Raw genomic sequence first — 217,809 nt, 5'->3', positions numbered from 1 at the left:
GCTGGCGAGGCAGAGCGGCAGAGGTCCCCCCCCTCACCTCAGCACGGCCCCTCAGCTCGCCAAGGGTTATCTCAGGCCACGCAGGTGGCCAGAGACGATTCCCTGCGCTTCTCACGTCCTTATTCTCCCTCATCCTTCCCAGCAGTGCCCCCCTCGGAGCCTGCACATGGCTAATTAGTTAGCAAAAGGGGTTCCAGGCTACGGGAGATCTTTCCAAGCCCTTCATCCTGCAAAATCTACAGAGGGAGGTGTGTTTTTTTAGCCTCGTGCGAGACCGCTGTGCCTGCAGCAGCTGCTCTTTGCTGCTCCTTTATGCGGCGGTAGCATTTACCAGGGTTCCTGTAGGCCATAATTCGGTGGTCTCTGTAGGCCCCGGGCCTTAACTCTCCATGGAAGAGCTCCCCTGGATCAGACCCAACATTTGCCTTGTGCAGCCTCCTGCCTCAGGAGGCACAAAAAGGCAAAGGAAAGCAGCACAGCGATCACACAGGAATGTAGCAGCGTTGTGTCCCCCGGGCTCCAGAAGTCCTTGGCTGAAGGGCTTCCTCCAGAGCCACAAGTGCCCAACAGCCCTTTCTGCATTTTTTTTTTCCATGACTCTCTCTAATTGCTTTTGCAATAAACACAACTTTTGGCATCCACAGCGCCCTGGAGCAGTAAGTTCCAGAGCGTAACCACACACACTGTGTCAAAGCAACCTTCTTTTGGCTGGTCTAAACCTGTCGCCTCACAATTTTCTTCATGTTCCCGCAGCTCCTGTATGCAGAAGCGGTGAATAATTGACCCTTTTTAACTTTCTCAGTGACACTTTTAATTTCAAAGACTTCCATCATACCTAATACCCCTTTTTAAAGGTGTTATGTCCTATTTTAGTTCATTATTTTACTCCTTGCATCTCTTCTGGTACTGTTACTACTTTCATCACACCCTTTTTGACATAGGGAAGCCAGAACTCCACATGCCATTTGATATGTGAGCACACGTGTGTGTGCATATATATATATGAATATATATAAAAACTTACTCTGTGTACAAGACTTTTATATGTAAAGCTTCTCGGTAGAAGCACATGGGACGTCCTCTCTACCTGCGGTATCACAACCCTGCAGATGGGCTTCCATGTGCCCACTGGCCCAGTGGAGGAACCAAACAGCGGGGGACATCCTGGTCCGTCCTGTGACAAAGTGCTGACAACTAATACAGCAATTTTTCAGATAAATATGGAAAGTGTGCAGCCAGGTGTCCAGGTAGAATGAGGCTGGCTGAGCCCCATCAGGATCTGAGCATCAGACAGAAACCTAAATCCACTTCAGTACAGGTGGTGATCCAGCCTGTATCTCCAACACTAGCAGGGGAATGGGAGGACCCAGCCCCCAGCCCCTTTTCCAGTGAATGCTTGTGCTGTAGAGGAGGCTGGAAATCTCCATCATCAGGAGACCTGAAAAAACAAGGTAGACAAACATCTCCACAGAGATTTGAAAAACGATGTAGACAAACATCTCTCCAGAGTGATGCATGTCTGACTAATCCCCCTGAAGCAAGAAGACTGACCAATTGACCCTCTCAAGGTCTTTTCCTCCCCCAGCCTTAACGTGCCTGAGATTATCTCACAGATAAACAGATAAACCCTTGTTTTCTTAGAGCACATCTGTGGGGGACAGTTTGCAAAGAGCTTCTTCTACCATCCTTCCATCAACATTTCCCATTTCATAATGTCTCTGCACCTTTCTAAAATGATATAAACCAGAACAAACCCACATCTCTCAGAAGCTGGGTGATACCTCCTAACCCTCAGACGTATCCTTTGGCATTCGGGTCCCTTTTTGATTTTTACAGGATGGGAGAATAGAGAAAACAAAAAATCCTTATCAGAAAATAATAAATAATAAATCTGTCTTGGGATCTGGCACTGAAAACAACAGCGGGTTTGTTTTTGCAGTTGACAAGCATCCTGAACTCAAGTTATTGTATTGAAGTTTAAGTAGCTGCTTTCCAAAATGCAGTCTTTTAGTCCTCTTCCCTGCTTTCCTCTACAGTATTTTAAAGTGATGCTTTGCACAACAAAAAAAGTTGATCTACCCTTTTCCTTATAATGACACCTTTATTCTTACCATTAACCTGGAGCATCCGTAGCAAGGTTTGCTTTGTAAGCCTAACTAAGGGTGTTCCTTATTTATTACCTGCTGGCGAATTCAGTGTCAGAACTTTAAGAACAACACCAACAACATGTTGTGTGCTCTAATGATTATTTTTCTACTGACGAATCCTCCTAGCGCTCACACCTCATAACAATGAATGAATTAAAAGGGCAGTACTCAATTTCAGGCTTCAAAACACCTGTGGAGCAAATTCCATTTCATTAAATCACAACCTACTGATTTTAACAGGGCAGAACTAGCCCCTCCAGTGGTTAAACGCTCAGTAGACCCCAGCTCATCACAAGAGGACGCTAATTATCTGGGGAGAACGCTATTTGTGTGCAGCATCCACCTGGCCAGGAGCCCGGAGAGGTGGTACCAGTTACAGGCCCAAGATTAAATTTTTCTTACGCTGGTCCTGGGGCATTCCAGGCAATGTGGGAATGAGACTAGTGGCAAAATCTTTGGCCTCCTACCAGGGTGAGGAGTGCCCTGCCTGCCATCCACCGGCTCCTGTTCTGCCACCTAGTGGGATATCTCTGCACATCACAGGCACCTCAAGAAGCAGGGAGCCTTACATCTGGAGGGCAAACACAGACATCTAGTGGGGACAGGCTTGTTGAAGTCCTCCCAACGGGGCTGGCTAACCAAGGACACAATTCAGCATAGGCAGAGGTGTTATTTGGCATTAGAAAAAAAGCTGTTGGAATCTGGAGGGGGTTCTGGAGGTAGAAGACATGACCTAGGATGAAGATCCAGAAAAAACAGCTAAGATATGAGATGGAACTGTGATGTTAAATAGGATGAATTACATCCTCATTTTATTTATTTATTTATTTACATATATATATATATATATATATATATATTTTTTTTTTTTTTCGCAAAGCAGCTGAACCAGTCAGGTGTGCATTGATTCTGTTTTTGTGGATTAATTTATAGTTCTACTGCTCTGCTGTAAGTCCAACCAGTGAGCTTAGGGATCACTGCATGCAGATAGGGCAGAGTCTGACCACTGCAAACACAAGCACTTAAATCACAGCTCCCCTTTTCCTTCAGTTTGGCATGGAAGGAGGGAGCCCTTTCTCCCACATATCTCTAATCTGAGTCAAAGGACCATATAATTTTATATTCAAATAGGACTATAGTATGAAATTGTACCAGGATTAAAGCTTTGGGCACTGCAGAACCTGAATGCTTCTCCCTCTGTGCACGTAATTTCCACACACACCCATCTTGCCATGCAGGACAATGAGCACACTCCTCTCTGGCAATATCCCTTTTCCAAACCCTCTTGTCCATTCTAAATAGGGATATGAGGGAATTATTTTTATCCCAATTGTGTAACCATACTAAACAGGTGTAAATGACAGCACACAGCTCATCTAAGAGTCATTGGGCCACACAGAATAGGGCTAGAAAGGACCTGGGGGCAGGCTGTCTCTCTGTTGCAGGGCAGGATCGGGTTTTATCTGTCATTCATGATGGATCTGACATAATTCCTGATCTCACCTGAGGCAGTTTCTAGTCTAGCCTATCCTCAAAAGCCTGCAGGGACAGGAAAGGCTGTTGATAGTCCACTCATTGCTTCTCCACTGACAGTACTGGAACTGCCCGGTTCTCTGTCCTGTGCCTGCAATTGATCGTTTCTGCTCTGCGCTCAGGAACATAACACCAGAGGAGCCATACGGAGGCAAACCAAGGTGCCTCTAGTGCAGCATCTGCTCGGTGTCCTCTGGCATTTGCCAGCAGCAGACGTCTGGGGAAGAGCAGAGGGCCAGGGCCAGGATAATGCGGCACTTCCCCCAGCACACCCCCTCAGCTTCCCACAGCATGTGGCTCACAGCCTGTCTGAACCTCATGTTGCTTCTTTCTGTTTAAAAGCCCTCAGTGGATTTTCCTTTAGAAAATTCGCCTGACTGCTCATTGGCCCACTGGCCTTGATAAAGTGTCTTCCACCTATTCAGGCCATTTGTCCAACGTGTCAAAATCAGCCAAGATCCGAGACAGGAGCAAAACTGGGCTTTTCTACCATAGTTCTAGTCAAACGGACAGCAAGTCTAAAACACGGCTACAGCTTTGGGCAGTAGCCTTGCTTTAAAGTTCTTATCTTGGCAGTTTAAGTCCTGTTTTTACTAAAAAAGCACCAGCTGTGGTGCAGGCCAGCGTGACACCCTCACACATCCCCTCTGGAAGGGCTGTAGGTAAGCTGAAATAGTGCTTTTGATGGCATGGATAAAAAGGCTTTTTGTTTTTATCCAGGGACCTCTCTGTCTGCCTGAAGAAGTGCAGCTAGCCATCCTTAAGTGAAACAGAGCAGTGGGTGTAAAACCATGGAAGATGCAGAGGATTTTCAGTGACCCAGCCACAAGATGAAGAACTGCAAAAACTGTGAACATCAGGGTAATAAAATCTGCATTGCTTCTGAGTGCAGGTGGGATTGCTAAACAGAAGACCTTTCCAGCATTCTGAAAAGTGGTGCCTTTATCTATCTAATCCTTTATCTATGTAATCCATATTCCACTGTGAGTAGGTTGGACCAGACAAACTACACTGATAGTCAAAGCTCAACTCTTTCCAGTGCCTGTCTTGTGGTCTGGGATTCTGGCTTAGTACGCTGCCAAGGGAGCTCCAAGTTACAAATTTCGGTTTGAAATCCAGAAGTCCCCAATGATTGGCAGGGACTGAAAGGCTGGGCTGTATTGCATAACCTAAAAACGCGCAAAGAGTCAAACTGATAATGTGGTTTTCTGATAATGCGGTCAATTCCCAATGAATTGAAAGGTTTAGCACCTAGAGATGAAGTCTTCATTGCCCTGAAACTTCCTGAAAAGGGAATTTCAACAAGACCAGTTAGAGCTATTGTTTCCATCTGGGTGGGTGGGATGAGGGGCTACAAAGTCGCAGCTCCTAAATTCCAGCTGGGTGTGTGAAGACACAAGCTGATCACAGGCCAGGCCTCCCTCCAGTGCCGGCTCTCACTGCTGTGGGTCAGGCTGCCGGTGTCAGGCCTCCCTGGGGCTGGGGCTGTGGGGTCAGACCCTACATGCAAATCCTACGTGCAATCCCTACGTAAACAACTGTGGTGACTGCCTGGCTTGTCTTGTGTTGGTTGGTCTTCAATTCTATAGTTTTTCTCCACCAGGCTATACACATTTCAGGGCCCTCTCCCCACATCCAGTATCTGATGTAAAATATTATCACTTCTATGTGACTTTCAGAGCCTCCTTAAAGGTTAGAACACACTGCTCCACTGCACAGCTTCACCTCTCCTCCTCAGCCTCACTTCTCATTTATTCCCACACACTGCACCTCGCAAGATGCTCAGTTGTGGGCAGGATCTCCTCGCTTTCCATACCAGTCAAGGCAAGTCGCCATGATGGGCTGAAAGCGTACTGTTTGCTTAGAGAAAGAATAGCAAAGTATCAGCTGTCGTCTGCCATTTTAATCCAAGACACAAGTAATTAGTTGAGCACAACGATATCCAGATGCTAATATTTAGTGTAACTGAGTAGCACTGCAGTAATTCATGGCTAGCTGAGATGCATCTTCCATGCAGGAGGCTTCTTGCACAACTCTGTAGACACCTGCCTAGAAAATCCTGCTCAAACGATATTCAAAGGCTTATCTATAAAAACACAGGAATTTGTCAGCCCATGAGGATTTACATGTCTCCAGAGATGAGATGCACTGTCAGGAAAACCTGTCTTGTCATTTTAGATGTCAATCAGCATCTAAAATGCCCCCTGCTGCAGAGGGACCGCCTTTTTAGACAACTGCTTTGAAATGCATTATCCCTGGCTCAATGCATGAGGTGCCTACAGGGAAAGCAAGTGAGGAATGCTAAAGTTTTCTTCAAACAATGCTGTTTTCTGAAAAACTGTTTTTAATGCATTTTCTAATCTATTTCATCACAAAGGATCAGCATGGTAAATAATTATCTGTTTACATGGCATCACAGGAAAATTCTCAGCACTAGTATCTCTGTGCTTATTGCAAAGCTGCCATGGTTTTGGCTGGGATAGAGTTAATTTTCTTCTCAAAGGTTCATATAATGCAGTGTTTTGGGTTTTTGACGAAAATAATGGTGATAACACACAGATGTTTTAGCTGCTGCTGAGCAGTGCTTTCAGAGCCAAGGACTGTTCAGCTCCTTGTGCTGCCCTGCCTGCGGGGAGGTTGGGGTGCCCCAGGAGCTGGGAGGGGACACAGCCAGGACAGCTGGCCCAAACTGGCCAAAGGGATGTCCCATGCCATGTGGCAGCACACTCAGCAATAAGAGATGGGGGAAAGGAAGAAGGGAGGACGTTCGGGGTGATGGCATTTGTCTTTTCAAGAAACAGTTACACGTGATGAGCCCTGCTTGCCTGGAAGTGGCTGAACACCTGCCTGCCGATGGGAAGGGGTGAATCAACCCCTTGTTTTGTTTGGCTTGTGCGCACAGCTTTTGCTTCCCAGTAAACTGTCCTTATCCCAACCCATGGGCTCTCACGCTTTTACCTTCCTGATTCACTGCCCCTTCCCACTGTGGGAGGAGTGAGTGAGCGAGCGGCTGGGTGGTGCTGAGCTGCCCACCCGGGTTAGACCGCAGCAAAGCCTACAGCAATTTAAATATCACCAGGATTAGTCCCAGGATTTATTCACAGTTGTCTGCGTTTAAATCAGTTTTAGAAGCAACTCAAGTTAAAAGGACACAAAACCTTGTCAATGCTCCTAGTTTCATTTAAAGCTTTTAAAATTTGATGTTGATTTAGCTTAACTCCACATCAAATTGGTGTTCACACAGGAGCCTTGACCTATTTAACTGATGCATTTTAAACAAAATCTCCCATTTCATGGCTGCAAGTCTGAATGTAGAGCTGCAGGCAAAGCCACCCGGAGGTCCATTTGCTCTACCAGGAGTGCCAGAGGGTTTCTACCCTGACTCCAATAAACAGGCAGTCACCAAATTCGTACGAAGTTTCGATGCTACTATAGAAATATTCATTTTTTTCTAGAACGATCTCTTCAAAATGAAACCAAGCCGACACACACCTACAAAGTGGATGTTTTTAGCTGCATATTAAGCTGCGGAGAAGGAGCCAAATGTTCTCCCGTCACTCAGCCCACTGCTAAAGATGTAAGCTGCTCTTTTTCCACTGTGGCAAGGCTTGCAAAGAAAGGGAATAGTTCTTATCAGGCCAGCTGACACCGATTAAAAACACAAGTTTGGGGGCAGAAGCCCCCTCCTCAGGTCTGAAGTGGCCGTAGTAGTCTTGAAAGCAAAACATGGTGGAGAACGACCACTTATAAATTCAGATTATGTAAGCAGCTAGACCATCTAAAAAATAATAACAAAAAAAAATAAAAAGAAAAAAGAAAAGAAAGAAAAAATGAAAAAAAAAGAAAAGGCACTGATATATGGAGCAAAGGAAGGGATAGCAGGGGAGGAGGAGGAGGAGATATAAAGAGGAGCTCTTCTGACCCCCACAAAGAAAGCAATGAGTAATTTACTGCCTGAGGAGGGTGAGGGACAGGGAACTGCATCCTGTGAGGAGGACGACGGACAAAGAATTGTATCCTGTGCCCTGCTATTCTGTATATCAATTCTGTGATTCTGATATCTGTGTCACGTCTGGGACTGTTGGCAGCATTAGGTGTTTTAAGTCCCATGATGTCTTCTGAAGGTCTTTTGTCAATGTCCCCTAAGGATCAGGGCTCAAGGGAGGTCTACATTTATTTTGATGGAGATAAGGTGATGCATGGAGGTGTGCGCGAGGGTGGTAAAACAAAGCCTAGGGCAGCATTACTGCCCTTAGTATCCTGCCTTTCACCCCAGCCTGACTGCTGGGCCTAATCCTTGGAAGAAAAAAAAACATTTTTCTCTCTTTCCCCAGTCAGTCCATCAACAAGAAATGGCGTGTCTGTGTGCAAACCCATGTATCTGAGGGAAAAGTAGCGGTAGGAGGAGCCTAACAACCTCTCAACCATTATTTTATTTACTTATTATAATTTAATTATTATAATTTAGTTATTATAATTTAATTATTATGACCGTTTATTGTTATTTTCAAAACACAGCCGAGCCCCTTGGCGAAGGGTATCGCCCACAGGGGAAGGGGGGGGGAGCCACGAAATGGCGGCCGCGCGGGGGCGCGCGCGCGCGCGTGCGCGGCGGGGTACCGAGGGCGGGCGGGCGGGCGGGCGGAGGGGGGGGGGCGGGAGCGCGCATGCGGCGCGGTGACGCGCCGGGGCCGTGCCCGCTATATGAGCCCCGGCAGGCGCTGACTCGGCCCTTTCCGCCTCGCTGCCGGCCGCCCGCCGCCCGCCGCCGCCGCGCAGAGCACTCCGGCCGCTCCTGCCCTTCCCTCCGCCTCGCCCCCGCCGCCATGATCATCTACCGGGACTGCATCAGCCGTAAGGGGACGGGGGGGGGGGGGTGAGGGGGGAGAGGGTGAGGGGACGAGGACCGGGCCTGGGCCGGGCGCGGGGCCGCGCATGTCCGGGGGGGGGGGGGGGGGGGCACGGGCCCGAAATGGCGGCGGCTGACGGGCGCTGTGTGTGTGTGTGTGTGTCCCTCTCACCACAGAGGACGAGATGTTCTCGGACATCTACAAGATCCGCGAGGTGGCGAACGGCCTGTGCCTGGAAGTGGAGGGGAAGGTGAGTGGGCCCACGGCCTTCTTTTTTGGGGGGAGATGGGGTGGGGAGAAAAGGATGTTTTTTGGCTTTTTCTGGGGGGGCGGGGGCAGTTCGAGGGGTGCCTCAGAGGGGTTGGGGGGACCCAGAGGGACCATAGCCTGTAATAGGGCTGTGGTCAGGCCCCAGGAGGGGAGCCTGGCCCAGGGACACCCCGCTCGTGCTGCAGTCTGTTTCCTTGCCTCTAGCTGTGGCTCTGAAGTCATGCCCTGCTGTCAGGCCGTAGGTGTGTAAGAAGAGCAGGAGTGTCGAGGTTTTTCGCAGAGCCTTGAAGTTTTTTGATGTCTCTAAATCTAGATGGTCACCAGGACAGAGGGTCAAATTGATGACTCTCTAATTGGTGGCAATGCCTCTGCTGAAGGTCCTGAGGGAGAGGGAACAGAAGCCACGGTCATAACTGGTGTTGACATAGTAATAAACCACCATCTTCAGGAAACCAGCTTTACAAAAGAGTCGTACAAGAAGTACATCAAGGACTACATGAAAGCGTAAGTGCGGGTGGGCTTTTTCTCTGGGTGGAACTGCAGGGTTCCTAGGTCACAGATCTTAAAAGTAGTGTTGAGTTTTTTTCTTAGTAGATGTTAGTTCTGATGCAGGTGCCAAACTGGCTGCGAAATTCGGTGATGTCTTAATACTTGGCAAAACTGAAGCTCTAAAGAATCAATACTGGACTATCTAAGCTTATCTTGGCTGAGGTAGAAGACCAGATCACATGCTTTGGGTAGTATTTGTAACCTTGTTGTTTTCTTTGATTCCTCTGTGCCAAACATTTGTGTGGAGGGGGGTGGGGTGGTAAAGGAGAGCTTCCTGAACTAGACAACTTAAATGTCCAAAGCTGTGTGTAAAATGGAGCTGTTTGCTAGTTCAAAGTGTAGTTCCTATTGCTCAGACTTTGATGGGCTGGCATTAAAGGTGAAAATGCTTTTTCTGTGATACTGATGGATAATACTCCTGGTGTTCTAGAAATGACTTTTTTTTGTCTAGCACAAACCCACAAGTAAAATGAGTTTGTTGTGAGTGGCAAGCACTGTTCTTCTAATTCACTAGCAAAATGAAGTTAAAATTTTGTGGGTTGGTTTTCTGGAGGAGTGGTGGGAAACACAACAAGATCAAACAGTGACTGCTGGTAACTTTCTGCTATGATGGGATGCTGCATGATGAAGTCAATAGGCTAGAATGTGTTTTCAAAGCTTGCTTTTTTTTCCCCTCCCAGAATCAAAGCCAGACTTGAGGAACACAAGCCAGAGAGAGTAAAGCCTTTCATGACAGGGGCTGCAGAACAAATCAAACACATCCTCGCTAACTTCAAAAACTACCAGGTAACACAACTTGTGTTTCCTTACAGCAGTACTTTGGTAATACAAGCTGAGATTGGTTTATCTGCTCAACTAGCTTGTTGAGTTCTGAAGCTCCCTGTTTAGGGGACATCTCACTTGGACCCTCTCTGAGAGTGTTTGTGGTCCTGAGAGTCAGGGAGGAGAAATAGTTCGAAGACTTCTAGGTGTTTGGGGATCTTGCCTCAACTTTTGCAGTACTTGTGGTGATAACTACAAGCAAAGTTAACGACATGAGAACTGTGGAGTTAAAGATGTGGGAGGTGAATTACTCTGGCCCCTTTTCCCTACTTCAGTGTTCATGGCAGTGTGGTAATGCCATGTGGTACTAAAATGGTCAGCTTGCAGGAAACAAACCCCCTGCAGCTGGTCAGGGAGGCTTTTAAACTTAGCTTGGAGATGTTACAGCTGCTTTGCGTAATGGGCAGTGTCTCCTGGTGATAGCTCACTGAATGTCTCAGTAACGTGTTTCTCTGAAGTTCTTTGTAGGAGAGAACATGAATCCAGATGGCATGGTGGCTCTGCTGGATTTCCGTGAGGATGGTGTGACCCCATATATGATTTTCTTTAAGGACGGCTTAGAAATCGAGAAATGTGTAAGTGCCGATCTGAATCGGGTCAACGTGCCTAAATATGTCATTAGCTCTTCAGTCACTCAGCAGTATCTCTGCTAAAAGCTGAACAGTAACTTTAAAAACCTGAAGTTCACGCAAGTACAGTCAGATTGCTGCTTCGTGTTACGTAAAGTGGCCGAGACTTCCCTTGTATGCCACTGAATCATGCTGAAAGGGGGCATGGCTTCACTGCGGTGACTCACCGTGACGTAACTGCTGAGAAACGCAGGAAGAATTGCCTCGGTGAGCTGTGTGCGGTTGGTTATGTCTTCAGACTGTCAGTTTGAAAACAATGCCCCCTGAAATGGAGCGCTTCTATTTTGGATCCCTCTGCTGTGGGTGAACTCTGGAGCGCTGTACTTTTATTGTGTTTCACTCTTTTCCTTAATCTGCCCTTATTTTGTTATGCAAGAGCTGTGTTTAAACGTTGCCCTGAATTTGGGAACATGGTGACACCTGACTGAGTACTTAACCTTACTCAGTCTGGAGGCTCCAACTGTTTGTGCTCAGGCAGCACCTCTGGTCTGCTTTCTTGTTAGCTGTGTTTGAATGTGGTAGCAATGAAACTATTTAGATCCCATTGCTTGTATGTTTTGGCTTATTCTGGGCGTGTTATGATTGGTTGGGGACCAGCAGCACAGGATCAATCCCTGATCGCTTTGTCCAGTTATCCTGGACTTAGGAAGCCTGCTTATAGCCAGCCAAACTTACCTGTAAAGCCATTTACAGGCTTTCTGGTGTGCAAGTCGTGTAAAGATGCCACAACTTCTAGTGTGGCACGGTAGCCCGACTGTAGGAGCTTGTTATTGGCCAAAACAGCAGCTCCTATCGCTTCACTGAAGTGCGATGTGTCCTGGACCCTGGAAGCTCCTCTGAGCGGAAGCCTGTGCACCTTCCCTGTAGCTGGGCAGAGTTTTTGGGTGCACAATCAAGGCAACTCCATGTATTTCAAAGTGGGGGTTAAAGAATAGCAGGGCATCCCTACTGGGGGGGGAAATGTTCACAGCTTTTTGGTACGGCTCCTGTAAGAGCGCATACATCAGACCCAGAGCCTGTCCTAAACGAGTACTAACTTCAGAGGAAATCTGAAACTCGGTGCGTCAAGCAGACAGGATGGGAATGAGCATTCGGTCTGGCTTGATCCAACAGCTGATGCCAGCTGCTCCCTAAGATCATAAAAGCGCTCAGCATCCTCTGATAGACCATGAGCAATTTTCCTGTGGCTCTCTGGTTTGCACTGAGATGCAAAAATAACTTCCTTGTGCTTTCTGCCTGCCTGGCTGTGGCAGCTCAGATTGAATTGGGGAATACAAAAATAGGTTGCAGAAACTTACCGTGACTGTCGTGACCTTGAGCTAACGCCTGCTGCTCTTGTTGCAGTAACGAATCAAACAGTATGGTTTTGGATCACCTGTCTTCATAGCTGGCTGCTGTTTCTTCATCAGCACAACACCAGGAATCGGCGATGTCTAACAACTGGACTGATGTCATCTTGAGCTTTATTCACTTAATTTTGACCCTGATTTGGAGTGGAGGCATTGTTTTAAAAAAGAAAAACATCTGTCATGTAGGTTGTCTAAAATAAAACTCATTTAAACCCGTCCTAGGTGATGCCTCTTGGTCTAACGTGTTTCTTAGTGGCTTGCAGGAGAGGTTTCAGCAAGATCTTTGTCCGAGGACTTGGCGGTGTCAGGAATGCAGCCTGGTTTGCTACCACTGGGCTGTCTCCAGACAGACTTCGTGCAGTTGCTACCTGTGGCATTGGAGTGCAAGAGCAGGCTGAGGGGAATAAGGCAAAGCCTGAGAACTGCCATCGTAATGAAGTGGACCTTCTCTCCTCATCTTTTGTGAGTGCACAGAGACTTCCATCTCTGGGAGAGACACCAAAATTAATTGGAAGATTAAAAAAAAAAAGGATGGAATATGTGCTACTCAAGCTAAGCGCTGGCTGAGCTGCTTCATCAGACGAGGATGTTTGTCCTCAGAGGTAGTGTGACTTCGGGATTAAGGTAGGAGGATGGGTGGAGCAGGAGTCCAGCACCAGCACTCGGAGCCGCGGTGCCGGCTCCTCTCTCTGACAGGCAGCCAGGAGCACACTGAACAGACCTCACTGGAGTTGCAGGATTTGGGTGCGTGGCAGGGCTTGGGATTGAGCCGGGTGCTCACAGCTTGCTGTTCCTGCCGTGTTCCTCGCCGGGAAACGCATCCCTTTGACAGACCTGGAGCAAACACCCGTTGCTTCTCTGGTTCTTGTCGAGATGCGACAGCAACGGACTCCTTGCGCTTTCTGCCTGCCTGGCCTCGTGGCAGTCCGGATTGAAGAAGGGAGCACAAACGCCCTGAGGCAGCCTCACCAGGGCGAGCAGGTCTCCGCTGCTGCGGGCAGTGGGATAGCTCCTCCCCGGGGATGCTCTCCTGAGCTGCAAGTCTTGAAGTTACTACAGTGACAGCAGGGGTTTGGGAAGTGAAAGTGCCTGAAAGGGGAGAGCACGGCCTCCACCACTGCTGATAGGAGGCCCCAGGCCTCCCAGACACCCAAGGTGCCCAAAGTGCAAGCAGAGGGAGGTTTGTGCAGCAGTCAGATAAGGCAGCGGGCTGGGAGGAGCGAGATAGAGGCTGGAGGTGGGAGCAGAGTGCCCCCAAGCAGCTATCTCAGAGGTGTTTGAAACACACCCTGCTGTAGTCCTGTGGGAACTCGATTTAAACTCCATTTACATCCATAACTCCTGCCCGGAAAGGTCTCGGGACAGCTGTTTTTCTGGCTGAGGTACAACTCTGGGGTAATCCGAGCAGCATGAATTAAGGCTCCTCTGCCCTCACCCAGAGGGGAGGTATGCTCAAAATGTGGGATAAAAATAAAAACCAGTGAGCCAGCCCTTGGTCTCCTGGCAGAGGGCTTCATTTACCAGGTGAGGAAATGCAAGGGGCAAAGGTAAGATCACACCAGTGAAAAACTGAGTTCCTTAAAGGATAGGGGATTAAGCACTTGCTTGGTTTGAGACGTTTACTCCTCAGCAGAGTGACTTTGTGCAGCGCCAGGACCCGGCAGCTCTCGTCCTCCTGCTTGGCTGCTGAGGCTGCGAACCCCACGCGAGGTCTGGGGCAAATTACAGAGGCGCTGTGTTGAAAAGCGAGGTGTTTAAAACCCCGACGACAGCCCTGCTGCCGGGCTGAATGGCATACAGGAGCTCGTGCGCTGTCCTGTCTGCACTCCCATCCAATTGGAATACTTAATTGGTGTGAGCCCACATGCCGAACTCTTCGGTTACGCGCCTAACAATCTCACGCTCTTCTTTCTAGCACAGCCTCTGCTGAGAAGCCTCCCTTCAGCTGCTGTGTTTCGGTCAGAGCCTGTTGGAGGAGAGCATCAGCCCGTGGGACGCTGGATTTTGTTCTGTTTGTTGCTGGCAGGCTGGAGGGGAAGGGGTTTTGCTCTGCTGTGCTTCCAAAAAGGGCTTTGCTGTCTCAGGGAAAAGGGGCAAATCTTGATGCTGTGCAACATCAAGGCGGCCTGGTGCTAGAGAAGAGGTTAAATGACTCGGGGGAGTCATTTTAGGGCTCTTTATGGTGGCGTGGGAGTGCTGTGGCTGGTAACCGCATGTACAAGCATCAGCTCGGGCAGAAATCAACGGTGCACAAATTTTCTACACAGCTCGTTTGTCTCCCCTCCTGCCGTGCGGCTGCCTCCTCTCTATTCCAAGCAGCTGCTTTCTGGGGCTGAGGAGCTCCAGTGGTTTGGTAAGGCAAGGGTTTATACGGGTGCATCGGTGCAGCTTTGGGGTTGCTTCACTGGGACAAGTCCCCCGTCACAACAAACAACCCTGGTAGTTAAACAGACCAAACGGAAGGACAGCTCGGAAACAGCTGCGGCTTGTTTTAAACGTGCACTTATCAGGCTTGTATCTCGCATTCCTGGGGAAGGCGCTTTCTGCAGCTGGAGGGCTCTGCCATGGGAAGGGTTCAAACCCCAGGCGCGGGTTAAGTGGCTCTTTGCCCTGACAGCTCAGGTTTCAGCCCCGCACACCTTCACCAGCCAAGAGCCAGCTGGCAGCAGAGGGCTGACAGGTTATAAAAAGAAAAAAAAAAAAAAGCCAGCACCCTCCCTCCTTCCTTCTTAGTTTCCTACTTCTGTGCTTAACCACGTGGCGCGTCGGGGCTGGCGGAAGAAAATCCCACGCTGGGTGTGCCCAATGCTCTCCTCAGCTGTTGACCTCCGTGCCTATTCCTCCTCTTCTTCACAGCTGGGTTTCGATAGCTTGGGCCCAGCCCTCTCTGCAAATCCACTTTTTTGGTCATTTTTCCGCCCTTTTACTGCATCTCTCCGGCCTGCGTGCAGTGACGTGCTTGGGAAAAGCCCGTCTCCTGCAGGTCAGTGCCCGCGCTGTTAAAACCCGGGTGCTGCAGCAGCTGGGTCTTGCTCATGTGCCGCAACGTGCTTCCCTCCCTCGAGCAAATCGCCATCTCGGGCTGGCCTGCTGCAGTCCTGGCAGCGTTTTCAGCAGCAGCCACGTAGGGAGGATGCTTTTATTAAACAGCAGATCCGTCTGCATCACGCTGCCTCGGCTTCTTGCGCTGCTGCTGATTGCCTGGAGCGGGTGAGATGCCTCCCTCCGCTCCCATTGACCTCTCCAGCTCCGCACCCGCGGCCCCGGGATGCTCCTGCGATTGCAAAGCGAGATTTCATCCTCCGCCAGCTGGCAAATCAGTCTCTGCATCGCCCCGAGCCCACAGCGGTTAAACGCTGCCTTAATTCAGCTTGGGGAGAAACGTCTCAGCGGGAGGAGAAGAAAAACTAGCCAAGCCTGAAAGTCTTCGGCGTAAACAGCCCCAAGTCCATCGCTGGGAGCACAGACGTGCTGTTTTGTGATCCCTGCTCCGGTGGCTTCATTTTCCCTTGCTTTTTTCAGCTGTTGCTCTGACAAACCTCCTGGAAATTTGCTCCTGGGGGTTCACCACCTGCCTGCGCCCTGGGGCTGCTCCCTTTGGGTGGCTCCGTGCTGCCCCCTCTTGCCTCTCCTGTTCCCCATGCTGCGAACCAGAGCTTGGAGGAGGAAAGATGGGTGTCCGGTCCAGCAGGCAGCCAAAGGAGCTCTGATGTGGCTGAAAATAAATGGCCAAAAATGAGAAGAAAACGGGAAGAGGAAGGAAGGAGGAATACTCTTTTTTTTTGGGGGGGGGGGAGGATAGAGCGTGAGTGCGGCATCTCTGCTGCCTCAGCCTGCAGGTAGCAAACCCCAAATGCCCTCCCTGTGCCAGTGGCCAGCCAGAGCTGCTGGCTGGGGGTTATGGGGGCTGCAGCCCTTTCTGACAGCAGCATTAAGCACGTTTTTGGGGTGGCTGCTAACGCTGGCGGTCCTGGGAGCGTTATGCAGGAGCACAAAGGCGTTGTGCTGAGGATGCACGTAGCCGCTGCGTGTCAGCGGTGTGCTTCCAGCCATCAGACGGGAGCCATCGACTCGCTCAAATGGCGGAAAGGAGCCAAAATGCACAGCGCTGATGCTGGGAGGCCTTTTTGGACTACATATCGATTTTTCTACGGTACAGCGGTCAAGAAAGGGCTGGCTTGCCCGTGTCTTGCAGCTGCTGAAAGCTTTCAGCAAGCCTTCCTCCTGGAGGTGCTCGTGTCCCTGTGGAAATTTTAAGAATGAGTTTTAGGGATAAAACTATTAAGTGGAGCAAGAGTTCCGGTGGTGGTGCTCACATCTCACCCACTGCACAGCACGCGTGGGGTTAGCCGAAATGATGCCGAACGGCACCTGCAGTCACGGCACTGGCTTACGGGAGTCCTGGGTTTCCCATCCCAAGGTACTTGCAGGTTCCCTGCACCAAAATGCCATGCAGTCAAAGATTTTGGATGGTTTCGGTTAACGAGCGGAAAGGGGGAGCTTCCCCTCTGCCCAGCATGGCATGAACTAGCTCCTCGGTGGTAAGAGCTGAAGGTGGAAATGTTAGACCTACTTGGTCCAGACGAGAGCTGAGCCTTGAAGGTTTTCCATCCTGCTGCTGGCACGAGAAGCGGGGCGGGCTGGGCCCAGCCCCATCTTTTTGCAGAGCACAAGGAGCTGCACGGCCCCTCCAGGTGAGCCTGGAGAAAGGGCTCAGCTCCGACAGCGCGTTAGCAAGAAAAACAGTTTGCTCCGTGTCGATGGAGGCTGACTCACGGAGATGCCATCTCGGGGACGCGTGACCGTGGGTGGGCAGAGCTGACACAGGCAGGAGGGCGCCCGGCTTGGCCGTAGCAAACTCGGAGCAGCTGCTGAAGGCGCTGGTGGCTGACACAGAGCATGGCCAGCTTCTAGGGGGCATCCACCAGGATCAGAGCAGCAAGCCCGTAGCGACGTCCCTAGGTCCCTGTGTTCAAGCTCCCCACCCCTTTCTCTTCTTGTACTCTCCAGGCTCTCACTTTTTTGTCCCTTTCCAGCCCGTGAGCAGCAGGCTTTCAGATCTCGGGTAGCTCCATCTCTGTTCCCTTGCGTCTACCAACTGAGCACGTGCACCAGCAAAGCTGTTTTGGTGCAGGAACCCTTCACTGGTGGCAAGTCCTTGCCCTGAAGCTTTCAAACGAAAGGGTTGTTAGGCATTGGAATGGGCTGCCCAGGGAAGTGGTTGAGTAGCCATCCCTGGAGGTCTTTAAAAGATGTTTAGATGTAGAGCTTAGGGATGTTTGGTTTAGTGGAGGACTTGTTAGTGTTAGGTCAGAGGTTGGACTCGGTGATCTTGGAGGTCTCTTCCAACCTAGACAATTCTGTGATTCTGTGAAACGCCACGTTAGCTCCTGGGGAGAGGCGACTTGCTGAGCCAATGCCAGCGCTAAAGCAGGGGCTTTCCAACACCTTCCCACTCCGAAGCTGCTTTGCAGAGCGCAGCTGCTGCCGTTTCAGCATCACGATGCCTCACGTGTACGCTGTGCGTGCAGCCCCTGGGACTGCGCGGTGCCCACACCAGCACCCAGCACAGCAGGAGTCCCCAGCGTCTCCAAACCTCGAGAGCCGCCTCCTCGCGGCACATCGCACCGGGTGTAACATCCCTGATGGCTCAAAGACCTGCTCAACAGGGAGAAGTGATGTTAGGAGCGTGGATGCACTTTTAATTTAATTTAATGCCATTTAGGAGGTTAATGCTTCTGCTGGTTCCTACGGGAGCTGCTCGTGGACTGTTCCGACCACTCGCGCTGAAGAACACCCGTGCTAGCTGAGAGCTCGGCAGCAAGCAGAGGCAGCAGCACATGGGGAGACCAGCAGGGAAGCAGCACTCACCGCCGCTGTGAGCTCGTGCTTTAAATCAATCGAAGCGCGGGGGCCAGGCAAGCAGGCACGAACGCCTACGAGCCTTCTCCTCCTCTCTTTCAGCAGATGGCAATCCTGCTAACAGCACCGCGTCAGGTCTCCCTGCGGAACAAGTGGAGCAGAGCCGGGGATTTTGGCTCATTCTCACGTGCCGGCTCCGAATGAGGTTGCCCAAAATGCTAAATATTTATCGCGGCTTCACCCGAAGTGAGGCCAGTCCTCCCGTACCTCGAGCTGCCCCAGAAGGGGTGATTCGGGTCTCGTAGCAGTGCCTGCCCTGCTGCTTCTGTCTTTAGGGCATGCTGTGCTCCAGGACCCCATGGCTTGGGTGCAGGCTGGATGAGGAGCTGAAATCAGTCTGTTCACTGGGTATCTTTGCCTAGCTTATCCTGATGTAAGGTTTCCTAGCCATTTTTTTTTTTTAAATGGCATTTCTTCGTTGTCCCATTCCCCATTTTATTGGGAATTCTGGCACCATTCCAGAGAGGGCTGCAGGTCAGACAAGGCACCTTGGCTTTCCTCAATCTCCTCGTTGCTCGTTGGCTGAAAACCCCACTGCCCTATCCATGTTTTTAACAATGCCCATAAATATACATATGGTAAAAAAAACATAAACCCTATAAAAAAGTGTGCTCCGTTCGATTTCTGTTACAGCCGGCTTACCCGGTCCAAAGGCCCTCAGCAGATCAATAAAACACCCACTTCTGCTTACGTCTTCTGGCATTTGAGGCTGACTGATTATGTCCCTCTCAAGCTGGAGGCAAAATGTGAAGCAGTAAACTCACACAAAACCCCAAAACACATGCAGATCCAAAATACTTTCCTCCTAAGCTAATCCTACTAGCGGTCCCACTGGAGGTTAACCTTTTCCCTCTGAAATGGCAGGGTCGTTTTCGGTTCTGACACTGAATTACAACAGTACCAAAGCAGAACTGCACGGCATTCCTGGCATGGTTTTAGAAGCCCAGGTGAGGAGCCACACCAGAGAATCCCACCTCGGCTTTCTTAGCTGCTCTAACGGGGCACGAATGCAGCGGAGCAGCCCAGCTCAGGGGAAGCGAGTGTTCTCACCCCCCCGTGCTTGCAAACACGAGTCTGCAGAGGACTCGAGCAGCACGAGGAGGACAGCAGTGCATGCGGGCTCTGGCTATTCCCGGGGAGCACACGCCGTACCGTAGCAAGCCAAGAACGCTGACTTCCTGGGCTCCTTTCAGCGGCTTCAAATATCTTCCGCAGCAGTCAGCAGGCTGGGCCCTCCTGCTCGCAGCATCTGAGGAGACGGGAGAGTCACTGGCAGGATTTGCGAGAGCACTCCTGGGTCCGTGGGACACGATCAGCTGTTCAGAAAGCCTGGACAGAAGGCTGAGCGCCGGCAGGAAGCGTGTCTGCAGAGAGGGACTGACACGCACGACTCTGAAAAAAATGGTCTGAGCAAAACCACAATGTGCGACGTGCACAGAGAGAGGGGCGCTTGTTTTACAAAGCTCCTAGGGCATTCGATCCCCCTCCCAAGCTTTTATTCCTTCAAAGTGCACCAATAATGGTATCTTTGCTTTTAAAACAGGCCAATCATTTTATTACTGTGTGCAGAAGCGATGCACGCATCTGAAAGACCAGAGGGAATGTGTCAGCCACGCTATAAAATCTCACCTATTTCATTTACAGGTACACTAATGAGTTGTTTTCCATTCTGTTTTCTTTGCTCTGTTTTCTAACACACAAGCTTTCAGAACAAAATAAGTAGTCCTGTGCCATCTACCTCCCTGCTCCACCCCTAAAGGATGCTGACTACACAACCTCGCAATGTGCATTTTGGAAATGGGGGAATGGAGACGTGGATACGTTAAGAAATCTTCCCCAAAACACATGGAAACCCTGTGGCAAAGCCACCAATAAAAACATGTTTGTTTGTTTTTAAATTCATACCTACACTATCAAAATCATAACATGCTTTCAGTCAATAAGGCAGATCATTACTTGGTACAAATTAAAATAATGATTTTATTGGTGTGCTGAAGCATAAAACATAGATAAAATAATAATAATAATAAAAAAGATAAATCTATTCCTTGACGTACTTAGTAGACAGACATTTCTTTTTTTTCCCCAGTAACCACCCAGAAGGGATTGTCTTCTTTCCCACACCTGCATATCAAACTATCTTTCCTTTATTATTTTTTTTTTACTTGTTTATTTGCTCCCATGAAGTCTAAGGACTGTGATGAGCACCACGGCTGGGCTATTTTTCCCAATCCAAAAGGAGCACAGCGTCCGTGCCACCCAAACGTTACACAAAGCATCGAGCATCTTCGCAGCCTTCCAGACAAAGCCCTGACGGATCACAGCAGAAGCAAAGAGCATGAACTTGGCTCTACAGGAATGCAAAAAATACAAAGTTACAGGTTCCTCTAGGACATGTTTTCCTCCTGAGTTATTGAGGCTTAGAAAAACCACGAAGCTATCCAGAAAAAGCAAGATCTGAACTCAAAAGATTTCTAATAAAGATAAATCTAATACGAGTTTATTCTATAAATATTTTTTTTGTCGAAAGACAAACATTTATAGAAACTTACAAGAAATATTCCTCTGAAAAACAAATGAGGCTACGGAAAATTACAAAGTATTGGTTGTTTTAATTTAAATTTAGCCTTGCACAGTTGGGCTGTGCTCAGTTCTGTCTGTAAACCCACAACAGCTCCCTTGGTGCAGTCAATCTCCTCTGTAGTTCTCTTCTGCTTCGTAAGCAGTTTTGTTAATCACTCTTGTCTTCCACTTGGTAATGTCTGTATTCTGGCTTCAGCTCCCACGTGTTTTTGTGGGTCCCCTTCACGTTGTAGATGCCTATTTCTCGGAGAATTTCTTTCAAGTATATCTGAAAGGAAACAAAACCCAAGTTATAAACAGTTACAAACGAGTTATAAAGGCACCCGACTGCCACAGCTCCCACTTCACACATGACATCGCCTCATCTCCCAAATCCCATTTACTTCGTTAGCACGACCGACGAGGAAATAACCCGACAGACAGCAAAACCATGTTTCTTTACATGGTTGAGCAGCGCTGCCTTGATGAGGACCTCACTGAAAAGAAGGCTGGATAGCTGTCACCCCCCGGGGGGCAACACAGAGCGGAGCAGGAGGTGCTCGACCCCCAGGTGGGACAGCTACCCCCCCCGGCTGGCATCGTGCAGCCCCAACAGGGCACAAAAAGTCAGGAGAGGGATCGGGTAACGGGTACAAGCTGCACGAGGAGAGGCTTCATTTTGATATAAGACCGACATTTTTTACAGTGGGAACAGTCTGGGTACGTGGTGGGGTGCTCATCACTGGAGGTGATGGCTGTGATCCCACGGGCCGTGCCGTGATCCTAAAAACGGGCCGCTTGAAAAATCAAAAGGCTGAGATTTCCCCGAAGTGCCGCAAGCGTTAGCCGCGCAGTTGGTCTCCAAATCTGTGTGCTGTGCTGTTTCTTACCAAACGACAAAGGCGCGGGGGTGCTGGGATGCTCTCTGCTTCGGGAGCTCGCTGCCGCGACAGACGGCTCGCGGTGCAGATGGCGACCGTACGCGAGGAGCGCTCCCGGAGCCGGCTGCCAGAAGTCCCCAACGTTGCAGGTCCTTGGCTCTTCGCGCCTCCAGCTGCACTCCGCAAACGCTCACCTTCTGTTGTAGGATGACCTTCGCTGTGAAATTCCTTCGGCCTGCTTTAAGGTAGCCACCGTACCTTTTGGTATGCCGCAGAGATCTTCCTGCTGGGATTTCACGAGCCGGGCTAAAAGCTCTTGGCTTTTTGGTAGAGGAATCAGCTTACTTGCACTAGAATTTTCAGTATCTGCAAACCCTCTGTCTTCTTCTGATCCCATCAAAGCCCCAAGCTGTTGGGTTTCGTGCCGTTTTGCAAAGCTTGAAGCATTTTATTACTGCCTTGTTTTTAGAGGAGGGTCGAGTAGGTGCCAGAGGATTTCCGAATACACTCAAATATTAAGACTAGGAAGGGAAATTCAAATATTAAGGAAAATTATGGGGAAAAAAAATGCAGAGCTCTGATAACCAGTAGTATGAACTTTGACACCAGACAGCTCACAGCTACCACCCTCCTTTACTCCTTATATTAAACACCAGCAATTTGCTGCAGTTTTTTCAAGAGCCATTTGCCTGCTTGTTTGTTTAAATATTAATCAGTGCTGACTTCGACTGATTGCCATGGCAACCAGAGGCCACAGTTTAAGAATCTCCACGTTGAATTCATAATTGCTTTAGTCTGAGCAATTTAATCCTCCATGAGTGCTTATATTGAGCAGGAGTTACGGGAACCCTTCTGTTCTCTGTAGCTGCAGTTACACTAAGTGAAAATATCTACATACTCCAAGCTTTAACACAGCAAAGATTTGCTGATGACCCCAAAAAAGAATCGCCCAGTCTTTCTTCTTTACACTCTGCTCGTGTTTTGCCAAATGGAAAAAATGGGAAACGAGTAAAAATATGCTCGCAGTCATTAAAAATAAAAGTGTCTTTTGGAGAAAGCGATTGTTACTCTCACTCCTGTTACACACAGAAATTTACAAAGCCCAAAACATCCTGATCCCACTAACAATGATGCTTCGTTTAGACGGATGTAGCAAAATGATCCTTAAAAACCTGTCCCAGAGCACCGAGGGCTATTCAGAAGAGACCGCTTTGTCCAACAGGACGATATATATACCAGACGAGATGCACTTCTCGTTTCTTAGGGTCTTTTCTTCATCCAAAGCAGCCGTGAATGGAGACAAGGGTGTTCACTGCTGGGATGACTTCAGTCTTTGAGCGAGCAAAGCCCAGCAGGTGGCAGCAGGAGATCGATTTGTCTCTGTACACCTTCCCAAATGCAATCTGATGTAGAGATGCTGTCATTATTTGGCAGCCGGGTCACTAAAACAAATGCGCTCACTACAGCAGCAACGAGGGTGCAAGCATTTTTGTACGACAATGCTGCTGTTGTGCAACGCGTTTTTTAAGAGGTGATGAGAGCAGGTGAAACAGCTATTTATATCGGGTATGTGTTGATGTGTATGCTTGCATCTCCACTGCTTTGTTTGCAATCCCTGTGTGTGCATGTGAGGTAGCTTTTGGTGGTGCCACCGCCAGATACTTCAGTAGATGGCAGAGTGTGGGTGGAAGAAAGACACTCAGATTCAAGGCTAAACTCCACTCCTTACCGTGCGGACGGGTTCGTGAGAATAAAAAATAAATAAAAATGCACTTAGGCAGGTGAAGTAGAGCAAGATGCAGTTACTGTGCTGAGAGAGCTGATCTGCAGCTGGGAGCCAGGTCTCAAGGTGGGATGGGAGGAGCGCGGCGCGGTCCGTGGCGGCTGGCAGCTCGCTGCTGTTTGGTGGCAGTACCTTTGGGTGACACTGTGCACGATGCAGATCTTGCCTCTTACTACTTGCTTTCATGCCTCCAAACCACCCACCCAGTTAAAAGAGGGTTACTTTTAACTGGGTTTCAGACCCAGTTCCCCAGGCAATGCCACTTCTGGGTCAAACCTTCTGGACTTCCAAGAGTTTCAATTCAGCAGAAAACCAAAATGGAGGAAAATCAACCCGAACTGAAGAGCGAGATGAAAGGTCAGCTGCAAGTAAGGGCAGTTCAAACTGGGACAGTGCACTGCAGCAACCGAGTGTTTCAAACACAGTCCCATTTGCCTCCCCTGCTCTGGGTGGGGGAACTAGAAGTGGTTTTAGGGCAGGCAGCTGAGAACGTTGACCCAAAAAATCACTCTGCATGAACAGACAGCACAAAATTGTTGGAGCTTCCAGACAGCTACACATCGGGGATAATCCTGCTCTACTTGACCTTACTGGAGAGCAAGTGGTGTGCCCAGATGACATGATGGTTCCTCCCGTGAGATCCCTTCTTCCCCAGCCACCAGGACCCACCTGCATCTTCAGGCAGGCTCAGCCTGATGGTATAGCACCACGAGAAGCCATTCATCTCCACATTCCTCGTCAATGCCAAATACCACACTTTAGAATCTGGTGAGCACTAATCAGGGACCTGTAATTTCTTCTCACAGAAAGATTCTATGTATTTATATACACGTAATCATAATACAGAAGTTAATCTGTGGGTAATCTGTTTGCACGGTTAAGGCAGCCTCTGCTCTGTTACACATCCTCTGTTTTACATAAAAATTGAAACGCTGTTGTAGAATTATAAGAGCATTTTGAAAAGCTGAAGGAGGCATTAACTTCCAAGCTCAGAAAACCCTCCTGAAACTTTCAGCAAAAGAAAGCCTCAGACTTAGAATAGCTATTACTTAAAGCTGAAATGTAAGAAAAAACCGTAAGCAGTATACGCTATTTTGAAACAATACAGTTCCTATTAGATCACTGGCTCCATTTCTTATAAATATTTGATTGCTCACATAAAAAGCGTATTTTGTTCTCAGCCATTATGCCCAAATCTGGAATTACAGCAACATTTCCGGGGAGCGCTCTGTATTTTCATCTGGGTAGATGACAACAGATTCGTCCACTAATGCAAATTGTTACTTTTCATTAAAAAGAAAAACAAATAAAGCCAGGCTTCCCTAATATAACAGCAGTTTGCACTCAGAAACAACTCGCTTTGGGAGTTCATGATCTCAAAATAAAGATGGCAGCAACTTACATGCAATGTATTCTGCAGCAAGGATTCCACTTGCTGTTTGCACTTACCGTTGCATAATAAAAATACCCTTGTTTATTTGTTACTTCCCTAACAAAGACTTTGATTCCCTCGGACAAGTGTATTTTAAATATTATTAGCCAGTGACATAGGCACCTAGGACTTCATTTTAACCAGAGCCACCGAGACAGCAGCAGTAACATTTTTTTCTCACTTCTGAAAATGACCTCAACATTCAGAAACCAGAGGAGAAACTACATACACAGAAAATCTTAGACACTGCGACAGAAAATAAAGCAGTGAACACTCAGCGGAGATTAATTAACAGCCAACCTCCGTGCAGCACGGGGACAGCGTGCCTATTCAACCTGTTGGCATTTGCATTTTTTTTTAGGAGGCATAGCTGCTCTGTGAACAATAGGGTCACAGTGGGAGCCAGCAACGGATACTTTATTTTAAGTAAAAAAAAAAAAGTTTCACGCCAGAGGCTGAAGTTCCTCAGCATCAGGGAAACCTGCACACGGGGTGAAAACTGGCAGAGCAGCGGAAGACGACGGCCGGCATTTCAGCATTTTTAAATGGAAATGAATGCCATCAGCATCTCCCCACGGAAGTTTTTAAAGAGTCCAGTTAGGAAATTGTGACAGCTTAGTTTTGATTTTATCAGCATACTGGCTACCCAGTGAATGAAGAAAGGCATCAGGAAGATTTGCTTCATTTAGAGTATCCAGGCACGAGGACGCTGGAAGGACACTGACACCTACTGCAAAGATCCACCTGGGAGTTAACAGCAGATCCCTAATTTTCACACACATGATGAAACTGAGACTGCACAGGCCGCTCGGGGGAAAGGGTCTAACAGCTGGAACGATGTCAGGAACCCTCTGGTAAATAAGAACAGGGGGGCTGTCATTGAGACCTTGCCTATGCAGCTGGTGCACCATGCTGTGGGCATTCAGGAGCATCTAATGACAGCAGAGATATGTAGTCATGATTAGGAATTTATCATAAAATCATTTATCATGTAATAAAATTCATCTGAGGTATTGTGCAAACACAGAATACCCCACACGTCTAATCCTCGGCGAGATGACTAAAACAAAAGGTGGATCATCTTGCCCAACGTCTGGTGCTCAGTGAAGAAACCTGTGTCAGAAGCACAGTTCCTCCAGGCTGCTTTGAGTCGATGCAGCGACAGGTATGTTCCAGAGGTAAGTGCCTCACAGGGAGAAGAAAACTTTTGTTCTCCCATGGCTTAAATGGGAGTTGCGGAAGACTATTTCTAGCTGAAGTCATGTTCGGTGGGATAAATCTGCATCTACTTGCATTCAAAATTACCAACATAGTGACTGTCACACCTATCTCTTACAAAAAAGAATTCCTAACGTTTTCTTGCCACTGCCTTCGTATCTTCTTCCTATCCCTTCCGCCTTCTCAGCTTCCATGACGCCTTCTCTGCCACACAGATAAGGAGTTGACTCATTAGATAAATGAATGAAATGGAAAAAATGAATATATTATCCAACTAGTTTCTTCCAAGATACTACAGCACTGTGAACCTACACGTATTTGATTTGGGTAACATCTCTGTGCAGCTTCTTAACCAAACAGATTGTGCACCTTACACTACACAAATCCTCTGGTACAGATACACTTTCTCCTAAGCATGAAATGAGCAACACTGGTAAGCATCTCCATTTTCCCCCCTCTTTTTCAGAGCAATTAATTTTTGTATAATCCAGCTGTCACTGTTCCTTCTTCTGCCCTTAGCTCTAAAAACTTTTGAAATTGTTGCTCCATTTAGCAACATAATTAATTTCCCTTAAGTTTTCTGAAAACTGCAGCTGGGTTGTGGGTAGACATCAAAGTCAGCAGTGCAACACGTCAAAAGTACAAAAGATACCAACATCTTGGGAGAAAACAAGCAATACCAGCTGCTACAAATGCTGTTCAACAGAAGCCAGTGACCAATAAAACGAGGCCAGTTTCAAACTAAACACCATGAGCATGGGCAGGGGTTTGGAGCACTATGGTAGGTGAAGCTAAGGAAATGCAAATCACACGAAAAAAGTTTGGTAGTCCTACCAAATAACCCGTGCATGCGGAAAAAGAACACAGCTTCTGCAAACACTTCTAATTATTACTGTGCTAGAACTTTATCTCTTCTGTGTGCCTGTTTGCGATAAAGCCAGCAGACAGAAGGAGATAAAAGCATCAGCTATACAATTTCCTGACCTGTCATCCCATCTTCTCAAGAACTACAGCTGCGTTTGGCTGGCAAGCAACAATCACCCACTTCGTCTGCTGCTGTCTCCCTTCACTCCTGCCTAGTCTACAAGGAAAGCTCAAGGGGAGGGAAGAGAGGAAAGAACTGGAAAGTTTACGTTCATAAAGGAGCTGGCAAACACTGAAGAGTAACACACACATCATGTGAGTGCATGTGTTCATGCTTTTCCTGTTCACCAATCAAAACAAGTCTTTTAAAAAAATCCAAACAAAACCCAAATAACAGACCTTATAACCCCTCTACTCTAAGACTTCTTTTATTTGTAAAGGAAATTGAGTGCTTTTGGGGGTGTTGACATGCCTGATCTCCTAACATAAATTCCTAACACAAATAATGTTCACAGGAGACATCACAGCATTAGAGAATTTGGCTTCTTGTATTAAAGAGAACCTAAACAAGCAAGGGACAATTTAGGCTACTTTAACCACCTCTGCCAAGGAAAAGCATACTCACTGCAATGCTTGCTTGGTATCCTATACAGTTCTACAAGAGTCAACTTAAAACCTGGTGATTTCCATTTGTTGTAAAACACATTTTGAGATCTGTTTCAAATGCATACAGTATATGTTAAACTATTGGCTGGATATGGAAGTAAACATAATAATAACTACAGAAATGCTTCTATTAAAATACTACTTGTACGTACCACTGGCTGTTTGGTTATGTCCACCAGGTCTTTAATGTTGTAATACTGATGTTTCTCAAAGGCAGAAAAGAGCATGTCCAGTACTTGTTGTTTATCAGCTCGAGCCCGTTTTCCATCTTCTTTCTTTTTCTTTTCATATTCAATCTATCAATTAGACACAAAACATGTTTTAAAGACATTCATATGTAAAGCTGTATAATTCTTAGTGCTGAACATTAAGACATAAAAAACTCTATAACAAAACATTGTTCAATGACTCAGTGCTTTTCATCTAAAAAATTTTTCTTTTGAGCACTCAAATGTTCTTTTATGAACATAGACTAAGCATTTTGTCCTCAGTACAATAAGCCTTTCAGATATGTATCTCTGCTTTAACCAGTAAAAAAAACAACAACGGTAACAAAAAAATCAGAAACAGAGCCTGCAAGACGTGCCCAAACCTGAAGAGAGAATTAATATTAATACAGGAATCTGAACTGAGCTGGTATTTTCACTCTGTTGATGTCATAGGATAATAATAAACAACCTGCAAATTACCATGCTCAGGAAAATCCAGGGACCAACACAGCTGCACCCACGACCACAGCAATCACCTGCTCAAAGCACGCTCCAACGGCCCCTAGACATTGCCTCATCTGTTCCAGAAATGGCACCCGAGACAACCACTCCATCAGTGTAAAAACAATCTTCTCCAAGTAACAGCACACTTCTAGGAAATGGCTGGGAACTCTTCAGGAGAAGTCTGACTAACACGCACAAACTTACTGTTTGTTGTCCAAAAATAAAACTCTGAGCACGTACAGGCCCCTCATTGCCAATTATCATCTTATTTCAGGATGTATATTTAAAAAAATATTTAACTGTTTTAATCTATGCAAGATGACCATATATTTTTGCAGAAACTTTTATCCCTGCCAGTCTCCAAAAATACCTCCTGCATTTCACCAAGTTCATCATCAGAAGCAAGCTTTGCACAGACCAGCAGTCACCAAACCAACCCCGACCACCACTGATCACCAAGTGCAAAATTTACCCGTGCATCACCCCATCCACCCCCCGAGCACCCCTAATAACCCCCAAACTCCTTGGAAACGACAAACATGTCCCAGAACATAATATATTTGATGTCATCAGCAGGTGCTTGCAGACAAACTGCATGGGTGGATTCAAACCAGCGTGACACAGCAGAACAGATTCAGGCACTAGATAAAGCCCTGGCTGCCAGCAGGATAATTTTATACAATAGTCATCCTGCTTCTTATGTCTCCAACCTTATCCTCAAGGAAGACCCTCAGAGAAGAAGCCTAAAAATGAAAATTTAAAGTTCTACTGGATACTAGAAATCGTATTTTTGATGAGAGACATTAGTTTTATGGCACAATTTATTTTTTTCCTGTATTTCACAGCCAGCTAACTCCCTCCTGCTCTCCAAGAGATAATATCCCGTCTCTTGGTATCTGTCTCAAGAGGGTAAAGACTATCAGCACCTTTGCCCTTGCTCACGGGTCTCTGGCCAGCCAACTTTCCTTTCAAATTCTGGTACAGATTTCATCATTAAATCGAATGCAGAGCAACGGTTTCCAACCTGTAACCTGAAGGTTGTTCCTTCTGCTTAAAAGTTGGAGATGGGCTCGGGCATCCAAATACTTATCTGCTTTTCCAGTTACATGTCAGTGCTATGAAGGATACAGCATCTCTGCTCAAATCCAATTAATTTTCATCCACTGATACATTTTGGTGCAATTATTTAAAATATTCAGCCTCTTCATTAAAAAAAAAAAAAGGCATTCAAAACAGTAATAGTTTTGTAATGACAGTAAACTGCAGCATCAAGTAAAACAGCTTTGCGTAACATCATCTCGCTTGGCATGATCTGTAACAGAACTGCTACACCACAGAAACTGGAGTAGGAACATAAATCTAGGACATCAGTCTAGCTATAAATAACAGTTTGTCAAAACATTTGCTTCTTCTCAAAGTCCAGCAGACAAATCATTAGGGCCCTCTGCTGACCTTGGAAAGATTTTAATTATAAGCTTTGGAAACCATGTTGTGGATTCAATTTCTTTCTTCTGCTGGTGTAGTCTCACAACAGAGGGTAATGCCAAGTAGACCGCATCTAGCTGCAAATGCAGGAAGTAAAACTGCAGGGATGTTGAAATATATCTGAAAAAGTCTACTCAGTTTAGATGCTTTAAAACTACAAGCCCAAAAAACAGTCAGGATCCATTAATATAATAGAAAATAATTACACGACTTATAAAATGACAACGTTCTTGTGGCTGTAGGGCTGAATTCTTTACCAAGCAGCATGGCCATGGATGTACTCAGGGTTATCTGCCTTGCAGCTCCACCAGCAAAACAGAGGCCTGTTCCCTGCCGGGTATATTCACATGGTCGTACAGGCATCGGAGAGGCAGGGAAAAACTCATTCACCTAAAAGTTTACGTCTACATACTGGAAGGAGCCCAGCAGAGGGCCACCCAGGTGAGGAAGGGCCTGGAGCACCTCTCCTGTGAGCAGAGGCCGGGAGAGCTGGGACTGCTCAGCCTGGAGAAGAGGAGGCTCAGGGGGATCTCACCCAGGGCTGTGAATCCCCGCAGGCAGGGGGCAAAGAGGCCGCAGCCAGGCTCTTGTCAGGGGTGCCCAGCGCCAGGCCAGGGGCAGTGGGCACCAAGGGGCAGGCAGGAGGCTCCCTCTGAGCACCAGGCAGCACTTGTGTGCTGGGCGGGCGGCTGAGCACTGGCCCAGGCTGCCCAGAGAGGCTGTGGGGTCTCCTCCTGGGAGAGAGGCACAAGGCGCCTGGACGGGGTCCTGGGCACCCTGCGCTGGGGACAGGCCCCGGGTCTCTTCCTCCTCCCCCTTAATTTACACCTGGTTCAAGTCAGAATTTCCTAAGATACATGGTGATATATGATGTGTTTCTCCTGCCAGAGAAACCAGCGCTCCACAATGACCATCTATGAATTATGCAGCAACCACTGTCATGTCCTGACTCAATGCAGAAATGTAGGGACGTGCCACTAGAACATGTGTGAGTACTGAGGACAATAAAGCATGCAGACTTTAGGACATGCATTTTCAATTTATTTTAGTATGATAGTTGTCCCTTTGGTCTTGAAAAATACATGAATGTCACATCTCAGGCTACAGTCCAAAGTTTATACTTCAGGCTAGCACTGAAAAGGGGCTGTTTATGATCAGAATCCCATCACAATGTCTAGTCTGGGAGTCGTATCTCCACCTACAGCAACAATTTTGGTTTCTATTTTCTAGTAGCATTTTTATTTGAAATCTGTTTCTTTGCTATGTAAGCTGGAGAGAGCCAATGGAAAAACCCATTGTAACGTAAGTAATGAGATTGAAATTGCTTCTTAATGAGCAAGATCACCATGAAGTATGGCAGCATCGTCATTTTACATGGAATGAGACCAAGACAGAGAAAATACCTGGCAAGCACAAAGTTGCAGACAGTGCCATGTTATATTATGTTCTCAGAAGAAAATGAGTAGACAACAAACCCAAATATTACTGAAAATACACCAATCTAGCTGGGTACACCAAATATTTTTTGTCAAAAATTGGTCCAGATTCTTTCCCTTTGGTAGTTCACAGTCAAGCACAGGAACTGCTGTTCTGTAGGGTATATTGTATGTTTCTTTCCACATCCGAAGGAAAGAAAGAACTACACCTTCATGAGATCCTCTTCAAAAATCAAGACACTGACACTGTATTCTCCTGGAAGCAGACTTTTCTGAATAGTCTCTTCAGTCAACTGCAATGGGCTTTCCTGAGCCTGACTTTTCAATCTTCCTTGACTGAGGCATTCACATATTTTCCAGTTTTTCTGTGCAGTTGCTGATCAGGTCATGGCTGGTATCAGTAAACAACACTCTACTGAGCTGTCAACAGAGCACTATTACATTTGAGACACTGGCGTATGGGGACATAACAATGTTTTGAAGATACGTGCATGCTAACGTTTTACAGGAGGAAGAGAGAGATAATTCTGTGATTATCCAGCTTTAACTATTTGCCAGAAAAGACCTGATACTTCAAAGGTCAAGTTCAGAAGATGGTAGGAGAGATGAAGGCATTTCTATTTGCAGTGCCCGACTGAATTCTGGGTCCCTGCAAACACTTGAGGTCACTATTCAGTGTAAAGATCTCTGAATTTGTTTCTGAGGTTAGTAACTTCTTTCTGACTCCACAGTACAGCAGCTGATAGATGTGGTGTGAAAGATGCAGCCAGTTACAGGCTGCATGACTCTGCTGCAAGAGCAGCTGTTACATCTGTTCTTCCCAACCCTTCTGTGATTTTCTACCTGCCCCCCCAAATAAAACAAAACCAAAATGGGTAAGAAGAATAAAACCAGAAACGAATTGCAACCTCCTCAGGTAGGCAGGTCACGCTGAAGGGATGGAAGAAACCAATCTCATCCTCTTCTGGTTTCTGGTTTGTTTTTAAGGAGGAAGAACAAGAGCCAGGCACTGAGGTCATTTGTTCTGTACATGGCAGAGCTATGGGAATAACAGGTATGTTAGGGGGGCAAAGAGGAAAGCTACCGTGACTCTCAAGACTACCTATAAAAGCAATACAAAAAATCCACAGTGCTGTTCATACCACTCCAAATGAGAAAAAGGGAAAATGTGCTTAGCTAGCAACCAGCTACAACTCTCTCCATGTGGAGAAAAGAAATAATCCTTTAAAAATTGGTGCTTCCTACGCACGGGAAAAAAGTAACAATAAGGAAATTCTCAAAACTGTATTGGCTGATGTTAGGTCTCTGACAGGATTATCTCATAATTGGCTATTAAATCCTAATTATATGAATAAAAGTCTCAGGTAAAATAACACAAAGTGGTATTTCGAACTGAAGCACAATCTTTTTTTGCTAGTAAACTACTACTCAGCATTCTTCTTTCTCTATTATTTTAGTGGCTCAGAAAACCCTCCCCAGTAGGTAGGAGCTTCTATTTTACATCCTCTGGTTTATCTAAAGTAAATCAAAGAAAGTGTTTGCATTTCCTATGAGAACACAATGTGAATATTCTAAAATTCTTCATTTTTTTAATGTATAAAAACAACTCACACATAAAACTGATTGTCAACCCCCTCCTTGGCTGCAAACAAGTTATTTGCAACTGGTGTCTCAGTCGCCTGTGTTTTAATTAGCAACACTAGCGTTTACCTCCAGCTTCAGCAACAGCTCCCACTGTTGTCTAGAAACACTGAGTGCATTGTAAAGTGTGTTTTAAAAAAACATGGTATGTGTTGCTTGTTTTCTTCTTTTGTCTTGTATTCATGCTGCTCATAGCAAGTTACAATGCATCCTTTCATTTTTTTTTCCCTTTCTGTTTTCTGTGTAAACAAGATGTTTTATGCAGTAGGTTTAAAACACTTCTTGAGAGCCACATTACAGAATACATGTGCACCGTAAACTAATTATATTTATTTAGAACTGCGTAGATTTTAAATTTAAAGAGCATTAAAATATGGTTTGATTTCAAGGAAGGACCATTTTAGAACAAGCTGTCAAATGGAGAAGTTGCTAGCTTATCCCTGCAAGACTTCATAGAGAAATCAATTTCTCTTTGTTTACCTTCACAGTATGTTGCTAAGCTTGCTGAAAAGCTGCCAAAATTGCCTTCTTGAAGGTATCATTAATAGGGAAGCTTATGTATTACACTTCTTTGGTAGACAGATAACACACAGATGATAGAGAAGGCATGATAAGTGGGACTAAATATAAAGTTTCATCTGAAGATGTCTGAAAGAAGTTTTAAAAGGTCTTAAATTCTTTTCATTCTTTTTTTTAAACCAAGGAATTACCTGATAATCATTGAAACCAATTTTGTGTTGCTCTATTGACTGAATATCAGATTTCAGCTCTATGCAAGGCAACAGCAACCACACCATGCAAGGCTTTCTTGCTTCAGCTGCAAGAAGCATCATGCTCGCACGCTCTCACCCTGATGGGGGACTTCAATCACCTGGCTGTGAGCTGGGGAAGCCCCACAGCAGGCTGTGAGCAATCCAGGAGACTCCCAGAGTGCGTTGAGGATAAATTCCTGGTCCAGGTATGAGACAACCCAATCAGAAGAGAAGCGTTACTGGGCCTCGTGCTCACCACTGGGGATGAACTCATTAAAGAGGTTAAGACTGGAGGCAGTCTGGGCTGCAGTGAGCACGCCCTGCTTGAGTTTGTGATCTCAAGTAATACGGGCTTGGTGAAGAGCAAAGGCAGGATCCTGAACCTCTGAAGAGTGAACTTCCAGCTGTTTAAAGACCTAGTGGATGAGATCCCCTGGAACGCTGTCCTTAGGGACAAAGGAGCTGAGCAGAGCTGGCAGCTCTTTAAGGATGTTTTCTTTAGAGCACAGGATCTCTCCCTCCCCCTGTGTAAGAAAGCGGGCAGGGAGGGCAGGCAGCCGGGATGGCTGAGCCAGGACCTGCTGGTCAGACTGAGGCGCAAGAAGGAAATGCACAGGCAGGGGAAGCAGGGACACGTGGCCTGGGAAGAGCACAGGGATGCTGTCCGGGTGTGCAGGGTTGGGGGCAGGAAAGCCAAGGCACGGATGGAACTGAGCTTGGCGAGGTGGAGGGAGGGGATTGTGCCCCTCTGCTCTGCCCTCGTGAGGCCCCACCTGGAGTGCTGCGTCCAGGGCTGGGCCCAGCACAAGGAGGGTGTGGGGCTGTGAGAGCAGGGCCAGAGGAGGGCCATGAGGGTGGTCAGGGGGCTGGAGCACCTCTCCTGTGAAGAAAGGCTGAGAGAGCTGGGGATGTGCGGCCTGGAGAAGAGAAGGCTCCGGGGAGACCTCATGGCAGCTTTTCAATACTTAAAGGGGGCTTGTAAAAAAGACAAGTTTCCTGTTTTTCCTGTGAAAAGTCTTGTCCCAAACAGGTCTGTCATATAATTACAAGCAATGCACTAAGTTTAAGAAACTACCTTCTGTTGAAAACACCAGAAAGATGTAATGAAGAGGTTTAAAAAGTCCATGGACTTGTTCTCCCAGTCTTACATCCTTTGAGTCATCTAACCTGAACCTTAATAAAAGACTTAAAGAAAATAAAAATGTTGTAGGAAGTAGTCCTGCCTGGGTCTTCAGAGTCAAGGCAAGGCCAAGAATGATTCAAGTTTATGTCCGATTAGACTTCTCCCATCAGAACATCTTTAAGGCAAATAGGAAAACCAAGCACTGCCCAACCATGGATGTGGACATGGACAGCTATGTATCTGCTAAGAACGTTACAATTAGTTCACAAGAGCATTGTAACTTTTTAAGAGGCCTGGTTACATCCTGGTTATATTGCCTGAATTATCCACAAAACTTAAATTTCTGTAACAGTACCACCATAGCAGTTTGAAACTGGAATAGAGATTCAAAGATTGACTACACAAGTTACACTGTTGTATATATACCAGTGTGACTATTTTGATTAAATGTCATTCCCTTAGCCGAAATAGTATTATTGCTCTGATCATCTATGTATAGATCAGACTTTGTACAGCAACTACTATAAAACAGTCCCATGAGAGAAAAATGATTATTTTGGGTTCTGTAGATATGCTTTTCCGAATAATGCTTAAATATCACCCAGTATATTATCATTTGTTTTATGTAAATAAAATCTTAATAAAAAGTGTAAAAGTTTAAATGACTAACACACTGACTCATTTTTAGTATGACTTAACATTCCTCACATTCAACACTAACAGTGATTATACATGCATACATACAAATTACTCAAAGAGGATCTTTAAGAAAAAGGACATTATAGTTTGTATGTACATCAACTGATCTGGAACAGCAGCGTGGGTGTAATATTGACAAAGCTAATGATGCAAATAACACGTACTACGAAGGTATGAAACTGTGAAAAATTATCAGCTGCTATTCTTTCCTACTCATGTCAGTTCCTGCAGAGGACAAGAAAATAAAGATTCAAGCCTTTTGCCCACCTCCATGTGATATTTTATTTGGCTCAAAGGAGTGCTTCCACATCTTATAGCACAAAGCAAGAATTTTTTTTTATCCCCAAACTTTAAAATTACATTTTAAAAAAAAAAAGACTAGAGGGAGAAAGCAGTAAAGACATTAGAAAAGGTTTGGGTAAAGGCAGTCTGTCCTCCACCAGGTAACAAGAGAAGATAAGAATTGGCAGACCTTAACCCCAAAGGTGGTGTGGGTTTTGAAGGAGAAAGAAGATACCCAAAAGAAAAACTATGGGAGAAACCAGATAACATGGAAGATTTCCAAAGACTGTGTCCTGCTGTGAGCAAAGGGCTACAGAAAGCCTGGACTGCCAACAGCAGCACCATGATTCTGGAGTCCTGAGCCAGACACCTCCTGGCTAGAAGAAGGGAAAATATTCAAAGCTACTTACATTATATTGATGATTAGCCACGGGTTTGTAATTGGTGGTTACTGCTTTGTCCAGCTGCTGTGATAGCCTTACAGGTTTAGAAGATTCTTCTATCTGTAATCTTCAAAAGAAAAAAAAGAATAGAATTAATAAAAGCTTCAGACAAGCACATACTCAAAATGTTCCCCAAATCTGCAAGTATGAACCATCCCTTATTGAAGGTGAGCTGCAAACAAATAATAAGGCAAAATAAACGAACACTTCTGAAATTTTTCCTACTCCTTTTGCTTGAGGACACTGTGGATTATTAGGACACGAGATGTTACTGGAGATACTGAAAACCAAGCAATTGTGAAGGGAAGATACTGAAAGCTGTGTCTGAACACAGACTTCAAAAGCCTCATATTCACATGGAAACAAAGCCCTTGTATTTAAAAATTATCAAAACCAAAGCAAACAAACCCCAAATCAGCTTACTCGGCTGAGAACTGAAAAAGCTTTCAATTTACCTCTGCTGACACCCAGGCAACAGCAAAATCAGACTCCATGACCTTCTCTTAGATATTTTAATGTAAAAATAAAGATTTCTCTGACCTTTCTTTTGGCACTATAATATAGCATCAGAGCACAAATAACTATTTGAAAAGCACTTTTAAAAACAAGAAGACAGAGAAATCCACCCAGTTTCAAAACAACGTGCAATCAAGTCTCAATGAAACAGCTGACAAAAGGTGACCTTTAGTCCTGTTTGGGAAGGACTATAGGAAGCATAGAGGTTGAACATATTTTGTTAAGTTCATCTCTTTGTAACTTAAAGATTACTTATGATGGTTTTGAAAAAGAGCTCCATATACTTCAGGCTTTGCTGTCAAGAATTACTGTTTGAAATGAAGATGCAGGAAACCAAGGTTTAGAAAGGTGCAAGCTAATGCTCCTCCAGAGAATATATCTTCATGATGCATCCTGTTAATATTTAGAAAAAACTAAACTGTTACGATCAATGCAGTTATTTCATTTCCAAATTTTGTCTCATAGATAGATATATACCTGCTTCCTCTTGAATCTTTGCAAACTTGTCCTTTGTTCTATAGTTTTACTTAGCCTTAATAGACCATTGACTTGTACTCTAGATTTCTAAATCAGCAGAAGGTACATCAATGCCTTCTTCTGTCCAAATGTAGCATGTTTTCTTCTAAGCTTGAAGGAAAATCAATCTGAAGGTAAATGAGTGGGTTTACCACTGCTCTAGCAAATCAAGGTAGAAGTTTTTATCACAAGAGTTTATCATCTGGCCTTCAATCTAATTAAATGATTTTAAAGATTTTATTGACCTCATTGCCAAAGGTCTCCTGAACTCTTAACTTTCAGAAAGAAGCACAGACATTACAGGAAAGCTAAATGAATATTGTCCAAGTCTTTTTCTCCACATCCTCATCTCCTGATTTTCTTTTTCTTTGTGGTCTCAATAAATACATATGTTTTTTATTAGTAGTATTTATTATTATAAAAGCCTATATGATATGTATGTCTTTTTAAAAAATCTTCTCTTGCAGTTCATCTTTTTTCCTATTTTTGTGACACATGGAGTCTTTCTGTCCTCCCTCTCCCTCACTGTACCTTTCACCCCACTTCTCCCCTCTCCCTCTTTTCCTTCAGTGAAGGAAGCAGAGAGACATTTCCTGCTAAACCTTTTACAGATACTGCTTCTGTTCATGAGACAGCGGCTCCTGGAGAATTACACATCTAAACGTCCCATGACTCAAAGGAATAGGTGGTAATCCACCATTAAGCCTCCAAAATAACCTTCTCTAGACCTTCTAGTATCCTTCTTTTCCTCTAATACCTTTCATTTCTCTTCTGTTTTTCCTTCCTGCCCTTTTCCGGCTTTCCAGGGTAGCCTTTGAAACAGGGGAGGAGAGGGGCTGTGCTGCCGCATGTTCTCAGTGAGCGTCAGGATGGACACCTTGAGGACTAAGCCACAAACTTTATGTATCCATTTCTTACAAGATTTTCCATATTAGCGATTAGGAACACCTATATAACACTTTAAGTTTCTGGTAGGACATTAAGAAGGCCCAACAACCACCCGTCCCCTACTTTCCTTCACACCCCAGTGACACTCAATGGCTCACACAAAACCAAAGAGCAAGGCCGTGACTGCTGAAGGCCACAGCCTGGAAGCTTGTCTCTCCTTTTCCTTTTAGGCCACTGCACCACCCCCTTCTTCATCTGGACCAGAATTTTATATTTGTTTGGCGATGTTGTTCCAGAGTCCTTCTCATTACAATACATGTGAGAGACAAACAAGGTTCACAACAACACCAAAGTACATCAGAAAGTCTCCTTCATGCTCTCAGGGAACACTAGGCTTCAGAGGGTGGCACTTTTCCATGATTAAATCCCCCTTTCATACGGTTTTATATTCATTACTCTTAACAGGGTCAATGTACAATATCCGCCATTTCTTCAGGAAAGCAGCCAGAGAATATTAGCCCTTCCATAATGAAATGCCAAAGACTGAAAGTACGGACTGAACACGTTTTCTTAGAAGAAAATGTTTTATAATGGTAGTGTCAACCCCCCTCTAACTTCTTAATAAATTAGATATTTAAGCATGCAAACAATGGAGAGCTCTTTAGCCTAGAGCCTGTAATGAGAGCTTCACACCGCCGAATGCTAAAGGGCTCTTCCTGTTCTGGCATTTGAAAATTACAACACAGGAAATTTCATCACCCATTTCAGTGAAGCTTCCATAAATTAATTATTTTTTCTTCTTCTTTTTGCATAGAAGAACACCAGCAATTTATCTCTTAACATTTTTCACTTAGAAGGACTCGCTATGCAGGAAGCACATTTCAGTGATTTTATTTTAACCTGCAGACTGCTAATTTGCAAAACGTAGAAAACCAAAAGTGTTGAACTAATACATTCCTGTGAGGCCTCCATAGGCGTGATGGCAGTTAAGTTACACATAACATGTGCAGTTCCTCAGAACACAGTAGAGAAAGTAAAGGAAAACTTCTTGCCTTCTTAGGAAACAGGCTGCAACCCTACTGAGTTATAAAATGGTTATCTAAGTTTCTTTGTGAAATGACAGAAAAATTCAGAATGATCAACACGTACCAACTAACCAAGATATCATACATCTCATGTATGCATCTCAGTTGGAAATTTCAGAGATACCAGTGTTATTATTTCAAAATTTCTTCCGTTTGTGCCAATGGTTTTCAAATTTTGATCCACAGATCTCAATCCATCTTCATAAAACTGGCCAACACTACGGTGCTGACTTTTACATCCTGTTCCTACCTGATAAACTGCTGTGGTGAAAAGCAAGAGCACATCACATCCCTGGGATCACTTTTTAATGGCAGCAATTACAGCAGTTGCCACATGCCAGTATAGAATTCTAAATGGGAAGCACGGTGACTCACGAGGCAAACCTTTTTATTAATATGCATTTATTCTACCCATGCACGTTGCTCTTCGTCTCCCTAATGGCTGCCCTTCTCATTTCATTTCTGAAGTGTTCACCATCTCCTGGAGGATGACAGAGCCTCAGATTGCCTTCCTTCTGCCAGATTTCCGGGCTGAATATGGTCACAAATTACCAAATCGTTGACGTGTTGAAGCGCTGAAATTTGCTTAGTGCATTGCAGGGTAAAAACAAATACCCTGCAATCACTTTATCCAGACAATTTGTTGGTAGAGATGCTCTTTGTGGTGAAAATATGGTGTGGGGGCTTTCAAAACTATGACATCATTTTCCCATATTCAGAAAGTAGTATGTCTGGGTGAATATAATGGATTTTTTTTTCATTTGTATAGCTGTTGTTTGAAAAAAGTTAAGGAAACATATATATTTACATATTATAATAATTACACAAATTTATAACAGAAGCTGTGAATTACACATTACTTTTGCCTTTTAGACTGCTGTTTTAATATGTAACAAATAACATTACTTCAGAGTGCTCATTTCCTAAACCGCATTTAAAAAAGCAGCATTAAACCAAAAATATTACGAAGCATTTTAGCCAGGGTGTTCTCAGAGTGGATCTGCTGAATCTTAATTGAAACTGTTGGTAGGAATTAAAAAAAAAAATCAATAGACTTTCTGAGTCACTGGTGACACTGATTTAAAGGAGCAGGGGCTTTTTACCTACTACTCTTTATTATGATTTGCACGTGTGTGACAGTTAAAAGCCTTAGTTATGGAGCAGAACTACACACAACTCTCCGAGGATTTAAATTTTCCACATGGCTCTTGTTGCAATAGTTAATGCCAAAACTCATGCTAGTATCTGGCCTAAAAAAATAAAAAGAGAATGCAGATATTTTTTCTAAAACTGCCAATAAATTAACAATACAGCAGCCACCAGCTTGCACACTGTAGTTTTTCTCTTCCACCCCCACGATCAAATATAGCTCTTCTGCCCTGAAATACAGCAAGTAACCAGCATGGCATCAAATTTGCCACAGCCATTTCCCAGCAAAATATGTTTTATACTGCAACTCTGATTTGTCATTGTGACTAGAGTTGAATAAAGGGAAAAATATTCAAGCAGGCTGGAAATAATTGTATAGGACTTGTCAACATGCAGCAAACTCTCTGGGGAAGACAGATGAAGGCAATATTTACATTCGTATGAGGAGATGCTTATTGGCTTTTAAATGCACAAATCTTTTAGCATCAAGAAAATAAAACAAAGATAAGCCTTAAAATAAACCTTTAGAATAGATGATTTCCTCTGATTAATCTTCTGTCACAAAACAAATGTTTCAGAGATTAGAAATAGGTATTAATCAGAAACATTGCTAGCATTTGAATTCTTGACATTTCTAAAGAAATTATCGTGAGGATGGGACCAAAAAGTTTCTATACGTTTTTGTGCTTGGTTTTATTTGTACAGGGCACTAGCAAGGAAAGAGCCAACCTTAGTGCTGTAAAAAAGGAGAGGTTGGTCTGCTTCTCCCTCTGCAACATCACATGACAGAGACATGCTGTCATTTCACTTGAAAAGAGCACGGCCACTGCCCAAAGCTTTGGAGGAGTAAGGAACACAGATCTCTCCAGCTCTGCACAGTTTTGCACCTTTTTTTTTTCCTTTGAACCCTCACAGAAGCTCCCAACCCAGTACCAGAGGAGTGAAAGCCAAGGACTAATGCTCTTTCAGTCCCTTTCTTAGTAATTTTGTACTTGAACCAGACACAGGCAGCTGCATTACACGAGCTTCACAATACCTGAAAAAGGCAACCAAAGTTTTTTCTCTGCCTTCATACTTTGCTAAGCATCCCAAACATGATAGAGGTAGCTGTGTCCTGCAAAATCATGAAGAAAACAAGCTAAGAAGTTAAATATACGTGTAATGATATAGCTTCCCACAAGCTTCTCTTGTGTTTATGTGGACCACACCTTGCTTAGGTTCAGGTAGCACCTTTTCTGACTTTTCTTCCAAGTAGGTGTAAATTACACAACAAGAGAGTCGATGACAGACAAGAGACAAATATTCCTAAGAGATGCTGAAACTTCACAAAGTTTTTGTACTTCTGTGAGAATTAAGGCAACTCATCACCCTGTGGGGCGCATCCTACTAATATAACCCCATGGAAGCGCCCAACCACCTACAGCACAAGAAACCACCAGAATGACTTCATTTGTAAAAACGCACATGAGCTGATCAGAACGATGACAACCTGTTGCCACGCAAAGCCATCTGTCATATATTCTGAAAGATAACAACTAGCGAGATGCAAATTCAGCACATCTTGTCTCGTTGCAAGCAGAAAAATCCTATTGTCTCCTGTTAAATGGAAGCAGACGACTGCAGCCCGCTGCGTAGTTCCATCTATTCTTCTCTTTCAGACACAGCGCACACACCAAGTCAAGGCAACGTGAGCCCAGCTCCGGTTGTAAGGAACAGACAGAGACAAGGATGAGCTGAATGGAAGTGGCATTATGAAGTGCATTTGCCAGCATTAAGTACTGAAACATTTCAGATTATTAGCACAGTATATGATTTGTAACTAATTTTAAGTCCTGAAGTCTTGGCATTTCAAGAAGAGTGCTGCAATTATTTTATGTTCAGGAAACCTGTAAGGTTTTTCTGAAGTTGACATCTCCAGGCATGTATGTTGAAGCCTGAGCAATGAATCATTTGAAGATATTTTCAGGCCTAATATTGAGACAGGCACCACAGTCATCACTGAGACTCCAATTCTTCGTATCTTTCTCCAGCACAGAACACAAGATGATATGAATGACAATTTGGTAACAAGTAGCCATTTCTTTTGGGTTTTGGGTTTTGTTTGTTTTGATAAAATGGGAATAATTGATTAAAACCACTAACCTCCCATTTTTTCCTCTGAGTTTAGTATTGCAAAGGATTGAAAACCTTTTGGGCTGAGGTTGTGAAGATAAATAATGCAAAGATAAAGTAAGACAGCCTTTAGCATTCTAGGCATGATACAATGGAATAACTTTCCCTAGTGTTTGATGCTCAACTTTGAACACTTTAAGTGATGCCCGAATGCAACCAGCAGGAAAAAAAATGCCGGGGTCTGCTTGACAACATGGATATTTGAAATCGAGCTCAAGTATGTCTAATGTATTCTTCTGGAGGATACTGATGGGGCCAGGCCCTGGTGGTTGCTGGTCCATACTGGGGACGTGGTAGAGGCGTAGAGGCGTATGATCTGAGGCTAAGCTTAAGAAGGAATCATAACTCAGAGATATCTTTCATGCAGTATGACTGTTAATGAAGGTTGTAAGTGGCTGCTGTCTCCAGCCATTTTGTTTGTTGCTTCTCCCCTTCGCTTATTATCCCTCTTTGGGATTATAAGGACCCTTTTCAAATGCTCTCTCCATCCACATGCCTTCCCGATGACACTTCAGCCCCGTGAAACACTCTGCATCCTCCCTGCCCTCCCTGGAGGGCCTGGTTCAAGCCAGCGTGGACCTTGTGCCATGTGAAAAGCCCCTTCCACAGCTGTCACGCATGCTGTGCATCAACGGGAAGGCCTGTCGCAGTCAATCATACTTATTGCAAAGAAATGAACACTTTCTTATTATGATTCACATATGCTGGAAGGGCAGGGAAGTCTGCGGCTTGGTAATTGCTGTAAATGTCAAGATTTTGCAGTCCTCTCTATACTACAATCATCATAGTCAATCATTTAGTGCCCAGAAGGGAAACAAAACCTTTTTTATTGGTTCTTACCGTACTTTCAACATTTTCTTATTAATACACACACCACAAATGTCTCTGTCCAGTCTTCAGCCCAACACAAATCCCAACAGAAGTGAGAAAATCAAATTCAAGAACAAACAAAAGCAGAACCAGAGGGGGTGGTCTTCTCCGAGGCTTAAACCAGGGCACAGGTGCATCCACGCAAGCTCCATTACCTGCATACAAATTTGTTTGCAATTCATCTTAAATTCTAAGGAGGTAAAGCTGCAGGACACAATGCATTTCTGTAGCTGGGCTGTTACTTTTGTTGCTCGCTCCAGCAACAAAAAGGTCTAAAAACTAGGCTGAAGTAAAATCAGTGTGCTTTTGTGTTGCCCAGTGCACACAGGCAACCTCAAGCAGTGACGTGAGACGAGGCAGAAAACTGGCAGGGTGACAAGGTGTGCTGGGAAGAAGAAATTAGGCAACACGTCGGAAGAAATCAGAGTGAACGTGGGATTTGGGACATTAGATATTTCTGAATTCCTTTAGAAAGGATGACATACAATTTTAACTTCATACATATCCAAACACATAGATTTCATAGTCATTCCTATTAAAAAAAACACAAAACAAAACGATAACTATTCAACACCACTTCTTCCTCTTTTGTGCTATGAGAAAATGTAAAAGGTAAGCTGGAAAAGAAAATAAATGGCTGCATAGTTTTGGGGAGGGATCAACTTTCTGAAAATGCATAAATGAGCTTAAATGCATGCAAAATCATATTAAGGACAGTGCTTTTAAGAAAAAATGTAAGGAACAGTTTTATCCTCCCTGCTAAAATCTCATGGCTTTTTCTTGCTTCACAGCCAGATGTTGGCAAGTCCTGCCTTTTCCTAATATGGTTTATTCTAAATCCTAAACAAACAAAACCAACAAAACCACACAATCAACCAAGAAATAAGAGTATTTGAAGCAGCGCTGATGAAATTCAGACTGCTAAAAACAACAGCATGGGTGAAAGGGTTAAAAGACAAGTATTGTTCCCATTCCTGCACCATGATATATATTATACACCACGTACACCCTTCTGAAAATTATGCAGTGTGGAGTCCTATGCTTACCCAAACTTCAGAGATCACCAGACAGAGGCGTTGGCAGAGCACTCCAGCCCAGCCCAGCTGGGGAGAGCGAGCCTTCAGTTACAGTAAGTTTATAGGAAAGCCTGCAATTTGAGCAGCTCTATGCTCTTTTCCTCCATGGGAACGAAGGTGAATGGTGGGGGAGAGCTGCACGTATCAGTGCCTGCTCGATGACCACCAGCTGCATTACACTACCCTGCCCTTCCCGTAAGGGAGAGCTGCCCATCCGCCCCACCTACAGCAGGGGAAAGGCAGGGCTGAGTTCATTTTTAATCACCCCCAACCCACCCTTCTCCCACCATCAGCCTTTCCGCTGATGTGTTCTGCACCACAAACTCCCCTTCCCCCTCTGTCACCCCTCTCTCCTAGAGGAAACCTCTGAAGGCCACGAAAGGTGACCTGAGGGGCCCTGCCCTGGTAGCTGCACCAGGCCCTGTGCCTCAGGCCCATCCTCCCCTGGACTCCCCCCGACACGAAAAAACAACCTGTTTGAAAGTGTGTGTGCCTGTACTGGGAACATGCAGCTATAAATCACTTACTGTTTTAAGAAAAACTTCAACCTGAAGAGTTTTCTGGATATCATAAACCAATTGATTCCAGCATTAGACCTGGATGTCTGAGGAGATAAGAGGAAAGAACTGACTTCCTAATGTAAAAACCAAGACAAAATAGATCTATAAGAATGAAGTTACCTTCGGGTATTTATTTATTTTAAAGACAGAAATGGCCATTATATTCATGAAATGATAATCTAAATTTTTCTCTGGTGTACTGCTGACTGAAGAGTATCCAGTGATACTTCATGTTCATTATGTCAATTTTGCTATGCTACATCATTTTTAGAAAAACATCCTGTCATGATTCAATAAAAAACCAAAAATGATGAAGAATCACCATATGCTTGTGCCTTTTTATTGTGTTTTTTAAAGATAGTCTCCTTTCCCACTTCCATTTTCAAATATAGTTTCCTTTCCCGATCCCATTTTCCTCAGTCCCCAAATTTCTTCATAACAAAGGGTGTTTTTGTTAAACGCTACTCAGAGTTTAGAAGATGAAATTTGAATTCTTAACTATTAGTTATTTCTAAAATTAAAAAATTCCACAGCCTGAAAATCATTAATAGTTTTCTTGCCAAAACTAATCTGTTTTTGCCTGCTGCTCTGAAAACAATAGTAATAAGTAACAGGGACTTGCAAATCCAGTCAACAAAAAGCTACACATTTCTTGCCTGTGTGGTGGGATGGAGCTAATTTTCTTCATAGCAGCTTGTATGGTGCCATGGTTTAGATCTCTAACCGAAACAAAGCTGATAACACACCTGTGTTTCAGTCACTGCACTGCACCCAGGGTATCCCTGCTTCTCACCCTCTGGTGTGCAAGAGGTTGGGAGGGGACAAAGCAAGGCAGATGACCCTAACTAACCAGAAAGACATTCCAGGCCACACAACATCATGCTCAGCAATAAAAAAGGGAAAAGTGGGGTTTTAGGTAGGTTAGCCACCTTTTTCTCGGGAACTGGCTGGGCATCGGTCTCCTGGTAGGAGGTGGTGAGTTATCACTTTTGCCTTGTTTTGTGTTCTTTCTCTCTTCTTCCACTTATCATTTGGTTATTAGACATTTTCTATCTCATCCAACAAGTTTTCTTGCTTTTACTCTTCCTTTCCTCTTCCCCCATCCCACCAAGGGTGAGCGGCTCTCTGGTGCTTAGCTGCTACCAGGGTTAACCCTCAACCTGGTGCTTGCAGATCCAGAACTGCTTCTCATTTTGCTATGGGCAACAAGAAACAATAATTTTAGGAAGGAGTCTTTTAGACAGAAGAGCCATGTATACCAAATCCTCAAAAGCCTAAGACTAGAATTATTGGTAAATAGGTGGACGATTTACAAGCTCAGTCAACTTGCTCTGCAATTCTCTGATGAAATTGCTCAGATAGCTAAAGAAAAGCTATAATGAAAGAGACCGACTGTTGGCTAAGAGTCCCCAAATGAAAATAGATATATATAAAATCTACAGCATCTCTGCTACCTCTCCTCTTCCAGTGACAACTGGAACAGCGCTCCCCTTCGCTCAGCAATGTCTTCAGGGAGTTGCAGCTGCAAGCGCTCTGCCTCCAACTAGGCACTTCCATCCCTAAAATGCCACTTACCAGATACCTCATCACTCCCCCTGTAGCTCTCCAAACAGCCACAGCATCTGGCTCCATTGGGGATCTTCCAGTTAAAATTTACTGTAAACAATTTAACAGTTTGTGGCAAGCTGGGAAGCATTTGGATTACTTCCCTAGAAAACCTCACTGCCTCAAATACTTCAGGTTTTTCCCTGCCTCTTCCTTCCTTAGCCTGCAGACCTAAAAATGCCAGATAAGCGGATTGTCTTTTTGAGGACATCCACCTCCCTTCTGCTAAAATAGACTTGGAAACAACCAGCAAGGGGCTGCTGCAAAGGGCACTGAAATGAAACTGCTCCAAGAAAGTACTTCGTGTGCATATGTGTAAATGTGCCAATGACTACATAGTGCCGTTGGTAGCTTAGAAGGTAAGCCTGCACAGTTCATCTACTGTTCAATAGCTTAATCATATGCTCACTCTAAGCTGCTGAATTAACCCACCCAACGCTTTTCAGGAGGCAAAGATAACCAATTGTTGAACTCTGAAAACACACTTAAAAGCAAAATCAGCATTAGGATAAAAGACAAGGTGAGTATTCTCAGCAAGCCTAGGAATCCTCCGCTATAAACAACAGAGCAAACACACAAAGGGAGAGAAACCCATCCTTCTCCTTAGTCCATGTGAAAAAACAGTCTTACTTAACCTCTAATGGGAAAAACTTACCAGTTTCTGGTGCTAGCCACAAAAAAGAAATGAAGCACAGCAAACCAAAGAGCAGACTGAAAGATGCATCAGTTAAAGCAGAGGAGATTTTTTCTTAAATTTGATCATCATTCTTTCAGCCAACTGTATTTCCATTGCCAACTGTACAGCACTCTGCCACTGCGCTCTATTTGTTCAAATAGCTTAATTACATTTTACCTCCTCCTGTTTTGCAAGACAAGCTCTTCCCCAGCTCCCCCTCCCACTGCACTGCCCACCTCCACTTGAAAGCCGCTGCTGCGCCATTCCTCAGCTGTCCTTTGAGTGGGGACCGTGCTCCCACGAGCAGAGCAAGGGGGCACGTGGCCACGGCAAAGCCAGAGGCAGTGCGGCTGTGTGGATGGAGCACAGGGCACAGGAATAACGGGTAAGAGCTGCTGGGCTGCTTCGTGGCTGGGAGGCAATGGCAATGGGGAGAGGTGAGCTGTCATCATGAGCTCCTGCTCTCCAGGCTGTGTGAAGGAAGGTTTTACACCAGCCCTGAATCATTCAGCCCGACTCCGATCACCTTCCTGGAGGTCTGTTCTTTGAAATCCTGTTGCAGAGGGCAAATGTTAGCATCATTTTCTTAAAAACAAAAAAAAACAACAAAAAAACAACAACAAAAAAAAAAACCACTGTTTTTTGTGCATCATCTCTGAGGCTTATGGTGCTTTTCACAGCCACAGCTGTATCAACCCTAGCCCTGATACAAGATCTCACAAGTATTTTGAAAATACCTTCAGGATGTGGAAGCTCTGGCTCAAGACTTCAGCTTCAAGCTCTGCTGCAACTCTCAAAGTTATTTTAAAAAACCTTTCCAATACTTTTTTTTTTAAAAACACCCCGATGACCAGAAGGCACAACAAAGAAATGGCTAGGTTTTCTGGCAACTGAGCCCAGAACCATAAGATATAATTCTGAATTTCAATAATATAACTTTAAAACTAACTTTGCCTTTGTTTTGGAAAAAGAAAAAAAACACAACTTAAGCTTGGTAGCTCAGAATATTATCTTTTGAACACTCCCTAGAGAGCTTATTTGTTAAGAAATAAACTTAGCTCCATGCTCTAGTCAGCTCTGCTACACTAGTATTCTCCTCTTAGAGACTTTCAGAAGAGTGTCTGTTATTTGTGAATACACTGAAACTCACCCAGACTTTGTGAAGCTGTACCTATTCTGTTATTAAATAAAAAAAACCAACAGATTTGATTACAGATTCATCTGGCATGACAAATTCCAAAACCAGTTAATGGCTGAGGCACAAATGTTGTCTAGCTTCCCTAATAGGAAGCTGTATAATTAGGTTTGTCCCTAAGATCTGTGTGAAAGCAGACTCTATGCAAGCATAATTCAGTTGAGTAAGTCCTCCACAGGAAAAAAAAAAAAAAAGTCTTGAAAGAAGCTTCAGAACCGTTGTACTTTAAAGAGCGCTCTGCATAGTTTTTCCTAATTACACCTACAGCTACAGTTCAAAATATATTTGTATACAAAAAGAGATGCTTTGTGTAAGTTTCATTTGTTTGTCATAAAACTGTATGGAATCAAATCTAGCAATCAGTAATCCAATAATGAAATATAATAAGCTGTAACACTGTTATTTGTGAGAATAAGAATTCTTCAATTTTTAATTCAGAATGCAAATCCGTATCAAATGCCTGTGTAAAGCAGCATATCTTAGAAATGTTAATTGATGTGTAACTTCATAAAAAGTATCTTGGGATTAGAGATATTGAGACATTTAACACCAACTCAGGAGTATCCTGTATTAAACAACACAGTATATGTAGAAGTTACACGGCAGTAAATTTTATCAAAATGTTTTGTCAGCTCAAAATTATGTGAATTTCTGAGCATGTGCACTCTTTTCAGTGGCATACGTTATATATTTTTATGAACAATCATTATATATCACATATACATACCACTTTACAAAATGACAATTTTTATTTTCCCAACTCATTATGTCTCCTGTTACGTTCCTTTCTTTTGACACAATGCCATCAGCTTAAAGTACACGTTCCTCATGGATTAATTACTGGCTTTGCATGCAAATAAAGTGAAGAGCATCTCTAGGAGAACAGGGAAAGCAAACCACCTTTGGTGAAAGTTATGTTTGACAGCTTTGGAGCTGGTGGACAGCGTTTAAATTGCGTGGGAGATGAAATTTTAAATTCTAGCCCGAAGTCCAGAGCAGCTAAGGATGCTCTAGAGGAAAGAACTGGAAAACAGAATCACTTAAAAGAAAGAAACAGCTGTAACAAACATTTAATTCTGAAAATGCAGAGAATAGTCTAAAAACCCCAACAAGTTTCTTCCAAATAGACCTTTTCGTATCATGTTATTTCTGCAATATTTCTCAGAGTACTTGCTCTACTCCACCGCCATCCTTTAATTTTATTAACTACCCAAGATTCTGGAGGATTCTTACATCTTTCAGTGCTGAAGGGAATGGAAAATAAATTACCTATTTATTTATTTATTTATTTACTGCTTTCCCATCTGTATTGCTTACAACATCTGTATCTAGAGCTGCAAACACTGTGTTTGTGGTAAGTGGGGAGAAGAGAAAGCTGTCTAAGCTAGCCTGCTTCTTCAAGCTACATGGAGACTCAAGACTTCTTCGGCAGTTCGTCATTTCAGCCTAAGTAGTTCCTGCTTTAGAGGTCACAGGATCTGTCCGAGCTGAAGGAAACAGATGCTATACACTGTATTCCTTTCTGTACTTGCCTTAGCAGAAACAGAACACAAACAGCTTTTATGGTCTTGGAATAATTTTGGAAAATCCTCCATTGCAAAGGAAAGAGAAAACTTCATATTTTTACTATAGAAAAAACGCCAAACTTATGTGAAATACTGTTATAATTAATTTTAGATTTCTCTCCATAAACTAAGAAAATAATTTGCCATCACTTCCTCTCGAGTGCAAATTCTATTAATGGCTGCATGAAAATTAAATTTGAAAAAGTGACTGGCAATGCACAGCTTTAAACAGAAAAGAGTATGGAAAAATAGTAAGAAAATACCAAATTACAAAGAACACGGTCCTGTGGAGTTAAGCAACATGCCTTTACAATGAGTATTTTGGTATGCAACACCCAGCGCAACAAACAAAAGAAACACCTTAGTGCGATGAAACGCAAACAACCTGAAATGGGACTTTTCTCTCTTTGCACATGTTCTACGACAGACGGTACCAGAATGGTATTTGCTGCAAATGAGTTTAGATCAGTTCTCGAAACTGAACTCCATCGATGAACAGATTGCACCATCTGCTTCTACTAATATACATTAGAGAATGTGTATTTTCCATAGCTGCTTATTTACTCTCTAATCAGAAGTCTGCAAGATAAATAGGTAGAGCTTGGCTATGGAATAGCTGCAAAACATTATCATTTGTGGATGTCAAGGGTGTACACAAAAAGCAGTTAGGTTATGTGAAAGCTGTGCAATGAAGTAATGAGAGAAAATTAGGCAAAAAAAAAATAAATTAAGAAACACGCTGGGATACTACCAATTATTGCACTGATGAGAGAACTACAAGTGCAAAAAGCATAGATGTAATAAAGTTTTAACCAATAACGTGGAAAAAAAAAAAAGAGAGAAATCATTTCCCAACTGAAGCATAAGTAGAGCTGGCTGGAAATCTGAATTTTTATTACATGATTTTTGTGTTTTCAAGAAAAAAAAAATCTTGAATCAGGAGGTAAGCCAACATTTAAAGTTTTCATGGAACAGAAATCCTTCAAAATTTTGTTTTGGAAACCCAAACATGATGTTCCCAAAACAAAATATGCTTTCCCAGTATCCTCAGCAGCTGCCGACTGAAATTAATGCCATTCCTGTCATTTCACAAGTGTCATTTCCATGGCTTGCTGTGGTGACAAAAGCGATAAAAAGCAGGTTTGATTCCAGGCTGGTGCCTGCAAAGGCTTTCGCAGTGACTTGTCCCCAGCACGGTGACTTGTCCCCACTGCAGGAGCTGCGCAGGGATGCCAGAGCCCAGCGGTCCCAGGGCAGCTGGCCAGGTTATTTCAAAAACCTCGATGTCTGCTGCACAAACTGTCCTGCTGCAGAAAGCAGGCTGATGTGTTGGTTAAGTGCTCACCTGATACGCCAGAGCTTTGCAAAAATTAATCTGAGTTAAACATCTGAGAGGCCAGTGTGAGATTTCAACGTTATTATTCTGTGTGTTCTCAGTAGTGGGGATGATCGGCCAGTAAGATACTGCAATTAATGCAACAGTATTTCATTAGGAATGGCAATCTTCTCTTCTTTGTAAGGACAGTGAAGAAAAAAAAATCCACTTTTATGTCCCAATATAAATTCATAGAGGTATTGAAGAAGTTGTGGTGTAAGAGCAAACAAAGTAGACTAGGACTTTTCAGGGCTGGAGAAGAGACAAATGAGAGATGAAGACAGGATGGAAGTCTACAAAATCGTTTGTGCTGCTTAATACCAGAACCAGTGGACATTAGAACTGTAAGACAAGGAAACTCAAAGCAAACACAGGTAAGCAGTTCTTCACGCACCTTGTCAATAAACCACAGAACTCCCTGCTGCAGGATGGATGCTACAAGTGCATGTGGGTTCAAACAGATAAATTCCTGAAAGACAACTGTATACAGGGCTGGTAAACACTAGGACAACTCAGTGATCGTTGAGTTAAAGCGAGCACAAATCCACCTCGGTGCCTCCTTTGTAGCTCCAGCACAGCTCCACGAAGGTCAGTAAGAAACAGCTGGTGAGTTGGATGTGCTACGTGCTCACTCCAGCTACACGAAACTGACAGTCCAGAAAGAGGAAGCGTAAGATGATGTGATTTCTTCTCACTCACTTGCAATGACAGGCCTGAGAAATGTTAATTACTGGGCCAGTAATCAAATGTCATAAACAGCCACAGTAGACTAGAAAAAAAAAAAAAAAAAGAAATTTAATGTCATTTCAAATGTGTGGCAGATTTAATTAGCTGCTGCTCAGAGGTATCTCAACAGAAGCACTGGATCTGATACAGGGATACAAAGGCATATATTGTTGCAATCCTACGACTGAAAATAAGTCTAAGAGAGAGAAGAGAAGTTGAAAGGAAGACTCTATGAGCTAAGAAAGTATTACTCCGAAAGCGTGGCTTTTGACTTGGGAGTCTTAGAGGGAAGCAGAATCTCAGAAGACACAGATGGACAAAGGGAAAAAAAAAAAAAAAAGATGAATCTGGTTTTGCTTGAAGCTTGAAAATGCTTGTGCCACAGAGTTTCTGGTAAGACATGCAGAGGAACACCAGCGTTTCACTCTCCAAATCTGGTCTGGTCAGCTTCTTCATGCATCTATCTCCCCAGTCTGCTTTTTGCTGCATTTTTATGCAGCATAAAATCAACCATCTAAAACGCGATGCCTTTCCTGACCCCTGACCACAGACGTATGATACAGAGTATTAACAACCCCCACCGGGCCATGCCCTGAACAAGTGGATAGACAGAGATACTGCTCTAGAATAACAAGCAGGCTAAAGAGTTAAGCCAAAAACAAACAGAAGGATAAAAAAGTGAAATATTTTTTTTCCTGCTGGCCAATGAAACTGCAGAGGAATTAAATTACCCGCTCAAGGCGGACATCCATGTCAACACTGCATATTTACACTCTGATATGACAGAAAAGAACTAAAAGTTTGAGAATTACTACATTTAGGTAGGATAAAGCAACATGCTCGTAACCAGATCAATGCCTCAAGCAGGGAACCCTATGTATCTGCGCAGACACTCACGTGGCTTCTCATCAGTAATCTTCTAAAGACAGGAGCCTGATGAAGAATGAAAATGCAGACAGAAAATGCTGCAGAAGATGAGGAGTTCAAGAAGCGTATTTTTAAATAGCCAAGAAACAACGATACAAAAAAGGGTAATTTCTTCTAAAAGGAATAATGGCACAATATGGAGGAGAAAAGATAACCAACAAATAGAGAGAGGGGGCCAACAGGCAGCAATTGTAAGGTATTAATCCTCTGTACTTCACACAGGAGATTAGGGAGATCAGACAGAATTTTTGTGTTATACTAGGGGCTCTTAGGAGAAACACATCCATTTGGAGGTAGAGACACTGAAGATGCTACTGCCCTTTAATCTCCACCCAGAAGTCAAAATACAGCATGCTTGAGGCTTTTTTAATGAGGAACAGAAATGGTTGATGGAATCAAATATTTCTTTCTTGCAATCTTGTTTATTTAAAACAAAAAAACAAACAAACAAACAAAAAAACATATAGAGCTTCATTTTCCTTGGGGATCGGCTACTAGCTGCTTGTTTTGAGTCATTTACTTTGACAGTTTTTTCCAAAAGGCTCCTTTCTACTGCAGCCAGAAGCTATGCCTGAACAGGAGGGATTCTCTTGTCAGCTGGATTTTGTATAGCTAAAACCTGACTTCTCTTTCCCTTTTTTTTATTAATACTGCCATGAAGTGGAAATACCTCTCCATCATGCCAAACCTTCAAAAATTTTTTTATTTAACTTAGGAAACATTCTGAACAAAACCAAACACTATTTTTTTTTTTTTGAAGTAGGAAAGATGTCTATTCTCTGGATGAAACCCACTAATTTCTCCTAATAGAGGGCAATAAGGAAGCGTGTGCTAACTGTCTGCTCCCCAAGAGCTCGGATCAGATGACTGTTTTCAGCCTTAATTCCTCTCACTGGGGTCTTTCAGTTCGTCCTCAAAACCGAAAACAAAGCCAGGTTCAATTTGTTTGATTCAGACAGTAGCCAAGTCCAGGGCACTTGCTTGTGTTTGAAATGATCAATGAAGAGAAAAGACATTATCTGTCAAGCCAGTGTGAGAAGCTGGATTATCTGAAGAGTACTTGGGTGACAAAGCAATGCTCAGTCATTCAGTGTTGCAGAATGGGTGGCCTCAATCTTGCATTTTGTTTCAGGTGAAAAAAAAATAAATTAAACACAACAACCTTAAAGCAATATTTTCTTCACTTACATATTAGAGGCGGACCAGTAAGAAAAGCAGTTATGTATTGTATGACCACAAAATATAGCTAGCGTGTATGACTGTACTACCACTAAAGAGTTGGATTAAATACCTACTGCAGTCAATGGAAGTCTTCTTCCGTCATAACCACTTCATTGGTGCAGGATGTCACGACAGCAGTAAATTCAAAACATCGTTTAATCTTTGCCTTTAAATTTTGCCACATAAATGTCTTGCACGTGAGTCACTTTATATATAGGCGTACAAATACATCCAAAGGCCCATAGAAACATCCAAGCTGATGGCATAACAAGATTTTTCCCTTACTTCTAAAAAGAACATCGGTCTTTCTGAATTTTGTAAGAGCTCGTGTGTTTGCTTTCTAGCAATTTTCAGGTATTTCTACTAAGTATCACTTCTACTTTGCACTCCCCAGGCCTCCTAAAATCCAGGCCCGAACTCTGTGTTTATTATTTCATTAAAACGATTGCATATGCAAGGTTTGGACAAATATGTTTACAAATCATCTTCTCTGGATGATATACAGGACACCTGTACTTCACCCATTAGTTTCTGAATATGATTTACCCATAATCTATGCAACTCCAAATTACTTCATGCATAATTAGGCACTTCCACGTTTTCATTACTCATGTTTCTTTCTGTAATATTTACACAGCACCAATCATACAGCTGCCCTTATACAGATTGGAACATATCACTAATTACTGATGTTTAATTTGGTTGTATTCCTCTACAAGAGAGGATATTGTTTTCAAGGGCCTTGTTCCTCACAGCCCAGATGTTCAGGGACCATGAAGTCACTGAGGTGCATAAATTCATTTGAATTTACTGACCACAAGTAAAATATGCATGCCATTTTATTTCCTAACAGGTGTATCTTTATCTAAAACATAATTCGCTAAGGCTGCTAACACTTTACGTGTGATGCCTTACATACTGTTTTACATTTTTTTTGTTTACTTATATTTAAAAAATCTGTATTTTACCTCTTTGAAGTTTGAAATCTTTGTTGGAAAACAGTATCAATAGGTCAGTTCATAACTTACTGGCTTTCCTCTCATCAGTTTAGATGAATGACTGCACCCTGTTCAGGCCAGGCAGCTGCTTTTCAAGCAGCCCTCACAGATTTTGATTTCCTTCATCCATCGGAAGTCCCAGTACAGGCACAGAAGATAAAAATACAATTCTATTTATTTCCCCAGAACTGTATCCTATCTCCTCCATTTTGCCAGCTTCTATACTTTCACAAATTATATGCTTAGATAATTAAAGCATGTGAAACCTCTCAGCTGTACTATGAACATTTATAAATCTGAAGAGGTGTGCAATAGAAAACAACTTCGTAGGTTATAAGAACAAAGTAATGAAACCAAATAATTCCCATATTCCAATCTGTGTTCAGACAAATTTGATTATAAAGGCACAGGCTACACAGCAACTAATATACTTTACTGAATACATAAAAATATAGATCATTTTCCACGTGCATTGGCTCTCAGGCATGTTCAGAAACAACAATCAACACATGCACACAAAACATTTCCTAACCTAACTTACATACAGGTTAATGGAATAATAAAAAAAAAAAAACCTACTGTTATATAATAAACATCCTTTGCAGAGTACAAACTAATATCCAAGTGACATTCAGAGTTGTTTATTTAAAAAAAAAAAAGGATGTATCAATTGATAATTCATGGTGCCACACCATGGAACTTTAAGTCCTCAGGACAGAGAAGGAGGAAAAATATCTGTTCGTAACTAAATGGTTCAAACCTGAAAGAACTATTTGCCAGCGTTATCCTTGCTATGGTGCCATAAACTAATGCAGTTTGTGGGAAGCATCTTCCACCTACAATGGATACTGCATTGGATATTTATCTACTAATACAAAATAGAGCTAAAAATAGTTTTTAAAAAGCAAGAAAAAGTTTTAATAATCTACTACTTGGATTGGATGATTTAGGCATCAATTTATAAAACCTACACCATTACTCCTACTCCATTATGCAGCAATGAAACTGCTGTAGGTGTTTCTCTTCAAGTTACCCAGGGTATCTTCTCTGGTCTGTGTTACAGTAATAAAGTGAGTTTTATATTACTTTTGATTTATGGTAGAAAGGCATCCTGGCTTGTATCAGGAATAGTGCAGCCAGCAGGACCAGGGAGGTGATCGTCCCCCTGTACTCTGCTCTGGTGAGGCCGCACCTCGAGCACTGTGTTCAGTTTTGGGCCCCTCACTACAAGAAGGACATCGAGGCCCTGGAACTTGTCCAGAGAAGGGCTATGAAGCTGGTGAAGGGCCTGGAACACAAGTCCTGTGAGGAGCGGCTGAGGGAACTGGGGTTGTTTAGTCTGGGGAAGAGGAGGCTCAGGGGAGACCTCATTGCTCTTTATAGGTACCTGAAAGGAAGGTGTGGGGAGCTGGGGGTCGGCCTCTTCTCACAGGTAACCAGTGATAGGACTAGAGGGAATGGCCTCAAGTTGCGCCAGGGGAGGTTCAGGTTGGAAATGAGGAGACATTTCTTCTCAGAAAGAGCAGTCAGGCACTGGGACGGGTTGCCCAGGGAGGTGGTGGAGTCACCGTCCCTGGGGGTGTTCAAGGAGACGTCGGACCTGGTGCTTAGGGACATGGTTCAGTCGGTGACACTGGTGGTAGGGGGTGGTTGGACCAGATGATCTTGGAAGTCTTTTCCAACCTTAATGGTTCTATGACAGGGAAAAGGGGTTAGGTGTACATTTGACTTTTGCTACATGGGTAGAAATGAAAATGGGCACTTTAATTCTGCTACAGTTTAGCAAGAAGTACTTGTATGATTCAGTTTCATCAGATGTGTGAATATAAATTCCCTAGGGATATAATTAGCTATATTTTATCATAAATTTCATTCCCATAGACAGATGCTGCTACTGCATCACACTGATAACAACAAAGACCAACTGACACTGAAGACATCATCTGAAATGTGTTTTTCTAAGACATTAGGTACAGCAAGAGAATCATTAAATAGTGCTGAATAAAAGTACTGATGGTTTTTTCCCAGTTGGTTTACCATATCTACTTGAAGGGCAGTTTATTTTATAAATATAAGCAAATCAACCTTTTCCAGTTTCATGAAGTTATATCTATCTACAAAAAACACCTTTTGCTCCTGATACCAAAAATACCGTGTATGAGAATTCTCAGCTTGCTGTATCCGTACAGGCTTTTACAAGAGGCTACAAAAACATCCACTTGTTTTGAAAACCATGATTTTGATCTATTTACCTCTTGTCAACTAAAAGGTCATTTCTCCACTGCAGCTATTTCTCAATGCTCTAAGCAATCTGATCACAGATTCAGACTTTTAAGATGCCGTACTTATTCCCTGTGTTCTGAGAAAGAGCACCTACTTTTCAAGAACTTTGCTGAAAAGTCCTTTTTCCACAATGGACCACAAAATGCAACATTGCTGAATGATCTTGCTTTTTCTAAATAGCTCCCAAAGGCAACAACAGAAGCCAATGTCTGAGCTGAAATCAGAACTCAAAATAAATTATTTGAAATATAATTTGAGAATTAATCATTTGAGTTTTTCCATTTTAAAAAGTATTGCACAAACACAGACCCGACACGTATTTCTCTCTCAGATATTACCATATAACATCTCCAGGTATGTATCCACATACCAGTGTTGATTTCCATGTAGTCTGCTATTTTTATCGCACGTTTTTATACTCCCGCCTACACTCACATACACTGAAATGTCTCTTTCAAGATGACTTCTCAATTCAAAATATATTCCAGAAAGCTGGGATTTTCTTCCATTTTTCACATAAAGAAATCTAGCCGGGAATATTTTTTTTGTTCTCATTTCTCCTGTCTGTTTTCCAGCTGGAAAAAATGAACTACAATACAGATAACATTCAGCCTTATACCAGGTTTTGAACACAAGGCTTTCTCCTAACATTAGAAACAGAGCTATAGTTAACAGTGTCAGACAACTAGGATCCTTTCTTTTCCTTCTTTCAGACATGACACCAGAACTTTTAAAAATAAGCTTGGCATCCGGAATACGTCTCATTGCTTCTAGCCCCAACCATTTTTTATTTTTATTTTTTAATCAAAATGATTTCACATATTTTTTCACCTCCCTCAGCTCTTGAATTTGAAGCAGTCGCGTTGCTGTCATTGAGATGGTTTGAGGATTAAAAGGAGTCTGGACTTGTGAGAAGTTAAGCTCTTATATTGGCCTATTTCTTCCATTTAGATTCTTCATGTTAAAGCTGTTATCACATTTCTACCTTATTCTAACCTGAATTAAGGCAGTTCAACTGATTACGTAGGAGGATGGACGTCCCATTTGTCTCCACAGTCTGTAGATTCGAATCCTAACGCCAGAGCCTTAAGTTAGTCACAAAAATGAATCCTGTAAAATCCCCAACTTCTGTGTCTATTAATGGGAGCTCTGTACAAAGCCTCAGAATTGAACATAGTCCAAGAGCAGAAGGAGCAGAGGAAAGCTCTTGGGTGAGCCGTTTCTTTTCCTAATTCATTACTACTTCTTTTATCTTCCTCTTTGGCAAGGTCTCAGCCAGCACTCAAGCACATACACAATCTGAGGGAACAGCAGGACAGTAATTCAAATTTGTATTACATGTCGCAGGGTACAGTTCCTCCTGATTCTGCCACTAGTATTAAAACAGGGTTAGCTAGATACTTCTGCAAAAATACTGAAGTATTCAAAAACCTAACACAGATACGTAATTGGCATTAACTTTGGCTAGGACTGCACGAAAGAGACTGTTCACACTTCTCTCAGTTACTGTTCCAGGGTGTCTGGGACCTAAAAGATGGTGCTGTACCTGTTAATTTCTGGCAGGTCTTTTGGGGCTTGCGGCAGAAAGGATTCTGTGAGATGTCACAGAATGAAAGAATGGCTCTGGTTGGAAGGGACCCAGTTCCACCCCCCTGCCATGGGCAGGGACACCTCCCACCAGACCAGGTTGCCCAAAGCCCCATCCAGCCTGGCCTTGAGCACCTCCAGGGATGGGGCAGCCACAGCTTCTCTGGGCAGCCTGTGCCAGTGTCTCTCCACCCTCACAGTGAAGAATTTCCTCCTAACATATAATCTAAATCCCCCCTCATTTAGTTTAAAGCCATTCCTCCTCGTCCTATCACTCCACTCCCTGACCAAGAGTCCCTCCCCAGCTTTCCTGTAGGCCCCCTTCAGGCACTGGAAGGCTGCTGTAAGGTCTCCCCATAGCCTTCTCTTCTCCAGGCTGAACAACCCCAACTCCCTCAGCCTGTCTTCACAGGAGAGGTGCTACAGCCCTCTGACCATCCTCATGGCCCTCCTCTGGACTCGCTCAAATAGGTCCATGTCCTTCTTGTGCTGGGGACCCCAGAGCTGAACGCAGCACTCCAGGTGGGGTCTCACGAAAGCAGAGCAGAGGGGGAGAATCCCCTCCCTCACCCTGCTGGCCACATTTCCTTTGAGGCAGCCCAGGATACAGCTGGTTCCTGGGCTGCAAGCACACATTGCTGGCTCATGGTGAGCTTCTCATCAGCCAACATCCCCATGTCCTTCTCCTCAGGGCTGCTCTCAATCAATGTCTGCCAGGATGGCTGGACTAATACATTAATAAAGTTGGAAGTTTGTTACCTCTGGCATTAGTTATTTGTAAAATGAAATATGAATCATCAATAAAATACATTGTAGGAGTCAACCTGGATAAACTCACTTGCAACTCCATCCGAGTAAAGAAAGGGCTACCCAAAATTCCTATCAGCAAATCTTGATGTTGCTTGGCAACAGTAGGAGCATCTGGCACACCTAAAGGCTGAGTGAGATAACTGTGGAGGTTGACAAGGAAAGGAAAAGCGAGGGACAGAAGAAAAGAGACAGACAGGGAGCGCAAGGGAAAAATCTGTATGTGCTCCAAAACGCCCCAGTTTTAGTCCCTCTCCTGCACTGCCACCCACCTCTACCTTGCAAGGGTGCACACACGATGTGCTACATTGTTCAGAGACGGACCAGCTGAAAATGGCTTTAGATAGCTAAATTACAACACCTTAATAAAGAGAACACATCCCAGAGAGAAAAAAACGAAAGAATTTTGACAGAGCAGTTGACCACATGTGTATGTTTATACATACAGATAATGATATATAGGGATATCAACAGCATATGTAGTCAGTTGTGCAGAATCACTTTGGATGCAGAACATCAACAACGTTCAGGTATGTCGGAAACGTAGATGAAAATAAGCACATTTCTCTTTTTTTTTTTTTTTTTGCTATTTCCATTTAGCAGCTTTGCTTTACTATACTCTATTAGAAAATTTAATTTCACATACCAGCATGCAATCTGTGTTCCAATTTATACTATACCTTGCCTCCAAAGCTTGCTCACTCAGAAGTTTTCTTTTACTCAGAACTGTCAAATACTCTTGTGTCTTAACTCATTTAACGTATGAAGCTGACAGAAGAAACACTGAGAAACCACTAATTCTACAGAACTATAAAACCAGTTGTACCTTAAGACATCCAGATATAGAGTATAATAATGACCGTTGACCAAAAGAAATGGTCTGTCAGAAAAGATCATCTAGTCCTGCTTTCGTATAAATCGGATGCTCAGCTTTTGTAAAGGAAAAAATGTACAGATACAGGCATTTATTTTTACGAGATACATTAATGAACTGTTTTTACCTCCTTCTACTATTATGCACTGTGGGAAATGTTTGAAAAACATCTAATTCCCAGCAGGTACAGTGTACAACCCTGTATTTCTTCTGGCCCCTTCAGCATTTATGTGCAGCTGTGACATTGCTGTCCAAGGCATACAAGCAGTATGCTTCTTCTAGACACAATCTGACATACCCAATAAAACTTTAGTTATGTACTATCCAGAAACTGTTTTTTTCCTTAATAATTTGTCTACAAAGATCTCACTGGAAACATGCAAACGTGTACACTTTATAGACAAACAGCTGGATTACTGTTGCCACCACTGTCGATTAGGCCCGTATCCAAAATCTGGACGCTCTCAAAGTGCATGTCTTAGAGCAGCATATAATGATGCAGACGGCCTGCTGGCTGTTTTGAGCCAGTACAAACCCTAACACAACTGTGCTCAGCAGAAGTGGGAAAGGAGGGAGAATCAGTGCAGACAAATGATCATGCTCTCCACCTGCTGTGCTACAAGGAACTCCCCTCTCTGTGTACATGTTGTTGTGAGTCCCACTACACCTGGTAGATTTCCTTATGAAGGTCCTAGGAGAAAAACTGATACCGATTACAGGACTGTCGTAACTGGGTATTTAACCTACTAAGAAACGAAAGGAAAATAAAGGTATGCACTGTAAAGTGCCTGACCTGCAGGATAGGCTCTCCAGAAGTGCCTTTAGCACTGCAAAGCATCTAGCCAGGCTTTTGGAAATCTCTTGCTCGATGGAGACTGAGACGTGGAGCTGGCAGAAGATTGCTCAGCTCCAGCTTTGTGCCACGGGCAGCAGGAAAGGAAGGAGCTGAGCGACAGAAAGCCCACAGTGTTCTTACGCTTTCCTGGCAGGATACATGACTCAAGGCACTCAAGACGCAAGGGTAGCTCAGGAAAAACTTCCCATTCCGTCCCCAGCTATGGATAGAGCCCCACGATGGTTTCACATGGACGCTGTACTATATGGCAAACATACCTTTGGACAGATTTGCAGTAACTCTACCACTGCAGATACATACGTGTTCAGCTCCACTGATGGTACTGGCTTACTGTAGAGCATAAAATTTTCCGTGAAGCATCCCAGATACTGACCTGACAATGATTAAATCCCAGCCAAAACCACTAACTGCCAACAAAGGAGGCAACGGCTTGGCAGAAATACCACAGTCGTTCATAATAAGGAACTGTATGATTATTATCTACAAGGTTCACTAAAGAAATGTATTCCATTTAAAATAAAACAAAACACAAAGTGACTTGCAAACTTCAATATAGACTCATAACTAAAGAACAATTTCATGGTTTGCACATCACTAACATTGACATTTAAGTTACATTCTGTTGATAAAATACCATTTAAAAGAGAAACTATCTCGTTCTCTCACAGCCATGTTACTTTTGCAATGGTGACAGAATTAAAATAGCAGTATACATTTCCCTTAAGGCAATGAGCTGATGTGTCTGTATGTAAGTGAAGACGTGGAAAATAAAAAGCTTGAAAACCATCATTTTTATAGAATTGTTAAATTTTGCATAAAATGAACCTATGTAAGAAATATTTTAGGCATTGGTCCCTTCTAGTCATTTATGCTTCTTTCAAGCTGTGGTAAGTAACTTTCTGCAGAAGAGATTTTGTGAAAAACAACACTGAAAGTTATTTTCACTAGATTTTGAAAGGTAGATAATACAAACACTAGAGTTTAGAAGTTCCTTTTACAACATTAGCAACTTAAGCACAACGTGCTGGGCTCTGATACTTGCAGTTTCATTTTCTCTATCCAGCTAATCTGGGAATAAAAAAGTGAGCTGAAGAATTCTGGATTACTAAAATTCAAAGGATTTTACATTACAACTCTAAAAACAAAACAAAACAAGAAAACCCCACAAAACTTTCTATTCTTTTTCACTTTATGGTTTTCATTTGAATTCAGTTCCCAAGACATTTTTTAAAACATCCCAGACTTGGGCACCGGCAGGTGACTGCATAATATTCTCCCTCTGAAAATGTTTCTGGATCGTGTCTGCGTACTAACTGACGCAGAGTTTCAACATCATGTATGAGTATCTGAGGTACTCAGAGAATGAAAGATTCTCCCATAATAAGAAATGCTGTAATTAATTTCTGAAGCTGGGAGCTTTTCCACCCACAGAGCCTGTGAGGAGCACAGGAGATACCTCCGCTTGCTTCCCACGTGGCGCAGCTGGCCCTATGGGACTTGAGCAGCTTAGCTCCCGCTGGAATTTTGTCCATGTCTCAAGAAATTAAAACACTCTTGCTCACAGCGAACCCCAGTTTGCGAAGCACTGGAGCTCTACAGACACTCCTGCAAAAAAAGAACCAGAAACAGAGGATGGATGGTTTGTCATCTGTGAACTTGTTCTGAATGTGGCGATACCCAAGTAACAAGTGCTACTTGGAGGGTACGTGCACCCTGTCACCCTTCCGACAGTCGTTTCAACGTCTTTTTGCCAAAAAAAATCAGAAATCTTTGAATAAGACAGGAAATCAATACGTCACCAACAGGGCTTGCCACCTGGTGATTTTGCACAAGCGTAACTTTTCAGTACTCGGTGACATCACACAATTTTTGGAGCTCCTTGGCAGCAGGGTAGCTGTTGGATGATACCAGTCTACTGATCTTCCACAAATTGCAAATATCATCAGTAGTATGTGAACAAAGTTGCTTAAAAATAGAAGATGTACTGTGGTGCTGACATTCTACATATTGTGTAAATTTAAGCTCGTCAAGGCTGGTAGTTGCCAAAGCAGTTTTGCAGAACCCAGAACACCCGCGGTGCTCAGCATGACTGTAGCATCTGGCATGGTGGCTGGGGAGAGATCCGTGCGCTTCCCTGGGCTCTGCTCTGCAACACAGAAACCTAAGATTAACATCTGAACTCTGACACTGATGGAGAAATGGCCTTCGGTATACCAACGAGCTATCCCACCTTCCCTGACAGGGTCAACCATGATGGTAAACAAATAAAACAGGAGGTTAGCATGGCTAATAACACAGGGTAAGTCGTGACAGTTACACTTGTACTCCCTTTTAGAGGTGTTCACCCACTACAGTGTGACCTCCACGCTACAGATGGAAAAGAAGATGAAAAGAAGGCATCAGTGCTGCTTAAGCTCTGGGAACGATGTCCCTAAGTGGTGGCCCTCCTGCTAACCGAATACCTCCTTGAAATTTGGACAGCACCCTACTGGAAGAGACATCTTTCTAAGTATTGTAGGGCTGGTAGCAGGAAGGTAAAAAGACCTCCAGTGCTGCACAACCCCAAAGACTTTGGTTCCCAGAGAAGGACTCTTGTGTCACTGACATTTAGGCTTGCTGGAAATGCAAGTACCCAGAACTTGTGGTGCTGGGTGCTGGTACTTAATGCAGCTTTTTTCAGTCTGAAGAAATTGGCTACGGCTGGAGCCGGAACATATTACAGAGTGACTATTTTTAGCCTTGCCCCTTTCAGCAGATAACAAGGAAATGGATGCTTTTGGGCTAATTACCACAAAGGCAAACTAGATATGCTCTTAAATGCAATGCCTGTGCTAGCAGGGGAAAAGGAGCAGAGCAACCAGCAGAAGAGGAATATTGTTCCATGAAGCCTGTATTAAAGAAACAGGACAAGGAGAGCTCCTAAACTGCAACTACTGATTTCTTTCCCCAGAGAATAAGGAAAAATCCATGCAATATTTGCCATAAGCCCTTCTTAAATGCCCACCCCTAAACATCTCTATTGTTTTTGAAAATGACCTTCATGCCAGGCTCCTCTCAGCAACTTTCCTTTCCGAAAAGCACAGAAAACGTTCTGTAGGCCAGCTATGAAGAAGCATGACAGCATCCCAGCAGCATCTCATCACATGATTGCAATTCCAGAGAAATGCAGGTGTGCCTGTCACCTGGAACTGATAACAGTTAAAAGACACAAAGAAGACACATTTCATGCTGCACTGTTACAAAGCCGTTTTAAGGCAAAAGAGAAAGGAGAAGAGTAAGTTAACCAGCAAGGAAGCCCACTTTTTTCATCCTGTGTCTCCATGCATTTGCAAGAGGAAGGAAATGGAGATCCAACAATTATCTGTGCAAAATTTAAGAGAGTATCTGCCTTCCGTAAGTAATATGATTCATACGCTAGGCAGTGTATTGAACAAAAAAGTTACATGCTTTTTTCTTTCTTTTCCTAAAATAGCCCGTATACACCTGGCCAAGAGAAGCTGAAGTCAACAATGGGGCAAAAAAGATACGTTGACCTAGGTGAGTTTAAGAGAAACGTGATAAAATACCTGCTGTGTTACAAACAGTAGGTTATTCCTTCTTTATTAACGTTACTATAATGGCCAGAAGCAGCAACCAAAATTACAACTGTTTCATATCACTGCACAAAATAGCATGGCAATGTTAACAGACCTATTAAAATCCAATCTCCGAACAGCACTTGGAAGAACAGTAGAAGACGATACACAAAATGGAAGGGAAAAGAGGCAGAGAAAAGATCCTAAGATTACAATGCAATACGTAGTAAACCAACAAAATCAACTCTACCAACTCTGAAATGAGGAATAACTGTTCCTCAGCGCTGCTCAACTCATGTCACTTTAACCCTATTTTTCTTACTTGCTCCTCTTCCTTACTCTATTCCAAAAATCTGAAAAAAATGGACCAAGAAACTTAAGAATTTACTACTTTGCAGTCCAATTGTTCACAAGTAGAATGGTATTTGGTGAGTTACTTAAAACATCTTAGGGAACACCTTTTTGAACTGAGCTGAATTTTATTTCAAGACAAAGAAACTGATCTTCAGTGCTTGAAAATCGTGGTGACACTGACTCAAGAAGACGCAGCCTCAGCTGTGTGTAAAAACAGCCTCCCACTTCAAACAAACTGAACAGCATTTGCGCAGCACGTCAGCTGCTGCGGAAAACGCACGGGTTTCTTCATACATATTTATTTTGAAAGGGAATTCGTAGCCAACTGAGCATATCTACCAAAATATATACGAAGTGGCATGCTGGTCAAATTATTCATTTTCTTTTCCTAGTAGGGGGTATGTGGGAAAAAAAAAAAAGAAAAAACTGGCATAATGTTCATTTTCAGCAATATTCTAAACTGTCAGTCAACACTCTCAACAGTATTTCTGAGAAGACGAGCAAATAGTTCAACTCGTCTACACTAATTAAATTTCACTTGCTTGGCCTAGACCAACAAATGTCAGGACTTCTGGCAACCTGTGTAATATGGTTATAAAGAAATGTGACTTTTCAAAGGTGGAAGATGATAAATTATTCCAGAACAGCTTACAGCCCATTTTTCCTAAAAGCCCCCGATACGTGTTTATTCCAGGAGTTTTTTCTAAGGGCCTCCATCACATTCTCTGTAGAAGCCTTTCCACAGAAAAAGCAAGACGACATACAAAATTCTTGTAACCTTGTTATGAGCTGCCACGTTGGCAAATACCATTTTCACTAATAATAATTCAAGTTGTATTTTTAAGTTGCTTGAGAGAATCATGGAGATTACAACCTCACTGCAGTTTTAAATGTCAGATCTCGCCTTCCAAAATCTTTTTTCCGACTCCTTTTTTCAATCTAGCACACAGTTTGGGAAAGTTCAGTGATTCAGATTACATATACCTGATCCAGAGTCTCCAAAAAACCTGTGAAAGGCAATCAGCATTTGAGGAGAACATTGAGAATGAAACACGGACTGTGATTTTCTCCCAATTTTTGAGTGCCATGCACTGCTTTGGGGGAAGCACTATCAAACACCACATTCATCAAATGCTTGAGCAGCGCCTGAATGTGCCTTCAAAGCCTCCTCCGAGAACTGTAAGTCTGGTACCCAGCTACCACGTTGCGAACGATGTGAGCAATCCCAGGGAACTCGTTGTAGCTACTGATCTTGATAATATGTCAGGTTGAATCAGAGCTGTGCAGAAGTCGCTCCCCGAGTTGTTTTTCTCAACTTTCCTCAAAACGAAATGTAGTTGGAGCATCTAGGATACCGATGTGTTCAATTTATTTTTGAAAAATAAGTTTTCTGTGAGGAAAATGGAGAAACAGAAGAAAACAGAAATGGGAAGGGGAGACTGAGCAAGAATCTTGAAGGAAGTGGGCCAGCCGTGGTCAGAGGGAAGGGCAGGAGCGAGGTGAGGACCTGGGCAAGAATGGAAGCAGGTAGTATGGCACAGAGGATTTGAAATGGAGTGCATGCCAGTCCCCCATTTTCTCTTTCTCTTCATAGCAAAAACACCTCAGGACTATCAAAGCCTTATTTTCTTCTCCTCTCAAGTTAAACAGAGCCTGAGGGGATCCCGACTGCCTGGGGGCCTCCTCTCTCCCTGTGTCCAGTTCTTTGCAATGCAGACTAGCCTCTTGGGGGACCTCTCTCTATGGGAAATCATTAACGCCAAGGCAATGAAACGCCGGGACCGTGGAATGAAAGTAATGCAAATGAACATCTCTTAAGCTTAAGAGACAACATTAAGTGACAGACAACACCTCCTCATGGTGTAAAGCCGACTACAGTGAGATGGAGAAAATAATCTAGTTTGGGTGGGACCTGCTGGGTGGATCTGGAGGCTGCCTAGGGGAAGGCAGCCTGCCTAGGGTGATGTGTGGTGGGGCACAAAACAAAGAGTGTGTGCTGTACAAACAGCCATACGTGTAATCCCAGCTGTGAGATACACCCTCTGCTGCAACAGGTTACACACCATCATCTTCCAGTGTCCTAGAGGCCTAGGGCAAGCAGGGGAGTAGCAGCAAGGAGTAGCAGCTCAGAAGAGTCTCTTCTGTGAGCACCACACAGTAAATCTGCCTGCAGTTGGGAACAGAGTCTATTTTTTTCACCACATAGTCCAAATATTTTCAAGCGGGACCATGAGATCCACTACCACGAGACAGGTATCAGGACAGGTGCTTGGAAACCCCATATTATTCTCCAACGAGCTGCAACAGCATCACCAGCAGTAACTGTAAATGTGTAACTTACCATTAAGGCATTACAAAGAAGAGACACGCTGTTAATAAAAAAAATCTAAGAAATGCAGTAGCATGAAGCTTTACTAGTGCAGGACAGCAAGTGTTTCATCGCATTTGTTCCCCTTCTAGAGCCTGGAGTTCAGGGAAATGGAACAAATAAATCTGCCAACAACAAACTTGATAATAAATAACAAAACAGATAACACCAAGTGAAGGTCACGCGACTTTTGTTTAACCTTTCTGACAGGAGACACATCTGTGCCTTGTATTCAAATGGTTCTGAACGTAAGCTGTCTGCAGCCTTCCCATAATCAAATCAAAGGCTGCTCCTTGGGAAAAAACAACAATCATCTGCTAGGTTTGACAACGCTTTCACCCCTATGTACGTGTCGTCTAATTCTGTGCTTTCATTACCCGTCCTAAAACCCACGTATCACACTCATCTCCCACCTAACTGCTGGCAGGCCCGTCACAAGACCATCACTCCGTCCTCCCGTCAAAACTCTACAAAACAGGACAGAAACCAAATGGGAGGCAGCACGTCGTACCCATTAGCCTACTTCCTTGACCCAGATACAGAGGGTAAAAGAGAAGGGATCTGTATCTTTGTTCGATACCAAGGAAGCATCTAATTCCTTTTGGTCACTGCCAGCTCTTGGAAAACAAATGATTAGAGTTATTGGAGTGTGCAGCTTAACTTCATTTTCTAGGTCTTCAAAGTTTGAAGCAACTGCATTTATCATTTAATTTTATTTCTTTCCCAAATTCAATTTACTGTTGTAGCACTTGAAGCCTACACAACAGATTTGCTGTTTTCTCAATATTATCAATTCCACCTTTGGAGAGTCTCTCTCATGTAAAGCACAATAGTAAATAAAAAAGGGAATAAAAATGGTTTAATATAACACAATTCTATAATTTATGTGGTTTATCTTCAATGCTCTCACTTTTTTTTTTTCCCCAGTACAAATACACACTGCACCATGCTGAGGGTGGGAGAGAATAAAAAGGGAGCGAAAAGTTAGATTCTGCTACTGAAGTACCAGAAACAGTATTTGGACATAAACCAATTTCTTTTGAGGCTCTGACTGCTATATCTGCTAAATCTCATGCTGATTTCCACCAGATGAGATTTTTATTTTTTTCTTCTAACAACATGCAAAGTTAGAAACTAGGCATACACAGCCTGACAATTTTTCTACGGCAAAGAAAAAAAAAGGGTACAGTCAGTTTTCAGCTTCTCAGTGCTTCCAAAGACAAAACCTGCTTTCATGGTTTATATCTTTGTTGCTCCTGTAGGAGTTCTACACAAAAAAAAATCAGAGATCAGAAGGGGCATGCATGTGCACATGACAGAAAGTAGAATGCTGAAAAATTTGAAGTTTGGGTAGTGTGTCAGTTTGGTTTTGGCCTCCTGCTGTGGCCTTACCACGGAAGCTTTTCTGATGAGGAACAGAAGACTGTGTACAAAATGCAAAAAAGCACTTGGATCAAGCAACCTGTGATTAAAACAATTATGAAGCAAATACATTGCACAGAGTATATTCATATACATTTAGATTAGCTAGATTGAAATGAGTCCTTTTCTAGTAACATCACATTTGCTTCATACTCCATTTCACACTGATGACAAAAATCATGACAGCAATCAGAGAACACAGTCTGAAATGAAATAGCTCACTGCACATGAGCAAAGTTATGGCACTGATTTGCCAGCAGCTAGAACATAACGTCTCAGAATTGAATAAACACAATAAGGAAATACTGGAGCAGTTTAGATCGCAGAGGAAGTTAATAAAACATAAGATACTGTAAATGTGGTATATGATGCACAGAAAACAGATCAGGAATTGGGGAAAAACATCAAAATATCGTTTTGCTTTTTCTGCATTTATTTTGAAGGTTTTAAAGCTAAGTGTGTAACACTGACAATTGTCTTTCTGAAATTTCCTGCCTTGCATTTCTCTATATACAACCAACTAACAACGTAAGAGGATGATTTAATGAAAACTCACATGTTTAAAATATATATGTATTTAATATAGTGCATGATTGAATTCCAAATCTGATTTATTAATAGAGAGCATCACCAAGTTAATTATGCAAATGATATATGAATCACATGGTGACTTCTAGATGCATTGCATGAAATTTTCCAAAGTCACTAAGTGAAACTAAAATTTGCGACTTGTGATTTCCATGTCACTTCCATTACTTTTTCTAGCAAGTGTCCCAGTTTAGGTTGAGCCCTTCTCCCTAAAGTCTTTCCTATTCTGGGCATTTTAAATATCTTCTCAGAGGTACTCTTTGTCTAGCATGGCACAGTTTTAAGTGTTAAGTGGAATTCACTTTGGACAATCCACACAGATGCCTATACACCAGAAGCTGGTCCTAACCAGACAAATAAACCCTTAAGGCTTCAGTAAATTCTGTTTTGATCACATTTAAATACAGACATGCATTCATATGAGTGCTCTAATAAGAGTTTTGTACGCAACGAAACGCACAAGTCCACGTCACCCCACCAGACAACACCAGAGGGAGGTATAAGCCTCACACCAGCCTCCATTCCCTTACAGTAAATCCACCCAGTTCCAATCAGTTCCAAAACAGTTCCAATCCTGTGTAAATCCTATGTAAAACCCCTAAAATGCTGAAGTTGTCCATCCCTAGGAAGACAATAATAAAAGCATCAAAGTAAGATATTACAGATCCATTTCTAATAGAGCTGCCCTACCTTTTCAGTTTCATATAATTTTCACTAGCTGCAGGTCTGCATTCAGCACGTTGCACCACTATTCCTTCCAGGGAAAGTTTATCTAGTAGGAAAAAACAAAGCAAATCTGGACATTAAAATAAAATTCACCAACACAGTCAATATTTGAATTCTGTTTCAGCATTCTAATTCAGCATTTAGTAAATATAACGTAATTGTAAGTTCCCAAATCATATTCTAAAATCTCTGCTATTTTGACACTGAAGAAAAAAGCAGGAAAAACTTGATTGCACTGCAGGTATCCCCAACACATCTTTATTTTGCCATCAGATGTTTTACATATCAAGAACGAATCACAAAGATGAAATTTTAAATAAAAGGCTGGTAACTGGGTGGTCTTCCTTTCTTCAGATTCTTGCATTCAACTTACCTAGGAACAGTTTTCTAGAAATGTGCATTGAATACAGTCAGTGTCCAAGAAAAGAAAAAAAAAAACACAAAGAGAACCTAACCACCAAAATATCCAAAACTAATGGAATATAAAATGAGATTTAATTTCATTTTTACCTTCAGAAAAAAAATAGTAATTAATTTTCATATTATTATGATAAAAAACAAGTAATACATATGCTAACACTCGGGGAAAAAGAAATAAAATCCTGCTGTTCATAACACAGACGATCACCCACCAGGTTCTAGTTAATACTGTTCTCCCCACATTCACCTCTGTAACAGTCACTTTGTCATCCGATGTGAACACCTTTTTGCCTAAAGCAACAACGCCTACCAGAGCAGTACGATAGTACCAGCCGACTCTAAAAAAAAAGTCTAAAAGTCTAAAAACTAAAAGCAACCTTATGTAGAAAGGAAGAAAGAAGTGACCGTGGCAAAATATTTCTGGGGTCTGTATTTCTACTACGATGTTCTAGTGCATGGAAGGGGGTGGTGGTGTCAATTTTTACCATTTTTTTGGGGTATACCCAGTGCAACATGTATAAAATTTACACCTTTGGAATAGCCTTGCATAACAAGAAAAGATGAGTTTCTTAACATTAACGGTTTGATTAACTCTCACGATCTGAAATTTCCTTCCAAAAGACATTCTTGTCTTGCTGTCGGTGTAGGGTAGTACACTGTCACCGTCAGTTCCTGCTGACAATGTCACCGAAAGAACAGAAACACTTAGAAAAAGTGATGTCAAGCAACACAAGGCTCTTTTTGAGATGCCTGTAATTTTTTCCAATGCCTTATCGGATGAAATATTATTACATCTGGAAATCTAAGCCCGCTCCCTCTGAATAATGCAGACAGCAATTACTTCAACACCAAGTATTTAAAAAATGATTTAATTTAAAACTTCTTGCTTTGGCTTAGAAATTCACTAGATCCTTTAAAGGAAGAAGAATACCACACGTTTGCAGGTAGTTTTGAACATAAAGCAACATAGGAAAACATTTCTGTTTTTACTGATTTCTAAGGTTCATGATGAAGAGAAACAACCTGGCCAATTTGCCTGAACTCCTGTGCACTACAGACAATTAAATTTTATCTTCTTTCTTCTGTACAGAACCTAGCAACCTGTGTGTGACTAAAGTGCTACTAATATCAGTGCTTAATTTCTAATATGAATTTGTCTCCAGCTTCTGGCATTTGGTTCTTATTATGTCTTTCTATAGTATGCTAAAGAGCCTTTTAGTACCTGGTATTTTCTCCCTGGGAAAGTACTTTTACATTGTAATCAAGTCACTTCTCAATCGTCTTCTCAATAAATGAAGTAGTTAAAGCTCATGTATTATCTCACCATAAGGCACTTTATGCCATGCTTAAAGTTTCATGGTTCTTATCTGCACTTTGTTCAATCTTTCAATGACATTTTCAGAATATGGAAGGCAGAAAACGGATGTAATACTCCTGTACTTCTCCTACCTAAACTAGATATGGATATAAAATAACGGATACAGGACAAGAGGTTGCAATTGATCTCACCTCACCTTAGCCATCTTAAGGTTATTCAGCAGACCCTGAATTCAAGAGAGGGAGGGCGACTTTCGGAAAGCAATTGGCCCCATCTCTTTTAGGATTCAATGAACTGCCCTGTGTTGGTGGTTTCCCCCCCACGATCAATTGCTCTCTGAAAATCAAGCTCAGGGGCTCGATGGAGCTGACTGCCGATTATATCACTAATGCATCTATTTTGAGTCTTTCCAAGCCTAGCGTTTTATCTCCGTGCTCTGCATTCCCTGTTCCTAGGTATGTAATTGCCTCTGGCTTGGTTAAAATGCATTTTCTTTAAACAGATTCTGTGAATTAAGTGATCCAGGTCACACTATGACAGTCCTGCCGTAGTTATTCACTGTCTGACCAGCGTTTGTGTCAACCACGACACATCCTATAAGCAGTGATTTTCACTTACTGCTGTCCCCCTCGCTAATCCTGGAGGAAGCCCTTCAAACTACAACCCAAGTGACTTCCTACTGATAATTACTTTCTGATAACTGTCAGCTAGTTTTTAATCTTATTCCATGCTTGCTATTTTTTTAAACAAAAATCAGAATGTTATAAGATTTCAAATTACGTGCAATATGAAATGCTAAGCAGACTACAAACATGCTGTTACTTTATCAGACGGACTTGTCATCTCCCAAATAAATGAAACTAGAAATAAACTACTAGAAATTAAATACTTGACTTGAATACTTGAAACTAGAAATTAAACACTTGACTAGAAAAACCTTCGTGTAAAGCCATGCTAGTTGTTATATTTCTGTTCTCTTCTATCCACTCAACTCAATGACAATTTTTCCACTGGTTTGCATGGAACAAGGCCGACTAGCCCACACTCATCTAAGCCATGCAGGCCAGTTGTCTAAGCACTGACACACCACTGTCAATCGCTGCACAAAATTGTTGCTGAATTTTGAAGCCACACTCTTAAATCTGAAGAATTAGAATCTGTGGAACACATAGGTCCCCCACACCAACTATTCAGGAAGTAAAGTAACTGTTGTTTGAACCTACCCATTAAACATGCTTATCCTTAGTACTATCTCATGGTTTATGTCTTCAGCGATAACCTCTTTTAATTACCAATGGTCTGGACTTGGTTTTTAATGCTCCAGCTGCTTCCCAGTACAAGGCTGTCCACAGTGTCTGACAGCATGGCCTTCCAGCTAACCCAGCCTGTTGTCAAAACTTATCCCCTGTCCAGAAGCTGAGGTTTGTGTCCCACTTTCCCTGGACTCTCCTGGGGATTTGAAGACATCCAGAGAGGCTATCAGACTAAATCTGCAAAGATACATGCTAACTTCCAAATGCAAGAATGAAGTGGGGAAACACTATTTTTACTCCTTTCACAGCCTAACTAGCCTTAAATCACCAACTGGTGCGTGGTAACTTCAGAAACTGGTCTCCTCTCACCTGTTGCAAGGCCAGAGCTGCAATGAAAAGACATCCAAAGTGCTACATGTCTGCCTTGACACTTCCATATCACATTAACCTAGAACCCAAAGGATGAATAAGGCTTGAAAGTAGCAATTCCCCATTAAAAATACCTCATTTCCTCAGGTGTCTGACACCCTCAGAGACCTTACATGGGGGAGAGGTACAAATACAGAGTCAGTGCAGCTACAGGCAGGTTGCTCTACATAACCCTTAGCTGCAACATCAACTGCCAGATGCACTCACCCCTGTATTCCTACCTGAACACCCCTGTGCTAATACATAAAGGAATTTCAAAAGTTTACTATTTAGTGAAGTGACAGAGAAATGGGGGAGATGCTGATTCCAGCTTCAAATTCCACTGACGATCACCATCAAATAAACAGAAGGGAGTTAAAACCACAAGGAAAGTAGGCCCACACGAACCTGATGAGGTTCAACAAGGCCAAGTGCAAGGTGCTGCACCTGGGTTGGGGCAATCCCAGCCATGAGCACAGACTGGGAGAAGACCTCACTGAGAGCAGCCCTGAGGAGAAGGACTTGGGGTTCTGGTGGACAAAAAGCTCGACAGGAGCCAGCAGTGTGTGCCTGCAGCCCAGCAGGCCAACTGCGTCCTGGGCTGCACCACCAGAGGGGTGGGCAGCAGGGGAGGGAGGGGATTGTGCCCCTCTGCTCTGCCCTCGTGAGGCCCCACCTGGAGTGCTGCGTCCAGGGCTGGGCCCAGCACAAGGAGGGTGTGGGGCTGTGAGAGCAGGGCCAGAGGAGGGCCATGAGGGTGGTCAGGGGGCTGGAGCACCTCTCCTAGGAAGAAAGGCTGAGAGAGCTGGGGATGTGCGGCCTGGAGAAGAGAAGGCTCCAGGGAGACCTCGTGGTGGCCTTTCAATATTTCAAGGGGGCTTGTAAAAAAGATGCAGAGCATCTTTTTACTCAGGCAGATAATGTTAGGACAAGGGGGAATGGTTTTAAACTACAAGAAGGGAGATTTAGATCAGCTGTTAGGAGGAAATTCTTCACTGTGAGGGTGGTGAGGCACCGCCACAGGCTGCCCAGAGAAGCTGTGGATGCCCCATCCCTGGAGGTGTTCAAGGCCAGGCTGGATGGGGCTTTGGGCAACCTGGTCTGGTGGGAGGTGTCCCTGCCCATGGCAGGGGGTTGGAACTTCATGATCTTTAAGGTCCCTTCTAACCCCAGTTAGTCTACGGTTCCATGAAAACACTTAAGGAAATCTTAGTAAACAGGCACTGGAGAAATTTATTGGAACTGCAGAGAAGATGTTTTTATTTTATTTTATTTTTTGAGAGAAAGAAAGAGGCAAAGACAGATTGGCTTGGAGATTTTCATGTGTTAATTTTTCTGTCTGACTGCACCTAGCTCTAATTTTCAGCCCCTAGATCTTGTTAGACCTGTAATTGCTAAGTTGAACAGCTTGGAATAGAAGTTTTCTGCCCATCCAGGCACTTATACACTCTCAACCTCTATTAAGCCTAACAAGCCACATTTTCTCAAATCTTCCAATAGCCATATTTTTCAGCTTGTTAATTGGTCTGAGAAACTTCCATTTATTAATGTCTCTCCTGAGCTGTGGTCCTCACAGACAGACTTGATGGTGCATGGGACAGGATCCAGTTTGCTGACCCTTGCCCACAGCGATCTCACTTCAGTTTTTGGGGATGCATTGACTGTACACAGGCCAGAGCCTCTGCCTTACCCTTCCCACAAGCATACATACTGCAAGCTCCACCTACAGTGTATTCCTAGGCATAAAAACTCCTATTTGGCCATATTAAAATATCCTAACTGACTACCCAAATGATTCTGCATCAGTAAGCGTCTCCTTGTCTACTACATTCCCAGTCTATATCATCTCCAGACTTTATCGGTAGCTGTCTCCTGCTAGCTCACTGACTAAAATAGGACTGAGAACCAAACCACAGCAACACTTTAGAGATAATTCTCTGCTTAACATTTACCAGTTTGAAACCTGGCAGATAATTTTGGTATTTTATATAATTGTGTAATTCATATAATTTTTGTATTTTGACAAATGGGACCTACTCAGAGATTTAGCAGAAAAAAAGCACTACCTCCTTTGCTGAACAAATTGCAACAACAACAAAAAGGTACAGTCCATTTTCCCTCCACCCACATTGATCAGCATTATATTGCTCTCCCTTAATTTTCAACTAATTGACTTCCAAGTCAGATGTTCTACTGTTTTTCACAGTCACTTTTTGTTCCTGCATACCTGAGTTGTCCAATTTACCTTTCAAATACTGGCACAGCATTTGTTTCTTCAGTCCTGGAGAACTGCAGCGCTCAAAAATTGCTGAAAAATATCAACAGCAACTGCTGATAGAGTTTCCTAGACAGCTCCTTTAAAACTCTTGAATGCAAATTGTTCAGACTTCCTTGTTTGAAGTTCTTCAATTTTAATTAGTGTGTAGAGCTTGTCTTCAATAGCTGTTAAGCAACATCCTGGAGTTATTACTGGGATGAGAATGCCTATGCTACTGTTACTGTGAGACAGTAACTATTGAACGGTTTAATTATCCCACAACCTGGCCAATTTTCTGTGTTATGACATTAAATAACTAGCAAATTGCCTTGATAACCCAAACAGACTCTATTAGTATGGTTTCCTAACACACTTCAAAAATTCTCCACCTCTTTTAGCTGTAGATTTCTCCTCATATCCTTTTGTGCTGTAGTAAATAAAAATAGCTGTTTTCTGTAACCTGGGTCATCTTCACTGGTAACAGTCTCTCAGTGAAGCTGATGTTCAGATGCATGAGTAAGCTGAACCCTTGGTAAACCACTGACTTTTCTGTCGTGTGCTCCAGCACTGAATCCTCAGCTCCACTAGGTGCTACTTCCAGACCAGGAGGTTCAGGAGGAGGATGGAAGCTGAGGAGGAGCAAGGTGTTTTTTTTTTCCAAAAGCAAACACATAACACAAAATGAGGGGCAGACCCCTACCTCACTTCTCAGATTCGTTTTTCTGTGTAGATGACAGATAGCAGCGCTGCAATTTTCACTGTCTCTGGGATGGCTTACCTGAGAAGGAGCTGAACTAGTGCCGCTTGAATGGCCAACCCCAGCAACCAGGTGACACAGCAGCAATTTGTGAAGCAATAGTTATTTTGGGATCGCTAGCTACCCACGGCAGCAAGCATCATTCAGCTGTATGAGGCAGAAACAGAGGCAGCTCACTCATGGCATGGGACAGCATTCAGCAGCAAGTTGCTCCCTCCCAATCCATTTGGAAGCAGAAAGGACCAAGACACGCTGAGCACATCTCACTGCTCTCCTGGTGCACCACAAACACTCTGGGGTTAAAAGACTAGGGAAAATGTCTCTGAAGTTGTGAACCTTTACCAAAATGAACTTCTGGACAATATTTTAGGAGAAGGACAAACAGAGAAAAAAGGAAATTCAGTTTTTCTCAACAAATACCTTAAAATATACATGAAGCCACTCAAATACTTCCTACCTCACCAACCAAATGCACTGCAATAGTATATACCTCACCAAGAGCATACAAAGAATGAGGGCTGTTTGGAAAAGTACAGCACATTAAGCAGAAAGTTTTCACAAAGATGTGCCTCTTTCAAATTTCACGTTACAGATGCATGTGAAGTAAAGTTACATGGGTTTGTTGCAATGCAAGTTTTACGTCAACTCTACATTTTTCAAGCCTCAAAGGTTTGAATGTAAATATTCATGATCTCCACAGCATATTTGCCACATCAAATAGACTTTGAATATTTTATCGTATGAACCACTAAAGTGATTTTGCACGATCTTTCGAAGAATACGTACTTGCTCAGGAAAGTAGAAAATTTCAACTGCAAGTGTTAAAACATTCAGAAGATTATGTAAAATGTAGAGAGATTAGCTTGTCACCAAAAAAAGCCATATCCTTTAGAAACCCCAGCTCTCCTTGGAAATCCCTGCTTACTTCTGCCAGGACATCACTTGTTCAACTTCAAAGTATTTTAAGATCACCACGTAAGACAAAAACACCACAGAAATCATTTTCTTAGGGTTTAACAGCCACTAGCATGGTTCAACACTGTAGCTATACATGATTTAAGTACTTTAACTGAATTTTCCATCATTTGACATTAAACTAAATTTCAACAGAAGCCTCTTGTAATGGCAACAACAAAAAAAATTATTCTGTTCTCTCATTTTCTTGATTATTCACTTAATAACTGTGAAATAAGTTATATTTGGAAAAAAAAGTGTAAATGTTTAAAAATCAGAAGAAATTGGTTGAAATCTGACTAAAGTGATGCTAAACACCTCAATGGCATCAAAGAGTTAAAAATAAAACCATGACTAATTCCTGATAAATCAAATCTAATGAATAATATCTTCCTAATATATCACATACAGCAGCAGAAAAAAAAATAGTGTATCAGTGCTAGGGACACCCTGGCAAGTAGAATAGCGAGTAAAAAAAAAAAAAGTGCATTTATTTCTACTAGATTCAGTTACCAATTAATAAAATATTATAGTGATGACTCTACAGTATCAATAAACAGCCTTAGAGACAGTGGGAGCGGTATGAATAATATCTTTAGGAACAGAGCAGAAGAATTTAAGGTATAATCTGTCTCTCTGTTGTTAATTGTGCAAAGTAGGAGGCATCTACCTGAAAAAGTGAAAAATACATCTGGAAGAAGATGGGATCTCCTCCCCGCGTCCAGCCCGAGGTAGGTGCTCGCTCCTGCCCCTGCTTTGGATGCATGCGGCGCCTCCCGCCCGCTCCCCCGCCTCCCGGTCCCCAAGGAAATGCACACATAGATGAGTGCAGAGCTTTCCCTTCCCTGCCCGAAGCTGCGAATGCTTAAAGGGGAAACCTTTTCTAAAAGGCACCGAAGGCGAACCCCAGAGCACAGTTTCACAGAGGGAAGACAGCCATTTGGTTCGTGTGCTCTGCTGCTTCCCCCCCGTGCAGAAGTGTTGCTAAGCTATAGCGTTATGCGATGTTCGACGGGATCTGTAGGCACACTAACCCTTTGTTCCACAGTTGTTGCTACTGAGAAGGAAGGAATTGATGCTCGATAGCCTTGGTGACTTAAAAAAAAAAAAATCACCACTATAAACCTCTCTCCTCCCTGAAACAGTTTTTATCTATGGCATAGGGAAGGGAAGAAGCAAAACCTGATTAGGCTGCAATTCTTGTACGGGTGCAGATGCTCCCGTCAATGAAAATGGAAGCTTTCACCACAAACTTAAAACCAGTCAGACCAACACGTCTTCAATATCACTTCCAAAGTACGTGCTGTGAAAACATCCTGGTGCTGTGCACATGTCCTGTAAATGAGAAGTATGTGCACACACTCGACAAATGAGCCCCCCCGCCCTCCTACAAATGGGGATGCATTTAATTTCAGCCTTGTCCTGCTGTATCAATCAGGTGCCACAACCAGTACAAGGAAAACGTGAGAAGATTAAAATCCCTGAAACATAACTGAAGCTGTCCTGTTTAACACCATAAGCACTACACATGATTTGGCCAGCTGATACTATAAATACATTTCAAAGTACTAAAAACAAGGTGTCATTTAGAATATCATTATTCATTTCTGTGAGGAACCCTCAAAACTTCTGACACTTAAAGGTAAGAGAGAGACCAACGCTTTCTATGCCCTTCTTCCCTTACACAGTTAAATGCAAATTCCCCTTTACAGTCATATTCCTGCTATCTCCCTGCATACACAGCTGATACGCCACCTACTGCAAAAGCCAGCTGACAGACCAAGCAATGCTAGCAGCATTTCCATTCCAACATCGTGCCGGAGCTGAAGAAAGGTGCTTTTAAAAAAATCGTCTTTTCAAGCTGACAGGAACAAAGCAAGACTGCTGGCTTTTCGTCCTCGCTTCGATAATGGAGAGAAAATCAAACAGAAGAGCAAAGGAATCTGAAGAAAAACACTGCACCTCCGAAGGCTCGGAGCAAGACAAGGACTATAAAACGTCTCTGGTTACTCTGAACGTTGGTGGCTATCTATACATCACACAGAAACAAACACTAACCAAGTATCCAGACTCGTTTCTTGAAGGTATCATCAACGGCAAGATAATGTGCCCTTTTGATGCGGATGGACATTACTTCATAGACAGAGATGGACTCCTTTTCAGGCACATTCTGAACTTCCTACGAAATGGAGAACTTCTGCTACCGGAAGGGTTTCGAGAAAATCAACTTTTGGCACACGAAGCAGATTTTTTTCAGCTTAAGGTATTATCAGATGCAGTGAAATCGAAGTGGGAGAAGGAGCAGCTAGCGTCTAGAGAGACTACTTTCCTGGAAATAACTGACAGCCACGACCGTTCCCAGGGTCTTAGGATTTTTTGTAATGCTCCCGATTTCATAGCAAAAATTAAATCCCGGATCGTACTGGTGTCCAAAAGCAGGCTGGATGGCTTTCCAGAGGAGTTTTCTGTGTCTTCAAATATTATCCAATTCAAATACTTCATAAAGTCTGAAAATGGTACACGACTTGTGCTGAAGGAGGACAACACCTTTGTCTGCACCCTGGAGACTCTTAAGTTTGAGGCTATTATGATGGCTTTAAAATGTGGATTTAGACTGCTGACCAGCCTGGATTGCTCGAAAGGGTCTATTGTTCACAGCGATGCACTTCATTTTATCAAGTAATTGCAAAGGCAGAGGAAACGAGCATGCAGCCAGCAAACCTCCTGTAACTACAGCGTCCTGGCATCACAAATATCGTATCTAACTAGCCCTGTGCCACAGAGCTCGGCTGCTAATCAGTTAATGTGAGCTAATGGTATGTAAATCTCATAATGACATCCATCTCTGGCTTACTTAAAGCTGAATGAGAATTTTATGCCTGAATTTAATAAAAAAAATTATCTGCTAACCACTGTAAACACAGATTGAATGCTCTATGCTATTTGTAATATGTTTTCTTCATGCTGTCTTTCAGCCGGAGAGTCTGGCTGGATTTTTGTGTACTTGTATGACTACCACGCACACACCTAGCTGCTCTGCTAAGCAGTAGGGAGAGTATTTTCATATAACAGGCAGGCTTAAAATCTGTTTTGCTTATAACAAGTCTCAGACTGGATTTTAAATGGAATAAATTCTTCTGAACGTTCGTTAGTGTTTATGCGATTGTCCTGGATTTGCCAAAACATGAAATTGAAAGAGGGTTCAAAATTAATCAACTCGATTTTAAAGTTAAACTAATTATTTCAACTCACTTAAAATCAAATTTACAGCTGTGTTACTACATTAACAACAACTGCTAAAACATGTAAACCAACAAATAATGCTGGGGAGGGATTAGTTCTATTATGGGAAATGAGCTGAATCTGCAGAGAACGTTACATTTTCTGGTTAGATATATTTATCAGATGGCTAATAAAAATGTTTGGTATAAAGTTTCACATAACAGGCTTCCAATAATGACATCCTACAATGCTCAAGTTACTATTTTCTACTAATCATTGGTGTTCATAAAGACAGGCAATTAACAGAGCCCTTGCTTTGCACAATAGCTTTCTAAAAGCAGTTAGCAGTATTAGTTTTGAATAGACCACCTGCTGGCATTTAAGATGCATGAATATAAGTAATAGAATAAATATCTTCTTTCTCCTCATCTTCACAATTTATCAAATCTGCTAATTTATATTTTAAACAAGGTTTTAATAGCTTCGACGGAACAGCTCTAATTTAACGGCAAGCATTACAAACCAGTCACTCCACAAAAGCCGACTGAAAAATCAACACGCCACACAAAAAGAAGCTGCGCTAACTCAAAGTTTAAGCTTTGTCTATCACTGGACTCTACCATCATTCACAGCTCAAATGAAACCAAAATTCAAGTAAAATACCATTAAAGACAGAAAATCCAACCAACCAGTTTCTTAACTTTCCCAGAATATTAATTTTGTATAGAAAAAAGGAAATAAACATTAAGACCATCCAAGTAAAATGCACTACGGTCCAGAATAGAAGTGACAACTGAGGAAAACAGCTAACATTTGATAGGCTGAAAACAATTTTGTCTTGGCTTTTAGAGGGAACAAATCCATTTTCAGTAATAGCAACTGGGAATACAAACTCAATGTCCCTTTGTCCATCAATGTGAAACCCCAGTTCACTTGTAACATACAATGACTGTTGGTAACTGGGTCCCTTGCTGGAGATAAATTCACAGAGGGAGACCAGGCAGCAGTGACTGGAAAACAATCCACTATGATTTTATCAAGTGGGGAAGTCCAATCTCTCCAGAATACCCACAGAGTAGAAACTATAAACTTTTCTATCCTCTCTACATTGCAAACTTAAGGATCAGAAAATACGTACTTTTAAAAGGAACTTTCCCAAACCATTTAAAAATCACATCATAAATTTCAGGCATGCAAACTGAAGAAGAGTTTGCGTGTCCCAGAACTTCTCTGAGTTTGTCCACGTACATTAACCATCTACAGAAGATTTATAGGAAAATACAATACATACTCACCTCTTTTATACTCTTAGGCCCTTCAAGCTAGAACTCTATCACTGTGTACTTCATGATCCTCCCTCCTTCCCTTCCACACACCACAATAAATTGTTTTCAAAGTGGTGCCTTCAAAAATTCTCATTAACCACTAATCTTGTACCTAAAACAATCTCTAAGACTTCTGCAGAAAGTAAATGTGAAAGCTCACCTGAAAGAATTTCAAGTTCCTGCTGATCTCCTAGGACAAGAACTAGAAATATCATCACACAGAACGATGACATGAAAAGCCCTTTGTGGACTCATTTCTCTACATGAGAAAAAAAAAGTGACAAGACAATCTTAACAAGCTTCTTAACTAATCTCCAAGTTTTAAAGAAGCATGCTCTCACTGCTGTCAAATACACAGCCTGTATGAGCACAAAGTCTGGAGGAGGCTGTTGCTCCTCAGATGTCACATCATCCATTTTCACTTAAATGCTTTTGGTTATAACCTTCAGTTATAATTAATTTTTGACTGAGATTTAAATTGCCATTACAGTTGAAAAGAAAGAAAAAAAAAAGAGTAAAATCAATTTTGATTCCAAACAATTAATAAAAATCTTCTGTGGTTGCTTGCCTTTCAGTTGGGCTCTTAGGAACCGTTAGCACCATCGTATCAGAAAGCATTACCACTTGCTCACCGTAGCATGACTTCACCCATGAAAAAGCAGCAGAGAATTTGACAATTCTGCATTTGTTCTAGGAAACACTTTTGCAATATAAGCTATTCACAAGCTGGTAATCACAGGTAAAATTCAAAACACCTGAAATATCCTTCTAAGACGATTCTGTAGTTATTCTTACAAGATTTACTGGAAAGCTTTCATTTGCCAGACATTTGGTTCAGAGTACCTAATTCCATCTTAATTTACAAAAAAAAAGAGCATAAGAAAACTTTTTCTTTTATTTTTGAAGTGAGAAGTGTACATATCTACTCTTATGTAAAAAAAAAAAAAGGTACTGTTTTATTTTAGTTATTTAAAATTCAGTGATTTGTTACATTAAATACTTTTTTTTATTTCTGTGTAAATAACTCTGATGTCTATGGCACACGTAGTCATCTGCTGTAATACCGATTTCCATCTTGACTTCTTTTCCCGTTTTCATGGGCACCCATGCGTTTGTACAAGTGGCAGGATTTGGAATTTTTATGTGCTATCTCCGATCGAAGGCACCTCACTCAGCTGTTCGAAGCACACAGCAGAAACAGAAGGAAGATGAGGATAACAAAATCATTCCCTTCCCAGTTCGCATTGTAGCTGATATGAGATAATTCAATATATTTGTGTTTTTTTTCAATCAGATGCTTTGATCTAGCTACGAACTTGAATAATTTATCAAACCAGGATGGCAGTGTCTTGCTTTTATATATAAACAAAATGACCACATAAAGCTTCCATAATGTTTCCTCTACACCCCATAAATATTTAATATAACAAATACATCTTGCATATGTTCACTCAGGTGGGTGCTTGTGTTACAACACTGTAGGGTTGCCAGCAAAGGAAGCAAGTTGAACAGTATGGTTACCTTTTCTGCCTTGTCTTTACAGTTGTAAGTTGCATATTTACTACTGCTATGACAATGATAAAGGTGCAAAATCAAGTGCTTAAGTTAGGAATACTAACAGCTGTTTTAACAACATTACGTTGAATATGAAATACATGCAAGTACTTCTATTCCTCTTTCATTAAGAGCTGAATCACAATGACTTACCAGTATAACCCTGCAAGTATCATGTAGGAACCATAATTTTTATAATTTCTGTGAATTACCTTCAACTGCAGTGGTAGGAATAAAAAGTAACTTCCCCTTCCCCAAGGAGGGGCTTCAACCTGTTCTCACTCTAGAACACCTCCACTTGCCTCCCTGCCTGTTCTCCTGGGTGAGAAAAAGGGCCATCAAGTGGACAATTGAGAAAGGACAGGGAGCTGAAGGCAGGGGTGATCAACACACACTGCAGAAAAAACTTTCTGGCCCCGTGAATTCTCTGAATGACTGCCCATGGAAAAAAAAAATATATATACATTGATGTTAAATTGATCAAAACACACATTGTACTGCTTCCTCCCACACTTGCATGCCCATACTTTCCATTGTTGGAGGAGCAAGCAACAGCTGTTTTATCACACTTGGCAGTATGCTATCATAGTAATCACCTATTTGGTTTATTTCTACGTGAGGACAAAACCTCAGAGTGGCTCCACTAGGTCAGGCTAAGATCTCTCTTTGCCCAGTATTCCCAGTGATTGTGAACTCTGTTTCCATGCCTTTATAACTCTGGTCATGATTCCCATTTTTGACCCTCTGACCTTCCCCTCTCCTAGAAGGCAAGTAAGTAAAGACAGTAGCCAAAAGCAGGTGCCTAGGAAAAAATGCAGGAAGCAGAGAAACATATGTGATGCTCCCCTGAAGTATTCTGCCAGACTCCAACAGCTCACTGCCCAGAGACTTCTAGAGCCAGTCACTTCATCACAAGCCACTTCTAGAGTGGCTTGATGCCTTGAGAGGCTTGGCAGAGAGCCTTGATGCTGTGAAACACACAGGCTGTGCATCAAGGTCAGGTTACAGCTCTCATCTCCCTACTGTCAGTACCTGTTTGCCCTGTGACCAGTGTTTCACAGCATCCTAACTGCCTTACTGACCTTTTCCACATACTTGCGTCATATTTTTAACTGTATTCTTGCATTTGTACTTGTTACGACTGTGTGACAACTGGCCATCTTTTTTCTAACATAGATAATATTTATTTAAATCCTAAAAGGAAAAAAAAAAATCACAACCTCAATTGCAGCAATCAGTGACATTGTTATTTTCACCTCTTTCTTACAAGCATTGCAAGGTTTCCATTCAATAAGATGGAAGGACATTAAGAAACTCAGGTTCCCTCCCTGCCAGCATACAAGCAGAATAAGGACGTGCAAGAATTATTGCAATTTAATAATGGAAGTGCCTCATCCATTACTTTGTTTATTTAAGTAGAAGGGTCATGGTGTCCTGATTCAAATAATGAATGAGGAACAGGGATGGGAGAGGCAGGTTCATCTGGGTCTATGATAAAATAAACATCATTTTCTTAGGCAAGAATTAATTCATCTTTGATGAATAACTATTACCTAACCTCAGTCTTGTCTCCTGTCCTATAACACAGGGCACGAATTCATAGACTGACAGGAAAGTGACTACTAGTTAAAAAAAAAAAAAAGGTATCTTCATATGAAGAGAGAGGCTTGCAGAAGTGGTTAGGTTGAAACAAAAGCAATTGATAAGGTACAAGACATTTAAGATCAGAAAATATTACGGTTTTCGACTTCTTTTGAAATGGCCATTCTGTAAGCACCGTGCACTGGGGTATCACACAGAACACTGTCTCGAAACACTGCTTCTCTAAATCACCATTCACACAATAATATGTCAGAAAATAAGCAGCACGGCAAAGGCGGTAGGAGGAAGATGTATAACGGCACCTGAGGAACTCGGGTGAGCAAGCATTCTGAAAAAGAAAACACGCTTGCCTTTCTTTCTGAAAGAAATTGCATAATATCCTGCAGAACTAGACAGTTGACTTCTCCTCCTAAAAATGTGCGTAGTAGGAGTACCACACAGCTAAAAGCAACAGTCTACAAAAAAGCTGTTTCTATCTGCACTGGTAACAGCTTAACATCATTGCCATTATCATTTAACACCACATTTGTTCATTTTAAGCTTCAAAAAGGAGTACTGTTCTGCTGCTTCGGAAACAAAAACATTCATGAAACTGGTACAATAATTATAGCCGTAAACAACAGCCACTCGTTTAAAACATTATTACACGGTGACAGGCAAGTTCAGCATGTTAAGGTTTAAAAACCAAGCAATTAGAAGATGACTTAAAAATGAAGCCATTCTGAAGGTCTGTAAACCTGTGATAATGCTAGAAATAAGTACAGCATTGCCTTGGTTACTGGTGTTACATCTTTTGGGAATACAATAGGTTTATGGAGCATTCATGGAACCCACAATCTTTCTGGACGTTGAAAGGGGGCTCCTACAGTTCCATTCCAAGCATTATTTCAGTTACCTGAAAACCTAGATCCCTATGCTTTTCCAGGATACTTCCACTACCACCACCCTCTTGACACCGAAAGAAGAACCAGCATCCTCTTTAGGGAGGGTGGCACCTCACCAGCTGCAGGAGCTTTTGGAGATGAAGACCAAAGACCAAGGAGATGACAACGGGTTTTAAAATCCAAGGCTGCTTGCAAGGGAAAGCTGCAGCTCCAGGAAGATGAGGCTCCACGGGGGCTGCTAGAGCTTGCAGTGCTAGGCTGCCCGAGCAGCAAGGGCTGAGAGGAGGCAGTGAGACAGCTCATGATACCTGAGCACCAGGGCCGAGGAGGGTAGAAGGACTCTGTGAGAGTGACTGTCACCTCTGGGCCTTGGGTTGATGGAGAAGGCACAGGACAGCAGTGAGGTTGAACAATACAAATAACTAAGTCTAATTATCTTGAAATTACTACTATTAATAATTCTCTTTTGGCTTTTCGTGTGTCACATTTCAGAAGGACAATTTTCTTTTCTTTTTTTTTTTTCAGCTGCAGCAATAAGAGGAATGGAAAGATACATTTTTTTTTATTTAACAGAAAAATATCAAGCTATAAAGCTACTGCTGTAGCTCCACAGAAAGCTGCTTGTTAACTCAAAGAAGGTTCTTGATTTTGTACCACAGTGAACAGATGAATAAAAAACCCAACAGGTCAGAGGTGGGTACAGACTCTCTCAATTAGGAAGGAAAAATTAAGCAAACAAACTAGCAATGAACAGCCTAAGCATCAAAAAACGTAAACAGAGTAAGCAACTGTAACACCAAACCCAGTCATTTATTGCCTCTTTCCTACTTAAATAAAGCCTTTGGCAAGCATTAGGGATAAAGCAGTACATTTTCCTCAATCTGAACCTGGTAATCTCATAGGAAACAAATTAAAGGTCCTGCAAGCCAGGCAGGTAAGAATCAGCTAAACAGAGAAAAAGGCACTCTCAGGTTACCAGCTGACTTTATCTAAGGCCGGCAGCACTGCCAGATCCTGTGATATTTCCTACGCATTTTCTAAAATGAATAGCAAGTCATGTTCTTTCCCTACAGTGCAGAAATCTAACGTATAAACTGCTTTATGCCTTCTCATAGAACATTAAAAATCCACCTGGATAATACTCTTCTGCGGTGCACGGATGAGGGTTTTAGGGCTTGCCCACAGATTACGGTGCAGAAATTCCCAAGACAACCTGCATGTGGAAGACAATGTGCACAGCTACACACTGCTCCTGTTGGCAAGATGCTGGGGCTGGAAAAGCCTTATAGCTCTGGGAAAGCACCAAATGAGCTCTGCTAGACTGTTCCCAGACTCAGGCACGCAGAAAGCTGAGGTCCTACTGTGCTGCAGTCTCCTGTGCTCTCGCATCTGCTGCTCGCTAAGGTAGAGGTGAGTGACTGCACACAGCCTTAGAAGGGCTGCTCTTGGCTTTGCCTTCACCGCCTTTCCCCTCAGAAGTTACATCCGTGTTGAACCTGCTCATTAATTTAAGAGGTTAAGGCTACGAAGCTATGCAGAGTTTCTTCTTCCTCACTATAAAATGGCATAAGCACTTCGTGGTAAGTAGGGAGAGAAAAGAAAAGATTATTAAAGAAGCTTATCACAAGCCCGTTACTTAAAAATTCAGGCAGAGACTTGGGAGGAAAATGTGCTCATTTGACACCTAGATAAACTGGAAAAAAACAGGAAAAAAAAAAAAAAAGCAGAGCCTGGGAATCAGGCATACTGGGTCAGATCAGCATCTGGATCCCAGCACCGTGGCTGAAAGCAGATACCCGCCAAGAGGCCTGAGGACAGAGCAAATACATGATTCTCGCCCTAGACACACATCCAGCTACCAGGTATTTGGGGCTTGGGCTCTCTCAAACCAGACATCTTCTCAGCCTTACTGCCATTCAGTACCTCTGTGGTCTCCTCTAAAGCCCTGTAAGCCTTTAGCATACCTCATCTTCACGTACACATCCTCTGGCAGGCAATTCAATGGCTTAATTACATTCTGAGCGCAGAACCACCTCTTATTTGAAACTGCCTCCTGCTAGCTTTACAGCTGCTACACACCAGCCTTGTACTGGCCACAGCAGCAAGCATGAGATCTCTCTCTGCCCCTTTGATCCGCGACCACTCAAGGCTCTGGTTTAGTCCCGTAGCACTGCAAAAGGCTGAGGATGGAGCCCATCCGATGCGATCGTGCTGGTAGGTGGGTGAACTGCAATAAGCAGCAAAATCCCTCACAGAAGACAAAAAACAACTTGTGGAGTCATCATCTGCAACCCCAGACATGGTTGAAATTCCTGGGATTCCTTGAGAGTCACAAAGATCTTACGCGTGGGAGACGGAGGGATGTGGGCAACCTCTTTTCAGTGGTTTGTGGGGACAGGACAAGGGGCAATGGCCACAAGATGGAGCCCAGGAAGTTCCGCACCAACATGCGAAAGAACTTCACGGTGAGGGGGACGGAGCACTGGGACAGGCTGCCTGGGGAGGTTGTGGAGTCTCCTTCTCTGGAGATATTCAAGGCCCGTCTGGACGCCTACCTGGGCAGCCTGCTCTCGGGAACCTGCTGTGGCAGGGGGGTTGGACCCGGTGAGCTCTGGAGGTCCCTTCCAGCCCCTACAATTCTGTGATTCTGTTCTCAGGATAGAGACTGCATGGCAAAATTACGGGCCTGTACTGAAAGCTGTGAAGCACTTCACAGGATACATGACTTCTTTCTTTAGTTTCTTTTTTTAAAAAAATGGATTATATTTGAGACAAAACATAAATGCAATCAAAAGAAAGATGACTGCAAGCTAAATACATCAGGACTGCTCAGTCAAGCAAATATTAAAATATTCATACAGTATTCTAAAATAAATAGACATTAAGGGCAATATTTATGCAAGTTTCTTAAAAAAATTAGTTCCAATTAGTGTTGACCTACATTAAATTGTAGGTCCTTTTTTGCTGTTCTACCAGTGCACCCTCCTTAATTCTCCAGACTATCTATTATAACCAGGATGATAGCCTTTGACTACACATACCATAACGCTGGAATGGTTGCGTCTTTATCTGTTTTAACAGCAACAAATGGAACCTCATTACTGATTACAACTCCTGGAATACTACCAAGAAGTCCGTTATTTGAGTTTTGTTGCATTTATCTGCCAACAGAAAAGTTTAATTTCCAAGACAAAAAACGTTTCTGCAGCTTGAAAATGGCAGATTCTGTAATTATCTTCAACACTGAGATTTGCGCTAGTTTTCAAATTAAGAATTACTGCTCTACTCCTCCTGATGATCGTTTCTGTCCTTAGTTAAATTTTGCTCTTGAAGTACAATTAATATACATTAATTGCTCTGAAGTGGATGAAATCAAGTGTGCACTTTGCAGCTTCATGCAGTTGTGTCATACCGTAAGAACTCTGTGCCTTTAACAAAAACTTGCTGACTTCACTGCAATGCTGTTCAGCATTAAGCAAAGTGCTTACACTGAATTTTAAGTATACCAACGTATGTATAATCAATACCCGAAATTCTTTGTCGCGACACCGAAAAATGAAGCAAGTGCGATCTACAGACAGTTCAAGCATTACATACTTGTGTCTGCAGCCAAACGTGTACATTCACAGTGGGCAAAATGTTAATTCTAGGTTCATGCTCTACCGTCTGCAGTATCTCAGATAATTTATTCCTTCTACCCAAAATCAAATAAGAAATGGTCCCAGCGGTTCCTCTCCTCTCACTAGAAGGCTTTAGTATTACTCACCAGCAGGTACAGGGGAAGAGATGACTAACACCTTGTCCTAAAGCTTGTTAAGTACTGATGGCCGCTATTTGCTATCAACTCATGTCAAAGACTTTAAGAGAGGAAATTTATACAGAATAGGAGTGCAATTGGCTAGAAGCAGGTTCAGGACACGTAACGGTGGCTGATGCACACATCCTTGAAGAAAAATATGCATCTGTGGTCTGTGTACATAGCTGAAACAAACACACATCCCTATGAAAGAAATACTACGCTTTCAAAACGATGTTCTCAAAGCTTAGGCAACATTATAATATGAAATATATCATATTTATATGTATTATATCATAATACTAATCGCTGGCTGTGCAACTTTAAGTGAACATGCTTCCACGAGGACAGTGCATAAGCGCAATAAGAACACACTTCTTTACCATACCATTCTTAAAAGACAACACAGGCTCAGGGCAGCAGCTTCTGGGTATTTTTACTTTGGGGTGAGGGGAGGTAGGTCAGACTTTAAGTGGCGTAAACACTTGGTTTTCACAGCTTCTGTCACCACTGACAGCACTTATGGGTAGGTGCAAGAGAAGCCATAAGCAAACAGGAACTATATACACACGTTTGGATTTAAATTATTTGTTCAGAGAGCACATGCTGCTGCTTGGCATCACATAGGAAAAAGCAGAGCCAATTCTCATTTCTCGTTCCTTTAGCTGACACCTTATTTGCTCCTTCCTTTTACATTCAACAAAACCCAGCACTGGCTGGCACCCTGAGCAGTGTTATCACATGCACTAAGGATCTCTGTATGGAAAAAGTGATCTTAAATTATCAAACTGCATATGCAGAAGGAGCTCTTATTTTGTTTAGGTAAACTTGTTTCATGTTATATCTTAATTCCTGAATATTTTGACTGTAACCTTAGCATCATTCAAGGTATTATGGATATTGACAGTTTGCATGGGCTCAAAAACCAACAGGGATACTTCACGGAAGAAAAAATCCATGAAGGCCTGCCTATTAAATAGAAGAACCATTACCCCTGGCTCTGTATCTCTCTGACCTTCAAATCATTAAAGACTGGAAGAAGCACTCTGGGGAGGCATCGCTATGCTTTGCATTGTTCTTTTACCCTTCTCAAGACTTCCCGGCCACCACTGAGGACAGGATGCTGGGTATGTGAACTCTGGTTTGAACCAGTATCACATTGTCTCCCTCCATATGGTATGAAGTATTGTGGCAATGCTGGTCCAACGATAAATGTTATTACAAATACCATACATAATACTGGTGATTTATAACTTAGGAGAAATTCTGAAGGTAGTACCCTCCTAATGTAAAAATTTGTGGGAACAGTTTAAAGAGGTAAATCAGAGCATTTCTTCATGTTACTTTCTAACTACACATAAACTTCATCACAGTAATATCCAAAAGCATCCTCGTTACTCTAAAACGCTAAATAAATATAGAAAAGGCATCATCTTTGCCTCAAAAATACTTATCGTGGGCCAAGATGATCAGCAGTGAAATGGAGCCCTCAGTAAGCTGAATTACTTGAAAGGTAGTTTGGGAAAGGTCATCCAACTTTCATGATGCATTTGAGGAAAAAAGTAAATAAATTCTAAACAAATAATTGTAACTGATGGCTAAGGGTCTTCCTTTAAATGCCACAGTGTAACCAACTACCATCACTTTGAAGCTGAGTCCCCAATCAGCTTAATTCCACGAAATGGGCTTGGTGCTTCATCTTGGCAGTGTATTTAAACAGTGCCCAGCATACAGTAGCTCATTCTTCTGACTGAAGCAAAAGTACAAACAACTAAGCATGTGGTCACCTTCTACAATTTGGAGGAGACAGAAAGAGTGAAGAGAAGACAACTCAATCATTCAAAATGCAAAACCAAAGCAAAACAGAATTAAAAAAAAACACCAAAGCCAAGCAAAAACATGCACACATGCCTACAATGAAAAAACAGCAGAGAAATGCAATATAAATATTAAAATTCTGACTCATTTCAGAAGTTAAACTCTTAAGATCTGCTTAAAATGTGACATCCCACATCAGTGAGTCTCATTGTTCAAGTGGTATAAAAATACTAATCTCTAGAAAGTAGCCCTTCATCACCTTAAAGTCACATCACTATTACCATATAATCAGAGGGAATGGGTTTTAACAATGGGGAAAACTGCAAGCTAGAAACATACCTTGGATTCAGTAGGAGGATATAGATATAACATTTCTAAAACTAGTCATAAATCTTTTGACATGCTTAAGCCACTACAATAAAAAGCATCTCAATGTTAAAAAGAATTCCTTTAAAAAAAAAAAAAAAGATGAAGTATACACTTTTGGCATCAGCTGAAACTGAAATGCAGTTCAAATAAAAGTCAAATACATGAAAAAAAAAAAGAACACAGAAGAAACAGGCATCTCCATATTACAGTGTATGAAAAAATACATTCCAGAAGACATTTTGAAAGGCCACTAGCATTAGACTTATATTTAGGAACTGCTTTTAAGAAGGGCAGGAGTATAAGGCTCTTTCTAGTCCATCTACTGTCTCTGCCACGACTACTTACAAGTGCCAGTACTATTTAATCTGCATGCATCACGGGTAATCCTTCTGCTAACAAGCCTGAAATTTGTCTGTGTGTTTTACATTAGCTGTGTCTAGTTTCCCAGGATCACAGGCTCTTGCTTACCCTGGCACTTATTCGTGCTAGTACATTAGCGATATTTTTGAAACATCTTTCATAAAAGCAAAAAAGGGTATTTTTACGAAATGCTGCTTGACACTAAGATTCTGATACTGCCATGTAACACCAGGCAATTTCAGTAATGTAAGCCCAAAGGATTTAGCAGAAGAGAGGGGAGCAGCCTAGGATCACACAGCCCCAAGAGAGCTCTGCTTGAGTTTCTGGGGAATTGCACTTGCACCTACCTGTCTCATTCTAAGATACCTTATGGAGCTGTCTCCTTCCTCCTCGCCGTAAAGGAAGCCTGCTCAGACTAGTTTAGACCTGAAATGAAATCTTAACATTCCTAAGCCTGCCTGATATCTTATTTGATAGAAGCATGTTGACCATTTCATTAAAAAAAAAAAAATTTACTTCTTTGAACGGTGCAAAGAACCATTTTTACTAGAGCAACTGCAGTTTGGGAAGCACCCTTAGAAGTATTAACTGCATTTAAGACATTGTTAGACTGACTAACACGTGACTGGTAGGTGACACAAGTGAACTAAGAATTTTTCTTTGACTCTTGCCAAAGAATTTTTAAAGTTTTTTGCAAGCAGTAGAAAGTTTGAATAAAGTACAATACCAGAACACTATTTTTCTGAGCAATGAGCCCATGCAATTAAAATCAGGTAACAAAGATTTGGAAATTGGCTACAAACTTTCCAACCAAGAGGAAAGAAACCAAACTAATATGAGAGTCAATGAACATAAAAAATAGATGAGAAACACCAAATAAAAATCCATAATGACATTCTAAAGAACATTACATTTCTAATGCTCTCCTTCATAATTCTGTTTTTTCCATTAAAATAAAAAATATTAATAATTTAAGCTTCTGGTTACAGCATACAGTTTATTAAGTTGTTTGTCAATTTTATGACACTCTGCCCGAGAAATATAACACAAAGAACCATTTTTTTTAAGCTACCAATTTCTTGGAAAGTAAAACTGAAAAGCTGCAGTTATAAGTCATCACTTAAGTGTTTCAGAGAAAGTGTACACACTCACCAGCACTGCTGCTTTCAGATTTTTCGTCTGATTGGCCTTCTGGAAAAAAAAAAAACAAAAAAAAAAACACAAATGAACAAAAAGGGAAACAATGTTTCTTTGTTGACTATTTGAAATTACAACTAAAAACTGGGCTGCAAAGCAAAGGAGGATAAAAACCACACTTACTGGGTTTGATTAATGTTTATAAATGTGCTTTTTGAAGAAAAAATCACCACACAGAGCAACAAAAAGTCTCTATTACCCAAACTCATGACTTAACTGAGATAAACTCCATTACACCTCTGATTGAGCTCTGCACAAATTAAGTTATACAGTTATAGAAAATCAGTTGTAGGATTATGCTTCAGTAATAAACAATGGCCATTTATCTTACCAGTCTCTGTAGACAAATGAGTATCATTTTTGTATATTTAAAACAAAAACAAAGTTCTGCAAAAGAACATGCTTGTCACTAGACAAGTTTTCAACACGGACAACCTCCTCTCTAGCTTTTCTGCAGCTTTCTAGATCACACAAGGACTTATTTTTTTCAATCCTTTTACCTTCTCATCACTGGCCCTCAGATGGTACTACAGCCAGACTTGTCAGATAAATACATATATATATATATAAAATCAGAAACACATGCTGTTTCATAGAGAATATGAAAGTATGCGTTAAAGAAAATAAGACACATGTTGCCAAGTGGCTTGCCAAAAACTTATCGCTGAGGTGAACAGCAGAGTGAAAATCAGGAACAGGTTTCCGCATTAAATTTCAATCCAGCCTTTCAAGAGACAGCAGCCAATGGATGTATTTTGGTAAACCAAGTTCTAACACCTAGAAAGTCCTATAGATAAACTCCTACATAAATTTCCCAACCTCAAGTTCAACTGCTTCTCCTATTATTTGTTCTTTTTACACCTCTTGTAAGGTAGAGAACAAGAAGAACATTTTTACTTATCTGCAATACAGTTAAAAATGGTAAAATATACTTGTCTTTTGCTTCCAACTCAGCCGTGTCACAGCTATCATTATGGACAATTTACTCACAGGCAAGAACTTATTGCTATAATCCGGAGAGAAATTTTTGAGTTGTTAGTTTGATCATTTCTGCCATTTACAGAGTGGGTATTAACAGAACTTGAAAACATGAAATGTTTTACAAAACCTTTTTCATGCCACTGGTTCTTGCTGGCTTTCACGGCTGATGGCCCTATTTTCTCATTGAAAAGGCTGACAGCCAGGGGACTAATGCAAAAAGAAGGATCTGCGAGATGCTGCTTTTCTCTGCCTGAACAGTGGCTGTTGTTAAGTCCTAGCAGCTGAAGGCATGTCTCTTCGCACTCAGAAAACACCCCTATACGGCCTCTTCCCACCCATCTTAAAGCATTCACTAAGTGAGTTAAAAACCCTGGTAACTTTCCAGACATACATGCAGGACAGCCCGTTTGAAGAAAAGCATGTATTTTTTCATTGACTTACTTTTTTGAGTGTATTTGGCACATTTACAGCATAATGTTATTACCCACCCAGTAACTTGACCTCAATTTTAACTTAGTTATGGAAGCATTCACAACCTACCTAACAAGCAAAAAGAGCTTAATGAAAAACATGCAAACATACTGAGACGTAAACCCTGAACTGGGCTGAGACAGTTTTAAAATTCAGATACTGCTTCTGTTTCTTTTTAACTTTGTTTTAATGAAAGACTTGCCACCTAACCATAACTCCTGCATAAGAAAATTGTTAATTGCATCTCTGATTCAAATAACAATATACGTGTACCATGTCTACAGGAGTGAGCATGTCTGCCTGCATGCAGCAGGTGAATCTGCCTTTAACAGAGACAAAAAAAAAAAGAAAAAGAAAAATTCAACCTTACAAAAAATTGCTTTTTTCCCCTCATCATTAGACAATTTGTTTTTGTTGTGACTGGGTCATGGGTCTCAGCTTTAAAAATCTTCTGAGTATGATTCTATGAGTATGAATAGCACAAAGAAGTTAAAGGCAGCTGTACTATGTCTACTTAATATGTTATCAGTGCAGATTGCAGTTGCCCAGCCTCCTCTACAACATGCAAGATTCCCAGATAAATGTCAACAGGACTTGACTTTTTTTTTTTCCCTTGCCACAGGTACATCATTGAGACTGCAAAGAAACAAAGTAATGTAAAGTCACTGAAATAGGCAGAAAGCCAATTCTACTCTCATCGTGCTAAATCCATTCTAACATTCCATACACTCTGTGCATTACATCCTCAAAACAATCCTTTATGTTTGTACAGGAATTAACAGTCTATAGTTTTAGTAAAAAAAAATGAAAAGAAAATTAGCTTACCCCTGAAAACCAGCTGAACCCACTTTACATTAATTTGCTAATCCTCACAATGCTGGTAAGCAAATATCATTTCCATTTTTTTAGAGATGGAGAAGACAGATGCTCTAAGTGTCACCCTTGCTTTTTAATGGACAATATGTCACAATAATACCTACGAAATCTTGACCCGTCAAACTGCAGTCTGTAAATAGACTAGTTCAAGCCACATATTCTGTTTTTCTGATGATGGGTTGCTTCTTCTCTGTGATCCTCACAGATATTTTGAAATTTGCAAAAATGCCAGAGACCTGAAAGGCAGCGGCTGTTTGTATTTCTTTTGATCTTAGGGTTGCCAAGAGGTTTTCCTCTCTTGCTGTTATCTGAATACTCTCCAGCCAGTCCATAAAAGATTGAAGTACATAAATGAACGAGGAAGCATCAAGTAAGACCACAAAGCACTTTGGAGTCTGGAATATGTGTTAAGTGACAGCCCAAATAAATAGAGGCGATCGGAAAGTGCTGCTGAGGTACACAGGTATGTGCCAAAACTCCTGACCAGGCAGAACTAAGGCAGCAGATGAGGGCATTTATTCCCCAAATAACAGTTTGATGAAAAATGTGAAGAGTCAAACACGCATCTAATAAGATTGGAAGTAGTTATCGCAAGACGTCAAGATTCTGAGTACTATGGAAATAATTAAATGTAATTACAGCAGTAACTACTTTAATGAAGGAAAGAAACACCTTTCCAAGATTTTTATTAGCCGTTTCTCCCCTTAAAACGGCTAGATACGTCTGCTAGTTCAAAAATTCAAACTCTGAATAATCATTTCCACTGGAATACAATCACGCACTGTAAGCCACACAGTAGGCATGATTCACGTACCAGCCCAAAAAGGGGACTTTCACATTAGCAGTTGTGTTAAGACAAAACAAACAAGAGGAGAACATTGGAGGGCAGTGGGAATCCAGGAGCTGGTATACAGGCAGAGTCATCTGTATTATTGAACAGCATTACAAAAAAAAAAGTTGCACTTCATGAAATGAGATTCTGAAAGAAGAGAAGGAAAACGCAGAAAACTAGACAAGAATGTCATGTTAAGAGCCAGCGATCTTCCGTGAAGCATGAAACAGCAAAACAGTCCATGCACGAATGCTTCTCGGAAAGAACCAAAGGTCTGCCCGTCATTCTGTCACTTCACGGATTTCTCTAAACACATTTTACTCAAACAGCAGTGAGTGGGGGCAAGTACAAAGGAATTTAACATCACTAAAATAAGCATCAAGGCAATCCCACTTGTGAAGGGGGAGTTGCGAATACGTATTCAAAACTTCAATAAAATGAGTCATCTCACCCAACTTCACAGAAATACCTTACACTATTTTTTCCTGCGGCATAAAATCCTTCTATCCATCCATCAGTCCTTTACAGTAGGGACGTAATTGCCTGCCAAGGTCTGTGTTTTCCCATGTCACATTAGTAACACGTTTCCCCAAAAAACAACTCAGTATGAAACTTTTCTCATCGTCTGTAACGTAGCTGCATTTTTTATTGGTATTAAGAGTCAGCAAGCCTGAACTACCTGCTGACAGAAAAAATAAGCAAGAGGCAATTAAAGCAGTTAGGGGAATCAGTTTATAGTCACAATCAGAAAAGTTTGCTGTTAAATGTTTAACAAAAGCATGTTCTCGTTTCTTCAACCAAGACAGACACTGTCAAATTACACCACTTCCTCATGCCAGGGTGAGTGCCAGTAGGAAGCTCAGAAAAACACTTTTCATCCAACATATCCCATATCAAGTTCATGATCTGCCCCTAAATAGTTCTTAGCCATACACACGTGAAAAATTCATTTTGTTCGATACAGAACACTGAAATATATGCAAAATGCTCTCCTCCTTTCCTCCCGCCCAAAAAATTACAACTGTGATAGCTGATGACAAAGATAAGCTGAAATGACTAGAAGCACAAATAGCATTGTTGCATAGCAACTGTTGATGTACATATGGTGATGTTTATGGAACAGAATGTAGTTCATAGCTAATGCAAAAATAATACTGAAATCAGCCTAGACGGCAAGACCTAGACAGCGAGAGGCAACTGTGCTTCGGATCCCTCTGCAGTCACCACAGAAGCCACACTTCCCACTAGCTGTGCTAAACTGATCGTCAGGCACACCGCTGCAGGTCTCGGTGATTTGCTCGGCAATGAAGACTCCACGTCTCGCAGATGCAAACAGCACTGCAAAGGAGCTGGGGAGAGAAAATGAGGCTTCGTAAGATCAGCCAAGGATCATTTCTGGGAAACAGGCATCTGCTCCTAACCTGGACCAAAACAACTACAATGTAACTGTTCCTCGCAGCTGTCCGGGCAGCAGCTGAACGTGCTGTTTTGCAACCAGTATTTTTGAATGCATGCTGCTATTCCCTATAATTCACTAGAGCTGTTTCAAAATACACAAATAGCAAAAGAAAAGAAACGGGAGAAAAAAAAAAGAGTTAGTTTACACAGAAAGTGCGCTGTGTGTGAAAGCACAGACCAGATTTTCAGCAGTATCTGGGATGGGATCCACTTTATATTAGCTCAGATCTGGTACATGCAGTAGAAGACCAAGAAACTGCAATTCATTAGAGTTTGGACGTAACAAATGGCACCTCAGAAGAGCCTGTTTCCGTCCCTTAACTAATTGGGGACTGCCAAAGATGCAGAGATTTACAATGCAAGAGTGAAAGGATTTCTTCCAACTACAACAGGTATTACAACCAGTTGTGATTAAGACAAAATGAAAACCCCAGGAAACCCATTCAGCAATCTGGAGATCACACCATGCAGAAAATACTAAATTACTTGTTAAGTTTCATGTCTTTTGCTTGCTCTAAGTGGCCAGATAAGTCAACGTGAAGTGCTGAACTGGCCAGACGGGTAAACTCCCTGCAGCACCTTCTCTGATTACTGAAGATTTCAGAAGCAAACTTTGGCATCCCTCATTTGTTTTCAGAATCAGAAAAATCACAGAATATCCCAAGTTGGAAGGGACCCACAAGGATCATCGAGTCCAACCCCTGGCTCCAAACAGGATTACCCAAAATCAGGCTATATGTCTGAGAGCATTGTCTAAACACTTCTTGAAATCCAACAGGCTCGGTGCCGTGACCACTGCCCTGAGGAGCGTGTCCCAGTGCCTGACCACCCTCTGGGTGAAGATGGTCAATAGATAAGGATAGAAGATATAAAAGATCTTAGGGATTTTAATGTCCTCCAGAAAGATAAAATAAAATAATAATAATAATAATAATAATAATAATAATAAACCACTCCTTATAAAAGGAATCCAACTGTTATATGAATTTCCCCACATTTTAGGAGGGAATCTTTAGTTCAGTCCTCAAGAAAGGTATTGACTGAGAACAGAAGTGCACAAAGCACTTTTTTGTCCATATTTCACCCACATTATTCGTCAAATACATCCTTCCAGATACAACATCAGAAATGCCACCTGCAGTTCTATACCAGCTTAATCTTTGGACCATGGTTCAAGCTGGCATATCAGATCCATAATACAGTACACTTAGTAAAAGACAGAGCAGCAAGATCACTAATGCTTTCCACAAAAATATGCCAATTATAATTTGAAAACAAGCATTGGTCTATGAGAACAGGAATTAATGCATTTCAGTTACCTATGACTGCATCTTACTGTGGGTTGACTGATGTGTAAAGAGGTGTAAGCTTTTACTGAGTCTTTTTCCATGGCTGATACAACTTTAACAGTTCTTTTCCATGTGGACTTTCTGGCATCAAATAGTTTAGCAGCCTTTCTTTTGGGTAGTATATCCATACAGCTTTGTTCCACTCTTCAGACACCTGTTTTCACACTGCTGAAATTGGCCACGGAGCTCAAAACATATTGGAGATGCACATTCCAAGACAAGAGTGGCTGCAGGAACATGGTGTCTGTAAGCAACCAGGCTGGAATTTGGGATATATTTGTCACGTTCATTTTTACAAACAAAATCAAGAAAGAAAAGTACACTAATGTTTGTTTTTGATTGTAGTGCCAATACCAGCTTTAACACAACAGCAACACAGTTTAACAGTTTCCTGAAAACTCACTGACTGCATGCCATGCTTGCTAAACTCAAACAAAAACAACTTTGACAGGTTCTATGCTTATTCAGCGCTTTACTCCAAACGTTTCTCACTTCAATAAACTCCCTTTGCTCCTGATTAATATTATAACTTCTACTCTACTCACTAGATCAATGGTCCTTGAACGACATTTTCGAGTTGCTAAGAAATGCCAAACTTTTCATTGATCAGATAAAAATAGAACAGCTTCTAAGTACCTAAAGGTTTCAAGACACTGGCATTACAGACAGTAAAACAGAAATAAAGAGGCACCTTCTAGCTATCACAGTAATAACTTTCATTATAACTGATGCTAAATACTCCACATTCAAGTTAAGCTGCAGTCATTCAAGTTACCATGAGAGGTTTTGGAAGAAGTATTTTGTATTAAAAAGTGTCTTGGAAAACAAAATCCCACAAGATAGCAAACATGCAAAAATCTTGGAATGCAAATGCTAAACACCTGCAATAGCTCTCTTCTTTCAAGCGTTCTGAGGTCAGGGCACAGAGAAACAGCAAAAAAAACCCACGAAGTACAACCAAAATGCTTACAAGGTCCATGAAAACTTGTTTCCTATCTCTTTCCACATATATAATCTGCAGATCATAAAAAACAGTATTTATGTGTTGCATATTATGCACATGAAAATAAAATATTTTAAGTGAAAAAACAATGAAAAGATTAAATCAGTTTCAGAGAAAGGGATAGCAACTGGAAAGCGCCTGAGTTGTAGCATCAAGAGATATTTCCAGCCCAACTGTGACAGTTGAGCTACTGATACTTTCATATCAGCCATTAAATCTGTACAATAGATTTTAAAAAGGAGGTGGTCAAACTACTGAGTATTCTCTGTCCTGTGAGTTATGATTCTTCCCCCTCATTTATTTCATAAAACATCACACTGCCATCATAGCAATTACCTGCCAGCCTATGAACATGAAAACATCAGAAGCTGTAGAGTTTGCTGCCCCACAGAAGGCAGAAGCATTAAAAATTATTATATGTCTCCTGGAGAAACCAAACCCTAAGTACCTGAAACTGAGATACCTTCTGCAGACAGTAAGATAAGATCTGCAGACATCTTACTTTCCTTCACTCTCCAGCATCCAAAAACACGACTATGTAATTTCAGTAGAAAACCCTACAACACACGGGACTTGTATGCAAGGCAGTCTGCTGAGCATATTGCACACTGTAACACTACCACATACCTTAAATCTAACATGCAATTTAGGACATGTTATCATGAACATCCTAATCACTCATTCAGCTACTGAACTGTACTTCAGGCAGGCCAAACAACTGGAATCCAGTGAGAAAAATGGTAACCTTACTTCTGCAGTGTTTGGTAATATGACCTTGTAAGGTTTCATACACTTAAACCACAGTTATATTTTAAGAACATGTGGTGAACAGGTGTGTTTCTTACTAAAACGGACCTGATCAACCAGACAGAGGAAGAACCATCATTTTTATAAAACTAAATTCACAACAGAGATCAAGGGGAAAATGTATTATTTCACCTCAAAAGCACACGGGAACACAAAAACACTTTTTCCAGTGAAAACTCCAAAATGGAACGCGTAACATACTGCGCTCTGTGCTCTGTGTTCTGTTCAGCAGACCCACAGGTGAAATGTATGAGATAACACACAAAAACAACAGTGATACATATGCAATTACCACAAAACAAAGCCAAAGTTTATTCTGAGTCTTTTGGCCTCTTCAGCATCCAGTTTATTGAAATCACGTACGCTAGGATTGTAACAAATTCTAACTTACCTGCTGAACTTTCGGTGAACACTGTTAAGGTCTGTCCTCCCACACTTTGCAAAAGAAAAGGATGTTCCCTTGGTGCACTGACAGAAGCAGGTTTTCCTCCAATATCATTGATGCTTGCAAGTTCTTCATTCAAAGTAAATGACACCTAACAGTCACAATGACCACAGTGTTACTAAACAGACTCAATGACACAGCTCTAAGAGTTATGGGGGAACAGAAAGAGAGAAAAGACAAATAGCATAGAACATTTCTACTTCAAAAACATTTCAAAAAAAGAGTGGGGTAAGAATCTTAATTCATCAATCGCTTTTTGAAATGAAGTAGTCAAAGCTTTAACGTACTTAATAAAATTTACTCATCTTTTAAGTATATTATTTTCTCTTGCAGTCAGAGAATAATTTGATTTTATTTATTAGAATTGAAGGCATAATAGGTTTTCAGGCATCATTCAGTGATTTAAAAAGTTTCACACAGCCAGTTTAGTCCCCAAGAAAAGTGCTAAGGCACCACAAGCGTTATTAGCCTGGGAACTCCAAATACAGCTCCACTGCCATATTTACATAGCAATGCCCAATTACATGCCCAATAAAGGAACTCGCAGAACGCCTAGCTGCCAGACACAGCAAGAATCCTGAAGAGGGACTCATTGTTTGGTCCAGAGTTTCTTCCAGTGCAAAGTGACAGACCTACGCGTTCGTTTAAGTAATTCTAACTAACACTCCTTTTCTCATCTCCTGGACCACCCAAAAGTCAGACCGTATGTCTGAGAGTGTTGGCCAAATCCTTCTTGAACTCCAGCAGGCTCGGTGCTGTGACCGCTTGGACCCTGTTCCAACTGCCTGACCACCATAAAGAACCTTTTCCTAACATCCAACCTGAACCCCCCTTGAAAGGGAAGTCCCACAATAAACTTTTGGCCAGAGCTACAAACAGAATTCTCTACTCCTGACTCAGTGGTACAATGCTTTATCATAGATATAACAAAAAATATACGATATTAGAACCCAGAAAGCTCTAAACAATTGTTAGAATTCAAAAAATAACACATCCACAGCCTTTGGATGTGGCAGTTACTTACTTCTGTTCTTCCTTGATTTCTGCAAAAGAAAATATTTAATGTTTTAGTTTCCATAATCTACTTCCACAAGTTTAACTTCCCTGATAAAAATGCCAAAAGCAAATTCTGGTTTTGTTACTCATCTTGACTCCTGAACTGCTCATTTTTTTTTGGGTGCTGATGCCCAAGAATAAGTGGGAAAAGTCAGCAGGTGAGAACAGAAGTAGCAAAACAGCGTACAAATGAATTAAAGGAGATTCTCCAGTTAGATGTGCATATTTCTTGGGTTTAAGGAATCACATTATGGCATATTGCCACTCCCCCGTATAATTTCATGTATATATGTATTCATAATCACTATCAAAGCAAGTATTCTTCAGTCTACAGAGAAATATGCACATGGTGTTTGTGAGAAACGGGATTATGTAGTACAAAAGGTGCAACATTATCTATTTAACTGCAGGTAGCTTCTTCTATGTGCAATGTCAACAGTCTAAAAATTGCAACCAAGAAAGGTACAGCAAAGGCTTACTTGGAAATCCTTAGCTTCCCCACTTCACCTCTTCCTGACGCTTTATTCCATTGTTGTGACAAGTATTTGGGGACCTAAAACAAGATGACAGATTTCAGGAAAAGCAGATTTTAAAGTTCTACATAAATTATGTACATGCATGTACTTTAAATGCCTTCTCATTGACCACTTCAGAATACAGTACGATTTAAACATAGTAGGCAATATATTCCATTAGGGAGAGCAAAAAGAATCACAGAATGGCTTGGATTGGAAGGGACCTTAGTTCCAAGGCCCCCTGCCATGGGCAGGGACACCTCCCACCAGACCAGGTTGCCCAAAGCCCCATCCAGCCTGGCCTTGAACACCTCCAGGGATGGGGCATCCACAGCTTCTCTGGGCAACCTGTGCCAGGGCCTCACCACCCTCACAGTGAAGAATTTCCTCCTAACATCTAATCTAGATCGCCCCTCGTTTAGTTTAAAGCCATTCCCCCTCGTCCTATCACTATACTGCTTTATAGAGTCCCTCCCCAACAATGCAGCATAAAGATAAGGCCATTGTACAGTATGTTTGTCCCAAATGAGGGAAAAACTGTAATATCTTGAATCTCAAATACTATTATGCAATCAGAAAAAGCAAAAAAGCTCAGCGTCATATTCTTAGATTAAAGTCTCAGTAATTCTACCAGATAAAACTACACTTTTAAATATTCACTAGAAAGTCTCATCTCTTTGGGAAGAAACAACACCACCACAACTATGAGGACTATGAGAAGCCAGGCAACTCAGAGTCCAAAAGGTGCTGAAAAAGAGGAGGTTTAGAGTTTGGGAGCCACAGACATTCCTTAAATAACAAAGTTTTTGGTATCTGCAGCCTCAGGTGGCCTGGGCTCTTGACGGGCAGCAAGGTGCCCCAGGGCACAGGTACCGAACCAACAAGCTGAAAGCTGGCCTTCTCCTTTTCCTACTGCAGTGCTAGCTGAAATCATAGCCCGCCTCTCTGCTCCCTGGCCAAAAAAGACCACCTCACTACTGCAGGGTGAGCTAGGCTCCAAAACCCCACGCTTCCACGGCCAGCCTCGTGCCTCGCTGCAGCTGGTGTCCATACACCCACGCTCTTCGGACTCCCACACGCATCCCAGCAGGCAGGTCTCTGCGTCTGCAGCAGCATTTCATTTTTCTGGGGGTAACGATGCCAGGACAACGCGCCCAGCGCTCGGCAGCGTTACCCAGGTTCTTCTTACAGAGCAGACAAGCTTAAGGAAGATGAATAACACTTATTCTGTGAAATCAGAAGGTTAAGCGTTTGTGTCAATATCCTCCGCTATCTCTGTTTAGCAAAAAACTGAGCACTGGTTAGAGGAGCGCACATTTCCAGAGGACTTCAGAAGGTGCCACAGCCTCACCCCCGCAAGCAGCTCCCGACCCAGCCCCTGCATTCGGTGCCTTCAGCCCCTGGCCAGTTCAGCCCCAGGGGCACGAGGAGCTTCCCTGCCTTCTCACATCAAGAGATGGAATACAGACCCGACACAGCAAGGACAATCTCATACCCCACTATTTGCAGCTACCTGTAAGATGTTCAAGTGATATGGGAATTAGGGATTTTTTTTTCCTAAAGGAAACAGCTGAAAGCATCCTAACAAGAGTTACTACTTCCCATAAACCCTTCCTCCGTGCTCAGGATGTAGCAGTCACTGCAAGGACATATCTCAAAGACCCAAAATAGTGAATTGTTAAAGGAGAAATCCCTGTACTGTTCCAATACCACGTAACAAAAAAGCATTCCGACGCCAGAATTTAATACCTTTCTTCTTTACGTGCTCATGACACATCTGGACAAATTCACATTCTTTAATTTTGCAGTCCTGGCTTAGTTCACGTGATTGGTACCACAAAGCTCACGCAGTCCACAGTTACTGAAAACATCCGTGCCCACGTCGAAAAACATTGTGAGGTGCAGCCACTGAGAAAGAGAAATGTACCACATTCCGCCCTTGGTATCTTCTGTTTCAAGCAGCAAGTTGGCTCTTTGCAGTCTGATTTTTGTCTTGCATAGAATAAAGTAAGCAAAGTTTTACTTTACTGAGGAATAAAGTCTGTCCCAGGAACTTGCTGACAAACTGTAGCCTGCAAAGTTCCTAAAGTTCTGACTAATTTAATAATAACCTTGCATTTATCTTGCAATTTACCTTGCGTCCTTCCTTAAATCAAAACAAACAAACAAAACCCACAGAAAACATCTTCGTACTGGGGCTTAACACTTGCCTTTAGTCTCACAGCACCCCGATAACTGGGGAATAGCTAGAAAATCCTAATGCCCTCCAACTGCTCGGCCAAACTGAATGTCAATCCAGGCTAGCACTGGGTCAAACATGTCACAGATGTGTGACAAAGCAATGAATAGGCACAGCGTACTGATATATATATATATATATATATATATTTCATAGTTTTTGAAGTGGTAACTTTCTACAGCAGATTTCATGCCAAATCAGATCTCATTTTCTCTCTAAAGACAAGTGCCGTGACACGTGCTCTGGCTGACTCAATGGCAATATTATGATGTGCTCGCACCTAATCTCTATCTAATTTATACTGCCAGGTAATAAGGCAGACACACACATTATCAGTGGAAAAGGACAGAAGGATTCTGCTGCCATTAGAATCGCTGACTTGCCATATAATACGATCAGACAGGGAATTTATTCAGACTGGGAGGCTGCAGATCAATCACGCTCCTTTCAGCTGCATGGGAAATAGCCTCAAAGAGTGCAATTAATCATTACCTTCCTGCCAGCCTATCCGGATTCAATGGCTACACAGAGAAAAAGAAGAAAAGGGGTTAGGAAGGGCTGAGATCAAAGGACTGTTTCCATCTATTCGTGGTTACTTCAGTTAAAATGAGATGGTACTCTCAAAACCATCAAAATGGTCTCAGAAATCTCTAGCTCCATGCTAATGGTGTAAGCAACCACAGGAAAGGTGAGGAATGTCTTACACACTACAGAAGTCGTAATTGGCCAGTTTCTTTTAACTTTAGCATGATAAAGGTGGAACTTACTGAGAACAGGCAGCTTTCGGAATCTTTAAAATAATGTACACAAAATGTAAGAATGTACAAAATCTCAAAATAATGTAGAGAAAACAAGAGTGGCCGTTCTGTTTTATACGGAACAAAAAGAATTTTCAAAGAATCCTAAACAGGAGTTTGAAAAACACGGAGTCACAGAATGACTGACTTGGGGACAGGGCAACTGCCCTTCTGATGGATTACTTAACATCTTGTAGGCAAGTGGCCTTCATTCTGGGGTTCATAGATAAAAGCTCTCTTCTATCCAAAAAACATACAAGATAATAACAAAAAGAAATCTGACGTACTAAGTAACACCATTTCAAGACCTCTTACGGCTGCTGTTCTCTTCTTGCTGCTCACCTCACAGGAACACCAGGGCTCCAGCACACAAGGAGCCCTGCAGATGCTGTACGACAAAAGGGCCCCTCCTGGTCCACACATCTTCTCTCAGCTTATTCCCAACTGCTTGGCTACCTTTGGAACAAAACACACAAGCAGCCCCCACCTTTAATAAACTACTGCCCATGTTCTGCATTCGATGAAGTTAGCTCTCTTTATATATAGTAATCTGCATGCTGCTCTATGTACTTCAGAAATCAAGACTGATCTCGGGGTCTATGCTTCTGTTTTCTTTTGAGTATAAAAAAAGTAGTTAAAGCTATCATCCTTTAAAATATAAATTAATACAGCAGATTAAATTAAAACAAATAAAATAAAAACAACAACACACAAACACATCACACAGGGAGCAAGAAATCAACAACTCTAATGGCTAATACTAAATGTGCTTCGCTTTGCTACCAATGCATATCCAACAGTTCTTATGATGCTCTTAGCTTTCCCTAAAAACACAAAACAAAGTTATCTAAGTTGCTTTCTAGTTTTGTCCTAAAGCAGCCCACTGTGTTTCTTGTGTCTCCTCATACTGCTCGTGCTTCTAAAATACTCATCACCACATTTTTTTGTTGCCTGTTAAGTAGCCTCTCTGGAATACTTCCCATGCCAGCATAATACACGCTAAAGGGAAATTAAATAAGCTTTTTTTCTCCTCCTCCAGCAGAGCTGATTGCTCTGTCCCTGAAAGCAAGGCTAAAGTCAGCCTCGTTACCCACCTAGCGAGGACAGGAAGTACTGGTGCTACACACTGCCAAGACCTGGCACGTGTTGAAGAGCCCAGTAACAAGCCTGGTTGTCTCCAAGTTAAGGTCTGAAGGAATTTAAAGGATAAAATCCTGCAAACACCTTGCTTTGGTCTAGCAATGTTTGCAATTTTGTAATTATTTTTTTTAATTATCCACGATGACAGCCAAATTATAAATTCAGACCACGCGCACGAACAATCACATTAACATTACTTGGACGAGCCGTGTTTCAGCATTCCTTTTAGTCCAGTTTTCTCACCAAAGCAGGCAGCAGCCTGTGCTCTCAGAGCCGTGACAACTGCAAGCACTGATGTGCCTGAAAGCTCCTGCCTCGCTCCAGGAACCACCAAACCGTATCAGACTGAAGGTCAACCCAGTTCAGCATCCTCCCCAGACGTGGCCAACAGCAGGTGCTTAAGGAAGAGCAGAACGTGACAAGAACAGGAATTTTCCACAGCATGTGGGAATTAGAATGCTTTCTAATTTCTGTGATCTTTGACTCTGTGGTCTTGAAGTAGGGGAGCACCTTCATTTTTAGTATCTCAATACATTACTCTGGCACAAGTTTGTCTAATGGACTGTTGAGTTTCTGCGAAGATTTGACAATCACATCTTCCTACTGCAAAAAGCTCCAAAACTTAAATAAATATTGTGCAAAACAGTACCTGCTTTGTTTGTTCTGCATGCCCACCACATGAACTAATTTGTCACACCCCTCATTCTTGCTGTAGAACTGACTCTTACCTGTTCACCTTCTCCTATCCACCTGTAACATCGCTTATTACTTTACAGACATCCAAAAGACTTCACAACATCATAGAATAACCCAAGTTGGAAGGGACCAAAAGGATCATCGAGTCCAACTCCTGGCACCACACAGGACCACCCAAAAATCAGACCATGTGTGTGAGAGCGTTGTCCAAAAGCTTCTTGAACTCCTGTCCCAGTGCCCGACCACCCTCTGGGTGCAGAACCTTTCCCTAACCCCCAGCCTGACCCTCCCCTGTCCCAGCTCCGTGCCGTTCCCTCGGGTCCTGTCGCTGTCCCCAGGGAGCAGAGCTCAGCGCCTGCCCCTCCGCTCCCCTCGTGAGGGAGCTGCAGGCCGCCATGAGGCCTCCCCTCAGCCTGCTCTGCTCTGGGCTGAACAAACCAAGGGGCCTCAGCCGCTCCTTTGGGCACTGATAGCTTTATTGCCCTCCTTACACCGTGGCACCCAGCGCTGCACACAGTGCTGAAGGTGAGGCCGCACAGCGCAGAGCAGAGCGGGACAATCCCTTCCCTCCCCGGCTGGCGGTGCTGGGCCTGATGCACCCCAGGGTACGGTTGGCCCTCCTGGCTGCCAGGGCACGCTGCTGGCTCGTGTTCAGCTTGCTGTGACCACAACCCCCAGATCCCTTTCTGCGGGGCTGCTCTCCAGCCTCCCATCCCCCAATCTGTACACACAGCCAGGAAATCAATCACCTTCCTAGCACAAAAGGTAACAGCATATTTGGGAATTCCCTGCACAGACAGTGTTCTTCATTCCCCTGATCACTGCTCATGCTCTTCTCTGAGCTGTTTCTAGGCCAGCTACATCCTTTCCAAAATGGGGAGGATAAAACCACAGCTACACACAACATTTGGGATACAGGTAATATGATGGCATAATAATCTTTACGCCTTTTGTAATCATGCCCAGTGCTGACTCTGCTCATTTGACTGGCACTGATGTGCCATTCTCAGAGCTATCCACACCTTCTGTAAACCCAAGATCTCCCCTCTCAAAGGCATCAACCAGCAGAGACCCAATTACTTTCCAAGTATGATCAGGAGAGTTTCTCCTCTGTGCACGTCAGCTTACATTTATGATCTCCGATTTTCACCTGTCATTTTATCATCCTGTCCCTCAGTATCATCACATACTCCTGCAGGTTTCTGCTGCCACCTTTTATTTTTATTCTCCCAGAAAAGTTATTCCAAGCAGAGCACCAAGCAGTTTCCAGCAGTCTCCTGAAACCAGGCACTTGGGTGTCAGCATGAACTTCTTTACTGAAAGGATCGTTAGGTCTTTAAAAGACGTTTAGATTTAGAGCTTAGTGGTATGTTTTAGTGGAAGACTTGTTAGTGTTAGGTCAGAGGTTGGACTCGGTGATCTCGGATGTCTCTTCCAACCTAGATGATTCTGTGATGAAAGAGGAAGCTGGACGTAGAAACCTGCCAGCCCCAGACTGGCCCTGCTGCACTTCTGAAACCCCCCAGTGCTTTTTTAGAGGCACAACGAGCCACTTGGGTGCCTGAAGCACGCGTCACACCCCTCGGCACCCAGAACCGGTATTTGGGAACTGCCCTGTCCTCACGCATTCCTTCACGTGGACGTTCAGGGCCTGCTCCCTGTCCCCAAAGGAGCAGGCTGCTGTCTGTCCCCAGGAGGAAGAAAAGTATGGTTAGAAAGAAGGAAGCACAGGGCCAAGGCACCTTTTGCCCTGCCATCTGGGACAGAGACCGCTCGCTGCCCCTGCCCCAGCCCTAAGGCGAGGGGCCCGGGCACGCCGCTCTCCCTTTCCAACCGGGGGCTGAAGCAGCAGGGCCCCAACCTCTCCCCGAGCCTCGGGGCGCGGAGGAGCCGCCGCCACCCCTAAAATGGCACCGAGCGGCTCCCGGGCCCGTGCCCCGGGGTGGTGGCGGCCGCTCACCTTGACGAGCCACATGCCGGTGTTGTGCTTGGCCCCGCTCAGGTCCAGCTCGCCCTTCTCGCTCATGGCGCCGCGGCACGGCCGGGACGGACCCAGGCGGCTCCGGCTCCCGCTGCTCCCGCCCGGACCCGCAGCCCCAGCGCACCGACGGCGGCCCGCGGCGCCCAAACTGCTCCGGCCGCCGGCGGCGGAGACGGGGGGCGGAGGCTCCCAGGGCCCGCCCCGCCGCCCGGCCCCGGGGACGCCCAAAATGGCGGCCGGGGGGAGGGGAAATAGGGAATAAGCTAGGTGAAACGGCACAGGGAAAGCCCAAGTGCTCGAAACTGTTCATTAAAAAGTTACATCACACTGACCTCGTTTCATTCGGGCCCCTAAGATGGGTGTCAAGCTACAGCCAGAGTTTCAACACTGACTCCTACAACATTTTCCTAAGTGGCCTGTGGAAAGTGGTCTAGATGAATCACAGAACCACAGAGTGGTCAGGGAGCTCTAGGGGTCTCCTCCAGCAGGGCCCCCCAGCGCAGGGTGCCCAGGACCCCGTCCAGGCGCCTTGTGCCGCTCTCCCAGGAGGAGACCCCACAGCCTCTCTGGGCAGCCCGGGCCAGTGCTCAGCCGCCCGCCCAGCACACAAGTGCTGCCTGGTGCTCAGAGGGAGCCTCCTGCCTGCCCCTTGGTGCCCACTGCCCCTGGCCTGGCGCTGGGCACCCCTGAAAAGAGCCTGGCTGCAGCCTCTTTGCACCCTCCAGGTCTCTCCTGTAGTGGGGGGCCCAGAACTGGACCCAGCACTCCAGGTGTGGCCTCACCACTGCTGATCAGAGGGGAAGGATCTGCTGTCTTGACCTGCTGTTGGTGCTTTCCCTAATGCAGCCCAGTCTGAATTTTGCCATCTGTTTCCTCAGACACAACATTAGTTTCAATGCAAAGAAGAAGAAAATTGGTGACTAATGCACAGCACCACTCCTCAGCTGCTGGCCCCCAGATCCTCCTCCATGGCACTAACTGTCTCAGTGACAAATGGAAGGTTCAGATTTTAAATGAGGAGTTAATGAAAATTTGCCTTTCCTTCTTGTTCTCCCTTTAAATCCAGTTTCTGTGGAAGGAGGTCTGAAGAAGCGGCCTGATGAGAGCAGCCAAGGAGAAATCCCTGCCTTGCCACTTTGTGCTCCACCAGCTGAGCCACAGAGACCGCCAGGCTCTCACAGACATTTTCATTCCTGTTCTTTACACCTGGAGTCAGAGTGATGGTTCCTTGTGGAGCAACTTCTCCAACAAGTCACAAAACAGCTCCTCACACTGCCTTTTATTGCCCGTGCCACTTGCAAGCCACGCTCTTCGCCTGCAATTACCAGCCTTAGGGAGGGGATATGGCACTCACAAGAGCAACCCAGCCGTGACACTGCGCTACTGGCAATGTCACTTGGGCCAGAAAAATTCCTTCTGCCTCTCTGTCTGTTTTTTAAGTGGTGGTGGTGTGTGACCTGAGCACACCAATGGAGCTGAAACAGGAGGCAGGGAGACAACTTTGTCGCTAACTTGCTGCCTGTTCTAGAGGAAAATGGTATCGTTGAGCTCCTCGTTTGTGCCAGGCCCATCCCCAAGCTGTTTTACAGCAGGGCAGGGAGCAACATGTCAGCTGGGAAGTGCCCAGAGAGGATTTGGATGCAGTTGTGGGTGCAGTGTTTCGTGGACTTACACTGGAGAAGAGAGCAAGGGCGTGGCTGCCCCCATATCGCCTTGGCTATCCAGCCATGCCTCTGAGCCTCCCTTAGAGGGAGTGCCCCCAGGTCATCCTCAGAGCCCCCAGGAACAAACTGCCCTATCACCAGCACGGAGCATCAGCGGGGCATGATGCATCCAAAAATTCCATCTTTGGATTTCAGAAGATGCTCTCGAGATTTGTCTTAATGAAATCTGAGTTTTTAGTGGCAGCTGACTAACAGTATAGGCTTCATCCACCCTCCCAGATGAATTCCGCAGACACGTACAGTTCTAACATAAAACCAAGCCAACCCCAAATATATTAAACATAATCCTTATCAGAATATTTCCATGTTAGCTGTTGTTCTCTCAGGCATGCAAAAAGCATTGCCCTTCTTGGTTAGCTAGCTGCTTGCCAGCAATTCAAAAGACAGACTGCCCTATCTGAGATGTCACACTGAGCCTGCTTTCAAGCCACCTGAACACTGCCTTGCATAACGAGCCAGAGTTATGCTCGGCTTGGTGCTTGTGTAGTCTCAGACGTTGTATGGCCTTTACTGTTGTGCAACACACTTCAAGGAAGATGTGAACCCACACCGCAGAGAATTCGGACAGCAATAGGCATGACCAGAGGTCTAGAAAACAGGAGCTAAGAGACCAAATTGAATGACCTGAGGTTGCTGAGCACGCTGGCGACAAAGCAAAGGGATCTGTCTCAGTAAAGGGATAAAGTGAAACTGCAGAGTTGAAGGTAATAAAATGCTTTCCACGTCCACAGTGAACAGCAAAGAAAGAATGAGCTCCAAGTGCAACAGGGGAAGCTTAGTCTAGACGTTCAGAAAAGCTCCCAGTGCTGGGGAACGAGTCATACACTAGGGCACAAAGGGCCGTACAGAGGGGATCTAAGTCCAGCAGCTGTTCTCAGAGCAGAACCAGCCGCACAAAAGCCAGAAACGGTCAGTGCCCAAGACTCCATCCCCTCTTGGGGCAACCAGATCCAGTGCTTCATGGTCCTTAATGGAAGTAAGTGCCCTTTTTAGCAAGCCAAGCCGAATTCTCCACTTTCTTTCCAAGGGTGACCTGGAGAACCCATTTCCCTCTTCCCTTTTCCCCTGCACACATACACATGTGAAGGCTATAAGCATATTCCTTGTCCCCATCTCCCCCAGTGCCCTTATGCTGGGGAGTCCTATGGGGAAGAATTTGGTTTCACCGCCAGCTGGAGCTCCTGGTGCCCCTCTGCCTCCTGGACAGAGAAACTGGAAGTCATGGAAGGGAACATGCACAGCATTGCCATTACCTGTCTGGTTGGTTTTTGAGGTTTTTGTTATCCACTGCTGTTGTTTCATGTGGCACCAGTGATACTGCCAGGAGCAGTCTGAGGAGTATCAAGACAGAGTACAGAGCTCTGGGAGCAACTGTAAAGGGCTCAGGAGCGCAGGTAGTTTTTTCATCAGTCAAAAGGAAGGGGATTGAAAGGGCCATTAGAATCTGGCAAATCAACAAATGGTTGCAGGACTGGTGCCACAGGCAGGGGTTCGGCTACTTAGACCATGGGACTTGCTTTGAGAAACCTGGTTTGCTAGGGGCTGACAGGGTCCACCTGTCAGAGAAGGGGAAGAGCATCTTCCGTCATAGGCTTGCAGAGCTGGTGAAGAGGGCTTTAAACTAGAGTTGCTGTGGAAGGAGAACCTCAGTCCATCACACTTTTCCAAGCTCAAAGCCAGTATCAGTGATAGATGTCCAGAGCCTGGAGAAGGGTCATGGGTCAGCAGGAGAGCACCTGAAGCACAGCACAAAGCAAGGCCAGCTGCTCCAGCCAGTAAGTTCAAGACCAGGTTAGATGAGGCCCTGAGCAACCTGGTCTACTGGGTGGCCTCCTTGCTTATGGCAGGGGGGTTGGAACTAGATGATCTTTAAGGTCCCTTCCAACCTGAGCCATTCTATGGTTCTATGATTCTACGATAAGTCAGCTTTATCAGGGGCCCAACTTAAATGTCTCTACGGTAATGCATGTAGCATAGGGAATAAACAAGAGGAGTTAGAGATCTGCTTGGTAGAGCAACATGGGGACAAAGCCCTGGAGGGAAGAAGGGCCCAAGAAAGCTGGTTAATATTCAAGGAGCACCTCCTCCAAGCTCAGGAGCAATGCATCCCAACAAAGAGTGGCAAAAACGCCACATGGCCTGCATGGAGGCCTGCATGGATGAACAGAGAGCTCCTGGCCAAACTCAAGCAGAAAGTGGAAGCCTACAGAGGGTGGAAACAAAAACCTGGAAACTCTGCTAAGGCACATGAAAAATAAGAAAGTGATTGGTGACAGCCAACATAGCTTCACTAAGGGCAAATCGTGCCTTACAAATCTGGTGGCTTTCTATTATGGGGTTACAGCATTGGTGGATACAGGAAGAGCAACTGACTGCATCTACCTGGACTTGTTCAAGGCATTTGACACTGTCCCTCACAATATCCTTGTCTCTATATTGGAGAGACGTGGATTTGTTGGATGGACCACTTGGTGGGTAAGGAATTGGCTGGATGGTCGCACTCAAAGAGTTGTGGTCAATGGCTCAATGTCCAGGTGGAGATCAGTAATGAGTGGTGTTCCTCAGGGGCCAGTATTGGGACCGGCGCTGTTTAACATCTTTGTTGGTGACATGGACAGTGGGATCGAGTGCACCCTCAGCATGTATACCAATGACACCAAGCAACTGTGGTGTGATCAACACACTGGAGGGAAGGGATGGCATCCAGAGGGCAGGCTTGAGAGGTGGGCTTGCACGAACCTCATGTGCTCAACAAGGCCAAGTGCTAGGTCTTGCACCAGGGCTGGGGTAAACCCAAGCAGAAACAGTGGCTGGGCAGAGAATCGATTGAGAGCAGCCCTGAGGAGAAGGACCTGGGGGGTGTTGGTTGCCAAGAAGCTTGATGTGAGCTGGCCATGTGTGCTTGCAGCCCAAAAAGCCAACCATATGCTGGGCTGCACCAAAAGCAGTGTGGCCAGCAGGGTGAGGGAGGTGATTCTCCCCCTCTTCTCTGCTCTCATGAGACCCCACCTGAGTGCTGTGTTCAGCTCTGGGGCCTCCAGCACAAGAAGGACATGGACCTATTAGAGCAAGTCCAGAGGAGGGCCATGAAGATGATCAGACGGCTGGAGCACCTCTCCTATGAAGACAGGCTGAGGGAGTTGAGGTTGTTCAGCCTGGAGAAGGCTATGGGGAGACCTTATAGCAGCCTTCCAGTGCCTGAAGGGGGCCTACAGGAAAGGTGGGGAGGGACTCTTTGTCAGGGGGTGTTGGGTTAGGACGAGGGGGAATGGCTTTAAACTAAATGAGGGGAGATCTAGATTAGATGTTAGGAGGAAATTCTTCACTGTGAGGGTGGTGAGGCACTGGCACAGGCTGCCCAGAGAAGCTGTGGATGCCCCATCCCTGGAGGTGTTCGAGGCCAGGCTGGAGGGGGCTTTGGGCAACCTGGTCTGGTGGGAGGTGTCCCTGCCCATGGCAGGGGGCTGGAACTGGGTGATCTTTAAGGTCCCTTCCTACCCAAACCGTTCTGTGATTCTGTAATACCTACAGGCCAATCACCCTCCCGTGGACTGAAATGAGGCCAGCATAATGGTATTTTTTGTTTAATGAACAGTTTCGAGCACTTGGGCTTTCCCTGTGCCGTTTCACCTAGCTTATTCCCTATTTCCCCTCCCCCCGGCCGCCATTTTGGGCGTCCCCGGGGCCGGGCGGCGGGGCGGGCCCTGGGAGCCTCCGCCCCCCGTCTCCGCCGCCGGCGGCCGGAGCAGTTTGGGCGCCGCGGGCCGCCGTCGGTGCGCTGGGGCTGCGGGTCCGGGCGGGAGCAGCGGGAGCCGGAGCCGCCTGGGTCCGTCCCGGCCGTGCCGCGGCGCCATGAGCGAGAAGGGCGAGCTGGACCTGAGCGGGGCCAAGCACAACACCGGCATGTGGCTCGTCAAGGTGAGCGGGGGCTGCGGGAGGGCCCCGTGTTTGACGGCGGGGAGTTTGTAATAGCAGCCAGGGGAGGTTTGCTGCCTTCGTAGTTTTTTGTATGAACGTTACTGTGGTAAAGCCAAAGTGTGTGAAGGAGAAGAGGGGTTGGGGGAGGGAGAAAGAGCTAGCTTGTAGCTTGAAGGTTAGGGAGATGAGCGGCAATCCAGGTGCTCACCTGTCCATAAGCTCAGGGTTTTTGGTGCTTACCTACCTTTTCTCTCTCCAGGGCAGCTCCTTTCCAAGCTGGGAGAAAAGTTGCAAACACCAGGCTGTGCCCTGCAGTGTGTGGATGTCCTGTTTCTTAGCTTGGTGTGACCCGTTCTTGTAGGAAAGCTGTTGTTCTGTGCTACCTTTTCCAGACCTGTCAAAGCAAACATTCCCTATTAAGAGCAGCTCATGTGGCTATTTGTGGCTTTTCAATGTTATTTGAAAAGTTCTAGTGTAAATATATACACGTGAACAGGTTTTCTTCCCCATTTGGAAGGGATGTTGTTTATCAGTGTTATGCGGAAGTCTAGTACTTGTAAATTTTCCAGAGGTATTCGTGCATCAAGGTAAAGAGCAAAGCTTATCTTAAAACGTGTAAGTGAGCCATCAGGAGAATGCCAGAACGCCCATCTTCTTGCTTGCCTTAGCAAGGACTCAATGTCCAACACCAAGCAGTTATTCTTTGCTACCTATGAAATCCCAGCTGTACTAAAGGAAAGCTTAATTCATGGTAAGCTAGAGCTTTTGTTGAACCCCCCTCTGGCCTGGGTTTGGGACCTCACCGCTGCCCTTGCCGTGGCCTGAGCTCATGTTTGTGCTTGTGGCTGGCTTTTGATTTCTCCTTCTCAGATCCTGATCATAATGTCAGTACAGCAGGGCTGTACTGGTTAGGTTAGCCTTCAGTTCGGAGATGATAATGACAGTAATTCAGTTCACATCGCGTTATGTTTGACTGCCCGGAAGCTCAGAGAGTGGAGATCATCCTAAATCAAGTCTCGGCCTGATGCGTTGTGAGGATTCTGTCACCTGGATATTTCTGCAGGTGATAATTGTTCGGGTTTCTATTAGCTTTGGGGTTTTCATAAGCTTTGAGGAATATGATGGCAGATTATTAAAAGAGCTCTTTCTAGTACAGCAGGCACAGTTTGTAGTCTGCTTTGAGCTGTGCTCACCATTGGAAATAAATTCTCACCTTGCTGTGTTCCTGGAGATAGCTTAATTATCGCACTGCTTGCCAAGTTGCTGTCCAAAACCAAATCAGTGACGTGAAAAGGCATCACAAAACCTTTCTTCTCTCTTCCCTCCTCCAGTGGAAAACAAACTTAAGATGAGAGCAGTTTTCTGCTGCTGTGCCTTAAAGGGCAGTGAAAGTGTAGTGCGAGACAAGAAAGAGCAAACGCGGCTTTGGTGCTGGAGAAAGAGCAGCGTGTGTTTGGCCTCAGCTCCCTAAAGGAGGGCCCCTGGTACCATTCCGAGGGATCTGTATTACCTGCAAAGGGCTGGCAGGTGGCAAGTGGCACCTCGGAGAAACCCACAGCCTTCTTGAGAAGCACCTTGTAAACCTGCTTGTGACAACTAATTTTTATTTCCACTGCCATTCTTTTTATTTCTAAGATACTGAAAATGTTAACCCCCAGACGCTAAAGGACATACGAGGAAGGAATGAGACAAAGGCTGCTCTGAAAGTTTAATTTTGATTTGTATCTGCGATGTGTGTCATTCTCCAGCCTCCTACAGTGAGAGTTGTCATAATCTATCATGAAGAATGATCATCTGACACTTGTAAGATACACATCATCTTGTATCTCCAAATAACGATTAAGCAATTTATCATCATGACAGATCTCTTGAGGCAGGGATGTCAAAACTGGTCTGTTCCTGTATTTTACAAACAACAGAAAAGCCTTTTTTTTTCCCTGAACAGATCTAGCATCAGCTTTGCTGCATAGAACTTAGTTTATGGTACTGTTTTCTCTTCTTGTTAATATATTTTTTTTCTAACCTTTGACTAGGATGAGTAATTTTGTATTTTGTTTTAATCTTATTTCGCTATTTTGTATTTCAGTACACCTTTAGAGACAGCTTATTCCCTGCTGACTCTTGACTTCGTATCGATTTCTCCTTCAAACATGGGGCTGTATTTTTTTAATGTTTAATTGCATCTCGTTTGAGTCAGGTGATAATGGAGTGAATTGAACTTGAGACTAATAAGAAAGGAAATGAGACGTGGTTCCTCAATTAAAACCCAGCATGGATTGTCTTTCATCCTTAACTACTTTACAACAAGCTTTATATCTTTGTAGTTTTCCATTCGTTTGTACACAGAGAGCGAATCGTTTTATTAACTTGGCTTCTCAAGGTAGTTATTCCCCTTCTCCACCAGCTCCTTCTTTAGAAAATAAAGATAGAAGAAATCCAGTCTCCCCAGTCTCTAAAAGCGCTATTGCAGTGGTAGTTAGCTAGTGAAAATTTGGCTTTGTAAATCCTTTGGAGAAAACTTACAGGAGAAATTGGTGTTACCTACTTGCCTTGGTCATGTTTATAAATGCCTGGTTATCTCTTCCCATCCTCAGCCTTTCAGAGCCTTTTGGTGCAACTGGTAACATTTGAATTTGCTACGCCTCTTTTTGCGCCTTGTGGTCCGTACGTGGCTGTGTCTCGTGCTACCTGCAGGCTTGCCTTCTCTGCTCTTTTTACAGCTGCTGACTCCTGCAGGCAGATGGAGCCGACTGGCTTGGCTAGCTCGGACCGGTGTCATCAGAGCACACCAGGGTAGCAAAAGGCACGCACAGGAGCCATTTCACACCTGCTATTTTCTGACTTCCTCAGCCCAAAGCCCTCAACAGCAGCAAGGTGTGCCGTCCATGAGCAGCCTTGAGCATTGAGCTTGAACTAAAACTTCTTTGCTGCCACCTCGTGTTCCCAAGTAATGCTCTGTGCATCCGGAGCGTACAGCCTTGTTAGCATCCTGCTCCCAGTGCTCTGCCACCCACACTCAGGCTGCATCTTTTCGCTTTCGTAGATGTCAGCTCCTTAGCTTTGCTTCCAAGGCACTGCAGCATCGCCCGGTTCTGCCTCTTGCCTGGTTCTGCCTCTCTCCAGGTCTGCGCTGCTTTCAGCTCAGAGGCACCCATGAGCTTTCTGTATAACCCCTGGCAACCCCAGAGGTTCTTCTTTACATCGAGTCCCGTTCAAAGTCAGCTCTTTCAAAAGCTCTCCAAATAATGTCATTGTTCAGAAAGCAGTACCAACAGCGATTGAAGAAGCAAATGACAAAAGCAAGTGATTAGACTGTAATTAGACTATAGATGCCACTCTAGTTCTTAATCTTCCTAGCATCCTTACAGAACATGAGCTCAGAGGAAATTCTCCGTGCAGTGTGAAATTGGGATCCTTATGGTGGGGATGCATCCAAATGTTGCTAGTGATAATGAAGCTGGGAGCACCAAAGCTGTATGTCTGTGTGTTTCTGATCTGTCTGCACTCTCAGGGGCTCCACGGCTGTGTGCAGGGCAATGGGCAGTAGCAGTACTCGGTGTTGCCACTGTGTTTACCAGTGGTTTTGCCTCCGATAAGAAATAAGAGATGCTTTTGGGAGCCTGGAGCCTGAGTATCCACGTTCAAGTGCTAGGCCAGGTCTGATACGGAACTGTAATCTAGGCTTGTGTTATCTGACAGGCAGGGGCGTTAGGCTGATCTGCTCCTCTAGACAAAATAATTGCAGTCCTGTGAAGCTCAAGTGTTTCTTCAGGGTCTTATCAGCGTGACTGAGGGAAATGTTTTGTTTTTGGAAGGTAACAAGTAGCAGCGAGGAAGAAGACAACATTATAGGCCCAATGCCTGCCAAAGGACCAGTGGAGTCTGATGTGGCTAAAGAATTTGAACGCAGAGCTCAGAGAATGAAGGAAAAACTTACTTCAGCAGACAGCATAAGTTGTGGTTTTTCACTAGTAGTATTTTGTTGCGGGAGTGTATTTGTGTTTCTCTTTGCCTGCCTGTGTCTGCGTGAGCCCTGTCACTGTTGTGCTCATGATGCTAAGTGTTAAGGCAAAAAGAAGTTCCTGATTTCTGCTGGAAGCTGAAAGATTCAGACAGTAGGTTTTGCTTATCTGCTTGTGGTTCTTACACTCACTTTCTTGCCAAGCAAGTTCCCAGGGAATCATGGATGACAGAACTTCCACCGGAATTGAAAAGCTTTGGATTTGGCCCAAGAACATTCAAGAGAAGAGCTGATGACAAATCAGGCATTGGATCTATTTGGACAGATATTGTAGCAGACAGAGAAAAGCCAAGGTGAGCTTTTATTCATTTGTACATTTATTTGTATATATATAAAATATACGATCGCTTTATATGTCCAAATATATTCATGTGTATTTATATTCATATAAATATATATACATATATGTCTATACACATACTGCCCTCAAGTACATATGCAGATAGTTATTATATGTGTTCCTGGTACTCTGTGAAAACAAAGCTGAGCTATTCAAAGAAAAAAGTTCTTTTCATTTTTTTCTCTAACGAGTGACCAGAACTTAGTAATGGAGACTTAAAGATGGAGGAGAGGAAATAACTGTTTTAAGTGACATTGGTATTTATTTACTCCCTCACCCTTCTGCAGTAGTCAGTTATCATCAAATTTCCAATGCATATGTCCAATTTCTTCTTCATCAAGCTGAGCAAAAACTATCTTGTGGCCTCAGCACTTCAGATTTAAGTAAAATAAATATAGATTTATCTTTATTTCAGACATTCTGATAACCATAGTGTGTAATTTGCTTCTACTCATCAGGAAAGAGAAGAGGCAAAAAAGCCATTTAACAGTGTGATTGAGAGAACTGTTTTATTTTTGGAAGGTAACAGATAGTAGTGAGGAAGAAGACCACCTTATCGAAGGGTAGTGAAGAAAGTGTATTATCTGGAAGAGACAAGAGACTTGCTGAGCAGGTGACTTCCTACAATGTAAGTGTAACAGCAGCATGCTTCCTCGTAGTGCATTTCCTTCCAGTCTTCACTCTCTTCTTGTTCTCCGTGCTAGCACTGCTGCTTTCCATGGTGATGCCACTGTGGTCTTCCCTTTTTGGCCCCAAACCTACTGTTTAAGTCATTAGGACATTTGCCATTGACTTCAAGAAGAGTGGGATTGCATTTTTAAGCTGCTGCTGGAAACACTATGATAGACTGTGGTTTGTTGTGTAGTGTCTCAGTTTGTGTCTGTATATTCTTTAAATTACCCTTGCATCAGGACTTGTTTGCTGGAAGTAGATAACTTTGACTCAAATATTATCCCAAGTATCCCAAAGAAAAAAAAAAAAGTAAAGGTTGAGCTGTTAGGAAGACACATACAGTAATCTAAAAGGAGCTTCATGGGCTAAGCAGATCAATGCTGTCATCAACTACCTCACTTTAACAGCATTATTACATGAAGTTTTTCTCAATCTCTGCAGAAGCATGTAACTTTCACAGACAGATGTTGATAGTAAAAACTTGAATTCCATGTCAAATTCCCTCTGACTTCTCTGGCTGCCAACCCTGTATATGGAGCATTGCCTGCCTTACATCTGCTCTAACCTCTTCTTCCTGGGTTTTTATGGCCTGAAGCCTTATGGAAGGAAGTCAGGTTTCTTGAGAGTATAATTAGTTTGAGAACTGCAACCTTGGCTTATATTAAAAGCTTGGAGTTTATCTGTCACTTTTAATAATTTATTTGTAGTTCATCAAATCACATCCCTTGACTCTGAGGCTTACAAATCCAGAGCTATTAGCGTAGTTTAAATTTCTTCTGTATTTACTGCCTCTACTGTTGTTATGAAGATAGTAGAATAACTTATGTAAAGCTATGCATTTTGTACTGTACAAGTTTTTTTTGCTCTCCTTATTCCTTTTCTTTCTCCAATGACTGTAGTCAAGGACACTTTCCTAAAACAAAAGCTTTAATTCATGTAAGAGTTTGTCAGAGTTACTTAGCTAGTTCTGATGCCATATACACTCTCTAGCGCAATTCTGTCAGTGTTGATTCAGTTACACCGTGTGTTAGTATTGTCCACTTTCTGTTTTCCATGAGAATCCTTTCTTCTGTCATATATGAATTCTTACTGTGTGTGAGGAACTAAGGGTTTGCACAGAGGACAAAGGGAAGATGAACCTTCTGAACAAAGATGTCGTGTTCATGAGAAAACAGAGCTGCTCATTTTACACTCTCTCTGATGAGAAAATGGGTTTAACTGGCCTTTGGGCTGCTTTGTAGTGATTGTTTGGAGAGTCTGAGGACTTGACTACATAGGGATACATAAACACACTTTGAGCAAAGTAGGGGCCACGTAGTCTTGTGAGAGCACCGTAAAGGTTCAGGCTGGAAATGAGGAGACATTTCTTCTCAGAAAGAGCAGTCAGGCACTGGGACGGGTTGCCCAGGGAGGTGGTGGAGTCACCGTCCCTGGGGGTGTTCAAGGAGAGGTTGGACGTGGTGCTTAGGGACATGGCTTAGTGGGTGACACTGGTGGTAGCGGGTGGTTGGACCAGGTGATCTGGGAGGTCTCTTCCAACCATAATGTTTCTATGATTCTATGCTCTTTATCAAACACAACTGAAGTCCCCAGCTTTGCAAAACACGTGTTAGCTGAAGCCTGTGACTATGTCCTGAGGGCTTGTGGCAGGTGACTCAAACACCAAGAAGTTAAGAGTGTGAGGGTGAGAAGAGAAAGGTATCTAGCTTGTTCCTGCCCCTATCAGTGACCAGAACCAGATGGTTACGGAAAGTGTACAAGAAAATGCGCGTGAATTCTGGATGTTTGTCTTGAAACATTGCTTCTGTTTCTACTATTTATGGCAGAACATCTTGAATATCTCTTCTGTGTTGTTTTATAACTTACCTTCGCTGGATGTGGAGATTCAAGCACATTGTGGGTATTTTGAACGTCAGTCACAGTGAGTTATGGGTGTTGTACTAGGCATAGCCAAGACTAATTACCTGTGCTTTCTGCACTCTGCATGCTAAATTAACTATTCTGTTTTCCTGTTCCTAAGCTTTCTTCTTTTTTGGGAATTCTTAGACTTGCTAATTCCTGGCCAGTCTTTCCACTTGGAAAGGTTGCATTGTTAATATTTTGTAATATGTTCTTCCCTCCTCTTTCTTTCCATTTTTACAGGAGTCCAAGAGATCAGAATCTCTCCTGGACATGCATCAGAAAAAGCTGAGGAGCAAAGCGTCAGGAGAGAAGGCCGTTTGACCGAGAGCAGGATCTCAAAGTCAATCGATTTGATGAAGCACAAAAAAAGCCCTTATAAGAAAATCGCGGGATCTGAATAGTAAATTTGAGCACGGTAAAGGCAATATCTTTTGATAAGATAAAAGCGTGAAGCTTTTTGGAAGTCAGTTAAAATTTGAATGCTTAATTTTTTAAGTATTTTTCTGTAAATATTTGTATGCATGTGAAATACCCGGTGGGTGAGTGTAATTTGAAGACATGCAGCCAGCACAGCTCAGCTGGGGTTGTGTGGGCAGCTGCAGCATGGGCAGGCTGAGCACCACACAGCTAGCTCAGGCATCCTGGTTTGCAAAGAACGATCTCCATGCCCGCTTGTGGAAAGCCGACTGCCTTGAGAAATTAGTTCATGATCAGGTGTTGCTATATACTTAACTAATATCACAAGCACATGGAGTAGTTTTCACTTGTTCAGACAAATCATTAGCAGGAACGTTTGCACAAATGAGGGCTGCTTGTATTAAGATTTTATTGCTGTTAGGCTCTTCTTTTTCATTCTTGTTCCCTTGTCCAAATGCAGGACATGTCACCAGGCACTGCAGGTGGCCAAATCTCACCATCCAGCTGCGTTCCTGTTTGCTTGCTCCTGCTGCAGCCCCAGGTGGTCTCTGGCCCTCTGCGAGGATGTGCTGAGTGGAGGCTGCGGGCTCTTGCTCCAGAGGAGAGCTGCCAGGGGAGCCCCGACAGCAACTTTTTGGTTAGCGCGGTGCTCATCACGTTGCAGTCGCTGCCCCTCGCTCCCTGGGATGCACGGCTCTGATCAGCAAAGCCTTAATGTGAGTCAGGAACGTGTTTTCTCGCATCTGCTTAATCTTTTCTGTTCTTGCTGCTGTTGTGAAGCAGCCTCTCGAAGGCTTGATGAAATCTGCGTTGCGAGTTAGGGGAAAATTGGAATTGTGGAGAGTTCAAATGAAGCTTCTCATTGCCGTGTGTAAATTGAGCGAGCTTCTGAATTGTGTTAATACACAAACTAATCTCTTCTCACCAATGCCAAGCTGTTGCCTAGAACAGTCATTAAAATAAACGGCGACTCAGTAAATTACAAGCTCTATAAGCTTTTGTGTGAAGAGATGAGCTGTCCTCTACAATTTGGCCAAGCAGAAATGTTAGGGGTGACTTTTTCAAGACTCTCTTTAGAAAAAAAAACAGAATTTATTTCATGGAAGGCTCTCGCTGTAATTAGTATGTAATGTTTCTGGTAAGCAGCTCCCCACACCTGTTTAATGGGCTTCGGTGCTCCTCCGCCCTGCCAGCCTGCCCAGCGGCTGCTTGGCTTGAGGCACACCAAGACACACCAGTTTGTAGCAAGATGTCAGGAAGCTTTTCTCGGATGTGAAAAGCCTGTTAGCTGAGATGTTAAAGCATTTGCCTTTGTTTTGTGCCGGTGCAGACTTTTATTCACATATTACCACAAAAAAAAAAAATCTGTTTGAGAGTAAGGTTCACTCCTTCTGAGGTGTCAAATAGGTGTGGAAGGCAATTCGTGGTGAAGGCAGTGAAGAGAAGGCTAGCAGGTGGTGAGTAAATGCTGCAGTGGGTGTCTAAGGGGAATTTGAAAGAATATTATATGCTAATTAAAACAAACAAAAGAAAAAGAACAACTTCTGAGTCTGCCTTGTTACCAAGGAAAAATTAAAGGCAGAAAAGACATTTTAAGAAAACTCACTGTATTTTTTTTTTCATCTATCTTCAGGGCATATTCCGTACTGAGCTACCTTAATGCTTGATCCAGGAAAATTGTGATAGATTAGCAATACTCTTGCCTGAGAAAAATTTCTGCTTTCCTAATTCGAACACCTGTTTCTCGAGAGTTAATGTGTGTTAAATAAACCCAAAGCCTCATTTGGACCAACAGTCTAAGGCATTTCTCTCTCTCGCCGTTCTCTAGCTTTGTCGGGGTAGCACGGTGTACCTGCACAGCTAGAAAAGTGTGTGAATTTCAGCTAACATATGGAAAGCAGCTGGAAAAAGGACGTTATGTGGTGCCTCTCAGCCAGCAGCTTTAGGTTTTTCTCAGCTGCTTGTTAACAAAGACAGCGTCTCATTAGCTGAAGTCAGCAAGGAAGGAAAGTACCGGCCCCAGTTGACTCGTTCCTGAATGACACATCATCCCCGTGCTTCTGACTCTGTCCGCGGAATGGGAGGTGGGGACTGAGCAAAAATTCAGGCAAATGTGGCATTTCTGTTGTCTTTAATCCCGACGTGAAGACTGCGTATTGCCCATGCAGAGCTGGTCTTCCACAGCAGCAGCACTTCTGCATCCCCCTGCGGCACCAGCACTACAGCAGGTGAGAGCCCTTCCTCCATCAACCCGTCCTCCTTCCTCGTGGGTCTGTTTGTCTGTCGTCTTATACTGGTCTTCAAACCAGTAACAAATCCCATTGCTCTTGAAATTATACCGATTTTGAATCAGCGTGGCAAATTGAGCCTTTAAAAAAAAAAAAAGTCTTTGAGTGGGAACTTAAGGTCTCTAGGAGACAGCAGCTCAGACTGTTTATCACTTTGGCAGGAGCAGCTGCAGCTGTGACTTCTTCCAAACAAGCAATCCAAACATAAATATGCAAAAGCAATTCTCATAATCAGACTTTTTTTGAGAAAAAAGAAGATTCTTGCCCAGTTTTCCAGCTGTTTAATGTTGTCCTTGCTTGCTTCACTTCCCAGGATTTTTACCACTGTTGCTTGCATGTGTCCGCATGACCAGGAGCTCGATGACTTCCTGGCCTTGGGGCAAGTTACATATTCTCTTTGTCCTCCCTTGACTTCCTTTATGATGTACGGAACATTACGAAAGCCCCATGGGTAGATGGCCACCTCCCTTAGCCCAGGCAGCAGCCCCTTTCTTGGCAGGATGATCTCTGTGTCAGCTGTGCCGCTCTCTCAATGAAAAATTTGCAAAATTCACATTAGGAGATGCTGAAGACACAAATGTGTAATACCATAAGCTCTGCCATGAAATATTACTGGGAAGAGAAGGTTCTGGTCTTTCCTGTCCGTGTTGATTAAAGATCTATCCGAAGATTGCACTGTTAAAGCCACAGTGGCTGTGCACGTGTTCAGGCCACCAGATTTCAATCCCATTAGATGCGTATCTGCATGGCTTTCATTCCCACCACTGGTGACATAGTTTAATTAATGTTTTCCAGAGGCCGCTCCCTGGAAGAGGCAAATGGCCAAAAAGAGCTGGGAATACCAAAAGAGGTTGCCGCAGATCCTGGGAACCTGTGATTATATGCATGGATCTCAGTTTTCGTTGTAGAACGTGCTGTATTCCCTGTCCCCAGGGTGGCTGGGCACATCCAAACAGCAGCAGAGTGGTAGCCTTGAAAGCACTGCATTTATTTGCTAGTGGGGCTTACGCTTGGAAATTGAAGGGTTCTTCCTTTTTCCATAATACTTGGAAGAAATATATATACACACATATATTCATATATATATATATATTTATGTAAATGCTTCTGTAACCTACTCATTCTCTATTGGCAACAAAATGTGTGAGAGGGCATAATGCATCTCCCCCACTGGCTCTCGCTGGAGCTAACAAGGCTGTGGCAGCACATAAAGCCCAAGGTTGAGATTCTCCCTACTCCCGGCCTCGACCTGAAATGCCAGCCTCTGGGACCACACGCAGGCTGCCGTTGCTCCAGACCTGCAGCTATTTGCAATTCTAAACACAGCTGCCCAGCACTTTCTGCTTGAATATAATATAAAGTATAAGGTATGCACCGCATAACGTATCTGTATAAAATACCCGCACTACAGGCTGCTGGACGTGCAAGTCCCCAAGGCTCCCAGCCCTGCTGCAGGAGCTCATCCCTCTTCCCTGCTGGCCCACTGGCCCAGCGTGACATCGGCTGTGCCCACACAAACCCAACCAGAGCCCACACCACTGAAGGCAGCGAGAAACAGGTTTGAATGAGAACAAGACTGCAGTGGTCAAATGCAGGCAGGACTCAGGCAAGTTTACAGACCTCCCTCTTTTATCCCCGTTTCCCTCTTTTTTTCCCCAAACTCTTTCCCAACCCACCTCAATCCCTTCCTTTCGCCACCTTTAATCCATCCCCCATCATCTGGTACTGTCATGAACACTCCTTGAAAACACCCCGTAATAAGGCTTATGCAATCCCAAACATATTTTTCCCTCCGCATCCCATAAGGAGTCCCATGCCCATCATCACATCCTGAATATCTTTGGAGATAGTTTTGAGTCTACTCTTGATAACTTCTGGTCTCTTCTCAAAACAAACGAACAAACAACAACAGAAAAAGAAAAAAAAAATCCAAAACCAAACTCCAAATATGCCCCAAACCCATCCCCATCGTGGCTTTTTTAAAATCAGGATATACACATTCTTGGGACCACCATGAGATGCTGGATGTGTTCACAGCTGCAAGGCTGGATGCGATCCACCTGCGTCTGATGAAAGAGTTGTGTCTGTGAGGGCGCTGTCCTCACCGATGTAAAGTCATGGCAAGGGAGGGAATTTGGCCTTGATGCCTGGGACAAGCCACCTTTGTGCCCATCTCCAAGGAAGACTGACCCCAGCTCTGCTCTAGATGTCTCTGTGACGCAGCGCAGCGGAGCAGAGCTGAGGATGTGGGGGCAACAGGTCTGGAGCTCCCCCCGGGCACCCTGTGGGCACACTCAGAATATTTCCATGTTAGCTGTTGTTCTCTCAGGCATGCAAAAAGCATTGCCCTTCTTGGTTAGCTAGCTGCTTGCCAGCAATTCAAAAGACAGACTGCCCTATCTGAGATGTCACACTGAGCCTGCTTTCAAGCCACCTGAACAATGCCTTGCATAACGAGCCAGAGTTATGCTCGGCTTGGTGCTTGTGTAGTCTCAGACGTTATATGGCCTTTACTGTTGTGCAACACACTTCAAGGAAGATGTGAACCCACACCGCAGAGAATTCGGACAGCAATCGGCATGACCAGAGGTCTAGAAAACAGGAGCTAAGAGACCAAATTGAATGACCTGAGGTTGCTGAGCACGCTGGCGACAAAGCAAAGGGATCTGTCTCAGTAAAGGGATAAAGTGAAACTGCAGAGTTGAAGGTAATAAAATGCTTTCCACGTCCACAGTGAACAGCAAAGAAAGAATGAGCTCCAAGTGCAACAGGGGAAGCTTAGTCTAGACGTCCAGAAAAGCTCCCAGTGCTGGGGAACGAGTCATACACTAGGGCACAAAGGGCCGTACAGAGGGGATCTAAGTCCAGCAGCTGTTCTCAGAGCAGAACCAGCCGCACAAAAGCCGGAAACGGTCAGTGCCCGAGACTCCATCCCCTCTTGGGGCAACCAGATCCAGTAATGTCTCACCTCAAAAAAGGTGATTTTTTAGAGTCACCTATTGGTAACTTCTCTCGTGGCGGGTTTTCAAACACCTTGTCATCCACCTGTGGTGGTTTCATCCCTGTGAGGAGCGTCTGATTCACCAGAGGGCTGTGCTGCCATCCCGAGGGACCTCGACAGGCTGGAGAAAGGGGCTGACAGGAACCTCCTGAAGGCCAACACGGAGAAGTGCAGAGCCCTGCGCCTGGGGAGGAGCAGGGCTGGGGGCAGGCGACCTCCAGGCTCTGGGAATGACCCCCGAGTAGGTGAAAACCCACCCAAATTCCCCTCCAATCGCAAACGACCTGGAAGCACTTCAGAGACATGACACCACTATTTCAAAACCTTATTAAACCTAACAAAAGGGAAGCATAGAGCGCATACACACGGTACAGTACTAGTTACGGGTATTTCTATTACAGGCACGCCAAAGCACCCTGCTTACCACCGGACACCATGTCCCAGGGGTGAAGCCCAGGCCCCACACATTGCCACCTTCTGCGGCCACCAGGGCCAGCGCAGGCTGGGCCTGTTCTGGGCTCCGAGGGGCCCAAAAAAGATGCTTCGGGGCCTGCCAAAGGGGTTTGGGCCTTTCCTTTAACTTGGGGGAGCTGGGACTTTGGGGCAGGCTCCCCTCCTCCCACCAAAGACAACCCCATCAATGTTGAATGCCCCAAAGGCCCGCAAAAAAAAAACAAATTGAAAAGGCCAGTCCCCCACAAAACACCCAACCTCAAAAAGGCCGGTCCTCCTCTAAGAAGGATCCTAAGCCACCCCAACTCTCCAAAAAAGGGAACCCAAAAGACCCAAACCCCCAAATTCTGGCCCCCTAAAAAGACCCCCGAATAAGCCCAATGCCTCAAAAAGCCAGTCCCCCTAAAAAGACCTCCTTGAAATTGACAGCCCCCAAACGGTTGGCTCACCCCCCAAAAAAGAAAAAAAAAAAAACACAACTCAATGCCAATATGACAAGCCCCCCCCAAATTCCAACCCTCCACACCCCAAAAAATGCTGGTCCCTTATAAACTGTCCTAAAAAAACCCTTCAACCTCAAAAAGCCCCCTAAACCCCTAGAAAAAAATGCCAAAATGTCAGTCTTGAAAAAAATCCCTCCAAACCCCCAACCCCTAAAACACTGCCCCCCTCAAAAGACCTCTAAGAAAAAACGCTGTGCACCTGGGGCTCAACAGCAGAGGTCGCAGCAGGGATCTTCACCTTCAGGAGCACTTCAAGAGCTGAGAAAGAACCCCATCCCATTTGGCTTGGTCTAGAAAAGGCTGCACGTCATCCACTTCATCATGTGAGCATGCCAACGGTAGGGGAGCAGTTCTTCAAATTACACTAACCCACCGGGTATTTCACATGCAAAATGGGCCACACTTCCAAACAAGGTGCTAGGGCCTCATGAATAAAGTTGTGTGTTTTAAATAAGTAACACAACTCGGTTTAGCAGCCACACCTCTAAGAGCTAAAGAACTCTAAGCATGGAGGTACATTTTTAAAATATCAAATTTATTTCCTTTTCGATACCAAAGAGCCGTTCTGCTCTGCAAAGCAGCTGACAAAATAAGCTTTAGGTTGGTTAAAATTTCATATAGTATCTGCTTAAAAGAGAGAGATTTTCTGATGATAAGCCCTGCAAACAGGAGTTCAAGTTTCTCTTCATCTATACCAGCATTTTATAACAAAATCTGCAAATCTTGAGGCTTTGCTGCTTCTTCTGCTACCACTGTCTCTTCCTGCTAAAATACAGAAATGATTTGGTGTGTGTACAGCTTAATTAATTCTTTTTTACACTAAAAAAAAAATCTAGCAAGTTCACATTATTTCTTTTTCTTCCAAAGTTTTTTTTTTCTTTTAAAAACCAGCACTTTCCTTTATCAGTTTAGCTTTAGTACAGATGGTCCTCCATAGTAGAGTATTTACAGACAAGTAATACTAGTTAAACATCAGGATATTTATTCTGCGTACAAATATTTACAGAAAAATACTTAAAAAATTAAGCATTCAAATTTTAACTGACTTCCAAAAAGCTTCACGCTTTTATCTTATAAAAACATATTGCCTTTACTGTGCTCAAATTTACTATTCAGATCCCGCGATTTTCTTATAAGGGCCTTTTTTTGCGCTTCATCGAATCGATTGACTTTGAGATCCTGCTCTCGGTCAAACGGCCTTCTCTCCTGAGGTTTGGTCTTCTCTTCTGACGCTTTGCTCTTCATTTTTTTCTGATGCATGTCCAGGAGAGATTCTGATCTCTTGGACTCCTGTAAAAATGGGAAGAAAGAGGAAGGAAGAACATATTACAAAATGTTAACATTGCAACCTTTCCAAGTAGAAAGATTGACCAGGAATTACCAAGCCAAGGAATCCGCAAAAAAAGAAGAAAGCTTAGGAACAGGAGAACAGAATGGTCAATTTAGCATGCAGAGTGCAGAAAGCACAGGTAATTAGTCTTGGCTATGCCTAGTACAACACCCATAACTCACTGTGACTGATGTTCAGAATACCCACGATGTGCTTCAATCTCCACATCCAGTGAAGGTAAGTTACAAAACTAATGCAAAATGAGTAAGTAAGATGCTCTGTCAAGATTAGTAGAAACAGAGGCAATATTTCCCAAGATCTCAAAATCATAGAATGGTTGGGGTTGGAAGGGACCTTAAAGATCACCCAGTTCCAGCCCCCTGCCATGGGCAGGGACACCTCCCACCAGACCAGGTTGCCCAAAGCCCCATCCAGCCTGGCCTCGAACACCTCCAGGGATGGGGCAGCCACAGCTTCTCTGGGTAACCTGTGCCAGGGTCTCACCACCCTCACAGTGAAGAATTTCCTCCTAACATCTAATCTAGATCGCCCCTCGTTTAGTTTAAAGCCATTCCCCCTCGTCCTATCCCTACACTCCCTGACAAAGAGTCCCTCCCCACCTTTCCTGTAGGCCCCCTTCAGGCACTGGAAGGCTGCTATAAGGTCTCCCCATGGCCTCTTCTCCAGGCTGACCATCTTCATGGCCCTCCTCTGAACTTGTTCTAATAGGTCCATGTCCTTCTTGTGCTGGTGGCCCCAATTCAGGTGAGGTCTCACAAGAGCAGAGCTGGCTCATGTTGAGTTTCTCATCAAGCAACACCCCCAGGTCCTTCTCCTCAGGGCTGCTCTCAATCCATTCTCGGCCCAACCCCTATTTATCCTTTGCATTGCCCCGGCCAAGATGCAGGACCTTGCACTTGGCCTTGTTGAACACACGAGGTACAAAGCTTCCTCTCAAGCCTGCCCAGCTCCCTCTGGATGGCATCCCTTCCCTCCAGTGTGTTGACTGTACCACACAGCTTGGTGTCACTGGTAAACGTGCTGAGGGTGCACTTGATCCCACAGTCCGTGTCACCAACAAATATGTTAAATGGCGCCCATCCCAATACTGGCCCCCAAGGAACACCATTCATCACTGATCTCCATCTGGACATTGAGTCATTGACTGCAACTGCTTGAGCGTGACCATCCAGCCAATTCCTTACCCACCAAGTGGTCCATCCGTCAAATCCATGTCTCTCCTACTTTTTGAGACATGAGTATTGTGAGGAATAGCGTCAAATCTTTTGCACAAGTCCAGGTAGATGCTGTCAGTTGCTCTTCCCCTATCCACCAATGCTGTAACCCCGTAGTAAAAGGCCACCAGATTTATCAGACACAATCTGCCCTTAGTGAAGCCATGTTGGCTGTCACCAACCACCTCATTATTTTCCATGTGCCTTAGTAGAGTATCCAGGAGGATCTGCTCCATGATTTCGCCAGGCACAGAGGTGAGACTGACTGGCCTGTAGTTCCCTGGGTCCCTCCTTGTTCCCCTTTTTAAAAATGGGGGTTATGTTTCCCCTCATCCAGTCAGTGGGAACTTTACTGGACTGCCATGACTTCTGAAATATGATGGACGGTGGCTTAGCAACTACATCCGCCAGTTCTTTCAGGACATGTGGATGTATCTTATAACATTCCATGGAGTTATGGAACGTGACCTAAGGACCTTCAGGTTCCCCAGATGGTCTCGAACCTGCTCTTCTCCTACAGTGGGCAATTCTCCCAGTCCCTGCCTTTGCCTTCTGGGGCTTGGGCTACGTGGCTGGCATTTGTGTGTTTTATTCTGCGATGATATAGAACAAAACCCATAGCTTTACGTAAAAGTTATTCCCCTACCTTCATAATGATAGTAGAGACAGAAAATACAGAAGAAATTTAAGACAGTATGCTAATAGCTCTGGATTTGTAAGCCCGTAAGTCATGTAACTTAATGGTAAACGTGCTAATGACTTAAACAGTAGGTTTGGGGCCGAAAAGGGAAGACCATAGTGGCATCACCATGGAAAGCAGCAGTGCTAGCAAGAACAAGAAGAGAGTGAAGACTGGAAGGAAATGCACTACGAGGAAGCATGCTGCTGTTACACTTACATTGTAGGAAGTCACCTGCTCAGCAAGTCTCTTGTCTCTTCCAGATAATACAACTTCGTTATCCTTACTGGTTGACTTTTTTGTCTCTTCTCTTTCCTGATGTGTGGAAGTGAATGACTACAGTTATCACTACAGTTATTAGAACTTCCAAAGTAAAAAATAAAATAAATAAAATTTATATTTATTTTGTATTAAATCTGAAGGGCAGAAACCACCAGGTATTTTTTGCTGGATAACTGGAAATTTGATGACCTGATACAGAGTAATTGACTACTGCAGAAGGGAGAGGGAGCAAATGAATAACGACATTACTTCAATTGGTTATTTCCTATCCATCATTTTTAAGTCTCAATTAAGGAGTTTTAGCAAGTCATTAGAGGAAAAGCAAGAAAATATTTTTTTCTTTGAACAGCTCAGCTTTGTTTTCACAGAGTGCCAACAACACATATGATAACTGTCTGCATATATACTTGAGGGCAGTATATATGTGTATATATACAAAATGGTATATACAAACATAAATTCATATATGTGAATATAAATACGCACATCAATATATTTATACATAAAGTGATCATATATTTTATATATATATAAATACATGTACAAATGAATAAATGCTCACCTTGGCTTTTCTCTCTCTGTCAGCTGGAGTATCAGTCCAAATAGATCTATCACCTGATTTGTCATCAGCTCTTCTCTTGAATGTTCTTGGGCCAAATCCAAAGTTTTTCAGTTCCGGTGGAAGTTCTGTCATCCATGATTCCCTGGTAAGCTGCTTGGGTTCATCCTTTACAAAAGAAAGTAAGGGGGGAAAAAAAAAGAGTGAAAAAAAACCACAAGCAGATAAGCAAAACCTACTGTCTGAATCTTTCAGCTTCCAGCAGAAATCAGGAACTTCTTTTTGCCTTAACACTTAGCATCATGAGCACAACAGTGACAGGGCTCACGCAGACACAGGCAGGCAAAGAGAAACACAAATACACTCCCGCAACAAAATACTACTAGTGAAAAACCACAACTTACGCTGTCTGCTGAAGTAAGTTTTTCCTTCATTCTCTGAGCTCTGCGTTCAAATTCTTTAGCCACATCAGACTCCACTGGTCCTTTGGCAGGCATTGGGCCTATAATGTTGTCTTCTTCCTCGCTGCTACTTGTTACCTTCCAAAAACAAAACATTTCCCTCAGTCACGCTGATAAGACCCTGAAGAAACACTTGAGCTTCACAGGACTGCAATTATTTTGTCTAGAGGAGCAGATCAGCCTAACGCCCCTGCCTGTCAGATAACACAAGCCTAGATTACAGTTCCGTATCAGACCTGGCCTAGCACTTGAACGTGGATACTCAGGCTCCAGGCTCCCAAAAGCATCTCTTATTTCTTATCGGAGGCAAAACCACTGGTAAACACAGTGGCAACACCGAGTACTGCTACTGCCCATTGCCCTGCACACAGCCGTGGAGCCCCTGAGAGTGCAGACAGATCAGAAACACACAGACATACAGCTTTGGTGCTCCCAGCTTCATTATCACTAGCAACATTTGGATGCATCCCCACCATAAGGATCCCAATTTAACATTGCATGGAGAATTGTCCCCTGAGCTCATATTGTCCCGTGCCCCCACCAAGAAAAGAGTAAAGCCTTGAATTGTAGGTCAGTATTTTCATTCTAGCAGGTTGCGTTCCTTTTTAATGTTTTCAAAAATCTGAACTTTGCTAAGATGTTCACTTGTGAAAGACACGACACGACGCACCAAAGTAAAGAAAGGAAAAGCATCTGGAAGAACCACTCTGACTACCATTTAGGATGCCTGCATCTCTTGCATTCCCTGCATCATCCGTCTAACAGCAAAATCACAACACACCAGACCAGCCTGCTTCTTTTTTAGGCTTACTTAAGCTGCTGCATTCGATGCAGGCAAAAGTAAGTCAGACACCTGCTGGTCTAAAATTAAACTGTCATGCAGAAAAGCATGCCTAGCAGACTTCTTCGGGCTCCTACCTGTTTAATCATCACTAATACCTTATACTAAAACAAAAGACTCCTGTCTTCACAAACCTCATTGCAGAATTTGGAGGAAGCTGATGGTCCAGGGGAACATCTGTTATTCCCGGTGTCCTCTGAAGACTTCCTAAAGCCAGGTGGTAATGCAGGACCTATAATGGGCCTCAAGTGGGGAGGGAAAAAAAAAATATTTTTCAATTTGGAAAAAAAAAGCAAAGGAAGCAACATAGCCAACATGGACGGTACATTAAATGACATTTCCTTCCTTCCCAAGGCAAGCGTGCCTCCTGTGAGCACACCACAGAAGTAACTGAACTCGTAAGAACAGTCTCTCTCCATTTCCCAGGAGGACCTCTGCAGGTAGCCAGAATGCAAGAAAACTGGGAAAGTTGTGGCACATCGTCAAGGAAATCCCCTTCTTTTCTTCCCCAGCTTCCTTCACCAGATTCAACAGCAAGGAAAGGTGTGAGGCCAAACACACGCTGCTCTTTCTCCAGCACCAAAGCCGCGTTTGCTCTTTCTTGTCTCGCACTACACTTTCACTGCCCTTTAAGGCACAGCAGCAGAAAACTGCTCTCATCTTAAGTTTGTTTTCCACTGGAGGAGGGAAGAGAGAAGAAAGGTTTTGTGATGCCTTTTCACGTCACTGATTTGGCTTTGGACAGCAACTTGGCAAGCAGTGCGATAATTAAGCTATCTTCAGGAACACAGCAAGGTGAGAATTTATTTCCAATGGTGAGCACAGCTCAAAGCAGACTACAAACTGTGCCTGCTGTACTGGAAAGAGCTCTTTTAATAATCTGCCATCATATTCCTCAAAGCTTATGAAAACCCCAAAGCTAATAGAAACCCGAACAATTATCACCTGCAGAAATATCCAGGTGACAGAATCCTCACAATACTTCAGGCAGAGACTTGATTTAGGATGATCTCCACTCTCTGAGCTTTTGGGCAGTCAAACGTAACATGACGTGAGCTGAATTACTGTCATTATGGTCTCTGAACTCAAGGATAACCTAACCAGTGCAGCCCCACTGTAGCGATGTTATGATCAGGATCTGAGAAGGAGAAATCAAAAGCCAGCCACAAGCACGAACATGAGCTCAGGCCATGGCAAGGGCAGCGGTGAGGTTCCAAACCCAGGCCAGAGGGGGTTCAAGTTGAAGCACCACTGCCCCCAGCCGCTGGGAAGAAGAAACAGCTTCAATTTTCCTCTTGTCCTTTCTCTTTTCTTGTTAAGACCACGTTTTAGGTTCCCAATATTAAGAGACTGAAGTTAACCCCATAAAGGTATAGCCAGAATCATCCTTTAATTTTAGTCAGCAAGCACCTTTAACTTGCAGGCTAAGGGAGCTAAACCAGGCTATACCGAAAGATTTCTACCCAAACGTGTAAGAACACCAAAGTTGAGGGAAACTCTGCAACCTGTGAAAAAGAGCAGGTCTCAGGGACTCTGCCCTGTCTGTCACAGCGCAGGGGCTCTTCTGAGGCACAGCAAAATGGTTCCCATGCTCACCCCTCCCACGCTCGCCACTTCTGTGCTTCCTTCTCCACACGAGTAACCCTGCTGCTCAGGTCTTTGCTCAGCAGCACGAAGCTGGCACATCCCTGAGGGATCCCTGGGCATCCGGAGACCCTCGGGACAGGTGAGGTGGCTCTCATGAGATATATTTTCAAGCTGTTGGTGACTTTGGTACTTATCTGTGTGCATTCGGAAGAAAAGCTCTAACTGACCATGAATTAAGCTTTCCTTTAGTACAGCTGGGATTTCATAGATGCAAAGGACACTTTCTTGGTGTTAGACACCAAGTCCTTGCTAAGGCAAGCAAGGAGACGGGTGTTTTGGCATTCTCCTGATGGCTCACTTACTTTAAGATAAGCTTTGCTCTTTACCTTGATGCACGAATACTTCTGGAAAATTTACAAGTACTAGACTTCCTCATTACACTGATAAACAACAACATCTCTTCTAAAGGGAAAGAAAATCCGTTCATATATATATATTTTTTTTACAGTGGAGTGATTCAAGTAATTTTGAAAAGCCACAAAGTGCCAGTCAGGCTGCTCTTAAATTGGGAATGTTTGCTTTGACAGGTCTGGAAAAGGTAGCACAGAACAACAGCTTTTCTACAAGATCATGTATGTCACACCAAGCTAAGAAACAGGGTGACATTGCAAGGCACAGCCTGGCATTTGCAACTTTTCTGCTAGACTGGAAATGAGCTGCCCTGGAGAGAGAAAAGGCGGATAATGCAAACCCCTGAGCTTATGGGACAGGGGAGCACCTGGATTGCTGCTCATCTCTCTAACCTTCAAGCTACAAGCGATGCCTGTTTTTTTCCCCTCTTTTCCTTTGCACACTTTGACATAACACTTCACCCCTTCAGTATTCATGCAAGAAAGCAGGAAATATACCTTGGCTGATATTAAATCTACAAGCGTTTCTTTGTGGTGCTCTATTAGGGACTGCTTTATTTTTTAGTGACGTTTTATAACATTCGAAGAACACACGGGGCATATGAAATGTCAGGAAGAGAGCTGGTTCCTCCTGGAGCTGTGAAAGCACCCAATGAGCCCACTGAGCAGGACACCCCACAATTACAAGCGGTTTCCTCAGTTTCAGCGAGGCACAGTCAAAAAAGGTATGGAAAGGATACTTCCAAATAACCTCAGCCAAACACATTCAGGTTTTCTGAACTGCTGCTGAGCTCGGCAGAAAGGTATCCAAACTAACCCAAATCCCACCGCGAGAATTCCTTGCAGACAGCACACGCTGTACACAGCCTGACAGCACACTGAGCCACCTCCCTGGAACTGAGCACTCGTACCCGACGGGCACGGATGGACTGATTTCATCTGTCAGCTCCCGAGGGACAGCTCTGAGGAAGGTTAACAGGGAGCGAGGGCCTCTGCTGTGCCTCCTGTCAGCGAGCGCCTCCTTGGCAGCGCTGCTGTCACATCGCTTATCATTTCAAGTTACAGAAGGAAGGGCAGTGAGCGATGTACAACCAGGGGGCTGTGAGACACAGCGTGAATAGAAAACCCATAAGCAGGTGCCTTTCCTAAGTGTGTCATAACTACCTGCCATTAAACTGGGAGCATTCCTGCAGCCCCGCACTGCTTTACCCCGCACAGAGGTGAACTTTGGGGGGTTGGACCCGATGATCTCTTGAGGTCCCTTCCAAGCCCTACAATTCTGTGATTCCGTGAGCTGCCCTGCTCCCTCCCAGCCCAAGAAAGAAGTACAGACGTAGGCGTCCTTGTACCAGCAATTTGTTTTCCCTGCACTGATCCAAGACCTATGACAGAAAACAGAAGAAATCTGACGCTCAAAATACACATCTGACAGTTCACGTTTTCTTTTTCTCTCCGGCCTCCCAAACGGTACTGTCAGGGCCGTGCATTCTGTTTCAAGGGAACGCTGTTCTTGTTCTCACAATGTGGAGGAAGAAATTCTAATCACCTGAATCTGCAGTGTACAATTGAAACGTTCTGTAGCAGTGCCACAAAATATTTTATCTAAAATAATCGTGTTCCTGAATATAATTCCATTTTAATTACCTCTCTGGAGAATCATCCTCTTTTTTAAATCCGGGAGGAAGAGCAGGCCCGAAAAAGCCATCATCATCATCGTTCTCCTCCATTCTTTTTGGCTTTCTGCAAACACAAAGATTTCACTTACTAATTACCTTGACACGCACAGCAATTATCTACACTTTAAGATGGGAAAAAAAAGAAAACCAACAAAATGATTTCAGTCTTATGTACGAAATATCTCGCTGCTACCAAGGAAACAGTACAAAAGGATCCAAAATAATTTGAAGCAATTAAAAATTGGAGACCATAAGCTTCACTCCAAAAATGCTCTGACATTTAAGAAAAAAAAACAGCCAACATGAGGAGCGCTTTTGCAGTAGAAGGAAGTAAAGTATCATGGTAAAATACCATTTTCTAGTCACAAAGTAATTTTAAATTCAGCACACTTCTTTGTACATTTTTATACGCCGTCTGCATTGTGGCTGGTAGTTTTCCCAGTTCAGTTCTACTGAACTGAAAAGCTGCTGAGTAAGACAGCAAGAGGAAAGTGAGCAATATTTACTCTAACACTCTCAGACGGAATGATGTTCTTCAAGACCCTTACACAAGGTCTAAAACAAACACACAAGTTTTTAGCACAGCAATCATGAGTCATCGACCGCCCGAAATGAGAGCATGTGCAGACTCTTGTTATTTACTGAACAATTTTGATTCAAGTTGGCTTAACTGAATGTGTAAATTCATGCCTCTAAATAGTTCTTATGATTTTATGAGTAAGTGTGCTAGAAACAAGGCTAAGCTCAAGTACGACATACTTACATGCATTGTAAGCGGAGCCTGTCCTCAGCACAATTAAAACATTAAGGAATTTATTACTTTAATTGCAGAACGAAATTCATACACGAAAATACACAGACCAGATTGCTCTAAATATCCTAATTCCACCCTACCAAGTCACAGAGGTCGGCTGAGCATTCTTGACCCCGAAGAACACAGAGACCATGCCACCACGTTTTATGTAGGTACAGGGTTTACCTTTTTGTTTATGTAACACAGTTTCTCCCATTTTACACAGACACATTTCAGTCGCTATTTCTGCAACATTTTACGACGTAATAACACAAATAACCTAAGAACTGACTCACTTGGGCATTGAAGCTCCTTCTGGCTCCTCTTCGGAGTCTCCACGTGCATCTCTGGGTAGAGGAAGAGATTCTGAGTCGTCATCACTGTCAGGACTTTCTGAGCTACTGCTGCTTCTGTAGTCCGGAGGCAGCGCTGGTCCTGCAACTGAACACCCAGAGGTATGCACAATAGTTATTAAACATTTCAAACAAGTATTGCCTGTCTTGGTACTCCCAAAACACACATCTACCCAGAATTAAGTTTATTCAGTCACTGCTCTGTTTAGGATTTAGAGAAGATACCTAAACAAACGCATGAAAATTGTATTACTTCATTCTGCATCATGCAATGAACAACCCTCCCACATCACGTCAGTATCTTACTAACACCCTGCTGTGAGGTGTCTTCTGTACGTTGGTTATCTTCTGGAACAGGAGCAGAAAGGCCTGTTGTACTTAATGGGATTTACAGTGCATATGGTATAAACTGGTGTATTTCAAATAATTGATTATATTAATAAAGCAGTTGAAGCTGACTAGTAAAGAGGCCCATAACTTTTATACACACAGCACGGGAGACCACACATTACTGGAATTTAATTGCCCTCCTGCTCTAGGAATGCTCTAACAATTAGGGTTATTCTCACTCCAGTTTTAGTCATGCTAAACCAAGGAGTGAGAAAACAGCAGGCACACAGTTAAGGACTCAGCTGAACAAGGGCTGATTTAACATCGCGCAGCGCAGACACCATCCCTCCTTTTAATATTTTGAGCGTCAAGCCTGAGACTGACGGGACAAAAAGATGCCTGGTGGGGAAAAGGCATTGTTAGCTTTATGAACAGGGTTAGATGAAAAGATGAGGTGCGATAAAACCACATAAATGAAGGGTAACAGGAAATTACCCCTTCAGCTGAGGGTTTTTTTTTTTTTGATGGCACAAAATGGTACCTGATGCAGGCTGAGGTTCCATTGTTAGCTGACGAAGGCTGGGCGAAAACCGAGACCTTCGAGCGAGCTTTACAAAGCTTTTACATGTCTTTAGCAAGAGACACAGAACGAGGGCAGTTTACTAGATTATGAAGCATCCAGACAGATCTGCCACTTACTTTCTTCTCCGATTTAATGGGATGGACCTTAACCAGGACATACAAACCTATTTCAGTACCAAGAAGGAAAAGAATATGCCAAATAATAAAACACCCCACCCTATAAAAGTAAAGTAAGTTCAGGATAAGAGGGAACGAACACGAATAGTAAATAAACGGATATAAAGACTCAAAAAGTCTCTGATTACGGTCTGAGAATTTAAGGTGGAGGCTGGTCCCACTGATGTGCTGACCAGCATCAATGCTTCCTAGCTCAGTTCCTCCACACTATTCTTCTCTCTGTTATGCCAAGGAGCACGCCTGTGTGGGCTGTGCAATAAACCCGAGCAGGGAATTTAACAGGCATAAGAGTAACACTGCTAAAAGCAGCGCTCCCCTGGAAGAGCTGCTTGTTTGTGGAATTACAGCCCAAGTGGTTCAACTACGAAGAAAGTAAGGACAGAGACGGCTTCTGGAGGGAAACTGGCATTTAAAGCCTGGGGAGCGGGGAAGGAAGAGTCAGTTGGATGCGGTGAAAGGAATAAAGGAGAAAGGCTTGGGAGAACGGAGAAATGCAACCACAATGTAGGTCAGACTAAGCTGAGGGTCTCACAGCTGCTAGAAGCAGCCGTCCTCACATTGTCGGCCTCACCACAGACACGGCCAACCCCCTCCTCCTGCTTCCCTGCTCTCCCCCCCATTACTCGCAGCCATTCCCCAGCACCTCCCTGCTGCTGGTGCCAGCAGTGCCAGGTTCAGGCCAGCTTCGCAGAACCGCCACGAGGTGGGGGGCTGGAAGGGACCTCCGGAGCTCACCGGGTCCAACCCCCCTGCCACAGCAGGTTCCCGAGAGCAGGCTGCCCAGGTAGGCGTCCAGACGGGCCTTGAATATCTCCAGAGAAGGAGACTCCACAACCTCCCTGGGCAGCCTGTCCCAGTGCTCCGTCCCCCTCACCGTGAAGTTCTTTCGCATGTTGGTGCGGAACTTCCTGGGCTCCATCTTGTGCCCGTTGCCCCTTGTCCCGTCCCCACAAACCACTGAAAAGAGGTTGCCCACATCCCCCCGTCTCCCACACTCAAGATATCTGTAAGCGCCGATGAGCTTCCCTCCCAGTCTCCTCTTCCCACGGCCGAACGGACCGGTGGCCCTTTTGGTGGCGACACCCAACAAGGGCGCGCTGCGACAGCCTCCCTCCAAGCGGATACCCCCCGGGAGCCGCGGCAAGCCAGGAAGGCGCGCGGGTTAGGAGTTACAAACCCAAACAAAGAGCACTCAAATATATATACATATAGATATTTGGATTTATTTTCTTTAAGCTCCCTCGCCGGGTCCCAGGGGAACGGGCCCCCAGGCAGCCCTGCGGGGTCAGCGCGCGCCGGGACCGAGCGACCGAGCCCAGGCGCTGCCCAAACCCTCGCTGGGGTGAAGCCGCGGCCCTAACGATGTTAATTACTCGCTCGGCGCCCAGGTTAACGCATTAATAATTATCGCCCGTGTCGCCTATCGCCGCGCTGCCCGAAAGAAGGCAAACACGCGATTAACACCGACGCGAACAGGGATGCCAACGCAGCGCTACAGCACCGCGCAGTCAAGGCTCTTCCCCAGCCGGGCGGCGACACGACGCGGGGGCGTTTCGGTCGCGACGGGACGCGTCGCGACATAACCCGCCCCCCCCCGGCTCACCGCGGCCGCAGTCCTCCTCCGGGTCCGGCGGGGCGGCGGGCAGCTCGCGGGGCATGGCGGCCGCCGGGGGGCGGGGCCGGCGCGTGCGCGCCAAGCACGCCCCGCCCCCCCGCCACACGAGGCCACGCCCACCCAGGGGCGACCACGCCCACCCCGTGCCGACCGCGCCCGCTCTGTGTGTGACCGCGCCCCCCTCGCCCCTCCCCTCCCTCCCCTGTAAAAGCGGCGCGTGCTCCGCGCGCCGGAAGTGACGCGCGGAGCGGAAGTCGGCGGCGCGTGCGGCGGCAGGCGGCCGGGGAGGATGCAGGCGGGCGGCGGCGCCGCCGCTGCTGGCGGCGGAGGCGGCGGCTTCGGGCCCGGCCTGGCCGAGGTGGGCCCCTTCGGCTGGTACCCGCCGCCCCTCCGCCCGCCGCTCTTCTGCCCGCCGCCTCCCCCCTGGGAGCCCGGCTTCTGGCCGCCGCACGACGGCTACGCCCCGCCGCCGTGGTACCCGCCCGCCTACCGCGAGCCCCCGCGGGGCCCGCACGCTGGTGAGGGGCATTGAGGGCGGCGGGGGGAGGCCAGCGCCGCGTCCTCCCCTCGATCCCTCCCCCTTCCAGGCCCTCGGACGAGGTGCACGTGGGTTTTGCCGGCTGTGCCGGACACCCACCGCTCTGTTTCCCCTTCCTTTTTTTTAAGGTGGGAATGGAGGGTTTCCTCACGATTGGCAAGGAGAGCAAGCGCCCGCGTTTTGTAAGCGTTCTACGGGTGGAAACGGCAAGCAGAAGGTAAGGATGGGTAGGGGGTTGGGCTGTCTGGCCTCCTCCAGGGGTCGCTTCCGATCTTTGCTGTTGCGTGAGTCCGTGAAGGTGGCAGCCACGTGGGGCTTGTGTCCTCGTGGGGACCCTGTCCTTTCCTCTAATATGCCTGTAAGAGAGAAAATACACGATTATCAAAAGAAGTGTGATGAGCAGGTTGCAGGAGGCAATTCTCCATGTTTACCCAGCTCTCATGAGACCCCACCTGGAGTACTGCGTTCAGTTCCAGGGCACCCAGCACAAGAAGTCCATGGGTCTGCTGGAGTGAGCCCAGAGGAGGGTACGAGGTTGATCAAGAGGCTGAAGTATGTCCCTTTTGAAGGCAGGCTGCAGGATTTGGGCTTGTTCAGGGACCCTTTGTCTGGGAATGTAGTGACAGGGCAAGGGGAATGGCTTTAAGCTACATGAGGATAGGTTTTGATTTGATATTAGGAAGAATCTCTTCACTGTGAGGGTGGTGAGGCCCTGGCACAGGCTGCCCAGAGAAGCTGTGGCTGCCCCATCCCTGGAGGTGTTCAAGGCCAGGCCGGATGGGGCTTTGGGCAACCTGGTCTGGTGGGAGGTTGGGTGGGCCATGGCAGGGGGCTGGGACTGGGTGATCTTTAAGGCCCTTTCCAACCCAATTTCCTACCCTAAAACAGGTAGACTCCATAAAAACTTGTATTGTGGTGATGTCTGATGGTATACATTACATTAGTGGTCTGCTGTGTTTTCAGGGCCTGGCAGCCTGATCCCACTGCTGTGTATGGTGGGAGAGGGAAGGATCTCTGCTGTCCCCTGAGCTCTTCTTACCTGTTATGTGAGAACAGGCATGGGCTGACTGGATGGCTAGGAGACTTGGGCTGTACCCCCTCCTCCTTCCAGCTGCTGCTGAATCTGTGTCTGCCTGATGTGTTTGCAGAAACCTTAACTGATAGAAAGGTGGTAAAGGTGGTGGAAAGGACTGAGTGCAGTGTGTTTTGTTTGGAAGATGAGAGACTCGAACTTCATCTTTGTGTTGTTTTAGATGCTCTGATTCAATTTTTGAATGGTTACATGTGAAATACATATTTCCACTTTTAATTAAGAAAATAATTGTCGTGTTACTACTGTGCTGATACATCTTTTTCCTCCTAGAACAAAAAGAAAAAGGAGCCGATTTTCTCCCACTACTGTGATACCTGTGACCGTGGCTATAAAAACCAGGAGAAGTATGATGAACATGTTTCACAACATACACAGGTTGAGCTTGGCTTGTTTTCTTTACACTTTGATTTTTGGTTTAATGCCTAAGTAGATAGCTGCAGTCATGCTTTGAATGGGAGACTTAGCAAAGATTCCTGAGCTACAAAAAGTCCTGGTAGGAGACTTTTTCTGATCCCTGTCATGGGGGAGCTCTCAGTTGTGGCTTTGGTTTTGTTGCTAAAGTCACGTTCATGTCATTCTCATGAGTCGTTGCTAATTCACCTCAGCACTATGAATTACTTCAGTGACATCGGTGTAACACGTTAAAAACCTGTGTGAAAATGCTGTACAGGAAAAGCACTTTAAAAATGAACTCCTTTATTGCAGAGAAGTACCAAAATTAGAAATCGGACAGCCTTGCAAATCTTTCTCTTATTTTAACTTCATATTTTCTCCAGTTACCAGGCACGTTGGCTTCACTGGCTATTCAAAACCTGTATGGAAGTTACAAGTGTACTAACCCTGCTAACTGGTTTTAGTCGTGTCTGTTGGAATTGTGGCTTAAGCTCTGCGCAGCTAGCTGTGCAGTCATCTGGCACTGACTCTGACCTGTGCCTAAACGCTTGCTCTGATTTGCTTGTATAAAGTGCTGTATCTTCTGTTCACCCTCTTCCCTTTACCTTGCAGTGCACAGAAGAAGGCTGCAGTTTCAGTGCCCATGAGAAGTTGGTTCAGATTCACTGGAAGAACGTAGGTATCCCAGCTGGCCCTAAAACGTTAATCTGTCCACTCTTCCCATCTGTCCCTTCTCATCCTTCTGGGGCTTTGTCATTCGTCTGGAATGACGATGTAGCACCTCTGAGTTGAATCTGTTTTAGGAATCTTACCAATGAGAACGTTCAATATTTTGTTTCCTAATGGATTTGTTCTGTAATTGCTGTCTGTGACCTCAACACTACTGGAGACAAAAGCAGTGCGATGCTGATATAATTGACAACACGATGCTTTTTTCTTGTGTTCTTCCAGTCCCCCTTAAAAGACCTGTGAAATGTTTTCCGTAGGTACATGGACCTGGTGCTAAAAGAATAAAATTAGATAGTCCAGAAGAGATAGCTAAATGGAGAGAAGAAAGAAAAAAGTGAGTATCGTGACCCGTGAGCTTGTTTTACTGTACGTTCCCTGAGTGGTAGCTGGATGGCACCTGAGGGACGGTAAGCAGCTTTGTTTGATGCTGCTCAACTCCTGAGGTACCAACTACCCTGTGCCAGGATACTTGTGGCAGGATGGGGGCTGGCTGCATGCAGATTGGTCAGGTGGTTGTAACAGAAGGCTGCAGAGGAGGAGTCAGCTTTCCCAAAAGTTTGATTTGGGTGCCCCAGGTTAGGGGGATGACCCATTCCTTGTTGTTTCAGTAGATCCCATTTGGGAGTTCTCCTTTTGAAGAGATTCCTGCGTTGCTTGACACTTCTCTTATGGAAAAAACAGAATCCATGAATGATACCTCAAGCAGACTGACTCGCATTGTAGCTAGGGTATGAGGTAGAGTTCATGTGCACGTATTTCTCATTTATCCTTCTGTGATGTGAAGTGGTATGACTTATTTACCAGCACTAGAGTGTTTAAAAATTCACTGTACTTTCATAGACCTTATTCCAGTGACTTCTTCAGAGTAAAACAGATGAAAAAGTCTAATCCTCAGCAGGTGAAAGGTGATGTAGGTTTTCCTCACTTCTGTCCCTGACTTGGAATAGTCTTGTGAGTGAGCAGTACATGGGTTTGCTTCTGTGAGCAAGAGTCTTGTATGCAGAGTGGAAAGTGACATAAATCACGTTACAGGATTACTGGTGATCGGCTTTGGCATCGTACTGGTGGTCTCGTTAAATGAAAATAACCTGAGCTGTCTTTTCTCCTCTCTCAAATGAAGAGAATCGCTTGGTATCTGTTTATACCAGCTTGTTTTGATCTGGAAACATACTTAAAATGCCTTAGTTAACTGTACAAAGTTGCTTGTGGTCTGTGCAAGTGCAAGATGAGTTTTTGTTCCAAAGTTTCCTTTTTTCAAAATGTACTTTAAAAAAAAACAGAACAGGGATGGGCTTTTTTTTAGTGGCTTTTGTTCTAAATTTTTCTCTCCCCCCCCCCCCCCCACATGATCGTTAGTCTTTATTTCTTACAGTGTCCTTAGATTTGTCTCAGAGCTACTGTTACAAAACTAAGTATGGGCCTCAAGGGAAAAGTGAATACTTGCATGCAGGGTCTCTTCGTTTTCAACTTCCATTTCTCAACTTATCTACTTCTGGGTTTTGGGATGTTGTAGGAGAGTGGCTGGTTCTAAGATTGAAGTTCTGAAGTGGTGTTCAAGGTGTGTGAGTACATGCTGTACCGTGTACTAGGACAGTAGGGAAGCAGGAATTGAATGTACTCCCATGTTTTATGCCCTGTTTGCTTGGGGATTGGGTGCTGTGACTGAAGGCTGTGGCTAACTGCAGGGACGATGCTCTGCCTGGGAGTATTTCTGTTGACTTTGTGGAGACTCTTATGGCAGATACTGTTTTTTTTTATTACAGATGAGTATGATTTGGCTGTGGTACAAGGTTGCGAGCTCTGTTGTGTAGGACGGTAAAACAAATGGAAGCGAAGTGGTGTAGTCATGACCACCAAGGGAAAAGGCAGTGTGGGATGAGGGCCTTCTGAACCGCGGCCACTAGATGGAGCAGTGCGGCGGCTTAGTTCGGTACCTCCGCTGCTGTGCGGGCTTCTTGCTTAGCTGTAAGGGATGTGTGTAGAATGACTGCCTGGGTGGCTTGTGTTGCTCTTTGCACAGCGAGGAGGCCGTCCCAGCTTTCTCTTTAAAAAAGAAAAGGAAGCTTTTGTGAGGCATTAATTGGGTTTCCAGCAAAGCAGCAGCTTAGCGCTGAAGACCTGTTGTTGACTGGCAGTAAACGTTGCATTGTAAAGAAAAGGGGGACACCAGAGGGAGTCTGAACTAGTAGACAGCTTTGGGTTATGGTCAAAGGAGAAATGCTTTTTCTTTCGTTCTTAGCTCTGACCAGAGCTTCTAGAATCTTTTTAGGTCGTTAGTAGTCTGTTTCTATCTAGCTTGTGATGATTTAATGTGTTCCCATGTTGCATCCCTAACACTTCTGTCTTGCTTGTTCTTTCAGCTGTTATAAATTACCTAGAGTTGAGATTTTCTTTTTATTCAGCTGCTGGTGATGAGTGAGTATCCCTGCACTAAGTGTGCCAGGTCAGAATGCTGTTTTCCACTCTGTGTCTATAGGATGCCCTGGTTGCTGTTTCAGTCTTTGTGTCTCTACCTAAAAGTTTTTTTAAATGGCTTACGGCCTACTGGACTTGCTAAGGCGAGTGATATGAAGGCTTTTTAGTGGGTTTTGGCCTACTGAACCTGATAAGGCAAGCAATCTGAAGTTAAATGGGCAGGGCTAGAGATGAAATTGTACAGGATCGAAGGGTTTTTCTGTTTTGCAGACAACTGGTTGTGGAGTCTGACACTGGCTTTGGCGATTACAATTGCTTTTCTTGTTCTGATTTGCCCTGTCTGTTCTAACTGCTGGGAAATGTGCTGTCTTCAGCACTTTCAAATGCAAGCTTAGAAGGAATTACCAGCAGTGCATCTCCTTAATGTGTCAGAATGTGGCATTGCTGTCTTCCATTCTTTCCAAGTGAAATCTGAGTCCTGTAGGCCAGCTGTTTGCTCAAGAAGAGCTGGTTAGAAAGGTTATCAGGAAATACGACAAAGCTGCTCTGATGCTGAAGCAAATACCTAAACTTATTTCTTTTTTAGGTTCTAGTATAACACTGGATGACTTTATCTTACGTACTGTTTCTAAATTCTGCCTGCCCCCTTGCTTTTTATAATCTGCTGGGTTTTGGTCCAGTTAAGGAAATACAGCAGTCCAAGCCTGCAGTATGTCTGATAGGCTGAGCATGTGCTTAATGAACGAAGGCCAGTGCTGTCAGCCAAACCACTTTTTATTAATTTGTGATCCTCTAGCTGAATAATGATAGTTCTCGAATAGCTTGGCATCCTCCCTGGTGGTGCATTCGTAGTAGTGCAATACATAATAAGGAAAATGAATTTCCTAGGGTCTGATAAAGCTAAAGACAAAGCCAAGTGGATTGAATGTCTTGTTAGATTAAGGTGGATGGGATAAGGACTTGGAATTGCTGCTATGCACCAGTAATAAAACTGCCTCATGGTGAAATCACCCTAGAGATGCAGCGCCTGATAAAATGCCTGGGAGTCTTGGAAGGGGATTGTATCAGCTCCCTGTGGGCTGTGTTTGTCCCCTTTGAGCTATCAGCACCCCCTTTGCTGTTGGTTGTATGTATACAATTTGAGATGAGCTTAAGAAGTTACCGAGCCAATTTGGTCACAGCGCCGTTCCTGTGAAGATGATCGATTTGTGTAGATCTGAACTCAGAAATTCACTGCAAACTGCCACAGAAACAGCTCAGGTCTGTTTTCAGCTAGGCATTGGCAAAGCTTTTTTATCCCCAGTGCTTCCTAAGAGCTAGTTTACAGGGTTTATGTGGACAAGACGGACTATGCTGGACTACGAGTGCACTAGCCAATGTCATACATGATTAATTTACTGAAAAATCTATTTGCGAAGGCACACCGAGGTAGTTACACTTAATGTTACCATTCCCTTTCTCTGGAAGCTTAGAGTATCCTTTACCTGCATATCACTTTGTTGGTGCAGATGTAATCTTAGCCTTTGAGTTTTCTAGTGTTATCTTGACACCTTATGCTGAAAAACTTCCATGTGGTTATAGAAGCATCTTTGGGTGGAATCTGCAGCTGTTACGAAACGGGGCTGCTGCCTTGGGCAGTACCGACTTCTGTCAAAGCCGTGTCTGTCCATCACGGCCTGGTTTTAACTCCCTCTTTTACAAGAAGTCACCGGGATTTGTAAAGCCTTTGTGTTGACTGACGAGGCTTTTTGTATTAAAGCTGTGACAAGCTGTTTACAGGACCTGGGTGCTGGGTTACTTCTCTCGCAGCTAACATTTTAAGAACCGCATCTTACTGGGGCAGGAGGGCATACCTTCCGAGAAGGATATAAACCTGGCTCAGCTCTTCAGGTACTAACACGTGGCCCTAAATGTGGAGAGACTGAGCACGGGCCCTTCGTTCTACGTTGTTACGCATGTTCAGGAGCAGTCTTCCTAAATTTAGCTTTTCTGAGTAAGAATTCTCTATCAAAAAAATAAGCTTTCTGGTCTATCTTGAGTACTTTGTAGCTGTTCTTGTTGATTTTTTGTAAACTATGGGGCTGCACCATGGAGTTGTACCTCAAGACCATGGAGTTTGTGCTGTAGGCATCAGCCTCCACTTTAGGATGATGTGGATCTTGCTGCCTCCTTGGATAGACCTAGCTGCTGCTATATGCTTTATGTGTGCAAGCAAAGTAAAGATGTTGAGTAAAATGCTGTTGAACCTCTCAGGGGAAGTTGGAGAAGATAATCAGTACAGGTGCTATCAGATGTACTTTCTTCACATTTGAGCTTTCTACAGCTGTTAGCTCCTGTCTGTCAACTGAAGAGGCTTTCTGAGAGAAATTTGTCTGTCTTGGCACTGAATCGAACTGAAAGCGTTTACGGAGTTCTTTATGGTGGCTCAGTGGAGGGAGTGGTAACTCAGAGGAATGAGAGTGGGAGGCAGTTGTGTCTCAAACCACGTTTTGAGAGCGTGTCTGAATATGTTGTTAATCAGCATAACTACAGGAGCACTTGGAAGTCTTTTTTCTCCAGAATTAAGGGTCTTCCCTTATGTCCCTGTAAGTAAAAACATGCCTAAGACAAGCTTGGGGTTCTTCTGAGCATAGGTAACTCATTTAAATAGCTCTTTTCCTGTGGACCTTACTCCTGTGAAGGAAAGCATCTTAAGTTTTATCCTAAAACTGTGGAGAGCTGCCAAGCACAGGGGTCTTTGTGAACGTGAAACTCTCAAGATTAAATTCATTCCACACCTGCTGTTTGCTGGGAGCTTTATAGGGTGGATGAAGAAATGTAGCTAATGAGGAAGAACAGAAAAACATCATGTCCCTATGCTCACTTGAGCTGTGTGGTGGATTTTCTGGGAGAAATCCAATGAAAATAGACTTTGACAGCCCCTACTCAAATTCTCTTGAACGAGACAAGTTCTGTTTAGGTGTGTCTCAGAAAATACTTTTCATCTTTTTCTCCTGGTATGTGGTTGGAGCTGTCTTGCATCAGTGTGAAGCTTAATGTTCTTGCTATAAAATGGAGGAGATGCGTGTGATAAGATTAAATAATTAAAGATAGGAGTCCTTTTTGATAGCTACATTATAGTAAGTAGCTGTTTGAAAATGGAATAACATGGAGCTTAATAGACTTATCAAATATTGATCCTCTGTGGTGTTCTCCAGAGATGGGTGGGGGTGTTTCCTATTTCCTACCATTATCTCAGAGCGCGGGGATTTAGCTAACTGGTGTTTACAGAGCAGCCAGGGTAGCCAGTTAAGGCTTTGACAGCAAATTACAGGAGGCCTTGCATGTTAGAACCAGTGTGGCGTTCATCCGCGGGGAAGAATGGTGAGGGAGGTGGGGAGTGGGAAGAGAGGGGTGGTTTGTGAGATGGTTGTAACAGTAGGCTTGTTTTTTGTCTGCATGACTTAGCAATTTTTCTTGAAACTGGAAGAAAAAAGGGCAGTAATATTGGTGTAATAGAGGTCAGTATGCAAGCACCGTACTGAGGAAGCTTGTAGGTTTTTTCCTTATCTATCCTGTTAAGGGAATCGTGCACCCAGAAGCTGTCCTCGTAACCTTTTTTGCAAAAGAGTCGGGCAGTTGTTTTGCTAAAGGAGTGCTATACCCCAGGATCCTTCAAATACTCCAATTAAAGCACCATAAAATGAACTTGCCAGACTAAATCATGCCCTATTGTGTGCAGGGGCAGGTAGAGGGTCCAAAAGCATGACTGTAGTGTTTGTCCGTAGCTTGTTTGGTTAGGTAAATCTAATACTGCTAGTTTAGTGGACTCTTTTGGTATTGAAGTAATCAAGCGTAAATACTCAGGCTTCTTTTCCTTGCCGTGCCTTTGGAAGAAGGAAGCAGTCTGCTACCCTTCCATGAAACACCTTAACAATCTCTTATGCTTATAGCGGATGTTGGTTTGTTAAAGGGTGAACTGACCAACTACAGTGAACGTTTTCAGAACAAGTGATTTTTTTCCTCCTAGAAATTTTCCTACGTTAGCGAACATTGAGAAGAAGAAGGTGATGCAGATGGAGAAGGAAGAAAGGGGAGAAGTCCTGACTACCCCACAGTTTGGGTAAGCATTTCGAAACGGGCTGTTACTTCTGAACTCATTAAGAGGAAAGTAAGCTCTCTTACTGTGGTGTCCAAGTACTCAATGCTTTCACTGTTCACACCATCTAGCTGACTCTAGCAGGGTACAGGTCACTTGACAAATTGCAGATGTAATGTTCCTTTGTTTACAGTGCTTCACAGTCCACTTCAGTTAAATTAAACAATAATTGGTCTAGAAACCTGATGTTCTTGCTGAATTCTGCACTCCGGCTTGTTTGAGAAAAGCATGTTCTAGTGGCCATTTGTTAGATCACCCTAACCTTGGTCTCTGAAAAAGAAATAATGGGGATGGAACATAATGAAGCTGTGTGGTCTAATCCTCTTATGCCTGAAAATGGCCCAGGGAGACTTTAGGAGTGGATTTGGCTTCTTAACTCTCTACTTTCAGATGATAAATCAAACTTTAAATGAAGAGCAGAGGAAGAATCAATTGTTTTTATAGCTTAAGCAGTGCTTTTGTTGCTTTTTTCTTCTACCCTCCATCTTCATTATCTACCTGCTACCTTTTCTTACAGGCCCAGTCCTTGGTCCTCTTGGATTTTTGTTTCTCTTGTGCTGTGAATTACTTCTCACTTTATTTTTATTACTTCATTTTCTACTCTCCCCAGTGTCAGTGTTATATGGAAACAGCCAACTCCATTAGCTCTGTTTTAGGGCCTGTGGGAAGACTTTTAGATAATCTAGGAGTGGTGGATTGTTATATTACTTGTTTAAACTGGAATGACTGGGCCAGAAGGCAGGAGTGGACCTACTTCGAAGGGAGACTTGCTAAATTAAATTTGCTGCCATGTGGAAATGAAGCTGGAGCATGTTGACAAAAAGCTCCTTGAATACATCTCCTTGAATAAAGAAAATAAAGAAACCTTGCACCGTTTTTAATAAGGTGAACTAGTGCAGGATAGGGTTTGTGTGAGGCTAGTATGATTTGTTAAAAGATGATAATGCAAGTAACCTTGGTGCTGCATTTGCTTCAGATGTTTACCCACCCCCTCCAACCAGTTGCCTTATGATTCTGGAAGGAAAGGCTTATAAAAGACTGAAGTAGCATCTTTTTTCCTTCAAAAGATAAAAAGGTGCAGAAGTGCTTTGGACACGAGGGGCCAAAGCTACAAATGTGGAATTATGTTTGGAGATTCTTGTAAGCAGAGATGGGTTTTGCTTGTCAGAGTAATAAACTGTGGGGTGTCTACAGGTTTATTTGGTAACTCTTGTAGCTCTTCTAGTGAACTGTGAGTCAGATGCCATATGTAGTCTTAAATGTCAGTCAGAAGTTCCATGTTTATCTATTAGATGTGTCAGTACTTTTATAGCTGGAAAATTGTTAGGGAGGAAAAAAGTCCTAAAAAAACCCTACTGTTTGGTTGCTGTTTGCTTCCACTGAGTGACTTCTACCTCTGGTTGATTTTAGAAACTAGTTTGGTGTTTTTTCCCCTGAACTGCTAGCCCTGTCTGCTTCATCTACTGTCCAAAAACCTGTTGTTTCTGCTTGGTACATCAGCAGTAAAGATTCTGGAACTGGTGCTTATCTGGCAAACTTACTGATGCACGAGGCAAAAATAGAATAGAGCTTGTTCTCTGCAAGCTGTACTATTAAAGCAAATAGCTAAGGAAGATTTAGAAAGGATTAGATACTTAACACTTCTGCAGCACTTTCCATTTGTGGTTCTCTGAAGTGCTTTACAACTGCTAATTCTCAGCATCCCTGCGTGTGAGATTAGAGATGCAGAAGGACCACTTTGGCAGTCTGTGTGGTGTCTTGCAACAGCTAATTAATAGAGCGTGGCTCTTTCACCCCTTTGGACAGGCAGTGAAGAGCACATCTTGCAGTAGAGGAAGGCAGATGCCAAACTGGTGTTCGGTGGGATATTTGTGACCTTGGGGTTTCCTCCTGGGCGTTTGAGACCCCAGGGAAATCGAAGGCTTTTTAACCCTTGGCTAAGGATGGAATGTCTAATTGAGCCTATATTTGCTCAGTAGCATCCGTGTCATACATCCTGGACGTACAGCCCTGTTGTACAATTCAAGAATGCAGTTTGGTCTTAAATGGAGGTGAGTTATGGGAGATAACATTAGCCTCACGTTGTGGATGAGAGGCTGATGCACAGGAAGGTGGTGGCTTCTCTTGAATCACAGGAGAACTAAGGTGGGTGATGTTATCGGTGATGGCTGAGAAATCAGTGCTAGACAAATGAGAAATGACTGGAGAATAAAGTGTTTTGTCACAATATAAAGCGATTTTGAATGCTATGCCTGGTCCTGTTCTCTTCTCAAGAAGAGCTTATAATGGGAAGGGTATGGAAGAGTTAAGCATGAGTTACAAATGGAAAAACACTTCTGTGCAAACGGAGGTGGGTGGCTTAGAAGGGTTGTATGACAAAAGAAAAAAACTTGCATTGGTGTGAAGAGATAAATAGAATAGTTAGTGTTTCTTCTAACTCTGGGAAGAGCAGTTGTCAAGTGACCGTTTTATTCATCAGAGTGAAAAACCAAAGGAAGTTCTTTTTAACAAAACATTCACACCTTTCTGCAAGCCTTTGGGGAAACTGAAAGTTTTACGCAGCACCCCACAGCATGAGACGCAACTATTAGTGTCTGGTGAGCATCTCTGGCTGGAGAGGGTCCCTAAGCAGTGTATTCCTGAATGCTGGAAAAAGATAAATGTGACTGCACAGAAAACCAGATGTTCTGCTGGTTGCTTATCAATGACAAGGTGCCAGGTTAGAAAGGTACCTTTGGGGCTGTCCGTTAAGATAAACGGCTCAAGACCCAGGGAGAAGTGTCAGGAAGAAGCTCTTGACTGAGCATGGTGTTACACTGGTGACTAGGGCTAACTCTAAGGTCCTAGCTAACAGGATCTCAGCTATGCTGTTGGTGAGATTAAGGGAGAGGAGTACTGAGTCAAACGAACCGTGGGGCTCATTCAAGACTGTCAGATCTTCTATGTCTTTTGTGGTTGTAACGTGCTGATGACTATTTGTAGTCTGGTTTTTGCTTAATTAAGTTTGTTACTTGAAAAAACTATCTTCAGGAGGCTTACGTTTTCAGTTCTATATTTGCTTTTCTGATGTCTACACCTATTCTGTCTCTAGATTCTGATGAGTTTTAGGCTGTCCAGGTACCTTCCTATAAACGTGGTTTGAAGGGTAGCCTGGAAGATTAGTGGAACTAGCATGCTGTTCTCATTCTGTAGCTTAGGACTTGCTTTAAACCCCACTGTCTTGATGAAAGTTTTCTTTCCTTTCCTCTCAGAGGAAGAGATGAATGGCGTGTTAGTTGGAGGCAAGGGTTAGGCAGTCATTGCAATTGATTCTTCGCTGAGCTGTAACTGGAGAAATACTTCAGAAGTGGAAGCATGCTAACAGTAGATGCTTACCTTCTAATTCCATATATGCTCTGCCTGTTTTCAGTGACTTCATTGTTTAAGTGCAGTGAATGTTTATTGACTTTGTAATCTGAAATGAAAACAGTCTTCACATGGTAGAGGATCAAGGAGCTTGCTTAGCCCTTTGCCTTTGTTAAAAGATAAAATTCATCAACTTCAAACTCTTCACTAAGGTTCCAGCTTGGTCACATCCTGCCAGTGAGATGAGCTGTGACTGCGTGTGTGGTCTGTTACCGTGTGGTAGCTGAGCTGGAGGAAGTCCCTTGCATCGTGCTGTGCTGTTGTACCTTGAATGTGGGCCCGAGCTGTTTGGTGACTTCAGTTGACTTTATTCTTGCAGGTTGTCATTTCTGTGAACTTCCTTTCTCTCTTCCAGCAAAATGAAGGGGATGTGGAAAGCTCCGGAAGATGAGAGGCCTGGGCAGCAAGGAAGGCAGAGGAGGAAACAGAAACGCCAGTTCTGGAAGAAATTTAAGAAAAATGGTGGCGATGATAACGTACCATCACAGAGAAATCAAAACGAAGCTAATGGACCGGAAAACAGCACGTGTGAAAAAGAACATGAAAAGCAGCCTGTTTCGGAGGCTCAGCTGTGCATGAAGGACGTGGACCCTCTCAGTCTTCTGGCAAACAGTGATGTTGGTAAGATGAAAAACTTGAACTTCAGGAATCATTTCAGCAGTGCTATGTAATGTTCTGTGCAGCTAGCAGCTTCTAGGGGGACCTGGAGATTTAAGAAAAAATAAGACAAAACACACACAAACTTAGCCCTTGATGGAAAGAGGGCTAATTGGGCATGTTTATAATAAATTCTCTTAGTAGAAAACTAATGAAAGTAAATCTAATGAAAGGCTTTCCAGTATGCTTGGACAATAATAATACCACAGAGCTTGTTGTCATACTTATCTTCTCATTGTTATTAACAAAAAGTCCAGTTTTGTGGCTAAAATAGTTCTAGGGTCAGTAGGGTCAAAATTTTGTAACTTTGAATATAGGCCAACATCCCAGTGTCTAAAAGTTGCATTTAGAACTTCCTTTTATATGGACACTTGTGTACAGATGTATCCTGATTCAGGACATGGTCTTCTAAGAAAACTCACAGTGAACGTTGTGGAGTGGGTCTGTGTTTTATCTAAAGGAAATGGGGCAAATCTTGCAGTTCAGGGAGCTTCTGCCCTACTTTCCTGTTACAGGCCTAGTTGGTAAAGAACCTAAAATATGAAGTCATTTGAAGAAGGTGAAAAATTCTGACTTAGAAAAGCTGACACAATGTTTAAGATGCTGCCAGCATTAAGAACTTCTACATAAGTTTGCTTGCAAGCCAAGTTTATCATATTTTATAAACACAGGGAAAATCTAGCAAGTTATTCTTACGTGTTTTTTTCTTTGAGATGTTTGAAGCATCAGATTTCCTTTATCAAAAACATCTTAATTTGAAGAGGGGAGACAGGATGTAGGAGTGTCTTGAATATGAAAAATATCCATGCTGGATATTTATTTTGGCTTCACATCTTCAAATACATTACTAGCTTTAAATCAGTATTTAGCTATCAAATTGAAGAGGGTTTCTGGGCTCTTAAGGGAACACCTCAATTCTGTCTTCAACAAATACTTGACCATAATTTTATTCTATCTATAGCCTCCATAGATAAGGAATCCTTTTTGTGTTCAAAACACTTAGTATGGAAGGGCAGCAGAGGGAAAATAATTTGAGCCTTAAGGAATTGAGATTGTAGTAATTTTGGGAAGGAGACCATAGGGATTGGTATCAGTAGATAGAACAGTGTCGAAGACGATGTATGGAAGTGTTTGTACATTTGGTGGTGCTTGTCTTTCGTCTGAGCTAGATTTCTTAGGAAGACAAGTTTCTTTTTGCTGCGGTGTTCAGGGAAGATGAAGACTGACTGGGAGGCTAGCTACCTATGTTTTGGGGTGAGGAGGAGTCTCATGAGCCAGGCACAATGGTAGGGGAGAAACAATACCATCTGATTTGGTTTTGAATTAAGGTACTGAAAGTTTTGCCTGCTAGCCAGGGTTTTGGAAGCATCAAGCAGTGTGAAAGCAGAATCATTTTTAAAGACTATTATCCCTTTGTGTCCTTTAACACTGAGAACATGAAAACAATGCCTTTCCTTCTATGAGTTAAATCACTTAAATGACACTAAAATGTAAGCATTTTCCCCTTAATTTCAGTTTTTGCTAAGTTATCTACATCATTCTTGATATTTTCCATGTGTGTATATTTTCTAAAGTATTGCTGCTTAGGCTTTTTTCATGAGCATGTTTTGTTTTCCCTGTGCTGGCAGCAATATAAACACCACTGATTCAACTATTTATAATATAGTCAGCAATGATGTAGTGCTCTCAGAATATGGCAAGTAAGCTGGCTTATACTCTATTTTTAGCAATAAGGGTAGAATGCATCCCCTGGAAAGACTTCGGATGCTGAGTTTCTCCTCTGGAAAACATAATCTTCAATTAGTGGGAACAAGAGCTCAGCATCCCTATGCAATTTGTTTATTCCACTAATCTTGGCTAGTTGGGAAGCAAAGGGTGATTAAATGGAACTGCATTTCTCCCCAGCATCTGTTTTGCTTAATGATAGAAATTTGAATTATACCAAAGTACAGCTAGTAACTTTTGGTATAATAAGTAGAAAAGGAATGCGTTATTACATGTTATTAAAAGCAGTTGCATTTTTATACAGCTAAGTAGAATAAACATTTTCTCTTAATCATACCACTGAAGGCCATGATTTTGCTGTATGGAAACATTTTGTTGGAGTATTCAGACCTTTCAAACAGCAGCAGCCCTTTCTCTAGAGGCAGTGCCTTTTTGCATAATGCATTCGCTGAAGTTCTGTTCATTATCCAGTTCCTTCAAAGATAAAGAACTTGAATGATATGAAGAAAAGGACATTTTTCTCTTAATTTATAAACAGAAACAAGGTAAGATAAGCCTGTCAGGTCTAAAATTGTGGGGCAGCTATTGACCAGGAACAGTCAATTCTATTCAGTAGTTCATAATGCTTCCTCCAAGTGTGGTAGGTACTGTCAAATAGACAATGTATTGCAGTAAGTGTCTTCCTAATTTGCCAAAAAGCCAAGTTCGTCATTTTTAACAGCTTTTAAAAGCTGATTCTTACATATTCATAAACTGATTTTTACTTTCATGACTAGATAGCTTTTAAAGTGTAAAAAAGGCATCTGACCCCAGTGTGCACTTCCCAGTTTGAATGTGTTAGAAGTAGAGAGCAGCTATGAATCAACATAAATTGGAATAAATGTCAGAGCTTTACAATTGCTTAAATTTATGTGAGTGCAGTATGTTCTCTGTTAAGAAAATGCGCTGCATTTCCGTGAACTTCCAGTGTGTTTGGGAGTTGATGTGACTACTAAACTAATGAGAATCAGCCTCTCAAAAAAGAGTACTGAGGGAAAAGAGGCAGATAAGTAGTTTTAGATAAACACCTGTGTATTTAGCTAAAGTTGTTCTACCATACAACATGAGCTCCAATAAATCAAACTGACAACTGTTGATATATTAGAAGAAAATAGCCAAACACTTGTGATTTAAAAATAAAGATCTCAAAAGTGTTTATTACAGCATATCTGCTTACAAAGTATTGGGCAGCTTTCCTGTGGGGTGTGATATTCAAGCTTAAACAGATGGGGGGCGGGAGAGGGCACAACTTTTCGTGAAAAGACTGCAACCAGTCTTTTCCAGTAGTCTGAAGAGGCTAGTTTCTCAAAATGTTTGTGGTAGTGTTACATACATCTGAATGTGTATTACTGAAAAGCGTTTCCTAGTTTTCTTAACCTCAGCACTATCTGAGTGTCTTTCCAAGGTCTTAACACATACAGATTCTTTGCATTAAACTAAAGCCATCACAATTTTGCATGTTTCTTTTTTAGAAAGCTTTTTCTGGTAGTTCTATTTTCTTACTATGCTCCATTTCATCATTTTTGTGCCACTTGCCTCTTTTCTATTTTCCTGGTATTCTTTTTTTGTAGCAGTAATATTACAGTAAGACTGCAATACCTCACTTACTCATAACGCTCTGTGGGGATTTAAGTATCAGTCTGAAGTCCTGCTGAAAACATTTGTCCAATTTGTGGTGTAGGCCTTAAATGTCCCTTATGAACTCTCTTACTGTCCAAGAATTTCTGTTGCTTGTGCTTTGCACGAGGCTAATTGTTGTTGTGAAACTCTTGGCTTTCTGAATCCCCACCCCTGCCTCCACAGGACTAAATCCAGCGAGACTTCAAAACACATTATGAAATCCCCTTTTTTTCCTGAGCTTTATAATAAAACCTCTAATGATGTTTAATATGTGAAGAAAACCCAAGCTGTTGTTCAGGGAATTCGAATGTCTCTTTGCTTCCATAGCTTTGCTAACTGTAAATCAGTGGTGAGAAAGATTTTCCACCAAATATCTGTGGAGAGTAGGCAGGTGTGCTCTTTATCAATCCACAGTGTTGAGCAATGATGCCTATCACTCTGTCATGATCAGTTAAGGTGGCTGTTCATACAGGAGAACTTGGAAAAATCCCTCTTGGCTTTTCTTCCCCCACAGACTCTGACAAGGATGAAGAAGCAGCTGAAGATGGGAAGCTGGGGATGACTGTTGTTCCCAAGCAGGTCACCTCAGCCCTGAGTTCGTTGTCAGCCAACTATGGCAGTGCCTCTGAGAGTGAGCCTGAAGGTGTGTATATGCTCGTACCCTGCTGTTCTTTGCCTCTTTTCCTTTACATTGCTAGTGTAAACTGCAAGCAATGAGTACTCAAAATTTCCTGAAAAAACTTCTCAATAAAGCATAGGTGTTGCAGAATAAAATGCAGCATGTAAGCATTGGCCCACCTGTTAATATAATGCTAGATCAGTGGCATTGGCTGCATCTCCAAAACATCTGCTTATGGAACTGTCTTGATTTTTTTTGGGTCTGTCTGCTGGTGTTGTAATTCAGAGCTGTCTTGTATAAGCTTAAAAATCAACAGAAGTAAAGAGAAGCTTGTTAAAGGTTATGCACAGGGGTGTTTTTGCAGTCTGTGTTGAGATCTCTCCATTGTGCTTTCGGTGGCATGCTATTACTGGTACGAGCCCTGCATAAAGAAGCAGGGAGGAGTAAAAGCATATGTCATCTTCCTCCCAGTCTGTTTCCCCATTCTTCCTTCCTCCCAGTTTGAGCACTAAATGGGTTACTTCATGGTGTGAGCCATTACTAGTTCCCAAGTATAGTGATAACTCCTGGTCTTGGAGAAGTACCCAGACAGAGCAGGGCATTTGTGCAGTCACTTGGTGCACTGCAATGACCCTGTCCACTTTGGCTGTGCCACATCTAATTCCTGGCCTTTTTCTAGCCCTACAGCATACTTCAGAATGTCTCAAGCAGTGTTTCCTGAAAGATTGAGTGGGTTTCTTTCCCTGCTTTGTTTGCCTTTTCTCAGCACTGTGACCTGGGTTGAAGGGCGGACATAAAAATTTCTTTGGTTAGGGTGTGTATCATCAAACTTCCAAAGACTTCTAGGGGCATGCTGTTGGAGAGGAGGGAAAGCAGCCTGTCTTGAGTCTCGCTTCAAATCATGTTTGAATAGAGCCAGGAAAGTGCTGTTATACACTCGCAGTGAACTAATTTCCATGTCCTTAAGGGCTTTTTCCCCAGAAGGCTTCTGGGTTTTGCAGTAAGACTTGCACTCTGTAGTGCTTGGATTTCATGCTTCTCTGAGTGTGTACATCAGCGTATGGCAGAGAGCTGCTGCTCCTTGTTCTGCAGTTAATTACCATGCCTTTCTTGCCCCTGATGATCTACCTGAAGTTACAGAGGGCATCTAGCAAGCAGGGAATTGAACTTGGGCATTTTCTACCCCAGTGTAGTGACTTCTCAACTGCCAAGCTTGCAGCAAGCTATGCTGTAAAGAGGAAGCAATGTACTTCCACAAAGCAGAGCCGAAAATCTTGTTCAACTTCTTAAAGTCAACCACACCTCCTTGAAAAAAACAGAAGTATTAAGTATCTCATTTACTGTTCTATGACTGTTTAGAGATTATTCTTTGCATTTAAACACCAAAAACAAAACCAAAATCCAACCCAAACAAAAGCCTCCCTTCTTCCAAGTAATCCTTGCACATATTTTACATCAGGTTATGTGAGTAAGAGGAGTACTAATGAGCTGCCAGTGCGTGGGGATATAAGCATGCTAAGTCTAGGAACTGTTTTTTGTGTTTTTTTAGAAGTCTCTGTCAAGATTGCAACAAAAGCTGAGGAAAACCAGGCTGTGCTCAGAAATACGCCTCAAACTACTAAAGTTCATCAGAATCCAAAGCTGAACCAAGAACATCCAGAATCTGTGGACACAACGTTAAGAACCTCAAGTACAAATGCAGGTTCCCCCAGAGGCCCTGATAAACGGGCGAAGAAAACATTACCTCTCCTTCCAAAGCGTCGTCCAACCCTGCTGGAAATGGTGAGTCTTAGCACTAAAACGATGCCTGCTGCACAAGAGCAGGACTACTGTGAGTGGTTCTCCTCTCCCCTGCAGGAAGTTAGAGCGGTCTGTTAGCTGGAGCAAAGGCCCTGTCTTAAAATAGCCAAGGGAGAGTTTCCCTCCAAGTGTAGATGCTGAAACAGGCATACAAGTATCCTGGTGTGCGTTCAGGTAACGACTGGCTTTGGTGAGCAAGAGGTGACAACTTAATCGTGTGCCTAAAATGAGCTGCACAAAGGATAAAACCTTTCTTCTTACCTCTCCCCTTTCTGTGGTAATGTTCTGTCATGTGTTCGTATGTGATCCTGTCAGATTGATGCTGATCCTTCTCCCTTTGTGCCCGGCTTTGCTATTCAGCCACCTGACTGAGGAGACAGCTTCTTCAGCTGCAGTCAAACATCTTCTTAAGGGTGTTGGTGACTGGAACTGTAGAGCTGCAGCCTGCACATGCATGGATTTCTGTGTAGGCATGTTGAGACCAACCTGAGGAAGACAGCATGGGTGCCTTGGAGAGCAGGCTGTGTCAGAAGGGTCAAAAGATTTGTAGGGGGATTTCTGAGGTGTCATGGTTCTGTTCCGAGTAACAGTGTGAAGCACCCTGTTTGGAACTTTGGCTTTCTTTGTTAGAGATAAAACTTTGCTAAAGCTTTTATCGCATTTAAGTGCTCAGAGCAATACTGGCCAGGAGGGCAAGAGGAGGTAGGCTACACTTGTGATCCTGTGAATAGCCGGCATAAAGCTTCCCTGCCAAAGGAAAACTGTGGGCAGAGCTCAGGAGAAAGCCCGGTGCCACTGACATCAGGGCTCTGATACAGCACAGGATGTTTAGGCAAGAGATAGTGGGGAAGGCACATCCCAAGCTGCAGATCTGGGAGAAATCCCTTGATAGTGCTCTTAGCACATACTACATTTGCTGCCAAGAATTAAAGCTGCTAGCGACTGAAAAAGGAAGTGTTTGCCCTTTGTGTAGCTCCCTGAGCATGCAGTTGTCTTTATCTCTTGCTCTTCAAAGTCGTTGGTGATCAAAGCAGTGAAGACTCTGGAAAAAGTCATATGAAGGTCCTGCATGCTGGGAGAGGTATTGTAGATGCTGGCAGAACAAGGAAGTCTGAATTGTAGCTTGCCAGTGTAGCCCACTTTTAAAATTGCATTTTTGGCCTTCTAATGTTTAAAATTGTTGCTAAAGGATGTGTATTGTGGCTGTGAATCACAGAGGGGTGCGTGACATTTGCAGGTAGGCTTTTCCTGCGTAAAAACCTTGAGGAAGCAAGGCTGAAATTTCATAGTGAATCATTGCTGAAAATGTGTCCAGAAAGTGTAGTAGTAGTATGGCTCAGAAAAAGATGTCACCTCAGTGAAATGATGCTCTAAAAAAAGAAAAGGAGAGGGGGTAGAAGGTAGGAAAATAGCTGTGGAGATGTCTTGGCACTTACTAGACAGTCAATTTGAGCACTCCTAAAATGTGTTTATTATAGTCACGCTAACAACGTGTGTTTAGCAATGCTACCAGAATAATAAGGCCCGTATTGCATTGCTCCAGTCTTATCTACCAATGCATTTGAAAAATAGGTGGGGTGGTGGTATGTCCCCTCTGTGCCTTTATCAGGCCATTTGGGAACTCAGGCATTTTCTCCTGCAGAAAGAATCCCATTACGCTGCCCCTTCCCTGCCTGGCTGTGCACCTACTGGTTGAGGCAGGAGGCTTATGAAAGCTCATTACGGGTGCCAGTGCTGGTAATACCTGGTGAGAGCTGCTTGCAACACCTCTTAATAAATAGTCTAAACAGAAATAAAACAGAAATGCGTACTGTAAAGTGCCTGGCTAGACCATTGTTGAAACTTCCAGCAGCAAGCTTCTCTGTGACTTCACAAGCCCAATTTAGCTAGGAAGTGCAATACAGATCTCTTGCAAATGATCAAGTAGCCACAGATTTAGCTACTTGCTTTAAACCTGTAGCATATTCAGTGTTAGTTCTTCTGACACCGGGACGAAATGTCCTTCAGCCTCCTGGCTGTTTCTTAACACTGAAATGAACTTTACTGAACTTTACTGCTGAAGGAAATGTGGAAGGTTTCTAGCCTTGTTTAAGCTGTTAGACCTAGGTTGGTGGATTATATCCCAAAATAGTTACTGCTATTTAACCCCCCCAGTCTAGTAGGTGTTGAAAAATGCCCTTTCTGTGTATTTATAAGTATCTTTCACTCCTAGGTATTAGCTAATAAAAGATGCATGGTATATTAAATTACAGATACAGTATAGCCTGCAAAGCCTAAGAGATGCCAACAGACTTGCTACCCTGATGCACTGCCCATGGCCTAGAATGCATTCTTTAGTTTGGGTGTCTCTTGCAGTCCATAATATGAGAATATCGTCATCTGGGTCTACTCTGGGAGAGAATTGAGGAGGAAATTCCAAGTATTTAGACATATTCACTGATTTTTCTATGCCACCTGTGCAAACTGAGACCGACAGCTTAATCCAAAACATACATGGAGACTTGTCAGCTTGTTCAGCCTGCCTCAGTGCACCAACAGTGCTGAAGGAATGGAGCTTAAACGCATTCATTTTGGGCACTTCAGTGTTTTCATCCATTTCAGTGGAACAGTTGTAAGTAGTATAAATAGTGGCCCTTCTGAGCCTCTCTTGTTGCAGAAGTGGTGTTTGACCATCAGCCCGTGCTGCTCTAGCACCTGCTGCTGCTTCCCCAAAGGGCAGCTCGCTCCTTGCCTCCTTTCCAGATGCCTGGTCTCACCTCTTGTGTGCTGTGCCGGGCCTTTTGCTGACGGTGCATCTCTTACCTTCTTGCGCACGCACCCCTTGCAAAAGAAAACAAACCTCCATGAGACCTGACTACGAGTTGCTTCTAGTAATCAGATTTGTTTTCTCCTGGTCATTGGGTCTTTTGTTTCTTTGCAGTTACTGGCCCAGGACATCCGGCACGAAAGGAATGTTATTCTGCAGTGTGTTCGGTACATTGTACGAAACGATGTGTTTGGACTTCACTTAAAAGCAGAACCTGAAGCTGGAACAGAGACTGGACAACCCTCTAAAACTACAGCAGAGACTCCGACAGACAAACTTGACGGATCTAATCGTTCTTGTAGCTCTGACCTTCAGTTAGCAGGAGGAGAAAAAGATGAATTATTAATAGCCCGTGGTGAGGAAGCACCCATAGATCAGACATCACAGATAATTCACCCGGCAGATGAGGAGACGTGGGAAACCCCAGCAATTCAGTGCGAAGAAGCACTGTAGGAGATAACTGCTGGACAATAAAGCAAAGGCTCAGCTTTTCTATCTGACACTTCTGAAAGACATCGGTCTAACAAAATAATTATTAAAGTGTATACTGAGAACTGTTGAAACCATGTTTCTGATCTGCTCTGCCTGAGGTTACCATTTCCTTCTGAAAACAGCAGCTGCGTTGAGTACTTGTGTTTCCCCATGGCTGAAAAGCAGCAGTGACACAGTGACCTTTCCTAGAGTAGGTGTGGATCCCTGCTTTGGAGCTTCATTGCTCTGTTTTCCTTTGTGGACAGCATCAGTCCGTCGCCAGAGCCAAAGCAGTGTTAGGGTAGGGTGGATCCTCCTGATGTGAAATTATGGCCTAGAGTGTTTGTGACTGAGTGTCTAGAATTATTTGAATGTTCTTCTGAAGTGGTACCTGTTGCATTTTTTCGTGTTGTTGGTCTGAAGTATAAATGCAGAGATAACTGACCTGGCTCTAAAAGTACTGCTTGCACCAGGAGTCTCCCCTTCTCTGAACTAATTGAGTTGAGCAGAGAGATAGAAATGAGGGTGCAGACTGATGCAAGAACCTCTTTTTTAAAAAATAAGTATAAAAAAATAAAAATAACTGCTAACTGCTTGTGTCAGTGCTAGATTGATGTTTGACCTCAGGTACCCGTTGTTAAATCACAGGCCTTAACCCCTGTTATAGTCGTTATAGTCATTGCCAGACAAATTTAACTCTTGAAGCAAGCTCTTGGTGTTGAGAATGCTAAGTTAAACCTAGCAAAGTTTGGGAAGTTTACTAAGTTACTTGTTTGTCCCTCTTTAATATACTTTGGGAATTTATTAGTCTGGAAAGTCTTCCTTGGCACACTGTTACAATGTTTATGATGTTTGTACATTATCTAGCAATTTTTCATGAATCTGTGCATCCTTCTGTGTGGCTGTACATAACATGAATGGTTGTGAACATTAGAAAACAAACCAAAACAAAGCAAACCAGTCAGCGAAGGTTTAGAAACGAATTCAGTCTTAACACTGTGCATTTGAGTCCTTGTGCAGGTGCTAATTTGTCACACTGACATGGAAACCATGTCATGAACATGATCTATTATCAAATCCACCACTTCAAAATGTTTTGCTGCACTTCATCTTTTAGTCATGGTTAAATGTTGGAGATGAATTACCTTCTCAGGGATTGATTTTATTTGTTTTTTGGTAGAGTCTAGCCTTCCATTCCACCACCTCAAACAGGGAGACTCACGTGGCTTTTTTTGTTGCTTAATAACTATTTTCTGTCCTCTAGTTCCTTAACTTTTAACCTGTGCCATACATCTCATTTGTGGCATATAGAAAACGAGATAGCTGAAAGCTGTCCCACTGCTCTGCTATTTGTAGCTACAACTGCTTATTGTGTTTGTAATGCACTGTCTAAATTTATGGAATTATATAAATATCAACACCCTTGTAAGAGTTGCGTGTCTCAAGAATGTGTAAATAGACTGGAGCAGTGATCATAAACGTATTTCCAAGGCAGATGATTCATTCTTCCCATGATGGTCCCACAAGCCATCTCAATCACACCGAATTGGATATGGCTCTTACATCTTTACTGCCATGGAAATAGCAGCAGAGGACTCAGCCACAGAGATTTGGCACTCGGGCAGAACCTGATTTCTGAGGGGATTGGTACCAGTGCTGTTGAACACATGGGTAACAACTGCACACATGCAGGAAAAAGAAATGGAGGTCTTGGAATTGCCATGAAACTGCACTTTAATCAACCCTGAATGTGCTTCTATCCCTGTCGAGTTGATGGCAGAGCTTTCTTTGACTGTATGCTCTGCCCTGTGTAAAAAAAAAAAACTTTAATCCGAATTCTTTATACTATTGTCATAGACTTTAATATTAAACTTTCACATAAAAAAAGCTTTGTCAGAAGAAAGTCTTTTTTTAATAATATTTTTTTGAGTAGGTAAGAAGAGGTGTGCTGCTTCTGGGGGTGGCCTGTACAAGATTGGCATGTATGCAACACAGGTCTTAGGAAATCATTGTTGGTTTATGCAGAATTGCTCTTGTTTTCTGAGTGAACCTTTTCTGTCACTTCTTACAGCAGATGTGCGGAGATGTGCTGCGGCTCTGTTAAATCCTGGACTGCAATCATGGTCAACAAGTGGAAGTTCTCTCTTCTTGTTTCCCACTTCTATTTTCCTACTCTTCTAGGTCACATTTGGACTTCATGTTGCCCTTCCTGATGTTCGACTTTGAATTCAGCCTTTGGTTAGGAAAGCTGCCATAAAAGCTGCCATAATGACCTTTTTTAGGTGCAGTCAAATACCTACAGGCTTCTCCTGTCCCTGTGACTTCCCTGTTCTTTTCTGGTTTGAAAGGGTTTTGTTTAATCTGTTATATTCAGATACTTCTGTGTAAAAACTTGCTTTTGCATCATGTCGGAAGCAACAGGTGTATTAAGCTCTCTGTAGCTTTTAACTTTCTTTTTGTGTTGTGATTTTTTTTAATTTCCCTCCCAATAGCACTGCAAAGAAAGTCCTACTTCTCAGGACTTCTCAGGCTTTGTGACTCATTTCAGCTAAAAATATTCCAGTGACAACTTTCACACTTCTGAAATTTTATTTTTACCTTTCTTCTTTTGTGACTTAGCCACTGAGAATGTAGTTGTGAGTGCCTAGTTTAAATTCAGTACCCTTGGGCTTTGTGTTTTTAGTTTTTTTAAATCCATCTCATCAATTGAGCTAGAACAGTTGAGAGGGGGAAAAAATCTGACTTCATAGCTCTGTGCTCAGTTTTGGTGATGGTGCAACTTGGGCAATCTAGGCTTTACTGCGTGCAAAGTCATGCTATGGCTCAGTGACTCCTGTCTGTGGCTCTGAGAGGAGTAAGAGGAACAAGTGGTGTGCTTTTGTGTTTTCCCAACCAGTATGACTTGGTCAGGCCTGGTATTTGTGCCTGATTTAACATGTTGATGTTGCAATCCTTGCATCAGGAGCACCTGAGGAGGATGGTTTGGCCCTGTGCGGAAGGGAGGTGCTGTCCCTGCTGTCAGCACTGATCCTCTGTCAGCTCTTCACAGCTGGGTGCCTCTCTGCTTCCCCCCATTTGTGTTAAGCCAAGGCATGCTGTGAAGTCATTATTTAGGATTAAGTCATACAGTTTTAGCAGGCCTTGCATGTTCTAAAGATGTTGAGGAACAAGTATAAACTACTCGGGCAGGTCATTCTGTCAAAGGCAGAAGTTTGGGCTGGGATATTGCAATCCCCAAGCTATCTAGGTGTATCTGGCCTGCAATGGACCGGTGTCAGTGTGAGGCTGCTCTTGAATGTCTTGAAAAGCAAGTGGAAATTGGGTAAGTTCCTGAGGACTGGAAGAAATGCAAATGTCACCTCTATCTTCAGGAAGGAGGATCTGGAGATCTACAGGCTAGTCAACATCATCTTGATGCCAGGGAAGGTGGTGTGGTAGGTAAGCCTGGCAACTCCTTCCAGGTATACTGAGGACAAGAAGGTATTTGGAATCAGCATGGATTTATGAAGGAGAAATGCTTGATCAACTGGATGGTCTTCTACAAGGAGATTTGCTGAGTGGCTGAAGGAAGGGTAGTGGATGTTGCCTGTTGTCTTTACAAGGCCTTTGACACTCCCATGAAAGCATCACTGATGGGGTATGGACAAGTAGGCGGACGGGGAGGTGGACTAAATGCTAGTTCAAAGGGTTGGGATCAGTCCTTAGACTGAAGGAGGTGATCTCTCTCTGCCTAGTACTGGTGAGGCCACACCTGGAGTACTGGGTCTGGTTCTGGCCTCCCCAGTACAAGAGAGCCATGGACATGCTGGAGAGAGCCCTGTGAAGGGCCACCCAGGTGAGGAAGGGCCTGGAGCACCTCTCCTGTGAGCAGAGGCCGGGAGAGCTGGGACTGCTCAGCCTGGAGAAGAGGAGGCTCAGGGGGATCTCACCCAGGGCTGTGAATCCCTGCAGGCAGGGGGCAAAGAGGCCGCAGCCAGGCTCTTGTCAGGGGTGCCCAGCGCCAGGCCAGGAGGCAGTAGGTATGAAAAGTACAGGACATTTCTCTTAAACATAAGAAGAGACTTTAACTGTGAATCTGATCAAACTCTGGCACAGGCTGTTAAGAGTGGTGGTGGCATCTCCATCCTAGGAGATGTTCAAAAACCACCTGTATGTGGTCTTGGGCAACCTGCTGTAGCTGACCCAGCTCTGAGCAGGAGGCTGGATGGGATGATCCCCAGAGGTGCCCGCTGGCCTCAGTTCTTCTGTGAGACCATGGGCTGAAGTGGCTGCATTGCTTGCGATTCCTTCTTGGTGTAGACAACAGATTTGGAAGCTCTGCTCTGCAGGAACCCCCTTCTGCTGCCCACATGGAGTTGACAGACTGCTCATGGGGTTGAAGAGAAGACACCAGGGTCCAAACTCAGCATCTGTGACAACGGACTCGAGTCCATGTCCTACGTTGATTTCTAGTGCCTGCCTTTGCATGACCTTGGGCTTCAGCTCTGCGCATCAGTTTGCAGGGAGGAAGGCTGAATGTAGTGCTCTAATCCTCCTTGTGATGCAATTTGAGACAGATGAATGAAAAATGCTACCTAAGTGTTAGGTATTGCTGTTACCTGGGGAGGTGAAAAAGTTGTGTCCGTCTGGTTATTTATTGATGCAGTCTGGAAGTGCTCAATACCTACAAGAAAATTCCCCTCTCCCTGCTTCTCCTTACTTTTCTGGCTTGTGTTTGTGACCCTGTTCCTAAATTGTTCTCCGATTTCTAAATACACCCTTTCAGGCAGTGGCTCCTGCCTAGTAAGACAGCTTTTTTGGCATGGTCTAATTTTTTCCATCTTTAATGTATACATAAAGGAAGTTGCATAGACTATGTATGGGCATGGGCTCTTGTGTAAAATAAGTGCCAGATGAGTAAAATAAACTTATGTTGAGGAGTATCTGAAGTGCTGAAACTCTAAGTGGTCACAGTAGCAAGTTGTTTTTGGTGAGAGGATTTAGCATGGTGTTTAAAAAAAAAAAAGTCTCCTTCACTTTGTAGTACAAGACAGTGCTTAAATACTTCGTGATCTGCCTGAATGGTGTAAATGTAACCCTGGTTAGGGGGAAGATAAAGGAAAATCACTGCTCTCAGTGTTTGTGCTGATCCTGTGACTGGCTCAGGACAGGGTGCCTTTTTAACTCTGCTGCTTCTGCAAGCATGTGGGGTGAAATACCTGCATTTCCTGTGGGAATGGCTCGTGGATGGACTGGCACAAGGAGGATTTCTTCAGTTACAGCGAAGCCCTGAAGAATCCTGAAGTAGTCCAATTCATAAGACGACGTAAAGAAACCTCAGGTTATTTTCAGAGCGTAAAATTTTTTTGAAGGTTTGGTTTCAGATCACCAATATCTTAGGATTTAGCATGAAGATGTTCTTCCATTTTAAACAGAGGCCAAGAGAGATGGAGCACATTCTCCTTGGTGTGGGAGGAGGTGACCCCCTCAAGTGTGCTGCTTGGAGTGCTCCTGGGCAGGAAGACCATGGTCTACATCCTTGGGATGACCACCTTTGCCCAATTAAACTGCTAATTAAAGCTGTCTGCTGCTGCCTCTGCTGCCTAGGTTAGTGAATCTGGTCTGCATTCCATTGTTCGATGCAGCTATTAAGTAGTTTCAGACTGAATTTGAAAATAGCCGTGGGATTACTCAAACCATGCTTCTCAGCGAGAATGCTGCTGCTAAAACTCCTCATCCTGCTGTACTTAAATGCCAACCCTCCTCTTTATTTCTGTTTGGTCTCTTAGCCAACAGATTTTGACTGTTGAGGGCAAGATGTCAGTGTTGTACCAGGCAACGTTGGAGTGAAGGTGATTGCATCAGATGGCCACAAAACATCATTGCACTTCTTTAAAATTGGAGGCTGTTTCCCAACTTTTCTATAGGCTAATTCATCATAAAATTTGTGCCTGTCTTTTCTTTTGTTGTATTAGATGATGCCATTACTACAGATTTTCTCACAAAAGAATGAAATTCTCTTGCCCTTTCAGCACGGAGAGAAAATGGCAATAGGGCAGGAAAAAGATTCATTTTTACTGCCCCTTGGTATCATGGCAAGGAACATGTTTTCCATTTCAGTTTCAGATGGGTGTTTCTGAGAACCCGGCGTTTGTTTGTGACCTTTGTCTGTGCACAAGAGCTCCAAAACCTTGTGATACCGTCCAAAAAAAATCTGACAACGACCAGAGTCAGCATGTCCAGTGCTCTCTAAGGAGTGGAGGGAGCAGCGCTTCACTTCATGCAAGTATTTTTGAACTGAATTTAAATGCATTACATGCAAACGTATATATTGGTAAAACAGTATAAAACTTCAATGCTTAAGAGGTTAATTAAAATAAAATCTCTTTTGGCATTACAAATTGGTATTTATCACCTCTTAGGTCAGGAGGCTTTGCTGCACATTTCCAGTTTCCCCAGCAGTGGCGAGGAAGGTGTGCCAAATACACTGCTGACACATGCCCCAAAGTGCATTTTGACCCTGACGTTATTTATGATTCATACTTGAAGCCCTGGTTAATGTTTCTTTGCCCTTAGTGGGAGCCTCACCAGCTCTTACCTGGTGCCTGAGTCTCCAGGATGCATTTCAGTGATGCCCTCTCCTGGGATTTCAGATGGTTTCCAGATTCCCTGGCAGGGGCAATGAAGACATTTTGGTAAACGGGATGGCCATCGATGGCCCCGTCCCCAGGAGGGTGGCCAGGTAGCAGTGGTGCACGCAGGAGGGCTCCTCACTTTCTGGCATGGAAAATAACCAGGGGGAGCCCCCAGGTGTGAGCATTTTGTGTGTGGTGGTGCAGAAAAACCTGCATGTAAAAATCGACTCTTCTGATTTTTGAAACAATTGAATTGTCATTTTCCAAGGTAGAGGCAGCGTGGAGCACTGGCTGTTCTTGGTGGAGGATTACTAAACTCAAGATTTAGAGCTGGAAATGCTTTTAAAAACCCCATACTTAAGTAGCACTTCTTCTATGCCCAGAACTAAAGTCTCAAGCCATGGGGATGCTTTCTGAATTTGGGGTGCTGGCAGCACCACTGACCTCTGCTGTGCTCGTGCTGTACTGCCATACCCTGTGCTAGCGGTGCTGCTCTGCACCCCTGCTTCTTGCTGAGGGTGCTGCAGTGACCTCCCGCATCGCAATATTTTAGTCTGCATGGGTAAAAAACACAAGGGCAAGTCACCTGTGGAGATGATCTGCTTCCTACACATCCAACCCAGTGCCAGGGATGGGCAGGAAGGGAGCGCTCTGGGTGCATGCAGCTGTAGGTTTTGCTGGGGGTGAGGATGGTTGTGCTCCATCCGGTTAAGCCAACAAAGCCCAGACTTCTGAAGCGCAAGGCTGAGAAGACATCCGTGTGACCCAGTTTGGATTTACCACTGAATTCATCTTTTTCAGCGCTATAAATAATTCAGCCCAAAGCAGCGCGATGGTGATAAATAGGACAATAAACTTCATGCTGCAGCAGAGGCTACGAAGAGCAGTGCCTTTTAATTGACTGTCGCGTGGTGACTAGGAAAAGCAGCGAAAAATCCACTCAAAGCACACAAACATCAACAAACACGAGCTATTTGATGGCTTTGAAGTTTCCCAGAGTAATTCAGTCCTTATCACGGGAAGAAAATTCACACAGTATAGAGGGGTTGGAAAGGGAGGATCGCTTGTGACCCCCCCCCCCCCCCCCCAAGACTTTATGCAAACTAATTTAACCTTGTGGGACCACCGTGAGGGTCCTGTTTTGTATCTGGTAGGTAGAGTCCCCAGCAGAAATGTCCTTCGGGCCAGCAAAGGTCCTTCATTCCTCTCTGTAGCTCTGGAGAGAGCTGGTTAAAGCTCTCCGGTTCACAGTTGCATCATCTGAAGGACACCCCATGTTTTTCGCCTCTCTACTCTCATGAATTAGGCTCAGAGCTTTAAATTACCATTCTTTTTTAATGTGTGGCTATATTTAGCTTAATTTCCAACGGTCTGCTAGGCTTCTCTGTAGCTAGCTGCTGTGATCTGGTTCAATAGGTTACTGTGCTACACCCGCAGCCGGTGCATTTCGTCTTGCAGCTAAGAGAAAATTGGGACCGGGGAACCTCGGTGCTTGCTTTCATACAGGGATTGTTCTGAGCCTCTTGTTTTCACCGAGAGCATCCCACCGTGGGGTCCAAGGGTGCCCGGTGGGAAAGGCTTGCTTAATTTTATGGGCCTGGGATTTCTGCTCAGGGTCGGGGTGGTGGGGATATAACCAGGGAAGAGCTGCCCTCTTGCAAAACTACATCTTGGTTCTTAACAGCTCCGGGGAGAAACAAGAGAAAAGGCTGCTCCAGCCCATGTCTTGTGCTCCCCTGAGAGCTGGGGCTGCTGAGTAGCCTGAAATTTGGGCTGCTTCAGCGGGACCTTGGCCACCGCTGAGGGAGGCGTTATGGGGTGTGATGCGGGAGGAGGAGGTGGCTTGGTTTCTGTAGCCAGCCCAGCTCTGATATATGGGCTTGGGAGTGTGTTGCCCTATTAAGGGCAAGCAAATGAGCGGGTGCTGGCTTATAAATACCTGCTCTTCCTTGGGAGAAAGGACCCCAGAGGCAGATGGCAACCAGCCATCAGTTTCTGGACTCAAAAAAAAAATAATGCTGTTTATACCAGCAGCCAGCAACTGTATCTAAACGTATGTCTAAATCCATAATTCCAGCTGCAAGCCTCAAAAGGGTTAACCATAATAAAAACCTGTTTTGATACTGCTTTTTTTTTTAAACCTACTGAGAATCACTGAAGTAGAGATTTTCGTTGTGACTCAGGTAGTTGAGCTCCAATAACTGAAAGGTCTCTTTAAATTCAGGCCAGCGTCCCCTGAGACAGCACTGACTTTTCCTTATAGCTCTTCCAAATTTATATTAAAAACGCAACTCCTAAAGCCGCTTTGATCAACTGAAATAGGATATATTCCAAACCAGAGAGTAAGGTTGCATCTCACCTGTCCTTGGTCAAGCGAGACAGTTCTGCCTTTTTTTTTAATGGTTTTAACTGCAATGACAGTAAAAAAAAAAAAAAAAAAAAAAAAAAAAAAAAAAACACCTTCAGTTTCATGTAGCGATACATCAGAGAAAGCACATAAATTCAGCACGCCAACAGGGACAAAGGGTCATGGGAGCAGACCTTGGCAGATAAGCAGATAAGCTGATGCGTGGAGGCTGGTCAGTACCTGGGTGGGTAATACATCACGGCTGCTGCAGAGCCAGGGGCCACCCTCTGGTGCAGCCGAAATGGAAACCCCTGCAGGAAGTCTCACCCCCAGACTTTTCTGCAGGAGGTGTCACAGCACCACAGCACGGCTGAGGCTGTCAGGGAGCTCTGGAGGTCCCCGGCCCCAAGCCCTGCTCCAGCAAGGCCCTCCAGCACAGGGTCCCCAGGACCCTGTCCAGGTGCCACGTAATGATCTCCAAGGCAGAAAATCCCATAACCACTCTGTCCTATACTTTAGGGGATAGCGTATGCTCCTTTGAGTACCTTGATTTTGATAACAGAGCCACTTTGGCCTTCAAAAATAGGCTCCCTCCTTTCCCCTATGAGGGTGATGACCTTTTAGCTCTTGCATTTATGGGTTCTCAGAAATGAAGCTGATGGGTGCTCTGTCAGCACCACTGTAGGCAAAAATTGTCCAGTGGGGTGGGGCTGACGCAACTTGTAATCGATCAAATCATTTGCATGGGGCTGCGTGGTGTTTTAGGCAGGTCACTGCATCAAAACACTTCCTTCAAAATTTAGCCTTGGGACCCTTGTGCTCCCCCGTAACCGCCCTCTGCAGGTATTCGAGGCTAAAAGCGAGTGCTGGGTCTGGTTTGAAGGTAGAAGGACTCCAGCACCCCAGGAAGTTTGTCTTGGAGGCCCTGAGCAATGCTGCTGGGAGCTTTTTATCTCAACAGTGTGGAGACAGGAGTAAGGAGGCTGGAGAGCAAAGCAAGTCCTAGCAGGCAGCAGGGATTCAGGTCATGGTAAGAGACTCGTGAGTTAGAATTCATTGATAACTTGCTTGCAAAGCAGTCCTTTAGATCCTGCGGGACCACGGAGAGATACGCTCTGTGCCAGTGCCTTTCTCCAGCAGGTCCTGAGAGCAGGGGTTGAGCTGTTGCTGAATGCTCTGAAAAAATTACTCCACAGCCCTAAAATGGAAAATTACTCCTCGCAGCCCAAATCAATGGTGGCTTTATAAGTGGGAAGGAGTCTGGGGAAGACCCTGGGGGGCTGTGGCTTCCTCCTTTTCCTCCGTTAGCATTGCCCCGTGCAGCGCGTATTCATGCACCGGCAGAGAGGCTGCAGTGTGCGTCTTCCTCCCTCCTTCCCCCATCAGCAAGCGCTGCAGCTGTGCCCAGCGTCGCAGTTTCCCATAATAGTAGCTATAACTAACCCTGTAAGTCAGGCTCTGTAATTACGGGACCCAGCGTGGAACAACAGGATGAACGTATCGGTCAGCGGCCGCTTCGAGGAAAGCACGCAAGGGGCCTCAGTGGGTGCTGAAAAGAGTTGGTACTGGAATCCTGGTCATCCCGATGGTTTGTCTCTGTGGTGTTTTGTGCTTTTGCTGCCTCAAAAGGTAGCTGAGAATCTGCTCCTTCCTTCTCCCCCTCCTCTGTTACCTTCTTGAAGGGCAACCACAAATGCACAGTGAGCCATGACACCTTGCAAAAAAGTTTGGAAAGGAAAACAGCTGGCAGGGCTTCCATTTCCCTGTCTTCTGTGATCTGCACTTGCAAAGCAGCATCCTGATAAAGGGCTCTGGTGTTCTGCAGGGTGCTGGTGTTGCACCCAAAAGTCCAAACCTTGTTCTTTTGGGCTTTCGGTCATCAATAAGCGGCGATTACATGCTCTTTCTGGATGCACTCTCTCTCCTGCAGTGAAATTCTTTGTTGCCATGGATATTACTTTGACATGAGAGACGTCACCAAAGTGGATTTAAATGGACCCTTGTGGGTCAATATTTCCATAGGAGCAAACGTGAGTCCTGAGGCTTCCTTGATTTCTTCTGCTTGGCCTCGGTGCCGCAAGCACGACCCACCCAGAGCTTCAGCTGGAGAGGCAATGGGTGCCCCTTAACTGGCAGGAAAGAGGAATAAGTAAATTATTTTTCCCCACCCCACAAAGATACAGGAAGCTCTCCGATCACAGTAACCTGAAAGATCAGGTAGAAGTTTCTCCATTGTATGTTCTTGACAATTTGAAACTACTTTTTCTTGCCAGTCCTATTTTTTTTTTTTATTTTATTTTTTTAAGAAGTGCTTTTCAGTCTGGGGTTTCCACAATGTGTCGTGTTGCAGCTTATAAATGGACTTGTGTTCTGGGCAAACAATAGTTGTTACTGTTTAACACAGAGATTTGATAAAATTTGCTAATGACTGCTGCAGAAAACGGGCAGCTTGAGCAGAGAGAAGTTTTCGGTTTCTACCCAGGAGCAAAACTCCCACTCCCTGTCTTATGAATTTCATTAGGTGGAACTAATTAAAGGGATGTTTCTTATTACCCAGATGAGAATCGGTCCAAGAGGAGTCCAGGGAGGTTTGTACTCTGCGGCACAACTGCTCCGCTTTTAAATACTGCGAAAGCCTTGTGTCCTATTTAATTTGACATTCCTTGTGTTTGTTTCTCTTCGTGACTCATAGCACAACACTGGCAGCAGGCCTAGGAAGTAGGTTATGGGATCTGGCGTGGGGACACTGGTGGATTGTATTCCAAGTGTTGTGCTTACATTGCACCACGAGCCGTGAGAGCATCCAGCAAACTGTGTTCGTCCGGCCCCGCAAGCTGGTGGCTTCAAAAACCAGACTAACAGCTGCAGCAGCAGTCCAAGGCAGCATTGACTTAGCATTTAATTTGCCATATCTATTAGCCTGGCTTGTTTGATACGAAGCAATTTTAGTACTCGAATATAAAAACAAATCATGTACTTCTAAGGTGTTTTTATTCACCTTTTTTTCTTAGCTGTTGCATTCTGTTTTTAAGGAACAGGTTAATCCCCTGGCAGAGGCGCTGCTCTGCAATCATCAGACCTTCACGGAAACAGGGCGATCAAGTAATTGTTGGCAGAAATTGCACGAGGGCTCTGATTTCACCCACTGATGGCAAGAAAGCACATTCTTTTTCATGGTGATGGGGACTTGATGGCTGGGGGTATGGCAGGTGGCAGCAGCTCTGCCTCAGCTCTTGGTCTCTCCCATCAGAGATCAGAGCAGGAGCTCTGATCTTTACTTCTTCTAGCTTAGGTTAATTAAAAGGCAAAAGCATCACACTACTCTTGTGGATACTGAAGCTGAAAATGCCCGTGGTATGTCTTGGGAAATACTGGGTAGTTCACTTAGCATTGCTCTTAATTTGGTCTTCTGCAGGATAAAGAATTCACCACAAAGCAAATAAAGCTTTTAGGAGAGTCCTTTGGATTTGCACCGATATATAATGACAGGAGCTCCAATAAAACCAGCATAAAATACAGCTGGATACTAGGCTACTTCAAACTCCACTTTTTTTTAGCCCCATCCCCCTCTGTAGAAGGACCGAAGTCAGGATTTAGGTTCTGTTTCTGTTGATTTCTTCTGACAGAAGGCACATGATTTCTTGCAGCTCAGTGATAGAAAATGAGTAATATTTGGGGAAAGTACCACAAGAAATCATCGTTTGCAAGAAGAAGAAAGAAAAGCATCACTAAAAATATTTGCTGTAGTTTCTAACACAATCACGTCAGTGTCTTCTTGTGTCACTTAAAACAGGGCGTGCATTTGGCCGTGCAGGTACTGAAATGGTGTGTGTCTTTGCATGTGTGCTGCTGGATGCTGAGCTCAAACCCCCACTGAGTGCAACTTTTTTTATGGGCAACTTGCAAAGTGATGGGTCAAGGGCACGATGCAATGTTTGAACTGGCTTCTGAAGATCTGAGTAGCAGAATGGATTTTGAGTGATTCAGGGCTGTTTTTTATTGTTTGTTTGTTTAAATATTAACCAGAATTCAGTCAAGTAATGAAACAAACCAAAAACTGTTTCCTAATGCCTTTCTTGGGCCTTGCTTTCTTAAGAAAAGAGTTTCTAAAAAGCAGGCCTTGCCTTCAGGATCAAAGAACACCACAGCTCTTCTGTCACCATGCAGCATCTGATGCCACGAAGGGTCAGGGGTTTCCTTGGGCACCCAAGGCCGCCTGCAACCACATCACGTTTTCTTGGAAATTCTTGTCTGCGTTCATGCTCTCAGGCCCTCAGAAAGAAACTTCAGAGAACACTTAATTCTTCTTAAACTGAAATGTCTTTTTTTTCTTTTTTTTCATTTTTGTGAGCTGTAGGTGTGAAAACGTAGAGTTATTTGCCATTGGTGAACTTGCACCAGCTTCTCTGTCCTTTTCCACAGTGCACGCTGTGTCTTTGGAGACTACTTGGTGGGCCATTTCTCTCTCTTTTATTTATAACTACACAGTGACACTTCTCTGAGGCCACCTGAGTACCTGAATACATTGGAAAAAGCGAAATTAAGCAAGTCATTAATACATTGCTTAGGTTTTTGTTTTTATGGTTATGTTACAGATTGGGAACAAAGAAGAGAGCAAGCACCGTTTTGACAGCCAGCTGGAAACAGGCCAAAACCTGGAGACACACACAGACACGCTCTCACACTGTCTCCTCCTTCTTTTTAAATTCTTGATGAGGTTTTTCAAAGTTTCTGAAACAGCTGTCTGGCTTCCCTTTCGGAGTGGGGGGGAATACAAGATGGGAGCGGTGGCTGAGGCCGCAGGCCTGCTCTGAGCACTTGCAGGCCCAGCCGCCTTTTTTCACCCTCTCTGCTAGTAAACAGACACAAAACCCCACTTGGTTTGGTGTCAGGGCTGCGTGTTTTCTTTCTCCAGAGGTGAAGTGGTAGGAAACACGTGATTGTGGCAGATTTTCCTCCATGTTTGTGTTTTTAAAGACGTTACACGTTTTGGTGGTAAATGCTGTGAAAGGGCGAGATTTGTTGTGCCGCTTTGAGTCCTGGAGGAGATTAAGCTCCATAAATGATGTTCCTTTGAATGTCATGTGGTTCAAATCAGTTAAGTGCTGGTAAAAGGTTGCATTATCAGTGAAAACAAACCTCTCCAGCCAGGGGTGTCAGCTCTTCAATGCTTTCTTTTATCTTCTCCGCAATGACGTGTTCTTCTCCAAAGCTGTAATTTTCTGTGAAGAGAAACATTAGAGAGATGTCTGATTTACCAATTATCATGATAAAAATTATGAGGTTTCCCATGCTAGATTGGTTTTATTTTTAGAAGTGACATTCTGGCTTGTAGTCAAATAATAAACGCCATACATTGATGTCTTTTTTTTTTTTTTTTTTTATCATGTGCATGTGAAGTCAGTGTGTTTATCCAACTGAGAAAAATTACTGATCTTCTTTCTCATTCGTCCCTCCTCAAGCATGGCTTCTCCCGCAGGGAGAGGTGCTGTGTCAGCAGGATGTGCATTAAACATTTAAGTGCACTTTGTTTTTGAAATTTTTAGCACAAGGTCAGAAATAACCAAACGGAATAATCTGACTGCCGGGTTGGTATCAGCAGCCTGTTGAAATGCCAAATCAAACCCAGCGTTGGCCACTTGACCAGAAGAAAACGCATCTGGCACCAGCTTTTGCCCTCCTGCTAAGTGGTGTGTTTTAAGAATACACCTGAAAGATGAAATGATGCCCCATGGCCCTCTCCACCTCAGCACTGCATGACTACATAGGAGCAAGAATAATTAATACTCCTATTTTTCCAAGCTAGAAGATCCATCCATCTGCAGTCTTGCTGCTCTGTTTTAAATAACACACGTGTCTGTATGTGTGTGTAATTTCTGCGTGAGAACAGGCTCTATAATAGTTTAACAGTAAGCTCATAAGAAGCTCTGCCTCACCTGAAGGCATAATCCTTTGTTTGTGACATCCCAACTAGTTACCACTGGAAAGGATTACGGCTCCATGGGAGAAATGAACAGGCCACAGGTGGAACTAAAGAGGCTAAGAGGTGTTTTTTTCCACACATGAAAATGTCTCTCAGACACATTTATTAAAAAAAAAAAAAAAAATAAAAAAGGTGCTTGGGTAAAGCTCTGCCCACAGGAATGCTCCTGAGTAAGTTTGCTCCCCATATGTGCTGCTAATGTCTTCCTTCTGTCCTATTTAGACCTCACTGCCAAGGAGAAATAGACAAGCTATATGACTTTTAACATAAAGAAAAATCTGAAATGACAAAAGGTGCCTATGCTTTGATCCTGTAGAAGTAAAGATGAATGTTATCTGACAGGCTTTTTCTGGTATAATAAAACGAGGGTCTTTCCACCAAGGTGATTTAATGCAAATTTAGCACAGGGTCGATATTACCATTGCTGCATGGTGCTGCCTGCAGGCTAATAAGCCTTACCAAGAGGTGCTCATTTGCTCAGGTAAGGGTGCGGTGTGTCTGGTGGCATTGAGGTGAGGTGTCCTCCCTGTTGAGCTCTTCAAAAGCCACCTGGACACGGTTCTGAGCAACCTGCTCTAGGAGTCCCTGCTTGAGCAAAGGGTTGTACCAGATGTCCTCCAGAGGTCCTCTGCAACCTCAGCTGTGCTGTGATCTTTTAAACCTTGATAGTCCCATGGACCCTCGGAGGATCTTTTAATTTTTCAGGAAAGTGCAGCCTGCTCCACTGACCTGGCTCTGCTCCCATCTCGTATTATAAACACAGGCTTGACCTTGTGGCCTGACTCTGTCCTCAGATGTTCACGCCTGAAGGGTTCAACTGTAACACTATACCTCCCCATAGAAATAGGATAGGAGGAGATTTCTTGGAAACTGCTGGGACAGACACCAAAAATAAAAGGCATCTGAGCAACAAGTGGAACTCCACAGACACGGTCCCGCTCTTCTTTTTTTGTTTCTCTGGCTGGCCTGTTTATGCTATCTTTTCCTCTTCAGGACAGAGGTGGGAGGTTACAAATATATAGAGTCTGCACAGTTATTACCATGGAAATGAATCTCTCCGTTGTCCCTTTGCTTGTGACTGGCTGCCAAGGTGTGCATCTGGGATCGGTGCCCATGAATGGGCTCTTCTGCTGCCGTACTGCTCTGGAAGGTCTCTTCCAGTGGCTTAGGGAAGGGTAAACAGGAGTTTGACATTTCAAGGTTGTGCTTATGTGGCATGAGTGAAGACACTGTGTAACGGACATTCGTCCTAATTCAGGATTGTAACATCCCTGCCTCGTTGTGGCTTGCACGGAAATTCCTCTGTGCCCATGGCAATGAGCGGCTGAGGGAGAGACTTGGCTTGTTCTGAAACATGCAGTGAAATATCATTATGAGGCCCAAATTGCCCCAAAATACTCAAGCCTGGGAAGGCTCCAGCCCAGAGACCCTCCCACTCGACTGAATGAAGAGCACACAAAAATCTGCTCGTGCCGTTTTTACTGGGAACGCTACTTGTAGCTGTGAGCAAAACCACAGGATTAGTGATGAAATGCAACCTCTGCTGCTTTTCGTGGCAGAGCGCTTTACCATTATATGGTTTTAATTACAGTGCTGGGACCCAGATTGCCTGGGCAGGCATGCTGGGGATGATGCTTCCTGTGGATGCTGGAAGGCAGGTGGTACAGAGGATCCAGCTCCTGCCCTCCAAACTCTGTTGCTTCAAGTTTGTGCACACTTGTGAAGTGGAGTGAATTGTACTGCTCTCAGCTAACTCCAGAATATCATCTCTGCTTAGTTTCTGGCAAGCAAGAGGTTTTTGGTTTACAAGAGGGGCACAAACTGGAACACAATAGGTTCTGTTTAAACATCAAGAAGCAATTCTTTATTGTGCAGATGACTGAGCACTGGCCCAGGCTGCCCAGAGGGGCTGTGGGGTCTCCTCCTTGGTGATCTTCAAAAGCCACCTGGATGGGGTCCTGGGCACCCTGCGCTGGGGGGCCCTGCTGGAGCAGGGCTTGGGGACGGGGGCCTCCAGAGCTCCCTGCCGGCCTCAGCCATCTGTGATCCTGTGATTCTGAGATTGAAGAGTCCAGGGAGAAGCAAACCAAGTCAGAAAGATGACTGAGTCCTCTGCTGGTTGGCTCTGAAGTTGGGAACAGGTAGTACCAAGCAGTGTCTGTGCATGGTGTGTTGGGTGCGCAATGCGTGTCAAGGCCTCTGGAGTTTGTGAGTGAGGACAGGGAAGGAACCAGGGAGGTTTTGCTCCACGAATAACTCAGTGGAAGAGCCCATGCTGTAAAATAAGGCTAACTGAAAAATTACAGGGTGAATTTGGCCTCATATTCACGCACAGATAATTTGTTGCTTGAACAGAGTTGGCTGAATATAAACAAGTCTACAATGTACCTCATTAATTGGAGCTATTTTTCCAGCAAGCCCCATGGAAATATGAAGTGATTTGTGATATAGTTTGCTATTAGATGCGTTCAGTTTAATTGTGGCCATGCGTCTCATTCTGGAAGCTTTCACAGCCACTGCGTAAAAATAGCAGAGACCAGCAGAAGCCAGCTCCCCAGCCCAGGTGTGCTCCTCCATTTGCTGCCTGCTGCTGGAGCAGATGAGTGTGTGGGGTGGACGGATGGCCCTGAGAGGCATTTTGGGACAAGTGGCTTTCTTCTTCCAGTAGCACCACATGGGGTAGGATGTCTCTGGTTTTGACTGCATGGAAAGTCATGATGCCCTGCCTGACCTTCGTCCAGCTTGGGCTTTCCATCCGTAGTCACAGTGACAGACCCCTACATCTCTGCACAGGCGTACTGCCTAATATTAATCATATCTGACCGTTTTATGCACTAATCCCATGACCTCCCAACGATGAGATCATGCTGGGCTGCCATATATCAAACCCTCACATCAGCCTGTTGTTGACTTTGGCCATAGGGAGCCAGAACAATGAAACGAAAACATTTCCAACCTTGACATGCCGGGGCTTAAGACAGTAACTTAAAACATTTCCCCGTACCAGGGGGCACAAAGATTTCTCTTTAAATGTACTGTTTATTTTAATCTGCATGCTTCAGAGCGGGCAGAGACCTACGAGGGGGTAAAGGCCAAAGCTGATTAGGAGCCAGACGAGCTTGCCCAACTCAGAGATCTTTGTTTTGATCACAGGATAGAGTTGCCACATCCCCAGCCATAAAAGGCTGCTACTTGGCACAACCAAAATAGACCTGCACAGCCATCGAATTGTTGAGTTTGTTGATCACACTGTTGATCAGAAATCTGAATGTGAGCGATAAAGGGATCACCTAGTCTTTTCAAAGCACTCCAGTCTCGGTGCTGCATGTGGCCAAAAAGGGTGAACAGGAATGTGAGTTTGGGAACATGAAAATAGCCATCAAATATTTTACCACAAGCTGGCACCTCTGCTTTGCCCTTAGGGCCATGGCTAGTGCTGCTGTGCTGCGAGGAGCACACCTGAAGTAGCTTCAGGATGTTAAGGAACCCGCGACAGAGGATGAATTTGTGGCCTTACAGACTGCAGTGTGAGGGACAGCTCTCATTCATGAGGGAAGCAACAATGCAGAGATATCTGAGGGAGAAGGTGCCCAGAGACCTTATCTGTACAAGTCAAAGGCACACACAGCTCCGCGATGATCTGTGAACTCAGTGACACTTGGCAGCAGGAAGCTTCACCAGCTCCTAATCCAGCTTTGGCACGGCAGACCCGTTGAGTGGTCTCTTGACCAAGACCTTCCAACCGCTGTCTCTGCACATGAGAGCAGCACGTCCTGGAGGACATCAGAGCAATCGTACAGCACATATTTTTCAAGGACACGCACTGTGATGACACATGTCATCCAGTGTCATCTGCGCCTGAAAAAATACGGCCTTCAAGTGTAAACACTTGGCAGAAACAACAGCACAGGCTCAAATTTAGACAGGAATAATTTATGCTGCACAGACCCCAACTTGCTGGAAGGGGGCATGCACTCTGGAAGGCAGGGAGGAAAATGTGTTGCTAATTTTGCTAGACAACTTCTTCCCTCCCCTCGTTTTCATTTTGCAGTTGCCAGCCTCCCTGGTTTCTCTTAAAATAGAAACATCTGAAGTTTGGCCTTGTGTAACTTGTGCTGGGGGCCTGCGGGGAGGAGGAGGGGACGAGTCCCCTCTGTGTGGTGTGTCGGTCAGCCTCTTGCAGAAGCTCTGCTGGCAGTTGCACCCCATCTCGCCACCTGCCTCCAGCATCTCACCCCCTTCCCGTTCCACTTCTCCTGTCCCAGCTTCGGGCCAGTTTGAGGACTTCCCTGCCATCGTCCCACCATCCCACAACGCTGCTGTCGGCAAGGTGTGGAGCTGCTGGCGACCACCACGTAACGGGGGACTTCGTGGGACTGGGCAACGCTGGGGCACCTGGACCAGCAGCCTGAGGAGAAGCTCGAAGCGACGGGACAGAGGGGTATTTCACGGCGGTGGAAGCGTCTCAGCTCCAGCCGGGCTCTCCCTGCATTTCAATGAGCCCGTTATTGTTGCTGTTTGTTTGCAGTTAATCTCTCCACGCGGTATTAGCTTGGAGAGGCACGGCTCAGTCATGTTGCCATGCTACTGAGCTCAGTGAGCTAGCCGTGAGGCGGGGCCAGGCTGTGCCTCCAAATAGTTCAAGTGCTTTCCAATCCCCGAGCGATGACCCGTGTAATGACTGGGGTTCTCCTTAGTCCTCCCTCCCACTGGGAATCTCATTACCCCTCAGTACGGATGAGAAACTCAGTTTAATTTCTGCTTTTCTGGGGGGAATAAGTAGAGAGAACCTGCAGGAGGGTCCATGGGACTTTTTTGCAGGGAGGGTTTATTTCCATCTTTATTTGGGGAAAATGCAGGGAACCCTCAGAGGTGTGGAGCCCTCAGTGGTGAAGCCCATGGGTGCTATTTCAGAGCCCGGAGTGGCAGCACAGCCTTCCCTGGGGTGACACTGTGCAGTTGTGCATCACGTAGGAGCTGCAGCCCATGGGACCATCTCCCCCACAGTCACACAGCAGCTCTGCCTGCCCCATCCCAGTGTCCCAGGGGCACCCACAGGACAGTTCTCTGGAGGGGGCACCCAGTCCCGTAGGTGATCTGGAGGCTGCTGTTTTTCGGAAGGGGTTGCAATGCAGCCATGAGGTCATCAGGCTAAATTCTGTCCAAGCCACGTCCTATGTAATTTTCTAGTCCTTGTTGCCCTGCCAGCTTGAGAGTTGTCTGGTCTTCTAAAATCCTCAGTTACAAAGCAATGGGAAATGTAACAGAGCATAGAAAATGCCAGTGAGCAAGACATAGAGATGAAAAAGATAAAGAAATGTTCCCTGGCAGAACCAGCACTCCGGAGATATGGGAAATTTCTCTCCTCGATTCCTCTCTCTTTTTATTGTTTGACAGACTGTTCCAAACCTCATTTTCGGTCTCTAGATGAGAAGCCTGCAAAGGCCTTGGGAATGTCATCTTTGTGAGTGTTGCTTCTCTGTTTGTTTTCTCATGGCTTTGTGACTAGTGCAGAGGAACAGGGGACGAATATTAAGGTCCAGCCCCAATTGCATTCCCACCGCTCAGCAAAGGCTGACTTCAGCTTTGCAAGAATTAACCCGGATCTCTACAACCGCGGGAATGTTTGTGCACTGGGATGGAGACCTGCAAAGCATTTAGATGTGCTAGGGCTGAAATGGCCAACAGGCTTCCACTACTTATAAACCAAAGTGACAGTAGAAATTTCTAATTAGACAGACGTGACAATGCCTGAAGCATGTGACAAGCCCATCCCAGCTCTGCTCCGGGATGGCACACCGCTGGAAAAACAGAGTTTGGCCATCTGGTGCCTGGGAGATTAAGGAGTTGAAATTGGATTTTAATAATACATGGTACCTTCTGACACTGCGACTGGAAGGAAACCCTCTCTGCTTGCAGCTTGAAGAGCGCAGCCTGTGCTGAATCCTGAAGTGTGGAGGAAATCTGCTATTTCTTTTCAAAGGGGTGTCAAGCACTTTGCTGTAAGAAAAAAGAAAAAGAAAGAAAAAAACCAACAACAATAAAAGCAAATGACTTGGGCTTGTCATTTCTGTTTTACAAAGGAAGTGGCAATTAGGTGACAGGTGTGTAAATTTCCCGGGAATACTGCTGAACACAAAATGCACTCTGATTTGAGTCTGTTCTTGGAAATCTTTTACCAATCCTTCTCCTACAAGGAAACTGTCAGACTAAACCCATTATTTCCTCCTGAGATTTGAAAAGTTGTGTTTTTTTTTCTTTTTTTTTTTTTTCCCCCTCGTTTGTTTCCCCAGAGAAACCGAAAGGTTTTAAGATTGAAAACATAATGATGGCTCTTGAAAGAAACCGACTTTTAAAATTAGAGACTTACAAAGAGACAGGAGAGATGAATGATCGTAGCTAGCAAGGTTTGCCACTCCCTCCAGGCTTTGTGGCATTCCAGCCCGAAGTGGCTGTAAATCATTCCCATGGCTGACCCGTGCAAAGCATTGTCTGTGGGCCCCAGCGCGGTGCGCATGGCTTGCACGGCTCTGGAGTCACTGTGCATAAAGGCTTTAAGTCCTGAACAGCCAGGGTAAATTATTAATCAGGTGTGCTGTTTAACTAACTACTATATGATCTTCACCTTCCAAACTGGAGCCGGTTTGAAGGTGTTTCTGAGGATGAAAAAACATCCGGATGCAGTCATGAGAGTTTCTCCATGGCTTTTATCAAGCATTAATTCAAGGCTAAAAATATTGCTCTGTCCATCTCTGTGCTCTGTACCTTTCGCAGCTTGAATCGTGGAGACCACAGGTCTGCATGTGGTTTGAGGAGGTCTCACCACAGCTCCCAGCAGGGGCAGGAGCCATGGCCAGTCACCACCACCTTCTGTGAGCTGAGATCCCCTAGCAGTGTTTGGGACAGGCCTGACCTGGTCTGAAGTCTGAGCAATTAAATTTCTCTGCCTAATAGGAGAGATGGAGGCAGATGAGCTGTGGAATAAGGACAGGGTTGTTAGACCACAGAGGGAGCTGCAGGTGGCCATCCCCAGTACGGATATATGGCTCATGCCATTTTCACTGGTTGGACCTTGCCACCAGACACGTGAAAGGCAACATGACAGTCAATAGCTTACTGGGAACACTGAGCACAGAAGGATGGAGGACATCCACAACATGCCTTGCTCATGGCTTCCTTTTCTATTTTTTTGAGGAGAGGAGAAATATTTTCCTTCTTTCAGAAATTTTCATTTTTTTTTCCCCTTGAGCTCTTAACCTCAGCAATGATTGATATATGCATATTTTAAGTGCATCAATCAGCTTTTCAATCAGCTGTGCATGAAGCCTGAGCTGACAGCTCTTTCTGCTATGGCTGGTATGTGTAATCGGAGTCTGCTTTGGCTTTCATTTTTATCTGACAATGAAGAGGTGAAATAATTCACTACATATTCAACTTTATGAGGGCTCAAAGGCTACATCGCCGCGGCTGCATGGTGCACTGGCTGCACGGTGTCCTTACAGATGTTTATGAAAAGGGGGAAAAGGGAGCATTAGATTTAGGAATGATCAAATTGATAAGGACAGTATCATCATGCCTTTTCGAAAGAAGAATCAATAGTGTATTATGTACACAGAAGTGTCTTGTGTAAAGCATGTCCTTAGACTACAGCAGGGGAAATAGAGGTTAGATGTCAGGAAAAGCTGTCTGCAGGAAAGGATAATGAAGTATTGGAACAGGCTGCGTTGGAAATGTGCAGGATCTTCATTGCCACAGATTTTTAAGACCATTTGAGAAAGGCATTCACCAGAAATGTCCTTCCATGGACAAAAGGACCCTTCCAGCCCATTTTCCATAATTGCTTACATTATTGCAGAAAACATAGACACTTTGATTTTCCAAGGCAAGATGGCAAGGTGATAGTTGGGTACAGACAGCACCTTTTTTAAGGCAGACTGATTTATCTTTGAAAAAGTACAAAAAATTCAGGGTCAGTGTTCCTTCTTTGGGTGTGAAGTAGAGGCAGCCTACTTCTGAACTGGGAGACCTCACAGTTACCTTCCAAAGATAGACTGATGGACGTGAGTTTGCAGCTTTCCCAGGCAGCAAGACATACAGATTTATTGTTGATAAAATTTTATGGTACATTACAGCCCTCCTCAACTTTATATTCCAAGGGACATAAAGGAATTGTCTGCTTCCCAGAACATTAGCTGTTGCCCTCCTCCTGCTAAAATCTGTTCTTCTCCACCAGTACCAGCTATGTTATCTTTCGCGATGGTCTCTCTGCTATGGCAGATCGGAAGTTAGGGAAGAACCACCTCCACTGCATTTTGACATAAAATATCATAGTCCCCTTAAGCCAGGAGTCCAGCTTTATGCCCTGATCTCTCCAAAACACTGCCTGCAGTTGCAGGGCATGCACCTGCTCTACAGGGAGAAGGCTTCTGGTTGTGCTGGTTTCATCCTGACAGACAACTGAACTCTATCACATTGCTCTTTCACTCCCCCTTCTCAAAGGAAGAGGGGGAGAAAATACGATGGAAAGGGCTAAGGGGTTGAGATAAGCACGGGGAGATTGACCACCAATTATCGTCACGGGCAAAACGGACTCTGTGTAGGCAGATTAATATAATTTATTGCCTATCACTAACTGACTAGAGCAGTGAGAAACTAAAAGCAAACTAAAAACAGCTTCCCCCCACCCACCCTTTTCTACCTCCTCCTCCCGAGCAGCCCAGGGGAATGGGGAATGGAGGCTGCGGTCAGTCCCTGACGCTTCGTCTCCACCGCTCCTTCACGGTCACTCTCTGCCCCTGCTCCACGTGGGGTCCCTCCCACGGGATTCTGGCACCCCCAGGCCCCTGCTCCTGCGTGGGCTCCTCTCCATGGGCTGCAGCTCCGGCCCGGGGCCTGCTCCTGCGGGGGCTCTCCATGGGCCGCAGCCTCCTCCAGGCCACATCCACCTGCTCCACCGGGGGCTCCTCCACGGGCTGCAGCGTGGAGATCTGCTCCATGTGGGACCCGTGGGCTGCAGGGGGACAGCCTGCTCCACCAGGGGCCTCTCCACAGGCCGCAGGGGAACTGCTGCTGCCTGCCTGGGGCACCTCCTGCCCTCCTGCTGCACTGACCTTGGGGCTGCAGGGCTGCTTCTCTCTCAGCTCTCACCCACAGCTTTCTCAGGCAACCTTCTCCACTTCTTCCTCATCTTCAGTTTTAGAAAGTCATACATGCTCTAATACATACCTCCTCACTTCTACCATTAAATAATATTGTTTTAGATCTGACTGCCCTCCTCTGACCTTTCTCTGCTTGGTCTGCCTGTCATACAGATCCTATTTGAAATACCATTGCCCGAAACAGGGAGTTCAGTTCCACTGAGGGCTTTTAGAGAAGGTCGTGCCGCAGAGCAGAGCAGAATTATCTCATGTTTTCACAATGGGACACTTGTGCTTATATATCCAGTATGAGACTTGTGTTTTTTTACAGTGACAAGGTACCATTGAATTATGCTCAGCCCATAGCCCACTTCCCCAGAACTGCTCATGACCTGGTAATTGCCCGGATTGATTTTGTGAAGTTTGCTTCTGCCATGCAATGCAGAACTTTGCATTTAACTAGTCAAAAATGAGTCATGTTGGTTTTCAGGGGATTTCCTCAGCATATATATTTTTAATTCTTATTCTATGCACTAGTTTACACGCAGTCTCTTTCAGCTTCACGTCACCAGCAAGTGTCCCTTTTGTTCCATTGCAGGTTGTTATTGAAAACGTGGATTGGGACGGACTACACAGACCACTGCCTGTATGCCCTTTCAGTCCGGCTGTGAGATGAGACCATGGCAATGAGAACTCTCCAACTATATTTTTTCTAGCCTCTCTTGTAACCACCTTTTATAATTTAATCTAGACTGTGCTTTCCTAGGTTTGAAAAATCAAGATGTGTGACACTTACAAATTCTCCCATTATCCTGTAACAAATTTAGATTGGTCTGACATAACTCAATGCAATTAGATTGCTTTGATGAATGCTGGCTATTATTAATCTCCTTATTTTCTTTCAAGTGCTTACAAAATTGTTTGTGATTTGTTCCAGGCGTGCTCATGGAAGTGAAGCAGAGTTACATGAGCTACCTGACCTGAGTTAATTCTGGAATCCCCAGGCCGATGGAACCAGTGCAGGTTTGACCAAAAGTACCACGGGAAAAGATATGCTTTAGTTCCTGCATATTTTGATTTTTCTATGTACCATAAAATAATGTGATCTTTGACATTTAATTAAAGCAATTTTCTTTCCCATCCATGCAGAAATGTGCGATGAATGTTTTGCAGGTGAAATAGGACTGGACACTGTTTAATACGAAACACTCGAGCAGTTCTGGTGGCAAAGCTGCAGTCATCTCCTTGTTTACTTAGACAAAACCAACCCTGACTTGCTCTGTGTGGGGCTCCTTGAGATCACGTGCAAGAGGAGATCGCCAGGCATCTTGCAAAACAGGGGAATGTTGGGTGCTCTGTGGACTAGGCAGCACATGAAGCTTTTGGTTAGGTTTGATCAGGGTTTGGGTGTCTGATGCCATGGTTCAGGCTCAGACCTTTGCTTGCTTACCTTGCACACAGTTGCTGTGTATTTCCAAGGGACTGCAGTCATCCATAAAGAAGGAGAAATAATTATATGTCTGGATAAATATTGTAAACGGGGGGGCCCAGACATGTTTTTGGGTGTGTGGGCAAGGAGGAACCTGCTGGCCGTATCCTACATACCTGTGATACACTGAGGGGGGCTGGAAAAAAATAGTCCTGCCATTTGTGCCACTTTCACCATTTCCCTTATTGCTGATATCAGCATGGGTCTCAAGTCTGTGAGCATGGTAGGAAATACTCAGGGTAAGTAAATCCCTCCTCAGCTTCAATTCTCCTCCAATTTGCACATCGCTCCTCCTACTGCACTTGCAAACAACCAGTGTGCTTTAGGTTTCCATTCCTGATGTTTTCCCACTCAAAATCTAGGAGCTCTTACTTTATTTACTTTTATTTTTTTTTAAATCCTACTACATAGTGTGTTTATTCCTGTGTATTTTTCTCTGAAGATCGCAGTAATGATGACATGAAAGGCTCTGTGCAGCTCCAGTCATGACAGGTGCAATCAGCTGCTGCCGAAGTTATGCGAGGCAGCTAAAAATAAGTAAAACTGCCAAGTTCTGGGGCGAATCCAGTTTCTTGTAATCTACTATGGCCACAAAGGAGGATGGGGCTGGGGGGGCTGGTGGGAGGGCTCTTCCCCTTGACATTTATGGGCTGGGCTGGTGTTTCCCAAGGCAGCTCTGCTTCCTGCTGTGCCAAATGCCAGATTTTGACAAGCCAGGCAATGTCCTCTTGGTGTGTTTGCCTCTGCACAGGCCTTCTGGTTATAATCTCGGGGACGTGCACAGATCACACCTTAACTATGAAAACAGCCCTGTTCCCACATAAGAGGCTCCAGAATACAAGCACGTAGGCGCTCTCCTTCCTTTCAAGCTGCTCTGGTTTCGATCAAAAAAAAAAAAAAAAAAAAAGCAAGCTAGAAGGGAGCGTTGAATTTCCAAGCACCCCTTCTGGCTTTCCTAGAAGCAGAGGTGCTGCTTGCAGCAGTAGGTGGACACACAGCGTGGTCCCTTCTCCTCCAGCTCCAGAGAGGAGGCACATGGCCCATGAAAAGGGCACATGGCGTTGGCTTAACCTGGCCTTTCACTGGGTAATTTCCCTGACTCTTCTCACATCCTCAGGGAACATCTGCTTTTCATAACCACATTGCAGGGTTTTCTGACTCTACTTTTTTTTTTTTTTTTTTTTTTTTTTTTTACCGTGTCAAATATTTTAGATCAGGCTTATGCAAAAGACTAAGTAATGTGGTCATATTTAGCCAAAAATGATTATTCTTAAGGAGTAATTCAACTAATGAAAGTTTAATTGTATTTCAGAGAACTGTGTGCCATTGTAGCGTGTTATTTTTGTACCTTGCAGCTTGTGCTATTAAAAGATTGCAGCTGATATTGAATGATATGGGAGGATGCCAACTGGATTCAGAGTATTTAATCAGGTTACATGGTCTCTGAAATCCCTTCATTGGTTAGTTATAAAATTTCCTATTAATTTTAGAGCATTTCTGCTCACTTTTGAGGACTCTAATAGGATTAGCTTGAGAGCTCAGAAATTATTTTGGGAGGAAAAGATATTTGATGCTACTGTCCTCAGTCTGTTTTGCTCTAGCCTTTTTTTTTTTATGAAGTTTCAACTTGCATAACGTTGGGATGGGTGGTGAATATGTTTTGAAAACATGTGAGAGCACATCTTTATAAATGCTACTGTCCTCCTGTCTGAAACCACCTGTCTTTACAGAAGTGAAAGGCTCGACTCTATTTTCGTTTTCAGCCTATTGTGTGGCTTTTACATTTCGAAGATGCTTAGCCTGCTTATGCGTTTCAATAAAAAGCATGAAGGGGCAAAAGGCTTAAAAATATGAGTTAAATATTGTCTCCTTCCACCCACTGATACCCTTAAAAATCAAGCAGAGGATACCACCTGGGTGGAAGAAAACAGCTTCTGATAGTGGGTATCACAAACAGAAAAAGGAATAAATGACCAGTGCTTAAGGGAAGCTCAAATGAGTCCACGTTATAGGAAAAAAATGCCTATCAGAAAGGACATCAGATAATGGAGTACTTTGCCTAGCGAGGTAATTATGATCCAAACAGTAGATGTATTCAAGGCAAGATTAGATAAACTCTCTGGAAGCCTAATGAAAACAAGAAAGTCAATGACATTTTGGAGATGGGATGATTGGATACACCAAATAAGGGTACCTGGGACTCTATTCCCAAGCGTTTGGGCTTTATTTCACGAGGAGTCCTGCCTCCGAGCCTGGTTGCTTGGTTCTGATCGGCTTTGGGTGTATCTGGTGCCTGTGCTGGTGCCAGCCCCAGCAGGTGCCTGCAGACATGATTTTTTTTTCTTTCTCTTTAACCAGAAAAGGGAACTTCTGCTGTGTTTAAAGAGCAGAGGTGGGACAAAAACCCCACTGACAGCATATGCCTTATGACAGCACTAGCATATTCATTGTGGAAGTGATGGGCAGCTAATAATGTCAGTGCAGGAAAAATCCCAGACCTTGTTTTGTGTGAGTGAGTGTGTGTGTGTGAAAAGCCCTCAGAAGGGGCTGCTGAAACAATCCGGGCAGTATATACATGTATATATTTAATAAAAAGTTGAGGCGGGGAGAAAGGAAGAAGATAGATAGATTAATGGCAGCTGGAAGTGAATTCAATTTGGCATTTCGAAATAACAAAAATATTCCGTTCCCATTCATTTGATCTGGCATGTAACATCAGCGCCGCTGCCACATCACCACTCAGAGTTAGCACGCTGGAAAGGAAACCCCAGCAGAGACCGAATTGCTGCTCAGCCTCCCCCAGAAGGGGATGCTACGGTGGGACGGTGCAGCAGACACAGCAGCACCGGGGAGGATGCTCCAAGCAGCAAGTACCCAGCAGGAGCACTCTCCGGATCTAGGGCAGAAGATGGATGGGGGGTTCCCAGGATAACCCCGTTGTATTTTGCAATTTGCAGGAGCAGACATCACAACGGGAGGGATAGCTTCGGCTGAGATAAAAGGAAGGTGATGGCAATGGTGCAGGCTTTCCTATGTAAAATCTTGCATTATTTGAGTCAGCTCTCATTCAATCTAACCTCTGCTTAGGGGTAAGCGTTTTAAGTTTGAGCTTCCCATGCACACAAGGTGAGAGAAATCTTTGCAGTATGCATGGCACAGCCTTGAGTCAGGCTCTGTTGGATAGTCCTGGTGTGCAACAGGAGGAATGAACCTCTTCAGCCTTTTTAGCCTGACCCTCACAGCATACACATCTCCACACCAAGGTCAGTGCTGTCCTCTCAGCTGCTCAGACATCCCCCTCTGCCATGTCTGACACTGCTTTCCCAAAAACAAGCCACACCAAAGTCAGGGCATCACTTTAATAAACTGTGGGGACGTAGCAAGGGAATGCTCCAGATCTACTTGGCCAAGCAACAGAGGGACATGGCGGAGGAAGAGAGACCAAAAATTATTGGGAAAGCAAAAAGATCTCCATGGGTTGATGTCAAGAGAAAGTTGCTGTAACTCAAGCTGAGTTGGAGTTTGCAAAGAAAAAAATCAGCAAGTCCTTTCAGTGGTATAACCAGAAAGGAGACAAGAGGTGAGTAAGAAGGCAGGGAGGGAAGAGGCAGATACTAGAAACATTCAGGTAGGGCATCAAGCTAAAAAAAACCACACCATAATTCAGTTTTCTATAAAATGTTAAATATTCTGGGTAAAACTAGGGAAAATGTTAGGAATTAGGGCATGAAAAATCAAGGGGCCACACCACAGGTGAAAAAAAAGCAGCGTGGTCAGTGCACCTTACCATGTAGGCAAGATCATCTCCATCCCAGGACCTCTAAAGATTCATCCACCAGGCTACATGACACCACGAATCCAACAGTAGATCTAATAAATCTGCACTTCAACAGGTGATTTTGGTACAGGAAAACCAGGGAAATTATCCAAGAAGCTAATGAAGACGGACATTAGTGTGAGAATGATGAGATGGGTAACAGGTTGGCTCACGGTGAGAAACCCAGCTTTTGTCCCTCAGGAGAGCATCACACCAGAGGGAACCAGCTGGCAGAACACCTTGAAGACTGGTGTTGGGTTTGCTTTTGTTAAATACGCATGTGACTATTGGCACAAACAAATGGGAGTGTGCTGATGAAGTGTGCTTTAATGCATTGTCACTGCAGAGTATTTCTTGGGAAGAACTGTATGAGTTTAAGGGGTGGGGTAGTATGTGTGAGATGAAATGGGATAGCACAGAACTGCAAAGTGGTGCAGAAAGGAAATTCTGTGCTATGTTCTGGGAAATTGGTCCATTGAAAGTCACCCAAGCTGGAGAGGTCTAAGCACTGGACTTGACTGTGGATGACTGTGGACCCCGAATGTGAGGAGCCTATGAAAAATGCAAAGTATCCCCAGTAGGTACCAGGCTAATATGGAAGGATGTACTTGGAGCACCAATGAAGGTGCTGGCAAGCCCAGATCCAACTCCATTTTCTCACTTTCGGGAAAGATAAATTTTACCGAGATCAAGTGTAGATAAGGATATAAAACTGGGCTGGGGGGGAAATGACCTAACTGATAAAAAATGAATAGAAGGTTTTGGCTTGTTTTCCTTAACAAAACTAGGGGAGCTCTGGTTGCTGTCTCTCCTCAAAGGAAGGACATAAGCTATTTAAGCTGGGGAGATGGTGGACACGAAAGCCAACGGGTGTGAACTGGCTGTTATTCACTAGGGCTGGGAACTAGAGGATGTCTCCAGCTTGACAGCAGCGAGGCTGTGGGACAGCCTTCAGAGGGAGGCAAGCGCCCAGATGGCCAGGAGACAGGTTTTGGGGAGGGTGAGAAAGAAAGAGCTGTAAGCAAAGCCTCGAGGTTGTGTGAATTTAATTCCCACCTCATCTTTTCCTGTTTGAGTAGCCAGTAATCCCTCAGTGAGCCTCACAGAGGACTCTGTTTGCTCTGTGCTGTATCAATGTTTATCTCACTTGCAGCAGAGAAAACAAACCCGGGAAATGGGAATTTCACTCGGAGGAGAAACGCGGCAGTGCCCTGGCTCCCAAGCTGTGAAGAGCAGTGCTGCCTCCCGTTTTCAGCAGGCTATCCTCCAACCATCTTCCATTCACGCTCCGGACATTGTTGGGAACCAGAGCTAAATAGCTCCTTGCCTGTTTCATAACGGAGAAACAAGCCTCTGTAAGAGGTAAGACACTTCCTTTTCTTTGCTTGAAACATCATGAACTTTCAAACTTGGCAAGGCTCTTTTGAGTTCGATCTAATAATAAACCCAAACCTTCCATCGCACAAAAGCAATGAGTCTGAACTTGCCTGAACTTGCCGCGGGGAGCTGAGATCCAAAGCTCTGTCATTCCTTCAAAAGCCGTTCTCCTCTTTGCAAGGACAGGATGTTGTTGTCATCCTCGCTGTTTGCTCAGCCTCCCTTCCTCGTGATGAAATCCCTCTATAGCGACTCTGGAGGTCCTCCTCCAGCTCCGTTTCGGGCATACAATGCGCTGCCCAACCAAATCCCTGCTCTTTTCTATGAGTGATTTATGGAGCCTCCAAGGACATTGAGACTCAGCACATTCTCTGTTTTCCAAATGTTGGTGCAATGAGCACGGTACTTTTCCTGCCAGTGGGAACCTGAAAGACCTGATGGGCTTTTCTGGCAGGACTCGTTGCCACTGGAAGGGGCGCCAAGCCGCCTGCAGAGCAAGAGGAAGTACAAATATCCATGTGCTTTGACTTCCACTGGGAGCTGCGGAAAAAAATATTTTGACTTGATTTTACAGTTCAGTTTCTTGTTAGCACAATGCGAGTGCTCGGCCAGCAATCAGAAATGCACTTGCTTCATTTGCATCATCTGCTCAGTTCCCGTTCAGTTATTAGGCAGAATTGACGTTAGAAGAAGAACAACAAAAAGAAAACCCAAAAAACAACCACCACACTAAAGATGAGCAAAATACTTTTTCTTGCGGTACCAGTTCTCTTTTTTTTTTTTTTATAAAAAATTTGGAAAGACTTCTGTCGTCATGAGGTGTTTATACTGGGAGGGAGAAGGGGAGTTTGCAGTGTTTGTTCTAGGTATCTAAATTTAAATGACTAACTTAAGCACATAATCTCCCTAGGCTGCCTATAAAAACCAATGGAGAGGGAAGGGTTCCTCTAGAGAGCAGTTCAAAGGCTCCTGCTTAAGTGAGCAATATTTTATTACCACTGTGCAATATAACAGGTGTTTAGAGCTACATTTTTATTTTACCTTCTTGCATGCTACTATTCTCCAGGATGATGTGAAAAGTACAAGAAGTTCTCTGTATATCTGTATTTGTTATCCACTGCCTTTCGTTGTGCAAATCACATTGTTAGCAGAGCTCAAGAGAATGAATTAGGTGACTCCCTTTCCCCCTCCTGGAAACCCTTTCCCACATATAAAAACAAAAAGCCCTGTCAGATCTTGACTCTGAAGCCCAGCAGGTGTACCTGTGCAGGTGTGGAGATCAATGTTGGAAATCTGTCCCTTGTATTTGGAGACAGAAGGTGAATTGGGACTCACGTGGGCTTGACTGAAACCTCATGTAAGTTGGGAAGCCTGTGATCTGGGAACTATTACACCAAATTATTCCCAACTCCATCTTGCCCATCATCCTATTTGCAGTAGGGACCACCAGTAGATGCTTCTGGTGAAGGCTGGAATGGGTTTGCAATGGATGGACTGTGACACTTGGCCACATCCTAATCCTCCAAACAGAAAATAGCTCAAGTCAGCTCTGATACATGAATGTTAGTTTCCCTTCTACACGTTATATTAACATTAACTATTCAAAATATCCATTTTCTTGCTGCCCATATAATAGGGAGAAGCTGCAACTACAATATCCCACCTTTAGAGAGGCAGTGTTTTTATAAGAAGGATAGGGGGAAAGAGGTTAGACAAAACTACTGAGTCCTCAGAGAGCTGTTATCAAGTGAACCCTGTCAAACTGGAAGGATTTATTGAGCAGCTTCCCTAGAGATATGGCCTGAATTCAGAACTATTCCGTATTTTCATTAATAAAGTGGATGAAGGAGTGGAGAGCCCCTTTGTTAGAGTTTCGGCTAAAAGCAAGGGACACGAGGGAGGAGAGGATTAGTGCTCAGGAGAGCTCAGTAATTAGGGGAATGGTTTGTAAATAAGCAGGATGCAATTTAGTGCAGACAAGTGCAAATCTGCACTTAGGTTGAAATAATCAGCTGCAGAGGTACACAGTGGGACAGAGCAGCCAGGTAGCACCGGGGAGCTGGAGGCTGTGATGGAGCAATGCCACAGCAACAGAAGGAAGAAGTAACGGGCTGGGTTGTGCAGACAGGGATGTCATGAGGGTTAATCCCTTCGGCTGCATCACTGGGAACAGTTTCTGGCATCACACCTCAGGAAAGATGAAGATGCAGTTCCTAGGAGAGCAACACAGCTGAGAGGGTGTCTACAGAGCAGCACCTATGGGGTAAGAAGGAAAGCATTTGTTTTTAGCCTGGGGAAGGCAAGGCTGCAGGGAGACATGATAACAATCTTTGAGTGTGCTTAGCCTGCCAAAAAGAGGAAGGTGGTGAACTACTCTGTGTCCAGAAATTATCCTCTGTGGTTTAACCATGATTTTGTGTGGTTAGGAAAAAAAAAAAAAGAGGGAGGGAGAAATTGAGATGGTAGATAAGTTGACTTTACTGCTTTACTTATGAAGTGCCTTAGGGCGTAAAGCACATGATCAAACATAGTCGAGTTACTGCAGCTTAATGAGTTATTGCCTGTTGGCTGAACCATGCTAATTAACCATGTGCATGCTCTCAGCCTGCCTCGATTGCTGGATGAAGTGGGCTTGCTTAAATACTTGTGTTTTACGTCGCAGAGGAAGCAAGCTGGAGGCTTTGCATAAGGTCAGTGATTACAGCTCAGCTGGTGGAGGGTGACTTCTAAAGGCTGGAAACTTGTCCTTGGTGCTCAGCAGTTATATCTGGGCATACAAAACAGGAGGTGACAAGGGAGGAGGGGCAGAAAACAGACCTAAACATATAAATTGTGCTAATTCAGATGCTTATGGCAGTAGGAGAGTGGCTCCATATGAATATATTGCAAATGTATTAACAGTGAGTTCTGGAAAAGAACTCATTGTTTTTTGTTTGGAAAGGCTTGTAATGTAATTTAAAAATATAGCACCAAGTATACTACAGAACACTGCATGCTATTGGACAAACTCTTGCTTTTTCTTTCTCTCTTGTTTTGCTAGTGTTTTCAAGTATATTGATCTTTTTGACTCGTTTCCTCATGCTTCCCTCCGATTATCTCTCGTAGCCATCAGTAAGGCTGTTGTTTCTCCTCGCTATGAGCCTTCTTCTTCCTTTCACTATGATGAGTAGTAGCTGATGGAGTGGAGCCTTCCTGGTGGTGGTATGAATGGGGTATACGGAGCTCAGCATTTCTTCTGATGTGCTTTTTTCCTTCCCTCCTTCCTGTCTTCCCTCCATCCTTCCTCCTTGCCCTTTGCAGTTGTTTTTCCACTGCTATCACCGGTTTGAATTATGTTGCTAAGAACGAACATTTGGATTTCACAATATTTAGGGAAGTGTTTTGTCTGCAGCAGTATTTATGTCTGGATGCTGTATGTTGCCTCTTTTAAAGCTACTCACTCATTTCCTTATAATATGCCACTTAGGGAGGCAGCAGATTTGGCAGGTACGCCTAGCAGACCTACCTGACAAGTGCCATGTGAAATGGAAGCAGAGACTTGTACTTTGCTGGTTCGTTGCTGTTTAACAGACTCAAATAAATTAGCCTGGAAAGGACCTCACGAGCTTATCTTGTTCCTTTCTCTGCTCAGGGCGGGATCAAATACATCACTGCCTTTTCTGACCGATGTTTGCCTAACCTCTTTTTGAAGCCCTGCAGTGGTGCAAACTTCATGCTCTTGGAACAATCTTTCCCAGTACTTTCCTATCTGTAACCACTCCATCTGACCCAAAATACGTAGCATGTGATGGCTTACATGCAGCTGAGCTGAAACCAGCCAAGCTACATTCATTCGCTGCTGCAATCCTTGCAGTTTTCTGTAGGAGAGAGAAATGCTAGAAATCTGTGTAAAGATGTTTTGACAGCATATCTCTTTTGTAATCTAATTTAGTCTGAAGTTGATTGTTTTTCCTTCAGGACATAGATTTTTGCATCAGGAGAGAACGTACAACATACCCAGAGCTGTAATGCTACAGTAGTAATGTATATACTGCATTTCTTGAGTGCCTATGACACGAAAACAAATTTTCAATCACAGTTTCATAGCTGTGTCTGGTGTATGAGGATGGAGGTGCTGTTTTGTACCTATCCAGTGGTGGGCTTCCTTGCTTTCTCAGCTGCATGCTCTAGACCAAGGACGTGTGATTTAGGCAGAGCTGAAATTTAGTCTAGGTCTAGGGAGTCTGTCTGCTGCAGCATGGAAATAATTGGCATCTGCATGAAGTTCATATCCAGACGTGGATCTGCAGTGGGGGAAAGTCTGTGGCTGATTGGAGCTGGCGTTTGTCTTATCTCTAGCTTTACTGCAAAGAAATTTTATCTCAAAAGAGTATTCTCTGCAGAGTTCTTCCAGTGTTGCTAATCCTCCTCTGGTATTACCAAGGAAATATCAGACGATAACTGCTCCATGGAGATCCTCAGTGAAAGAGTCATACAAGAAGAACGTGAGAACTGCAAAGCAGACTGCATTTCCAGTTATGTGAGAGCAACTGTACATCTACAAGTAGCTGAAAACCGTGACGCTGGCACAGTTCTGTCACATCCTTCAGGAAATACCTCTTGTACAGACAGACCCTAGTACAGAGAGAGAGATTAAAAAACAAACAAATCATTTTCTTGCCCTGCATGCAAGGAAGAATAGTATGCAGCTTGAAAGTGAGGGTGCGTGCTGGCAAAAATGAGGATTGAGCTAGGATATTAGACGAAAGAAAGCCATGCAATCAGTAGTGAACTTCTGGGATTTATTCCTGCAGAAGACTGTGGGTGCAGGTAGTACCAGCATGCTCAAGAAGCACTTAGGTAAATTCACGGACAACAGGTCTGTGAAGAGATACCAAAGGGAATAAGCAGTGTTGAGCTCGTAAAACTCCTTATGCCTCATGTCCTACCACCACCAGCAGAGGCAGAATGTGGGTTGAGGTGGGCCACTGGTCTCACCTCAGTAGAGCAGGTCTGATGTTCTTATGAGCTGCATCTCCTTCCCGTCCTGTCTGCCCTGCACGTGACTTCAAAGCCAAACCTACTTCCTGCTGGGTTAAAAAGTGTTGTTTGCTGTTTTTTTTTTTTCACAGAACTGGAGCTGGCATATGGGAAAATGGGTAACTGGGTCCGTTGTGCTAAAGGATACTGGATCTAGGTTAAGGGTACTTAGTTCTATTAACATCTCTGTGCAACAGCAGTGAAAGAAGAAGGTTGGTGACAGCAAAACACAGCCTGGGAGCACGTAGCTATTCCTCCAAACATGATGGGGTGTGTATCTGGTTTCCTCCTTCGCTGCTCCACGAGGGGAGAGGGGGGACACACCGACAGACATGCAGCTTGTCTATTTTTGCTTTCGCAGCATTTGGTGAGGGCTGGAAACGTGATGTATTTTCCAGAGCTCAGAGCATCAAATAATTCTCAGCAGTGTCACAAATAACGTTGTTTCAGGTCTGTGAGGGATTTACAGACCAGAGCCAAAGACCCTTGAATTTGATATCAATAATTCTGCCTCTCGAGCTGAAGGCAAATCTCCCACGGCTATCAAGGGCAGTGTTCTTTTACACCCCTTCTATCAGCGAGGAGGCAAGACCATCATAATTAGCTGCTAATTGAGAAGCCTGCCTCTGAAAAGCACAATTTCAGAGAACAAAGAGCCAGAGAGGCCCATTTCTAGGGCTAATTGGAATTAATTCATAGCTATAAGTGGAAGGGCTCCCACAGTCCTGGGACTCTCTCTTGCCCTCTCCTGAAACAGCGGTCTAAACATATGCAAACCAATTGTAGAGGGCTCAACGTGACTTGTATGGCTCTTGTGTGATACAGAAATAACACTGCTTGCAAAAAATGAGTATAATTTTCATTTTTTATTTATTTTTTTTTCCCTGCCCTGGTCTGTGTCTCCTTCCTGCTGCCTCAGGTCCTGCATTCAGGCTTGAAGCCTTCTGCCCTCCCTGCCCCTGGGGCTGGCACCGTGTTCTTCTGCATGGGGACTCCAGGATCACAGTCCTCACCCAGGCTTAGAGAGAGCACCCAAACAGCTTTGCTGCCTGCCCTCTCTTCCTTTTCTGAATCTGTGCACTAACAAAGTGACAAACTCATCACTTTTAGGCTACTGCAGGCATGGAGCTTCTATAGAAAAAGAGGTCTGCGAAAGCAGGCCACGCTGCCTATTGCACCCCAAGCCCTCCTGAAGATGACTAACTTCAGGCACATCCTTGAGCTGCTGGAGTCCATTTGTTTTCCCCCAGCAGGTCCACATCAGCTCTTCTTCTGCCTGAACTGGGGCTCCACCTCAGTCCCCAGCAGCCCTTCAGGTAGCGAGGACTCAGGCTGCAGCTTGCTGTCTGGATGTGGCCTCTTAAAAGCCTTCTGGAGCCAGTTTTATTCTTTAAGGACTGAAGTTAAAAAAACCAAAAAAATCTGTACAGTAAACATCTCAGTAATAGGTCAACCTACGGTACTCATATCTTGTTTGAGATCACCGCGTCTCTTTTCTTTGTGTTTAAGCAACCACTCACTGGTCTCAGCGCCTCCCATTGCTTGGGCACTGAGTCAATATAAGGGCACCCCAGAGAGAAAATGTATCAAACTCTTCCCTTCTGACAGCCAGTGCTTTCCAAATACCCCCATTTTGGGTGCTCCTGTTTTTGTTTGTCTTGTATCAGGTGCTTTTCAGATGAGCTGATTTTTTTCAGAAGGTGTTGAACACCTATCTTTGGAAGACTGCATTTACTTCAAGTTGCTTCAAGCCAGGGACCCAAATAAAGAGCGAGACAATAATTGATTGGAAAAATGCAGGATAACACATTCTTGTTAGTGATGATATTGTTGTGCAGGAGGTGCCCCACTGAATTCTGCAGTGCTGGCTTCCTTGTGGAAGGATGTCTAACAAACCTTAGAAAATTCACAGTTTAATTGTGGGTGTCGGAAGCTGATGCTGCTAAAGAAAACAATTCAGTTTAACAGGAAAGAGAAGTGTGTACTGCTCAGTAGTTGTGAAGTGCCTCATTTATGGATCCAAATTTGGTTGCACTTCTATATCTTTAGTCAGCCCCAACTGAAAATCTGGTGTGTGATGCCTCTGAGGGTGTGTGCTGGGGTGCATGTGAGCATCACGTTGAAATCAAGAGTTTCTGAGCTCCTTGAGCACCTTTAGATTTCCTGCCAAAGGAAACTGATTTTCTGGAAGGTTTTCCAAAGGATTTTCTGCCCACAGATAATCATCTGTATTGTTAAGTTGCAAGAAGAATTTGTTGATTCTTCTCTACTTTGTTTAGGCACACCCTCCTTTCTGTGCAACGTATCTTGTATGTCATTACACGATTCCTGTATGCTCATTTTGGTGACGGATGGTATCTACTGCTGTCACAAATGAGGCCAACTTGCCTTGCACTGACTTTGTAGCCCACTGCTGAGAGCAGATCCAGTTGCTGCAATGTGTGCACGCATCAAGGCTTCAGATGGAGCCGAACCCAACCATAACCCCTCTGCTCCCCTTTCCCTGCCAGCAGGAGAACACATTTCCATCTGGGGCACATTTTCCATCTGACCCAGAGGTGTCCCCTCAAACTTTCCTGTCACTTAGGGCCATGCTCTGCCAGGATCCCACTAAAGGTTTAGGGAGAGCTTGAGCCTTCGGGTGCCACATGCTAGGTGAAAGCAACTAGGGTGGCAGAGGGCTGGTTTGTACAGGGTTTGCCAAACACAGCATTGCTCCTTTCCTCAGCCTTTGCTCCTGCCCTGCCACCACACGCTGGTGCAGGTGATCAACGTACCACTTCTGACCTGGCTTGTGCTGTAGCAAACCCAGCGCTCCTCACCATGGGACCCTCCCATTGCTTCCTGGTGATGTTTCCCTTGCCAAACATCTGGATTCCCTGTGCTGTCTTGGCTAACTTAAATAATGCTGCTGTGATCCTGCAGGCGAACCCAGAGGAGATGGCTTGACAAGGTCCCAGGCAGCTCTCTGTCGCTGAGCAGCAGAATTTCCTTCCCCTTTACACATCAAATTCCTTCTGCATTGCCTGCAATCCTACCTTCAGTTGCTGCTTGAAAAACTCGGGAATAGTCTCAGTGGGACTCGTGGTTTTCCATTAAGTCCCAATGGCTCACATTTGCCTGATTTGTTTGTATCTGCAGTGGATCACGTTTCTTGTATTAGGTCAGCAAAGCTATTTAAGTTGAATAGAAGTGTAATTTTAAAGACTTTAGAGCTATTTGTTTTTAACATCTCACTGACTTAGCCTGTAGCAGAGCAATCAGATGACTACAGGGCCATCCGATCGCTGGGCATTGTGCTCCTCCTGACCTTAAATCTCTCCCTCCTCAAGGCATGAAGTGTGGTATCAAATGCAAACTCTTTCCATGGGCTGCAAAAGTTTCTCTAACACCTTTTTTGTTTTTCCACTTTGTGCACAAATGAATGGGATTAGACATGGAACCAGAGATATGAAATACCGTTATGATGGTGCTGGGACTGCGCTGTACCTAAGTGATACCATATGTTGGCCTGCTTCTAGCAGTGTTTACTGTGTGACTACATCGGCTCAGTAGGGATCTGTCTGGAAAAACAGTCAGGGTGGAAAAGAATAGCTGAAGAGAGCCTTTCTGAGCAAATGCTGACAGAGCTGCTAAGGGGCAATGCCAGAACCATCATCTTTGATGACTTTGTTTCCAAACCAGCCAACCTACAGAATTGGTTATGACCAGGAAAGGAAGAAGACTGTTCCAAAATACACTCAGGAAATGTCTTTGCCCCTCATTACTCAGTCTGTAGGCAATGATGGTCATCAACCTTGGAGAAGGCGCCCAGCCAAAATACCAAATACCACTTTGGTGTAACACTGCATGCCAGGAGACCGAAAACTGAGATGGGATGGAAACCAAAAGTTTGCAAGTGGCTCCAAGTTTTCTATCTAAATCCCATCTGCCATATTAAGGAATGCCTGTAGATTTCAATGCTTGCATGATCCTTCTTTCTGTAGGACTGTCAGACAAGCTTCGTACACCCTGTCTGAAAACCAAAGGTGGTGACGACAAAAGTCTCATTGCCAACTTCGGACACAGGCTTAACAATCAGCTGTCCACAGCTTGGTCTTTTATGAAGGGAAATAAATCCAGTGAAATCTTTATAAATATGCACAAATGGAGCATGGTTGATACCTCATTTATAGATTGTAATTAACACAGTTATAACACTTCTAGCTTAAACAGAACCCTTGTCACATCGTTCCCTAAACATTTCATTTCTGAAGTCCTTTGTTTGCTCCCCTCATGAGGCTCAAAATGTACCAGCATCTGAAATATATTTGATCCAGTCCTGCAGCTGCCACCCTAACAAACATGTAAATAAAACAAGGATTCTGTGAATGGGAATCCAAAGCGGTTGTGGGGAGGATTAGGGATTAGTGAAGGATGATTCTGTCATTGTTCTCCTAATTGATAAAAGACAGGCCACGGTTATTTTGAATAAAGCTGTTACCACACAAGCCTCAAGCAACTCAGCAGAAGATGCTGTGTAATGGAGAAGAACTGCTTCTGGATGTTGACCATGTTCCTGTGAAGTTCCTTGATGCCAACTACTCAAAAATAAGGAGCAAAATGAATGAGGCAGTACCTCTGCTTCCTCTTTTTAAGCTTAACTGAGAAAATTGCTTTCCGATGAATCCACGTCATTTTTTCTCTAAAAATTTCCTTTCCTGAGCTGCACCTCCTCTGTGCCTGAGCTCCTTCCCAGCCCTGCCACAGCCCCATGGTGTGCTTTGGTGCTGCATCACTCCTGCCCGCTCAGTCACTGTCCCCTTACACAGCCCAGAAGACCCTGAGCCAAGACAAAAACAGCTCTGCATGATCCCCCTCCCAGACCAACTCTCCGTCCAATGCTTCTTCATCACCTGAACGTGACATCAAGCAGACTGATGTTTAAAACAGCCAAGTAGACGGGGTTAGATTACGAAGAACGCAAGGTAGCTTTACGAGGTGTACTTAGAAATGTGTGTCTATATTTACTCTGAATATCAGCACCTCTGTTGAATATCTCTGCACATTCAAATGGAATTCAAAAGAAAACATATGAAAGGGAATAGCACACTTACACAATGTGTGAGCATCATCCTAAAGCAGAAGTTCTACTTTAGAGGACAAAAAGAAGGTGACTGGCAACTAAAAGCAGTCATTTGTTAATTCAAAGGGGATTTAAACATGGGATTCAGAAGCAGCTTATCTCTGCAGGGCGTCTGAGCAAATCTTAGCACAGACCTTACTAACCTGGCCTTCTGAGAGCTCCCAAGACAAACTGACTGCTGAGCCCCAAAGCCTCTCAAGGAACTGGGTGGGATCATGTGCGCGGCACAACCCATAGGAGCTTTCACCAAATTCCACCACGCCAGCTTTCAGAGATGATGTGCAGGGTGAAGACCAGTCCAGTCCTTTGAAGCTGAAGTGGTGGCTGCTGGTTTAGAGCTGTAGCAGCACCTGTCTGGTTGGTGGGCATTGGCCTCAGGTGGGGGAGAAGGAGAAAACATCTCAGTGAAACTGGAGTAATGAAGGGTGAGAGCCACCAAAGGGCTTAAGAGGTCGTACTCCTCTATATACAGTCCTGTAGAAAGTCACACCGAGTGAGTTCCCATGAAGTATGTCTTGTCTCCTTCCCAGCTCCATCCTGGAAATATCTCTGTCCTCCCAGGGCTGCTCTAGATGCCAAGTTTACCTTTAATACCAATGTGTGGACTCAAGACCACATCGCACCCACTTGAAATTGCCTTTGGGAGAGAGGACCCCAAGGAATTTTTAAGTTCATGCATGTGAGATGAAAAATGGCCATCTTTGAACTTGAGTTGCTCTCCTTTTCTCCCTCCCCCAAAGCAAGTGTGTAAACAAACCAGCCAAAGGCGGAGGTTTTGATTTTCCTTGCATTCTTCCAGCTTGGACCTCCTGTCCTTCCCCTCATGCCAGTCAGGAAAGAAAAAGAAGTGCTCTGTTTCTGCTCATTTGGCAGCTGCTACCAAGCCTGCATGAGAAGTGAAGAGTGATGTGCTGGAGAAATCTGATTCCCAGTGCCACAAGGACCTGCAAGGAAACAAGAACTGCTGCATATATCCAGAGGAGCTAAATGGTCACAATGATCCCCTAAAAGTCCAAGGAAAGCATTTGATAAGCTTTAAGTGGTCATCATGAGTAGTGGGATGAAATTAAGAAAAGGAAGCTATCAGCCCTGAATCAGGAAATATTTACTAAGAGTGGAATTTGTATTTTCTGAGAGCTTCCCAGGAGAAGAGCAAAAGCTGTGTGAATTTTAAAATTTAAAACTGAACAAGACAAAGCCCTGGTGGATGAAACAGAGTCAATAATCCTGCTCGGGGATGGGGTGAACTGCTGGCCTCACGTCACATGTCTTTTCCATTCCTCACTTCTGTGATACTAAAAAAAAGCCTGACCCAATCCAGGGATTACACGAAGAATGCACTTTAACAAAGGGAAACGCATGGCCTTTCTGCTCACCCTTTAGCAGTATTTAGGACCAGAAGAGAGGTTGGTCTGAACAGTCAGAATTGCATTCCTATCTGCGTTTAACAAATGCTGAGTTGAGAGGAAAAATATATGTAGCCTCTTACTAGAATATTTTCTCCATGTTCTTCTTTAAGCCAGATGTCAAGCGGAGGCAATGATTGCCATTGAAACCATTCTTACTTACCAGTCTGTCTGAGAAGCTATTTCTTCCTGCCTCTGTGTGAGAATGGGCTAGTCACCAGTGCTGCTCAGCAATTAGGATATTAATAGTCCTATTACTCTGTGCCATCTAGTTTGATTTCAAATTCATGGTGCAGCTAGATGAGGTCTGTTCATAACAGGAAAAGTACAGAGGTGCAGGAAGACTGAGTCAGAAGAGAGCTTTGAAATGCATCAAGCAACCGTTTAATTAAAGAAGGGCGCTCTAATATTGTGTTCCAAATGATTACTTATTTATACACTCCTCAAATAGTGCTATTTTTAGGCCACATTTTGAAGAGAAGACAGTTTGTATTTTTACATGCAGACAGCCCTAAAGATAAATGAGCTGCCAGCACAGCACTGCCAAGAGCATCTCTACGTCGGTCCTGGTTCTTCTGCTGCCTCACAGCACCTACGAGTGCTAGAGATCAAAATAGCCACCTGGGATCATGCTGTTCTACATCCACAGCCATGAGAGCTTCTCCCCACTACCCTCCTGCCAAAGCAGGGGGATGTTTTCCAAATGTTGAGCACTCAGTGGACCAGGGAGGAAAAAAGCAGAGTTGCGTGTCTTGATGCGGCATCTCACCTCCGGGCATTGTTAGGACATGATTTGAAGGTGCCTGGGGCTGGTGACCACAAGTCTGGAAAGATGGATGGGAAGAAGTGTAGGATTTTGGGGAGGTTGTGCCGTCTGGTGAGAAAAAAGGATTTGGGGCTTCTAAATTGTGGACTTCCATGGACTGAGGTACAGGCAGGACTTCAAGACAAAAGCGCTGGAATAAAATCAAAGGCAAATGCTGCATCCAAGTGTAGAGCTTCGTCCTTCACTCCTCTGATATTTTCCGAGTGTGGAATCTGAACCCAGGGATTTAGCAGGGCACCATTTTAAGTCCATTTTGCACTGGTCTGCATAACTACGCAAGTTGCAAGGAAATAAAAATGTTGGCTCCCATAAACGTTCGAAAACATGAGTTTTTCTTAGGAACAGAGCTGGGAAGGGCCTGTGTGTGAAGGAATGAATGTTTGCTGAGTTCCCGAATAAATCTTAGCCCAGTTTGAGAGGCTCAAAAGACCAGTGGCTTCTTCCAGTTCCTTCCCTAACAAAGAGCTGGACCCAAGTGCACTGAAGTCAAAGAGAAAGAGTCTCATTGACATCAAAGGACACTGAATCAGACACGACGAGGGACAGTCTCAGCCAGGAACCAGCAGAAATAATAGCATGTGATGTACGTGACCAAGTGCCACTAACCAACAGCCCAGATTCCAGGCATTAAACACAGCAAACAGCGAACTCGCGAACAATTCATGAAGATGTGCCAAAAAAATTCAAAGAAAAATATGTAAGGAAACGGCAATGTGTTTGTGGGTATTCTGAGAGCAGAAAAATATGTTATATTTGTGGAATAAATTAGTCTATGGGAAGTGTTCCCTCATCTCAGAGTGGTGTGCAGTTAAGTCAGCTCATCGAACTCGAGCTTCTTCTCTGCTGCCAAAGGAACCAGATAAGTACAGAGGCAAACATGAAACAAGTTTTGATCTGCTTTTAAGAATGGAGTTGCCAGCTACATCTCGTTTCAATAGTTCTCATCGTTCGGATGGTCATTTTTTTGCTGCTATCTGAATGCTTCGGTTTACTCTCACACAAACGCTGACAAGCTTTGGTCTGGTGTTTATCCATATCAGACGCTGCAAAGCTCGTCCAGTCTCTTATCTCCGTCTGATTAGATTACTGTATTGCCCCGCCGCGAGGTTCGCCAGGCTGCTTCCTCTCGCGGGGAATGCCACCGCTGCGAGAGCATCACCCAAGGCACTTGATTCTGATACCATTGTGCCTTTCACTGGCTATGAAGAAAAGGATTAAATGAAAATGGGAAGAATCTGGAGCTGGGGTCCAGATTGACTGGAAAATGGGGTAACAGCAAGAGCAGGCATCTCTCTGACGTGATGAGGAACAGCACGGTAAGGGAATGAGGGTCAGGCTCAAACGTGCTGCTTGCATTTGGTCTTCTCCAGACTGATGTGTCAGGGATGCCTGGGGACTGACCTGTGCTTCATTCATGGGCGCTCTCAGGGAATCAAAAGGACCCATTTGACTCTTCCCCAAGGGGATATGTGCTTGGTACAAGGAGTGAAGTGAAGGTGGGACTGGGTACGTCCACACCACAGTATGGTGGTTTCTGGTGGTAGTTACAAAGACTCTGTCAGGAGCTTTGTGGGTATTAGCCATGCACAATCAGAGGCAAATGAATGAAGGGTTTTTTGGGTACAAACTTGGAGAGCCAAGGAGTTTTTTTAGATGAGTGACCAGACCATTGGAAAGAGGGAGTATTGAGAAAGGTAGGACTCCAAGATAAACTTGTTTACCTGCAGGTGTTGGCAGCCACCACAGCTGCTCAGCTGCAGGTTTGGACATAAGGGTTTCATCCGTATTCACTGGAATAAAAGCTGGATTTCTGTTGGGCTTCTAAGGTTGGGTATCAACCAGAGGCAGGGCACTCTTGGGGCTGTTCCACTGCCATCCGAGCTGCTGGAAGTGTCAGCTCTCCTTGCAGGTGGCAGCTATAAATAAATGCAGGTGGGCATAAATGGTCCCACGTACTAACCAGTTCTCAGTCCCCATGAGTCCTCTTTGTACCCGAGCATCACAAAATGCTCCACAGACCTTAACAGAAACAGCCTCAAGGACTTTTTCCCATCAGGAAACGTGTTAGATGTCTTTGTCAAGCTCTCACACACAAAACCAGAATGGCATAGGCTGAAGGTTGCTTAAATCCCCAAAGATAATGCATCTCCCTGCTTCCCTGGCAAGTCCCTGTCACTGAACATCAGGACCTCTTTGCCTTTCAGACATCCAACTGGCTGCTGCTGCTCCCTGCATGATCGAAATCCTGTTTGATATGGTCTCCTTGCTGGTGTTATTTATAGCTGCTCTTAGCTTTCACCAGACTGGGCTTTTTTACAGTGTTTTTTTTTTTTTCTCTCTCTCTCTCTTTTTTTTTTTTTCTTCAAGTACTGTGAGGGTCTTCTGTGTGACAGGTGCTGCTCAATATTACTTGTTTGCCTTGAAATTTTGTTCTCATCTAGTGATTTTCGGATACATCAGTTGTTCCATTAGGGCTGTCACTTCCCATAGGCTTTCAGAGAGCACCACATTTTAATCGCTCACAGCCAATGCTTCTTCTCTCTTTGCTCCCCCTACCATGAGCTGGTTTCTGATTGCCAAGGCTCGCACACCAATACCTCCCCCTTTTGTCTGCCACAGACAAAGGGCTACTGAGTGCTACTCCGAGGCTCATTAAAGTTCACAGCATTGCTTAATTTTTTATTTTTTTTTCGAGTTACCATGTCAAATGTGCTTAGCAGGGTTGCTGGCTCACTGCAGTGGTGCACAGTTTGGGTGTCTGTGTGCTTGGCCATGCTTCTGCTGATTGGGGAAGTGTCTGGAGGGGCCTTTGGATGGAAATCCCTTGGCCTGACTGAGCAATGCTGGGGGTTTTTGTATTTCCATGAAGCCTTGGGATGGCCTCTGTACTACCAGGCAAACACCTCCTTGCCACCAAAGGCCTTTCTGCACAGGGCAGAAATGCTGCAGCAAACACAGTGTGAGACTTGGCTGTCTTACAGGAGCAGATTTACTGGTGGGGATTAAACAGGCCTTTGCCATTCCTCTCCATTAACACCATCCAGCACATGGTTGGTGTCACAAGATGACGTGGACGGGTCTGCAGCTGCCCTCTTTGCAGCTTTGATATCCTGCTCATGTACTTCAGAAGCCAAGCCGGTTACTTGGTCATGAATTCAAGTTCTCTGGTCTGATCTGACTGAGTGTGGTGTAAACACATCAGAAAAAGTGCATACGGACTCAAAACAGCCCTACACACAACAAAGATTTGGGTTAGTCCGCCCTGCAAGGACTGTCCTGCAAATCATGGTCTCCCACTTTTCAGCTGATGCAGTGTGATGTTGTCTCAACTCCTCTGCCCTCAGGAGCCTGAACTTCCAGTGCAGCAGGAAATGTTTTTGGTCCCACACCGGTGACAAGATCTGCCTCGTACAATTGCGTCTGACTTGCGGGAGCTAGCCAAGCTATTCTGCAACAGGCAACCCGTATCAGATTTCCTGCTCCCCGAGTCTTGGCTTTGCTCTGCTCTGGGGTTTGCACTAGGAGCTAGCCAAAGGCAGAGGGGAAAGGTGGGATATTTTTGCATAGTTATACAACTTAAAAGCAGACCTAATAAGGTAAGGAATCATGTACATAAGCGGTATAACCTAGTGTCTTTCCCCCATTTTTCCTTGCTCTGTTCAGGGGCTTCGTGTGTCCTGAGCTCGTGCATGTGTCCAACATCGTGTGGCTGAAGTCTCCCTGGTCTCTGTGTTTGTCTTGTAGCACAACAGGGTGGTGGCTCCCTCCGAGTCCCTCTGGCTCTGCTTACAGAGACATGTGAAGCAATGATAATTTTTCCCTCATGCCTTCATGGTGCGAAGGAAATGCTGCTGGCCACTTCTACTTGCAATCCATTTAACTGACTTTTAATGATGAACAGACCTTTCACTGGCAGTAATTAATGCTCACTTAGCTTTTAGCATTTGGGAACTCAAAAGCCTAGGAAGAGTTCATGTCTGAGAGCACCAACCCAGTGCACCTGGGCAGGATGGTGGGAGTTAGCCACAGAGGTGAGCAGAACTTTGAGTTATTTTCAGTTTGGGGGGTCTTGCTTAGTTCTAGTCTATTTACTAATCTTTCTGCTCCACTCTTTGCTTCCAAAAACTTTGCTACACTTCTCGTTGGCGTTAACTCTGAGCATTCATCTCTGTGTTGTCTGTTTCTGTCTGTGGCTGAGGTGGCTTCCAGGGGCTTCCCTGGGACTTTCCTTTGCCATTAGGAAGGATGAAGTTGGCCAGAGTGCTGTGTGTTCAGTGGCTCCAAGGAGATGATGTGCAATTCTCTCATTGCAAACAAAAATTTCTTGCTTTTTTTTTGCTGAGAAAGAGCACCCTCCATTCTCAGATACTGTCCACTGCCAAAGGTGTATTGTCTAATTCAGCAGAACTTCTGTCATGCCCTTTCCTGCCTTTGCTTTGCTTTATGTGAGGGAAAAGGGCTCGTTATTTTTGTGAGTTCAAATTATATAGGTGCAATTTTACACTGTGGTAATTGTGCTGACCTAGGTATGATTGCTGATTTCTAGCTCTGTGAATGGAGAATTAGGTCCACAGGAGGTGTAGGAAATTTTTTTTGGAAAGAAACCTCCCCCAGAAGAAATTGGTTTTAGTTTTGGGAAGGATTTTTACAGTTTTTTTTTTTTTTTTAATTAAATCCAGAGGCTTTTGGAAATTCTTTGTCATTGCAGGCCACAAGGCTGCATTTTCTTCATGTTGCTGAAACAAGAAATCCAAAGGAAGCAACTACCATCCAAGTACTGCAGCTAATGGCCCATGTTAACAAGTGGTCCTGGTGGAAGTTGAACACAGCGAAACGGGTGGAAAATAAAAACTGAAATGAATGAGATTGTTATCCATAGGATAACAAAAAACAAAACCAGAGAAAGACATCTCCTTTTTTCTTATGTGTTAGTGCTAAGGATCTCATCATTACGTGCTGAGGTAACCACTCCATATAAAGTATATTCATGGCTACCACTGAATTTTGTGTGGATTTATCCTAAAAACATTCCTGTTTCATGGTTTTATTGCATTTTAGTGGTGGGAAGTTGGAGCTAATGATACTAAAACTCAAGCTTACTCAGGTCACATAAGAAGTCGGAGAGGAGAGATTTCCCAAGCCCTAGGCTGGTTGAATTATTTCTCCTTTCTGTTGCAGAGCTCCTAATTCCAGAAATACAGAAAGAGAGTTTTTACATGGGCATTTACATAGGAAACCACTTTGTGAGTGGTCTGGGAGGTCCTGAATCCTGTGCAAGTTACTGTGTCTCCAGGAGGAGAGAGGGGCACACAGCCAGATAGCATGTAGGGCATCAGGAAGCCTCGGATTTACTCTCAGGCTCTCCAGCAAACTTGCCCTGGGACTTCAGACAAACCTCTTCACTTCCTTTAGTTTTGTATTTTTCATCTGCAAAAACATGTAAGGCAGCTTACCTGTTTTACCTGAAAAATGATGGGTTCCTATTTTTGGAACTGTTGATGCTAAGCTTTGTTAAAAAGCTATTGCAGACAAAAAAATTGAGATAGAAATCACCTAACCTGTAGCTACCCATTTGTATTATGATTGACTTAATTTTGCATTTCTAGTAAAATTTGTTCTAGAATGCCTTGGAATGGAAACAATGGGAAACCTTACGTGGTTCTGCCACAGGAGGCGATAGACCAGATTGTGTACCTGGCTGCACAATGCACTTACATATTTAGATTGAAAATATCACCTCTGCCTGTACCCTTGCCCACCTCATGTCAGTTGACCATCAGTGTTACAACCAAATCACTGCTGTTATTGCCTTTGTGCAGCGCCAATTGCCTGCCATCATCCTGTCAGGCACTTACACCTAGTTCTCCTAATGTAATTTATATTAAGCCAATTTATATTCTACAACGAGTGCTTGATGGAGAAGGTGCCCACAGGAGACTCATGTGCTGTTTTCTCTCAATGGTATTTAGCTGATCTGCTGACAGGAATTACCTCTCCCGGTAGGATTTGATTCATTTGCATCCTCAGACAATCAAAGCTGATGCAACACAGTTGCTCCAAGAACAACCCCTGTTTTTCAGGGATTGCTTTGCTGTCCTCCCTGTGGGATACAGGGTAAGTACCTATAACCTGGTCCTCCAGAAGCCCCCCAAATACTCTCCTGTGGCCTGAGATCAGTTCCTGTGAAGATACATTTGCATTTCTATTTATTTTAGTTCTCATTGCATTTGCTTCTCTTTCTCTATTGAAGCTTTCTCCATCTCTGTCCATCTGGTTTATAGAAACATAAAAACAATAATAACAATATGAACAAACAGAACATGTGAAAATTGCTCGGCTGCCTGCAGTGCTCTCCTTTCAATCTGTCAGCAACAGACCCAAGCCCAGTTAGGGTTTTGCCTACACGAGTTATTTGCCACTGGAACTACACTGATAGAAGACCAACCTGATACCAGCTCCACCAAATCCTGTTAAGGTTTTGTTGCTGTAATTCAGCTTCTTCACCTATTATTTGTATTTCTTTACATCTCTGGGATCTATACAGTGCTGTGCTTGCTGGGTGCTTTGGGAGTACTAGCAATGGGCCAGCAGACAATCCAAAAATAGATATAAGTAGCTTCAGGTCGTCTGGAGGGGTCAAGAGGGGGTGTGTAGCATCGCCATTACATTTACTGGAGAGGTGTTGAAATCTGGTGGTTAATATGGGGGCAGAGGAGGCATTAATCCCCTCATTCTCTCAGCCTCCATTATGTCCCTGCCAGGCTATGATATAAGTTTGCATTCACAGTCACAGTCCCACCAGGTAAGCCTGCAACATCTCTTACAGAGCAAGCGTGAGGAATCCCCATCCCTTCCTTGCTCATGCTCAGGAGCTGAACGCCCTCCTCTTCTCCTGCCTGGCACTCTCTGCAGGGGAATTAGTTCCCTCCAGGGCAATTGGGTAACTCCTGAGGCAAATCATAGAGCCATAGAAAGGTTTGGGTTGGAAGGGACCTCAAAGATCACCTAACTCCAAACCCCTGCCATGGGCAGGGACGCCACTCACTAGATCATGTTGGCCAAGGCCCCATCCAGCCTGGCCTTGAACACCTCCAGGGATGGGGCATCCACAACAAACGTCCCCCACAGCCTGGTTCCTGCCCAGGGAGACCAACTACATCGCCTTGCCACCAGTCCAAACCCCTGCTGGAAGGCACTGCCCCTCAAACCAGCCATAACACGTCTGCTGGTCGAAGAAGGCCGGACGTGACGGCCCCATATCCCGCAGGCTGCAGCGTGGGCCCGCCAGCCCAGGGAGAAGCTTCAACAGCTTCTTTCTCTGTTGACCTATTTTCTGGGTGACATTTTCTGCTTCCCCTTATTGTTCTCCACCGAGTTTGCAGCATGACAACCTCGGGGCACTGAGGGCCCTCAGATGCTGCCAGCCAGCACAGGCCCACCAGCCCTGGGCTCCTGGCCTGCTCCTACAACACTCTGCTGATTTCCTCCTTCCATAGGTCAGTCCGTGCTGCATGGCAGGGATAGAGAACACCGTACGAAGCCCAGGCCAGCACTTAAGCCAGAGATGTACCCTTTAGATATTTTTTTTTTCCTTAGTGGCTTTTATTTTATGCGCTGTAGAGTTTTCCAGGCTTTGGCTCCCGGCCTTCCTAAAATAATTATGCGACTTTGAAAAAACAATTCATTTTTTCACCACTTCTCCAGCGCTGCCAGCTTTTTGTGGCTTTATAGAAAATCTTGCGCTATTTGGTGTTTTGCCTAAAGTTACATGCGATTAATCAAAGAAGCTCAAGCCTTCACTGAAAAATACATCCTTAGCTCAGAAGCTGGAGGATCCGGTCTCTGAGCCCAAAACTTTGAGACAGCCACCACATGTACGCGATGCCCTTTCCATATTTCTTGCCCTTCCTGCAAGGTGTAGCCCAACAGCACGCCCCAAGTACCAAGTCAGGGGCACAGGCAGCCCCACCAGCGGTGTTAAACAACTATTTTCATTGTCGTGGTCCGCAGGGCTCCTGCGAATTAGCACAATGAGACATTTACCAGCACAATGAGACATTTACTGGAGGGCCGATGGGGCTCTGGCCGTCCCCCCCCATGCACGTTAGCTGCAGCTGGCGTGGCACGTGCTGCCCGATCACAAAACACACGCCTGCAGCTGCACATCCCCCCTGATCACATCAGGGCCAGCTCTGCCCTCCCTCACCATGCTTAGGAGCAAAAAAAAATTAATAAATAATACACCAGAGGAAAGATTAAGCCTTTCAAAAGGAAGTAAATTATTTGAATGAAAGTATTTCAAGGAAGTGATTTTATCACTCTGAAATTTTATCCATCCTTTGAAAAATAAACAACCTCAGTAACTACTTTTTCAGGCTACGTTTTGCTGGCAAGTTTTATCTGCAGAAAGGATTAGCTTATCCGTGGATGGGACGTGCTGCACACACCCTGTTCCCATGCAGATTTGTGCGGAGTGGAGCTGCCTTTCCAGCTCTGCGCTAGGACATTTTTATGTAGCTAAATCAGATGACTGCAAAGACCATTAGAGCAGTTTATCGTTGGAATCTGCAGGAACATACTGTACTCGAAAGGAAAATGCTCACTGATAGGGGAAGTGCAAGATCTGTGATCCTTGTAATTATGCAGATGATCTTCTCCAGAGGTCTGTGGTATGTGAGCAAGTCCACAGCGAAGGCTTCTGGCAGCAGCACTTTAGTAGCCCACTGAAATCCTACTGCTCCTGCTCCCAATCCACTTGGCTGCAGCCCTGCCTGGCACATTATTGTGGATGGTTTTGTTTCTCGCTGGGGACGTTACAATTTTGACATCCAAAAGGCTCTCTGGAGTTAAAGTGCTGCTCATCCTGGGCAGTTTCGCAGATGTTTGCACCTTGCAGCTCACCAGTGGTGGAGACACCGGACAGAAAGGGATGAATGACTTTCAGAGCAAGATGCCACTATCACCAGCACAGACCGGCAGTGTGCAGGCCTGTTACTTCCTCCAAAAATATTAATCCAACACCTGGCCCAAGGAAGTATCCCCAGCAATAAATACCTCAGCAAAAAGAAACCTCTCTCCTCCCACAGCAATGTTTCAGCTTGATATGAAACCAGGTGTGAGAGCGGCATGTTCCCCAGCAAGAAACAAAACTCACATGCTAAGAATATGGAAGGCTCCAGGCAGGAAAGCTGCCTGGTGATATTTGCGTTATAATTTCTTATAGGGGCATTGCAGACATCCGAAAGAATTGGGAACTCAAAGAGGTTCTCCTCAAGGGACTGAGAACACATCAGTAGTGTGATTGGCACAACAGAGGTGCAA

The 217,809-nt window shown here is 44.1% G+C and overlaps 5 protein-coding genes, 2 long non-coding RNA genes and 2 other non-coding genes across 9 annotated transcripts; 7 read left to right on the top strand and 2 right to left on the bottom strand.

Moving 5' to 3' along the window:
- Nucleotides 1-8,365: 8,365 nt before the first annotated feature.
- TPT1 (tumor protein, translationally-controlled 1) lies at nt 8,366-12,364 on the top strand. The gene is made up of 6 exons (XM_040541754.1): nt 8,366-8,534; nt 8,707-8,780; nt 9,114-9,304; nt 10,030-10,135; nt 10,630-10,746; nt 12,145-12,364. The coding sequence occupies exons 1-6, from the start codon at nt 8,507-8,509 to the stop codon at nt 12,145-12,147; spliced, it is 519 nt and encodes a 172-aa protein (XP_040397688.1). The 5' UTR covers nt 8,366-8,506; the 3' UTR covers nt 12,148-12,364.
- On the top strand, nt 11,950-12,079 carry LOC121064233. Its single transcript, XR_005816432.1, has one exon. It is a non-coding gene; the product is annotated as a small nucleolar RNA SNORA31 (small nucleolar RNA).
- A 600-nt stretch (nt 12,365-12,964) lies between the features above and the next one.
- On the top strand, nt 12,965-13,100 carry LOC121064234. The gene has a single exon (XR_005816433.1). It is a non-coding gene; the product is annotated as a small nucleolar RNA SNORA31 (small nucleolar RNA).
- Nucleotides 13,101-14,198: 1,098 nt separating this feature from the next.
- Nucleotides 14,199-18,668, top strand: LOC121062120. Its single transcript, XR_005815421.1, has 2 exons — nt 14,199-18,027; nt 18,117-18,668. It is a non-coding gene; the product is annotated as an uncharacterized LOC121062120 (long non-coding RNA).
- A 1,363-nt stretch (nt 18,669-20,031) lies between these two features.
- GTF2F2 (general transcription factor IIF subunit 2) lies at nt 20,032-110,933 on the bottom strand. The gene is made up of 9 exons (XM_040541736.1): nt 110,731-110,933; nt 103,863-103,936; nt 103,352-103,370; nt 102,274-102,418; nt 94,061-94,099; nt 70,576-70,657; nt 36,019-36,118; nt 27,630-27,773; nt 20,032-20,922 (listed from the first exon to the last, which is right to left on the bottom strand). The coding sequence occupies exons 1-9, from the start codon at nt 110,794-110,796 to the stop codon at nt 20,803-20,805; spliced, it is 789 nt and encodes a 262-aa protein (XP_040397670.1). The 5' UTR covers nt 110,797-110,933; the 3' UTR covers nt 20,032-20,802.
- Nucleotides 78,493-82,168, top strand: KCTD4 (potassium channel tetramerization domain containing 4). Its single transcript, XM_040541747.1, has one exon. It carries the CDS (start codon nt 79,888-79,890, stop codon nt 80,659-80,661), a length of 774 nt encoding a protein of 257 aa, XP_040397681.1. The 5' UTR covers nt 78,493-79,887; the 3' UTR covers nt 80,662-82,168.
- Nucleotides 110,934-116,154: 5,221 nt separating the features above from the next.
- LOC121062093 lies at nt 116,155-125,533 on the top strand. Its single transcript, XR_005815406.1, has 4 exons — nt 116,155-116,393; nt 120,209-120,707; nt 121,277-121,382; nt 123,569-125,533. It is a non-coding gene; the product is annotated as an uncharacterized LOC121062093 (long non-coding RNA).
- Nucleotides 125,534-130,873: 5,340 nt separating this feature from the next.
- GPALPP1 (GPALPP motifs containing 1) lies at nt 130,874-142,991 on the bottom strand. The gene is made up of 8 exons (XM_040541713.1): nt 142,889-142,991; nt 140,140-140,284; nt 139,019-139,114; nt 135,512-135,620; nt 134,480-134,614; nt 134,079-134,243; nt 133,454-133,549; nt 130,874-131,280 (listed from the first exon to the last, which is right to left on the bottom strand). Exons 1-8 carry the CDS (start codon nt 142,941-142,943, stop codon nt 131,062-131,064), a joined length of 1,020 nt encoding a protein of 339 aa, XP_040397647.1. The 5' UTR covers nt 142,944-142,991; the 3' UTR covers nt 130,874-131,061.
- Nucleotides 142,992-143,139: 148 nt separating this feature from the next.
- Nucleotides 143,140-165,943, top strand: NUFIP1 (nuclear FMR1 interacting protein 1). The gene is made up of 10 exons (XM_040541700.1): nt 143,140-143,418; nt 143,567-143,655; nt 144,802-144,906; nt 145,537-145,599; nt 145,911-145,987; nt 152,078-152,170; nt 155,967-156,232; nt 160,167-160,295; nt 161,821-162,053; nt 164,992-165,943. The coding sequence occupies exons 1-10, from the start codon at nt 143,190-143,192 to the stop codon at nt 165,328-165,330; spliced, it is 1,623 nt and encodes a 540-aa protein (XP_040397634.1). The 5' UTR covers nt 143,140-143,189; the 3' UTR covers nt 165,331-165,943.
- The last annotated feature ends 51,866 nt before the right edge of the window (nt 165,944-217,809 follow it).

This window comes from Cygnus olor, chromosome 1 (assembly GCF_009769625.2).
Source record: "Cygnus olor isolate bCygOlo1 chromosome 1, bCygOlo1.pri.v2, whole genome shotgun sequence".
In the NCBI taxonomy this organism is placed as follows: domain Eukaryota; kingdom Metazoa; phylum Chordata; class Aves; order Anseriformes; family Anatidae; genus Cygnus; species Cygnus olor.
Note: the sequence above shows the minus strand (reverse complement) of the source record. Positions and strands in the feature narration are given on the sequence as shown.

Excerpts from the sequence above, each read along its gene's own strand:
- GTF2F2 (XM_040541736.1), bottom strand. The coding sequence starts at position 110,796 with ATGAGCGAGAAGGGCGAGCTGGACCTGAGCGGGGCCAAGCACAACACC. Across the intron at positions 103,937-110,730 it reads CCGGCATGTGGCTCGTCAAG|GTCCCCAAATACTTGTCACA; the intron begins GTGAGCGGCCGC and ends ATCTTGTTTTAG. Across the intron at positions 27,774-36,018 it reads TGGCTAATCATCAATATAAT|ATTGAATATGAAAAGAAAAA; the intron begins GTAAGTAGCTTT and ends TCTAATTGATAG.
- KCTD4 (XM_040541747.1), top strand. The coding sequence starts at position 79,888 with ATGGAGAGAAAATCAAACAGAAGAGCAAAGGAATCTGAAGAAAAACAC.
- GPALPP1 (XM_040541713.1), bottom strand. The coding sequence starts at position 142,943 with ATGCCCCGCGAGCTGCCCGCCGCCCCGCCGGACCCGGAGGAGGACTGC. Across the intron at positions 139,115-140,139 it reads GAAGGAGCTTCAATGCCCAA|AAAGCCAAAAAGAATGGAGG; the intron begins GTGAGTCAGTTC and ends TTGTGTTTGCAG. Across the intron at positions 134,615-135,511 it reads CCTCCAAATTCTGCAATGAG|GTAACAAGTAGCAGCGAGGA; the intron begins GTTTGTGAAGAC and ends TGTTTTTGGAAG.
- TPT1 (XM_040541754.1), top strand. The coding sequence starts at position 8,507 with ATGATCATCTACCGGGACTGCATCAGCC. Across the intron at positions 8,535-8,706 it reads CTACCGGGACTGCATCAGCC|AGGACGAGATGTTCTCGGAC; the intron begins GTAAGGGGACGG and ends CTCTCACCACAG. Across the intron at positions 9,305-10,029 it reads ATCAAGGACTACATGAAAGC|AATCAAAGCCAGACTTGAGG; the intron begins GTAAGTGCGGGT and ends TTCCCCTCCCAG.
- NUFIP1 (XM_040541700.1), top strand. The coding sequence starts at position 143,190 with ATGCAGGCGGGCGGCGGCGCCGCCGCTGCTGGCGGCGGAGGCGGCGGC. Across the intron at positions 143,419-143,566 it reads CCCGCGGGGCCCGCACGCTG|GTGGGAATGGAGGGTTTCCT; the intron begins GTGAGGGGCATT and ends CTTTTTTTTAAG. Across the intron at positions 152,171-155,966 it reads CTGACTACCCCACAGTTTGG|CAAAATGAAGGGGATGTGGA; the intron begins GTAAGCATTTCG and ends TCTCTCTTCCAG.